The following is a 288,358-nucleotide window of genomic DNA, read 5'->3' on the forward strand; positions in this document are numbered from 1 at the left end:
AGTGCCCTTCAGTGTCACAGTGCCCATCAGTGTCACCGTGCCCATGAGACATCAGTGCCACCAGTGTCACGTCTCAGTTTCACCGTGTTAAAAGGGCCTAGTAAATAGTTCAGTCAAAAATACGAAGATGTTAATTTTAGGGCACACAAACGCAATAAATGACCCAATTTTCCGTTAAATATAAAAGATGAGTAAATGGATACCCAGTGTGTCAAACCTTAAGTTTGCATTTGTCCATGAAATGGCCACGAACTTCAGTACCCTATATTTTCCATAGGCGACACTTCTAAAGCCCCCTATAGGTCATTGGTTTAGTGTTACGGAGGAGGTCTGGTGCTAGAAAAATTGCTCACTCCTGTGTGCACAGCAACATGTGTCGCAATCAGCGTTTTCATGCATAGGCGCCCGTGACACATGCATTTACACTTGCATGTGCATATATGTGGGGGGCGGCCTCAAAGATTTTTTTGGGGGGGGATTTTACGTTCTATCTTTACATTTAATCAAGTGCAGAGGAGGGGTTTGGGGTCTTTTAGACCCCCGATCCCTCCATAAAGAGTACCTGTCACTGTCTATTACTGTCATATTGTGACAGCAACAAAAGTGATCAGTATTTTTTTTTTTTAAAGGACAGTAAAAAAAATAAATAAATAAATAAAAATAAAAAAAATTAAACCAAATACTTACTCGGCATAACATCATCTTTTACATTATACAAAAAATTGGGGTAACTTTACTGTTTAGTTGATTTTTAATATTTAAAGTATATTTTTCCCCCCAAAAAGTTTCATTTATAAGACTGCTGCGCAAATACAGTGTTACATAAAATATTGCAAAGACTGCCATTTTATTCTTTAGGGTCTCTGCTAAAATATATATATATATATATATATATATATATATATATATATATAAATAAATATAAAATGTTTACAGGGCTCTAAAAAAATTCTAGAAAAAAAACACAAATCTCAGAAATAGGCTTAGTCTTTTATAACATTTTTTATTGAGGTTTTGTTACATGAGTAACATGAGAGATCATACAGAGGGGAACACATTGTCATTGGATGCAGTGTTATGCCCCATACACACGTGCAGATTATCTGCAGACTTTTGTCTGCAGACTTACCTTTTCTATGTAGTGCAAGGGCCTGCCGGATTGCATACAAATTGAAAGTGTTTAGGTTTGACCTCATATTATATGGTTTTGGTAAGTCTGCAGACAAAAGTCTGCAGATAATCTGCACGTGTGTATGGGGCATTAGTGCTGCAAATCTACACTTGTCATTGCCAGCCCTGTATACAGCTGCTCGTATTCCTCTTAAATGTGTTCAGGTTCTCTATCAGCCATAAGGCTACGACAGCTTCACTGAGGGCACACTTCACCCGCCTATTACCCAACATCGCTTCCGCCCTGCCCACAGCGACGCAGCACGCATGGACGTCGGGACGTGGGTCAGCGTGCAGGCGACGTCGTACGTCACGTCCCGGCTTGTCCAGCTTCAGTCATTGGGCTGCAGTGAGATCGGTGATCCGAGTGTAAGGGAGAAGGTGAGGAGGGGGGATCGGTACCGGGGGGTGTCATGAACCGGAGGAGGAGGCGGCGGGACCGCTGACATAGCTGTACACACGGCTCTGCCTATTCCTCTCTCAGTGTTATACAGAGTCAATCCCTGAGTGCTTCTCATCACATTGTGTCCCCTGTCTGATGGGGCCATAGGACATCCGGTGTCACTGAGGGTATTAGATTGTAAGCTCCTAGGATCAGGACCCCCCTTTCCTCTTGTCTTCAGTTTTACTGCACTGCCCCCCTTTATGTTGTAAAGCCCTGGTACTATATATTATAATAATAATAATAATAATAATAATAAATCTGTGTATAGCTCAGCTTATGTCACCGATTAACCACTTATTGTTTACAAGTTTAAATCAGTATTTTTCTCTCAAAAAAGGACTTAACCCCCATCATTATATATATATATATATATATATATATATATATATATATATTTTTTATCTATTTATTTTTTTTTTCTTTTACCAGAGACCCTAGGGAATAAAATGGCAATCGTTGCATTTTTTTATGTCACACGGTATTTGTGCAGCAGTTTTTCTAACACAATTTTTTTGGGGGAAAAAAATACACTTTAATGAGTTAATATTAAACCAAAACACAATAGTTACCCCAAATTTTTTTTTTTGTAAAACATAAAAGATGTTACGCCTGAGTAAATAGATACGTAACATGTCACGCTTTAACCACTTCAGTACCGGGCACTTTCACCCCCTTCCTGCCCAGGCCAATTTTCTCACACTTTGAATGATAACTGCGCGGTCATACAACACTGCACCCGAATTACATTTTTATTATTTTTTTTTTCTTCCACACAAATAGAGCTTTCTTTTGGTGGTATATATTAAGAGTCGGTTCACACCGGGGCGACACGACTCCTTACTACTTCGGGGGCGACTTGTGCATTACCATGCACCACGACTTCGGAGCGACTTGCATGGACTTCACATAATGGAAGTCAATGCAGGTCGCTCCGAGGTCGCCCCCCGAAGTAGTACAGGACCCTTTTTCTAAGTCGGAGCGACTTGTGTCGCTCCTATTAGAATGGGTCCTGTAGCCGTCAATGGACCGCGAGGGAGCGCGACTTGTCAGGCTGACAAGTTGCCTGACAAGTCGCACTAGTGTGGACCGGCTCTTATTTACCACTGTTTTTTTTTTTTTGCTAAAAAAACGAAAAAAGACCAAAAATTTTGAAAAAAAAAAAAATGTTATACTTAGTTTCCATCAGAAAATTTTGTATATAAGTAATTTTTGTCCTTCACTGATGTGCACTGATTAGGTGGCACTGATGAGGAGGCACTAATATGCTGCACTGATGGGCAACTCCGATGAGCAGGCACTGAAAACAGCTCTGATTGGTGTCACTGATTGGCAGCACTGATGAGCAGGCACTAAAAGGTGGCACTGATTGGTGTCACTGATGAGCAGGCATTAAAAGGTGGCACTGATTGGTGTCACTGATGAGCAGGCATTAAAAGGTGGCACTGATTGGTGTCACTGATGGGCACAGACTGGCATCACTTGCTGGGCATTGTTGGGGCTGCACGAGACTCTGCCAGTGTGCGGCGAGGAGAGCAGATAAACGACATTTGCATGTGACCGGCAGTGATTGGACACAGCTGATCACATGGGTAAAGACCCACGTCACGCTCTTTACTGAGATCGGATACGCGAGAACTGTGACGCAGGGGTGATGTCATATGACATTGTCCCAGAATGAGAGGAGATCCCACCTGCCGTCATTTCCCTATACAGTGGGCGGGAGGGGGTTAAAATTGTGCATGCTCGTGGAATGGGAACAAACTACAGTACTTGAAACTCTCTATAGGCGAAATTTTAAACACTTTTACAGGTTACCTGTTTCATGTTACAGAGGAGGTCTAGCGCTAGAATTATTGCTCTTGCTCTAACGTTCGCGGAGATACCTCACATGTGTGATGCAAACACTGTTTACATATGCGTGCGCAACCTGCTTATGTGTGCGAGCACGGAGAGATGGGGGCACTTAAAATTTTTTTGATTTTTACACCGACCCTTTTCGTTTTTTTTTTTCCGATCACTTTTAGGCTCCTTTCACACGGTCCGCCTTCGCCGGCGGACTCTGTGCTGCTCAGCGGGGGATCAATCCGCCGATCCCCGCTGAGCAGGCGGGTGACAGCTCCGTCTCCGCTCTGTGTGCGAAGAGGGAGGTGTCAAATCCCCTCTGTTCTCTATGGGGGAATCGGATGAGAACGGACCGCCTGTCCATTCTCATCTGATCCCATCCGATCCACTGGACGGATGAAAAATAGGGTTTCCAATCTGTCCGGATTTCACAGACAGGATCGGAATCGGATAGCAGCGGGTGTCAGCGGATATGTCACCACTGACATCCGCTGCCCCATAGGGATGCACGGAGGATCCGATCAGATCCGCCTAAAAAACTGACAGGTGGATCTGATCGGATCGTTCTTGTGAAAGGGGCCTAATTCCTATTAGAAGAATTGTAAACAAAAAATAGAAATAAGGATGACAGGTCCTCTTTATGGCTAAATCTGGGGTCAAAAAGACCCCATATCTCTTCTTTACTTTTAAAGGCAAAAGACAAAAAAAAAAAAAACTTCCAGCCTGGTTCATAAGTGACGTCATGACTGTCCTTCAAGGCAATAGTCGATCAAAGCGGATCTATTCTTTAATCACCGGTGGCACCATTGGATCGTTTCTCGGATGAACCGGCGAAAACAGTAAGCCCGAGAAACACCGGGGGGATATGTCAGTCAGAGAGGCGGGCTGATGTTACTCTCTCTGACTCTGCCAATCTGAGCAGGCTTTGCATTCAATAATTGAATACATCGCTCACTGTGATTGGTCAGCGCGGTACACTGTATGTAGCCGAAGCTATGTTGCATACCATACCGGTACAGGATTCCCGCACAGCCAGCGCCTTTAGAGATTACATCTACCGGTAATACTTAGTGTACCTTTTAGATATGAGAGATTACATTTACAGTACTTACAGTACCTTGGAGATTATTAGGGCACAGATAACCAGCGCTTTGAGAGATTACATCTAATACTTCCTTACAGTACCTTGGAGATATGAAAGATCTGAGAAATCTGATGTTTTTCAATGGTGTTGCCTTGCTTCGGAAGGGGGTCGTCTTATACGCCGGAAAATACGGTATCCTTTAACCACTTAAGCCCCGGAGGATTTGGCTGCTAAACGACCAGAGGGTATTTTGCGATTCGGCACTGCGTCACTTTAATGGACAATTGCGCGGTCGTGCGACGCTGTACCTAAACGAATTTGGCGTCCTTTTTTTCCCACAAACAGAGCTTTCTTTTGGCGGTATTTGATCACCTGTGCGATTTTTTGATCACGCGCTATAAACAAAAAAAGAGCGTAAATTTTGCAAAAATAGCAATATTTTTCCCTTTTTTTTATATGAAATTCCCCCCAAAAAAAATGTAAAAATCAAAATTTTTTAATATTTTCAGCCAATTTGTTTTATGCTACCTATGTTTGGTAAAAAAAAAACGCAAAAAGCGTATTTTGATTGGTTTGCGCAAAAGTTATTGCGTTTACTAACAAAGGGAAAGATTTTTGTCATTTTTGTTGTTTTTTTTTTTAACGCGTAATGGCGGCGATCTGCGATTTTTTTTTTTTTTGTGGTACTGCGACATTGCGGCGGACAGATCGGACCCTTGACTGACATTTTTGACACTTTTGGGGTTACCAGTGACATTTCTACAGTAATCAGTGCTATACATATGCACTGTTACTGTAAAAATACACTGGTAGTGAAGGGGTTAACTTTATTTGAGAGGGAGGGGCTGTGTGTGTCCCTAGGGGCGTGATTCTAACTGTGATTGGCTGTGGCTTCAACTGTATGCAGAGTGATCAATGGATCTACATAGTAGATCCATGTGATCATCTCTCATACAGAGAGGAGAATGACAGGCAGCTTGTTTACACAAGCTGCCTGACTTTCTCCCTCTCCCCCGCCGATCGCAGAGTGGCCGGCGGCGATCGGGTCCGCCGGTCACACGCGCGGGGGGGGTCCGTGACCACGCGGGAGCGGGAGCGCGCCTCCGGCGGCGCGCGCTCGCTCCCTAAACCCTCACAGGCGAGCGACGTAGACCTACGTCACTTTGCCTGTGAGGGGCTGACCGCCGCCGTAGATAGTCGTGCGGCGGTCGGCAAGTGGTTAAAGTGCATGTAAACTGTAACAATAAATCTGGTATTTGCTCCCTTTGGTCTGTTAAAGTGGAAGTAAACTCCCATCTCTGCCTTTTACCTATAGATAAGCCTATAATGAGACTTACTTATAGGTAGTGTAAAAATCTCCTAAACGTGCCCCATTTAGTAGATAGTTACTTTATAAGCAGCCAGTAACATCACTGGCACATGTGCTCTGAAGGAACGGCCGCTCGTGCTGTTTCTTCAGAGACCTGTGCTGTAAACGGCGGCTCCTACGTGTGCAGGAGCGACATCATCGCGGTTCAGGCCAGTTGCAAAGCCAGAGTCTGCGAACCCGGAAACAAGATGGGTGAAAATGGGAGAGCTTTTTCTCAGAGCAGGAAGGGCTTTGTTTTAGGTAAGTTTAACATAATATGCCAGTATGCGATGCATACCAGCACTTTACCACAATACCATGCAGGTAGAGCGGCACAATCAACTGTTAAAAAAATTGCGATCTCGATTTAACCCTTTTCAAGATCTTAATCCGGCATTTCCACTATTCTTGTGTTCTAAGTGCAGAGCAGTTCCGTGCTTCCAACTGTCAAAAAAGAAAACAGCCGGCAAAGTTTATCACAACATTCTCAGCGCTGAGAGATGAAAAGAAACGTTTTTACATTGTTAGATTGGTCCATTTTGGAGCAATGTAAGTATGTATGTACCATGCCTGGCTGATGCCCCTGGAAGCTGGAAATCGCTGAGGTAGACACTGCTACTCCAGAGATCTCCAATGGCTTCTCGGCCCTGGGACATGGCCAGCTGGCGGCATTCTACACACAGGAGGTCATCCGCTTGGCACAGAGAATGCTTTCCACTTTCTTAATGAATGCAAGGCGTTCTCTGATTGGGCAAGGCTGAGTGGTGATGTCATGCTGTCCACCTGGAATTCATCTTTAAAGTTAATGTTTCTTGAGAGATACATGGTGCTTTAGGGCCAGTTCATACATGGTGATGCACCCTGCACTAAATTTTCATGTACTGTGGTGCATTGCTGCCCATTCATTTTGAATGCACTACCCCCAATACATGAAAGTGTGTGTGTTCTGGAACAGGGCATCGTAGTGTGTACAGGCCCTTTATTTACTGATGTCTTAGGCCCCTTTCACACATGCGGACCGTACAGATCCGCCTGTCAGTTTTTCAGGTGGATCTGAACGGATGCCCCATGCATCTCTATGGGGTAGCGGATGTCAGTGGAGACATGTCTGCTGACATCCAATTCTGTCCGTCAAATCCGGACGGATGGAAAACCTATTTTCCCTCCGTGTGGCGGATCGGATCGGATGAAAACAGACAAGCGGTCCATTCTCATCCGATTCCCCCATAGAGGACAGCAGGGATCTGACACCTCTGTCTCCGCACACAGAGCGGAGACTGAGCTGTCATCCGCCGGCTCATCGGGGATCGGCGTATCGATTGAGCAGAACAGCTCCGTTGACGGAACGGAGCTGTGTGAAAGGGGCCTTAGACCGCCACTTCGAGTTGCCTGGTTGTCATGCCGACCTTGCCAAGATGGATTCAAGTCAATTTAAATCACTAGTAGTAAGGCTCGATTTAAATCAACTCAGTTAAAATCATATTTTTTAAAGAGCAACTGTTATCTCTGGCCCACAGAATCGATGGCTTTTAAAGCAGTTGTATCCTAAAAAAAGAAAAAAAACCCTGCAGGACAAAGGCATAATGAGCTCATTATGAAATACTTACCTTAGAACGAAGCCCGGACACCGCTGAGGGAGCTGTCATGTTCCCTCGGCATCTCTTCCGGGTTCGGCAGCTCCGGCGCTGTGAGTGGCCTGAGCCGCGATGACATCACTCCCGCCAGACCTTCAGAGCGCATGCTCTGCTGGTTTCAGCGGCTGCATGCAGGGCGAATATCTCCTAAACCGTGCAGTTGGAATGCAGCACACTATGTGTTTTGAATACAAAACTACAAGCTATGTTTTTATGTATAGGTGCACTCTCAAACCAGTCTTAGTTGTGTACTTCTGTGCCATAAAGTGCAAATAAATATTATAATGTGTAGATCACCTATATGAGTATACAATACTAATACTTAAAGCGGAGTTTCGGCCTCAAAATCGAAAAAAATTGATTTTGGGCCATCCGTTTGCTGAGAGCCACCTGAAAAAGAAATGGATGCTTCCAATTTATTTATTTTTTTTTGGTCACTTACTTTAATATAGAAGAAAATATACTCCCCTTCCTTCCACTTCCTCCCTCTGTGGCCGCGGCCCGCGCTGTCACTTCCAGCTTGCAATGACTCGTCATCGCTCCCAGGAGTCAAAGCGCCTGCACCAGCCCCCCTCGTCAATTCCGGTGCAGGTGCGGCATTCCCTGCTAAACAGCTTCTGGGTATGCCTAGAAGCTGTGTAGGGATTCCGCGCCTGCACCGGAAGTGACGAGCGGGGCTGGTGCAGTGCATTGTGGGACTCCGACGTCGCCGAAGAGGACGTGCTGGCTTCAGCTGCCCACACCTGAGATGGCAGCGCTGGAGAAGAACTTTTCAATGTAAGTATTTCTTCCTGTAGGTAAGTGTGACCCGGGACAGTTCGGAGGCTATCCATTGTGGAATGTACTAGCCCTGACTATCTTGGGGGTATTTTTTTCAAAATTTGACCCCCAAGGCCGGAACTCCGCTTTAATGCATAAATACAAACAAAAAAAGTGCTAGTACAAAGTATAAAGCAAATGTCAATCTAGTTTTATCATCAATAAAATGGATAATACAGCAAAATAAATTAAAGTGGTTCTTTACTGCTTCTGAGCACCACAAACCAAAAACACCTTTAGTGCCGGTTCACACTTATGCGATGCGGGAAGGCTGCGAATTCGCAGCCTGTTCCCGCATCGCAAACGCACCCCTGGCAGTTCACACTGCCATATGCGATACGCTGGGGTGTCAATGTAATCTTAACGACACCCCCAGTTTGATCGCATATCGCAGTGCGATCTTGCAGTTCGCACAGGATCGGATCGCACAAGTGTGAACCTCTGTGCGATCCGATCCTGATGCGGCTGCAAAAAAGGGTCCTGTGCGCCTTTGCTGTGGGTGCGGTGCGAATTTAGCCATACAAAGTGTATGGCTAAACTCGCACCGCACAGCCGATCGCATGTAATGAAGGAGCAGTGCGCTCCGACATTAAATGCGAACGCCGCATCAGTGTGAACCGCCACTTATAAAGAAGATGTACAGCCAAATTCCTATGGATCACAGGAATGCAGTTAGTTTCCCACTCCTGTGACCTGTTTTCTGCAGAGAGCGGGCTGCAGGCCACCCTTTGCTGACGTCACAGATGTCGGTCCATGCACCGTGTCATCACAACAATGGAAGTCGGGATCCACCAGGTGCCTGGACTGACATCCGGCTCAGCCTCTCAGCGAGCCGCTGAGAACCTGAGAAGGCCGCTCCCCGCCCCTCCACAGCCCAGCGCTCCAATGAGTGAGGAGGGGGCAGAGCAGAGAGCGGTGACTGACAGTGAGCAGCTCTCTGCTCGGGGAGCTGTCAGAACCGAGCGATCGGCGGTATTCGATCAATCGGTTCTCAGTGTAGAGGCGCCGGAGGACAGATGAAGTATCAGACTGATGCAGCATCCACCTAGGTAAGGATAAATGGGGAAATAGAGGAAACCCCTTGCTTCTTTTTTAATTCATTTGTAATATTCAAAGCAAACTCCCCAATCCATCCATGTCTTTGTGCTTTATTTTTTGAGAAATCACTTTGAAAAACACCCCCTAGCATTTCTGGCCTTGGCCATCTCGAATCCTGGCGGGCGTAATGACGTCACCGGCTAGACCCCTGCCCAGCATTTTTCACGGTGAATGAGCATGGTCCGGGGGCGTGGATTGTTTTTGTGATAGCCAATCAGTTCTTTAACATTGGTGAAGCCTCTCACAATGTTGTGACTGATCACCATACAAAATACCAGAATTAGTGTTTTTTTTTTTGAACAGAGTGTTATACAGGATAAAAGCAACCTTGGATGTGTAACGTTTGGTCGGTGATGCAGACTTGGCCTCACAATGTATTGAGAGATGGATACACTCTGATTATACACGGATGTGGCCTAATGAAAATGTTGTGTTACAGAATGATTTGTGATGTTTATTTACTTTTTTGTATTTTGCAGACTAGAAAATGGCAAAAGTTTCTGACATGTTCGATGTGACCTGGGAAGGTAAGTTGTTGCTTGTACCAGTGAACCTACTGTAAAATGTTTCTACATTTTGTATAGTTTTGGGTGTTAGCCAAGAACTCCTGTCCAGTCTGTCTATACAAGCAAGCAAAAAATTGGGGGAGCAAGCCCTGAACATGTATATCTAAAGCTGGTGCAGCTATGGACCAAGTGACATGTATATTAAAAAAGAATAGCGCACACATGCAAAAGAAATGACTATCAAATATGGAGACAATCCATAAATAAAAATGGGGATTTAGTCCCACCATATGGCCATATCGTGCTCAAGCCCACCACTACTTCAAAGTACCCCATTATCAGTGGGTCCTACACTATCCATAAAAAAGGGGTAAATCCAACCTCTCTAACCCTTGGAGACAACACTCCTTGCTGGGATAGATGTGCTAATGCACTACAAGAGACTCTACTTGATAGTGGACACGATAGAGTACAGGTGTGTGTGGGGGGTGGGGTGCTCAACCTCAAAAGTCTGGTCAGACCGATAAATTGAAAGGTTAATGTGTTTCTCATCCAAACTGTTTGCACTAGGTATATGTGAAAAAAACAAACAAAAAACGGATTCATTTATGTCCGATTTATTGGTCATTACATAATGGCACAATCGTCTGCTCTCACGGCCGAGTGTCCGTTTTTGTTTTTCGTATAGTGTATGGCCAGCATAAGGTAAGTCTTACTTTGGGGTCTACTGTTTCAGTGACAATTGTTAGGGGAGTAAAGTTCCATCTTTACGTTTTACCTATAGGTAAGTCTAAATTAAGGTTTACCTAAAGGTAGTGTACATATCTCCTAAACATGCACCGTTTAGCAGATATTTACTGTCCTATCAGTCAGTTACGTCACTGGCGCATGCGCTCTGAAGGAACAGCTACCCGTACCGTTTTTTTCAGAGCAGTGTGCTGTAACTGGCGGCTCCCGCGCGTGTGCAGTCACAGACCTGGAGCCGTGAACAGGGAAGGAAGAATGGGTATCGATGAACGCTGTCTCCAGTGAGGACATCTCATTCCTGGAAGGCTTTGTTTTCAGGTTAGTTTCACATAATGCGAATCATACTAGAACATTATGCCTTTGCCTTCCAGGTAAGGCAAAAAAAAGTTCAGCGGGTTACAACCGCTTGAACCTGGCCGTAGATGACTCATTTTTTGGCTTCCCCTATCCACACATGCAAGGTGGATGGAGGAATCCATCCTGCTCTATGCCATTGTATTCTGACAAGTGGGATTCATCTGCTGCTAGAATACATTGATCAGTGGCTGCAGTCGCTGACATTTTAAAAGTTTTCCAACATTCCCATTTGACAGAAGATCAACTTCTGCCGAGTAGGAACAGCCATACATGGATCAAATTTAGTTCTGAAGCAGCTGAATTTCAGTCCATCTGGGGCCAGCTTTAACCACCTCAATAGTGGGCACTTTCACCCCCTTCCTTCTCAGACCAATTTTCAGCTTTTAGTGCTCTCACACTTTGAATGACAATTACTCAGTCATGCTACACTGTACTCATATGAAATTTTAATCAATTTGTTCACACAAATAGAACTTTCTTTTGGTGTTTTTTTTTTTTCACGAGTTTTTTATTTTTTGCGGTATAATCAAAAAAGAGTGAAAATTTTGAAAGAAAAAAAACAATATTTTTTCATTTGTTTTAAAAGAAATCCAATAAAATCAAATTTTGGCATAAATTTAGACCAGAATGTATTCTGCTACATTAATAAACATAAACAAGTCGCGCTAGAATAAATGTAGTAAATGAGAGGAACCAATAATAAAATTATAGTCCAAAAAAAAAAAGATTAATAAATCGTTGTGCAGATAAATAATTGCAAACAGGGATCCACATCTGTAGAATATTCTACCTTACCTGAAGTAGGTGAATAAGTAACATGTATCTCAGTCCTCTTTGCATAGGATGTAGATGTAAGGAATCGGGGAGTCCAGTCTCGGTGTAAACAGTTTGGTAATGGCGTCAGAAATCACTCAGATGAAGGTAAATAGCATGAAATAAAAAAGGGGACGCCATAGCATAAAACCCCAAATAAATTGTTTGGAAAAATTGATCATGCTCCAAATTAGAAAAAAATTATATAAAAAAATATATAAATAAAAATGGAAGAATATATGTGTGTGTGTATGTAATATAAATATATATATATATATATATATATATATATATATATATATATAGCTTCAAAAACACCAAAAGTGAATGTGATAAATTTAATAAATAATTTAAGTGAATAAATATAGCACCACAGTGATTGAGTATAGAGCTAAATAAATACTTCTTACCAGAAGTAAGAAAAAGTGTGCATATAAAGACCTCGGGTAAGTGAATGAAAAGAGGGTGCACAGTAGATGGAGAAAAAAGGAAAAGGGAACTCACCCCAATCACACCACACCCAGTAAAAAAGCTCCTTACCAGAACCCAGTAAGGAGATTGCTTGGGATAAAGGCAAATATGTTGATAGATGTATCAAAGAGACCCAACAGTCATGAAGACTCTCCACAGATATGGCATGTAAAGGTCAATGATCTCCGCATTCATGTATAAAGAAGGGAAAACGCCATAGCATAAAACCAAACGTAAATTTATTAAAACTAAGAGTTACACTCACATGTATGAAGACCAAAAATGCGCCTATAACGATAAAAGAGCTGGAGCCGCTGGCCTGACTGCTTACCAACAAACGGTCAAGAGGGAAAAGAACCCCTCAAGTGAGGGGATAGTTCCAAACACATCCAACCCAGGTGCAGGCACGGATCCGCAGTCCTGATAGCAGCAAATGGAAGAGCACAAAAAGCCGCACAACCGGTTGAAGATGCAAAAAGTTAAAATCCAAATTTATTTTGCAGGCAAAAAGATAAAATCATCCAAGATGAAACCAAAACAGTCGGAGACATGGGGGGGGAAAAGGGGAGCACGGCGGTTGACGCGTTTCACGGAGTCTTCCGCTTAGTCGTAACCATGCTGTACAATACAAGACACTGCTATATATAGAGGAAAAGGCATTTCAAATAACATGTACCTCCCAGAATGTGCTTGATTGAGCCCACACAGCTGCAGATACTAAATCCCAATTAAGGGCACACAAACAGCCCAGCAGGAATTGTATGTTTGCTTTTGCTTCACCTTTTGTCCAAAAAACGCATAGCAAAAAAGTTCTATAAATGCATATGCGAAAAAGCTTTCAATAAAACTAAGGAAAAAACAGTAGTGATAATATAAAAAGACAGCTGGTAGAAGCCAAAAAACTAACAAAAACAAAGTAAAGGGAGAAAAGAAAAAAGAAAAAACGAAGGGAAAAAAACGAAGGGGGAAAAAAAAAAAAAAAAAAAAAGGGCGGAAAAAAGAAAAAAACAAGAAAAAGAAAAAAGAAAGACAAAGAAAAAGAAAACAGTAAAACGGAAGCATATAGATGTGTTCATAGGAAATGGTGTATAATATAGTCATGAAGAGCATATATGTGTAAATATATAAGTGGTACACATAAAATATAATGAATGTGTAACCACAAACACATACATCACGTCCATATAGCATATGAAACAAATAGATAAATGGGGGGGGGGGGGGAAATTGTAAACATATGTAATAGGTATGAGCACAACCCCCAAAAACGTATAACCCCATCCATTGAGTGGTATATCGGGGCAACTGTGTTCACATACATAGGGCAATCCACCCAATCGAAAGAATATAAAAATAACCAATGAGATATGTAAGAACACTAAACATTACCATAAAAATAATAATAAATACATAAATGTATAAACATAGAAGTCCTGTGTGTCTTTATCAGCATAATGGTATTATTATCCCCTATAAAGATATAAAAATAGGGACATTTAAATGGATATATACCCAAAACATTGGTAACGTCTCAGGCATATCCCACATCGATCTAACACAAAAAAAAAAAAAATATATACAGTATATATATATATATATATATATATACTTACGTGTACATGTCGACTTACATCATACTGAACACAGAGTATAGCATGCACATGTGTGAACCACCGTGCATATAGCACAATCAATATCCATAAAGGAATCAGCCACACATTGCATAAATATATAGCCATGGAGGCAAGCCGAACGGAACAACATGCATATATATCGAAGAACACATGCATTCCAAAAAAAAAAAAAAAGATGCAGAGACCGAAATGGGACAAAAGGGAAGGAGAAATGAGAAAAAAAAAAAAAAGAGAGAAGAAGAAACAAAGAAACACTAAGACATAGAATGGTCAATCAAAGAAACATGTACCATGTATGCGTATGGGATACAGGTAGCCCTCTCTGTATGTATAGTTAAATGTATGTACCCACGAATAGATACATGAATCATTACTGGGAATAAAAGTGAGTAACATCCCATTCAAAGTTTAAACCGCCAGGTAAGCGGGTCTGGAGTTTATGAATCCAGAAAACCTCCCGCTTACACAGAAGGCGGAACACATCGCCCCCTCTTACAGGAGCAACCACACGTTCGATCACTTGGACCGATATCAAAGACAGATCACCGTCATGTTCTGAATTAAAATGTCGGGCCACATTCGTGGATTTCCTCAATCTGACATCACTAAGGTGTTCCCTAAATCTGTCTTTAAGTTTTCGTGTGGTGCGACCCACATATTGTACAAAACATTCTCTGCAAGTAATGAGATAAATAAGGTATGTAGTGTTACAATTAAAAAACCTGTTGATTTTGTATGTTTTGTTCTCAATAGAGGATTGAAAGTTAACACCCCCTAGAATATGGGGACATGTAATGCAGTCCTTAGCCCCACATCGGAAATTACCTTTCAGATGCAACCATGTTTCTGATGTATTTTTAATTGTAGTGCTAAACAGACTTGGGGATAACTGGTTTCCCAGTGTTTTGGCCCTCTTGGCGACAATATTCACTCCTCCCTCTAAGATCCTGGCACAGTCCTTATCACCATACAGAATGGGAATATGTTTATTGATAATTTGTTTGATCCTGTTAAATTCCAAACTGTATGGGATGGTGAGTTTAATGGAGCCATTATTGCCAGAAGTCTTAGATTCATTGAAATGTCTCTTTGGTGTAAGAAGGCTTTTCCTATCCCTATTAAGGGCAATAGAGTATGCCCATTTTGGATAACCCCTAGCCAAAAAGCGTCTATACAAAAGTGCTGACTCTTTATTGAAAACGTCCAAGTCACTGCATATCCTTCTGATACGAAGGAATTGACCTACCGGTATACCCTTTCGAGTATGAAATGGGTGACTGGAGTCAGCATGTAACAAATTGTTACCAGCTGAGGGTTTCCTATATAGGCTAGTGACCACCTGATATTGTCGCCAAGAGGGCCAAAACACTGGGAAACCAGTTATCCCCAAGTCTGTTTAGCACTACAATTAAAAATACATCAGAAACATGGTTGCATCTGAAAGGTAATTTCCGATGTGGGGCTAAGGACTGCATTACATGTCCCCATATTCTAGGGGGTGTTAACTTTCAATCCTCTATTGAGAACAAAACATACAAAATCAACAGGTTTTTTAATTGTAACACTACATACCTTATTTATCTCATTACTTGCAGAGAATGTTTTGTACAATATGTGGGTCGCACCACACGAAAACTTAAAGACAGATTTAGGGAACACCTTAGTGATGTCAGATTGAGGAAATCCACGAATGTGGCCCGACATTTTAATTCAGAACATGACGGTGATCTGTCTTTGATATCGGTCCAAGTGATCGAACGTGTGGTTGCTCCTGTAAGAGGGGGCGATGTGTTCCGCCTTCTGTGTAAGCGGGAGGTTTTCTGGATTCATAAACTCCAGACCCGCTTACCTGGCGGTTTAAACTTTGAATGGGACGTTACTCACTTTTATTCCCAGTAATGATTCATGTATCTATTTGTGGGTACATACATTTAACTATACATACAGAGAGGGCTACCTGTATCCCATACGCATACATGGTACATGTTTCTTTGATTGACCATTCTATGTCTTAGTGTTTCTTTGTTTCTTCTTCTCTCTTTTTTTTTTTTTTCTCATTTCTCCTTCCCTTTTGTCCCATTTCGGTCTCTGCATCCTTTTTTTTTTTTTTTTGGAATGCATGTGTTCTTCGATATATATGCATGTTGTTCCGTTCGGCTTGCCTCCATGGCTATATATTTATGCAATGTGTGGCTGATTCCTTTATGGATATCGATTGTGCTATATGCACGGTGGTTCACACATGTGCATGCTATACTCTGTGTTCAGTATGATCTAAGTCGACATGTACACGTAAGCATATATATATATATATATATATATATATATATATATATATATATATATATATATATATATATATATATATATATATATATATATATATATATATATATATATATATTTGTTAGATCGATGTGGGATATGCCTGAGACGTTACCAATGTTTTGGGTATATATCCATTTAAATGTCCCTATTTTTAGATCCTTTATAGGGGATAATAATACCATTATGCTGATAAAGACACACAGGACTTCTATGTTTATGCATTTATGTATTTATTATTATTTTTATGGTAATGTTTAGTGTTCTTGCATATCTCATTGGTTATTTTTATATTCTTTCGATTGGGTGGATTGCCCTATGTATGTGAACACAGTTGCAGATATACCACTCAATGGATGGGGTTATACGTTTTTGGGGGTTGTGTTCATACCTATTACATATGTGTACAATTCCCCCCCCCCCCATTTATCTATTTGTTTCATATGCTATATGGACGTGATGTATGTGTTTGTGGTTACACATTTATTATATTTTATGTGTACCACTTGTATATTTACACATATATGCTCTTCATGACTATATTATACACCATTTCCTATGAACACATCTATATGCTTCCGTTTTACTGTTTTCTTTTTCTTTGTCTTTCTTTTTTCTTTTTCTTGTTTTTTTCTTTTTTCCGCCCTTTTTTTTTTTTTTTTTTTATTCCCTTCGTTTTTTTTCCCTTCGTTTTTTTTCTCTTTTCTTTTCTCCCTTTACTTTGTTTTTGTTCGTTTTTTGGCTTCTACCAGCTGTCTTTTTATATTATCACTACTGTTTTTTCCTTATTTTTATTGAAAGCTTTTTCGCATATGCATTTATAGAACTTTTTTGCTATGCGTTTTTGGACAAAAGGTGAAGCAAAAACAAACATACAATTCCTGCTGGGCTGTTTGTGTGCCCTTAATTGGGATTTAGTATCTGCAGCTGTGTGGGCTCAATCAAGCACATTCTGGGAGGTACATGTTATTTGAAATGCCTTTTCCTCTATATATAGCAGTGTCTTGTATTGTACAGCATGGTTACGACTAAGCGGAAGACTCTGTGAAACGCGTCAACCGCCGTGCTCCCCTTTTCCCCCCCCATGTCTCCGACTGTTTTGGTTTCATCTTGGATGATTTTATCTTTTTGCCTGCAAAATAAATTTGGATTTTAACTTTTTGCATCTTCAACCGGTTGTGCGGCTTTTTGTGCTCTTCCACTGGCTGCTTACCACCCGCACTTCCTGGTTGCAAAGGATGACGTCAGCACGCCGTGACCCGACGCGTTTTGTCAGAGATGACGTTATCTTTATCTTGATCTTCCATTTTTATAAATTTTTATATATTTTTTATATAAATTTTTTCTAATGTGGAGCACGATCAATTTTTCCCAACAATTTATTTGGAGTTTTATGCTAAAGCGTCCCCTTTTTTCTTTCATACTATTTACCCTTATGGCCGATTTATCTTCATCTGAGTGATTTCTGACGCCATTACCAAACTGTTTACACCGAGACTGGACTCCCTGATTCCTTACATCTACATGACTAAATGTCATTTTCTGTGTGTTACTTAGTTCTTCTGCTATCTGCATAGTCCCTTCTGACAAGTTTTCCTGACACCAAGGTGATGGGGAGGGATCTCCAGCACACAGCCTGTTATTGACAGCCTCAGCTCTGTTCTGCAAGTTGTGTAAAGGGCCTGTCCCCTCCCTCCAATCCGCTTTCAGAGCTCTTCTCATTGAGCTCTGCAGTGTGTAATTTCAGCTCTCTGCCACCTGTTTTCTGACAGCACTGACAAGCTTTATAAATTTTGGACTTTGAACAGATTAAGAGACTACTGCAGATAAACGGGTACTACTTCTATAGATTTTGTTTCATCTCTGCGTGCCACCTGAGACCAGTCACCTAACTGGGTATATTTAAGGGTTTACAACCACTTTAAGCTTGGTTTTTAGAGTTTTCAGATTTAAAATGAGCTTAGGTTTCAGAAAGTGAATTTTTTTTTGAGTATTATAGTGTATAACCAATGTGATGAAGTAATTTGTGCTGAAATTTACAAAAAGAACCTAGGCACTTCAGAATCTGCTAAATGGACCAGACATTTTAGAAACCACAAACAGACCATGGGCATACCTCGGTAAATTAAAGCTGAACTCAAGCAGTGTAAACACCTTCATTTGACCCTGAAATCAGCCTCCTGCAGTCCTAGCAGAGCTCAGAAAGAGAGTCTGCCGAAGGAAGCGGGTGTAATGCAGTGCAAGAAGCATGTTGATAGGAGAGATCAGAGTGACAGAAATGAGCTCATCAGTATGCTGCTTCTTCTTTCACTGTCCAGTCAAAGAAGGGGCGGAGACCCTAAAGTGAAATTGCTGCAGAGAAAGATCGGCTCCCTTCCCCTGCCTTTTAGAACTGTGCAGCAGATTCTCAGGACATGCTCTACTACCTCTAAGGTGAGTACATGTGCAAGTACATACCCAGAGTGCCCGTACTGTCCACATGTTGCTTCTGTCTACAGAATGAGCTTTTCCCTAATCCTTTTCTGTGACGACAACCTGAAAAATGATTGGTTCCTTCGTTTACAGGTAAAACACAAGCAAAACGCCTCGCCAATTTTCCCAGTGTAGATTGTTTCCAATATTTGTTGTTTATCCTGCATGAATGGCTTTTGGGTCAGCAGTCTCCTTAATTCAGATCCATCTGTTTTGTCATGCCTTGGTCTTCTGCCTGGATCAGACAGATGTTCCTTTTTTTTTTTTTCTTTCCTGGATCTTGACCACCAGACAGTTGTAGGGGGTGAACTTCTGAAGAACTTGCTGGTAAGCCCTGTCCTCCTCCTCCTTTGGGGGTTTTGAGACGGTGGCTATTGAGCCAGGATAATTAGCACAACATTTGTTGTTTATTTATTACAGGTCCTTATATAGCGCCTTCAATTTCTTCTGCACTTTATGTATATACATTGTACACTCATATCAGTCACTGCCCTCAAGGAGCTTACAATATAACATCCCTAACTCAAATTCATACATACACATACTAGGGCCAATTCAGACAGGAGCCAATTAACCTACCAAGCATGTCTTTGGAGTGTGAGAGGAAATGGAGTACCCGGAGGAAACCCACGCAGGCACAGGGAGACCACGCAATCTCCATGCAGGTAGTGCCGTGGTGGCAGACGTGCTGCCTCAATGGCCTTTGGGTCAGTGGTCTTGCTCCTAATCTAGAGCCACCTGTTTTGTCATGTCTGTCTTCTGCCTGCATCATAGGGTCCTCCCTTTTTTCTTTCCAGGCTCCTAATCACCAGGTGGTTGTAGGGGGGTTGACTCCTGAAGAACTGGCTGATAAACCGTGTCCTCCTTCCCCTTTGGGGGGAGGGAGGGGGAGGCTTTGAGAGCCTGTGTTTCAGGGCGTCTGGGACCATGCAAAGTCTTGAGGCTTGCTGCTTAATAGGCCGTGCCTCTAAAGCAGTGGTCCTCAACTCCGGTCCTCAGGGCCCACTAACAGGCCAGATTTTAAGTATTACCTTGGTGGGGAGATGCAGACTAGAGTACTGCAATCACTGAGCAGCAAATTATATCACCTGGGATGTATTTCAGTTATCTTGCAAATCTGGCCTGTTAGTGGGCCCTGTAGGCCAGGGTTGAGGACCACTGCTCTAAAGCCTCACTTTCAGGTCACTTCTGGTGTTTTCGATTGCGCCAGTACTGGGATGGTAATGGAGGTTTACCATTACCATCCTGAATGGAGAGACAGGACCGCAAGCGTTGTTGACCACTAAGGTCAAGTCCACATGTTGCTTCTGTGTACAAAATGAGCTTTTTTGCATTGTGTGCAGTTTAGAATTAGATAAAAGTCACTTCCAGTGCTTGGAGATTTTCAACAGTTGGATAGACTACGGTGCAACAAATCCAAATGCCTGGCAGATGCAGCCCTCCTTGGATAGGGGAATCCAATGTAAAACTACAAAAGAACAAACAGAAAGACGCAAGCTCCTAGTGCATTGCCAAAAATGTATTTGAGAGAGAAAAGCTGGTAAAGATGGATACTCCCAAAAGTACAACTTGTAAAAGCCAATAAACCACAAGATGCCATACAGTGCAGAATGAGCGCACTCCTATAATACCCTGCTATACTGGCATTCTGATGCGTTTCGGTGGTACACCCCCTTCCTAAGAGCTAAGTGGGGTGGTAAGGGGGTGCGTCACCGAAACGCATCAGCATGCCATCATAGGGTGTTATAGGAGTGCGCACCTTCTGCACTGTATGGCATCTTGTGGTTTACTGGCTTTTACAAGTTGTACTTTTGTGAGTATTCATCTTTACCAACTTTTCTCTCTCACATACATACATTTTTGGTAATGCCCACAGGTGTCAAACACAAGGCCCGCAGGCCAAATGTGGCCCCCCAGGCCATTTCATGTGGCCCTAGCACCTCTCCTGCAGCTGCTGCTCCCCCCTTGTCTCTGCCCTCACCTTGTCTCTGTAGTCGGCAGCAGAGAGGACACAACTCCTTTGCAAGATCCTGCACTCCTCTGTGCAGCTGCATAAAGGCTCGTCTTTGACCACCCCCTCCCTTCTTAGCAATCCGCAGCAGAGAGAAGGGCAGAACTCCTCCTACAGATCCTGCACCCCTCTGTGCAGTCGTAACACCACCTTGCCTTTGCCTCCCCTTATCTCAGCCTTCAGCTGACTCCAGCCCTCCTCTGGTTCACCAGACCCTGCACTTCTTCGCAGATCCACCCACATCTTCTTCCTGGCAGCAGCACAAGGTAAGGGGTGCATTGTAATGTAAGGAAGGGTGGGTGACTCGACTTCTGATGGTGAGGGGGTTCTTGACATCTCATGAAGGGTGTAAGGGGGCGTGGGGTGCTCTGGACATCTAATCCTACAGATATAACCGGCCCTTTGAGGGCAACCATAATGCTGATGTGGCCCGCAATGAAATGGAGTTTGACACCCCTGCCCTAGGTGCTTGAGCCTTCCTGTTTGTTCTTAGTTTAGGGTTCTGTATGGAGAGCAGTGCTTTCTTTGTGCACTTTGTAAGATCTGCTTGTTTAGTATCTGTCTTATGGCAGAGTGTCAGCATGCAGTCTAGTAACAGGTGATCTATATTAGCATTCGCTGTAAACATCGCAACTAATAAAGTCTTTAAAGAAAAAAAAATGGGGTCTGTATTTGAAAGGCCCACAGAAAAAAGATATATTTTCCACAAAAGAGATGGAATATTCCCGACCAGATAAAACAAGAAGAGAGCCAGGTTAAATAAGTGATCTGAAACGGCAGCATCCAAAAGGAAGTCTGGGAGCACTAAATTTTCTATGTGGAACATCATTTTTTTTTTTTTTTTTCCTCCGGTATTTCCGATTGAAAGAAAATACAGTTTTAGCAAAGCTTTTAATGCCGTCCTAAGTACTGGCTGCAATTAGACGTGTTTTTCTTGACCTAAGTGCTGTTTTACAGTTAATTTGAGAAACTCATCTACTCTTAAAATTAAAATTGTAGGGAATTGATAACCACAGTTTGCCGTACAGTCTGTCTGTTTTGCTATGAGAAATAAAAGTAGTGTAGTAAGCCCATAATCCACTCCTACACACCACTTCACGCATTGCATTTGGTTGCATAGGTCACATCAGGTAACGCGTAGAAAGCACAATGCTTTGATATATACAGATCATGGCTAAATCAGCTTATCACATACCATTCCATGGCCCACTGACGATCTGCAGGCTGATTGCTGCTGGTCTTCGGTCAATTTTAAATAATTTGTAGTATTAAAGGGATTCCAAAGGCAATTTTTATTTTTTTTATTTTATCTACTTTAAGACCGGAAGGGTTTGCCCCCTTATTGACCAGGCCCTATTTTGCGATTCGACTGTGTTACTTTACTTTTAGCGGTCGTGCAACGCTTTACTCAAATAAAATTGATGTCCTTTTTTTTTCTCCCACAAAGAGCTTTCTTCTGGTGGTATTTTGATCACCTCTGCGATTTTTATTTTTTGCGGTATAAACAAAAAGAGAGCGACAGTTTTGAAAATAAAAATATATATATATTTTTCACATTCTGCTATATGACATTCTCAAAAAAAATTTTTTTAAAGCGGTAGTAAACTCTGACAAAAAAAAAAAAAACCCGGCAAGACAAAGGCATAATGAGCTAGTATGCATACTAGCTCATTATGAATTACTTACCTTAGAACGAAGCCCCGACACGGACCCCCCGACGCCGCTGTGGGAGCGGACATGATCCCACGGCGTCTTTTCTGGGTTCCGCGGCTCCGGAGCTGCAATGACGTCACTCCCGCGCATGCGCGCGGGAGTCATTTTCCGGCAAATCCCGGCAAGGAACTCTGAAGGTCCCCCCGGACCTTCAGCGCGCATGCGCCACACTCGTCAGCGGCTGCAGGCAGTGGTAATATCTCCTAAACCATGCAGGTTTAGGAGATATTAATTGTACCTACAGGTAAGCCTTATTATAGGCTTACCTGTAGTTAAAAGTCAAAAAAAGCGTTATACTACCGCTTTAACATTTTAGGCCAATTTGTTTTCTGCTACATATTTTTGGTAAAAGAAAATCGCAAAAAGCGTATTTTGATTGGTTTGCGCAAAAGGTATCGCATCTACTAACTACGGGAAAGATTTATGTCATTTTGTGATTTGCTTTTTTACTAGTAATGGCGGCAATCTGCTTTTTTTTTTTTTTTTTTTTTTTGTGCGGGACTGCGACACTGCGGCAGACAATTCGGACCCCTGACTGATATTTTTGACACTTTTGGGGGGACCAGTGACATTACTACAGTAATTAGTGCTAAAAATATGCACTGTTACTGTAATAATGACACTGGCAGGGAAGGGGTTTACATTATGAGTGATCAAGGGGTTAAATGTGAGCCTAGGGGAGTGATTCTAACTGTTGGGGGGCAGGGCTTCTGAAATGACCATAGATTCATGTGATCCTATATAGAAGGATCACCTGGGCTCTGTGATCATTCCAGGGAGAAGAACGGTCGGCTGTGTTTACAACAGCTGACCGCTCTTCTCTCTCAGCGGGCAACGATCACAGGTGTCAGGCGGCAATTGGAGCCCTCTGACACACGCATCAGCTTCCCCATTGACGAGCGGGGGCAGGAGCGCGACCCCCCCAGCCTCCTGAGAACGAGTGACGTATACCTGTGTCGTTTTGCCCAGGAGCGGCTGCCTGCCACGGTATATCTGCGGTGGGCGGTCGTAAAGTGGTTCAATAACAAATATTTTATACTTACCTGCTCTGTGCAATGGTTTTGCACAGAGCAGCCCCGGTCCTCCACTTCTTGGTTACCCCGCCTGCACTCCTGCCTCTCTCCCCACCCCCAGCCGAGTGCCCCCATACCAAGCTGCTTGTTCTGGGGGCACTCATGCATGCTCGCACTTGAGCCGGCTTTGTGTGTCCATTGACAGACAGAGCTGGGTTTAGCCCTGCCCCCTGCTCTCCTCTTCTCAATGCCTCGATTGACAAATTTGACAACAACAGGAGCCAAATGCTGTCTGTGTCCAGTGAGTGGAGCGTGAGCCTCTGCTCTCCTGCACATTGCTGGATCAAGATCGGGCTGAAGTAAGTATTTGGGGGGCTGCACGCAGAAGGTTTTTTACATTGCACGAAGGTGACAATCCTTGAACCTTTTTAACCACTTGCCGACCGCCGCAAGTAGATATACTGCGGCGGTCAGCCCCTCACAGGCAAAGTGACGTAAATAAACGTCACTAGCCTGTGAGGCCCTTGGGAGCGTGCGCCGCCGGAGGCGCGCTCCCGCGCGGTCACGGACCCCCCCCCCCCCCCCCCCGCGCGCGCGTGTGACCGGCGGACCCGATGTCCGCCGGTCACTCTGCGATCGTCGCTGCAGAGGGAGAAAGTCAGGCGGCTAGTGTAAACAAGCCGCCTGTCATTCTCCCCTGTGTAGAAACACTGATCATACGGTTCTGCTATGTAGGACCGTTGATCATTGTTCCTACAGCACAAGCCACAGCCAATCACAGTTAGAATCACGCCCCTAGGGACACACACAGCCCCTCCCTCTCAAATAAAGTTAACCCCTTCACTACCAGTGTATTTTTACAGTAACAGTGCATATGTATAGCACTGATTACTGCAGTAATGTCACTGGTAACCCCAAAAATGTCAGTCAAGGGTCCGATCTGTCCGCCCCAATGTCGCAGTACCGCAAAAAAAAAATCGCAGATCGCCGCCATTACGCGTTAAAAAAAAAAACCAACAAAAATGACAAAAATCTTTCCCTTTGTTGGTAAACACGATAACATTTGCGCAAACCAATCAAAATACGCTTTTTGCAATTTTTTTTTTTTTTTTTTTACCAAACATATGTAGCATAAAACAAATTGGCCGAAAATGTTAAAAAATTTTGATTTTTACATTTTTTTGGGGGGAATTTCATATAAAAAAATGTGAAAAATATTGTTATTTTTGCAAAATTGATGCTATTTTTTTGTTTATAGCGCGTGATCAAAAAATCACACAGGTGATCAAATACCACCAAAAGAAAGCTCTGTTTGTGGGAAAAAAAGGACGCCAAATTCGTTTAGGTACAGCGTCGCACGACCGCGCAATTGTCCGTTAAAGTCACGCAGTGCCGAATCGCAAAATACCCCCTGGTCAGGAAGGGGGTAAAATCTTCCGGGGCTTAAGTGGTTAAAACCACTTTAAATTATACCTTTTTTTGTAAATTATATTATGAAGTGGGCCTCTCAGTATCTTTACACGTATGTCTGAAATTTTTCAGTAAGGAGGAATAGTATACATTTTTTGAAAATTTGAACCTATTAAAAAGCTGCCTTTGAACCTCAGTCCAGTGACTTGGATTAAGCTGAGATAATGTCATCTGTCTGCTGCAGGCAGAAGGAAGTAATTTCTCAGTCTCTTCTCCCTCAGTGATCAGGCTGCACATAGTACCTTTGTTGCATGACAAGCTGCACAGAGACCGATCTGTGTCAGATATTTGTGAACTCACTTGAGAACTGCACAAGTATCTGAATTTATTTGGTTGTGCCATATCTGAGCCAGAATCTCACAGCATGAATTAGCTGATGATCCTGGATGAAGCCTGAACAAATCGCTGCACAAATACCGTGTGACATAAAAATTTGCAACAATCTCCATTTTATTGCCAAGGGTCTCTGCTAAAAATAAATATATAAAAAATGTTTGGGGGTTATAAATAATTTTCTGGGAAAAAATTAAAGCTTAAACTTTTAAACAAAAAGTGGCAGAAAAAGCCTGGTTGGTAAGTGGTTAAAGCAAATCTATTAGAAGCACTGGCTTCCTCATTGTTCTTGTTAGTGTGCATACTAGTATAGCAAATGAAAATTCTAAAAATATTCTACAAGATAATGGAATAAATAAATGAATGACTTTAAATTCTGTGATTGTTTAAACAGCGCTGGATCTGAAGATCTCCTGCTGCTTTGACCACACAACTTATTGCTGACTTCTAATAGCCTCATAACGTTGTGGAGGGGGGGGGGGGGGGCCGTCTTGATAAATCTAATTATTGTAACTAGATAAAATGTTCCATCTCATGGAAAAAAATTTGATACAGATGTTTTTTTTTTTAACTTGCAAATATTTAATTTGGTTAAAACTAATAAATATATCTGTGAGGCAAAGATGTCACTGCCTTGCCATTTCTAACTCCCTGATTCTCCTGATGGTATAAAGGGGACGGGTTGGTGCATGCAGAGGGGATAGGAGTTGTAGGGCTTGTTTTATTCCGTTTTTGTGTAGAAATGGGTCAACCTGACACAGATCCCACCCATTCCCTTCTTTTCATAATTTATGCCCATGCTAAGGCTGGCCATACATTATACAATTTTGAAATTTAAGCCCCGTACACACGTACCGAGTGTCGGCCGTAAATATTCGGCCGCCGAACGATCGGCTGATTGTCGGCTTGTTAGTATGATGCTTCCGACAACCGACAGCGACTTTTCGGCCGAGCAGAATCGGGTGTGCAGGCTATAAAATTTTTGTTGGCCGTCACCAGAACGGCCGATTGTTCGCCAGTCAGTACAGAATTCGGCCGACAAACAGCAGATTAGCAAGACTGGGCATGCTCAGAAAAGAAAAAACACACGGAAAGTTAACCATCACATGACATCACTTCTGCAGTCGGCTGTTGTTGGCCGACAAAATTCGTGTGCAGTCTTTTGCAGTTTTCAACCGACAGGACAGCATCGGACAAAAGACGGCCGATCGTTCGGCCGACATTCAGTACGTGTGTACGGGGCTTTACTTTCAAGTACAAAGGCTTGCTTAATTGGATACAAGTGAAAGTCTTGTTTAGCTTTGACCTCATATTATGTGGTTTATGGTAAATCCAACAGAAAATTGTACAAGAAAATTGAACATGTATGGCCAGCCTAAAGCCTAGTACACACGCAACGATTATCGTCCGACCGATCGTCCGTCTTTTTTGTCCAGAGTGGTGTTTTGTTGGTTGGAATGTGCCTAGACTGCACACAAATTTTCTCGCCCGACAAAATTCTACTTCAGAAGTGATGTCATGTGTTGGTTTGCTTTCTTTGTGTTCTTTCTTCTCTGAGCATGCCTAGACTTGCTCATTAGATTTTTCCCTGTCGAAATCTGTACTGACTGCACGAAAATCGGACGTGTTTTGACGGCGGACAAAAATTTTATAGCCTGCACACCAGATTTTTTTCGGCCGAAAAGTCGGAGTTGGTTGTCGGAAGCATCATACTAACAAGCCGAAAATCGGCAGATCGGTCGTTGGACGAAAATTCCCTGCCGATTTTCGACGCGTGTGTACGGGGCTTTAGCCTGTGTTTCGGATTGTACATTGGTGCGTTACAGGCCAGACATGTGCAAGAATGTCCTATCACTACAGGATGCTTATATCCGCTAATTTGTGTGTGTTTTTTTTTTTTTTTTGTCTATAAAGTAGAGCTAAAATTTGATATACAAGCAATTGTAGGAGATTATTTCTTCTACAGGTAATGGGACATGCTCGTTCCCCCTTTTTATGCTTTTCCATCTGGAAAATATTCACTGCACTTCACTTTTTCCACGTTTTTATGTTACAGCTTTATTCCAAAATTGATTAAATTATTTTCCTCCAAAATTCTACAAACAATACTCCATAATGACAATGGGGTTTATTTACTGAAGGCAAATCCACTGTGCACTACTAGTACACTGCAAGCGCAGTACTGTAGATCTAAGGGGAAGCTCTGCTAATTTTTATCATCCAATCATGTGCAAGCTAAAATGCTGTTTATTCTTTTCCTTGCATGTCCCCCTCGGATCTACAGTGACTACATTTTCAAGTTCCAGCTTCCAAGATTTGCCTTTAGTAAATAAATCCCAATGTGAAAGAAGTTTGTCTGAAATATTTGCAAATTTATTAAAAATAAAAAACGAAGAAAAAAAATCACATATATGTAAGTATTTACAGCCTTTGCTTAAAGCGGAGTTCCACCCATTTTAAATAGGTTGGAATACATAGCTGTATGTAATCCCCTTTAAAACGGCTTTTACCAATGGAAACTTTTTTTTTTTTTTTTTTTGCTAGTAAGTACCTTAATTTCGGCATTATTGCTCCTCTCCTCACTTCCTGGTCCGATCGGCGATGACGTCATTCGGCGATCCGCAGTGTCTGCTGGGATGTATTCAATTCCAGAAATCTCGGAGTAGCTGTATCTGTACTGAGCCGTGCCTTCCCCGCCTTCGCCCCGCCTCCGCCCCGCCTCCTCTCATTGAGTTGCATTGTATGAATGTATTAAGGCCGTTCTCTGCCCCGCCTCCGCCCCGCCTCCTCTTACAAATCAATGAGAGGAGGCGGGGCAGAGGCGGGGCAGAGAACAGCCTTAATACATTCATACAATGCAATTCAATGAGAGGAGGCGGGGCGGAGGCGGGGCAGAGAACAGCCTTAATACATTCATACAATGAAACTCAATTAGAGGAGGCGGGGCGGAGGCGGGGCAGGCACGGCTCAGTACAGATACAGCTACTGCGAGATTTCTGGAATAGAATACATCCCAGCAGACACTGCAGATCGCCAAATGACGTCATCGCCGATCGCACCAGGAAGTGAGGAGAGGAGGAATAAAGCCGAAATTAAGGTATTTACTAGCAAAAAAAAAAAAAAAAAGTTTCCATTGGTAAAAGCCATTTTAAAGGGGATTACATAGATCTAAAGTTCCGAAAATGGGTGGAACTCCACTTTAATACTTTGTTGAAGCACCTTTGGCACCAATTACAGTCTCAAGTCTTTTTGAGTATGCTGCTACCAGCTTGGCACACCTATTTTTGGGCAGTTTCTCCCATTCTTCTTTGTAGGACCTCTCAATCAAGCTCCATCGGGTTGGATGGGGAGCGTTGGTGCGCAGCCATTTTCAGATCTCTCCAGAGATGTTCCATCTGGTTCAAGTCTGGGCTCTGGCTGGGTCACTCAAGGACATTCACAGAGTTGTCCCATAGCCACTCCTTTGTTATCTTGTCTGTGTGCTTGGGGTCGTTGTCTTGTTAGATAAACCTTCGTTCCCAGTCCGAGGACCAGAGAGCTCTGGAGCAGGTTTTCATCAGGGATGTCTCTGTACAATAATGCATTCATCTTTCCCTTGATCCTGACTAGTCTCCCAGTTCCTGCCACTAAAAAACATCCCCACAGCATGATGCTGCCACCACCATGCTTCACTGTAGGGATGGTATTGGCCTGGTGATGAGTGGTTCTTGGTTTCCTCCAGACGTGACGCTTGCCATTCAGGCCAAAGGGTTTAATCTTTGTTTTATCAGAGAATTTTTTTTCTAAGGGTCTAAGAGTCCTTCAGGTGCTTTTGACAAACTCCAGACGGGCTGTCGTGCCTTTTTAATGAGGAGTGGCTTAAGTCTGGCCATTCTATTATACAGGCCTATTTGGTGGAGTGCTGCAGAGATGGTTGTTCTGGAAGGTTCTCCTCTCTCCACAGAGAAATGCTGAAGCTCTGTCTGAGTGACCATTGGGTTCTTGGTCAACTCCCTGACTAAAGCCTCGTACACACGATCAGATTATCGGACAATTTTTTTTTTTGCATGCTAGTCTCATATTGAAAGTGAACAGGTTACTTTCATAAGAAAATTCTCATATGACAGAATTTAACCTCAGAAGTGTTGTAATGTGTTAAATTGTTTTGTATGTATTCTTTCCTTTCTGAGCATGCGTAGTCTTGCTCTTACGATTTTTTTGCGGATGAAAACTACTAATTAAGTGAAAATTGGACGTTGGGTTCACATACGATAAAAATTTTATAGCCTGCACATTCAGCTTTTGTCGTACAAAAATTCGTAATCGACTGTTGAAACCACCGTACTAACGATCCAAAAATCGGCAGATGGTTCGTCGGACGATATTTTACTTTCGATTTTCTTATCATGTGTACGGGCCTTTAGGCCCTTCTCCCCCAATTTGGCCGGGCAGCCCACTTTAGAAAGAGTCCTGGTGGTTCCAAATGTCTTCCATTTACGGATGATGGGGGTCACTGTGCTCCCTGGGACCTTCAATGCTGCAGACCTTTTTCTGTGCCTCAATTAGGGCTGGGCGATAAATCGATTTTATCGATTTTTTTTTTTAGTTTGAAAAGATTTTTTTCAAACTCGAGTTTTTTTCTACAATTTGTTTTTTCCGCCTTGTGCAGCCAGCCCCCGCGTAACTACACACACCCTGGGCTCCAGCCAGCTCCTAGTCCGCCGCACAGGAACCGAACTCCCCAGTAACGGACCACTGCCGCGCCTGGATGTGACGTCAGCTGCGGGCGGTGCGTCTGTACAGGGGCTGCGGCGCGCTGTGATAGGTACAGAGAACTCCCCGGCCTAGATGTGACGTCAGCTGCCGGGAGAGGAAGCGGGCGGTGCGTCTGTACAGGCCAGGGGCTGTGATAGGATAGGTACCTATCCTATCACAGCCCCTGTACAGACGCACCGCCCGCTTCCTCTCCCGGCAGCTGACGTCACATCCAGGCGCGGCGGTGGCCGGTTACTGGGGAGTTCTCTGTACCTATCACAGCCCCTGGACAATCACCAAGCACACTATTTACTGCTCTCTCCAGCAGGACAGTCAGTCACTTAGCACTCTATACTGCTCTCTCCAGCAGGACAGTCATTTAGCACTCTATACTGCTTTCTTGAACAGAATTATATTCTGCTTTCTCCAGCAAGAGTTAACAAGTACGTTATACCACTCTCTCCAGCAGGACAGTCACTAAGAACTGTATTCTGCTCTCTCCACAAAGTCGGTCTACAGACTCTATACTGCTCTCTCCAATAGAATTCTATACTGCTCTCTCCAATAAAATTCTATACTGCTCTCTCCAATAGAATTCTATACTGCTCTCTCCAGCAAGACAGTCATCAAACATTCTACATTGCTTAGGACAGTCAACAAGCACTCTATTTACTACTCACTCCAATAGAACTCTACTATGCTTTCTTCAGCAAGACAGTCTACAAGCACTTTATAAAGTTGCACTTTTGACACTATATCTGATGTCTGCAGTCATTTTTTAAGTGCATTGAAAAAAAAATCGAATCGAAACTCGAATTTTTCTTTAAAAATCAAATTGAGCCCTAGCCTCAATACTTTCCTGTCTAGGAGGTCTGAAGACCATTCCTTGGCTTCCATGGCTTGGTTTGTGCTCTGACATGTATTGTGCAACCTTGTATAGACTGGTGTCTGCCTTTCCAAATCATGTCCAATCAACTGAATTTACCACAGGTGGACTCCCAAGTTGTAGAAACATCTCAAGGATGATCCGGGGAAACAGGATGCACCTGAGCTCAATTTTGAGTGTAATGGCAAAGGCCGTGAATACTTCTATACATGTGATTTTTATTTTTTTTGTAATACATTTGCAAATATTTCAAACAAACTTGTTTCACGTTGTAATTATGGGGTATTGTTTGTAGAATTTTGAGGAAAATAACGAACTTAATCTATTTTGGAATAAGGCTGTAACATAAAACGTGGAAAAAGTGAAGCGCTGTGAATACTTTCCAGGTGTACTGTATCTCTGTAGCAAACTGTCATGCCCCCCCTTAACCAGTTGCCGACTGCTCACAGTATATTTACTGCGGCAGTCAGCCCCTCACAGGCAGAGCGACGTAGGTCTACGTTGCTAGCCTGTGAGGGTCTCAGGAGCGAGCGCGTGCCGCCGGACCCCCCTGCATGTGACTGGCGGACCCGATCGTCCGCCGATCACTCGCGATCGTCGGTGGAGAGGGAGAAAGGCAGGCGGCTAATGTAAACAAGCCGCCTGTCATTCTCCCCGGTGTATGAATGATGATCATACGGTTCTACTATGTAGGACCGTTGATCACTGTTCATACATCTCAAGCCACAGCCAATCACGGTTAGAATCATGCCCCTAGGGACACACATAGCCCCTCCCTTTCAAAAAAAGTTAACCCCTTCACTGCCAGTGTAATTTTACAGTAACAGTGCATATTTATAGCACTGATTACTGTAGAAATGTCACTGGTAACCCAAAAAGTGTCAAAAATGTCAGTCAAGGCTCCGATCTGTCCGCCGCAATGTCGCAGTACCGCAAAAAAAATCGCAGATCGCCGCCATTACGCATTATTTTTTTTTTTACCAAACATATGTAGCATAAAACAAATTGGCCGAAAATGTTAAAAATTTTGATTTTTGTTTTTTTTACATTTTTTTTTTTTTGGGGAATTTCATATAAAAAAATTTGAAAAATATTGTTATTTTTGCAAAATTGATGCCCTTTTTTTGTTTATAGCACATGATCAAAAAGTCGCACAGGTGATCAAATACCACCAAAAGAAAGCTCTGTTTATAGAAAAAAAGCACGCCAAATTTGTTTAGGTACAGCGTCGCATGACCGCGCAATTGTCCGTTAAAGTCACGCAGTGCCGAATCGCAAAATAGGCCCTGGTCAGGAAGGGGGTAAAATCTTCCGGGGCTTAAGTGGTTAAAGAACAGTTAAAATGAAACCGGATATGTCCCCTATCTAGGAAAAAGTAGCATCTGAAAAGCATAATGATTATTGTATCTCCGATGTTAGTTTTTCTTTTCATTAACTTTTTTTCCAGGTTCTAGCTGAGACTTCTTGTCTCATACCAGGAACACAATAGAGTCTATCTGATCAGCGCTCAGCCATTCACAGAATGCAATGTATTCTAGCAATGAATACAAAGCTTCCTCTGATTGGCTGAGTCAGAGGCAGGCTGATGATGCCACAACCTCTTCCTCAGCCAATCACAGGAAGCTTTTTAGTCTTTTCTAGAGCTTTCTCTCAATGACTGAGCTCCGATCAGATATAATCTATTGTGTTCTGGATTTGAGACTGGAAGTCTCTGCTCCAACCCAGAACACAGTGCGGTATGCTGTATGGAGTTTATACCTCACATCCAGCGGCCTTACAGGGTAGGGACATAGTTCATTTGGACCAGCTTAGACCAATTGGACTATGAGTGTCCGCTTTAAAAGCTTTACCAAAGCTTGTTGAAAGCTCTGCAAATGCTTTTTCAAAGCTTGCTATTCACACTGCTCGTCAAGGAGATGGAGCCTTTGTGAAACAGGCCTAAGAGTTCTTCTTTAAGATTAGCTGCTTTGTTTTGATGGCATTTTACATTTTGTAAGTTGGCCAAATGTATATATTTTTTTTTTTTTAAAACAAGGGAAAAAAGTATTTTTGCACTGACTCATTATACTCTCTTATAATATAAAACTTTCAGCTAACACCTCTTCTTAACATGTCCAGTGCAGATGTTTCATAAGACAAACACCCCGTCTAAAGTCCACTGACTAGTATAAAGTGTCAGAGAGCTAAGTGTTACTGCATCATTTTTTTCTAGCTATTCCTGGGAGAAATAATACTCATAAAAGTCTGTTTTCCGGAATTAGCAGAATGGCTAATTCCACATTTGGGTGACAAATGTTAGAAGTGAACCTAGCCACGTGATGGCATATCCTCCTCCTGCCATAGTTTACACTGGTGTGGGGATGTCCGCGAGAGCCAAGTTATCGGTAGGTAGGGAAAGTTGGCTGCTCGTCATGTTTTCTATGACTTTGACCCTTGCCAGATTTGCAGATGTATTGACGCTCACTGATACTTGGGCTTCTCGGTTATAATTTCCAGGGGTCGGTATGTGAAGAAGTGCTTGTTCTTAGCTGGCTTTGTAGGAAATACTACCCAAGAGTGGTTTTTGGTCAGGTTTAAAAACTCTGTGTAAAAACACTGACAGCTTTATGAGAGATATGAGATTGCTCCTGGCAAGTGAAGTCCTTGTCGGGGTTGTTAGTCTGATGTTGTGTACACATGGAAAATCATTTTCTCTCTGCTCGGTCATATTTTAGATGGATTCTCTGTGTCTCGCTAATCTCGCCTTTCATCATGCTCTGCAACGTGCAATGAATTCATTTTATCCCTTTGTGGCTTTTTCACAAGATGTTTCCATTCATTTCATGGAAGAAATAGGGTTTGTGCCTTCATCTCAACTTTCTGTCCAACAAGGAAGCAAAGGGCCTTGAGGCTCAAATGAACGCTTCTAATTTTTTACTGAAATGTAGTCAAGCTTCATATACATTAATAAATGTGCCTCTCTTTTACTTTTCTGCTGTGGCAAGAGTTCACAGTCCCTGAGCTGTCAGCACGTAGCAGATTTCTACCATGGCTCTCACAAGTTGTTTTGCGGTCTGATATGCTCCATACCCAAAAACAAAGATGTTGCATACTTTAGCCTATCAGTTCTTAGGTCCGGGGTGCCCAACCAGTGGCCCGGGGGCAACATGTGGCCCAGGAGATCTTTGATGTGGCCGTGACCTCCTACTTTGGGATGGCGAGTTGTCAAGTCCAGATCGCGGGTTCTCGACTCGGCAGCCCAGTGTTGTATATGAAGTCAGCGGTAGACCAAGCACAATTGTGGAGGGAGCAGAGCCGCGTAAGCTGATGCATCCTGTAAAACGCCAGTTCTTGTTACAGGTGGAGTGATACAAAATGCTCTCTGCCTGGGACAACAACAGCCGATGGTAGCTAAATGGAAGACTGTTATTAAAGTTATTTTGTAGAAGCCAATGGCACCATTGCTGTGTCTCAGCCAATCAGGTGGGAGAGTCCCGAATGGCCGAGGGACTCGTGGACATCTCTAGATAGAGATGTGTAAGTATTAGGGGGGCTGAAGGGGGCTGCTACACACAGTAGGCTTTTTATCTTAATGCAAAGAATGCATTAGGATAAAAAAACCTTCTGCCTTTGCAATCCCTTTTAAAGGTAAGGTTTACTACTAAAATCCCAGTGTATGAATGGGCATATCTGTTCTGCAGTGGTTACCGGGCTGCTTTCATACTTCTCCACAAGTGCAGGGCAGTGCACCTGCGGGTTACCTGCACTAAGCTATAGACTTCTGTTTTTACTTCTGCTTTCAGAAAGTGCACCACACCTGCAAGATATATTAGAAGTCCATGGCAAAGTGCAGCTAACGCGCAGAAAAGACACAGACACAGATAGGTGCACCTGCAGTCTGGGTAAACCGCAGCGCATCTGTGTGAAAGCATCCTTAGGCCCGTGTCACACGACAGATCCTCCATTCATCTCTGTGGAGCGGCAAACGGTACCCACACCTACCTTCGATTCAATCGGGTAAAAAAATAAACGGGTCCTGGCTTCTGGGCGGATACCGACCATGTGGTCAGGATCTTTTCAGAGCCTGGACAGGCTTTGTAAAAATATCTTATTCTAGTATTACATTGGGAAAAGGTAACACATAAAATAAGGATATTCTCTGCCCCCCAGAAATGGAAAAATAGCCTTCCCCATTAACTGTGCTGATGGCTGAGGTCATGAATATAAGGAGAACCATCACCCCCCCCTTTCCTCTTCTACCTTGTTCACTGGGTTGTCCTTATTAAACATCACATCCTCAATCCAGGGTTGTCTTCCTATGTTATCTGTCTTTTTTTGATTCTCTTCTCACCCAGCCCCCTCATTGGGTCATTGACACTCCGCATGTGGATGCTTTTCTTACTGGCTTTGTCAATGAGGTTCCATCTTTCAGGGAATTCTGTATATAGCCTTAAAAGAGAAGTATGGGTTTTCATTTTTTCCCCATTTATACTTACCTAGGTGGATGCAGCATCGGTCCCCCGGTGCCTCTACACTGAGAACCGAGCGATTGAACACTGCCGATCGCTCGGTTCTGACAGTTCCCCGAGCAGAGAGCTGCTGACTGTCAGTCACCGCTCTCCGCTTTGCACCCTCCTCACTCATTAGAGCACTGGGCTGTGGAGGGGCTGAAGGGCCAGCTCAGGCTCTCAGCGACTCGATGAGAGACTGGGCCGGTTGTCAGTCCAGGCACCTGGCGGATCCTGACTTCCATTGTCATGATGATGCGGTGCCTGGATTGACATCCGTGACGTCAGCAGAGAGCGCAATTCAGTCCTCTATCTGCAGAAAAGAGGTTACAGGAATGCCAAATGAATTGCACTCCTGTGATCCATAGAAGTACACCCAAACTAGCTTTGGCTATACTTCTCCTTTTATGTGTTGTCCTATTCATAGATATGTTGTGTACATATAGGAGTTGTGTATAAGTAAACTTATATTTGAGAAACCATTCCAGATAATATAACCTCATACACATGGGCATAAATAAACGCCACTTTTAGAGGCGTTTTTCATTTGAATGCAGCTCTATATCAGCTGATGTGTCCGTGCACATTGTAAGATTTAGATTCTTATTTTAGAGCAGCATTCAGAGGCATAAAAAATGCCCTTAACTGAAGAGAAGCTAACTGGCATAATTTGCACACACATACATGGATAATTAATTTTAGTTCTAGCCCATACACTTGTAAATGCTCAGTCGTTTAGATAAACATCCAGCAAATAGGTGTATTAAAGCGGGGCTTGACAAATTTTCCTGAAATCTAGGAGCCAGCTAAAAAAGTTAGGAGCCAGTTTTTTTTTTTTTTAAACGAACAACCAAGCTTTCTCTAGCGCTCATCGACAGACGTAGTCCTCGGTGATACACCACCTTCGGTTATGTTACCTCCGCAGGAGCAGGACTAGACAGGAAATTAAAAAGCTCTGGCCACACCCTAGGGGCAGTCCCAGAGGGTATATCCTCTCTCTCTCTCTGCCTCAGCAAATCAGTTATTTTCTGTCTAGTTAGGAGTAAGGACCTAGACACCTTGCTGGGATCTTAGGTCCTGGCAAGAATTTTTTCCTAAAGGATTTTTTTTTAGACAGCTTTTTTCTCCAGTGTTCCTGTGAGATCTTCAAGCAAGAAAGCTGAACTGGGCGACGGGCTGGATGTTGAGATCCGGTGGTCACCCCAGTTCAGCCTACGAGCGCGTGCAGGCCATAGCTCCGCGCTGGGTCGGCCGCGACAAAGTCCCATTAAAGGACTGTCCACGCGAGTTAAACGTCTCGCCGAAACGCCAAAGACCATGAGTCACGGCGTCCGTATCGGTCGACAGCCCTCCCGCCCCGGTGGAGAGGGGTACTGTCAGGAGTTGGTGCCTGCCTGGTTCCGGTATGGTGAGTAGTATGTTCCCCCTTTTTCCCTGACGGGTTTTGTGGTGAACGCGGGCCCCTCTCTGTATGGTAAGAAAGAGTCCTTTCTATCCTATAACATGTCACAAATCCTCCTACTTTGAGTGTGATTTATGTGTGCAAAAGCCAGGAGGCTTGGCTTGGGAGCTAACAATCTATTGTATACATGTTTTAAAGATGTAATCTGTGGCATTCTGGGAATCTTATGGGTTAAGTATAAGCTACCTACCAGTCAGAAGCCACGGACATGTAGACTGCCTTCCAGATCAGATCTCCAGCTATTAGCAGGCCTCCCGAACGGCCACGCGGTCCGCCAGGGCCGGTACCGCCAACCACGCCATATCCCCATGCAGAGAGAGTGTTGTGTGCCCTGCAGCACACCGCTATTCAGTTTAGGCCGCCGCCATTTTTTTTGCTGGATCGCACGAGCCGCCATTTTGGCGTAGCCTCGTGTCTCCAGCATGGGGGCGGCCATGTTTGAGGTGATCCTACACCTCGTGGAGCTTGGGGGAGGCGCCGGAAGGCGTGCAGAGGGGCGGAGCCGCCTCCTTTCTTCCTGGGCAGCCAGCCAAAAGACTTCCTGTTTGTCAAGACAGCGCTGTAAGCTGTTGCAGTTTAACTGAGCATCAAGTGGTGAGCCTGGGGGTCTATCTCTCTCTCTCTCGATCAATAGGGATCCCTAAGCAGGTAACACTAAGGGGCTTTTTTGTGGCGTGGGGGTCAGAAAAAAAAAAAAAAAAAGTTTTTTTCTTTACTTTTGAATTATATTATCCAGGAAGTAACTGGAGTTATTATGGACCCTGCCACACATATTCCCCCACCTGTTTCCCTCGAGGGGGCCTCGGGACCCGCCGGTGCACAGAGTATAGAGTCATTTACAGCAATTTTGGAGTCTATGGTGGCTCGGGTGGAGGCGGCCTGTCAGGGACGGGGGTCAAGGAAGCGACCCCCGCCTACCCCTATACCATCTGACACCTCTGACTCAGATTCAGAGATGGTCACGGCAGTTGCAGGTTCCTCTGCAAGGGCTGTTATCCCAGGTAAAGCCCCCTCAGACAGTGAGGAGGACGCTTCTTCTCTTGCTATAATTCAGGAAGAAGCATTGGTGGACGCACTAGTTGTGGCAGTGCAAGAAACCTTAAAACTTGAGGCTTTACCGGCAGAGGCAACTGAAACGGAGAGGCCTTTTGGGACTAATAAGCCCATCAAGACGGCGAAGGCTTTTCCTGTACCTAAATGTTTTGGTAATCAGATTAAAGGAGAATGGGAGCATTCTAAACGTACCTTTACTATTTCCAAGCGTATTGCTAGACGCTATCCGTTTGAGGAATCCATCATTAAGAAATGGACGGTACCACCAGTCGTGGATCCGCCTATTTCCAGGCTGAATAAAGCCACGGTTATTCCAGTGGAGGACACTTCGTCCTTTAAGGATCCGGTGGATCGAAAGATAGAAGCAGAGTCCCGCACTATCTTTTCTCTGATAGGGTCAGCATTTAGACCAGTAATCGTTATTGGTCTAGTTTCCCAGACACTTACGGAATGGGCGAAAATGGTACGCCAAGATCTTAGGGGAAAAGATATTCCCCAGGAGACATCTGATTTGATGGAACAGATCATACAAGGGCTACGGTTTATCTGTGACGCAGCCTTGGACACTACTCCCCTATTAGGGCATGCATCTAAGTTAGCAGTGATCCTCAGACGTGTGCTGTGGTTAAAATGCTGGTCAGCTGACCTAGGTTCCAAAAAGACCTTGACCAATCTCCCCTTTCAGGGGAATCGTCTATTTGGAGCCAACCTAGATGAAATCATTAAGGATGCCACTGGGGGCAAGAGCACTTTTTTGCCACAGGCTGCAAAAGCTAAGGGACCTCGCAACAAGCGAGGACCTTTCTTTACCGCCCATAAAGGGCGCCCGGCTGGTACTAGCGGGAAAGGCAAGACTCCTCCAGGAGGGTTCAAGAAGGGGACCAACCCAGCCAAACCCGAAGCAAAGGAGTACACAGCCTGAAGGTGCGCCCCCACCCGGTTTCAGGGTGGGGGGACGTTTTCACCGGTATTCAGGGCATTAGATCGAGCATCAACCACTACTACCGGTGCGATTCTTCCCTTCCAACATTTAAGTACCACAGGAAGCGGTAGTTACCGTTCCCTGAAAAGATCTTTTCCTTTACCTTTTCCTAAGATTAGTCCCGATACCTCACAGGAATCGGATCTGGTTGACCAGATAGGCCAAGTAGCCTCTAGTCGGGTGACTTCGGTCCCTGAGGTTCAACCAGAAAAGATCACCTTTCCTGATAACTATCAGGTATCTGATAAATGTGTGGGAACAGAAAACGACCAGACTTTCTCGGATGGTCGGGGCCAGATAGCTCTAGGGACGCCTGGTTCAGATCCAATCAGCGCCAGTGGTCCTAGAAATTCTAGGCTGGCCTCCTCAAGCCGGCCTGGCCGACTTGGACATGTTAGTCGCAGACGTTCCGTGGGAACTTCGTCTCAGGGAGTGTCTGTGGTCTCAAGGACCAATTTACCTTCGTGCTTTACAGTCGCTGGTTTTAATGGCCTGGCCATTGAGACCCAAGTACTGAAGGACAGAGGTTTGTCTACTTCAGTCATTCCTACCCTTATTAAAGCAAGGAAAGCGACTTCCAGCAAAGTCTATTATCACACATGGAAGACTTATATTGCGTGGTGCGAATCTTTAGGATTTCCTCCACGTACCTATTCGGTGACTCGAATATTGGCCTTTTTGCAACAAGGGGTTGAGCAGAAGCTAGCCTTGAGTACCATCAAGGGTCAAGTTTCAGCATTAGCAATCTTCTTTCAGAAGCCTTTAGCTACCAAATCCTTGGTGCGGAATTTCATCCAGGGGGTGCGGCACCTGGCTCCTCCAGTCCGCGCGCCCTTACCGCCCTGGGATCTTAATTTGGTTTTGTCGGTTCTACAGAAACCTCCCTTTGAAAACATCAGGGAGATTCCCTTGCTTACTCTATCCCAGAAGGTGGCCTTCTTGGTGGCTATTACTTCTGCTCGCAGGGTGTCAGAACTGGCTGCATTATCATGCCAGTCCCCATACCTAGTGATTCATAGGGATAAGGTAGTACTTCATCCTAAGCCATCTTTTCTTCCTAAGGTGGTTTCAGATTTTCATCTGAATGAAGATATTGTACTACCTTCCTTGTGTCCTCAGCCCAAGCATCATCGGGAACATGCGTTGCATTCCTTAGATGTGGTTCGGGCAATCAGGGTATACCTGAAAGCTACGGAATCATTCCGTAAGACGGATTCACTTTTTGTGATCACGGATGGCCCCAGAAAGGGTTTGCCTGCATCTGCCGCGACCATTGCCAAATGGATTAGACAAACGGTGGTACAGGCTTATTCTATTAAGGGTCAGAGTCCTCCGTTCCCTGTTAGGGCGCACTCCACTCGAGCGCTCAGTACTTCCTGGGCCTTTCGCCATCAGGCGTCAGTGGTCCAGGTATGTAAGGCGGCCACCTGGTCGTCGGTACATACCTTTACAAAAGTCTATAAAATTGATGTGACGTCATCGGCGGATGCCTCATTTGGCCGCAAGGTTTTGCAGGCCGCAATTTGAGGAGACCGGTGGTCTACCTCGAGGGTTTTTTTCTGTTTGAAAAAAAAAAAAAAAAATTGTTTTCTCTTTTTTTGGTTGAGTCTCATCATTAAGGATGAGCATTGTAAACGTCTAGTTGGCACCGGTTGGGCCTTCTAGATTGGGATTTGATTTCCATTTTCCCACCCCTCAGTTGTGATACTGCTCTGGGACGTCCCGAAGGTGGTGTATCACCGAGGACTACGTCTGTCGATGAGCGCTAGAGAAAAATGGATTTTTGTAAAATCTTACCGTAAAATCCTTTTCTCTTAGCTCATCGACAGACGTAGTCCCCGCCCCTCTGTTTTGGAGTTGGGTTGGGTTAAATTCTCTAAGCACTGCTTTTTCACATAACTGATTTGCTGAGGCAGAGAGAGAGAGGATATACCCTCTGGGACTGCCCCTAGGGTGTGGCCAGAGCTTTTTAATTTCCTGTCTAGTCCTGCTCCTGCGGAGGTAACATAACCGAAGGTGGTGTATCACCGAGGACTACGTCTGTCGATGAGCTAAGAGAAAAGGATTTTACGGTAAGATTTTACAAAAATCCATTTTTATTTAATAAAACGGATACTAAATTTACACATAAATACGACTAGAACCCCACTCTCCTCTATAGCGCAATTGGATGAAAACAGACTGTCTGTCTCTTTCCATCCGATGCCATCTGATCCGATCCACGGGGTGGATAGAAAATAGAACCACCATCCGTCTGCTTTTGGCGGACAGGATCAGATGGCGGCAGATTACTGCTCCATAGAGGAGACTGAAGGGTCCGATCAGGTCTGCCTGAAAAAACTGACAGGCGGACCTGATCAGACAGCCCGTGTGAAAGAGGCCTTCGGCTGTGGCATGGCGATGAGAGAGAGAGAGAGAGAGAGAGAGAGAGAAAAAAAAAAAAAAAAGATTTTTATATATATTTTTTTCCTATTATTTATTTTAAAAAAAATGTGTATATGTGTATATATGTGTGTGTGTGTGTGTGTGTGTGTGTATATATATATATATATATATATATATATATATATATATATATATATATATATATATATATATATATATATATATATAATATAAATTTTTTTTAATAATTAAAAAATAAATTAAATAATAATAACCACACTCCCTGTCAAAGGTAACTAACTGGACAGGGAGATGGTAATGCATTGAGAACAAACAGGCAGTGGAAACAGTCATTACAACAGTCATTACTCCCGGCCACCACAAGAGGGCGCCAGTTCCCCATTGGAAGCCTCTCTCATCTCAAGTAGGCCGAAAAGCCGGGGTCTCAATTTTTGGACGGCGCGGAAGTCCATGCACTCCGTGCGCGGAAGTCCGTGCAAAAATGACAGGACACCTTCTGCAGGGCACCCCAGGTGCCAGGTCGCTAATTCTAGTCGCAAATGCGACCTGGCGCCCGGGGTTTGTCGAGCCCTGTATTAAAGTGTGAAAGTCCTCTTAGTTAGAAATACTGTGCCAGTAGTTTGTGGCATTTTAAAATTTTACTTAACCCACAACAGTAAAATCAGTCTGTATATGCTGTAAAGCATGCTTTTTATAACCTGTGGAACCTAAGGGGTTAATCCTCTGCATTGTGTAAAAAGGTTACTTGATCCTTTCTTCTCTGATCCTCCCCTTCTTTCACGGTCCCCAATCCATCTACTGATAGAACAGAGGGAGGGTGCATGTGATCAGCACATGACCAATCAGCACTGTCCAGACATGGTTAGGGGTCATGCAACCTCCTAGGACAGTCAGATGAGAATGAAAACTCCTACAAACTTTAACTAAGCACTGATAGAAGACACTGGGATCCCTGGTCCTGGCATTTTTTCCTTTTTAAACAGAATTTTTCTTCTTTTATTATTTTCTGTTCAACTGCCAGACTGGGTGACAGACTGGATATTCTAGATCGTTATGATCTTCCCAGTTCGGCCAGCGAGAGCGACTTGACCCTAGCTCTGTGGTTGGCCACGACATAGCCCCACTGGACAGGGGCTGGCCTGGCAAGTTAAATGTTTCGCAAGGGCGCATAGCCCTGGTCACGACTAGTCACAGCGTACCTCTAGCACGCAGCACCCCCATTCCAAGATGGTGCGGTGGTCTGCCTGGAGCGGTGCCCACCTGGTCCCATGGTGTGGTGACTAGTGTCCCCCCTCCCCTCTGGCGGTTTCTCTGGGTGGACGTAGGCCCCTCCCTTGGTTGGTCGGACCCCAGAGTGCCCTTCCTTCCCATGTTACGCTCCCCCCTCACTATCAGGGTCCCCAATGGTTTGCATCAGTGTGAACTCAGTCAGATCGAGGCTCCTTGGAACGTTTCACGCATGCTCCGAAACCGGTTACCGCCCCCCGTGTGAGGTATGCGCTTCACCGCTGCCTCGATCTGGTTGAGTCCCCTGATTGGTTCTCCCCTAGTGTCATCTCCTGGCTGCTGGCCAACCTCAGGGATGGAAACACCGCGGACCCGGAAGGACGCTGAGCTATGAAGATTGACGCTTACCTCCCATGTAAGTTTTTAATGTATCAATAAAATTATTTACATCTGCTACACTGAGTGGCGCCTTTCTCTCTTTTCTGCCTGTTCGTGGGATTGTTGCTTCGGCCTAACAAAGAGCTGCCCTCTATGCAAGCGCCGCATTTGTGCATCTGTGCCATCCATACCAGTCCGGCTGCACCTTATCCATCATGACTGCCTGAACTGAAGCTTTATCCCCAAACAGGAGCGTCCATCAGATCTTTATCTTTCTCCAGTATATCCGAATATAGTTGATAATATTGGTTAAATTACAATAGTTACATAGACATTTCATGAAACATTAGGTCATGAAAATTTACTTGAAGTCATGGAAAAGTCATGGAATTTTATTGGTAAAAATGTGTCCGAACCCTGGTAGAAGTGGCTCGGAGGGCGGCTTTGCGTAGAAGTGGCTCGGAGGGCGGCTTTGCGTAGAAGTGGCTCGGAGGGCGGCTTTGCGTAGAAGTGGCTCGGGGGGCGGCTTTGCGTAGAAGTGGCTCGGAGGGCGGCTTTGCGTAGAAGTGGCTCGGAGGGCGGCTTTGCGTAGAAGTGGCTCGGAGGGCGGCTTTGCGTAGAAGTGGCTCGGAGGGCGGCTTTGCGTAGAAGTGGCTCGGAGGGCGGCTTTGCGTAGAAGTGGCTCGGAGGGCGGCTTTGCGTAGAAGTGGCTCGGAGGGCGGCTTTGCGTAGAAGTGGCTCGGAGGGCGGCTTTGCGTAGAAGTGGCTCGGAGGTGGGCTTTGCGTAGAAGTGGCTCGGAGGGCGGCTTGGAAATCGCAGCAAAATAATATCGCATTGGACACAAAGGTATTTACAATTGCATCCCTGAATCGTATCAGAATCACACCTGAACAGCTGAGCAATTACCTTTGACAGTCACGCTGCAAACTGACATGAAAATCGCACCACATAAAGTAAAAAAAAAAAAACACACCCGCCTGTTGCCCGGATCTGTATGTCCTCGGTGTCGGGCTATAGGTTTTGTGTATCCCTGTGTCAGACAGGGCTGTGCTGTGTAGCAGAGCTGTGTAAGCTCCAGACTGAATGGAAATACAAATCTCGTAACAGGTAACCCTGCTCCTATATACAGTATGTATTCCATCTGTGTATTTTGCCTGGCGTCTCTGCTTTATAGACGTATATTTACCTTAAAAGACTGCAATGTAACGGTAATAGATACTTTGTAACGTCTGTCAGTTTCGGGTGTAATTTTTCTAGACATATGTGTTTGTGTTTATCATGAGATTTTTTTTACAATTCTATAATCTAAGTATACATTTTATGAAACTCTGCACATCTATAAATCGCGCTAGGTTTTATTTTTTGTACTTCATTTTGACCAGGCTGCTATATAATATAGTCAACATCTGACATTGCCTTTTCCAGAAATGCGTGACAAGATGAAGACTTGGCGGGAGGAGAACTACAGGAACAGTGAACACATCATTGAAGTCGGTGAAGAGTTGATAAACGAGCACGCTTCCAAACTCGGGGACGATAGTAAGTTTATTATACACATCAATTTTAGCTCAGCGAGGGGCTGGCGTTCCTAACACCTGTTCCCCCGTAATATCCCCAGCGAGACCCTATCATTCCAATTGGTGTCGGGAGAAGTTTATATGTGCTTGTGAGCGGCTCAGGGCTTTACATTCTGTAATAAAAACTGTGTTTCTCATTACTTTCTGTGGCTGCGGATCTTTCCATCTGCTGGCAAAAATGATGAAATGTACAGTTCTATTTTTTACTATCATGGAAACCTGCCGCCTTTGTCTGCTTTTTTTATATAGACAACCCATTTTTTAGCAAATTCATCTTCCACTTAGTGGAACTCCAACCAACATATTGCATTTTGTATAGATGGAAGAAGGGATTATGTGTCAGATTTTGATTGCTGCCTGTGTCCCCATTGGAGAGATTTTGCGTTGCTTCCTGCCCTGGTCACACCCAAGGCTGTGGATTGGACTTCCTGTTTCCCATCTCTGGAGTGAGTGTTTTTTGGAGGACCATTGACAGCATTCCTAAAACATAACAGTTACAGCAAAGGACTAAAAGCAATTAAGCACTTGCCGTTGTTAGACTGCGGCAGGTCGGCTCCGTTACGCAAAAGGACGTACATGTACGTCGCTTCATGTAGTAGTTAGTGTGGGTGTGCGCCGATTGGCTAGAGGGGGAACCAGTCAGCGGGTCCGGTAGCCGCGATGTCCACCGGGCACCCACGATCGCTCCCCATGGAGAGAGAAAAGCGGTCTTCCGATGTAAACAGACCACTGATCTGTCAGTGATGAACACCCCCAGTGAGCCCATCCCCCACACAGTTAGAAAGTATCCCCATGGCACACATTTAACCCTTTAATCGGCTCTGGTGTTAACCCCTTTCCTTGCCAGTGTCATTAGTACAGTAACAGTGCATATTTTTTATCACTGATTACTGTAGTCATGTCACTGGACCCCCCAAAAGTATCAGGTGTCCGATCTGTCCTCAACAATGTCGCAGTCCCGCTAAAAATGGCTGATCACCACCATTACTAGTAAAGAAATAAATCAAAATGACCTAAATCTTTCCCCTAGTTTGTAGACGCGATAACTTTTGCGCAAACCAATCAATATACTCTTATTGGATTTTTTTTTACCAAAAATATGTAGCAGAATACATTTTTTAATTTTTTTTGGGATTGTTTTATAGCAGAAAGTAAAAAATATTGTTTATTTTATTTTTTCAGAATTGTCGCTATTTTTTTGTTTATAGCGCAAAAAATAAAAAATGCAGAGGTGATCAAATAGCACCAAAAGAAAGCTCTATTTGTGGAAAAAAAAGAACATCAATTTTGAGTACAGCATCGCTCGACCACGTGTCAGATAAAGTAACGCATTGCCGTATCGCAAAAAAATGGCCTGGTCATTAAGGGGGTAAAACCTTTCCGGTCCTTAAGTGGTTAAATTCGAGAGAGAGAGAAGTCGGAAAGTTAAGCTTTCAGCAGCACCCTGGATGTTACCAGTCTAGGAATTGAGGGGATATATTTCAATTAGACCCAGGTAGTATTGGTGAGTTCATGAAGGTGAGGCATGCATCTGTTCATAGAAATGTGTCCTCTGTTGGTTACTTATATGGAAATTGGAGGAACTGGACTTGCCCGTTGTATTCAGCATATTTTACATTAACACGTCGCACTGCCGTACTCTGCAGGATTCTCTCATTATGGTCTTATTGCTTGCCTCTGCAATTACAGGCTGCTTTCCATGCACGTTCCTGTTTTTAATGTAAATATGAGTGTATTTTATTTTGAAAGTGGTTGTAAAGGCAGAAGGTGTTTTTTTTTTTTTTTTTTTTTTTTTTACCTTACAGCATTCAATGCAGTAAAGTAAAAAAGCATCTGCATGCAGCCCCCCTCAAGACATACCGGAGTCCGATCTCCATCCAGCAATGTGCAGGATAGCAGAGGCTCTATCCCTCCTCTCTGGCTTAGATGCAGCAGCTCCTGCTGCTGTAAGTCACAGCCAGTGACGAGGGAGCAGAGTGTGGGTCTAAGCCCCACTCTGTGTATTTTATGAACACAGAGAGTGGCGCTTGGGAGCGAGCACACACGAGTGGCCCCCTAGCAAGTGGCTTTCTATAGGGGCACTCTGCGGGGTCAGGAGCCTGCAGCGGAAGCTGGGGACCTGAGAAGAGGAGGATCGGGGCTGCTTTCCCCAAAACCATTGTACAGAGCAGGTAAGTATAACATGGTTTTTCTCTTATGTCCTCTGACAGTGGCTGCCCTTCCATATGTTCTTCACTATTGGGTAATGGCGCCCTCTGCAGGAGCAGGCTCGGTAGTGAAAACTTGATAAAAAAGCTTAAACAAGGCACACCTTTTAGGGGCTGTCCCTCTCGACATTACCCTCAGACACTCAGTGCTGCTAATTAATTTCTTTCTGTCTAGCTCAGGAGTAGGACTAGGATACCCTGCTGGGACTCCTTGTCTGTTTTTTGTGAATTTGTTGTTCTGGGGTTAGCTCCTGTTGGTTGAGCTTTTGTTGCCCTGTTGGCCATGTTTTGTTTTCTCGCCTTGTTGGCACGTTACCGTTCTGTTGGTTGCGTCTTTTCCCACCCCTAACACCTGCACTGCTTTGGGATGTCCCAATAGTGAAGAACATATGGAAGGGCTGCGACTGTCAGAGGACGTAGGAGAAAATATAATTTTTGTAAGAACTTACCATAAAATTATTTTCGCCTCTGAGTTCTCTGACAGTTGCAGCCCCCGCCCCTCTATTTTGGGGTTGGTGGTCTTCCTGTACTGCTTGCTACGAAACTGATTAGCAGCACTGAGTGTCTGAGGGTAATGTGGAGAGGGACAGCCCCTAAAAGGTGTGTCTTGTTAAAGCTTTTTTATCAAGTTTTCTCTACCTAGCCTGCTTCTGCAGAGGGTGCCATTACCCAATAGTGAAGAACATATAGAAGGGCTGCGACTGTCAGATGACTCAGAGAAAATAATTTTACGGTAAGTTCTTACAAAAATTCTATTTTTATTTTACAAAAAAAAAACTTTACGATCACTTGAATAACACTGGAGTATAAACACACCGCTGTATGCTTGTGCGCTTTCTACTGTTCTATCTTTTCACCTTAGAATAGAAGGTAATAACATTGTGAATACAGCATTTCAATAAACTTTATTCATCAAGTTCCACTCACAAACTTTCAAGGCGAAAGGAAAGCCATTCACTGTGTAAAAGACCTAATTCCAATTTAATTAACTTTCCATTGTACAGACTATACCACCTGGTATGTACAAGGGCTAATGCTTTTTGTCTACTCTGAGAAAGCTCCAAATGGAGCGAAACATGTTAGATATTGTACATAACAGGTGGTACAGTCTGTATAATGGAGAGTTTAATAAATTGGATTTTAAGGCTTTTACATGATGAGCGGTTTCCCTTCTTCTTCAAGAGATTGTGTGTGAAACTTGTGGAGTGGTAAACGACAGTTGGGAGCTGGCTTCCTGAGTTGGAGGAACGGTGATGAATAATGCCTGCAGCAGAACACATCTTTTTTCATCATGGTTGGTAAGACATAAAGTGCCTTGAAAAAGTTTTCTTACTCCTTGAAAAACGTCAATGTATTTTATTGGGATTTTATGTGATAGACTAACACAAAGTGGCACATAATTGTAAAGTGGAAGGGAAATGAAAATGGTTTTAAAATTGTTTTACAAACCTTTCAAAAGTTTAGCGTGCATTTTGTTTTCAGTTCCTTTTTACTTTGATACCCCCTAACTAGAAATGTTCTAATAGGAGTGACTCAAGTCCCTTCCGACTTAGAAAAAGGTTCCTGCACTACTTTGGGGCAACATCGGAGCGACTTGCATTGACTTCCATTATGTGAAGTCGTTGCAAGCCGCGGTGCACGGGTGACGGCATAACTCGCCCGAAGTCGTGTCGCGCTAGTGTGAACCGACACTTAGTTTAGGCACAGAAAGTGATACTAAAGGGAATTAAAAACAAAAACAAAACAAACCTGCTATACTGCGCAATAGTAATGCATAGAGCAGCCCCCGATCCTCTTAAGTCCCCCACTGGCACTCTTTGCTTCTCTCCCCTGCTGAGCGCCTCCACGGCAAGCTACCGGCTATGGGGGCACTCAAGCGTGCTTGCTCCTGGGCCCCTCCCTCCCTCACTGGCTATGATTGGTTGCTGTCTCTCAGTCAATGAGGAGGCAGAGAGCATGGAGAGCAGCTGCTTTCAGGCACATCGCTGAATGAGGCTTAGGTACTGTAAGTATTTGCGGGCCTGGGTGGGAGAGAAGCTGCATACTTCAGCCTTTACAACTACTTTTAAAAGTTTCAAAGTGTGGGGAAAAATGGTTGGGGTAGTGAACTTGTTAGAATAGGAGTAGCAAGACAGAGTGCCTGGTGACATAAGAGAAAGTAGTTTTGGGAGTAATATAAAAGGCCAGAACTGAAGTGGTGAAAGTATGGTTTGCTTTCTGCCAAACTTGCTGGATTTGGGTGTCATTGCTGAGGTTGCAAATAAGGGAAGGGGACAATATCCAGCTCATTACCTGACCAGACACTGGAGGGGGGGGGGGGCATCTAAGAGCATTGCGGGGGATTATGATGAAAGGAAAAGAGGACCCTAAAAATTCCACAAATGTATAGTTGAAGAAAGAAAGCTGGAATGTTGAGAGGAGTAAAGAGAACGGAAGATACCAGGGGGTGATTGCATCTTGTAGTCGTTTTGCTGTGTAACATTCATGATGAAAAGAATGCAAAACAGGGACCGTATTAGTTATGTAACCACTTAAGCCCCGGAAGATTTTACCCCCTTCCTGACCAGGGCCTATTTTGCGATTCGGCACTGCGTGATTTTAACGGACAATTGCGCGGTTGTGCGACGCTGTACCTAAACGAATTTTATGTCCTTTTTTTTCCCCCACAAACAGGGCTTTCTTTTGGTGGTATTTGATCACCTGTGCGATTTTTATTTTTTGCGCTATAAACAAAAAAAGAGCGACAATTTTGCAAAAATAACAATATTTTTCACATTTTTTTTATATGAAATTCCCCCCCAAAAAATGTAAAAATCAAAATGTTTTAACATTTTAGGCCAATTTGTTTTATGCTACATATGCTTGGTAAAAAAAAAAATCGCAAAAAGCGTATTTTGATTGGTTTGCGCAAGTTATTGCGTTTACTAACTAAGGGAAAGATTTTTTTTTTTTTTTTGTTTTTTTTTTGCGGGACTGCGACATTGCAGCGGACAGATCGGACCCTTGACTGACATTTTTGACACTTTTGGGGCTACCAGTGACATTACTACAGTAATCAGTGCTATATATATGCATTACTGTAAAAATGACACTGGCAGGGAAGGGGTTAACTTTATTTGAGAGGGAGGGGTTAAGTGTGTCCCTAGGGGCGTGCTTCTAACTTTGATTGGATGTGGCTTGATGTGTAAGAACAGAGCTCAACGGTCCTAAATAGCAGAACCGTATGATCCCCATTGTTACACACGGGAGAATGACAGGCGGCTGTGTTTACATTAGCCGCCTGCCTTTCCCCCACTGTAATGGACAATCGTGAGTGCACACGCGCAGGGGGGGGGGGTTCCGTGAGTGAGCAGGAGAGCACCTCCCCTAGAGCCTCACAGGCTAGCGACGTAGACCTACGTCGCTTTGCCTGTGAGGGGCTGACTGCCGACGTAAATCGGCGTTAGGCAGTCGGCAAGTGGAGAAGTTCACCTTTTTTTACAAAAGACCTTAAATGCACATTTTTTTTAAAAATGTAGATTTGTTTTTTGTTGCAGGAGCCTGGAAAGCATAGCAGCAGCGATCAGCAGGTGGCTGGTGCCTTGTAGAGGTCCTGCAGACCTGTCAGTGTATCTGCTTCCTTGTACTTTGTATGGGCAAGGCTGCCTGGACTTGTAGTTTACCATTCACAGAACACTGTGAATGAGTCATGTGGGTGGGCGAGAGCCCCACGCGGCCACATTTTTAAAATTGTGACAGCTAGTGGGGGTGGGGGAGAAGATCCCTTGTTAGCTGTCCAAAGCGGGGGCCGGTCCTTTCATAACTTGTTGCACCCTGAATATGGGTGTAACATGTTATGAAAAGTGATCTTATTCTTTAAAGGTCAAGGATGGCATTTTTTGGGTGCACGCTGTATGAGTGGCCTTGATAAAGGGCAGTTGGTCAGCTGATGACCTGCGAATACAATATAAAATACAGAACCCATGGCCTTGTAATGCCGGGTTTTAGATTCCTTTGGAATGGACAGTTTTTGATTTTTTTCCTGTAACTTTAATTAGTAACCAGATATACGCCTGGCTATTTTTCAGTTTAATCGCGTTCTTTCTGTATACAACTTGCTGCCAAAATCCCAAAACTTTAAGAAATAACTCAATCGCCAGTCTTTGGCAGACGCCAAGCTGTTGATTTATTTAAGTTCTAATTATTTTATTTGTTCTGTGAAAATATTTAAACCAACAAACCTCCAAATTGTGTTTGTCTTAGAATTATTGTTTTTATTAGCAGTAAATGTGTGCCAGAGCCTATATCGCACACAGCGTTGCTGCAAATTCCAGTTATAGAGACCTTCAGAGGGAAAAAAAAAATCCTCCCCTGCACACAGCGATAATTAAACCCCTTGCTGCTAATGTGGTTTTGAGTGACCGTGGTGAGCTTAATTGTAATTTGCTTGCTGTGAAAGATCTGCAAAAGACCTCCTTGGCAGGGAAAGCAACTTTGTATTGGCTTGCAGAACTGTCATCACTCAGTGGGCCGTCTAAGCAGGCGCTCAGAGCACTTGTTTTGTGTTCCGTCTCTCTCTCACTCTCTTTCTCGCGCTCTCGGGTACCCCTTGCTTGGTCTCAACAGGATTGCGTTCTGTTGATAATTAGGTCCCCTGTGGGCTGCAGCCTTTCCAAGACAAACATATTCCAGGAAATGGTCACCTAACCTGCAGGAAATCCGACCCACTTTGGCACCGCACTCTTATTTGGTACCTTTAAACAATATTAAACAGAGTTCCAATAGTAAAAGCTCATTTATCTTTCAAAAGCTGTGAACTTTGGCAGCGCAAGTACTTTTTCTTAATTCTCCTGCAATACCAAAGAAATAAGGTTGTTTGGCATTTTAGTTTGGGAAACAGCTGACATTCTTGATTTATACATTTAAAGCTTGCTGCTGATTGCACATATTGGCCCCCTCTTTACCTTTCTGCTATGTCAGCAGAACGGGGGCTACGTGTCGTTAAGCGTTCAGCCTTCTGCGTGTTGCAGACCTGGTCTATATTCTCCAGTTCACACAAGTTCTGCTGCTTTTGGGCCTGTTCTAGGACATTCCTCTGGGTAGATGTCTGTGGATTGGCCCACTCATATTTTTATTTTATCGCATAACTACACAATTATCACTATGATAGCCCTGAAATGGTGATTATGGCAAATTAAAAACAAATTGTATCCACTGTACAGCCAGAAGTGTTAAAGTGGTTCTAAAACCTTAAGGGTCCTTTCACACGGCACGGTCCGTTTTTTCATCCACTCAGGCACTTTCTTTTTTTAAACTGACACGGATGACACTTTGGAGTGTCCGTTCCGTATGTCCGTTTATCATCTTATCCATTTGCGGATGATAAACGGACATAATGTATGTCTATGGGATTGCGGATGTCAGCGGATGACACCGCTGACATTCGTTTTTGCTTCCGTTCCGTTTTTTAAACGGGAAAAAAAATAGGTTTCTCTTCCTTGTCAAAAAACGGAACTGATTGGAAAGGACGCAAATTGGATGTCAGCGGATGGTCATCCGCTAACGTCCGCAATCTCATATACATACATGATGTCCGTTTATCATCCACAAATGGATGGGAGGAAAAACGGACATACGTACCGCCCGTGTGAAAGGACCCTAAAGTTTTTCACTTTAATGCATTCTATACATTAAAGTGATCGCAAAGTCTCTTTTTTTTAAATAACGAGTTATATTTACCTCCTCTGTGAAGTGATTTTGCACAGAACAGCCCAGATCCTCCTCTTCTCAGATCCCTCTTCTGTCCTCCTGGCCCCTCCCTCCTGTTGACAGCTTCCACAGCAAGCAGCTTACTGTGGGGGCACCCGAGCAAAGTCCCAGCTCCTTGTGTCCGCCCCCTATCTCTTCTGATTGGCTAACTGACTTTGACAACAGCGAGAGCCAATTGCGCCGCGCTGCTGTCTCAGCCAATAGGGAGGGAAGTCTCTGGCAGCTGAGAAACTTTTGCAGCATCCCTGGATAGAGATGGGCTCAGGTAGGTATTAGGAGTCTGAGGGGGGCTACTGCACACAGAAGGTTTTTTTATCTTAATGCATAGAATGAGAACCAGGGAGGCGCATGCCCATTGTCTGTGATGGCGGGTCGGCAAGCCCAGATCATGATCAATGGGTTGCCGACCCACCATCCCAGAGCATCAAGAGTACATGGAGCCACCGCTGGCCGTGGAGGGAGCAGGAGCCACATAAGCCAATGCTTCTTCTATATTGCCGGCTCCTGACCCAGGCAGAGTGATACCATGTGCATTTCTCGTGCATTTCTCCTGGGACCTTTCTAGCAGCTTGGAGAGCGATGCCAGCTTGAAGAGGAAAAGGTTAGTGTATTAAACATCACATACACTGTTCTTTTGCAATTGGCATATTAGCAGTTATAAAAAAGGGTTATAAGGCTGCTTTCATACTGATCCGCAGGTGCAGCGTAGTGTACCCGCCGCTTTCCTGCAGTCTTTTTTTTTTTTTTTTTTTTTTTTTTTTTTAACAGTTGCATTTATTTATTAAACGTGTTTAGCAGCAACTTTCCTGCAGTTTATCTGCACTGAGCCATAGACTTCTATTATATCCAGCTGGTTTGTATCGCTTTCTGAAAGTGCACCGCACCTGCAAGATGTAATTGAAGTCTATGGCAAAGTGCAGCTAACCCGCAGGAAAATGGCAGGTGCACTGTGCTGCCCCTGCAGCGTGGGTAAACCACAGCGCATCAAACCTAAAGCAGCCTTAAAAGGAGGCTCAGGACAGTAAGGGCTCATTTACGTTTGGGGTGGCAGTAAAACCTCATAATTCATTGTGACCCACCACCAGTTACCAAGTGTGACACAATGTAGATCTTTGCTAGTACACCACGGATCTTCAAGTTGAGTCCAAATGGTATTGATTTTTGATCAAATCACAAACAAGAGTGAAACGTTTTGGAGTTACGCAGGACCCTTTCATCAGGCATTTGTCGGTGACTGTGCTCTAAGCACAGAGAAGGGTTTACATAGAGACACATATATGTGGCCTCTCAGTGTTAAGGTCCACCCACCAACAGGCCGCAAATATGGATATGGCTGGCAGGAAGAGGTTAAAGTTACAATAAAAGATATCAATTGCAAAAATAATCCATACATTTTTCATGAAATAATTTGTCACTGTATTTACCTGATGGCTGACGCCTTGTAATATCCTCCATGAGCTCCTGAACTTCTTCCCCCCCACTTGTGCTTTGTTAGGAACAAGCGGTGCATTTTAGTTGCAGTTGCAAGTTGGCTCAAATGGGCAGTTTCCTTCACTAACAGATGTGCCTGCTTTGAGCACTGTATAAACTGTAAGTAACATTGGCTAATACAATGTACAGTTTTGTAATCTGGCTTGAGGATGGGAACTTCAAGTCAGGCAGAGAGCTGCTCAGCCCTTCACAGGATGCTTTGTTTTCTACGAATTAATAAAAAGCTTCCTCTGATTGGCTGAGGCAGTTAGATGACCTCACAATCTCTGCCTTAGCCAATCGGAAAAATCCATTGTATTAATTTAAAGAATACAAAGCGTCCTGTGAAGGGCTGAGCTGCGCTCAGCCTGACTCTTGTTCCCATCCTGCTGCCAGAACACGGTGCTGTATACTGTATGTAGCTGATACAGTTTATACCAGGCATGTCCAACCTGCGGCCCAGAACCGCAAGCAATGCGGCCCACTGCCCCCTGACAATCTTTTTTTGCTGGGGAGGAAGGAAGTCGGGTCGGGGGCACGGCCACAGCAGTTTCCAACTAACGGTAGGCAGAGGCTGAGGTTGGGGGGAGACGAGCATGTGCAGTATTTCTGACTCCTACCACCATGACCACTTCGAATCACTGAAGTGGTCATGGTGGTTAGAGTTTTCCTTTATTCTCTCTCAGAAGAAGTAAACCTCTATATACTGATTCCATTTAATTTGATCATCCTCTAGTTGTGTTAAATTAGTGCGGGGGGTTTGGGGGGGGCGCGGCGGCATTTTATTACATGCCTTAACTATAGTATATATTTTATATGCGGCCCGAGAAAATTTCTCTACACTCAATGTGGCCCAGAGAGGCCAAAAGGTTGGACACCCATGGTTTATACCATGGGCCTAGCAGGTACCGGTACATCCGTTATTTTGTTTACAAAAGATTTTATTAGAAAGTCAGTACAAAAAAAAATAACTTTTACACAGGTCAACAATGTAACATCGCATATATATAAAAAAAATATATTGCATAGAAAAATACTCTGAAAACATAGCAAGTGTGCAACAAACATTGGTCATAGTATAGCAGAATATCAAGTAGTCAAATACACATGAGGGGTCAGAACTGTCAAGTTAGACATATCATATAGATTAAGAAGTACTTACTGGCCCAACACAATTGTCCCAAGAGTCCCATTTAGCATGGAATGTCATCATGGAGCTATGAAGGGAATGAAAGATTTTTTCTGTCAGTTTGATGCACTCCATCCTGGAGAGCACCTGAGACCATAATAGAGTATCTGATTTCCAATTACAAGCTATCATCCATTGAATGGAACACAAAGTATGAATCAGATTGGATGTAGACTTCGGGACACCAGGGACTTTTACAAAAAGCAAGCATATCTTAGGAGAGAGAGAAACCACTGTCCCAGCCAATCTGGTTACCAGTCTCTGTGCATGATCCCATATGGGTCGCAAACATTTGCAGCTCCAAAAAATATGTAGTAAATTACCTTCTTCTGGACAGCCCCTGAAACAGAGGGGAGAGACTGAATCGTAGAAGGAGTGAACCAAGGAGGGGGTCAAATACCATCTTGTAACTACTTTTAGGGGTGTCTCCCTGCATGCAGTAGAACGTGAGCATTTACGCATGTTTGAAAGAGATTTCGATCCATGTCAGGCTTAGGGGTAAACCTCTCCAAATGCTCTATTATGCCGATTAATCTGCCTAATTGGATGCAAACCTCCATCAGAGAGAGTTTCTCTTTCACCTGGTGTTTGAGATCTTTTCGCTACTTAGGGGTCCAGATTACTCATTATGAATCACTATTTATATCCAACTTCCCTCCAGTATTTAAAAAATTAAGTTTGTTATTGAAGACGTGGTCTTCGTACCACATCTCGTTTCTGGGGAGAGTTACAGCCATTAAGATGATTATCTTACCTAAGGTCTTGTTCTTCTTTAGGGCCCTCCCCGTTAATGTCCCTAAATCTCATATCAGTTCTTTTCAGCGGGAGATTTCTAGATTAATTTGGAACGGTAAGAGATCCAGATATAACGGTCATGTACTTTATGCCCCCCAATCCCTGGGTGGCCTGGGCATTCCAGATTTATGGTCCTATTATCTCTCAGCCAAACTCATTCAAATGGCTCAATGGAATGCAGACCCCGAGAGTATTCCCTGGCTTTCGTTCGAACAGGCCACAGTTTTTCCAAACTTTCTCTCGGCGGGTCTCTGGAATGGTGCACAGCCGTCTAGTTACAACGCAATTGCGAACAAAATAGTTGTTCATTTATACAGGCTGTGGCTAAAACTGAAAACCTCCCTGGGTCTGTTGTCGCGAGTCTCTCCGCTAACATCCTTTTTGGGACACTTTTGGCGCTTTTCCACTGCATGGAACCGTACCGGTTCGGCACGCTTTTGTGCTTTTCCACTGCGGTACCGCATGGTATAGGGTCGGAACGGTTCGGTACGGTAGGGTATAGGTTTGCTTTTCCACTGCATGGAACCGAACGGTACGGCTCTGAAAAAACAGTACCTACTCGATTGTGGTTCCAACAGGTACCAAACTGGTACCATATCCCACAATCCTTTGCATGCAGTCACTACTAGCCACTGATTGGTCAGAGAATCACACCCACCCCGTTGTTATCCCACCCACTTAACTTTAGTACTACTTTAGTGGAAAAGCAAACCTATACCGTACCGTACCGAACCGTTCCGACACTATACCATGCGGTACCGCAGTGGAAGAGCAAACCGGGCCAAGTAGGGCCGAGTAGAGCCGAGCCGGTACTAGCCGGTACTTGCAGTGGAAAAGTGCCATTAGACTCCGGTTTGCTCCCTCTAAGTAGGGAGGACTTATCCCCTTGGATAACCAGAGGCCTGGTGAACCTCAAAAAGCTCTCAATAGGCAATATTTTTTGTACATTTGATCAACTGGTAGATTCATTTGGTCTTCCCAGCTCTGAAAGGGACCGCTATACCCTTGTGAGGGCATTTTTTCAATCACAGGACCTCCTCACACTAAACCCTCCATTTACTATTTTTGAAAACATTTGCTCCGGTACATCCGTTAAGCCAGCCATAGATGGATCAAACCTTTTCCAGTTCAGCAATTTATTCTGATGGTGGAGATACGTCCCATCGCCGAGAGAGGGATTCCCCCATCAACGCTGACCTGTGGGTAAAAAATAACTCCATGATCTATGGCCAGCCTTAGTGAAGGAAGGCTTTAGGCTAACCCACAGTAAATACCTTGCCTTGGAGCTCTTTAGGATTGGTTTTGGTCCTGCTGCAGATTACATACAATAATTAAACTGAATATGGCACCTAAAGCCTCAATTCTAACACATGCTTTTAATGTTAATGTTGCTTTTAATGTGATTTCTTGCTGGAACATAAAAGCTCCCAGCAGATGCCTCCTAAGAAGCTTGTTCTCTTATTAACCACTTTACCTCCGCTCACATGGAGGCTACTGCGGCAAAGTGCCGCGATCCCGTCCAGCGACGTAGACCTACGTCGCTGGACTCCGCCCCTTGTGGGCGGCGCTCGCACGCCGCCGGAGGCTCGCTCCCACTGTGTTCATTCTGCCCTGATCGTCGGGGATCGAGTCTGGAGATCCGCCCGCTGTGTGTAAACACAGCGGGCGGATCTCCATAGTGACAGGGACTGACAGATCGGAGTGTTCAGCATAGCTGGACATCCGATCTGTCCTTCTGTCACACAGTCACCTCCCCCCCCACACGTCAGTAAGCACCAGGCATATATTAACCCCTCCCTCTCCAATAAAATTAACCCCTTCCCTGCAGGTGTCATTTTTACAGTAACAGTGCATATATATAGCACTGATTACTGTAGAAATGTCACTGGTACCCCCAAAAGTGTCAAAAATGTCAGTCAAGGGTCCGATCTGTCCGCTGCAATGTCGCAGCCCCGCAAAAAAAATCGCAGATCACCGCCATTACGCGTTAAAAAAAAAACACCAAAAATGACAGAAATCTTTCCTTTAGTTAGTAAACGCAATAACTTTTGCGCAAACCAATCAAAATACGCTTATTGCGATTTTTTTTTTTTTTTACTAAACATAGGTAGCAGAAAACAAATTGGCCAAAAATTTAAAAAAAATTAGATTTTTACATTTTTTTGGGGGGGAATTTCATATAAAAAAATTTGAAAAATATTGTTATTTTTTCAAAATAAACGCTCTTTTTTTGTTTATAGCGCAAAAAGTAAAAATCGCACAGGTGATCAAATACCACCAAAAGAAAGCTCTGTTTGTGGGAAAAAAAGGACGTAAATTTCGTTTGGGTACGGCGTCGCACGACCGCGCAATTGTCAGTTAAAGTCGCACAGTGCCGAATCGCAAAAAGTGGCCTGGACGGAAGACAGCAAAATCCTCCGGTGGTAAAGTGGTTAAAGGTGGAAGTACAGCTTGACTATTGTTGGTGAACATTTTGAGAATGACCTCACTAAAGCTCTGTGTGTCTTTCAGCATGAAATGAGGAATCTGTGAGTTATTATCCTGTTTGCCATAGACTTAAAGTCTTTTCCAAACCATCTCTTTCATTTAGTGTTAAAAAGAATGGAAAGTTGTCGTGTCTTTTTGAAGGCAGCCTGGATTTGAATCGCCATCATTTTTTTTTTTTTTCTAACATTGTAGTCATTCCTGAATATATACATAGATGTGAATAATAGATAAGGGCCCTCTCGCCTTCCTGGTCTGCATATTTTCCCGACGTACTCTAATACCGTAGATCCCACTTGATCTTGGCCTTGTTTTCCTTCTGCCCAGACCTCGTTTTTTTTTTTCCAGTACCTGTTTTAATTATTACTTTACTTTTTCTTTATTTTTTTACCAGTACTAATACACATTCTTTCTTTCTACCCCTTCACTATTGCTGAGAGTCTTTTAAAAAGCTTGGATTGCATTTAGAAATTCTTTTTTTTCTCTTCTTGGTGCCTTATGTGAGTTGATATTTTGTATTTCAAATTGTTCAAAATTTTGATTTAAATTACTAGTTTTTAGTAAAAAAAAAAATGGGTTTATTTCTGCATGCTCTAAAACAGAGGTGCCAAATTGAATTTCATTGCTGGTCGTTGCATCAGCATTATGGTTGCCCTCAAAGGGCCAGTTCTATCTGTAAGACTAGATTTCAAGAACACCCCACCCCCTCTGACATCAGATGTCAGGAGCCCACCCCCCCCCCCCCCACCATAAGAGTCCCCCCACTCTACCTTAAATCACTCTGTTACCTTGTGCTGCTGCTGGGAAAAAGCTGGAGGCAGGGCAGGGAAGCAGAAAGTGCAGGGTCTGGAGGAGTCTGCTAAATCCTGAGACCAGGGAAGGTGGAGAGAAGGGGATGCTGCGGCTGCACAGAGGTTCAGGATCTGTAGAAAGGAGCTCTGTCCTCCTCTCTGCTGCCGACTGCTGAGGCAGAGGGGGCAGAGACAAGTCTGCACAGGGAAGTGCAGGATCTGGCAGAGGAGTTCTGTCCTCTCTGCTGGTGACTGCTGAGACAAGGTGTGTGTATGTACATGGCCGCTTATCGCTCAGTTTTGTCTTTAGTGAGCACAGTGCTGTTTCGGTCAGTCACCGGCTCTCTGCTCTGGGTTGTGGAGGGGGCAGGTGCGGCTGGCTCAGGCTCACTGAGAGCTGGCTGCCATCCAGGCATCTGGATGGATCCTGACATTAAAGTCAGGATCTCTCCAGAGCTTTGGCCCTTCTTCTATCTTTATAGAACTAATATTATACCACACACACACTAAACCTCCATCCTAAATGACCAAATCCTTTTTCCTCTTTCTGCTGTGCAAGGAACAATTATGTCCAGCAGTAACGAATGTCTGCCTATTGCAGTTTGGTGCAAACTTTGTTTAAATATATTCCTGACATGTCTCCATATACAGCAACCACATTTAAAAAAAAAAAAAAAAAACAGCCCAACCTTTCATCATTAACCAGTTGCTGACCACCCGCCATATATATGCAGGCAGGCTGGCTCAGCTGCGCAAATCGCCGTACCTGTACGGCTATCCGCAGGAGCGCTCCTTGGGATGGGCGTGCTCCATCGGCGGCACGCTACTGCCCCCACTAAGCAGCTGGAAAGCCAATCCACCCGCGATCACTCCCCGCTGAGAGACAAGGATGGTTTGCTGTTGTAACCACAGCTGACCGTTATCTCTGAAATGATTACACAGCGCCTGTGATCCTTCTATGTAGGATCACCGGTCTCTTTGATCAGCTCACATGCCCACCCCCCCCACAGTTAGAAAACACTTTACAATTAACCCTTTGATCACCCCTAGGTTAACGCCTTCCCTCCCAGTGTCATTATTACAGGAACAGTGCATATTTTTAGCACTGATTATTGTAATAATGTCACTGGTCCCCCCAAAAGTGTCAAAAATGTCAGGGGTCCGATCTGTACGCCGCAATGTCGCAGTTGTCGTCATTACTAGTAAAAATGACCTAAGTCTTTCCCCTAGTTTGTAGAGGTGATAACTTTTTCGCTAACCAATCAAAATAAGCTTATTTTTTTTTCTACCAAAAATATGTAGCAGAATACAAATTGGCCTAAAAAGATGAAAAAAAAAATAGATTTAAAATTTTTTTGTGGGTATGTTATATAGCAGAAAGTGAAAAACGCAGAGGTGACAAAATACCACCAAAAGAAAGCTCTATTTATGGGGAAAAAAGGACATCAATTTTATTTAGGTACAGTGTTGCACGACCGTGCAACTGACCGTTAAATTAGCGCAATTGCCCGTTAAATTAACGCATTCCTGAATCACAAAAAATGGCCTGGTCATTATGGGGGGAAAATCCTTCCAGTCCAGAACTGGTTAAAAAGCTATCCTTGAGCTCACAACAAGCGCATTTGTCTAGGTTGCGGTGATCAGACTACTGCAGGTAGGAGAAAGCATTTTCTCCTCTCACCTAGGTACCCCACTGTACATTTGGTTGGTAATCGGGTCACAAGGTGACATTTTGCAGCAGAGGGGTCATCTGTGTCAAACATTTGTTAATAATAGAACATGCACCATAATTTCTAATTTTCACCTTTGAACCAGCATCTCAGTCCAGTAAGTAAATGGACGACACCAGAACAAAGATGGCATTGTCCTAGTGAGAGAAGTAGATGGGTGCATTATTAGGGGGCTTGCTGTGATCTCACTGAGAGATAAGTGTTTGGCCATAAACATATAGATATTATTTGTTATTTTATTTTAGTCTCGGACCAAACAAAAAAAATCAGACCGATTCCTCCAACCACGCTATACAGTGGGGATGGATCTCCCGCCATGGCAATTGTATTTTAACAGGCAACTGTCAAATTACCCAAACAGTGGCAGCATCTGATTGGATGCAGCTGCTTTTCAGTTGACAATTTTCTTCTCATCATCTTTGTTTTTTTTTAATCAAAGGATTACTGGGAGGAGGGGGCCACCCACTAAGCAAGTTTCTTGAGGATCTGGCCAAAATTTGTACTGTGTATGATCAGCTTTACACTTTTACATAGCATAAGAAATATTTTTATGTGCAAGCTGAAAACCAGTGATCTCGGATGTTTAAGGGGCCTTGTCAATTCTTTTCTGTATAATTATTGTACAATAAATACATCCAACTTACTTTTGTATTATTTGTACCTTAATCACATGGTTGATTCCAAGATGGCGTGTAAAAGGAATAAACTACATGTCAAACATTTATCAATGGTACCATCCAGAATGAATCAGTTTATTTATATTTTTTGTATAATCACTTATGTTGTTGTTATTTTTGTTTGGCTTTAATAAATTGCTAAGTGAGTGTCTCTTGCTTTGCAGTATGGATAATACATGAACAGGTGATGATTGCTGCCTTAGACTGTGGCCGAGATGACATAGCTCTGGTAAGTGACATATTTGTATCAACACCTTAACCACTCTTATGCTGGCCATACACTAGCCGAAAGATCATTCGAAAATCTGTCATTTGGTCCGATCGTTCGTTTTTCGTCCAGTCAATGGGGCACAAAAAGAAAGTCGTTTTTAACTTTTCTGAGCCAAAAAATCGAAGGAACGGTTTTGAAAATCCGCCGGCCGAACGATAAACGAACGGTAAATTGAAAGGTTAATGTGTTTCTCGCCCGACCTGTTTGCACTAGGCATATGTAACAAACTGAAAAACGGATTCAATTATGTCCATTGAACGATTTATCGTTCGAAATTCGGTCATTACATGATGACACGATCGTCTGCTCGCACAGCCGATTTTTAGTTTTTCTAAAATGAGTTCGCCCGATATTTCTGCTAGTGTATGGCCAGCATAAGACCGGGCCTTTTCTGGAACTTTATGTTTACAAGTTTAAATTAAAGCGGTAGTATACTCAGTTTTTTCATTTTTACCCACATGTAAGCCTATAACAAAGCTTACCTGTAGGTAAAATTAATATTTCATATATATATATATATATATATATATATATATATATATATATATATATATATATATATATATATATATATATATATATATATATATATATATATATATATATATATATATTTTTAGCAGCTCCCCAAAAGCGGCAAAAGGTGACCCCTTTTTTCTGCCTACATGACAAAATTGTCGTGAGTCAGTGACCTAAACGCATTATGCCGGTGCCTAAGCATTTTTGCTAGACGGTATCCCTTTGAAGAGCCCCTGTTTTAAAAACGTGGACAGTCTCACCGGTGGTGGATTCTCAGGGTTAAAGGCCGAATAACTCCACTTTAATTCCAGTGAAGGAGACACCCGTCCATCCAGGATCTTAAGAGCGCGGTGACGTCAGGATGTCGCTAACCCTGACGTCACCGCTTTCAAGATTCTGGAAGGACGGGTGTCCAGCTGCAGCCTGCCCGCTTTCTATACGATTTTAATGCTCTTAAATGTTTACCTACAGGTAAGTGGAGTATTTTATGATTTGTTTCAAGAAATTACGGTTTTACACTATGGTGCCTTTCCCATTTTTTACACTATGGTGCCTTTCTGATTTTCTATGGGTACATATGTCCTATTGCCTTGTCAGCTCTGAGGGACCCTCGTGGATGAATGGCTGGGATCCCCTATCTGGATTCAACCAGCTGGTGGAGTGTACAAGCGTTCTTGACCCTTGAGGTCAGGGGGCTCTGGTAAGCAGTCATTCTTATGGTGGTGGTGGTTATTCAACAAAACACAGTATCACACTGTGTTTTCACGTAGAAGAATCTGCATTTCTGGAGTGTCACTGGTTATATCACTGACTTTTTCATTTTATACCAGCACACAGTATTACACTGTGTGTTTTTCATTTAAAATTATTTTCAACCTTTAGACTATCACGGGTGGTTTTCCATTGTTATCCATATTTACATTCAATACATGTTTTTGTGTTTGTCACTGTACACAATTTTCATTTTGTTTCCTAGCACAACTATTTTTGGTATTCTTGTTTTGTTGGGTGGTATCTCACTGTATAGTTGCTCTTATGTATCAATTTTTATTTTCCTCAGTGTCCTTTAGCGCAGTTATATTTTCCCTTTCCACGGTGTTCACCATAGCATTGGTGTCCCAGACTTTAACCGAGTGGGCAAAGCTTTAGTGTCAGGATCTAAAAGGAGAACAGCTTCCCCCTGCCCTTGCGGTCTAGGGGTTGCAGTTTTGTCTGTGGTGCCTCTCTGGATGCGGCTCCCTTGGTTTCTAGGCTGTCCGTGACAGCAGTGGTTCTTCGGCGCTTGATATGGCTGAAATGCTTGTCTGCGGACCAGTCTTCCAAGACGGCCTTATCTGTTCTCCCCTTTTTGGGGGATCGTCGGTTTGGATCTTCCTGGATGATATCCTTAAGGGTCTTACAGGGGGGAAGAGTACTCTTCTTCCACAGGCTGCCAGGGGTGAGGAGTCTCATCACAGAGAGCGGGTTCTTTCAGACCTGCAGACAAGTCCTCTTCTGCCTGGAGGGTCGCCCTCACCCGTGTCTGAGGTGGGGGGGATGTCTTTGCTTCTTTCTGGACCCATGGACCTTCCTGATTCAAGACAGGTGGGTCCAAGAACTGATCTGATCTGGCTACAAGATCAGGTTTCATTCTCTTCCTTCAGCGAGGTTCTTTCTGTCCAATCTGCGTTTGTCCCCAGACCTCCTGCGGGGTCTTTTCGGGGCGGTGCAAATCTTTCTACTACAAGGGGTCATTGTTCTGGTTCCAAAATCGGAAAGTTTCCAAAGTTTCTAGTCAAATTGGTTTACAGTTCCCAGGAAGGCAGGCAAGGTATGTCCAATCCTGTACCTCAAGGCTTTTAACCGCTTGTGCGGGTACAGAAGTTTAGAATGGGGTCCATTCGTACAGTAGTGGCAACCCCACTTCAAGGATGCTTACCTTCATATTCTATAGTATGTCGGTCTTCAGTGTTTCTTCCGCTTTCCGTGAGAGAGTAGCGTGCTCAATTCATGGCGTTACCCTTTGGTCTCGCTTCAGCTCTTCGGGTGTTCACACAAGTCTTGGCCCGGTGCCAGCATTGTTGCGACAGCGGGGGATTGCGGTGCTGGGGTACCTGGACGATCATCTTCTGCGAGCAGAGTCTCTAACTTCTCCACAGGAAAACCTGGACACCACTGTGCGGAATCTGCAGGAGTTTGGTTGGACTTTAAACTTCCAGAAGTCGGCTCTGGTTCCATCCACCAAGTTGGACTCTCTGGGTCTGACTCTGTACTCGGCCATGGTGTTTTCTTCTGCAGACAGACAATGTGGGCTGTGTGGGACTTTAAGTGAGACACCAGCAGGTATGCCCAGAGTCTCTATCCTGTATCGGAAAAAAATAATTGAAAAGGGTTAAAAGAGGTGCATGGAAGCCAGGCAGCCCCCAGTCTGATGTACTCACCCTCCAGTCTGCCACCAACCAAGTAGACCTGTCTCGATATAAATAAAGAACAGGGGTTTAGTTGACATGCATTTGCAAACGCATGTGTAAGCTGCAGAGCCACGACACGGCACCCTGTTTTACCTGCAGTCCTAACACTTTTAAATTTGAGTGTCTCCACTCTGGGAGCACATGGCTGCTAATGGATGGATTGGAGGCAGGTGAGAGGGAGCAGCCCAAACTTCCCCCAACCCACCTCCATCCATGACTGGTCTAGTATCTCAAAACTCTAATAGCAATGTTCTTAAGATGGTACAAACTGAAAATGAGCAGCTGAGAAGCATACACCTCCAACCCCTTGGTGGATGCAGTGTAAAACACAGATTGGGACTTTATATGAGGCCATTTGCCTGTATAGCACAGTGCCTCCATCCCTAATTTCATAAAATATTTGGGACTTTACATGAGACAAGCAGGTCATGCTATGGTCTCCATCCCTGTATATGAAAAAACTGGGGTCAAATTAGACTGCATCCACCAAAAATGCACGAAAATCACACGGTGGGACTTTAAATGAAGCACCAGCCTGTAGGCAAGGTGCCTCCATCCCTGGTTACATAGACAATGTGGGCTATGTGGGACTTTTAAGTGAGACACCAGCAGGTATGCCCAGCGTCTCCATTCCCTGTATCGGAAAAAAAGAATTGAAAAGGTGTTTTATTCTGCTGGACAAGCTCCAGACGCTTTAGGATGCTATTCGACTTCTGTTGTCCAGCAGTCGGTTGTCTCTTAGGACTTGCATGGGGGTGCTGGGCCTGATGGGGTCTACCTTCGAGGAGGTTCCGTTTGCACAGTTCCACACTAGACCTCTGCAGAGAAAGATTCTTGCTAAGTGGGACAAGAATCTGCAGTCTCTAGACAATGTGATCCTGCTGAATCGGGGTACGAGAGGGTCCCTGTTCTGGTGGCTTCGCTCTCCGACAGGAAAAATCCTTCCTTCCCCTGTACTGGACAGTGGTCACCACCTTTGTTTAGGGGGTTCGCCACTTGGCTCCACGTGTGCGGTCTCCGTTGCCTCCGTGGGATCTCAATTTGGTACGGTCGGTTCCTCAGAAACCGCCTTTTGAAAATATTTGCGAGATTCCTCTGCTCACATTGTTCCAGAAGGTAGTCTCCTTAGTGGCAAAAAGGTTGCACGCAGGGTGTCAGAACTGGTAGCCTTGTCTTGTCTTGTCCACCTTCTCTGGTGGTTCACAGGGATTAAGTGGTGTTTTTGCCCTCGTCAGTCGTTCCTTTCTAAGGTTGTCTCTGGTTTCCATCCTAATGAAGACATTGCATTGCCTTCTCTGTCCGAAGCCTAAGTATCCTGGCAGTAACCAAGTCGTTTAGGAAATCTGACTCACTTTTTGGATGGACCTCGCAAAGGGTTGGCCGCTTCTGCCACGACCATTTCCAGATGGATCAGACAGATGGTAGTGCAGGCTTATTCGATCAAAGTCAGGTTCCTCTTTTTCCGGTTAAGTTGCATTTTACGTGGGTGCTTAGTGCCTCCTGGGCATCCTCAGTGATGCAGGATGCAAGGCGTCCACCTGGGCGTCTGTGCACACTTTCACAAAATTCTACAAAGTAGATGTGTTGGCATCTGCGGATGCTGCTTTTAGCTGCAAGGTTTTGCAGGTCGCTGTTTGAGAGGACTTGGTCCTCTTTGAGGATGTTTTGTTTTTAGGTGAGTTCTAGTTGTTCCCTGGTTGAACATGTTACCTGGTTGGCTAGGTTTAGCCTTTGGGATTTTTTTTCTGTGTTTTTTTTCTCACCCCTCATTTTGACACTGCTTTAGGACGTCCTAATGATCAAGGAGATTCTGGAGCTGTGTCTGTCAATGAACGAAAGAGAAAATTGGATTTTTGTCTTACTGTAAAATCTTTTTCTCTGATGTTCATTGACGGACACAGCACCCACTCCTCTATTGAGTTGGGAGATTTTTCTTCTGACACTGCTTGCATGCAACAAAACTGAATGCCTATGGCAGGAAGGGGGATTATACCCCCTGGGATTGCCCTATAGGCGTGGTAAAACTTTTTCCTGCCTAGTGTCCTACTTCTGTAGCAGGCAAACCAATAGTCGAGAAGATTCTGGAGCTGTGTCTGTCGATAACCTCAGAGAAAAGGATTTTAGGTTAAGACAAAAATCCAATTTTTTTTCTTTTATATATTTTGGGACAGGTTTCCTTTGATAAAATTGATAAAAAAAAAAATCAAGAGATCCATTATCGTTTACCACCAAATAAAAGCCCAATTTGTCCTGACAAAAAAGATATAATCCACCTAGATGCACAAAGTAGTTGTGGTGATATGTACAGTTTTACTTAAACATGTCAAAGTTGCAAAATTGTACTTCGGCATTAATATTTGTTTTATTTTTCTTTGGCACAAAGGGGGGTTTAAGGTCATCTGCAGCAATCGGGCAGTGAGATTTATTGTTTGGCTGCAAAAGGATCCTAGAAGAGGATAGGCGGTATCTAAAGCTACATTTTCTTGCGGGATCTATCAGTTTATTACTCAAGCTAAGGGCTTAAAATGTAAGATTCCGCGTTTTTAATAAAGTCGCCCTCTACTAGGAGTGATATAGCCTCTTGGGCTACCCGCCATCGGGTGTTAGTGGCCTAGGTCTCCAAGGCTGCTTTTAGAGCATATGTCCAGGAAGTTTTTTTAAGTGGATATGCGAGCTGACGAAGATACTGATTTGGCCGCAACGTGTTACAGGTGACAATAAGTAGTTTTTGTCCGTGTCTCTCTCCCTTCAAGTGCATTGTTTGGGGACATCCGGGATGGTCATGATTATAGCCTGCTCGGTGTCCTGTGATGTACGTGTAGCACCCTCCTAGTCAGATGCTAGATAGCAGACATAGTTTTGGCTTTTTCTGCTTAACAGGAAAGCAGTAGGAGAAAACCTAGTTGCTCTTTCTGCTTATCAGGGAGCAGGATTTCTAGTCAGGCCTGTTGCATGTGTCCATTTGTGATTCATCTGAGCTGAGGGAGTGTCCCCACTGTGTCCAATAAGGGGGCCTATTTGACAGTGGAGGAAACCCAGCCAGTGACACACAGGCTTTTGTAGCTGTCCCAGTGGGTTTACACAGACAGTGGTGCATCCTGGGATAGGCTATAAAAAGCCAAGGACACATGTGGCCGGGTGGTCTTTGGACAGGAAGGAGGGTGACGGCTGTCTCCTCTTCTGAAGTTATGGAAGGTGGTCACAGGCAGTCGGCCTGGTGAACCGGAAAAAGTGTCTGAACCCAGAGGTCCAGTGGATGCTGACAAGTGGAGTTTGGAGGCAACGGTGACTCTGGAAAAACAGTGTCCATGAGTACAGAGGAACTTGCCCAGGGGTCTGCCAGGAAGGGGACCACTCCAGAAAATAAGAGTCAGGGGACGGGTGTCAGCACACAGGCATAATGAGTAAAGGGGGTACCAGTTTCAGAACCCTGAAGAGAATATTTGCACAGGAGCATTTAAAGTATCTTCACTAAGTGGCCAAGTTAAGCAGCGGCCTTGCCGCATTGTACAGTAAGCTGTCCTTCAGACTGTGAATAGTTTTTTTTTTTTTTTTTTTAAATTCTTTTTATTAATTTTCAAAACACAACATACAGAACAGAGCTTTATGGGCATACCCAGGCTCGACAACACAGATCCCGCTAACACAACCCACACTCGAGCAACAACAAAAAAAAAAAAACAAAATATAATATAACACCCCCCCCCCCACCCCCCATCCTCCCCCCAGCAAGGCTACCGGTCCAAAAATCCTGGGAGCAAAGGTACCGAGTAACTAAAGTGTAACAGGCAGGGAAGAAGGAACATAGCGTGGTCCAGCGTGGTCAGAGAGGCACAAGGAGGTCACATCAACCTACATGTATGACACCCATCTATGTATCAGCCAAAGAAACTCTCGGAGGCGGAGGTGAAGGCTCATCCGCAGTATCAGTAGCCTCCAGCCAAATGTTCCAAACTTTGTGAAACTTGTCAGGGCATCCTCTGAACCTGTAAACTGCTTTATACAATGGTATCATAGAGTTGACCAAAGCCTTCCATTGCGACAGGGCCGGAGCCCCCGAATCCTTCCAACGGATTACCACCAGTTTCCTGGCATAGAAGAGCAACAGCCCCAATAAGGTGCGGGTGGCCACCGAGTGCGCCAAGGCATTAACAAGACCCAGGATACAGGTCTCAATCCTGGAAGGGACAGCAATAGTGGTTAGACGTGTGATGAATCCCAGGACCTCAGACCAAAAACCCTGGAGGGACGGACAGTGCCAGACCATATGGGCGTAGGAGGGAGTGGCAGAACCACACCTCCAGCAAACATCTGGAATGCCAGGGGACACTCTATGCAACCTGGAGGGGGTAAGATGGAACTTATGCAGAATCTTGAACTGTATTAGGCGATCTCTGGAGGACACCAAATGTTTAAAGGGATAATCCCAGACATCCTCCCAATCCTCTGAATCCAATTCCGGCATCTCCGCCACCCAGAATGCCTTCAATCTCTCCAGACCCACATGCACGTTGGGCGTTAGGGACCTGTATATAGAGGAGAGTGGTTTTTGAAGGTCCTCATCCCGGAGGACCAGTTCCAGGTCTGCCGGAGTCAAGTTCAGGGGGAGTTCCCCAAACTGAGTCCGAAAGGCATGGCGGAGCTGCAGGAACCGGAAAAAGTAAGAGTTGGGGAGATCAAACCTGCTTTTCAATTGGTCGAAGCTAAGAAGGACACCCTCCGGACAAATGTGAGAAAGACATCGGATTCCCTTAGTAGCCCAGATAGATGGATCAGGGACAGAGAGGAATTCAGGCAGTTCCGGGTTGCGCCATAAGGGAAGGTTCGGAGACCGCCGACCAGGGTCTGTTTTGGAATAGGGGGAGATCAAAGTCCAGGCCCTGATGACTGCCCTCATGGAGGTCGTAAGGGGGTACGGAGCCCTGGGTCCCCGATATAGGGCGTTACGCAACGCCTCATATGATCCTAGCAGGGCCGCCTCTAGAACCACAGCGGAGTTAGCTTCGTCAGATATTAGCCAATTATGTGCGTGAGTCAGCAAACCAGCCAGGAAGTACTTGAAAAAATCAGGGCAGGCCAACCCCCCATGAGTCCAGGGTCTCTGTAGAACAGATAGTCGCAGCCTCGGGGGGCGGCCCCCCCACAGGAAGGCAGTCATCAGGGAGTGAAATTGTTTAAAGATCCGCTTGGGGATCCACACCGGGGACTGGCGTACAATATACAAGAGCGGGGGCAGCAACTTCATCTTGATTAGGTTGATTCTCCCAATCAAGGTTAACGGAAGGTTTGTCCAAGCCCTGAGTCTAACCTTAAAAGACTGAAGGAGGGGGAAGAGGTTGAGCTCGCAGAAGTCCTGCACCTTCGGGGAAATAGTGACTCCCAAGTATCTGACACTGTCCGCCCAGCACAGGGGGAGGGAGGGATCCGCATGCGCCCGAGCATCCGTGCCAACCGGCAGCAACAGAGATTTCCCCCAATTGACACGGAGGCCCGATAGCTCGGTGAAGCGCGAGAGCAGGCCCAGAACAGACCAGAGGGAGGGGCCCGGATCCCGGAGGAACAGGATAATATCATCGGCATACAACGCCAACTTTTCCTCCAGGGATCCCACCCTAATCCCCCCAATCTCCCCCGACCCTCGGATAGCCCTCACCAGGGGCTCCACCGCCAGCGAGAACAGCGCCGGCGAGAGTGGGCAACCCTGGCGGGTACCACGCCGGATATCAAAAGCAGGCGAAACCCTGCCCCCCAATTTGATCTGGGCCCGAGACTGACTATATAGAATATCTATCCATTTACGGAAAATGGGGCCAAAACCAAACCTCCGCAACACCTCACCCAGATAAGGCCAGGCAACAGAGTCAAAGGCCTTCTCAAGATCCAATGAGACCAGGATTCTCTGACTCTGGTCCTCCGCCGGGATCTGTAGATGAGTGTACACCCTACGGATATTGATGTCGGTAGATTTACCCGGCATGAAACCTGTTTGGTCTATGTCAACCAGGAACGGGAGCACCTTCATCAACCTGGTGGCAAGGATTTTCGTAAGGATCTTAAGATCATAGTTAAGGAGAGAGATCGGCCGATACGCCGAACAGAGTGAGGGGTCTTTACCGGGCTTTAAAATCAGGACTATGTGGGCTTGAAGCAGGGAGTCCGGCAGCGCCCCAGCCTCCAGGCAGGCCTGGAAGAGGCTGCGGAGCCGCGGGGCCAGGTCAGCTATATACATCTTATACCAGTCCCCTGGTAAACCATCTGGGCCCAGGGTTTTTTCAGGGGGGAGAGAGCGAATAGCTGTCTCCACCTCCTCCAGGGAGAAGTCTGCTTCCAGAGCCGCAGCTTCCTCCACCGACAGGGACGGAAGGGAGAAATCTCCCAAGTACCCAAGGTCCACCGCAGGCCGCATAGAGGGAGGTACCGAATACAAATTGTGATAGTACTTCCTGAACTCATCCAAAATGACAGCTGGGTCAGAGGAAGTGCCACCCGCCTCCAACTGGATAAGGGGGACAACAGTCTGCATTCTAGAATCAGCCACCAGGTTAGCCAAAAGTCTCCCGTTCCTGTCCCCACTTTCGAAAATCTTAGCTTTAAGTGTGCCCACGTCCGTCAAAGCTGCCGCAGACACATGTGAATGAAGTGCCCTCTGGGCCTGGGCCAGGGAGGAGTGCGCCTCGGGAGACGGGTCTAAGGCAAACTCAGACTCAGCCAGTGCCACTCCCTCCTCCAATGCCTGCAACTCCGCAGCGCCCTCCACCCTGGCCGCTTTAACAGCACTAATGTAGTCACCACGTATGGTGGCCTTAAAGGCGTCCCAACACATCGAGGGCGTAGCAGTACCAACATTGTGTTCCCAGTATTGGGAAATTTTGCCCCGCACCGTCTCCTCCACTCCAGGGTCCCGCAGCCACCTGGTCCCCAGTCTCCAGCACTCACCCCCCCTCCGGCTCCCCAGCTCCAGCTCCAACTCCAGTGGGGAGTGGTCCGAGATGCCGGAAGGTAGGTACACCGCCGAAACCACAAATGGGAGCGCCAGAGGTGGGCAGAACGCAAGATCAATGCGTGATCCTGAATGGTGAGGCGCCGACACATGTGAGAAGTGGCGAGACAGTGGGTTTTTCCATCGCCACAGCTCAGTGAGCTGCAGCGCGGAAGCCCAACCGACCAGGTCCGCGCACTCATGCCTGGTCGGGTTAGATGTGTCGAGCGCCCCATCCAGGATGCCATTGAAGTCACCAGCCCAAAAGACCCCCGGAGCAGAGAACCCAGCCAGGTGGTCATAAATTTGGTACAACACAGAGCCGGAAAAGGGAGGAGGCACATATACATTGACAAAAACGTACAGCTTATCTTCAATTCGTAAAGCAAGGATAATATAACGACCTTTCGGGTCCGTAATGACCTGTTCAACATGGCAAGGCAGGGATTTGTTGATGAGGATGGAAACCCCCCTAGCATACGAGGAGTACGTGGCATGGAAGGAGTGCCCCACCTAGCGCCGACGCAATGCCAGCACTGAGCTGCCCATTAAATGCGTCTCCTGCAGAAATAAGATATGTGGTTTGTGCGATTGTAAAAATTTGAACAGCAAAGCCCGCTTGAATTTGTTATTAAGGCCTCGCACATTCCACGACAGCAGTCTAATGCGTCCCGCCATGGAACCAGATCAGAATGGACAACAGGAGAGCACCCAAGGGGCAGGAGGACCTCCGCACCACACACTCCCTCCCGCCCAGGACGACCACACTGGACCACACAGACATCAGAACTCGGCACCAACATAAAACACTGACTGTCAAACCCATACATAGGACATTATACATCGAACCAGCAGCCAAAACAAAAGTAAAAATAAAAAAGGAACAGCAAAAATCCATAAAAGAAAAAATCAACCAGTTCCCAAAAAAACCCTCCCTGCTGACCAGGAAAACAAAAACAGCCTGGTACAGCTTCATCCCGTAACAAAAATAACAACGTCCGCGGTGGAATAGGGAACAGTCACCTTAGTCCGCGGACATAGGACCCGGGGGGGACTCCACCCGGCGACAGGTGGGTGGGGAACGACCCCCCCGCACGGTCAGTTCTGATGTAGAGGGTATGGAGCAATCAAAGTCCACAGTGCAAGCAGGAGAATAATCGTCACTGAGTTCAGCAGTACAGGAGAGCTCCGAGAGCTCCCAATAGCAAGTGGACTCAACAGGATATCTAACAGTTAACAATGGATGGAAAAAGCAACCCCATCCAGGTTCCAAAAGGGGCAAAATAAAACAGAGGTGTACAGGAGGGTCAGGAGGAGAGGAGAAAAAAGTTAGGGGAGAAAATCATGGCACAGGCAAAAAAAAAAGAAGAGGGGGACAGGACAAGGGGGGCTGAACACCACGACAGGGAAGGATCCACCAGCCCCTAGGGAAGGGCAAAAGGAAAATGGGAACACAGCAACCGGGGGCCAAGGAAAGGAGATCCGAGGCATCTTCACAGGTAGACAGTTCCCAGGGGCCGGTACTCACACATCTCAGCGCAGGGCCTGCAGCCAGGCATCAGCTTCGTCCGGAGTGTTGAAGAAGCGCACTGATCCACCATGAGTAACACGGAGACGACTGGGGTACAGCATGCCATACTGGACCCCCTTCTCTCTCATCCGGCGTCTGACATCAGTGAAAGATTTCCTTTTCCTTTGAAGCTCTGGCGAAAAGTCAGCATACAGTTGAACACAGGTGTTTTCAAAGCGCAACTCCGGGTGCTTGCGCGCTTCGCCCAAGATCCGGTCCCGGTCCCTGTTGTTCAAGAAACGAACCAGGAAAGGTCTCGGAGGGGCGCCAGGGATCATCTTACCGGAGGGGACCCGGTGAGCTCGTTCCACCACATAGGTGGGTGAGACCTCTCCCAACTCCAGGAGGCGTCTGAAGAAGCCCTCCGCGAACTCAGCAGGGGAGTCACCCTCCGATCCTTCGGGCAGGCCAAGCACCCGGACGTTGTTCCTTCTCATCCTGTTCTCGGCGTCATCAGCTTTCGCCATAAGGGAGTCCACCTTAGACTGGAGGGCATCCAGCAATCCGGAATGGCGGGTCGCAGTGTCCTCTGTCGTGGAGACCCTGCCCTCCACCTCCGTGAGCCGGCCGCGGATCTTATCCAGGTCATTGCGGATGAGATTACATTCCTCCGCAAGGTGGTCTATGCGGACCAGAAGGGAGGTCTTGCTCTGCTCTATAGCCTGCAGGATCACCGCCGTATCCGCTCCCACCCCTTGGTCCGGGGCAGCCGGAGGGGAGCTGGACACCCGAGCTTTTTCCATGTCCCTCAGCAAGGCCTGGAGTCGTTCGGTCAAGATGGCGTCCGGACATGCGGTGGGCAGGGCCTGGCGCTGGACAGACGCGCGCGGAGCCGCAGATTTCTTCCCCTTGGATGGCATAGACGGCAGGGGATAGTAGTGCAGCAGGTAGGACGGAAACCCGGGTAGATAGAGGCGATAACTTCGGCAGGATGGTATAGATTGAGTTCAGGATGGCGGGAGCTCTCGAGGCACACGTCCGCTCCGCTCTACATCCAAGCCACGCCCCCAGACTGTGAATAGTTAGTAGTTGGAGTATCCCACTTATCCCTTCTCCAATCCAAGTTTAAAATAAAACCACAAAAACCAACATCCCCTGGATTGAGTATTGACTGAGCCAAGAACTTTCATTGCTCTTTTTCTGCTGTCTTTCTGCTAAGGGTAACCCAGGCGATTACAGAAAGTGTAATTCTCAGCAGTCCTCTAGGAGGCAGTGCTACATACGATAAATAAAATTTGTCTTATTTTTTTTTTCTAACCTTTAAAATCGATTTTCTTTGAGTACATCATGGGACACAGAGGTCCCTTCCCTCTTTTGGGAGTTTATTGCTTGCTACAAAACATAAGTATTTAATGAATGGGAGGGGTATATAGGGGAGAACGTCCTATCTTTTTCTGTCCTGATTATAGCCGGCTCTGTGTCCCGTGGTGTACTCCAAGAAATGCACTTTACAGGTAGGTAAGTAGAAAGAATCAATTTTTTTTTTTCATTAGCTACTTCAGCTCCAGAAGGTTTTACCCACTTAATGACCGAGCCATTTTTTGCGATTCTACACTGCGTTAATTTAACGAAAAATTGCACGGTCGTGTGACGCTGTACCCACATACAACTGATGATCCTTTTTTCCCCACAAATAGAGCTTTCTTTTGGTGGTCCTTTTGATCACCTCTGCGTTTTTTAGGTTTTGCGCTATAAACGAAAAAGAGCGACAATTTTGGAAAAAACGAATATATTTTACTTTCTGCTATAAAACATTCCCAATAAAAAAAATTTAAAAAAATACATTTTTTTTATTAGTTTAGGCCAATTTTTATTCTGCTACACATTTTTGGTAAAAAAAAAAAAATGCCAAAAAGCGTATTTTAATTGGTTTGCGCAAAAGTTATAGCGTTTACAAACTATGGGATAGATTTTTTGACTTTTTATTTTTGTTTTTAGCGGCGATCTGCGATTTTTAGCGGGACTACGACATTGCGGGGGACAGATCGGACCCCTAAGTGACATTTTTGACACTTTTTGGGGACCAGTGACATTAATACAGTAATCAGTGCTAAATATTATGCACTGTTACTGTATGAATGACACTGGCGGGGAAGGGGTTAATACTGGGGGTGATCAAAGGGGTTAATGTATGCCTAAAAATGCTTACTGACTGTGGGGGGGGGAAGGGTTCTGTGACGGGCACAGAGAGCTCAGCTGAAACTCCTGATCTCTCTCTGCCTGTGTGACAGAAGACCCGCCTGCTTTGTTTACATAAGCAGGCTGGTCTTCTGTCAGTTTCTCTGACCATTGTGGGAGGCCGCCCCTCCCGCAATCGCCGCCCCTCCTCCCGTGGCCCGCCTCCCGCTGTGTCAAATCTTAGCAGGAGCGCACTGTCGGCGTTGCATGCCCGTCCCCGAGACCGCGTGCACGTAATAACGTAGTACTAAGTGATTATGCGCAGCCGAGCCTGCCTGCAATAGTAAATCTGCGTGGGGCGGTCGGCAACTGGTTAAAGAAACATTGCAATTTGAGAGCAAGTACACTTATTCTTTTTGCCCCTCACCTGTGACCTAACTGATCCCACTCTTCCCCTGCACAGATGCAAACTTGCTAAGATCTGTTGCCCGCAGCTTTTAGTTTTGCTGAAAGTCCTTTCTCCTGAGTCTCACCTGGAAAGTAGAGCCCTATAGATCGTTATTGGTCTTGCTTCCCTTTGTCTCCAGGCTAGAAAACCAGCCCTGTAACCTTCGATGTGGTTTTTCTGTGCTGGCACCCCAAGAGGGAGAGGGCTTGCAGCATTTTGGATTTCAACAAGCACTGGAGACTGCGGTTCTTGGATCTCAATAAGCATGTATCGGTGGAAGGGGGAAGGATCTGTTAGGTCAGCACAGGGGAAAAAATAGACAAAGTGAACTTATTCTTTAAGCTGGAGTTGTGCTTTAAACATCTTTAAGAGTAGAGAATTTGTAGTTTTGCACACCAGTGGGGTGGCAATAAAATGGAAGATAAAGTTTATTTTGTTACTTGGTGTACATTGATGCACATTTGTTAAAAATTAGTTTCCATAAAGCCCCTATATATAAGAACATGGAGAAACAATTTGCTACATAAAAGAATACATACAGCTTTGTAATAAAAAAAATAAAATTGTGCTGCTTCTCATATTTAGTTTATTCAGTGCCAGAAGCCGTAATCACCATTCCTGTACAGCACATGCAGTTTTTAGATTGTCTGGGAACATGTACAATAGAGTGATATGAGGTGCGGTGTTGAGGAGCGGGCAGGATATGTTTTTGGGTTGGGAAAGCGGGTTTCCCTAGAGATGTGCGGTTTTCTGCTCTCAGGAGCTATTCCAGGAGACATGTACAGTATATTTAAATGGAGGTAATTGGTGCCTTTTTGCTAAAACTCCTAAAGCATTGAGCCAGTGAAAGGGGTCAAGATCCTAAATTTCAATTGGCAGATTCTTGATGGTCCTATTACAGCACTTAACAGATAAAAAGAAAAGTTGAATGGTTATGTTTGGAAACTTGCTAGATTGGTTGTAAAATATAAAAAAGGTGAATTATTTTATGGAATGGGTAAAGCTTCCTCTCCAGCAATAACAATGAGCAGCCAGTGACTTCACTAAATCTTGCTCCAGATTTAGGCTCCATTCACACCTGAGCGATTTTGAGCGTTTTTCAGCTCCAAAAACGCTCAAAAAAAAGTTCCAAAGCGCCCAACAAGTAAAACCCCATTCATTTAAATGGCCCCTGTTCACATCTGAGCGTTTTAACGCCTGAAGCTGAAAAAAGTACATGAGCTTCTTTTTGGGCTGATTACCAGCGTTTTTAATGTCAATGCCTGCCTCCAAAAACGCCTGAAAAAAACGCCTGAAAATCGTGGTAAAAATTGCAGTAAAATCACGAGAAAACGCTACGCTCAAGTGTGACTGCAGCCTTAATGAGACTAGCCGTAAAAGGGCAGCAATGTCCTGGATCTTACTATGGAGATACAGCTATCGGGCCCCTTTCACACTAGCGGATCGATTGGGTCCGCCTGTCAGTTTTTTCAGGCAGACCCTTCGGTCTCCTCTATGGAGTGGCAAGAGTCAACGGACATCTGATTCGAACATATCCACTAAAAACAGACAGATGGGAATCCGATCCCCATCAGTCTATCGGATCAGATGGCAGTAGGGTGTAAACACAGTCAGTCTGTTTACATCCGACCACCTATAGAGGAGAGTGGGCTGTGTTTGTGTTCACTCTGCCTAAGCGGAGCAGACATGGACTAGCCATCTGCCTGCTAAGCAGGGACCAGCGGACAGATTCCCAGCTAAGGAAACAGGTGTTCCTAGGCTCAGGAAATACACTGCTATTTAGAAATGCATGTCAGGGCAAAAAAATAAAAAATCTGGCAGTTTTATTTTTAACCAAAGGAGAACAATAGGAGACATTCATTGTTGGGGTTTACATACTTAAAGCTAAACTCTGGGACTTCTGAAAATTCTTAGTTGGACTTTGCCCATACTACAAGGGTTAACTGCTCATTTAGTCTAGTGGATGGTAAAAGTAATTTTACTTATGCCATTCTCCACTCCCTGGCAGCTCCAAACAAAATAAGGTGAATGAACACCTTTCTCCTACGCTAAGACAACAAGGCTCCCCGACTGCTCTTCCCACGGGACTTTACAAATGGCGTCTTGGATGGCTACGGTCTTGCTACCCTAAAGGACTGGGGCAGTCCCAGCAGTACTGCAAATAAAAAACACAAAAAAGGGCGCACCAACCTAGCACATTATCCTCAATATTGGCTTTATTGTTAAAACATAAAAATGGCTACTCACAAACACAGGTGAAAAATCAATCATATCAAACTCAAGAACTTGAGTATCAGGAGTAGTCCATACGAATGTCCATTGTCCTATTAGGATGACGGCTGACGCGTTTTCAAGGCATACGCCTCTTCCTCAAAGCCAACAGGTGGCTAAGTATTCTGCTGCCCCCCCCCCCCCCCTAGACTTTAAATACTATAGGCAGTCAAGTCTTGTAGTATGGGCACAAAATTAAAAGGTGGAATTCAGCACAAAAGGTAGATTTTTATATTGTATATCCAAAGAAACCGGGAATCTTCATATCCATTGTGGTAGGGTTCTGCTGCCATCCTAAGGTAATTGGACACTGGCAAAAAAAGGACAGCAAATCCCCTTCCAGCTAGGTAAGACTTCAGTTTATTAGGTGATGGTCATGGCTGGGCAAGCTCTGCATAATAAAATCATCTGCTGCTCAACGATCCCATTGAGGATTAGGAGACTAGCTTTTCTGGAGCCATGGCCTGGCTTTTAATATGCACAAAGGAATGGTACGTGGGGTCAGCCAGTAATGTTGGTGGATGGCACTGGACTCTGTGTGAAGGGATCCTGTGCAATGCTATATTGCCTTGTTGACCGTTAAGGTGCGATATAGGTCCAGGGCAGTTCAGACACTGAACAGGATGTGGAATATCCATCATCCAAGAAATCCTTTTTGGAGGAACCCCCGGGGTCAGGTTTTGTCTCAGACCCAAAAGGCCTTTCTGAGTTTTGTTGTGAAAGTGGTCCGGACCAATTTAAAGCTTCCAATAGTTCTCCACTCCAAAGTTTAGATCATGGCATCCAGCACAACATCCTCTCCTTTTGTGTACATCCTTATTTGCAGCATGCTTTGTACACAAATTGGTCTCAAGAAAACGACAAGAGAAGGGCGCACCGACCTTGCGCATTGCCACTAAAAAAGTTTACTAAAATCGAAGGGAGCGTACAATATACTCACAAACATAGGATATGTACAAGCATGTAGGAAATGGGGACTGCTCGCTTCCAGGACACTTCTCTACTGCTGGATAGCTTGATGGCGTCCTCACAACCTTCTACGGCTTAAGCGTTTTGAGGGGGGACCCTCTTCCTCAGAGATAAAGTTGCCACTGACCCACCATACACACTCAGGAAGTTATATAGCCAGTATGCACCGCCCACACCACCCCGCCCTGCCCTTCCCTGGGAGGGGCAAAGGTCAGGGACGGGTGTAGGAGTAAACAAACTGGGGTGCATACTAGAGCTGCACGATTAATCGTATGAAAATCGCGATCTCGATTCACCCCCCCCCCCCCCCCCCCCCTGACGATCTAAACCTGACATATGCTCGATTCTTTGCATAGCTGAGGGAGCAGAGAAAACAGCTGTGGAAAACTCCCAGTAACTATAAACAAAATGATTACATTGTATCTTTTCCTTCCCTCTGCCAGGGAGAAAGGAAGTTTAACCTCTTCTGACACTTGTTGCTTGCAAGTTAAAATCAGTTTTTTTTGCTAGAAAAGTACTTGGAACCCCCAAACATTTTATGTATTTTTTTTAGCAGAGACCCTACAGAATAAAATGGCGATTGTTGTAATATTTTATGTCACACTGTATTTGTGCAGCAGTCTTTCAAACGCAATTAATAAACTTTAATGAATAAAAAAAAAAAACGGAACAGTAAAGTTATCCCAATTTTTTTTTGTTACACAGAGAATCGTGATCTTTATTCAAAGCTAAAAAATCGTGATTCTCATTTTGGCCAGAATCGTGCAGCTCTAGTGCATACCCCAACGAGCAGGTGCATGTAATAGATGGTGTTCATAACATAACATAATACTGGGTACAGACAGCCATGGATAGTACTGGTGGCAGTGGCCAAATAGCATAGTATGATTGCTTGTAATGCAGGAGAAAGAAATACATGTACACATACATAATAAATAAAGGATAAACCTCATGCTGAGAAATATTCTTTAAAAAAATACAAAATATCAAAGACCAATGGTAATTAATCGGTCAATGTATGATCGTGTGGATAACAGAATCGGTAACAGAAGAAGAAAAGGCCAGGTGAATCGGCGCTATTTTCTCAATGAATAAATGACAAAAAAATCGGATTCATTCCGAATCGCATAATAACATGTCCAGTAAGTGTAACAAAAAGTGTTGTTATGTTTAATAGATATGAAGATACCCTGTATCCTGAGATATAAAGAAAATGGGCTTTTGTTGGGAAATTGTCCTTTTCTTGGAGTACATCACAGGGCACAAGAATCACACCTATCTTCTGTGTGGTTCCCAGCTTTGTACAAAACCTGAAGCCCTTCTTAACTGGGAGGGGTCATGCTTGGGAAGGGAGATTTCTCGTCTTTTTTGCCAGCGTCTGAACACCTAAAGGTAGCTGCATAAGGGCTCTTTCACACGGTCGGTCCGATCAGATCCGCCTGTCAGTTTTTTAGGCGGATCTGATCGGATGCCCCATTCAGCCCTATGGAGCAGCGGATGTCAGCGGTGACATGTCCGCTAACACCTGCTGCCATCCGCATCCGATCCTGTCCGTGAAATCCGGACGGATGGAAACCCTATTTTCCATCCGTCCTGGGGATCGGATGGGATCGGATGAGAGCGGACAGGCGGTCCGCTCTCATCCGATTCCCCATACAGAGCAGCGGGGGCTGTGACACCTCCCTCTCCGCACTGCAAGCGAAGACGGAGCTGTCATCCGCCGGCTCAGCGGGGATCGCGGATCGATCCCCGCTGAGCAGCACGGATCCGCCTACGGAGGCGGACCGTGTGAAAGAGCCCTAACACTATCATAATGGATCTGAAGATTTCCTGTGTCCTGTGAAATATTCCAAGAATATAATTTTACAAATAAAGAAAAAATCCAATTTTTCTGGTACTACCTTGGCACTATTAACAATTCTAGATGTTCCCTCTACTATTGCAGACTTTCACCTTTTTGAGTTCTGAGCCACTTGAATTTATTGCATCCTAAAGTGACTTAATAGTGACTAGGCTGGTTCATGGAGGTTTCAAAGAGCTTACTATCAAACCGAGCTACATAAAAAAAAAAAGAACCCAAACTCCATATTCTTACTCCTGTCAATGTAGGATGAGACAGGACTCTCAAACCCTCTTGATTTTTTATTTTTATTTTTTTAAATTAATAAAATTGTATTTGGCATCACAACTGTGAGATATTCTCTGGTAGGGACATCTGGAGAATTCGGTCCCTCCCAGATTGTCACAGGCTGCCTGAGATCCCTGGCATAAATTATTTTATTCCTGTATATGTTTCATGTACTGACTATTTATTTTTCTGCTGAAAGAATGACTTACGGATCTGCCATAGCTGCAGATCAGACTCTTTTTGAACCTTGTTTATTTTTGAAAGTGTTGCCAACCTGACCATATTCTGACACATGGAGCGTTCCATATTCAACCGACACTGCAGCTGAGATCTTGTGGAAGTGCTTCACTTTTTTTCCACATGTTCTCACCATGGCTCTCTCGTACATCTGCATATGCTTCAGAATATTTGTTTAAATTTGCATGGTTATGTTGCGCATATTTATAATTTTCTTTTTTCATCATCATGAGCAAAGTTTTTCTGTTCTGTGTCCAAAAGTGTCATAGAACTGTTTAGCTTAAAAAAAAAAAAAAAAATCAATGTTTCAAGTCACTGGAAACCCCGAAAGTTTTTAGCGATTTCCAGCCTCTCCGTGGGGACTGTCAACATTTGTAAGGAATGAGAAATGCAGGAGCGCCGTGTGATTGTGGCAGACATGTAAATAAAAAATTCTTACCGATGTTGTACTCTGAACTCCATTAACAAACCACTTGGTGAGATGTGAAATTGCATTGTCTTGTAGCCTATATAGAAGTTTTCTGTGTAACTGTGCTGAGATCAGTTTAACCACTTAAGCCCCGGAAGATTTTACCCCCTTCCTGACCAGGGGGTGTTTTGCGATTCGGCACTGCGTGAATTTAACGGACAATTGCGCGGTCGTGCGACGCTGTACCTAAACGAATTTGGCGTCCTTTTTTTCCCACAAACAGAGCTTTCTTTTGGTGGTATTTGATCACCTGTGCGATTTTTTTGATCATGCGCTATAAACAAAAAAAGAGCGTCAATTTTGCAAAAATAACAATATTTTTCACATTTTTTTTATATGAAATTCCCCCAAAAAAATGTAAAGATCAAATTTTTTTTAACATGTTTGGCCAATTTGTTTTATGCTACATATGTTTGGTAAAAAAAAATCACAAAAAGCATATTTTGATTGGTTTGCGCAAAAGTTATTGCGTTTACTAACAAAGGGAAAGATTTTTGTCATTTTTGTTATTTGTTTTTTAACGCGTAATGGCGGCGATCTGCGATTTTTTATTTTTTTTTTTTTTTATTTTTTTTTGCGGTACTGCAACATTGGGGCGGACAGATCGGACCCTTGACTGACATTTTTGACACTTTTGGGGTTACCAGTGACATTACTGCAGTAATCAGTGCTATACATATGCACTGTTACTGTAAAATGACACTGGTAGTGAAGGGGTTAACTTTATTTGAGAGGGAGGGGCTGTGTGTGTCCCTAGGGGCGTGATTCTAACTGTGACTGGCTGTGGCTTGAGGTGTAGGAACAATGGTCCTACATAGTAGAACCGTATGATCACTGTTCCTACACAGGGGAGAATGACAGGCGGCTTGTTTACACTAGCCGCCTGCCTTTGTCCCGCTGTCACAGACGATCTTGAGTGAGCGGCGGACATGGGGTCCGCCGCTCACACCCGCGGGGGGGTCCGTGACCGTGCGGGAGCGCGCCTTCGGCAGCGCTCGCTCGCTCCCCAGAGCCTCACAGGCCTGTGAGGGGCTGACCGCCCCAGTATATGTACTTGCGGCGGTCGGCAAGTGGTTTAAGGCCAACTAACCTTTCAGTTTAAATCCACTATATACATTTAACATGCATCAAAATATAAAAAGGACCCTTGCTCTTTGTGTGGATGCATGATATCTCTATGGCAGTCAGACACACTTCTTAGGACCAGTGATACTAAACACACACTGTTTATTTACATTGTCCCTTCTATTCCCCCTGTGTATGGATGGTACCATAATTATTAAAAAAACTATATATCTACGTACCTTTTATCTAATCAGTATACAGCTGTCACATCACCCAGCTCTTTCACAGAGGAGCTTCTAGTCCTCTGCTGCTGGTCACATGTTCCAAAAAAAAAAAAAAAGCCTTTGGAATACAGAGTAAAAATAATATCAATCATTTTAAATTGTCATACAAATATATATTTGAAATCAAATCTCAAATCTTTATTTTCTGGAAATAACATGGTGTGGGCGGATTTCTGCCAGGTACGGGCTGTGTCACACCCCTCCAGCATGTGTCTCAGAATAACAGGGAGGTGAAGGCTTATCAATCTACATGTAATATAGGGCCCTTATTGTGTTTAGCTGATGAGTGGGCATGGAGGAGGAGGGAGGGAATGGGCTGTCACTTACCAGAGTATATATGCCCACATGTGTGACTCTATAGTCACATGGGCTGCTCAGATGTGATGGGGAGGAAATTCTCAGTATAGAAGCTTAGTAAAAACTGAGCATGTGCAGAGTTGCTAACACTGCTCTGCAAAATCTCTAGCATCATTGGGGACATGGATAGAAGGTGGAGATGGCGAGCAGCAGGATTACCAGGTTTTTTGGCAGAAAACAAATCTTATAGTGAATGAGTTAGGAACAGCATGTAATACACCATTTATTGATAGTTTTTTTTTTTTTTTTTATAATGTGGGTTTAGTGATTTTTAAAGCTTGAACTTCCAACATCAGGGGTGTGAGTATTGAAAATAGCAGGTTTTACTCAGCAAGGAGGGGACCATTGTAGAGAGGCTACCTCCACACAGAGTAAGGCCCCTTTCATACAGGCGCCTCTGAATCTTTCCTTTGATCCCCTCCGAGCAGGTGGATGACCAGTCTGTGTCTGCTCCGCTATGCAGAGTGGACATGGACACAGTCCGTTCTTGTCTATTGGGCAATCGGATGGAAATGGATCGCCTGTCTGTTTCTATCCAATGCCACCTGAGCCACCAGATGGATGTGGAATAGGACATGTGTCCGCTGACATCCACCGCTGCATCGAAGAGACTGGAGGGTTCGATCTGGTCCACCTGAAAAACTGACAGGCGGACCTGGTTGGATCGCCCAAGTGAAAGGGGCCTTAGGATCCTTCTCTGCAGCATGCTGGCATGGTATGGGCTTTTCTTCTTGGACTAGCTGTTTTCTAGGGAAGAACAGCTGCTAGTTTTATATGAATTTAGTAGATTTGAACTGAAAATGTAATAGGGCTTTAAAAAAAACTGATGTAACCTATTACCAGGCACACTGTTGAGGAATTGAATAGAATTCAAATCAATTTTCTCGATCGCTCATTGACAGACGTAGTCTTCTTGATTCTCAAGAGCTGGGTTATGTTGTCTCCGCAGGAGTAGGACTAGGCAGAAAGACAAAACGTTCTGGCTCCACCTTAGGGGCAGTCCCTGAGGGTATATCCTCCCTCTCTCTGCTACAGGGAATCAGTTTTTTTCTGTCTAGTCAGGAGTAAGGACCTAAGTTCCTTGCTGGGATCTTTTGGTCCTGGCAAGACTTTTTTTCTTTAAGAAAAAGACATTTTTTAGGTAGTTTTCTCCAGTGTTTTTTCCTGTGAGATCTTCAAGCAAAAAATGCCGGACTGGGCGACACTTGTGGTCACCCCAGCCGGCCTACGAGCGCGCGCAGACCATGGCATTGCGCTTGGTCGGCCGCGACATATTCAAGTAAGTATGCGGGGCCGGGCGACGGGCTGGATGTTGAGATCCAGTGGTCACCCCGGTTTCTGCCTACGAGCGCGTGCAGACCAGAGCTCCGCGCTGGGTCGGCCGCGACGGAGTCCCAGTGAAGGGACTGACTTTGCGAGTTAAAAGTCTCGCTTGGACGCCAGGTACCAGAGAGTCGAGGCGTCCGGAGTGGTCCACAAACCCCCACCCCGGTGGAGAGGGTATTGTGAAGAGAGGGTGCCTGTCGGTTCGGTATGGTGAGTAAACGTTCCCTTTTTTCCTCGTTATGAGGCAGTATGTATTATGGGCCCCTCCATATATGGTCAGTATATATCTGATACTTACAAGTCCCCCTTGTAATACAGCATGTGTTTGTGGGAAGTGGACTTGGTTTAAGAGCTAACACTCTACCCAGCAGACTGTAACATTACAGCAGACATAGGAGGTATAATCCTACCTTATGTGTAGTGTATCTTCTGTAGATTCATATATCGCCTCTTAGCAGAGATGCAGGTGGATGTGCTGGGAAAACGATTTCGGCGGTCCGCCGCCATTTTGCCGTAGACCGAATGCATGTATGTCCTCAGGTCACGCCGGCCGCCATGTTTTTGGAGTCTTATGTCTCTTCTATGGGGGCGGCCATGTTTTGTGAGCCCAGCTACCTCGTGGAGAGCTGGGAACGCCGGAAGGCGTACACAGGGGGCGGAGCCACGCCTTCTACCCGGGAAAAAGCAAACAGCTCCTTCCAGTCTGTGTAAGACAGACGCTGACTGCAGTTGGTTGGAAACTGCACTGCATCGGTTGGTGAGCCTTGGGGGTCCCTCTCTCTCTCTGTGGGATCGAGAAGCAGGTACTCTGAGGGGCGCTATTGCGCTAGGGGGAGACACACAAAAAAAAAAAAAAGTTTTTTTTTTGTTTTGCTGGCAAAGGTGTCCTGTATTAACATGGACCCTGCCACTCATGTATCTCCTCCGGATCCCCTCGAGGGGTCTGCGGGATCCTCCAGCACCCCATTGACAATTGAATCATTGTCAGCTATTATGGAAACTTTTGTGTCCCGGGTGGAAGTGGCTTGTCAGGGACAGGGCGCAAGAAAGCGACCCCCGCCTAACCCCTTATTATCTGAAACCTCGGATTCAGACTCTGAGCCTATTTCTGCAGTTGCAGGTACTTCATCTGGGATTGGTGTCTCGGGTCCTGTCTCTTCAGACAGTGAGGAGGATGTTTCGGCATCCGCCATAGCCCGAGAGGAAGCGTTGGTAAACGCACTCATTGTATCTGTTCAAGAGACCTTAAGGTTACAGGGTATTCCATCGGAAATAGCTGAAACTGAAATCCCTTTTGGGACTAAAAAACGCATCAAAGTGGCGAAGGTTTTTCCATTGCCCAAATGTTTTGGCAATCCAATCGAAGAAGAATGGCGTCTGCCAAAACGCACTTTTACTATTTCTAAACGCATTGACAGGCGTTATCCGTTTGAGGAAACCCTTATTAAGAAATGGACAGAACCACCTGTGGTGGATTCACCAATTGCTAGATTGAATAAAGCCACGGTTATTCCTTTAGAAGACGCTCCGTCTTTTAAAGATCCAGTGGATCGCAAGATAGAAGCTATGTCTCGCACCATGTTTTCCTTGATTGGATCAGCTTTCAGACCTATAATAGCTATTGGTCTGGTTTCGCAGGCTGTAACTGAATGGACCAAGTGGTTACGCCGGGACTTAGAAGAGGTCCCTCAGGCGGTATCAGATTTGTTGGAACAAATGATACAGGGGTTACAGTTTGTGTGTGATGCGGCGTTAGACGCCACTCCATTATTGGCGCGAGCATCAGTCTCAGCAGTGGTTCTCAGGCGTACACTGTGGCTAAAAGGTTGGTTAGCCGACCAAGGTTCCAAAAAAGCATTGGCTAATATCCCCTTTTCAGAAAGGCGTCTATTTGGAGCCAACTTAGATGAGATCATTAAAGATCTCACGGGTGGAGAGAGCACCTTTTTACCGCAAAATTTTAAAGGTAGAGGAACTCGTCAAAGACGAGGGCCTTCTTTTTCTGCTCACAAGAGGTTTTTTCGTCCCGCGGGTGAAAAAACTAAGTCCTCCAAAGCTCCTGCAGGAGGCGTCAGGGGTCGTTGGTCGGGCAAGCAAAAGCCCGCCCCCTCCAGACCTGAAGATAAACCATCCAAAGCCTGAAGGTGCGCCCCCACCCATAACTGGGGTGGGGGGACGTCTTCGCCGGTTCCCGGATCCATGGCTTTCCAGAATCCCGGACAAATGGGTTTGCGAAGTCATAAGGTCAGGGTACAAGATCGAGTTTCGATCTCTCCCACCGGCGCGATTCTTCCCTTCCAATATCCGACTATCCTCAGATCGTTTAGAAGATCTGCGGAGAGCAGTCACAGATTTACTACAACAAGGAGTGGTAGTCCACGTTCCTTGGACAGAACGGTTTCAAGGGTTTTATTCAAACCTGTTTACAATACCCAGGAAAGAGGGCAAAGTGCGTCCAATTCTGGACATTAGAGCACTCAATTCTTTCGTCAACATAAGAAGATTCAGAATGGAGTCCATTCGCACGGTAGCAGCCTTCCTGCATCCAGGGGATGTCCTAGCGTCCATAGACATCAAGGACGCCTATCTTCACATTCCCATTTTCGCAGGACATCAGCGGTTTCTACGCTTTTCCGTAGAGGAGAACCACTATCAGTTTGTGGCGTTACCTTTCGGTCTCACCACGGCTCCGCGGGTCTTCACAAAGGTGTTGGCCCCAATGTTGGCACTTCTGCGCCAAAGAGGTATATCGATCCTTGGTTACCTAGACGATCTTCTGCTTCATGCAGAGTCTCCTCAGACCTTGCTACAAAACATAGAAATTACTATGATTTCTTTACAGGAATTCGGGTGGCTGGTGAACCAGCAAAAGTCATTTCTGGTTCCCACCCAGAGGCTCGAATATCTGGGTCTAATTCTAGACACAGTCAGGACAAGAGTTTTTCTTCCGGTAGGGAAACTCCGAAAGATTCAATCAGCAGTCCAGTTGTTACTGTCCAACAGCTGGTCTTCCCTTCGGACTTGCATGAGGGTTCTGGGGTTGATGGTGGCTTCGTTCGAAGCAGTCCCATTTGCCCAGTCCCATACCCGAATTCTTCAGCAAGAGATTCTTCTCAGATGGAATCGGAATCCGGAATCCCTGGACAATCAGATCCGATTGAGCAAACAGACCAGAGAGTCTCTGGTCTGGTGGCTTCGGTCTCCGATGCTCAGCCAGGGAAAGTCATTTCTGCCAATATATTGGACGATAGTGACCACGGATGCCAGTCTATCCGGATGGGGAGGAATTCTCGGTCAGTTATCTGTCCAGGGACTTTGGTCCCCGGAAGAATCCAGGTTACCGATAAATGTATTGGAACTGAGAGCGATCAGACTTTGTCTGATTCACTGGACCGAGCAGCTCCAGGGCAGCCCGGTTCGGATCCAGTCGGACAATGCCACGGCCGTGGCTTATGTCAATCACCAGGGGGGCACCAAGAGTGTCCGAGCGGCCAAAGAAGTGGCTTGCATTCTTCGCTGGGTGGAACGATTTGTTCCAGCAATCTCTGCGGTGTTCATTCCGGGGGTGGAGAATTGGCAGGCAGATTATCTCAGCCGTCAGACCCTGGATCAGGGGGAATGGTCCCTCCATCCAGACGTTTTCCACCAGTTGTGCCTACGGTGGGGCACCCCGGATGTGGATCTGTTGGCATCACGATTCAACAGGAAAGTTCAGAGATTCGTGGCTCGCTCCCGCGATCCTCTAGCAGAAACCGCAGACGCACTGATCGCCCCGTGGGGGCAATACCAGCTAATATATGCCTTCCCTCCTCTCGCGTTACTGCCAAGACTTCTTCGCAGGATAGAGGAGGAAGGAATCCCAGTAATCCTGGTAGCGCCGGACTGGCCTCGTCGAGCTTGGTACGCCGACATGGTCAGACTGGTGGCGGACGTTCCGTGGAGACTTCCTCTCAGGGAGGATCTACTGTCTCAGGGACCGATCTTCCATCCTGCTTTACGATCGCTGGCTTTAACGGCCTGGCTATTGAGACCCAGGTGCTGAAGGACAAAGGTTTGTCAGCTTCAGTTATTCCTACTCTAGTTGAAGCAAGGAAAGCGACTTCCAGAAAGATTTATCATCGCACATGGAAGTCCTACATTGCATGGTGTGAACCTTTGGGGTTCCGTCCTCGGTCTTATTCGATTAGTCGAATATTGGCTTTTCTGCAACAAGGGGTTGAGCAGAAACTGGCCTTGAGTACTATCAAGGGTCAGGTCTCAGCATTAGCCATCTTCTTTCAGAAGCCTTTGGCTACTCATTCCTTGGTGCGGAACTTCATCCAGGGGGTGCGACATCTGGCTCCGCCAGTGCACGCGCCGTTACCCCCCTGGGATCTTAATTTAGTGTTGTCGGTTCTTCAGAAACCTCCCTTTGAAGATATTAGGGAGATTCCTCTACCCACGTTGTCCCAGAAGGTGGCCTTCTTGGTGGCTATTACTTCTGCACGCAGGGTGTCAGAACTGGCCGCATTATCTTGTCGTTCACCATATCTGGTGGTTCATAGAGATAAGGTGGTTCTTCGTCCGAATCCATCCTTCCTACCAAAAGTGGTTTCAGAATTTCATCTGAATGAAGAAATTGTATTACCTTCCCTGTGTCCTAAGCCCAGTCATCCTCGGGAGTTTGCTTTACACTCCTTGGATGTGGTCCGGGCGATCAGGGTATACTTGAAAACGACAGACTCGTTTCGCAAGACGGATTCACTTTTTGTGATCCCAGATGGACCCAAAAAGGGGTTGCCTGCATCTGCCGTGACCATTTCCAGATGGATCAGACAGACGGTAGTACAGGCTTATTCTATTAAGGGTCGGGAGCCCCCGTTCCCTGTTAAGGCGCACTCCACTCGGGCACTTAGTGCGTCATGGGCCTTTCGCCATCAGGCGTCAGTGGTCCAGGTGTGCAAGGCGGCTACCTGGTCGTCGGTGCATACCTTTACTAAACATTATAAAGTTGATGTAATGGCATCGTCTGATGCCTCGTTTGGCCGCAAGGTTTTGCAGGCCGCAATTTGAGGAGACCAGTGGTCTACCTCGAGGGTTTTTTCCGTTGGAAAATTTTTCTTTAGTCTCATTCTTTGTTTATAATGAGCCTTTAAAACTTCTAGTTTGGCACCGGTTGGGCCTTCTAGATTGGATTTGATTTTGTCAATCCCACCCCTCATTTGTGGCACTGCTTCTGGATGTCCCAGCTCTTGAGAATCAAGAAGACTACGTCTGTCAATGAGCGATAGAGAAAAATGGATTTTTGTAAGATCTTACCGTAAAATCCTTTTCTCTTAAGCTCATTGACAGACGTAGTACCCGCCCCTCTATCATTGAGTTGGGTTGGGTTAAATTCTCTGTACTGCTTTAAAACAGAACTGATTCCCTGTAGCAGAGAGAGGGAGGATATACCCTCAGGGACTGCCCCTAAGGTGGAGCCAGAACGTTTTGTCTTTCTGCCTAGTCCTACTCCTGCGGAGACAACATAACCCAGCTCTTGAGAATCAAGAAGACTACGTCTGTCAATGAGCTTAAGAGAAAAGGATTTTACGGTAAGATCTTACAAAAATCCATTTTTTCCATTTCAGTTTGTGACGAGTACAAATTTGTTAATGGCAAAGAATTTGAAGTTTGCTTTTTTGCAGCCGTGGCATCAGTATTCTTTGTGTGGACGCCCCTAGAAACTGCCCTCTACATGCAATAGACAATTGGTTTTCCTAGAAGTCTGCACAGAGCGTGTAGTAGCATTTTAGACATTCCCAGAACTGTTCTTAGGTTTACTAAGTTGAGCCTTTTACCTTGGCTTTCAAACCTTTCTCCTGGTTAGTTGCCGCCATGTGTACTGCTCTATGCGGTGTTGCTACGACGTTCCCAAATACAGTGGGACCATAGGGAATTAATGTAGCCACCCTCTAAGAGGATGTGGGATCACAGCAACAAAAAAGTAATTTGTTAAGAAGTTAGAGTTAAAAATACATACGGAGTTAAAGTGGTTGTAAAGTCAGAAGGTTTTTTATCCTAATGCATTAGGATAAAAAGCCTTCTGTGTGCAGCAGCCGCCCCAGCACCCTCTAATACTTACCTGAGCCCCCTCTCAATTCATCGATGTCCATGAATGCCTCAGTCGTCTGGGACTCTCCCACCTGATATGCTGAGACAGCTGTAGGGGGTCCTGCTGCTGTCAATCAAAATCAGCCAATGAGAGGTAGGGAGGGGGAAGGGCCAAACCACGGGTCCATGTCTGAATGGATGCAGGGAGCTGCTGCTTGCTGTGGGGGCACTCCAGGAAGGAGAGGCCAGGAGCTCCAGCCAGGGCCCCTAGAAAAGGAGGATCTGGGCTGTTCTGTGCAAAACCATTGCACAGAGCAGGTAAGTATAATATATTCGTTATTTTAATAGAAAAAAAGAGACTTTACAATCACTTTAAGAATTAATGCTTGAATGTAAATTTTTAAATTGGAATTTAGTTTCACTGTAAGCTTTGGAAATAAAAATTAGAAGCTGATTCAGATCCTGCTGCTGTAGTTTTTGATAAATTCCACTCGTAATGTTTTAGAAACCGTAAATGGAGATCTCTCCATTAGTGAAATAGACCATCCTTGGCCATTTTATTCAAAAATGTAAAAGTGTATGTAAAGCTAAATTTTTTTTTTTTTGATAGAGATTTTACCCTTCTCTACTCTATCAAGTTATTTTATGTATTATTTTTATGGTGGCCTGCCTGGGAGATTTTTCTTCACTTGGAGACCCAACAGAAAATGAAAGGAGATATCGGTGTTAATTTTGCCATCACATTTTTATTTACTTTTAGTCAGCCTTTTGACTAAAATGCCTTTAGTTTTAGTCTCATTTTAGTCATCTGCAATTGTTTTAGTCATAGTCTTTGACTAAAATGCCGTTTTAGTTTTAGTTCCATTTTAGTCGCTAAAAATCTCAAGTACATTTTAGTTGAATAAAATAATGGTAATCAACTAAAATCTAATGTGTTTTTGGTTTAATTGTAGTGCATTATTTAAGCGTTCTATAGAACTTCCAAACTCATTATATACTCCTGAATAAGAAAATCTAATAGCATGTTATTATTTATGGTATAAAGGTTTGAACAAACATTACACACAGATACAGATTTATCCACTCTGGATGGTCTGAGGTGGCCTGTAATGTTGCACAGTACTCTGCACGGTGGTCTGGGGCAGCCTGTAATGCTGCACAGTGCTCTGGACAGTGGTTTGGGGCCGCCTGTAATGCTGCACAGTGCCCTGGACGGTGGTCTGAGGAGGCCTGTAATGCTACAGAGTGCTCTGGGCATGCATCTGAGGAGGCCTGTAATGCTGCACAGTGCTCTGCACGGGGTCTGAGGAGGCCTGTAATGCTGCACAGTGCCCTGGACGGTGGTCTGAGGAGGCCTGTAATGCTACAGAGTGCTCTGGGCATGCATCTGAGGAGGCCTGTAATGCTGCACAGTGCTCTGCACGGGGTCTGAGGAGGCCTGTAATGCTGCACAGTGCTCTGCACGGGGTCTGAGGAGGCCTGTAATGCTGCACAGTGCTCTGCACGGGGTCTGAGGAGGCCTGTAATGCTGCACAGTGCTCTGCACGGGGTCTGAGGAGCCTGTAATGCTGCACAGTGCTCTGGGTGATGGTCTGAGGAGGCCTGTAATGCTGCACAGTGCTCTGGGTGATGGTCTGAGGAGGCCTGTAATGATACACAGTGCTGGATGGTGGTCTGAGGAATAGTCTGTAATGCACAGTGCCCTGGATGCCAGTGGTCAGAGATGGCCTGTAATGCACACACAGTGCTCTGGACGAACGGTGGTCTGAGGGAGGCCTTGCCTCAGGCCTGCTGTAATTGTAATTTACACTACACACTCCTAGTGGGTGCTCTATACTCTGGATGTGGGCGGTCATCGTGAGTCGGGAGTGGGATTCTCTTTGGAACTCTGGAGGCCTGGCTATAAGGATATTCCAAAAACAGTAATCTCTCCTGCGCTCAATTGGTATGCGGGAAGGTGAGTGATCTGAATGGTCTTTTTTGCCAAAAAAAAAAAATAGGCGGTCTGGCTGCCCCCTCAGGATCAAGCGTATCCAAAAACACTGAAAGACAACAACAAGAAAAGGGCGCACCAACCTTGTGCATTACCACTAAAAAAGTTTATTGAAATCCAAATGGGTAGCATACATTATCCTCACAAACGTAAGATGTATGCATGCATGTAGGAAATGGGAACCAATCACCTCCTGGACACTTCTGTACTGCTGGATGGAGTGACGGCGTCCACAATGACCTGGCTTATGCGTTTCAAGGGAGAACCCTCTTCCTCAGAGCCAAAATCGCTGGCGTTGTAATGCACAATGTCGGTGCGCACTTTTCTTGTTGTTGCAAGTGCTGCTCTGGTCTCTGGCAGTCATACTCGTCACGGTGTGAGACAGCAGCAAAAGCCACTGGCTCCTGCTGCTAAATGTCAGCCAATCAGGATGGAGAGACCAGGGAGTGCCTCGGGTCTCATGCACATCGCTGGATCAAGATCCGGCTTGGGTAAGTATTAGGGGGGGCTGAAGGGGGAGCTGCACACTGAAGGTTTGTCACCTTCATGCATACAATGCATGAAGGTAAAAAACCTTCAGCCTTTACAACCACTTTAAGGTAAAACTGCTTTGAGTTTAGCACCACTTTAAGAGGAAGTCGGCTTTTGATGTTAAACATTAATGTCTGCCTATTCTTTGTTTGAAGTCCTGTCTGCAAGAATTACGGCGGCAGTTTCCTGGCAGCCACAGAGTGAAGAAACTAACTGGCATGAGATTTGAAGCCATGGAAAGGTAAAATAATTGATACCATATATGTTCAAATGTTTTCTGCTAGTATTGTGTTGTGTCTTCTCAGTATACTTCAATCAGTGCAACAATTGAGTTAATTCACTTGGATGCTGTTGAAATCTATGATCTGATAATTTATACCATAAATATTTTATTAATAAAGTTTCTAATATAGATTTTAATACTAAACTAGATCTACAGTGAAATATTAGAAAATTGAAATAACTGCTGTTAGTGTAGGATCTCTTCATTAAATATAGGTTGTAACAAAATTATTGAATAAAGTTAACATTCATTGATAATTGCCACTTTGGTTCCAGGAGTGCATAGATAAGTGAGTTGGCCCTTAACAGAGCACAAAACTATTTTTTTACTGACTTTTCTGCACAGCTCATAATGCAACTTAGTGTTCTAAATGAGAACAAATCTCAGATTCTCTCCATAAACCACATTCCCTCCCTCTCTTGTTGTGGTTGTGTCACAATGGATTGTTGCCCAAGTGTGCAAAAAATAGCAATGTTATGATCCCCACGTCAACTTTTTTTTTTTTTTTTTCACATTGCTTTTACATACACTCCACCTGCTTCAGTTATACTTAAATTCCTCTATAATTTTAAACGATTAAGATAAAGAAAAAAAACATTTAAAAACTTCTCCCCCCCTTTCTCTCTCCGTCCCCCTTTCTCTCTCCGTCCCCCTTTCTCTCTCCGTCCCCCTTTCTCTCTCCGTCCCCCTTTCTCTCTCCGTCCCCCTTTCTCTCTCCGTCCCCCTTTCTCTCTCTCTCTCTCTCTCTCTCTCTCTCTCTCTCTCTCTCCCCGTCCCCCTTTCTCTCTCTCTCTCTCTCTCTCTCTCCCCCTTTCTTTCTCTCTCTCTCTCTCTCTCTCTCTCCCCGTCCCCCTTTCTCTCTCTCTCTCTCTCTCTCTCTCTCTCTCTCTCTCTCCCCCCTTTCTCTCTCTCTCTCTCTCTCTCTCTCTCTCTCTCCCCGTCCCCCTTTCTCTCTCTCTCTCTCTCTCTCTCTCTCTCTCTCTCTCTCTCTCTCTCTCCCCGTCCCCCTTTCTCTCTCTCTCTCTCTCTCTCTCTCTCTCTCTCTCTCTCTCTCTCCCCGTCCCCCTTTCTCTCTCTCTCTCTCTCTCTCTCTCTCTCTCCCCGTCCCCCTTTCTCTCTCTCTCTCTCTCTCTCTCTCTCTCCCCGTCCCCCTTTCTCTCTCTCTCTCTCTCTCTCTCTCCCCGTCCCCCTTTCTCTCTCTCTCTCTCTCTCCCCGTCCCCCTTTCTCTCTCTCTCTCTCATAATATTTTGTATGCCACAATTTCCCAGAATCTATTTAGTTTCAGACTTTGGTTAAAACTCCCTGAACAGTTGCTGAAGGAGTAGATGTTACTCCTTAAAGCCTCGTACACACGCAACGAATTTCCGCCGACCGGTCGTTCGTCTTTTGTCCAGAGTGGTGTCTGTTGGTTGGAATGTGCTCTAGACTGCACATGAATTTTGTCGTCCGACAGAATTATACTTCAGAAGTGATGTCATGTGTTGGATTGCTTTCTTTGTGTTCTTTCTTCTCTGAGCATGCCCAGCCTTGCTCATAAGATTTTTCCCTGTCGAAATCTGTACTGACTGCACGAAAATTGGACGTGTATTGACGGCGGGCAAAAATTTTATAGCCTGCACACCAGAATTGGTTGTCGAGAGCCGGTTGACGAGAGCACCATACTAACAAGCAGAAAATCGGCAGATCGGTCGTCGGACGAAAATTCCCGGCGGAATTTCAACTCATGTGTATGGGCATCTGCTTCAAGGTTCAATGTGTTGTGTGTTCAGAGAATGGTATTCTGCATACCTTGGTTGTAACGAGAGATTATTTGAGTTACTGTTGCCTTTCTATCAACTCAATCCAGTCTGACCTCTGACATCAACAAGGCATTTTCGTTCAGACAACTGCCACCAGATATTTTCTCTTTTTGGACCATTCTCTGTAAACCCGAGAGATGGTTGTGCATGAAAATCCCAGTAGTTCAGCAGTTTTTTAAATACTCAGACCAGCCTGTCTGGCACCAACAACAGTGGAACGTTCAAAGCCCCTTTCTTCCCCATTCTGTCTAGATGCCTGAATGCATTGAGTTGCTGCCATGTGATTGGCTGATTAGCAATTGAACAGGTGTATCTATAAAAAAAAGTGGCCGGTGATAAAACCACAGTGTTTGGCACACAAAGCGGATACATACACTTTCGGCATGTATGTATTTAATTTGGTATTCTTTTCCCATCTGGAATTAGACTCGGGATTGGCATGTAGTCACAACACGCCTCCTGGCTGACGCACTTTCACCTGCCATATCTGCCAGAAATATGCAAAGCATGCTTGGTGTACTGCTGCTGCCTTTTGTTGCAGAGACATGGCCAAGGAACACAGTCAGTGCCTGTATTATAGCAGCTCCTGCATTCCAGATGTGCAAAACCTTATACCATCTACATCCATTCTGTGAGTATCCCACCAAAGATCCCCTCAATTTAGCAATGGGGGATAACAGGCTTAAGAGAGCTGGGGCAAAAGGACTGAATAACACCTGCTTTAATGATAACCTATTTCCTATTATTACACCCCCCCCACCCCCTATGACTATAGCTCCCTCCCAGGCACAAACCATTCAACCAATTTGACAAAAGCGGACACCTTTTGTTGTACAGTACAGACACAGGAATCGATTCCTTGGGTTATATGCCTCTTCCTTCAGATGATTGGAAACTGGCACAAAGCTTCCTCGGGCAGTCCTGCGTTTAATGCTCACAGTGGTGCGTAGTGCAACGAGTGTAATTAACCGCAGGGTGCCATACAGTTTCAGGACCATGGTCCATCCCTATAGTACAAGACCTTGAATACCCCTTTTAAGGGTATGCCCACTGTGGCAATCAAAGCCTGGACCTTAGATGGGGCCAGCAAGGTGTATAGCATAAGACAGGGTTTCCCTCTAACCTTATACATATTGGCTCCTGGCTTGCATACCTTGATGGCTCTGTAGTATATACTACATCCTTTTTGTATAAGATATAAGGCAGTGCTGTGGACACAAACAGTTCTTAGGGCAAATGTGTTGGGGAATTGGCACTTTGTGTTTCTCCCTATCTTTGTCTCACTATTCAGCATAAAGGGAATAATATTATAGCATTCCAAACAAAAGTTCCTTTTAAGTTAGTCCGGATGAGGAGATGGAGGGCGCTCTGGATAGTGGATTCTGGCCAGAGGCGATGTCTGCAATGGATTGGATACAGAACAGGCAAGCAAGTGTCTCAGCAGCACTAGGGCAGCAACTCCGAGATGGAATTAAACTCTGGTACAAAGAAAACAAACAAAATACTTTTATTGCCAGAGGATAAAAATGCACCTACTAGCATTAAAATAAACCAGGCTCATCATAGGATGTGGCAAGGAATCCAGTGACAGGTGGTCCCAGGGGAGTTGGTCCAATGTGCAGCTTGATGGTGGCGATCCCAACCAACCAGCAGAGGGGGGGGCGCAAGAGCAAGAACCAGGAAGTATGGCCATGCTGTCGGACCAGCGTGGAACACATGCCAGGAAGTAATGTCAAAGGGGCGGTACGCGTTTCGGAACGTTGATTGGCTCCTTGATGCCGATAACTCAGACACATGGCCGTGTCTTTATATACCCACTATGGGTGGGATCTGGGATAGCAGCAGCCCGGAATGTACATTTATACATAAAAGGCATAGGTAAAAGGTAATAAATAAATATAGATACTAAAGAATACTAAATAAAATCTCATAAAAAATACATACTGAGGGGAATTGTATAGTGAAATGGAATTATTGAAAATTTGAAAGAACGTCAGGTAAGTGGATTTCTTGCCACATCCTATGATGAGCCTGGTTTTATTTTAGTGCTAGCAAGTGCATTCTTATCCTTTTGCAATAAAAGTCTTTTGGTTTTCTGCACTTGGAGGCAAATTATGTTTGTTTCCTTACAAGTTATTGATGTAGTGCTTATAAAACTCCTAGCTGCAAACTGTGGCTACCATTTTTTCTGCTTACAACACAAACTGATCACATCACCTGTTGCTGGATTCCGAAATGACACAGCCATTGAAACTTGGTTAGTGCCTGGTTTGCTACTACTTGTCTCCCTCATACTGGACACGCTGAACCCCCTTGATTCACATCCAGTCTATGAGAACCTTGCAGGGGAAGATCCTCACTTGGCAATAGAGGATTAGAGGCGTTTGGGAGCGAAGACATATGGGGCAAAAGTTCCTCTCAAGTTGATGGTGGCTCTCTCATTCTGAAGCAAGGTCTAACACCTGACTTGCGCTCTCAGTTGTGCAACTTGCGACCTGTTAGACTAAGGCAGAATTTACAGCCTCTGTCTTTTGTATTCCAGAAGCTTCAAGTGACCATAATTTCAGCCTAAAACAAGAATTGCCTGAACAATAATTACACATTTGTGGCAGCAGAAACCATAGGCACCTCAAGACTTTTCTCTACTAGAATTTAGGGAAGTTACCTTCTTTACCCTGTCGCCATATGATTCATTGATTGAGGTAGCGAGTAATAGTCATTGGACAGATACGCCTAGGGCTACATTCCCCCCCATAATTTCAAAAATGCAAAAGGCCTTTTCTAGAAAACCCTTTCCTACTCTGGGTCAGGCAAGTTGAGCTTTATACAATCATTGGCCACACTCTGAGAGGGTATTGCTCTCCCCCCCCCCCCCTTAATTTTTAAAGCCTTGTATCCTGTGGACCTAGAATGTAACAAAAAAATGGTCCCTTCCCATTGTAAACCTGGCTATTCTTTGCACTGATTGCTGAATATACCATTTTATTGAGGGTACTCTCTCCTTTACAGAATGTCCTTCCTTGTGTTGGCAGGCATTCCTTACAGTCGGCCATTGTCACCTTTAGTGGTTGCCCAAGCTGTGGCTAGCCGGGCTGGGGAAATTCATGATGAACCTTCCCATGAGGGATGATGATGATAATGGAGCTATGGATGAGGTAGAATCCCTATGGGTAGAACTTCAAAGGGAAGGCACTATGGGGAAAGTAATATTGGGTGTATGCTATAGGCCCCCCAACCAGAGGGGGAGGTGGATCTCTTTTCACAGATTGGAGAGGCAGCAAGGATGGGTAATGTCATTATAATGGGGGACTTTAATTATCCAGATATAGACTGGGAAGAAGGAACCGCGCATTCATCCAAGGCTCGGTAGTTCCTAAATGTTTTGCAGGACAATTTTATGGGTCAGATGGTGAACGCACCAACAAGGAACAATGCGGCACTAGACCTACTGATTATCAAAAATACAGACCTGCTCAAGGATATAGAAATACAGGGCAACTTGGGAAACAGTGACCATAGGTCAATTAGTTTCAGTATTAATCATAGTAACGGGAAACACAAGGGTAATATAAGGACACTGAATTTCAAAAGAGCCAATTTCCCAAAACTGCGCTCTTTGCTAGAAAATATCAAATGGTATAAAACCCTGGGAAGAAAGAATGCGGAGGAAAAATGGGAATGCTTCAAGAGCATACCAAACAAAGGGATTGGCCAGTGCATTCTAAAGGGAAATACATTTAAAAGAGAAAAACTAAACCCTGGGTGGCTAAACTCCAACATAAAAATGTATATTAATACTAAAGAAAAGGCCTTCAAAAAATGCAAGGCTGAGGGGTCATTGGCAGCATTCAAGCATTACAAAGAGTGTAATAAGAAATGTTAAGGCGAAATCAAGGCAGCTAAAATAGAACACGAGAGCTATATAGTGGAAGAGAGTAAAAAAAAAAAAAAAAAAAACCCCAATGAATTCTTTAAGTATATAAACAGTAAGAAAGCGAGGCCAGAACACAATGGCCCCATAAAAGACGACGAAGGGAATCTGGCCCCAGAGGACAGAGAGAAGGCGAAAGTGTTAAATAATTTCTTCTCTTCAGTCTTCACAAAAGAATTGGGGGGGGGCTACACTAACCCAGCTTGTAATGCTAAATTAAATAATACACCTCAGGAAGTACCCCCATGGTTAACAGAAGATAGACTTAGAACTAAACTAGAGAAACTAAACATAAATTAATCACCGGGACCGGATGGCTTGCACCCGAGGGTGCCAGCTGATTGGAAAAAAGCTCTGTGTCCTTGACTGTATTCCAGGTTAAGGTTAAACCGTTTTTCCTCTAGTTTGAGTGGCCACGTGTCTTATTGTATTTCCTTTCTTTCTCTTAAAAGTTTGTGCCTTATGCTAGCGTCATCAACAGTACAGTATTTGTAGTACATTGAAATAGTATCCCCCCCCCCTCAAGCATCTCTTCTACAGAGAGAATAAGTTAAATGCTAGTGAGTAGCTTGCTTTCGTGTTTCTGAAGCCTAAGTGCATTACTTTACATTTTTCAACATTAAACCTCATCTGCTATGTAGTTGCCCACCCCATTATTTTGTTCAGGTCTGCTTGTAAGGTTTCCACATCCTGCATAGAAGATATTGGCATGCTTAGTTTAGTATCATCCACAAATACGGAGATTGTGCTAGATATCCCCTCCTCTAGGTCGTTTATGAATAAATTAAACGGGATTTGTCCCAGGACAGATCCTTGGGGGACCCCACTTTCCACACTCGCCCGATCCGAGTACTCCCCATTTATCATCACCCTCTGGACTCTCCTCTGGGGCCAGTTCTCTATCCAGGTACTTACCCTATGGTCCATACCTATGTACCTTTATTTGTACAGTAAGCATTTTGTGGGGAACTGTGTCAAATGCCTTTGCAAAGTCCAGATACACCACATCAACAGGCCTTCCTTTATCTAGATGGCAACTCACTTCATCGTAGAAGGTTAATAGATTGGTCTGGCAAGAACGATTTTTCATGAGTCCATGCTGATTACTACTAATAATACCGTTTTCATTACTATAGTCTGTATATAGTCCCCAACATCCCCTCCAAAATCTTGCAGACTACTGATGTTAGGCTGTCAGGTCTATAGTTACCTGGGATATATCTCAGCCCTTTTTTCCAGTGGCTGAAAATTCTATACATCCTCCCCTGGGAGGGGCAGTGATTCCAGTTCCTTCAAAGGAAAATTTCCAAGGTTTTTATTTAAACTTTTTCACAGACCACAAACCAAATGGGGGCATCTGCCCCATTCTAGGCTTAAAATCTCTAAACAGATTTCTTCCTGTACCAAAACTCCACATGGTATTAGCCAGATATGTCGCTGCTTCTCTCAGAAAAGGGGAATTTCTGGCATCAATAGACATTACAAGATGCCGCTCTACATATCCCCATCTTTCCTCCACATCAATGCTTTCTTCGCTCTGCTTTGGGAAACCAGCACTTCCAATTTTTAGTACTGCAATTTGAGCTTTTCTCTGCACCCCGAGTGTTAACAATTTGGCTTGCTCCACTTCTTGCTCTTCTGTGGACACAGGGTACTTGGAGAATTTCTACTGAAGAACTCCCCTGCCATTACCTTTTAAGCTAACATCCAAAGGAGACTATTAAGTTACTTCAAACCTTCGGATGGTTAACCAACTTTCCAAAGTCTGCTCTCCAGCCTTCATAGCAAGTCACTGGGTCTATACTTGGATGGACACTGCTAAAGCAAGAATCTTCCTTTCTTTAAGAGAAGATTGCCTCCTAAGGTCCAGCTCTCAGACCCTCAGGTAACAACACCACCTTTCAATTTGATTCTGCTTGAGGCTTCTGGTCTTTATGGTATCCTCCTTCGAGGCAGTTTTTTTGCTCAAATTTACTGCAGACTCCTTCAATTCAACTTCTTCAAGTCGTAGAACAAGCAGATTCAATCTGTAAATAACCACAAGTGAAGATCTTTAAACCTGCTCTGGAATTGGGAATTGTTCTCCTTCACAAGACCCCTGTGTTTCAACCTGCTTTCTCGTCTCTGGCTTTAACCACAATTCCTGGTAAAACCCTAGTTCTAAAGGATGGCTATCTCTGAAACACGTCTGTTAGGCGTGTTTCTGAGTTAACAACTGTCTTGTAATAACCTTCTACTTGTTTTGCACAAAAGCAAAGTGGTTTTGAGACCAAAACCTTCTTTATTGCCTAAGGTAGTCTTCCCCCTTCCATCTCAGTGAGGACATTGTCCTTCACTCTATCTTGCCCAAAAACGTGAAAAGGAAATTGCCGTACATTGCCTGGATGGGGTCAGGACCCCGCTTTGTCCTTGTGTTCTCGTTCACCAGGCAGTGTGGTCATTTCTATCATCTTTCTTTTGCCTAAGGTTGTCTCCTCTTTCCACCTAAATTACTTCACAATAAAATTCTCCTTAGGGAGGGCATTGTTCTTCCTTCCCTCTGTCCTGCCCCAGATCATGACAAGGAAATTGCCCTACATTTGCAAGGATGTGCTTAAGGCTTTTAGGGTCAAACTAAAAGCTACAGCCTAAACTCTGTAGGAAAAGATTCCTCCCCAGGGCTGCATGCTGATAATGTTAGTGAAATGGGGAAAGGTCCGCTTTAAAATGTCAAAACAAGCTAAATGTAACAAATGTGGTGTGAATCAAGCCTTTAATACCTTTTTTGGCACAGCAAAATTTCTCACCTATAATTGTAAAAAATCAGCAACGTCATCGTGTTTCAATCCTAAACCTATCAGGACTACAGGTGGGGTAAAGGTACCTACCTTGGAGCAGCTGGGTCATAGAAAAGCATTAAGGCAAATTTAAAGTAATAACTTAATCTGGATAGACTAGGTAATGTCTAAAACCCTTGTCCGTTGCATCCCATTCCTCCCACCGGAAGTGAGAGGAAATTGCTATAAAGTGAGGTAAATTCTTTGTTGATTTTTAAGCATTGGAAGATTTCCCCTGTATTCATATTCTGATCACTACTCAAAATTTTGGATTCCACGTAGTTCTTCTCTGCAATACATATTTTCCCATGTTTTATGTCTTTAAAAACACTGGAAATGCAGCATACAGTGCATCTGGAAAGTATTCACAGCACTTCACTTTTTCAATTTTTTATGTTATGTTCCTGCCGTATTCCAAAATGGATTAAATTAATTGTTTTCCTCAAAATTTTACAAACAATACCCCATAATGACAATGTGCAACACAGCACGTTTGTTTTGAAATCTTAACAAATTTATAAAAAAATAAAAAACAAAAAAAAAAAACATACATTTTTACAGCTTTGACACTCAAAAATGATATTGGGTGCATCCTGTTTCCACGGATCATCCTTGAGATGTTTCTACAACTTGAGAGTCCACCTGTGGTAAATTCAGTTGATTGGACATAATTTGGAAAGGCAGACACCTGTCTATAGAAGGTCCCACAGTTACCAGTGCATGTCAGAGCACAAAACAAGCCATAAAGTCCAAGGAGTTTGTGGACCTCCGAGACAGGATTGTATCGAGGCACAGATCAGGGGAAGGGTACAGAAAAATGTATGCAGCACTAAAGGTCCTAATGAGCACAGTGGCCTCCATCATCCGGAAATGGAAGACGTTTGGAACCACCAGGTCAATCTGAGTGTTTGGGGGAGAAGGGCCTTATTCAGGAAGGTGACCAAGAATCCGATGATCACTCTGACAGAGCTCCAGCGTTTCTCTGTGGAGAGAAGAGAACCTTCCAGAAGAACAATCATCTCTGCAGTACTCTACCAATCAGGCCTGTATGGTAGAGTGGCCAGGTGGAAGCCACTCCGAAGTAAAAGGCACATGACAGCCCACCTAAAGTTTGCCAAAAGGAACCTGATGGACTCTCGGACCATGGGAAACCAAATTCTCTGGTCTGATGAAACAAAGATTTGGCCTTTGGCCTGAATGGCAAGCGTCATGTCTGTAGGAAACCAGACACCGTTCATCTTGCCAATACCATCTCTACGGTGAAGCATGGTGGTGGCAGCATCATGCTATGGGGATATATTTCAGCGGCAGGAATTGGGAGACTAGTGGGGATCGAGAAAAGGCAGGCAGCAATGTACAGAGACATCCTTGATGAAAACCTGCTCCAGAGCGCTCTGGATATCAGACTGGGTGAAGGTTAATCTTCCAACAGAACTACCCTAAGCACACAACCAAGATAGCAAAGAAAGTGGCTATGGGACAACTCTGTGAATGTCCTTGAGTGGCTCAGCCAGAGCCCAGACTTGAACCCGATTGAACATCTCTGGAGAGATCTGAAAATAGCTGTGCACCAACACACCCCATCCAACCTGTTGGAGCCTGAGAGGCCCTGCAAAGAAGAATAGGAGAAACTGCCCAAAAATAGGTGTGCCAAGCTTGTAGCATCATACTCAAAAAAGACTTGAGGCTGTTATTGGTGCCAAAGGTGCTTCAACAAAGTATTGAGCAAAGGCTGTAAATACTTATGTAAATTTTTATTTTTTTTTTCATTTTATGTTTTTAATAAATTTAGAAAATATTTTAAACAAACTTTTTTCAGGTTGTCATTTTGAGGTATTTTTTGTAGATTTTTGAGGAAAATAAAGAATTTAATCAATTTTGGAATAAGGCTGTAACCTAAAACATGGAAAAAGTGAAGTTCTGTGAATACTTTCCGGATGCAGTTTAATGTGTGTTGATCTGCCTGTGCAATCCAGGGAGCTAACATTACTGTCTGCTGATCTGAAGTCCCATACAGTGCCTTCGTGGCTGGACTACTAGGCCCTCCCCCTTTCCTCACATCTCCATAACATAAGAGGGTTGTGTTCTGTAGTCCATCAGAGTAGAATTTGGCAGATCTATTAAACACTGCTTATGGACTATAGTACAGCAGTGTCAGCGTGGTAAGCTCAAATAGGAATTTTTGGCAGGATCAACAAGTGTTCTGTACTTGCAGCCTTTCAAAGGGACAGAACATGAGGAAATGTACATGCATAGCGGAGATGTATTGAATGCTTTTTTTTTTTTTCACCCAGACAAACTCTTTAACATTTAAAGTGTTACTAAACCCAGGAGCCTGCATTCACTATATCTGGTCTCCCATAGTACACAAAACATGGAAATGCAATTATTTTAGTAAATCTAAACGGCTAAATACCTTTTCACATCAGCATCATAGCAGTTTTTTTTACTTCTATCAGTGTCTGGTTAAAGCTTGTAGGAGATTTCATTCTACTCTGTCCTATGAGGATGCAGGACCCCTGACCCTCTGTCTGGACAGTGTTGATTGGCCTCGTGCTGATCACATGCACCCTCCCAAGAAAAAAATGGAACTCTCTAGCAATACACACCAAACTGAGCATGTGCAGAGTACCCCTAAGGCTCTGTACTATCAGGAGATGGATTGGGGACAGTGGAAGAAGGGGAGGATCAGAGAAAGCAGGATCAAACAGCCTTTTTACACAGTGAAGGGGATTAACCCCTTAAGTTCCACAGTGATTATAACAAACATGCTTTTTTGCATATACAGATTGATTTTACTGTTGTGGGTTTAGTAACACTTTAAGCCAAGCTTTTTCTTTGCCCTGAATGGACAAAGCACAGGTTTATTTTAAGAAAAGCCATTGGGTGAATCGCCTCCTAAAGAGCATAATTCAAAATATGATTTTTGGGTAAATGTAACATTTATTTGCCTTTTTATTTTTTTTAAATGCAGAATTGCTGGGTTTGTTTAGTTGTGTGTAGGTTTTCTCTAAGTAATTTTCCATAAGCGGTTTTTACTTTCCTCCTTGGAACAGGTATGATGATGCTCTCCAGATATATGACAGGATATTACAAGAAGATCCAACTAACACAGTAAGTCAAATACTGCGTCTGTAATAGGTAATTTGAGAGAAGCCGTCTGAGAGCACAACTCTTGGCTAACAAAATATTGCTTCAAATCATTCTCGCTCCCCCACAGGGAAATGTATTTCTTTTAATTATTTTCTTTATTAACTTGGACATTGTTTTTCTTGCACTCTTAAGTACCACGAAAGGACAAAAATTAATATTGTAACAACTTTATTTCTAGAATGTTAGAGTTCGGCAATTGAGAAAGATTTGCAAAGAGTGAAATTGTTGTGTATCCCATGCTGTCAGTGCTTCATTTTATAAAGAAGTTTGGAAGTGAAGTTTGTTTGGAGCTCATGTCACTGTAATGTTCTCATTTGCAAGGATTAGACTTAATTAAAATGCATTTTCATGTTATTACGTAGCTGTTTTAGTGCTGGCTTTTCACCTTTAAGCTGTAGAGATGTTACATTTAAAGCCTCTCTAAGCCTAAGTGTGGCAGCGATTATGTGCAGTGATTGTGAGTGTTGCTGTTTGGAGAGATGTAGTTGTAAAGGCTGGAGTTATGTCAGACTGCTGTAGAATCACTGACTGGTATTCTCACAGAGCAGCAGCTGCCGCTATCTTTAGCCTGCTGGGGGTAACCAATGGCGCTTTTCCACTGCATGATACGGCTCGGCGCTTTTCCACTGCATGGTACCGCATGATACGTGTTAGAACGGTTCGGTACGGTTTGGTACAGCGGCGCTTTTCCACTACATGGTATGGCTCGCTTAAACAGTACCACCTCGGTTGCGGTTCCAAACGTGCCGCACCAATACCATATCCCACAATCCTTTGCATGCAGCCTTGATTGTTTGTTACTACTAGCCACTGATTGGTCAGAGAATCATTTTAATCCCGCCACTTACTACTTTAATGGAAAAGCAAACCAAGCCGAGTAGAGCCTATACAGTGCTGAAACGTGCCGACTCGTACCACACAGTGGAAAAGCAAACTGAGCCGAGCAGGGCCAAGCAGTGCCGAGTGGAGCCGAGCCGGTACTTGCAGTGGAAAAGTGCCATAACTTTTTGGGTTTGTGCTGGAACACTATTAAATAACAAAAAGTAGACCTTTAATAATGACCTATTTACAACCAGCAGGTGGAACTCTGATTTCTATTACACACATTTCATCAATCTTAAAGTGATTGTAAAGTCTAGTTTTTTTTTTTTTTTAAATCAACAAACATTTTATACTTACCTTCTCTGTGCAGTTGGTTTTGCACAGAGCATCCTCTTCTCGGGTCCCTCGTTGCTGCTCCTGGCCCCTCCCTCCCATCGAGTGCCCCCACAAGAAGCAGCTTTCTATGGGGGCATCCGAACTGAGCTTCAGCTTCGTGTGTTCATTCAGATACAGAGCTGCTGTTCGGCCCCGACCCCTCTCTCTCCTGATTGGCCAACTCACTTTAATAACTGTGGGAGCCAGTGGCAACCATGGCTGTGTCTCAGCTAATCAGGAGAGAGAGTCCCGGACGGCCGAGGGACTCGTGGACATTGCTGGAGAGAAGGGGTTCAGGTAAGTAATAGGGGGGCTGGGGAGACTGCTACACCCAGAAAGTTTTTTATTGTAATGCATAGAATGCATTAAATTAAAAAGCCTTTTGACTTTACAGCTTGTTAAACTGGTTTTCTTAGAAAAGCATGTTTTTGGGCCTCAGTAGCTCAAGCTTACATTATATATTTAGCTGAATGAGTCAGAGCAGTAAATCATTCAGCTACCCCCACCTTCCAGACTTTGCTTTCTCTTTTCCTGTAAGTAAGGCTTTTTACAGATTTCCAATTAAGTTTATTCCAAGCAACTACTGCAGTGCTATTTCTTTAGAAGATTAGAGATTTCCAAATGTAAAAATGTGCTGTACGCCAGAAAGAACTTGAAGACTAGCTTCAAATTTTCTTTACTAGGGCGGGGAAAGTTTAGAACATATGGAAAATTTTGATTTGCTATATCACTATTGCATACCTCCCAACGTTTTGACACAGGAATGAAAGACCTATTAGCAAAAGTATGTAGGCAAAGGACACCCCCCCGCCACACTCCTTTAAAGGAGAATTAAGCAATAAAAGATTAGTTAAACTCAGTAAGTACTATTTTTATTTTTTACAGCAACTATTCCCTTATTCTAGCTTTTTACATTTACAAATGCAGCAATTTAGAGTCTGGATGAAAGGTTTAGCACTGGGAAATACTTTTTGAAAGATAAATAGTGCATTTTTATATACAATTATAAGGATCAGACCAAAATCAGGGACATATGAGGAGGAGACAGAGGGACTTTGTTCCAAGTCAGGGACAGTCCCTCGAAATCTGGGACAGTTGGGAGCTATGCTAGGTTCCCCCTTTCTTCCCACCCTGCTGGCACCATGCTACACACAGAGTGGGTTTTACTAGAACATTGACATTAAATGAGGGTAAAATATTGTTTGCGAAGACATGACAGTGATAAAACTTGCCAGGGGCTTTCAATTTTCTTTATTAAAAAAAAAAAATATTTTATTACAATTTGCGTCTCACTCCTTGCCGGTAATAAGGCTGCATTCACATGTCAGCGTTTGGATCGCGGGCAGATGCCGAATCGCGGTAACATCACACAAAAAAATCACGGGACGCAATACGCTCCAAAGAAGCTCTTGTACTTTTTTGGGCGTAATGCGTCCCGCGATTTTTTTTTGCGCGATGTTCCCGCGATTCGGCAGGCGGAAATCGCGGCAACATCGCTCAGCGTTTGGGGGGCTATTGCAAATCACGGGCAACGCACAGGCATCCCGCGATTTGCAATAATCTCCGGATTGCGGGCGGAATCGCGCCGCGATCCATACGCTGACATGTAAACGGAGCCTAAAGCTACAGGGAAGCAAGGTGACATATCCTCAAAGGGCACACAAGCCTCAGTAAAAAACAGACATCCAGAAGGTTCTAACTTCTCCCACTATATCCAAAAATTAAAGTTACACTACAATCAATACTGAAAATGAAACTTTGCGATGCATACCGGAAGAACAACTTGCCTGCCCAGTCCTTTTTTTTTTTTTTTTTCTTTTTTGCTGCAATGAACCAATCAATCCCACTTCTCCGCATATATAATCTGATATCTCAGTATATATCTGTAAATGTTGGTACATATCTGTACCTGTAAAGTGATATGGAAGTGTCAGCACTATACGTACATATATTACTGTATTTTCTGGCGTATAAGACTACTTTTGAACCTCAAAAAAATCCCTCAAAAATGGGGGGTCGTCTTATACGCCGAGTATAATATCTCCAAGGTAACCTAAGTATAAGTATTACCGGTAGATGTAATCTTTCAAGACGCTGGCTGTGTGGGAATTCTGTACCGGTATACCGTATGTACTGTAGCTTCGGCTACATACAGTGTACCGCGCTGAGCCAATCAGGGAGAGCGATGTATTCTATTATTGAATGTAAAGCCTGCTCGGATTGGCGGAGTAACATCGGCCTGCCTCTCTGACTCTGCCAATCCAAGCAGGCTTTGAATTCAATAATAGAATACATCGCTCACTGTGATTGGCTCAGCACGGTATACTGTATGTAGTCGAAGCTACGGTACATACGGTATACCGGTACAGGATTCCCACACAGCCAGCGTCTTGAGATTACATCTACTGGTAATACTTAGGGTACCTTGGAGATATGAGAGATTACATGTATTACAGTACTTGGGGTACCTTGGAGATCTATGAGAAGTCTGATGTTTTTCAATGGTGTTGCCTTGCTTCGGAAGGCGGGTAGTCTTATACGGCGAGTATAGCCCAAAACCTATGTTTTAACTTGAAATTTAGGGGGGTCGTCTTATACGCCCAGTCTTATACGCCGGAAAATACGGTAGTTATTTAGAATTTTAACTAGAATACGATATGAAGATGCCCAATGTCAAAGGATTTACAGAATTCAGTGTGTGTGTTGGTATAAAATATTTTGCTTAAGTTAACTCTGGTTTAGAAAGAAAAAATAAATCTCTTTAGATTTGTATTCCGAACCTAAGAAAGCACCTTCTCCAAACCTCCATACAGGCGGTCCCCGGGTTACAAACATCCGACTTACAAATTACTCCTACTTAAAGCGGAGTTCCGGGCACAAAATCAGTATTTTTTTTTTTTTTGTGCCCCTCCGCTAGCTACACATAACCTGAAAAGGAATTGGATAGTTATTTTTTTTTTTTTTGTACACTCACCTTGTAATCGAAGATCGTAAATACTCACCTCAGGGTACTTCCTCCTCCAGCGCCGAGGCTCACCCCGTCACTTCCTGCCTCGCGATGATTCCTGGGAGCTGAACGTCATCGCTCCCAGGAATCAATGCGACGGGACCGGCCCCGCACGTCACTTCCGGGCGACGCCGCATTCCCCTGCTAAACAGCTTCTGGGCATGCCCAGAAGCTGTTTAGGAATGCGGCGCCGCACCGGAAGTGACGAGAGGGGCCGGTGCGGCGCATTCTGGGAGAAGAAGACGCGGAAGAAGACACCGAAGAGGACCGCGCCGGCTTCAGCTGCCCACAAGAGAGATGGAAACGCTGTGGAAGAAATTTTCAAAGTAAGTATTTCTTCTTGCAGGTAAGTGCGAACCGGGACAGATCAGAGGCTAGCCATTGTGGAATGTGCTAGCCCTGACTGTCCCGGGGGTATGTTCATCAAAAAATGAGATCTGTGCCCGGAACTCCGCTTTAAAAACAGAGAGAGACAACAGAAGTGAGGAGAAATCTCCCCCTAGGAAGGGAAATTCACTCCTGTAAGAGTTCTCATGGAAAAAAGGTGTCTCCACTGAAGCTTTATCACCAATCCTTGTTTCCACAACAACCCAAAATTTTCATAATCCAATTGTCACAGGCACAGAAAGGGAGGTGAAATCTTCTGAACTGGGGCACAGACAGAAAAACAAATGATACAGGGGTGTTAACCCTTCCCTATGCTATCCAAAAAAAAAAAAAAAAAATCATTCTTTTGGCTAAAAGCTAAACTTAAAAAATGTACCTGTTCCGACTTACAAACAAGTTCGACATAAGAAAAAAACCTACAGTCCCTATCTTGTTTGTAACCCAGGGACCGCCTGTATTCCTTTATTTTTATTTATTTTTTTAGTTGCTGTGATCCAACTTCTTGTTAGAGGATGGCTACGTTTCTTCACCTTGGTCTCACTGCATGAAGGATTGTAGTTTCCCTCTCTTGCTCACTCCCGAGATGGGACTAGGAATTATGTGAAATGTAGTGTACATACAGCAGTGCACAAGACCACAAATAACAGGCAGTGCTTCTTCCAAAGAAATTAAAGTAGGTGGAGGTGAGGTTGGGGAGCTAACAGAGGACATTGCAAGGAGGCAAATAAATAATTTCATTAAAAAGAGATCACAGGTCCATTAAGAAGTGAATGTGTATTGATTATTTTTGGAGAATAAGGATATCGTTTAGTGTCACTTCAACATGCTCACTCGTAAGGCAACCTCGTAAACAATCAAGTTGGTTCTAAGATGACTCTGTGACATTTTATACCAATAAACATTTAAAGGACATCTTTCTTTGTATCCTGATAATGTTGCAGTCTATGGTAGGATGCTTAAAATGGAAATTCAGCCAAAAGCTATCTAACGCTGCACCCTCTCTCAGTTACATCCGAACACAAACCCCTACTTTTTGGATTGTAAGCTCTAACGAGCAAGGCTCTCTGATTCCTCTTGTACCAAATTGTATTGTACCAGTAATGTCTGCCTTTTATTTTGTAAAGCGCTGAGCAAAATGTTAGTGCTATATGAATCCTGTATAATGATAATAATCTATGCCTGTGAAGCAAAAATCACCGTACTTGCCTATTGTGCAGCCTTTCCGGTCTTGTCTCCAGCCCTGGCTGCTGTGCACAGAGAGAAAGCCGACAACGGCTGGTAAGTGTCGTCTGCTATAGTTACTATAGGGCTTCCATTGTCGGCTGCCTCTCCTGCACACGCGCACACACTGAAGCCTGGCGCCACACTGACAACTTAGCGTGTGACCGGACCTGAGCGACTGCAGAAAAGGTAAGAATAGCAATCTCTTCTCCTGTGGTGTGGCTAAGAGTAGGTTTAGTGTTAGATTTTGGCTGAACTTCCACTTTATTCTAGGGTTTGCTTGTACCGAACATATCAAGGGCAGTTCAAAGGAACCACAGAGCGAGATCAAGAAAGGAAATGTAAAGCATAGGTTTTAGCACCACAGGCTTACCATCAAACAACTTAATTTGTTAATATTATTCAGTACAGTAATTATTCTTAAGTCCTACGACCATCATTTTTACTTGAAGGCTTCCAGTACTAGCTAACATCCATTTTACCTTCATACTTCAACAGGCAATAAATTCCAGTCCTGTTTGAAATGATCCACTTACACACCCAATAGTTTAAAAATTATTAAGCATTACTTGCAAATGAGACCGCAAATGTGATTTTCATGGGGAAGAAAGACTAATTATTTCCCTAGCTCAACATATTTCCCTCTCGTAAACACAAAGATTGACATATACAAGTTTGAATGAAAATATATGTTTTGGCTAGTTTGGGAATAAAGAAACAGTTTCTTGCTATGCCACTGTGTTGTCTCATCGTAAGTGTAAGACAGTGTGCTGAATATTCATCATGGTGAATAGTCATTAACTATTCCATAGGGGATACTGGTAATGACTGAACTTGTAAAAACATTGTAATCATGCTCTTTGGCAGCAATGTTCGCCCTTGCAATCTAAAAACCATGTTAATGTCAACACTAGCTGAATTTTTTTTTGCATAAATGCCTAATATAATTTTTCTATTAATTAAAACACTACTCCAGACATGTAGAAAACGACACAATTTTGAAGATGAACTTTAATAAAGAATATGTGCATCCAAAATCTTTTTTTCAGCGTGTCATACTGTATGCAGTTTTATTAAAGCGACAGTAAAGTTTTTTTTTTTTTTATCCTCCTCTTATTGGGTCCCCCACTGGTGCTCCTGACTCCTCCGCTTTAGTGTACCACCATAGGAAACTGCTTCCTATTGTGGCACACCTACCAGCCCTATCTATAAACACAGATCGCAAAGCTGAGCCAATGACTTCCGCTACTCTCAGCAAAGCCTGTGAGAGCGTGAAGAAGAGGAGAGAACCCCTAGAGATGGGCACAGGGCTAGATCCAGGTCAGGTTCAGGTAAGTGTACTGGGGTAGAGGGGACAGCATACACACTGGAACATTTTTTTACCCTAATGCAGGAAATTAAAGTGGAGGTAAACCTGATTATACATACAGGTGCATCTCATAAAATTAAAATATCATCAAAGAGGTAATTTATCGTTCATCGACAGACGCAGCTCCACATTTTCTTTACCATTGGGTTATGCTCCTCCAATTAGGAATAGGCACTAGGCAGGAAAAAAAAACTTTACCACGCCCATTGGGTTGTCCCTGCAGGCATAACCCCACACACTCTGCTTCTCATTGCAGTTTGTTTCTGCCTAGTTTAGGAATAGGACCTAGCTCCCTGCTGGGACTTCGGTCTTAGCTGTAACTAGGGAATTTTTATTATTTTGTGATTTTTTTTTATTTTCACTAATTAGTTCCTGGAGAACTACAAGCAACAGCCAGCTGTGGTTTTGGACTGGATAATCTAAATCCTTAAGGTCTCCCAGCCTGGCCAGCGAGCATGAGCAGGTTATAGTCTAGAACTAGGCCTCGCCACGATAATCCCCCAATGGATGGGGATGAGCCTGTGAGTGAACCATTTCCCTGGAACGCCCTGAGTCGCGGCATACCCCCTGGCTGACAGCACCCCCATCCCGGGTGGAAGGTGATCTTTTTCGGAGTGGCGCCTTCCTGGTATTGTGATATGGTAAGTAATTGTCCCCCCCCCCCCAAAACCTCTAGAGCTCTCAGGCGGACGTGGGCCCTATCCCTGGAATGGTCGGACCCTCGGGGCTCCCTCTGTTCCCCTGGCCTCTCGGGAGGACTAGACCCCTCCGTTTTTTTCCCTACCCTGTGCAGGTTCCTACCTTTTGGGGGGGTGGAAATATTGCGGCCACTGTGGCGCCTTTTTTTTATGTGGGTGGTTGGTCCTGCTGGGGTCTCTTCCTAGGGACCCTCCGATGCCTGATTTTCTGGGGTCCTGGAGACCGCATGGCGTGCCGTGGGTACCGTCATTTTGCTGTGGATAAATGTGTTTTTTTCCCCATTGTATTACATGGACAGCCATTTTCTGTTAGTTTCCCATAGGAGTGCATGAGGTGACCATTTTCTTGTGGTCCACGATCGCTAGACAGGCGAGCGGCATGGGACTTTTAAGTCTAGCAAAGACACAGGCTGTTCCTTCCTTTTCCTGTGTAGATCAGTTTCATTTTTGTTTTCACAGAGCATGCTGGCAGTCTCATGAGTGGTTCCGTAACATTTTTCTGGGGTTCCCTGTGGGTTTTCTTTGTACACTGTGCTATTAGATTGTACTAGCTTGGGGTTTGGTAGCCCGCTCAGATATCGGTGAGATTGCGATTTGGCAACTCCTAAAGGGACAGTGCACTTTTTTTCTTACAAGTGTAAAATGGAGTCCCAGGATAAAATCTCCTACAGACCCCTTAGGTGCTGCTGCGGACCCTTCTGGGTCACAGCCTGATCTCACAGCAATTTTTACAAAGCCTGATGTCAAAAGTAGATTTTGTAATTACAAGTGTTGCCAGCCGCAAACGCCCTCTGCCTTCACCTCCATCGGCAATGTCTTCAGACTCTGAGGCAGATATGGCTGCCGCATACGCAACCCACCCTACATGGTCAGTGTCTATGCATTCTGATAGTGAAGAGGACCTGTCCTCATCAGCCGCAGCGCGGGAACGCACCTTGGTGGAAGCTCTTATAGTTTCAGTGCGGGAAACTCTAAAATTGGCTGATCAATCTACAGGGTCGGGTACGCAGGTGTCTTTTAGCTCCCGCAAATCCCAGAAATCAGGCAAGGTGTTCCCTTGTCCTGATATGTTTCATGCATGTATTCTATTGTGGATAAACAATGGCGGCGCATCAAGCACATTCTGGTGGTGCCTAAGCGTTTTAAACGCCATTACGCTTTTGCAGATGCATATACACTAGGTGGACTGTACCACCGCAGGTGGATCACCCAGTTTCCAGGCTAAATAAGTTTACTGTGGTTCCAGTGGAGGAATCGTTGTCTTTTGCCGACCCCATGGATAGATGGGTGGAGTCCCTATCCCGCCATTTCCACGTGATAGCGGGTTCCATGTTGAAAACTACTTTTGTGAACATTCTGGTGTCACAGACAGTTACTGAATGGGTGAAGCTATTAAAAGCAAACGTGGAAGCTGAACGGCTCCTCCCTGAGGTGCTTGAACTAATTACCAGTTGGCTCAAGCCCTGGTGTTCATGTGGGATGCCTCCTTGGATGTGGCTCCACTAGTGGCCAGGGTGTCGGCAGTGGGGATTGCTATTAGACGCATCCAAAAAGGCCTTGGCTGATCTCCCCTTTACAGGGGAAAGGTTGTTCGGATCCTCTCTGGATGAGTTGATCAAAGGTCTCACTGGAGGAAAGAGTTCTCTTTTCCTCAATCCTCTAAGGGTAAGGCACCACGTTCTAAGTGGGGGCCTTCCTTCTCTGCTCATAAGCGGCTTTTTCGCGCCTCCGCGTTGCAAGAAAAAAGTAAACCATTTAGGTCTTCTGGGGGTTCCAAGAAGCCATGGTCGCGAAAATCAAAGGCAGGTCTGTACGGATCTGCAGACGAATCTTCATCTGCATGAAGGGGCACCCTCCTCCGTTTCTGGGGTGGGGGGGCGTCTTTGCTTCTTTCCGGAACATGGACCTCCTTGATTCAGGACAAATGGGTTCACGAGCTGATCCGGTCAGGGTACAAGATCGAATTCCGGTCTCGACCGTCGCGCAGATTTTACCCGTCCGTTCTTCACCCATCCCAGACAGGTTAAGGGACTTGCGAGAGATGGTACACGATTTGCTGTTGTAAAAAATTGATTGTGTCATTTCCCTCTCGAACGCTTTCGAGGGTTTTTTTTTTCAAACCTGTTCACCATGCCCAGAAAGGAGGACAAGGTGCGTCACATCCTGGACCTCAACGCTCTGAACTGCTTTATGCCAGGTACAGAGGTTTCGGATGGAATCCATCCGCACGGTAGTGGCGTCACTACACCAGGGAGATTTTTTGGCCTCCATAGATATCAAGGACGCATATCTACGCATCCCTATCTATGCTGGACATTAGCGGTTTCTTCGCTTTGCAGTAGCAGAAGAGCATTATCAATTTGTGGCGTTACCCTTTGGTCTCGCCTCCGCCCCAGGGCTTTTACCAAGGTACTGGCCCCAGTGTTGGCATTGCTGCACCAACGGGGGATTGCAATACTGGGGTACTTAGACGATCTCCTATTGAGAGTGGATTCTCATTCAGTCCTGATGGGCGACCTCACGATCACTGTCCAAACCCTGCAGGAGTTGGAGTGGACCATCAATTTCAAGAAATTTGCCCTTGAGACTGGATTATCTGGACCTGACTCTGGACTCTGCCTTGGTGAGGGTCTTTCTTCCCCCGGACAAGCTGCAAAAGTTGCAGGAGGCGATTCAGTTACTGTTGGGAACCGATCTGCCCTCTCAGAACCTGCATGCGGCTTCTGGGTCTGATGGTATTAACCTTCATGGCGGTTTCTATTTGAGTGGGGACGATCGAAGCATCCCCATGGGGTCCCTAAGCGCTTAACTAGGCGTTACCTCTATGAGGAGTCCCTTCTTAACCACTTAAGCCCCGGAAGATTTTACCCCCATTCCGACCAGGGGGTATTTTGCGATTCGGCACTGCGTGACTTTAACGGAGAATTGCGCGGTCGTGCGACGCTGTACCTAAACGAATTTGGCGTCCTTTTTTTCCCACAAACAGAGCTTTCTTTTGGCGGTATTTGATCACCTGTGCGATTTTTTGATCACGCGCTATAAACAAAAAAAGAGCGTCCATTTTGCAAAAATAGCAATATTTTTCCCTTTTTTTTATATGAAATTCCCCCCCAAAAAAATGTAAAAATCAAAATTTTTTAAAATTTTCGGCCAATTTGTTTTATGCTACCTATGTTTGGTAAAAAAAATCGCAAAAAGCGTATTTTGATTGGTTTGCGCAAAAGTTATTGCGTTTACTAACAAAGGGAAAGATTTTTGTCATTTTTGTTGTTTTTTTTTTTAACGCGTAATGGCGGCGATCTGCGATTTTTTTTTTGCGGTACTGCGACATTGCGGCGGACAGATCGGACCCTTGACTGACATTTTTGACACTTTTGGGGTTACCAGTGACATTTCTACAGTAATCAGTGCTATACATATGCACTGTTACTGTAAAAATACACTGGTAGTGAAGGGGTTAACTTTATTTGAGAGGGAGGGGCTGTGTGTGTCCCTAGGGGCGTGATTCTAACTGTGATTGGCTGGGGCTTCAGCTGTATGCAGAGTGATCAACGGATCTACATAGTAGATCCAGATGATCAGCTCTCATACAGCGAGGAGAATGACAGGCAGCTTGTTTACACAAGCTGCCTGACTTTCTCCCTCTCCCCCGCCGATCGCAGAGTGGCCGGCGGACATCGGGTCCGCCGGTCACACGCGCGGGGGGGTCCGTGACCACTCGGGAGCGGGAGCGCGCCTCCGGGGGCGCGCGCTCGCTCCCTAGACCCTCACAAGCTAGTGACGTAGCCCTACGTCACTTTGCCTGTGAGGGGCTGACCGCCGACGTAGATAGTCGTGCGGCGGTCGGCAAGTGGTTAAGAGGTGAACTGTGCCGCCGGTGGTGGACCCTCCTGTTTTGCAGATTAAATAAGGCAACCATGATTCCAGTTGAAGAGTCCCCGGCCCTTAAACATCCGGCTGACCTGAAGGCAGAGGCTGTGGCCCTCCATATGTACACTCTGGCTGGTTTGGCAATGAGGCCGGTATTCACCATTGCCCTAGTGTCGCAAACTCTGACCGTGACCTGGAGGGGGAACAGCTCCCCCCTGCCTTTGCCGAGCTGGCGGACCACCTGGTCTAGTGGCTGCAGTTTTATCCGTGATGCCTCTTTGGATGTGGCTCAAGTGCTGGTCTCAGACTTCAAAAAAGGCTTTGACTGATCTTCCTTTCCAAGGAGATCGCCTGTTTGGAGCTACCCTGGATGACATCATTAAAGGTCTTAAAGTGGGAAAGAGTACTTTTCTTCCACAGGCTGCTAAGGGCAAGGAACCTCATCGTAGACGTAGGCCCTACTTCTCAGCGCATATGAAGACATTTTTTCATCCCTACGGGTCGACTGACAAGGGCTCAAAGCCTTTCAGGGCCTCTTCAGGAGGATCCAAATGAACCTGGTCTGGCAAGCTAAGATCGGGCTTTTCCAGACCTGGTTCGTTTGGATCCTCCTGAAGAGGCCCTGAAAGGCTTTGAGCCCTTGTCAGTCGACCCTGAGGGATGAAAAAACGTATTTTTTCCTTCAGCATAAAGGTGCGCCCTCACCCGTATCAGGGTGGGGGGATGTCTTCCCTGGTTTCCAGACCCATGGACTTCCCTAGTGCAAGACAAGTGGGTCCACAAAGTAATTTAGTCCGGCTACAAGATTGAGTTTCGCTCTTGTCCCCCGGCAAGGTTTTTTCCTTCCAATTTGCATCTGTTCCCGGGCCGCTTACAGGGCCTTTTTGGGGCGGTACAAGACTTGTTCCTTCAAGGGGTGATTGTTTTGGTTCTGACTTCGGAACGTTTTCAGGGTTTTTACTCAAACCTGTTCAGTCTCCAAGAAGGAAGGTAAGTGTGTCCAATTCTGGATCTCAAGGAGATCAACTGCTTTGTGTGGGTACAGAAGTTCAGAATCTAGTCCATTCACACAGTGGTGGCATCCCTGCGTCAGGGGAACTTCCACGCCTCTGTCGATATCAAGGATGCCTACCTTCACATTCCAATATCTGCCAGTCACCTGTGTTTTCTCTGCTTTGCTGTGATAGAGGAGCATTATCAGTTTGTGGCGTTACCCTTTGGTCTCGCCTCTGCTCCTCGGGTCTTCACAAAAGTGTTCACCCCGGTGCTAGTCTTGCTAAGCCAACGGGGGATCGTGTTACTGGGCTACTTGGACGATCTCCTTCTGCAAGCTGAGTCTCCCTCTTCTCTGGTGGACAACCTGCAGATCACAATACGAACTCTGCGGCAGTCCGGCTGGATTCTGAACCTTCAGAAGTCTGCTCTGGTTCCTTCCACGAAGCTGGACTATCTGGGCCTGACTCTGGACTCGGCTTTAGCCAGAGTGCTCCTTCCTCTGGACGAACTCCAAAACTGCTGTCCCAACAGATGGTCGTCCCTCCGGACTTGCATGCGGGTGCTGGGTCTGTTGGTGTCCACCTTCGAGGCCGTTCCGTTTGCACGGTTCCATACAAGGTCCCTGCAAAGGGAGACGGCCAGTCACCATCTGCCCTGCGGTGCAATAAAATAAGGTATTTATCAGTGGATTTTTTAGAAAACATACAGTGGGGCACAGCGTTTATTATCATAGAGGGGATTGTAGGAACAATAAGTTATGATACCAGCAGGAAGGGAGGCGTAGGCACTGGCACGAGCTAGCAGGGAGGAGGACACAGGAGCACAGAGGAGAGCAGAGAGCAGGGCTGCGGATGACAGAGGCATGTAAAGGACCACGGTGTCAGGGCTCAGCAGCCGTGATAAACCCTGTTCAGTTTATAGAGGGGAGGGCAGAACCAGATAGGATCAGCCATGTATTTCAGGTGTTACAGGGGGCCAAATGACACAGCACAAGCACTGTGCTGTATAACATGCTTTAGTGGAACAGAATCCATATTTCTTTTTTTGGGGGTTTACCACTTTAAAGCTGAAATTCATCCTTTGTTATAAAAAGTACAATAAATGCACCTTTTAAAAATGCTTAGCAATAGCAATTTACAAACCGATACTTTTTAGATAATGGCAGGCTTTTTATTCTTTGCATACCTTCATTGTTTTTTCCTCCCCTTTCTTTACATGGTGGTCATTTTCACTAAGGGCAGATGAAGACATCTCCCTTTACTTCCTGGAACACTTGTCTCCTAAAACAGAGGGGGGAGTGGTGGGGTGGGCGACTGTTGAGGGAGACAGCACAACCTGCATTACCACTCTCCAAATACTAGATGGTGCCCGTTCACCTTCTTCCAGCACCACTTTCAGCCCATAGAATTCATTCACCGTGCCCGCAGTTGCCGAACAGTTTCTGACTGCTCCATCTACTGCACCTCACAGCATTCAGTCTCCACCTAGTCTGCCACAGCTGGACAGATGCTTCTGCTTGCATCACAAGCATGGAAGAGTTGTCTTCCGCAAGGCCAGTTACTTGAACCAGGGAGGTTGGGGACCACTGTCCTACAACATGTGACAGAAGCTTCCAAGGATAAAGCTGCAAGGCTTACATCACCAGTGCCTAACTCAACCAGGACGTGCAAAAACAATAACTAATTGTAAGCAAAATCCTTAAAAGAATGTAAGATCATTTCATATCAACATGTAAACTGATTTTTTAGTAAGAGTGTGAAATGTCAGCTTTAAATAATTATAAGGGGATGCAAACACTACAGCTTATAAGCTAAATAAAACACTGAAAGTGCACCAGGTGATTATAATGTAAAATACTCTCCCATTTACAATCAATATGAAAGGACACAAACTGGAACAAACAACTTTTGCTTCAAAACAGAAAAAGTAGAAATATGATGCAGGTGGTTTAAAATCCTTGCTGTTTACATATATTACCCAGTGGGGATTGTTTTTTCAACAATGGAATAACAATTTAAGAAAACTGCATATGGTGGTAAGGCATGACTGAAAAATACATTTTTAGTTGACGCTTTAACACACACATGGTCAACTACTGCAACTTTCTGTTAAACGATTCTGTGCAGCAGCTTTAGTTTTTGAGACTAACGTGATGAACTAGTTAACTCACTGGCCTTCATTGTCTTCTACTCGGATTCGGTATTTAAAGACACTGGCAGCTATGGGTAAGAAGGCAGCCAGATGCACAAAATAAAACTAATGATCAAATGTAGATTCTTCAGCAGAGAGGCCATGTCTTTTAGGATAGTTTATTTGCCAAATTTTCTTGTGTAACCAGGCTGTACCTATAACAACAAAAAGGTTTGTTTTTTGCTTGTTTACTGCACGTGGCATTAAAGTGTGCCCAGAAATGCGCCTGGCTGGATTCAGTGATTCGTGGTTCAGTTTTCCCGGTGAATGCCGATTAAAAAAAACTCTTGATAACTTGTCAGGTATCGGAGTTGTTTATTTATCCTCTACCTGCTAATTTTTTCCATATGGAAGAAATGGCTGCTTTGAGGGGTTGGGGGACAAGTCTCCGGATTCTAAGCAGAACTTTTATTGAGTTTACTTTGGCATACAGAGCTGACTATCACTTTTATCTTGTTTGTGCTGACACGTGGGGTTGCTTAAATTGTAGCAGTAAAAAAAACTGATGTTTTTACAATAGAGGGAGCCATTGTATGGGCTGAACCAAAACTTTAAAGAGTTCAGTAAAAACTGAGAATGAAGTTTTGACATGTATACAGCGAGCACAGCCAACCTGCTCATCTGGGAATTGCTGTAGTATACTGGTCCACTATACTGTTTAACATACTTTTCCTTGAGGAGCAGAAAAGCATAGTGGAGATTGTATGTTACTGCAGAATGCTTTAAAAATAAATATTAGCTCACTAAAAAAAAAATACAAAAACATTTTGCTGCAATACTGGCCTTTAGGGGCTTTTTCACATCAGATGCATTGGGACTATGCTGGGCAACCTTGTCCAACACAGTCCCAAAGCAAGACAAGGCAAAAAACCTTATTTCCTATCATGTAACCTCACACCACTCAGCTGTGATGCGTTCTGAAAAAAAAGTCTGACCTGCAGTATCTTTGTCCAGTACAGCGTGGTGCAAAACAGCTTGTTGCACCGCACTGCTCTGTCACCCAAATGTTTTTTAAATCATCACTTTGTTACATTGCAAAAAAGCTCACAAAGTCCACTGCACACCAGCCGCTTTGAATTCAGCTGAACTGATTGACTCCTTGTGCTGTCTCTTCACCCATTGAGCTTTGCTGTACGGGGACTGCAGGAGGCTGATGCAAGGTCTCAGGTACTAGCTCTGCCTGCATTAAAAAGAAAATGTTTATTGATATAGTATATGTATAGCCAAGCATGACCCCTGGCACCCTCCTATAAAACTCCAAAACTACTCAGTTTTTTGCTAGAATATTAAGGTAATGGACCACTTCTTCCTCATGTAGAAATCACCCTTAGCTTAACTACTTTATTAATTCTCCAGTCAACTTTTCAGTTTACTTTTCACTGTCTTCTACTAAAACAATAAAATTAGCGCATGTGGATCAGTAAAAGCTTAGGAACCCTACCTGAATCCCACTTTGTGGGGACAATCTGTAATATTGCTTCAGGCACTGGTTCTTGCATGGTCACTCACCTTGGCACTTTGTTCAATTCATCTACTTGGCCGCAAGGTACTGATTGTGATCCATTCCTTTGGAACCAAGACCTCGAAGTTCCCTCCAGGGATATACCCACTGTGACAGATAAGGCATGTACCCGGTTTGCCTAAGATATGATCCGACAGTGCTGCTGGCTGCTTGGATAAGTGATCAAAGAGGTATCTTTGATCGACTCTATGACTTTGGAGGACTGGAGCTACGTCATGACGTCACTTCCAGTCCAGGCTGGAAGAAAAGAAGAAAAAAAAACATTTAAACAAAAGATCAAAAACAATGTATTTATTTATTTTTTTAATCTTTTGCTTTTATAGGTAAAGAAGAGGAGATGTTGAGCCGTTTCACACTACTCCGACTTGGGACACGACTAGTGTGCCCTCGAGTCGCCCCAAGTCTCTTGTCATCACAAATTCAATGTAAATGAATGAGAGCCGTCATGCACTACTGAAGTCGCTCCGACTTCAGAAAAGGTTCCTGTACTACTTCAAGGCGACCTCTATCTTGTGCACATAGACTTCAATGGGAGTCGCCTCTAAGTCTGATCCTTATCCATTTTCAAGCGACTTGTTATCAGACTTTCCAGGAAGAAGAAAAAGATTAGCCAGGCATTCCCCACAGACAAAGTCTCCTATCATTTAAGTCTCTTCAAAGTCACGCTAAAAAGTCGCTCCTTCATGGGGTGACTTTCTGGTTGCGGTAGTGTGAACCGGCTCTTAGGGTTTTTTTGACCCCAGGTCTCTCCCCATAAAGAGGACCTGTCATCCTTATTTATATTACAAGTAATGTTTACAGTGTAAAAATTAAAAGTTAAAATAATAAAAAAAAATTTTAAGCGCCCCATGCCTCCGTGCACGAGCACAAAAACAAACGCATATGTAAGTCATGCACGCATATGTAAATGGTATTTAAACCACACGTGTGAGGTATTGCCGCGAGTATTAGAGCAAGAGCAATTATTCTAGTGTCAGATTTCCTCTAAATCTAAACAGGTAATCTGTTAAGGCATTTAAAGTATCGCCTTTGAAGGTTTTTAAGTACTGCAGTTTGTTGCCAATCAATGAGCTTGCTCAATTGTGAAGCGTAACGTTTTAGGTATCTATTTACTAAGCATAACATCATCTTTCACATTATGCAAAACAATTGGGTAACTATTGTGTTTTATTTATTTATGTTTATTCACTAAAGTGTATTTTTTTCCCAAAAAATTGTATTTGCAAAACCTCTGCACAAATACTGTTTGACAAAAAATTGCAAATATTCTAGCAAAAGATACTGATTTAAACTTGTAAACAAAAAAGTGCCTGAAAAAGCCTTATCGGCAAGTGGTTAAGGCATCTTGAGATCTCAATCTGGTTCCTTTTTGCCCTGCAAAAACCACACTTTGCACCCATCAGGAACCATTTCTTATTCTTGACAAAGGCAGGCAGTCTTCCATCCAAAACTAGATTTTTTTCCTAAAGTGGTATCCGTCTCCCAACTCAATCAAAACCTAGCCCTGCCATTTTTGTGCCCTTCAAAGCAATTGCTCTTTGCTTCCTGGACATAGTCGAGAGTTTCTAGATTGTAAGCTCTAACGAGCAGGGCCCTCTGATTCCTCCTGTATTGAATTGTACTGTAACTGTAATGTCTTCCCCCACATTGTAAAGCACTGCGCAAACTGTTGGCGCTATATAAATCCTGTATAATAATATCTCAAAGCAACATCTTCTATCAGGAAGATGAACTCCCTATTCCTTCTACCCTCAGGACCTTGCACAGGACATCCTGCTTCCAATGCTAGATGGATAAGACAGCTCCTCACCAGGGCTTATACTCCAATGGTCAAAACTCTTCCTGCGCATTTATGCGCTCACTTCCCCAGGGCAGTGGGTAGTTCCTGTTTCCGAGCTTTGTAAGGCTGCCACCTGGTCCTCCATTCATAGCTTTTCAAGTTCTACCAGGTGGATGTCCAGTCTCCTGTAGATGTAACTTAAGCTATGAGGTTCATGCAGGCGGTTACAAACTTCAAAAATACTGTTAGAATGGTCACCAGAACAAACACTAAGTGAATCAGAGAGCAATAAAAAAATAAGAGCAATACCAAGTGCCGGATGATGGAAAAGAGTCCACGATAATTTTATTTGTTGGTAAATTCACATAAATCGCAAACTCAGAGCATAGAGGGATATTTATGGCAAGCTTTTTGTTTTGTTTTTACATAATTCACAAACATGTTATACTATATTATCTGCTCTGTGCAACCCCGATCCTCCTCTTCTCGGGTCCCCCATTGGCATTCCTGTGGGGGCACCCAAGCAGGCTCTCTTCCGAGCCGCTGCTCTGTGTGTCTATTCAGACACAGAGTCCTGCCCCCCCCCCCCCCCCCCAGGCTCATTGGTTGTAATTGACAACCGCGGGAGCCAATGGTTCCTGCTGCTGTCTCAGCCAGTGAAGAGGGAGAGCCCCCAGAGAGCCGAGGCTCTCATGCACATCGTTGGACCACGATAGGGTTTAGGTAAGTATCGCAAGGGGGCACTGCACACAGGTTTTTTACCTTCATGCATAAAAAACCTTGAGCATTTAGAACCACTTTAACACAGGGTAAAACTTAAGTGTACTTGTAGAACACATCTACTTTAGAACCAGTATTGAACTATTCACATGGAGTAACAACTTGACAGCAGTTGCTGAGCAGCAATCCAAATATGATGTTCTGGAGCAATAAAATGTTAACATTGTAATCCTACCTACTCTATCCAAAACAAAACGAAAAAACATTTTGGCTATATATAGATTTAAATGAATTCAGAACTCTGCCTGAAGTTTACCTATAGTGCCCTTCTGTTGGATCACAGGCTGTAAAGCTGTGTACAGTAATAATATTTTATAGCTGAAAAATGGTTTGCCTGGCTGATGCTTTTTTTTCCTCACTGAAATAGACTTGGTCTGTCTGATCCAAAACAATAGACTTTTTTGAGTTTACAATAGCTTGAAACACGAATAGTGTTTTTGGCAGATCTACTAGCCTGTAGGTCATACGACAAAACCTGGGAGCAGCATTTTTTTTTTGCTTTTGTGCTTTGGCAGGGCTCACTTTAATGCCCTATTGAGTCATGGGAGTTTTACTGATACAGTATGTCCTCCTTGAATGAAATTCCTTTTTTTTTATTATTTAAAAACTAGGATGTAATATGGGCTGTCTTACCCTTTCTAACATCTTGTTTCTTATTATTCCTTTAGAGCAGACCTGCTCTCAGTAGGTTTGTAATCTTCCTTTTTTTTTTTTTTGCATGGTTCATTATTCGGTTGGATCTGCTCTGTATCCCTTCTGCATATATCACATTTATAACTAGCAGGTAAAGAATAGCTGCCTCTTCAGGCTTAAGCACCCTACTGTTCTGCAGCTGTTGTGGAAATTCAAGTCTTGTCTTCAGCTGGTTCCCTTCCTCCACTTCAGCTGCATGAGTGCAGTTTATTACCAGGACATTAACACTGAATGCCATCTCCTGCTCTTCTCAAAGGCCATGGCTTCTCTTGAAATCAGACTTTAACCTTTTAATGGAAAAGCTCCAGTAAATTGGAAAAAAAAAAAAAAAAATTTCACACCTATAAAAATGATTTGCTGTTTACCTTGGTCTACTTTTTGTTTTTTAGGTATTTTTTATACTTTAATATTTAAAACATTTGTGGACACATACTCTTTTGTTGCATCCAAAATCCCATATGGCAATGTCCACGATTGATAAATCACTTGGCCATTTGGCAATGCATTGTGAGGAGCATGTCCCTGTTTTCCACCATGATAAAGTTAGGGGAATAATGGACTCACACATGTAAAGTTTTTGTATTGAGAGCTGATGATGTGAATTCTTTCCTGAAGCATTTACATATTTTTTTTTTTTTTCATGTTTGCTTTACCCACAGTAGAGTGTCTGTGTAAAGGCCTCTTTCAGACCCATTCATAATCTTTAAAAGTGCTCCCCTACTGCTCCTTGCTGGTGCAAATTATCTTGTGCTTCCCGGTAAGCATGTGACCTCTAACCATGATGCAGTGCTCCAGCCTAGCACCAGTCATTGGGCCTGAACACTGTCGCATGATGAAAGGAATAACATAATTTCTGCTAGGTGCCGACACTGGGTACTGGTGAAGCGGTGGGGGGAGTACTTGAGAGATAGGTGTCGTTGGTTTGGGGGGAAGGGGTTTCTTTCCACAGGTTCTGTTACTGTCGTACTGCCTTGAATGTGCAATGTCATGACCTAAATAATTTAGGAACAAAAAAAACACAACCTTTGGCCACATATCTCCCTAATCATAATTTCAGTCTGCATTTCGGATGCAAGGAGTAAAGTCTCTTAGACCAACTCTTGACAACATCAAGTCGCTAGTTACAGACTGCAAATACTTTTCCCCCTCTGTCTTCAAGAAAAGCCCTTTTTGGTTCTCCATACCCTCAACCTCCACCTTGAGAATCCCCCCCCCCCCCCCCCCCCACCGCCAGCGGGGCTCCTTGTCTACCCACAACTCCTAGCACTGAGTCTGCCAGATTCTCAGACATGCCTTGTACTTCTTGAAGGTGCAAATTTACTTTCCAGATTTGGATGTTTGATAGCCTTTGCGTACACTTGAAAAGCTTGCATCCCAGGCACTTGCGGTATCTTAGGGCTACAAACCTGGAGTTTCGCTCCCTGCCCCTTCCTCCCAATGCACTGAATGTCTTCATTCGCATCCAAAAATATTACATGAAATCTAGAAAGTCTGTCGTCTGTTGTTACCTTTTGAGGTAACAGTTGACACAAGCACTTTTGCTGTAGTTGAAGTTGACTGACCAGATGGTACACATTTTTGGATGGATGTTGAATTTTCAGAAATGATCTTTGGAACTGATTCATAATTTTAATCCTCTAAGTCTAGTTCTGGACACGGCTCAGGTCTAGAGTTTTCCTTCCACAGGAGAAAATTTTGACTCTCTTGTTTAAGATACATATTTCTGAGTCCAAGAGCTGTCTGACTCTCTGCTTTTGCTTGAGAGTCCTAGATTTGATGGTAGCATCTTTTGAAGCTGCTTTATTTGCCCAGTTTCCCCTCCAGAAACCTAGCAACCTGCAACATTCTGTCATTGTGCAAAAAGTTGTTTGGATTTAGAGACCGATTAAATAATCTGTCACAGAGGACCAGTTTGTTCTCTGTGGCTCAGAAATCTGGCTTTGAAGTCAGGGAAGCCTTTCCTCAAAAGCTAAGTTGACTGTGTAAAATAAAAAATGCACTTTTTTGTTGCAGATAAACATGTGCATTCAATAATTAGATTATGTACGCTACCAGATAGCAGTATACTGGGCTCATATTTTGGTAGGTAAGTGCCACATCCTATTAAGAGGTTTGGACTAAATATTGGAGAAACATGGACTTTAAAGGCACTGGATGCATTAAAACATAACAATTTTATTGATTGATTTACATCTTAAAACAGAAAAAAACCATAAATGCATCGCCTCAAAAAAGGCGTCAATGTGTATAATGTTCATGAACAGTAATAGTGAAGTAATAAAACAAGCAATACGAGCTATAATTAAATATGTGGTACTTCACATCAAGATGATCCGTTAGAGATGACAGGTGTGTGAGCTGCCGTCCACAAAGATCGACCGATGTGGTTCTAGATACATACAGAATTTCATAGAGCCAGATTGCTTAACATGTTTCGCTTTGAAGCTTCTTCTGGAGCTAGTAATTCATTGCTCTGTATTCTGTCTGTAAATTAATACCCTCCGGGGAAGGTGGAGGTACTATTTCTGGCACACATCTCAGAATATTCTTGCAGGCAGCGTTACCTGCCCCATAGCTCCATATGCTGCAAGATTGTGGGAAACTTGCCACACATTATCTTTCCTCTTATACTAGGATAACTATATTGGTTGGAGCAATCAGACACTTTACCACATCTATAAGCTGTCTGCCTGCATTGACAAGGTTTATGCTTTCAATACCTTTTCCAAGTTTTTCCAGGCCTCTGACTTCACCTTCCCTGTCATCAATTTTTGGCTATGTTTTTTTTACCATATTGATTTACAGACAGAATACAGAGCAATGAATTACTAGCTCCAGAAGAAGATTCAAAGCAAAATATGTCGAGCAATCTGGCTCTATTAAATTCTGTATGTATCTAGAACCACATCGGTCGATCTTTGTGGACGGCAGCTCAAACACCTGTCATCTTTAACTGATCATTTTGATGTGACGTACCAAATATTTAATTATAGCTCTTATTGCTTGTTTTATTACTTCACTATTACTGTACATGAACATTATACACATTGACGCCTTTTTTGAGGCGATGCATTTGTTTTTTTCTTTTTTGTGTTTTTAACCACTTAAGCCCCGGAAGATTTTACCCCCATTCCGACCAGGGGGTATTTTGCGATTCGGCACTGCGTGACTTTAACGGACAATTGCGCGGTCGTGCTACGCTGTACCTAAACGAATTTGGCGTCCTTTTTTTCCCACAAACAGAGCTTTCTTTTGGTGGTATTTGATCACCTGTGCGATTTTTTGATCACGCGCTATAAACAAAAAAAGAGCGTCAATTTTGCAAAAATAGCAATATTTTTCACATTTTTTTATATGAAATTCCCAAAAAAAAAAATTTAAAAATCAAAATTTTTTTACTTTTTCGGCCAATTTGTTTTATGCTACCTATGTTTGGTAAAAAAAATCGCAAAAAGCGTATTTTGATTGGTTTGCGCAAAAGTTATCGCGTTTACTAACAAAGGGAAAGATTTCTGTCATTTTTGTTGTTTTTTTTTTTAACGTGTAATGGCGGCGATCTGCGATTTTTTTTTTTTGCGGTACTGCGACATTGGGGCGGACAGATCGGACCCTTGACTGATATTTTTGACACTTTTAGGGTTACCAGTGACATTTCTACAGTAATCAGTGCTATATATATGCACTGTTACTGTAAAAATACACTGGTAGTGAAGGGGTTAACTTTGGGAGGGAGGGGCTGTGTGTATCCCTAGGGGCTTGCTTTCTACTGTGATTGGCTGGGGCTTGAGCTGTATGGACACTGATCAACGGATCTACATACTAGATCCGAGTGATCAGTATCCTAACAGCAAGGAGAATGACAGGCAGCTTGTTTACACAAGCTGCCTGACATTCTCCCTCTCCCCCGCCGATCGCCGAGTGACCGGCGGACATCGGGTCCGCCGGTCACACGCGTGGGGGGGTCCGTGACCACGCGGGAGCGCGCCTCCGGGGGCGCGCGCTCGCTCCCTAGACCCTCACAAGCTAGTGACGTGAGGGGCTGACTGCCGACGTAGATCGGCGTTAGGCAGTCGGCAAGTGGTTAAGATGTAAATCAATAAAATTATGTTTTAATGCATCCAGTGCCTTTTTAAAGTCCATGTTTCCCCAATATTTAGTCCAAACGTGCATTATTTTTCCCAGCAGAAGTATGCAAAGCATTGCACCTGGGATCACTGGAACACAGGTGCAATGTCAGTTTCCTGCATGGGTCTCCTCTGGATGGGTTTTCTTTTAGAAAGCTGTAGTGAATGTACCATCAGTGTGCTCATCAGCGACCTTGCAGTCCATCAAGCTCTACAAGTCATCTGCCGCGGTGGCAGACAGAACTTGTCGTTTTATTCATTCACAGATCGCTGTGAATGAATGACGCAGCTGTGCAAGGGGGGCACTCGGGGGTAGAGAATGAGTGTTTGTTACATGTACCCAGAATATGTAACATGTTACCCAGAATATGTAACACATGTTACATATTGCGCCCTAAATACAGGTGTAATATGTTCCAAAGGTGAACATATCTTTTTAGGTTCACATTCCAGTCTTGTCAACTGTGCACATTCCAGGTGTAGACAGTTGGCAGACAGACTTACTCAGCTATTAGTGCCTGGACCCAGAGGAATGGTTCCTACAGCTAGAAGTATTCCAGGACCTGTGTCAGAGGTGGAGGACACCCAATGTGGACCCTTAAGGTTCAACAACATGTTAGACAGGTTTATCTTCAGGTACAGGATTCCTCTAGTGGAAGCAGTGGATGCTCCTATTGCTTTGTGGCTCCATAGGATCAGTAAATCCCGATCTATGCCTTTCCTCCCTTGAAATTTCTTCCTCATCTGCTCAAGATAGAAAGCAGTCAAGTGATCCTCATTGCACCGGACAGTTGTGGTACACTAACCTGGTAAGACTCCTGGCAGATGCTACGTTTGCTGTACTTGACCACCAATTTGTCATCCTGCCTAAAGTTAACTGGCTTTAGATTCATGGCTCTTTTAAGCCCAGGTTCTGGAGGACAAGGGGCATCTCTGAATTTGATTCCTACAAAGTATTAGCTGGGAATTCTACTACTGGCAAGGTGGTGCTGGGGTCCAGGACTTCCTTCCTTCTCACCAGTGTTCATTTTGATATCAAATTTCAATTTTGTCTAAAATGCCATTTTAGTTTTAGTCGTATTTTAGTCTTTTGACTAAAATGCCATTTTAGTTTGTTTTATTGTAGTCATCGGAGTTGTTTAAGCTTTAATCGTGTTTTAGTAGACTAAAATCTCCAGTACATTTTAGTCGACTAAAATGTAATGGGTTTATTTAAATTTGAATGCATTATTTCTTTAGAACTTCCAATCATCATCTACTCCTGGAGTAAAAATCTAATGATGATTTTTATTTATGGTATTAAGGTTTGAACATGCACTACAGACACCGATTTAGCCGTTGTCATATAAATTCAATTTAGTTTTAGTCAGTTTTTTTAATAAAATGTCCTTATAGTTTTAGTCGTATTTTATTTAGTCTTTTGACTAAAAAGTCATTTTAGTTTTAGTCATCTTAATTGTTTTAGTCGTATTTTATTAGACTAAAATAGTATTAATTTAGTAGACAAAATTAACACTGCTTCTCGCCTAAGGTAGTTTCTGCCTTTTACCTCAACCAGAAAATCGTTCCTCTCTCTAACAGGAGTAAATCGAAAGGAAATTTCCCTCTATTGTCTGGATGTAGTTCTCAGACCCTACATGTTTTAGGAAGACTAATTCCCTTTATATAATCCTAAATGTGGACCCTGTAAGTGTCGGTTCACACTATCGCGATCTGACCTGTGAAGTCGTGTGCTCCGCGACTTGCACGGACTTCTTAAAATTAATGTCTATGCAAGTCGCTCCAGGTTGCCCCGAAGTAGTACAGGACCCTTTTTCTAAGTCGGAGCGACTTGTGTCGCTCCTATTAGAACCGTTCCTGTACCACACAATCGACCGCGACGGTGCACGACTTGTCAGGCTGACCAAGTCGCCTGACAAGTCGTACTAGTGTGAACCGACACTTAGGGTTCACCTGATTCTTTTTTGCCTTTCTCTATGTGATTCAGACAGTCCGTTATCCAGTCTTATGATCACAAAGATTAGCTTCTACATTTTCCTCTGAATGTGGACTTTACTAGGTCTGTGAGTACTTCCTTGGGCTTTTCTGCATCAAGCTTCAGGCATTAAGTTCTTGATGCAGGCCCTTTGAGTTACAGGCGGTCCCCAGAATTCTGTTTGTTACAGACCTCTTAGAGATTGTTTGTTTGCTGGTTTGGTCACCTGTCAGATGGACTGCTTTTGGATGTCCCAAAGGTTTAGGACTTTGTGTCCCACAATGGACTCTCCCAAAAAAAGTATTTTACCATGAGTACAAAAAGCCCTTTTTGTTCTGCTGCCTATTTGCAGTAGACATGAAAAGCATCAGATCAGCCACATAAAACCTTTCTATATCCTGTTTCCAGTGTCAGAATAAACATTTTTCACTTGGTTACATATCTGCTGTCTATGCATTCTAAACATGATCTCTTTATAACACAGTGGCATGAATTTATAGGTGTCTGGAATTACTGCTAGCTGTGAAATCCTATCCTAAATATAACTAATTACAGCGCTCAGCCATAACTCTATCTGAGACGTTTGGTGCCAATCCTGTGTTTAGAAAACGTTGGATTCAAAATACATATAACATTTCCAAGTTTGTCTGAATATTTCTGTATTTAAAGAGCATCTGTAGTTGACATGTAAATTAACACCTTTTGGAGGAATGAAGGCATAATAAGGTGCCAGATGATACCTTTTCTTTCACCATCTGTCTCTCCTGAGTCCTGTACTCTATTATGCTTATATAAATATTGCCTTTATGGTAGTGGGAGTATTGGCACTATGTCGCTCCCCCTATATCCCACAATGCAATGCTGGGTGCCTATCCATTAGAAGATCAGGATTTCAAAAGATCTGACAATGCTCCCAATTTCAGATGAGGGGCTCTAGGGAGCTGTTTCTCCTCTAAGTGTTTAGTTTTTTGACCGCACTTTGCTAAGCACGGTTTGTATCCAACGTGGCCACAACCCCTAACCACATTATAATCTTTGGAAAGCTATTGCTTTTTACTTTGAAACATTTTTACTATTTATTGTGCCTTTAAGCATCTAGCTAGCCATAACATCATGCAGATGTATGGATCTTAGTTTCTTTTTATGGCATCTAATACCTCACAGCTATGTTATCTGCAATAGATCAGAGAAAATGGAGGTTTCATGGCTGTGGGGCTGAAACGCATTCATGTACACTTGAACTGTTACTAAAGGCAAAAAATGTTTTTCATTCAAGTGTGCCCCCCATAGCAAGCCACTTGATATGGGGGCACTCAGTGCATGCTCGCTCCCAAGCTGTGTGTGTCCATGGATCCCAGCTCCATTGACACACACGACTTGGCTCCTGCCCCCCCCCCCCCGCTTCCTCTTCACAGCATTTGATTGACAGCAACAGGAGCCAGTGGCTCCTGCTGCTACCAGAGTTCCTGTGTGAAGAGGAAGAGAGGGGAGAGAAGAGATGCAGCCTTGCACAATGCTGGATCGATTGAGGACTCGGGTAACTATTTAGGGAGGTAGGGGGAAGAAAGAGATTACATTTTTTTTTTTTTTAAACCTTAATGCAGGTTGAGGTCAGGACACTGTGCAGGCCAGTCAAGTTCCTCAACCCCAAACTCGCTCATCCATGTCTTTATGGACTTTGGTTTGTGCACTGGTGCGCAGTCATGTTGGAACAGGAAGGGCCAACCCCAAAGTGTTCCCACAAAGTTGGGAACATGAAATTGTCCAAATGTATTGGTATGCTGACACCTTAAGAGTTCCTGTCATTGGAACTAAGGGGCCAAGCCCAACCCCTGAAAAAAAAACCCACACCATAATTCCCCCCTACAAATGATTTGGACCAGTGCACAAAGCAAGGTCCATAAAGACATGGATGAGCGAGTTTGGGGTGGAGGAACTTGACTGACCTGCAAAAACCCTAGAACATCTTTGGAATGAATTAGAGCGCAGACTGCGAGCCAGGCCTTCTCCCTAACATCAGTGCCTGACCACACAAATGCACTTCTGAAACAATGGTCAAACATCCTATAAATCCAACTCCTAAACCTTTTTGCTAACCGTGTTCAAATCTAGTACAACTAATGAGATGTGTGCAGTGCACAGTACAGACGGGGTTAATGATGTTAAATACAGCTTTCCAGCCTCTTTTATAATTGAGAAGAAAGTCACATTTTCTTTGCTGGAAGTTATTCGATATGTAGCAAAAATTAGGTGGGTATTATCCCAGTTTGGCTTAAAAAGTGGAAAAACCCTTTAAATCTTAAATTCTGATTTGTGTTTTTAAAATGTCCAAACTGAAGCTGAATGGCATTGTAATTCTATTGGGTGTGTGGCAGATCCTGTCTGATCTCTGTTGGATTGCTTTTCATAGGTGCTTGACAGACTGTGAGGAGGCAATGACCCATTTTTCCTGTGGCCATGAAGCAAAGGATTGCAGTCACAGCTTGTGTACATCCCTATTCCGGCTGCCTTTGCATGCTCATCGGCCTGTGTTTTTTACTGCCCTGTAACTCCAAGCTCCAAAAGAAGTATTGCCAGACATTGAAACTCAGGGGTCCCAATGCACATTGCACTGGGGTCCACTTAAAAGCTTTGCAACAGTTGCTGAGTTTGCATGATTGGCAGAACCTTCCACCCACTTTTTCGTGGGTAGAGATTTGGCAGCTAAAATGTTTCTTCTTTAACCACTTGCTGCAAAATCATGTACCTGTACTTCCTTTTGCTCGAGTTTGTACCGGGGTGATGCCTACAGCTGTAGGCATCACCCCGGTACTATTTTTTAGAGCCAATGGTCGGCTTTCTTGTACTAACAACCAATGCGGCTAAGCAGCCGCTTGGCTGTTACAAGCAGTGGGAGGGGACATCCTTCCCTCCTGCCATCTTGTGCGACTCGCCCGGTCTCTCCTACCAAACGTTTGAAGTAATTTTCTAGCAAAAAAGTTATTTTAACATGTAAGAAACAAATCTCAGATTTACGCTGGCTTTACACGTATTGGTTATCGGACGAGAATAAAAACTTGCTTTTAACATTGTTTTATAATGTATGTAATTTCTGAGCAAAAACCCCATACACTGTCTTTAAAATTCCTTTGACCAAGAAGTTTTCTATTCTGGGCGTTCGAATTTTCCTATCATTGTGGTTGAAAACGAGCATTGATTTGACCCCACTAACGATTAGAAAACCGAACAAACGTTCTTAAAATAAAAATATTTTTGAAGGAAGACCTTGTTTTTGTATGGCCAGCATAAGTGACAGCAGGCGCAGGTAGTTTTTTTATCAAGTCACCTGCCTATGACAAGGGAGTCTGTCATACATAATATATTACCATTCTGTTTGAAGATCGGCAAAACAGTCTAATTTTTATTTTTTTTTAAATAAAAAATGCCATCTCGGACTCTGATGATATTTACCTGATTCAACCTCTCAGAGTGGATTAGAGATTTTGCTCCCCTAACCATATAGCTGGATACTTATATTTATCACTGCATATAAAGATTTAAAGAGGTTGTAAACTCTTTTTTTCTTTTTTTTTTTTCTTTTTCACCCTGCAAGAGAAACACATAATGAGCTAGTATGCATCGCATACTAGCTCATTATGAAATACTTACCTTAGAACGAGCCCCCGCCGTGCCGCCCGCTTACCTGCATGACGGGCGACATGTCCAGTCGCCCGTCTTCCGGGATCAGACCAATCAGATGGCCGGATGCCGCGGTGACGTCACTCCCCCGCACGCACGCGGGAGCCGACAGTCACGGCACGGGGCTCTGAAGGAACGGGACCAGCGGCCGTTCCATCAGAGCGCATGCGCCAGTGACGTCACTGGATGCATGTAAGGTAAATATCTCCTGAACGGTACATGTTTAGGAGATATTTACAGTACCTATAGGTAAGCCTTATCATAGGCTTACCTATAGGTACAAGTGTCAGAGGAGGGTTTACTTCCTCTTAAAGAATAAATTGCCTTTTTTATTTTTTTAATTTTAAACATATTAACTAAATTTATACACCACACTTTTTTAAGGTTATTATCGGATTAATCGAAACAATAATCGGCCAACTAATCGATTATGAAAATAATCATTAGTTGCAGCCCTAGTTTAAAGCCCATGTATGCAAGGTTATAGGGTAGCCTACTATCAACTATGTACCTTCAAGAAGAAATTGGATAATAAACTGATTGTTTAGGTAGGCCCTTACCCTATACAATGCTTGGTAAATATGAGATTGGAGATATTACAATATGATTGTAATGTATGCTGTCAGCTATAATAGGATAAAGTTGTTCTAACACTGAACTTCTACTAACCTCCATGGCCAAAAGCTTAAAATTGTTGTAACCCCTTAGACACTGTATACCCAGTGAAGTGACTGGCCTCAGGTGAGGCACAGAGATGAAACAAATCCTCCTACATAAGTTTTACATGTTTATCAGCTGTCTTCTGCAATCTGCATCCTTTCAGGTCCAGAACTTTTAAAGCTTATCTGAGCTGTCAGAAAAAAAAGGGGGCAGAGAACTTAAGTTACACACTGCAGACCTCAGTGAGGAGAGCTGATTAAAAGGAAGGGACACGCACCCCGTTCACAAAAGCAGAGCTGAGACTGTCAATCACAGGCTGTGTATTGGAGCTCCCTCCCTCTGAGCTGCAGATGCACAATGCTGCAGGTGTCTGTGGCAGGTTACTTTTATAAGCAATAGTGACTAGTCTGCTGATGTGCCTTATTCTTTTGACAGCTATGGATTGTCGGTCCTAGTAAACACTTTAGCAAACTGAGCAGTGGTGGCTGAATGTTCTTCAGGTTGTAGATCCCGTGTTTTATACCTTAGTATTCAATTTATTTTTAACCTGAACCATCGTACATCATAATGCTGATCATAACGCATTAACTCCATTCCATCATGTAATTGTTTGATTAAATGAATAACTCATTGGGTGTATGGCCTGTATAAGATTTCATAAAGTGATCTGGTTTGCTTTATATAATATGTTCAGGGGATTATCTATAGTGAAAAGGTCTCCCTTAAATTTCCTCTTCTGGACCAGTAGGGTTCTTTAGCCTCCTGAGACGACCAGGGAGATTATTGGAATGACAGGAAGGAGAGATATAAGTAAATGGAACAGGCGGATTAACCTCCCCTGCTGCTTTGTAATTACTACATTCTGCCGGGACACTTCTTTGGGTGAAGTGATGCATACAGTGTTTGTATCAATAGCAGGCCATGCATCATGTGATCACCAGAGGAGCTTTGCATTGTGTCATTGGGATAGCATAGGGTGTGTTTATATACTCCAACCAAACCGTGTTCATGAGCTTGAATTCCTCTGGCACTGAGATAATAATTTGCACAGTCAAATTACTTCCTTTAACCAAGGGACTAATCCTCTCTTAATGTCAACCTATAGGCGACCAGAAAGAGAAAGATCGCCATTCGCAAAGCCCAGGGGAGAAACGCAGAGGCAATCCGAGAGCTGAATGAGTATCTGGAACAGTGAGTGTTTTACAAGGGGATTTTGTTTTGCACTTCTGCTATATTTTTTTAATTAAAAAGGAATTTGCATTCGACTTAGGTTCCTTTTTGCATCCAAGCTGTTCTTTTTCCAAGCTCTTTCCCACCCCACCCAGCAACTCAAGCATTTGACCCCTTCTCTTTTCAGATTTGTGGGTGACCAAGAAGCTTGGCACGAACTTGCAGAACTTTACATCAACGAACTTGAGTAAGTTACTGGATATTTAGGTTGTCTGTTAAAAGTAACGTATAGCTTTTCCAGAGAACCATAAAAGATCGTAAATTGCAATGAAAATTTAAAATGGTGTGGAAAATGTTTATATTGTAATGAAAATACTATACTAGGTAAGCATGCTTAGCATTTTTATAGAGACTTTTTTATTAAAAAATTATAACACTGTTCAACAATTACAAACATGACAAGTTCTCAACCATTTTACCTCTGTACTACAGAACCAAAAAAATTTTAAATGTTCTAGATAGACCATAGATTGCTGCCATCTTAAAAAAAAAAAAAAAATTCCACATGCAGTGTACCCAAAATACACACCCAGATACAGTGGCAAAATATCCAATTGATGACAAGTATACCTAAAAATGATTAATTTAAAATGAAAAAATATTTAAAAACATCTAAATCAATACCAAGTGTCCAAATGACTTATTCTTAATAATATCTTCTTCGCTGTTGTGAAACCTCCACACAACAACCTGTGGCTCCAGTGACACTGCTGCTTCCTGCAGGACATACACACATAAAATGGATTTGCCTCTCATTCTCATGAAAGGCTAAATACATTTCTCTTACGTCCTCCGACAGTCGCCGCCTCCTCTAAGTCATCACTATTGGGTATTGACTTCCGCTCCGCAGGAGTAGCTAGGCATAAGACTTAGTCAAAAGAACAAAAGCATTTGCATATACACACCCATGGGGGCTGTCCCACTGGTCAATACCCCCCTGCAGTGACACTCCCAACTCAGTTTGTTTCTGCCTAGCGTCAGGAGTAGTTAGGCTTTCCCTGTGCTGGGGCTCCAGTCTCAGCCTTCTAATCTTTTTTATTTGATTTTTCTTTTAAAAAATGTCAGTTTTTTCTGGTTATACTAGCTGTTTCTTTTGTCAGCTTTAGTTTTTAGTCGACTCTTCGGATGAAGATGGATTCATGCGTAGCTGGGAATCGGACTGACCGCCCTGGTTCTCCAGGGCAGAGGGTCAGAGGGACCCCCAGCCCGCCATCGAGCGTTCAGCCATGGTTCGTCCTGGCATTATGAACGACCCATCCCTGCTCGCAGCAGGGATGCAGCTTTGAGGTGGCTACCTCACTGGACTCATCTACGATACTGCAGTGTAATGTCCTTGGCTAACGGCATTCCCTGTCAGATGAGGACAGCGGCTTTCCGTTCTGAGAGGCTCCCCACGCCATCTGGTACAGGTAAGTACTTCTGTGTGGGGCCTCTGTCTGGGGTGGCAGTCCTGTGTTGCTGTGTGTCCCCCATCTCTGTGCCTGTGTGGGGCTCCCTGTGGCGATCCCTGCGGGGGTCTTTTGTACATGCGCTGCGGTGCTGTGTATTGTTGGGGGGGCCCCTTCCCCTGTGTCACTTCGGTGTTTTTTCTGGGGGTGCAGACGATGTGTGTCTCACAAGAAAAAGAAAACGGATCTACAATAGTGCAATATTAAAGACACTAAGTTATTAAATTATCTCATACTCGCATGCATACATTAGTTCACGTTTTGAACACCAGAAAATGATCCTCAAAGCCTTGGAACAATAGCCGCTTAGTGCTCAGACAAAGGGTAGTATTGCCGTGAATTCAGGCGTCTTACCAAGCCAAATACCTGTCACTTCCAGTTAAAGCGGGTTGCATACCTTCCGTACAGCCATGTCCCAAAGTGTTTAGTCGTTACGACTTTGTCCAGGTATAGCCCAAAGTTAATTTATGGAGACTTATTGTGTCTTTTGTTAGTCACCCACAAGATCTACTTCCACATCTGTGCTCCCCAGCTGTCTCTGAACTTCAGGAGTCCACCCTGGGTAAGCTTCAGTGATAAAGACTACCTGGTTGGGTCGATGACATCCCTGCCCTTTTCTGCATAACCTGGTTCAGCGGTTGACCTCTCGGGCTTAGTCGCTTTCACATGAGAAAGTCACGTGGTTCTTCATATCTGGAATCCCAGCTCCTATATAGCAACAGAACATTGGCATTGGCACTTTTTTTTAACATGTCTCTCCTTTCCCACTTTTTAAGACAGACACACTTCACTTTATTCTCTTAGAATAGATCAGAACCCATACTCTGGTCTGAAATTCTACATGTGAGACAAGAATATAGCATTAATGTTAAGTACATTTTAATCTCCAATTTATACGAATCAAATTGCTGTACTGAGTGTGTCCGAAAGCGGGATCTTCAGTAAATTGTAGCAGGGTTTTCCTAAATAAGGCTTAGATTAGATATCTAACCCCCACCCAGCCCCCAAAGGGGTAAACTTTTTTTTTTTTTTGCTGCGCTTTCACTAAGAACCAGTTCACACTACTCCGACTTGTCAGGCGACTTGGTCGCCTGACAAGTGGCTCCCAATGCTGTGCAATGGAACCGTTCTAATCAGAGCAACTCAATTTGCTCCGACTTAGAAAAATGTTCCTGCACTATTTTTTGGTGAAGTCGGAGCGACTTGCATTGACTTCTATTATGAGAAGTCATTTGCAAGCCGTGATGAAGTCGTGCTGCACGGGCGACTTCAAAGTCGGGGCGACTTTGAGTCGGATTAGTGTGAACCGGCTCTTAAACGTCTGACGTATGACCTGTTTGGTATTTAAAGAATAACAAAAAAACAAGCCTTGAATATCACTATATGTGTAAAATGGATGAAGAAAGGCACGTAGCGGAGGAGAGTAAAGAAAACCTCAATAAGTTCTTTAAATACAATAACCGCAAGAAAGTGAGGCCAGAGCATATTGGCCCCATATAGAATGGTGAAGGGAATTTGGTTACAAAAGACATAGAGAAGGCAAAAGTTTTTAAATGCATTCTTCTCCTCAGTTTTCACAAAGGAAACTGGAGGATATAGTAGCCAAGGCTGTAATGTTAATAAAATGCCACAGAATGCCCCCTTATGGCTAACTGAACACAGAATCCGAAAATAGACTTTAAAAACTTAACATAAATAAGTTACCAGGACCAGATGGCTTACATCTGAGGGTCCTTCAGGAACTCATTCAGGTGGTAGCTAGACCATTTTCCCCAATTTTTTTATGCACTGTTTTCTGACTGGAATGGTTCCAACTGATTGTTGAAAAGCCAACGTTGTACCAATATTTAAAAAAGGGCCGAGACCTATCCCTGGGAACTCCAGGCCAGTTAGCCTAACACCAGTAATCTGCAAGCTATTGGAGGGGATGATAAGGGATTATATCCCAGATCTCAGTAATGAAAACAATATCATTAGTATAAATCCGCATGGATTTATGAAGAATCGTTCTTGCCAGACCAATCTGTTACCTTCTATGAAGAAGTGAGCTGCCATCTAGATAAAGAAAGGCCTGTGGATGTGGTGTGTCTGGATTTTATAAAGGTATTTCATACAATTCCCCACAAACGTTTACTGTACTAACTGAGGTCTGTCGACATGGACTATAGTGTGAGTACCTGGATTGAAAGCTGGCTACAGGGGCGAGTCCAAAGGGTGGTGATGCATAGCGAGTACCTGGAATGGTCCGGGGTGGTAAGCGGGGTCCCCCAAGGATCTGTCATGGGACCAATTCCGTTTAATTTATTCATGAATAATATAGAGCATGGCATAAATAGCTCAATACCAGTATTTGCGGATGATACAAAGTTAAGCAGAGCAATAACTTCTATGCAGGATGTGGAAACCTTACAAGAAGACCTCAATAAAATAATGGGGTGGGCAACTACATGGCATGTGATAAAACAGTGTTGGTGTTGCGCTTTTGTGAACACAATGTGATCAATAGTTAACGTAACAAACTTTTGTGGATACTCCAATCCATATAAAATCACAATAAAAGCAAATAATCACATTCAAGCAAAAGGTATAATCAGTGCCAATAAACTAAAAGCCGTGCCACTATTACGTGCTTATAACAATGTGGTGGGTAGTATCCAAAACCCCATATGACATAACAGTGATAATAAAAATGACAATCTATTAAAGTCCATGTATTAAATGTGTCATGATTTGAAAACCGTGCATCCCTTTACCATAAATTATATTGTCTGATGTCTCTTCTTCCCAGTGATGTGACATCTGTGTGCTCTTTAGCCTCTCACCTTATTGCTGTAAGGTAACAGCCTATGTAGGCATCTTTTGCTGTTGCTTGGTCTGCCCCTACCTGCCTCTAGGGGTCCAGCAGGGAGCGTTGATAGTTTAAAAAAACTATGTGATGGGCACCTTAAAGATCACAACATACAGGGATATGCAATGTACTCTTTACACAGACACAAGCACACATTCTACAGGTTGAATTGGATAGACTGGTGTCTTTTTTCAATCTCAATAACTATGTAACTATGTGTGGGAAACATGCATTTGAAGCACTGTGTAATTACACATAATATGTAAATGTGATATGGAAATTGTATTGAGAGATTGTAGGGTAAGAACATTAAACTACTCACTTATTCACTTAAGGCACTTTTCCACTGCATGGTACGGCTCGGTTTGGCGCTTTTCCACTGCATGGTACGGCTCAATTTGGCTCTTTCCATTGCATGGTACGGCTCGGTTTGGCGCTTTTCCACTGCATGGTGCCGCATGGTACGTGTTAGAACGGTTCGGTACGGTTTGGTACAGCGGCGCTTTTCCACTACATGGTACGGCTCGGTATAGCTCGCTTAAACAGTACCACCTCAGTTGGGGTTCCAAGCGGGCCTTACCTATACCATATCCCACAATTCTTTGCATGCAGCCTTGATTGTCACTACTAGCCACTGATTGGTCAGAGAATCGTTGTAATCCCACCCACTTACTACTTTAGTGGAAAAGCAAACAGAGCCGAGTAGAGCCTATACAGTGCTGAAACGTGCCGACTCGCCACGCAGTGGAAAAGCAAACTGAGCCAAGCTGGGGCAAGCAGTGCCGAGTGAAGTCGAGCTGGTACTTGCCGTGGTAAAGTGCCATAAATTAGGTGAAATCGTCTTGACAGAAGTAACAGACAGTAAAAAAATTTGATGAAAGTATTTTTAACTCTTCCCAAGGCTATCCAAGACTAAAAAGTTTTGGCTGGAAGGGGATTTAAAGTGGAAGTAAAGTCAAAACCTAACTCTAAACCTACTGTAAGCCTAATCTATCGAAGCCTGTAAAGCAAAAATCACTATACTTACCTCTTCTGCAGCCGTTTCCGCTCCGGTCTCCTGCTGTGTACAGAGAGAAAGTCGACAACGGCTGTGAAATGTTCCATTGTCGGCTGCCTCTCCTGCCCACTCCCACACACTGAAGCCACCGCTGACAGCTCATCCTGGGACTGGAATGGAGCGCCTGCAGAATAAGTATAGCGCTTTCTTCTTATAGATTAGGCTTAGAATGTGGCAGAGAGTAGGTTTAGTGTTAGTTAGGTTTTGACTTTACTTCCACTTTAAGATGTGAAATTGTAATCCAAATTTTTTTCCCCATTACAGAATTGCTGCTTCTTATTTCTATAGAAAAAACAATCAAACAAACTGATCTGACAAGCAGAACAGACACCTGGCTGTGAATACTTATTGGGTCCAGACTATTAAGCTGGCAATTCCTATGTATATTCTTATAAACAAACAAAAATTCTCATCAATTCAATGACGAATGTCCTTCAAAAGTACATCAAACACCATTTGCTTTTAACATTCGATTTTGGAGTAAATGGGCTTTCCTGAACAAAAACCACATTCACTGTTAATTTGTTCATTTGAGAAACATTTTCCATGCTGCTCCTTCAAATTTTCTTGTCAATGCAGTTGAAACTGGATGTCTATTCGACCCCACTAACTGTTAGAAAATTGAATGAACGTTCTGAAAAGGCAATTTTTCTAACCCTCCACTAGTGTATAGTTGGCCATACACTAGTAGATTTTTGAAATCCTGTTCATAACAATATTCATATGAACATTTGCATGAAAATTCTTTGTACATTCAATGACACTTAGGCTGGTTTCACACTTCTGCAATGGCAGACATCGCATGTAATTGGCACTGCACTGCATTGCTGTGCACATCACATGCGATATCTGTGTGATGCAAATTCAGCCTTACAGTTTGTATGGCTAAAATCGCATTGCATTCGCACCAAAATGGTGCAGGATCCTTTTTTGGTCCGCACTGGAATCGCATGGGTCTTCAGACTTGCAAGTGTGACCATTAGCAATCCTGGCATTCCAAGAATTTAGCTGTTTTTTGAAACCGTTAAATCGTTTGGTTTATTTACTCTTTATGATTTACTGCTGTTTAGGGGCTCTGGGCTTCAGCAAAATGGCATCCTCCGGCAAAAAGAAACAGGCGCAATGCTGAAGGCAGTTTACAGCACATGCTTATTTTGGTGGTGTAATTATTAATGTGGAATGTATGTTCCTTGCTAAAGAACATTATTTTTTTTTATCAAGTTATTATGGGCAAATTTCCACTTTAGGCTCCGTTCACATCTAGGCGTTTTGGGGCGTTTTTGGGGCGTTTTTCTGCTCTAGGATCAGCTCTCAAAACGCCCAACAAGACAAATCCTATTCATTTCAATGGCCCCTGTTCACATCTGAGCGTTTTGAGGCTGTATACAAAACGCCCAACGCTCAAAAAAGTACATGAGCTTCTTTTTGGGCAGATTACAGGCGTTTTCCATTGATCTCTATTCAATCTAAAAACGCCTGCACAAAAATCGCGGTAAAAAACGCCGCAAAAATCGCGGTAAAATCGCGGTAAAAAACGCGCGAAAAACGCTACGCTCAGGTGTGAATGTAGCCTTAAGGATTGTCGTTTAAAAGTACATTTTGATTGCTTTTATTATTCAGTTTTGAAAGTAATGTAATTTACCAAAAGAAAACCAGACAGGTTACAAGTCCATTCAAAGAAAATTTTTCATCCTGCTCCTTTGAATTTTCTCATAACTATGGTAAAAACTTAACATTGATTTTAACCCACTAATGACTAGAAAATCAAATGCTCCTAAAAGGAAAAAATATTTGATTGAAATTCTACTAGTGTATAGCCAGCCTAATTATAAAACAATGGCTGTTTAGGGACATCAGGTGCTAAGTTGAAGGCACACCCAAAACTATGTGTGTATATATGTGTGCACTACTATGCAAACGTTTTAGACAGGTGTGAAAAAATGCTGTAAATTAACCGCTTGCCGACCAGCCACAGTAGTTTTACGGCGGCAGGTCGGCTCTGTCCCGCGATACGACGTACCTGTACGTCACTTCACAGGACCGCTAGTGTGGGTTCGTGCGCCGATTGGCCACAGGGGGAGCCAATCAGCGGGTCCGGGGGCCGCGACGACTCCTAGAATATTTGACACGGTCCTGACCTCAGTATCCGAGGAAAGGGATTTAGGAGTAATTATTTCAGAAGACTTAAAGGTGGGAGGACAATGTAATAGAGCAGCACGAAATGCCAGCAGAATGCTTGGATGTATAGGGAGAGGTATAAGCAGTAGAAAGAGAGAAGTGCTTATGCCGCTCTACAGAACAGTGGTGAGACCTCACTTGGAGTATTGTGCGCAGTACTGGAGGCCATATCTCCAGAAGGATATAGATACTCTAGAGAGAGTTCAGAGAAGCGCTACTAAACTAGTACATGGATTGCAGGAAAAAACTTACCAGGAAAGGTTAAAGGACCTTAACATGTATAGCTTGGAAGAAAGAAGAGAAAGAGGGGATATGATAGAAACTTTTAAATACATAAAGGGAATCAACTCGGTAAAGGAGGAGAGCATATTTAAAAGAAGAAAAACTACCACAAGAGGACACAGTTTTAAATTAGAGGGGCAAAGGTTTAAAAGTAATATGAGGAAGTATTACTTTACTGAGAGAGTAGTGGATGCATGGAATAACCTTCCTGCAGAAGTGGTAGCTGCAAATACAGTGAAGGAGTTTAAGCATGCATGGGATAGGCATAAGGCTATCCTTCATATAAGATAGGGCCAGGGACTATTCATAGGATTCAGATATATTGGGCAGACTAGATGGGCCAAATGGTTCTTATCTGCCGACACATTCTATGTTTCTATGTTTCCCATTTAGGAACACAGGTCTATGTGTTCATTCAGCAAGCCCATCCCCCACACAGTCAGAAAGCACTCCCTAATGACACATTTAACACTTTGATTGTCTCTGCTTTTAACCCATCCCCTGCCAGTGTCATTAGTACAGTAACAGTGCATATTTTCTTTATCGTACATCACGGGACACCGAGCCAGTAATAATGGCTATCTGGGTTATACGCTACCTTTAGGTGATTGGACACTGACAACCAATAGACAGGAAGTTCCTTCCACATAACCCCTCCCATACAGGAAGAACCTCAGTTTTTTCCACCAGTGTCTTGAAGGGTGGTGGTCATGGTTGTTAAAGCTCTTTAATCTTAAAAAATGTCCCAGTAAGAGGGCGTTTTGATCGGATCCATTCGGATGGCTAAGCGCTATGTGACCCATCTGGGCACTGAACCCTGGTTATTTATTATCCCAAGGAGTTTGCCAGCAGAGTGTGGACCCCCTGAAAAAGGGGGACCCTGTCCTTGAATGTCTGATTTGACAAAGCCCACCATGATGGATGAAGTCTGGGTCCTGTATAGGACTCTGTGGCAGGACTGAGAAGTCTGTTCCTTTTTCCCCTCTCTTTCAAAAAAAAAAAAGTTTGCAGGGAAGGAATTGCACATTTTCTCTCCTGGGTTGTAGTACTGTGTTTTGGCCACTAGATGTCGCTGTTCAGAAATGTATTGTGCCTGTGTACCTTCTGTGTCTGGACTCTTACATAGTTACATAGTAGGTGAGGTTGAATAAAGACAATAGTCCATCCAGTTCAACCTGTGTAGGTGTGTGTGACTGTAATCATCTAACATAGCCCTTAATCTCCTGATCCTTGAGATGTAAGTCTAAGAGTCTTTTGAAAGTCAACATACTACCCGCAGAAACCACCTCTTGTGGTAGACAATTCCACAATCTTGTAGCCCTAACAGTAAAGAACCCTCCTCGTTGCCTGAGGTTAAAACGCTTCTCCTCTAATCGCATTGTATGTCCTCGAGTCCTCATGCAATTCCTTCGAATGAACAGCTTTTTTCCTAAGCTGAGATCCCCATTAAGATATTTATAAATTGCTATCATGTCCCCTCTCAGACGTCTCTTCTCCAGGGAAAATAAATCGAGCGATTGCAGCCGCTCTTCATAGTTAAGGTCCTCCAACCCCCTAATCAGTTTAGTTGCCCTTCTCTGGACTTTCTCCAGCTCCAACACATCCCTCCTGAGGACTGGCGACCAGAACTGGACAGAATACACCAGATGCGGTCGGACCAGAGTTTTATAAAGGATTATAGTAAAGGAAGGATTATAGTCTTCTCTCTGGAATACATCCCTTTCTTTATGCATGCTAATATTCTGTTGGCTTTGGAAGCTGCCGCTTGACATTGCATGCTGTTGCCTAATCTATCATCAACCAAGACTCCCAGATCTTTCTCCATTTTTGATTCCCCCAAGGGTTCCCCTCCTAACGTGTATTGTGTTTTTATGTTTTTAGTCCCCAAGTGCAAAACCTTACACTTCTCCACGTTAAACCTCATTTGCCATGTCGTTGCCCACTCCGTAATTTTGTCCAGGTCATTCTGTAGGATATCTGCTTCATGCTGTGCAGTTATTGCCCTGCCCAATTTTGTGTCATCTGCAAAAACTGATAATGAACTACTGATCCCGTCCTCAATGCTGTTTATGAATAAATTGAACAAGGTTGGTCCCAGGACTGAGCCCTGGGGGACCCCGCTTACTACCTCAGACCAGTCTGAGTATGCGCTGTTTATTACCACCCTTTGGACACGGCCTTTTAGCCAGTTCCGTATCCAAGAGCAAACCCTGCTGTCGATACCTGCAGACCTTATTTTATAAATAAGCGCTTGTGGGGAACTGTATCAAACGCCTTAGCGAAATCCAAGTACACCACATCCACTGGTCTGCCCCTATCTAGCTCACAGCTCACCTCCTCGTAGAATGCTAAGAGATTGGTTTGACAAGAACGCCCATTTGTAAACTCATGCTGGTTACTACTGATGATGTTGTCTCTCAGGTCAGCTTGGCTCTGTTTCTCCATATATCTATGGACGTGCACAGATTACGTCACGGGTGTGCACGTGGATCGCCTCTCACTTATCTAAGTGGTGCAGCTGGCTGGATGTGATTGTTTCTCTGCTAAGCTGAGCTGCTGACCGGGACCTTTGGGACACAGAGCAGGTTGCAGTTTCTGTTTGGGCATGTGAATTTGGAGGCTTGGGCACGGCTACACGGTAGGAGAAGGGTAGTTGTTCTGTGATAGCTGTACAGTGCTGGATCACAGTTTTTGTCTACCTTTTTGTGCAACAGGTTGTTACCTTACTTCTGGGTCTTACTTTATGTAAAGCAATGTCTTCCATAAAAAGAAGGGGGGGTGGCGCAGCAGGAAAAGGGACAAGTGTTCCTGCATCAGGATTAAATAGTCCTAGTTTGGCTCCCTTTGGGCTATCTTCCCCGGAGAGGCCTGAAGCAACTGGTCAGTCTGAGCCATTACGCTTATCGGGTATTGTTGCTACCTCCAATGCCTCAGTGTCTACCTATGTTACTAAGGATGACCTAGCCTCTGCCTTGGCTAGCCTTGAAGGTAAAATGTTGATGTTTTGTTCCCCAAATCACTTAGTTATCACTTTTACCTTATGGCAAGATGCTCTATCATGCTGAAAAAGGCATTGTTAGTCCCCAAACTGTTCTTGAATGGTTGGGAAAAGTTGTTCTCGGAGGATGTTTTTGTACCATTCTTTATTCATACGCTGTACATATATAGGTACAGTATCTCACAAAAGTGAGTACACCCCTCACATTTTTGTAAATATTTTATTATATCTTTTCATGTGACAACACTGAAGAAATTACACTTTGCTACAATGTAAAGTAGTGAGTGTACAGCTTGTATAACAGTGTAAATTTGCTGTCCCCTCAAAATAAACACACAGCCATTAATGTCTAAACCGCTGGTAACAAAAGTGAGTACACCCCTAAGTGAAAATGTCTAAATTGGGCCCAATTAGCCATTTTTCCTCATGTGACTCGTTAGTGTTAGAAGGTCTTAGGTGTGAATGTGAAGAAGCAGGTGTGTTAAATTTGGTGTTATCGCTCTCACTCTCTCATACTGGTCACTGGAAGTTCTATATGTCACCTCATGGCAAAGAACTCTCTTAAGGATCTGAAAAAAAAGAATTGTTCTACATAAAGATGGCCTAGGCTATAAGAAGATTGCCAAGACCCTGAAACTGAGCTGCAGCACGGTGGCCAAGACCATATAGCGGTTAAACAGGACAGGTTCCAATCGGAACAGGCCTTGCCATGGTCGAGCAAAGAAGTTGAGTGCACACGCTCAGCGTCATATCCAGAGGTTGTCTTTGGGAAATAGACGTATGAGGGCTGCCAGCATTGCTGCAGAGACTGCAGGGGTGGGGGGTCAGCCTGTTAGTTCTTAGACCATACGCCGCACACTGCATCAAATTGGTCTGCATGGCTGTCGCCCAGAAGGAAGCCTCTTCTAAAGATGATGCACAAGAAAGCCTGCAAACAGTTTGCTGAAGACAAGCAGACTAAGGACATAGATTACTGGAACCATGTCCTGTGGTCTGATTAGACCAAGATAAACGTATTTTTTTTAGATGGTGTCAAGCGTGTGTGGAGGCAACCGGGTGAGGAGTACAAAGACAAGTGTGTCTTGCATACAGTCAGGCATGATGGTGGAAGTGTCATGGTCTGGGGCTGCATGAGTGCTGCCAGCACTAGGGAGCTACAGTACATTGAGGGAACCATGAATGCCAACATGCACTGCGACATACTGAAGCAGCGCATGAGACCCTCCCTTCGGAGACTGGGTAGTAGGGCAGTTCTCCAACATAACGAACCCAAACAGACATTCAAGACGACCGCTGCCTTGTTAAAGAAGCTGAGGGTAAAGGTGATGGACGGGCCAAGCATGTCTCCCGATCTAAACCCTATTGAGCATCTGTGGGACATCCTCAAATGGAAGGTGGAGGAGTGCAAGGTCTTTAACATCCAGCAGCTCCGTGATGTCATCACGAAGGAATGGAAGAGGACTCCAGTGGCAACCTGTGAAGCTCTGGTGAACTTCATGCCTGAGAGGGTTAAGGCAGTGCAGGAAAATAATGGTGGCCACACAAAATATTCACACATTGGCCCAATTTGGACATTTTGACTTAGGGGTGTGTTTACTTTTGTTGCCAGCGGTTTAGACATTAATGGCTGTGTGTTGAGCTATTTTGAGGGGACAGCAAATTGACAGTTATACAAGCTGTACACTCACTACTTTACATTGTAGTAAAGTGTCATTTCTTCAGTGTTGTCACATAAAAAGGTATAATAAAATATTTAAAAAAATGTGAGGGGTGTACTCACTTTTGTGAGATACTGTTTATATTATGAAGCCCAATTTAGAATTCCCACTATGGTCTGAATTTGTACATTGGCTGTTTAATCTTATGTTGTTTTACCACAGTTCTGGGAGGAAACATTGGTGAGAGTGGATTAGCCATCACTTCTAGCACACTTTTTCCAGTATGTATGTGAACTCTGTCCTGTGAAGGCAAAGGCTTGCGCTATCTGTCTTAAGAGGCTGTGCCCTGCCTAAATTCTATAGCTCTATATCACATTAGCTGTTTCCTTCCTGCCCATGATGAGTGTATAGTGAAGACTTCAAATTCCATCTGGTTATGCCCGAACAATAAAATATTTGACTGCTTTAAATTTATCGGTATCATAAAGGCCCAGTAAAAAGTTATGTTTTCTTTTTTTACTGGGTCCCTAAAGCATCTCAAATAATAATATATTACCGTTGCAGTTTTTAAACAGAAAATTACATTCTTTAATTCTTAAAGTGACCTTGCCATGTAATAGAGAAACTCCCTTTCTTGCTTGTCCATTGAGAGATACAGTAAGTCTTTAATCTTTGGGTTATACTGCTGCCTACAGGAGATTGGCAAAAAAAAACAACAAAATGTAGACCAGCCCAGGAACCCCCCCCCCCCCCTTACTACCAGCATGCCCATGAAAGACTAACCTATTTTTTAACCATCCGCAGAACCTGCCGTAACTAAATTGACATTACATGCAACAATGAGGAAGATATTATACCAACATCACAGTTTGGTTTTCAAAAAACCAAAATATTAATGTCCAAATAATTTTGTTGTGCCTTGATAAAATGTTCAAATCTTTTAAAAACACAGGGCACATTTAAAATCAGAAAATAATGTGTACAGATCCAGAATATTATCTGCCTTAGCACTTGATATTCTTCAGAATTGGCTAGCAAATGAGAGGAAGAGATACAATGGGTATAGAAAATAATCACCCCCCTTTAAAATCACATTTTGTTGCTTTGCAGCCTGAAATGAAGACACAGTTTTTGTTGTATGCAGCTGTATTTACTCAGTGCAACTTATAACATCCAGTGAAAGCTGGTGTGGGAGACCCATGTACCCCAGTACCATGCAATCCAGTTGCACTACATTTTTAAAAAGTAGTGCATGCAAATGAATAGGCTGAACAAGATCACGTTTCTCTGTGATTCCTGGTGTGAACCGGCACAAAGTCTGATTCCAGACATTTTTTTTTTTAATTTTCTCTTTCGTTCATTGACGGACACAGCTCCTGATTCTTCTTAGCCATTGGGTTATACTGCCCACTACAGGAGTAGGACACGTTTAGCTTAACTGAAGTTTCTCTTTCAAAATATTTGGGAGGTTTCCCTGCTTACGCTGCCCCACAAGGTGACCTCCTTTGGTGGCTATCACCTCTGCATGCAGGGTGTCGGAACTGACATTGTTATCCTGTCGTTCACCTTAATGTGATTCACAAGGATAAGGTGGTGCTTTGCCTCTGTCCGTCATTCCTTCTTAAGGTTGTCTGATTTAGATTTAAATGAAAACGTCTGAAGGAAATTTCTTTGCATGTCTTGGATGTGGTCAGGGCAATTAGGGTGTACCTGACGGCTACGGAGTCTTTTAGGAAGTCAGACTCTCTATTTGGGCTCACGGACGAACCTCACGGAAGGTTGTCCGCTTCTTCTGCAATCATTTCCAGATGAATCAGAACGTGGTTCAGGCCTATTGAACCAGGGGTCATGTTCCTCCTTTCCCTGTTTAGCGCACACCACTATGGTGCTTAGTGTCTCCTGGGCTTTCCGTCATCAAGCGTCAGTGACACAAGTTTGCTAGGCGGCCACCTAGTCGTTGGTACACACTTTTACAAAGTTTTTATAAAGTGGTTGTGTTGGCATCTGCGAATGCTTCTTTTGGCTGCAAGGTTTTGCTTGCTGCTTTTTAGAGGACCTGGTACTCTTTGAGGGTGTATTGTTTTTCAGATGAGCTCCTGTTTATGGTTGAGCTCAGTTACCTGTTTGGCTATGGTTCGCCTTGGGAATTTTTTTTCTGTTTTTTTTTTTTTTCCCCTCATGTTTAACACTGCTTTGGGACGTCCCAGTGGTTAAGAAGAATCAGGAGCTGTGTCTGTCAATGAACGAAAGAGAAAATGGGATTTTTGACTTACCGTAAAATCCATTTCTCTGATGTTCATTGACGGACACAGCACCAACCCCTCTGTGGAGTTGGCTTTCTTCTGACACTGCTTGTAACAAAACTGAGTGCCTATAGTGGAAAGTGGGTGTATACCCCCTGGGACTGCCCATAGGCATAGTCAAGCCTTTTCCAGCCTAGTGTCCTACTCCTATAGGGGGCAGTATAACCCAGTGGTTAAGAAGAATCAGGAGCTGTGTCCGTCAATGATCATCAGAGAATTTCAAGATAAGTCAAAAATCACATTTTTTTCAGGTTTTTGTTTTCGATAGAGTGAGAAGTGTTTTAAAATTTGTCAAGTTTTTGATACTGTCTGTGACCTCATTGGAGAGTAATTGTCATTGGGAGTCCAAGGCACAGACAGTAGTAAATATATTGTCAGAAAATCTAACCCTGTCCACACTCTACTAAGCCTCCATAGTGGGGAGGAAGAAAGTTGGGACATATTGGGAAAAAGTAATGTGGAATTTTTTTTTTTTAATCTCACTGGTTTAAGAGGTAGGTTTGAGTTAAAGAATATTTATGCGGTTTGTGATCTGTAAAGCAACTTTTAATGTGTGTTTTTTTTTTTTTTTTTCTTTTCCCTCTCCACTGTATAGCTATGCAAAGGCTGCCTTCTGCCTGGAGGAACTCATATTGACAAACCCACACAATCACTTTTACTATCAGCAGTTTGCAGAAGTGAGTATTGTTAAATGTCACCAGATTTTCAAAATGGAATTTGCAGACACCGTATTGACCATGCCCACAGTAACCCTACCCACATAATCATGTTCCCCTCCACATTTATAGCCACCCCCACAAAAACAAGCCCTTATTTTAAACGCCCTCTTAAACAATTGTCCATAGCTATGAAATGTCATGCATAGTGCGCTGTGACCAAATTGCAGTGACAGCAGGATGGACTTAAAGGGGTATTGCCAAAACAAAACCTGAGCCTATTATGCTATTGGTCGGTAGTAAGTAGCGCATAGTGTGCAGGGGTCTGGATTAAAGTAATACTAAAGTCAATTCATTTCTTTTTTGGGTTAAAAATATCATGTTCTACTTACCTGCTCTGTGTAATGATTTTGCACAGAGAAGCTCAGATCCTCATCTTTTCTGGTCCCTTGCCGGCGCTCCTTGCCCCTCCTTCCAGCAAAGTGCTCCCACAGCAAGTAGCTTCAGGGTCAGGGTTACGTAGCGCAGAGTGCAGGAGTCAGCATTAACAAAGAGTGTGCAGAGCTCAGGAGTGCATAAAATCTCATTCTCTCTTTCGTCCATCGACAGACACAGCACGCTCCATAAATCATAACTAGTGGGACTTCCAAAAGCAGGGCCAAAAGGAAAATGAGGGGTGGGGAAAATAACCCAAGGCTAAACATAATAGCCCCTAACCAGGACACAGGAGCCTTAACCTGGGTCATGGGAGCCCCGTCTGAAAAATAAAAGTTTAAAGAAAAACATCCCTCAAGAGGGAACAACTCCTCTTAAACAGCAGCCTTCAAAACTTTGCAGCCAAAAAAAGCATCCGCAGATGCCAAAGTATCTACCTTATAGAATTTTGTGAAGGTATGCAAACTTGCGATATTGAAGCCTGATGAAGGGATGCACTCAGCGCCCGGTTAGAATGAGCCATGAAAGGGAAAGGTGGAACCAATGGAATAGGCCTGAGTCACCATCTGCTGATCCATCTGGAGATGGTAGCCGAAGAAGCAGCCAGCCCTTTTCTTGGTACGTCCGTAACCACAAAGAGTGAGTCTGACCTACGAAAAGACTCAGTAGCTGCCAGATACACTCGAATCGCACGAACCACATCCAAGGTGTGCAAAGCAAATTCCTTAGGACACAAAGATGGCAACATAATGTACTCATTCAAATGGAAGTCAGAGACCACTTTGGGCAGGAATGATGGACAGGGACGAAGAACCATTTTATCCCTATGGACCAATGGGGACTGCGCCCCCAATTCAGATACCCTGCGGGCCGAGGTAATAGCCACCAAAAATGTCACCTTCTGGAATAACGTAGGCAAGGGAATCTCCCGAATATTCTCAAATGGAGGTTTCTGGAGAACCGAAACTACTAAATTTAAATCCCATGGCGACAAGAGACAGTACAGGTGGAACCCCCTGAATGAAGGTACGAACTAAAGAGTGCGTGGCTAGGGGTCGCTGAAAGAATATTGCCAAGGCAGACACCTGGCCCTTGATGGTACTCAAGGCCAACTTCTGATCAACGCCCTGTGGAAGAAAGGTTAAAATCCAAGCCGCAGAAAAGGACTGAGGATGAGCGCCAATCGACTCACACCAAGAAATGTACTCTTTCAACGTACGATGGTATATCTTGCTGGAAGACGACTTCCTCGCCTATACCATAGTAGGGATCACTGATCCAGACAGACCTTTATCCCTCAGTACCTGGATTTTAATAGCCAAGCCATTAAAACCAGCAAATGTAAGGCAGGATGGTAGATCAGCCCTTGGGACAACAGGTCTTTTGTACTAGTGACGTTTACAGCCACTAGTATGATTGAAAGATCCTCACTCTTGATTCCTCGCAGGAACTGCTTCAGTTGTCTCAAGCATCTCCCAGACTAAGGAAAAATGGCCCCAGTGACATCATCCGGCTACACAAACATGGCTGCCAACTGGAGACCAGCCAGACTAAGGGAAAATGGCCACCATCAGCTACAAACACTGAAGCATGCTGAAAGGATCTTTCCTGCGCCCTCTGCAAGGGGACCCTCCCTAAAGGTAGGACACACGTTTAGGAGAGCCTCTGCTGTGCATACTGCAAACAGCAGGGTATGCACCTTGGGGTCTCCTACACTGGGACCCCTCCAGGCTACCAGGGCGAGACACTCACTATCCCAGGACCCTTAAAGAGTGGGAATAGCAGGGGACACACCAGGGGTCTCTGCCCTGGGACCTCCACCAAAGTCTAGGTCCAGATGGGGGAAATGGGAGTGGGGAAAACCCAGCTCAGTGAGGGATTTAAGAATGGGAGGAGGGAACCTGCAGGCAGGTCCAACCGGTCCCTGGAGGTTACTCCCGTCCACCCCAAAGAAAACCACCAAATGGGGAGAGGGGGGACTGTACTTACCCTTCCATGGGGCAGATAACGCTCCAGACAGAACTCCTCGCCACCAAAGTAGGGGAGCTGTCGGCCAAGGGACCGCTGCCACTCAGACCCAAGCCCGGTTGTTTGCAACCCTGCAAGACGTTTAACTCACGGGCCAGCCTTAGTCCGTGAGGCTATGTCGTGGCTGACCCAGTGCGTTGCTGCGGTCTGCACGCGCTAGCTGGCTGGGCTGGGGGGACCACTGGATCTAGATTATCCAGCCCATCACCCAGCCTGGCAGTTGATTGTAGATCTCCCGAGGGGAAAAAAAAAAGATGTAAGGAAGGAGAAAATTGCCAGGACCAGAGATGAATGGCCCATGGGCGTAGCCAGGTGTGTTTTGTTCTGCCTAGTCCTACTCCTGGAGGAGGCAATATAAACCACTAGTTATGATTTATGTAGCGCTTTGTGCGTCGATGAACGAAAGAGGAAATCAAAATATTTTAACAATATTAAGGTTAGCATCTGCCTATTTAAAAGGGGCAGTCCCTGGCACAAGAACATCCCTGGCATCGGCAGTGTTTCAATCTTCACACTGTGCAGGCACCAATCATCTCCCCGTTGGTGGGCCAGATTTCCTTTTCTGGCCACTTAAGGAAGTAAAACCGCTTGCACCAACCCAGTGCACACTCCAGTGACAGCCACTTGTATAGTACTTGAGCCTAACAGCAAAGGCAGTGTGCTGGCCACAGGGGACAAAGAAAGAGGAGAGTGCCTAACTATCAGAGAGGATGTAATTGCTGCTAAACACACTGAACACATGAGAGCAGTGCATTAGGAAATGCTTTTACCATATTATATACGATGCACTGTATGGGCTTGGTGCATAATTATTTTAAGTCTGGAACAACATTTCTGGTGCCTTAAACTGCACTTCTGCATTACGCCCTCCTGACCCCTTGCCCTCTGTGCGTTGCATCCTTCTGACCCCTTGCCCTTTGTGCGTTATGCCCTCCTGAACTGTGCACACTGTTTGTTACTCCTGATCCCGGCACACTGTTTACTTACTACTGTCCTATAAACACTGTATTTGTACTTACCATAAATTCCATTTCTCTGAGTTAACCGACGGACACAGCACCCACTCCTCTATCGAGTTCTGATATTTCTAATACTGCTTGCTAAACTGATTACTTTTGAGCAGAGAGGGGGGGTTATATACCAGCTGAGGATGTTCCATGGGCGTAGCCAGGCGTTTTTTTGTTCTGCCTAGTCCTACTCCTGGAGGAGGCAATATAACCCACTAGTTATGATTTATGGAGTGCTGTGTCCATCGTTGAACTCAGAAAAATGGATTTTATGGTAAGTGCAAAAATCCCATTATTTTAAAATAAACCTGCGCTTTGCCCATGAAGTGCAAAGCAAAAAGTTCACTTTAGTTGTCCCTACGCCCAGCACCACATACTCCCCTTTCCTTTGCTTCTATGCCACAATATTCAGCCATCATGTGCAGTCCTCTTCAAACTGCCAGTCATTTGCTTAGCTTTCACTGGGCTGTGGACCATTGCTCTGTTTGACAGAGCAGGCAATTAGTATTGGCCCAGCACTGTCACATGGTCCTGTAGGCCTGGAAGTACTGGATATTTTCATTGTTCTCAACAGCTGAACAGATTAAAAAAGTTACATATTCTACTTGTTGCTGCATGGGGGAATCCTAAAACCGATTTAAAATAATTGTATAGTCTTGTCAGCCAGAGCTTTGTTTCATTGAAAATCCATTCCTTCGACTTAACTGTTTTTGGCACAATAATACTCTTTTCTTGATATTAATTTTTTTTTTTTTTTTTTATCAGGTAAAATACACCCAAGGTGGACTTGAAAATCTTGAACTTGCTAGAAAATATTTTTCCCAGTCTTTGAAGCTGAATAACCACAACATGAGGGCATTGTTTGGCCTTTATATAGTAAGTTTCAGTGGGATTGGGAGAATCATGTTTTCACATCAATTATCTAAGTTACTGCTTATTTTTACTTCTAGTCTCATAAGATTAGGTGATGTCATTACTGTGCTGCTCCCGATTCTCCTTGATGAACTGGATGCTGTATTTGAGGCCTTCACTATATGAATATCTTTGCTTCTGACTCACCCATTCTGGGGATCTGGGATTTCTGTACTCTGCTGCCTATTCTTGATCACTACCCCACCACTTGTTAGTACAGAGCAGCACTGATATGTGGAAGCAAAGCTGCTTTTCTAAAAAGATGGTTCTTCCACACAGACACCATGCAGAACAAGAACAAGCAAGCCTTGAACAAGGAAAATATTAGCTTCAGGGAGCCTAAGTAGCTAGTTATTGGCCCTCCGCTTGCTTTTTGTATTCAGTTTTCATAGTTCGGGTCTTCTTTAACCCTTTTTTTTTTTTTTATCAGAGCCGTTTTTTGGGTTTTTTGCACATGTTTAAATCAATTATTTTAGGCGTGAAGATTGCACAAAACCCCCAAAATATTATATATTTTCTGAAAACAGACACCCTAGGGATCAAAATAGTAGTAGTTGCATATTTTATATCACACGATATTACCGCAAAGGTCTAGGAAAAAGTAAAAATTGCACTAAAGTTAATTTTGGGACACAAACGCAATAAACTACCCAATTTTTTGTGCAAAATACCTAAGATGAGGTCCCGGGCCTGCAGATGGGCAAGCGGAGCCTGGCATATAGAAGGGGTGGGACGGCGGCACTACCGTTGCCAGGTGGGTTTTTAAGTAAACAAAATGCCTGTATCTGTCAGCCAGAAGTCTGCTTGTCAGATTTACATACAATCCTGGTGGCCGCAACCACGGGATTGTGTGTAAAACCCCCTGCTATCAGGTCCATATGACGTACGGAACTGGCAGCAGAAGGGTTAAAGCAGAACTAAACTGTACTTAAGCGGAGTTCCACCCTGAAAAACATTTTTTAGATAAAAATACCCCTGGGACAGTCAGGGCTAGTGCGTTTAGGCAACGTTAGCCTCTGAACTGTCCCGTTTCACTGACCTTTTAGAAGAAATACTTACCTTGAAAATGTCTTGTCCAGCGTTGCCATCTCAGGTGTGGGCAGCTGAAGCCGGAGTGTCCTCTTCGGTGATGTCGGAGTCCCAGAGTGCCCTGCACCGGCCCTGCTCATCACTTCCGGTGCAGGCGCGTCATCCCTGCATGCCCAGAAGCTGTTCAGCAGGGAATAAGGCGCCTGCACCGGAAGTGACGAGCAGGGCCCGTGCAGGCGCATTGACTAATGGGATCGATGATGTTCATCTCCCAGGAGTCAATGCAAGGAGGAAGTGACAGCGCAGGCCGCGACCGCAGAGGTTGGAAGAGGAAGGAAGGTAAGTATATTTTCTTTAAAAACAAGGCAAGTGAATTAAAAAAAAATGTTAATTATCCAATTGTTTTTCATGTAATTTAGAGCAAGCGGATGGGGAAAAGTTCATTTTGAGGGTGGAACTCCGCTTTAATAAAAATAAAAAAATAAATGCTTGTGGTTGGGACTATTTTATCTATTTTTTTCTTTTTTGTAATTGTACTTTGCCATGCATATTTGGCTCTGTGTACAATGCCGTAATCTGTAACAGAGTAATTGCTGGGTGTCAGAACAAAGTGACTTCTATTACCAGCCAATAAAGAAGACTGAAAATTTTGAACCTAGTAGATGATGATGATTGTGCCATGGCACTTTCATAGATTGGTGTGCCATAATTTTTAAGTATAGTGTGCCCTGGGGACCTGCAGCCACAGTTCTGTTTCAAGTTAACATTTGAATATAGGTTCATTTTAGAACTGCCTTCTGTATCCAGGTGACTCATTTTGTACTTTATTATAAGGCCCGGCAAGACTGATTTTTTACGTGGAAAGCATCCAGCTATGTAATATTTTACAAGGAAGATATTGATGCTTTACAGCTTCAGAATTCCTTTCATGGGTACAGATCAGCAGCTGTTTTCAGTGCAGATCCTTGCCTCCAGCTCAAAGACTTACTTTCTTTTTCATCGAGGCACACAGGAAAACTTTTGCCTTCGGGATTTACTGCTCCCTACAGAAGGACTTGACACTGGCAAAAAAAAATTAAAGGCCGGTCCAGAATAACCCCTACAACTACCAGTGAACCTCAGTTTCACATTCCTTCACTTGCTTTGTCTCTGATGACTCACTTTGTGAGTAGGCAGATTGGGCTGAGCACCAGGAGCTACTTCATTGCTAGAAAATACTTTTCTCTTACGTCCTCCGACAGTCGCCGCCTCTTCATATTCGTCACATATGGGGTATTAGACTTTGCTCCGAAGGAGTAGCTAGGCAACAGAATATGTTAACAATAAAGCTTTTAACATATCCCACCCTCAAGGGGTGGTCCCCTCAGTCAATACCCTCCTACTTCCTGCAACCATATCTCAGTTTTAATGTCTAGCTTGTCAGGAGTGGCTGGCTTTTTCTGTGCTGGGGCTTTCTGCCCCAGACTCTTTCTTCTTTTTAAAATTTTGTTTGAGTTTTCTCTCTACCTTTACTTAGCTGTTATTTTTGTCAGCATTAGTTAGTTCTTCGGATGAAGAGGATCACGCAGACTGGGTCTCGGGCTGATCCCCCTGATCGCAGGTCGTGGGTCAGTGGCTTCCCAGTCTGCCATCGAGCGTTCAGCCAGGTAACGCTCCTGGCACAGTGAACGACCCATCCCTGTTCGGTGCAGGGATGATTGGTGAGGTGGCTACCTCACTGGACGCTGTGCGGTTTCTTAACCCCCATTTTGTGCGTCTTGAATGCGACTCTCCCTGCCTCATGTGCAGCTGCTTGTTCGCCTGTGCGGGTCCCCCACGCCATGTGAGGTAAGTGTATTTATGTGGGGACCTGTCTGTCTGGGGGGGTGTCAGTCTGGGACTGTGTAACCTGCCTTTAATCACACTGCTTGTCTCCCTATCTCTCGGCTGCATGCTGTGGGCTGCAAGGGGGGGGGGGGGGGAGATGTGTGACACTGTCTGTGTCAGGCTGATCAGTGTGTGAAGCTGTGTGCTGGGGGGCATGTTTTTTGGCATGTTTGGGCACTATACAGCGATCGCTGCGGCGATCTGACATGTATTCTGATACTGGAATGTAATGTGTGTTTTTTTACTGCACTGTGGAGCGGCGGTTTCGGCGCCAAACGGCGCCATTTTGCCTGCACCCGCTCCGGCCGCATGTTTTACATGCATGGCGGCCATTTTCTTGTAGCCTCCCATAGGCTTACATAGAGCGCCCTGGCAGCATCACTTCCTCTTTCCAGGAACACCGATCGAGGCAGCAGCAGCGGCGAGGGTCTCCTCAGGTTTTACCCTTCTGTTCTTGCTATCCATTGCCTGTGTTCAGTTTGCATATTCCCTGTGGGGGTCTTATTGTGCTTGAGTGTGGTGCGGTGGGCTGCGCTTGCCGCGCTTGCTTAAAAGGGGCAGTTAACCCTTTGTTGTCTGGCATTACAGGGGCAATGGATTCTCAGGAGGGAAAATTTCCTACAGCCTTGGTGGAAAGCCAGGGGACCGCTGTCTCCCCCCCAGGGGGGGATTTGGCCACTATTGTGGCTGGCCTTGCTGCTCAGGTGCAGATGCTGGTGGCTGCTCAATCTACTAAAAGGACCAGAGTTGCTCTTTCCTCTGATTCTGAGGGTGAAGGTGATAGGGCTGTTATGGCGGGGGCCTCCTTATCGGGGTCCCGCTCCTCTCTTGATCTAATAGGGTCTGAGGTGGAGGCTGAAGTTGAGGGGGTTGATAATTCTCCCCCTGGCTCGCCTGAAGAGCTTGCAATCATGGATGAGTTGATTGCTTCCATAAAGCAAACGCTGCGTTTGCAGGATGAGGTGTGTCCCCCCGCCGCCTTGGCGGCTTATGGGACGCAGAGAAAACGCAGGACGCCGCAGGTTTTTCCCTGCAATGATGATTTTCAGCGCGCTGTTAAGGATCAATGGCGCAATCTACGCAAACCTTTTGCTGTACCAAGTAGATTCAAGCTGCGTTATCCTTTCTCGCCTTCCACTGATGAAAGGTGGTGTGTGCCACCCCCAGTGGATCACGCAATTGCGGTTTTAAACAAAGCCACTGCGATTCCTGCAGAGGATTCCCCTGTGTTCCGTGACGCCACGGATAGGAGACTGGAGTCTCTTACCCGTCATACTTATTCTGTTACGGGTTCTATGCTTAAGGCTCTGTTTGCTTCTCTCATGGCGGCCCAGGCGATCGCAAGTTGGACGCAGATGCTTAGGCGCGTCCTAGTGGCCGATTCGGCCTCACCGGCGACCCTGGATATGGTGGATCAAATCCACCAGGGTGTCATGTATCTGTGTGATGCGGACCTGGACCTGGTTCCGTTGGCTGCACGTGTGCACAGTGTGGCGGTGTTGTCTCGCCGCCTGATTTGGTTAAAATGTTGGTCGGTGGACCAGTCTTCACGTAAGACCTTAGCCAATCTGCCTTATGATGGGTCTCACCTTTTTGGGGAGTCCCTGGATGTGTTGATTAAGGGAATCACCGGGGGTAAGAGCACTCTTTTGCCCCATTTCCCCAAAGCTAAGGGGGCTTCTGGGAAGAAGCATGCCAATTTTCGGCCCCCTCAGGGGTCCTTTCGTGCCTTTCGGCCGCACTACAAGGGCAAGCCGTTCAAAGGTCAAGGCTCTCAGAAGAAGCCCTGGTCTGGTAAACAGAAGTCCGGCCAATCCGGATCTGCAGCCCATAACAGTGCGGCCTGAAGGGGCGCCCTCACCCAGTTTTGGGGTGGGGGGACGCTTGCTCGGTTTTCTTCAGCCCTGGTTGGCCCGTGTGCGGGACAGATGGGTTCAGGAAATCGTTCGATCTGGTTACAAGATCGAGTTTCTCGGCCGGAGAGCAGATTTTTTCCCTCAAATCTTCAACTGTCTCCAGAGCGTTTGCGGGACCTGCACCTGGCGGTGCGGGACCTGAGGGCTCAGGGAGTGGTGGTTCCGGTGCCTCATCGGGACAGATTTCGGGGGTTTTATTCCAATCTGTTCACCGTGCCCAGGAAGGAGGGCAAGGTTCGTCCAATTCTGGACTTGAAGGCTCTGAACCGCTCTGTGCGGGTTCGCAAGTTCCGCATGGAATCCCTGCGGTCGGTGGTGGCTGCCCTGGTTCCGGGGGAATTCATGGCCTCCATCGATTTGAAGGATGCGTGCCTTCACATCCCCATTTTCGAAGGTCACCAGAGGTACCTTCGATTCGCCATTGCGGAGGATCACTACCAGTTCGTGGCGTTGCCTTTTGGTCTCGCCTCGGCTCCGCGGGTCTTCACCAAGGTGCTTGCACCGGTTCTGGCATTGTTGAGGGCCCAGGGCATTTCTGTCCTGGGGTATCTAGACGACATCCTGGTTCGGTCTGCGACCAGCCAGGGTCTGGAGGAGGACCTGTCTGTCACGATGCAAACTCTACAGGAGTTTGGTTGGAAAATAAATTTTCCAAAGTCGACGCTGAGTCCGTCGGTTCGCCTTCCCTACCTGGGAATGATTCTGGACTCGGTACAAGCGAAGGTCTTCCTGCCGGAAGACAAGCTCAGAACTCTTCAGGAGGAAGTCAGGTCCCTCAGGGACGTTCCGCACTCGTCTTTAAGGACGTGCATGAGATGTCTGGGATTGATGGTCTCGGCCTTCGAGGCGATTCCCTTCGCCCAGTTTCACACGCGGGGTCTCCAAGCGGAGATCCTGTCCAAGTGGGACGGGCGACCTCAATCTCTGGATCTTCAGATCTCGTTGAGTCATCGCACCAGAAGAGACCTTCTGTGGTGGCTCCAGTCCCCGATGGTGTCCGGGGGCAAGTCGTTTCGTCCTATCTCATGGACGGTGATCACCACGGATGCCAGCCTGTCGGGCTGGGGTGGTGTTCTGGGCGTTCTGTCTGCCCAGGGGACTTGGTCGGAGGGAGAGTCTTCCCTTCCGATCAACATTCTGGAATTACGTGCGATAAATCTCTGTCTTCATCGCTGGACGGACCGGCTGCAGGGTTGCCCGGTTCGGGTGCAGACGGACAATGCCACGGCGGTGGCCTACATCAACCACCAAGGGGGCACCAGGAGTGCCCGAGCGGCTCGAGAAGTGGCCGACATTCTGTCTTGGGCCGAGACTCATGTCCCGGCGATAACGGCAGTTCACATTCCGGGGGTGGAGAACTGGCAGGCGGACTATCTGAGTCGCCAGACCCTGGATCAGGGGGAATGGTCTCTTCACCCGGCTGTCTTCCAGATGTTGTGCGCGAAGTGGGGTCTTCCAGATGTGGACTTGTTCGCGTCTCGTCTCAACAACAAGGTGAGGAGGTTCGTGGCAAGGACGCGCGACCATCATACTTTGATCAACGCGAGGAAGTCTTCCTCGGGGAAGTTTTATTACCGTACTTGGAAGGCCTATTTTGCCTGGTGTGAGTCCAGGGGGTTTTCACCCCGCACGTACTCGGTTTCCCGTGTGCTGTCTTTTCTTCAGACGGGTGTTGATCAGCGTTTGGCGCTGGCTACGATGAAGGGTCAGGTGTCTGCGCTGGCCGTTCTGTTTCAACGTCCCGTGGCTTCCAACTCCTTGGTTGGCACTTTTATTCAGGGGGTGCGGCATCTGGTTCCTCCTAGGAGGGATCCTCTGCCCCCTTGGGACTTGAATCTCGTTCTGTCTGTGTTACAACGTGCTCCTTTTGAACAGATCAGGGAGATCTCGTTGTCTATGTTGTCCAAAAAGGTCGCCTTTTTGGTGGCGATCACTTCGGCTCGCAGAGTGTCGGAGCTGTCGGCTTTGTCCTGCAAGTCTCCGTACCTGGTTATTCATTTGGATAAGGTGGTCTTGCGACCTAATCCTTCTTTTCTTCCGAAACGTGTTTCGGAATTCCTTCTTAATGAGGATATTGTCTTGCCTTCGCTGTGCGCGAAGCCTAAACATCCAAAGGAGGTGAGATTGCATTCTCTGGATGTTGTTCGGGCGATAAGGGTTTACCTTAAATCGACTGAGTCTTTTCGTAAGACTGACTCCTTGTTTGTTCTTCCAGAGGGTCCTCGGAAGGGCATGGCGGCTTCGGCCTCTACTATCGCCAAATGGATCAGGCATTGAACAGGCCTATGCTTTGCAGGGTAAGGCTCCTCCTGTCCCTGTGAAGGCGCACTCTACTAGATCTTTGAGTACGTCTTGGGCCTGTCGTCATGGGGCTTCTGTAGCCCAGGTGTGTAAGGCGGCGACCTGGTCGACCGTGCACACTTTCACAAAATTCTACAAAGTAGATGTTCAGGCATCGGCGGATGCTTCCTTTGGCCGCAAGGTTCTTAGTGCGGCTGTTCCATAGGGTCCCTTGTTGGGGACTCCTGGCTGTTGGGATAGTTTTTTGTATCCCCTGGTTTTTTGTCCTTTCCTGGGTTGTTGCTCCTGTTGAGCACTTGTTTTTTGCTGTTGCCCAGCTGGTTTCCTTCCTTTGGTAAGGTTCCTTTCTTTGATGCGGAGACTGCGTTGCCTTTTCGGTGTGGATGCGTTTCCCACCCCTCATGTTTGCACTGCTTTGGGACGTCCCCATATGTGACGAATATGAAGAGGCGGCGACTGTCGGAGGACGTAAGAGAAAACGGAATTTTTGTAAAATCTTACCTGTAAAATTCCTTTCTCTGAGTCCTCCGACAGTCGCCGCCCCCGCCCCTCTTTTGGGGTTTGGTTGTATACTCTACTGCTATTCCACTAAAACTGAGATATGGTTGCAGGAAGTAGGAGGGTATTGACTGAGGGGACCACCCCTTGAGGGTGGGATATGTTAAAAGCTTTATTGTTAACATATTCTGTTGCCTAGCTACTCCTTCGGAGCAAAGTCTAATACCCCATATGTGACGAATATGAAGAGGCGGCGACTGTCGGAGGACTCAGAGAAAGGAATTTTACAGGTAAGATTTTACAAAAATTCCGTTTTCTCTTACGTCCTCCGACATTCGCCGCCTCTTCATATTCGTCACATATGGGGTATTAGACTTTGCTCCGAAGGAGTAGCTAGGCAACAGAATATGTTAACATTAAAGCTTTTAACATATCCCACCCTCAAGGGGTGGTCCCCTCAGTCAATACCCTCCTACTTCCTGCAACCATATCTCAGTTTTAATGTCTAGCTTGTCAGAAGTGGCTGGCTCTCTCTGTGCTGGGGCTTTCTGCCCCAGACTCTTTCTTCTTTTTTGAATTTTTGTTTGAGTTTTCTCTCTACCTTTACTTAGCTGTTCTTTTTGTCAGCGTTAGTTCTTCGGATGAAGAGGATCATGCGGGCTGGGTCTCGGGCTGATCCCCCTGGTCGCAGGTCGTGGGTCAGTGGCTTCCCAGCCTGCCATCGAGCGTTCAGCCAGGTAACGCTCCTGGCACAGTGAACGACCCATCCCTGTTCGGTGCAGGGATGATTGGTGAGGTGGCTACCTCACTGGACGCTGTGCGGTTTCTTAACCCCCATTCTGTGCGTCTTGTATGCGACTCTCCCTGCCTCATGTGCAGCGGCTTGTTCGCCTGTGCGGGTCCCCCACGCCATGTGAGGTAAGTGTATTTATGTGGGGACCTGTCTGTCTGGGGGGGTGTCAGTCTGGGACTGTGTAACCTGCCTCTATTCACACTGTTTGTCTCCCTATCTCCCGGCTGCATGCTGTGGGCTGCAAGGGGGGGGGGGGGAGCTGTGTGACACTGTGTGTGTCAGCCTTGTCAGTGTGAGAAGCTGTGTGCTGTGGGGCATGTTTTGTGGCATGTTTGGGCATTATACAGCGATCGCTGCGGCGATCTGACATGTGTTTTTTTATACATGGAAGACATGTGTGCATTACTGTACTGTGGAGCGGCGGTTTCGGCGCCAAACGGCACCATTTTGCCTACACTCGCTCCGGCCGCATGTTCTACATGCATGGCGGCCATTTTCTTGTAGCCTCCCATAGGCTTTCATAGAGCGCCCTGGCAGCATCACTTCCTCTTCTCCAGGAACACCGATCGAGGCAGCAGCAGCGGCGAGGGTCTCCTCAGGTTTTATCCTTCTGTTCTTGCTATCCATTGCCTGTGTTAAGTTTAATATTCCCTGTGGGGGTCTCATTGTGCTTGTGTGTGGTGCGGTGGGCTGCGCTCGCCGCGCTTGATTAAAGGGGCAGTTAACCCTTTATTATCCGGCATTTGTTATAGGGGCAATGGATTCTCAGGAGGGCAAATTTCCTACCGCCTTGGTGGAAAGCCAGGGGACCGCTGTTTCCCCCCCCAGGGGGGGATTTAGCCACTATTGTGGCTGGCCTTGCTGCTCAGGTGCAGATGCTGGTGGCTGCTCAATCTACTAAAAGACCCAGAGTTGCTCTTTCCTCTGATTCTGAGGGTGAAGGTGATGGGGCTGTTATGGCGGGGGCCTCCTTATCGGGGTCCCGCTCCTCCCTGGATCTTGTGGGGTCCGAGGTGGAGGCTGAAGTTGAAGGGGTTGATAATTCTCCCCCTGGCTCGCCTGAAGAGCTTGCAATCATGGATGAATTGATTGCTTCCATAAAGCAAACGCTGCGTTTGCAGGATGAAGTGTGTCCCCCCGCTGCCTTGGCGGCTTATGGGACGCAGAGAAAACGCAGGACGCCGCAGGTTTTTCCCTGCAATGATGATTTTCAGCGCGCTGTTAAGGAACAATGGCGCAATCTGCGCAAACCTTTTGCTGTACCAAGTAGGTTCAAGCTGCGTTATCCTTTCTCGCCTTCCACTGATGAACGGTGGTGTGTGCCTCCCCCAGTGGATCACGCAATTGCGGTTTTAAACAAATCCACTGCGATTCCTGCAGAGGATTCCCCTGTGTTCCGTGATGCCACGGATAGGAGATTGGAGTCTCTTGCCCGTCATACTTATTCTGTTACGGGTTCTATGCTTAAGGCTCTGTTTGCTTCTCTCATGGCGGCCCAGGCGATCGCAAGTTGGACGCAGATGCTTAGGCGCGTCCTAGTGGCCGATTCGGCCTCGCCGGCGACCCTGGATATGGTGGATCAAATCCACCAGGGTGTCATGTATCTGTGTGATGCGGACCTGGACCTGGTTCCGTTGGCTGCACGTGTGCACAGCGTGGCGGTGTTGTCTCGCCGCCTGGTTTGGTTGAAATGTTGGTCGGTGGACCAGTCTTCACGTAAGACCTTAGCCAATCTGCCTTATGATGGGTCTCGCCTTTTTGGGGAGTCCTTGGATGTGTTGATTAAGGGGATCACCGGAGGTAAGAGCACTCTCTTGCCCCATTTCCCCAAGGCTAAGGGGGCTTCTGGGAAGAAGCATGCTAATTTTCGGCCCCCTCAGGGGTCCTTTCGTGCCTTTCGGCCGCACTACAAGGGCAAGCCGTTCAAAGGTCAAGGCTCTCAGAAGAAGCCCTGGTCTGGTAAACAGAAGTCCGGTCAATCCGGATCCGCAGCCCATAACAGTGCGGCCTGAAGGGGCGCCCTCACCCAGTTTTGGGGTGGGGGGACGCTTGCTCGGTTTTCTTCAGCCCTGGTTGGCCCGTGTGCGGGACAGATGGGTTCAGGAGATCGTTCGATCTGGTTACAAGATCGAGTTTCTCTCTCGGCCGGAGAGCAGATTTTTTCCCTCAAATCTTCAACTGTCTCCAGAGCGTTTGCGGGACCTACACCTGGAGGTGCGGGACCTGAGGGCTCAGGGAGTGGTGGTTCCGGTGCCTCATCGGGACAGATTTCGGGGGTTTTATTCCAATCTGTTCACCGTGCCCAGGAAGGAGGGCAAGGTTCGTCCAATTCTGGACTTGAAGGCTCTGAACCGCTCTGTGCGGGTTCGCAAGTTCCGCATGGAATCCCTGCGGTCGGTGGTGGCTGCCCTGGTTCCGGGGGAATTCATGGCCTCCATCGATTTGAAGGATGCGTATCTTCACATCCCCATTTTCGAGGGTCACCAGAGGTACCTTCGATTTGCCATTGCGGAGGATCACTACCAGTTCGTGGCGTTGCCTTTTGGTCTCGCCTCGGCTCCGCGGGTCTTCACCAAGGTGCTTGCACCGGTTCTGGCATTGTTGAGGGCCCAGGGCATTTCTGTCCTGGGGTATCTGGACGACATTCTGGTTCGGTCTGCAACCAGCCAGGGTCTGGAGGAGGACCTGTCTGTCACGATGCAAACTCTACAGGAGTTTGGTTGGACGATAAATTTTCCAAAGTCGACGCTGAGTCCGTCGGTTCGTCTTCCCTACCTGGGAATGATTCTGGACTCTGTACAGGCGAAGGTCTTCCTGCCGAAAGACAAACTCAGAACTCTTCAGGAGGAAGTCAGGTCCCTCAGGGACGTTCCGCACTCGTCTCTAAGGACGTGCATGAGATGTCTGGGATTGATGGTCTCGGCCTTCGAGGCGATTCCCTTCGCCCAGTTTCACACGCGGGGTCTCCAAGCGGAGATCCTGTCCAAGTGGGACGGGCGACCTCAGTCTCTGGATCTTCAAATCTCGTTGAGTCATCGCACCAGAAGAGACCTTCTGTGGTGGCTCCAGTCCCCGATGGTGTCCGGGGGCAAGTCGTTTCGTCCTATCTCGTGGACGGTGATCACCACGGATGCCAGCCTGTCGGGCTGGGGTGGTGTTCTGGGCGTTCTGTCCGCCCAGGGGACTTGGTCGGAGGGGGAGTCCTCCCTTCCGATCAACATTCTGGAATTGCGTGCGATAAATCTCTGTCTTCATCGCTGGACGGACCGGCTGCGGGGCTGCCCGTTTCGGGTGCAGACGGACAATGCCACGGCGGTGGCCTACATCAACCACCAAGGGGGCACCAGGAGTGCCCGAGCGGCTCGAAGTGGCCGACATTCTGACTTGGGCCGAGACTCATGTCCCGGCGATAACGGCGGTTCACATTCCGGGGGTGGAGAACTGGCAGGCGGACTATCTGAGTCGCCAGACCCTGGATCAGGGGGAGTGGTCTCTCCACCCGACTGTCTTCCAGATGTTGTGCGCGAAGTGGGGTCTTCCAGATGTGGACCTGTTCGCGTCTCGTCTCAACAACAAGGTGAGAAGGTTCGTGGCAAGGACGCGCGACCCTCGGGCAGACGCGTCAGACGCGTTAGTGGCCCCGTGGCATCAGTACAGGCTGATGTACGCGTTTCCACCGATTCAGTTGCTGTCCAGGTTCCTTCGCAGGTTACACTCGGAACGCAGCACGGTGATTCTTGTGGCACCGGACTGGCCTCGCCGGTCCTGGTACGCAGACCTCGTGAATCTGGCGGTCGACGCCCCGTGGCGTCTGCCTCTTCGAGACGATCTCCTGTCTCAAGGTCCAATATACCATCCTGCTTTACAGTCGCTGGCTTTGACGGCCTGGCTGTTGAGACCGAGGTCCTGAGGGAGAAGGGTCTCTCCCCAGAGGTCGTTCATACCTTGATCAACGCGAGGAAGTCTTCCTCGGGGAAGGTTTATTACCGTACTTGGAATGCTTATTTTGCTTGGTGTGAGTCCAGGGGATTTTCTCCCCGCACATACTCGGTTTCCCGAGTGCTGTCCTTCCTTCAAACGGGTGTCGATCAGCGTTTGGCGCTGGCTACGATAAAGGGTCAGGTATCTGCGCTGGCCGTTCTGTTTCAACGTCCCGTGGCTTCCAACTCCTTCTTTGGCACTTTTGTTCGGGGTGTGCGGCATCTGGTTCCTCCTAGGAGGGATCCTCTGCCCCCTTGGGACTTGAATCTCGTTCTATCTGTGTTGCAACGTGCTCCTTTTGAACAGATCAGGGAGATCTCGTTGTCTCTGTTGTCCAAAAAGGTCGCCTTTTTGGTGGCGATCACTTCGGCTCGCAGAGTGTCGGAGCTGGCAGCTTTGTCCTGCAAGTCTCCGTATCTGGTTGTTCATTTGGATAAGGTGGTCTTGCGACCTAATCCTTCTTTTCTTCCGAAACGAGTTTCGGAATTCCATCTTAATGAGGATATTGTCTTGCCTTCGCTGTGCGCGAAGCCTAAACATCCAAAGGAGGTGAGATTGCATTCTTTGGATGTTGTTCGGGCGATAAGGGTTTACCTTAAATCGACTGAGTCTTTTCGAAAGACGGATTCCTTGTTTGTTCTTCCAGAGGGTCCTCGGAAGGGCATGGCGGCGTCGGCCTCTACCATCGCCAAATGGATCAGGCAGGCCATTGAACAGGCCTATGCTTTGCAGGGGAAGGTTCCCCCTGTGCCTATGAAGGCGCACTCTACTAGATCTCTGAGTACGTCTTGGGCCTGTCGTCATGGGGCTTCTGTAGCCCAGGTGTGTAAGGCGGCGACTTGGTCGACCGTGCACACTTTCACAAAATTCTACAAAGTAGATGTTCAGGCATCGGCGGATGCTTCCTTTGGCCGCAAGGTTCTTAGTGCGGCGATTCCCTAGGGTCCCTTATGGGGACCACTGGCTGTTGGGATAAGTTTTTTATCCCCTGGTTATTTGTCTTTTCCTGGGTTGTTGCTCCTGTTGAGCACCTGTTTTTTCCTGTTGCCCAGCTGGGTTCCTTCCCTTGGTAAGGTTCCTTTCTTTGATGCGGAGACTGCGTTGCCTTTCGGCGCGGATGCGTTTCCCACCCCTCATGTTTGCACTGCTTTGGGACGTCCCCATATGTGACGAATATGAAGAGGCGGCGACTGTCGGAGGACGTAAGAGAAAACTGAATTTTTGTAAAATCTTACCTGTAAAATTCCTTTCTCTGAGTCCTCCGACAGTCGCCGCCCCCGCCCCTCTTTTGGGGTTGGTTGTATACTCTACTGCTATTCAACTAAAACTGAGATATGGTTGCAGGAAGTAGGAGGGTATTGACTGAGGGGACCACCCCTTGAGGGTGGGATATGTTAAAAGCTTTAATGTTAACATATTCTGTTGCCTAGCTACTCCTTCGGAGCAAAGTCTAATACCCCATATGTGACGAATATGAAGAGGCGGCGACTGTCGGAGGACTCAGAGAAAGGAATTTTACAGGTAAGATTTTACAAAAATTCCGTTTTTCCCAGTCTTTGAAGCTGAATAACCACAACTTGAGGGCATTGTTTGGCCTTTATAAGTTTCATTGAGATTGGGAGAATCATGTTTTCATATCGGTTATCTAAGTTACTGCTTCCTTTTGCTTCTTGTCTCATAAGATTTGGTGATGTCTTTACTGTGCTGCTCTTTATTCTCCTTGATGAACTGGACTTTGTATTTGAGGCCTTCGGTATCCTTCCATTTATGCATCTCCTTGCTTCTGCTTCACCCATTCTGGGGATCTGGAATTATTTGGTGCATTCATAATTTCTGCTTTCCGCCAGTTCCTACTGTGGAAAAAGTTAACACTAATGTCATCTGTTAAGTGAAGTGTTGCATGCCCCAAGTTCGCCTTCCCAAGATTCAGAGTTGAAAAGAGATTGCCCCACTGCTGCTTCTGCATTTTTAAGATCCATATGAATCTCCAATTTTTGGTCTGTTCCCACTGCCAGCCTGAAGTCACTATGGATACCTCCGTCCATTCAACTATTACCCTTTGCGAACTGTCTGGGTTTCCGGAGTACCCGAGGAGTTGCCTCTTGCCCTGAACCTAAATCTGAAATCTGGTTTTAGCATATCTTTCTTCTGGATCTTTGCAGTAGTCTAGCATAAAACTTTGCCTTTGACCTGTAACCTACCAGTTGTACTGGCTATGGTTCTCCCTATGGATACCCCCCCCCCCCCCCTCCTTTCCCTCTGATGCTCCTACACGTCTTCTTTCTTTCTTTCTTTCTCTGGACTACCTTGATCTCTCTTGTCCTTTACTTCTTACTCCTGTCAGGGTCTGTACAGTCGTCCTGTTTTTGGCCTAGGAATGAGGAGGCCACAGACCTCCCTTTTCTTTTTATCTTCTTCTTTTGGGACTATTGGGATGGACTGGTTCTCATGTCAATTCACCGGCAATTTCCCTAAGGCATTAACCAAGAATTGCCCTACAGAAAAGGCCATATTATACTTCTAACGTCTTGTTTTAATTTTCTTCTCTGAACGGTTTATTGAGCATGTCCCTCTAGACTAATGTTAATGTTACTCTAGATCTTTAACCTGAATTGTATTTTATATCAACCTTCTCTGCTTAAGACTTTGCCCTCTTGTGTCGTATGTCTAAGTGCCGGTTCACATATGTGCGGCTGCGGCGATCGCATATAATATCGGAGCGCACTGCTCCTTCATTATATGCGATCGGGTGTGCGGTGCGAATTCAGCCATACACTGTGTATGGCTAAATTCGCACTGCACCCGCAGTAAAGTCGCACATGACCCTTTTTTTGAGCCACATCAGAATCGGATCGCACAGTGGTTCACACTTGTGCGATCCGATCCTGTGCGAACTGTAAGATCGCACTGCGATATGCGATCAAACTGGGGTGTCGTTAAGTTTACATTGACACCCCCAGCGTATCGCATATGGCAGTGTGAACTGCCAAGGGTGCGTTTGCGATGCAGGAACAGGCTGCGAATTTGCAGCCTTCCCGCATCGCATAAGTTTGAACCGAGCCTAAAGGTTCCTTTATTTTTGATGTTCTATACAATGACGTTTGTTGACAGCTTACATTTTGTTCTCCTGTAACCTATCTTTTTTGAGCTGTAACTTGCATATTCCAATAAAACATTTAAACAAGGAAACTTTGCCTTTTGTGATGAAACTTCCTGTAATAAAGACCATTTCTCCCTCTTATTGTGCAGGGTGAATGGTCTTGTACCTTGTTTCCCTATAGTTTTCTGCCAGCAGTCTGTAGTGGGTGGAACTCGTGGGCCCCTCTTCAGCTCTTCTCTTTGCACAGTCTATGCGCAGCCCGGTGATATTACTGCATCTTTTTTACAAGGGTTTACTGGGTTTACAAAAGCATTTGGTGCACTCAAAGTGACTTTATATCCTTTGTGGCTTTTAAAGAATATATTCAAATGAGTTTTTGTACCTGGGGTTTAGTTTTAAGCTGCTTTACTCCTACAGCATCTCGTAGATTAGTCCTTCAGGTTTAGAATTGGAGAAGTCTTCACTTTCCATCTTTTGAAATATCATAATATAAAATTCTTGTCTCCCAGTCTACGTCCTAAAGCTTCTGGTGCTGGGGTTACTTCTACATAGTTGGATCATTACTGAAACAATGTGAAGGTGCCTGATTTGTAAATATAGATATAAGCTGGAAATGACCTGCTGCCCCTTAAATGTGTATACTACACAAATTTAACAGATTAAAACAAAAAAAGTAGGCTCTGGTTCTAAATATACCAATAAACGGATAATGTGCAAATTATTCAAACAAATGTGGTGTGACAGTGAATTCAACCATTAGGTGCTCTAAACAAAAATAAGTGCCTTACCAAAAAAAATATAATAATGAGATCCGCATCCAAATCAATTAATAATAGTGTGTAAAATAGTAAATGTGGCACTTCTCAAAAAAAGGGATCAAATATTGTGATTCAAAAATCAGTCAAACATTAGTGTACTAAAATTTAGGGATAGAAAGTCCAAGAAATTGTCCATGAAAGTGTGTCCAACACCGTGCAGTAACAAAGGATCAGGAAATTTATCCACCTCGTGAGCTGTGATACATAGAATGCTCACCAGAAATCAGCAGGTCCCAGAGACCTATATCGCTCTGCATATGATCCATGCACAATATAGATGGACACTCTCCTCCTCCTTAATTTGGTAGATCTAGATAACACCTATCTCTCCTCCAAAGAATGTCAGGACAGCTCTCTCAATATATAAGAAAAATAGGGGACAGGAAACCCAATAGTGTAATCCCGTTTATTAAAATAGAAAAAATTAGAAGATGTGCGCTTCCATACAGAATGCCCTCCTGGCACAGGAAAGCATGGCCCAAATTGAATGTTGTCTCTGTTTAGAGAGGTGACTGCTCACTTCTATTACAAAGCCTAGTGCCATGTACTTGGCCAGCGTGCGTTCCATGGCCAAGGGGCGGGACGATGTTCAGACTTCCTGATGACGCAAAATGCATTGTGGTCTGAACATCACCCGGACTTCCTGTTAACCACCGACTTCACTTCCCCTCGGCTGTGGAACGCACCCTCGATAGGGCTGCTTTACCCTATCGAGGTAGAAGAAGCCTCCTCAGTCAGACTGTCAGAACCTATGCAGTGAACTGCAAACCTTCTGGGTCCTGGCTTCTACCCTGGCCAATGACATAGTGGGCCCCAAAAAGATGGTGGACATGGCAGAGGGAGACCAATATTTGTAAGTTTGTGACCGTTACCGATTATTTAAGAAAAAAATGTGTGAATATTAGCCCCCAATAATCGGCCGCACCGATAATCGGTCGCCCCCTACTCTTTTGTCCCTTGTATCCATGTGAGATGAAACTTTAGTTCCTTCTGTATTCTCAGGAACTGCCATTTTTGGACTTCTTGTAATCCTTTTAATTTAAACCCTCAGGGATTCTTCCCAGGCAGCTTCAGACTCTCATCAACATTTAGGTTTGTGATGATCAGGTCACTTGAGGCACAGGGCGCCTTCTGGCCTAGAAGAGTTTTAAAACCGCTTCTCAAACAGAACATCGTTGTTCAATCCCTCTGTCCATCTACAATTCTCCAAGAGGAGCTTACTTTTTCCTTCTTTTCATGATACAGGCTGTAAGTCTGTCTGACAGCCACTGATGCCTTGTGTTTGACATCCTGGACCAGTCTTGTAGGGCCATTCAGTTCCAGTTCTACCATCTTTGTTGATCAGGTAACCAGCTTCAAGTTTGGTCTTTAGGATTTGGTTTGCTCTCCTAAATTTTGAAACATTCCCCCCTGGTTGTTAATGTTTCTTGTTCTTCCAGTCTCTAACATTGGTTGTTGGACTGCCACCCGGTCTTCTGTTCTCTTCTGCCAGAGGAAGTATGCAGTCTCATCAAATGCCAAGTTTGAACATGGGTCCTTCAGACAGCTGCAGATAGTCCCCAGTTTTCCTTTGTCCTTAGGCGTGTTAGTGTTTGCTAGTTGCCCTCTCCCAAGTTGGACTGCCTTTTGACATCCTAAAGGCGAGAGTACTCCAGTGCCCCTCAGTGGTTGAGAAAGAAAACAGGATTTTTGTACCTTTTCTTGGAGTCCATTGAGAGCCACAGGTCCCACCCATCTGTGGTATGATCATGCTCTTGGTACTGCTTTGCTCCAAAACCGAGGCATACTGGAAGTAGGAGAGGTTATCCTGGGGTGGACTTCAGGTTTTCTTTTTTTTTTGTGTGTCTACTGCTCCTATAGGTGGCAGCCTTCCTGCGTTCCTCAATGGGCCTCAAGAAACAGATTTTACAGTGATTACAAAAATCCTATTTTTCCAGGAATATTCTTTTTTTTTACTAATTACAACTTCTGTATGGATTACACGGTTTTATTTCCATGAGATATAATTCCTTTCATTTGTCATTGAGAATTCCTGGCATTTTTCGATTTCTTTTTAACACAATCTCGATTGACAGCTAGTGATTTAAGCACCAGAAACTCTCAAGATGGCCACATGAAATCAGTAGAATTGTTTTACTTGTGCATAGTGACATCAGAAGATGAAGTAGTTGCATTGACTGTAATTAATCTCCATTAGGGTTTAGGTGATATTTACTGATCATTTTAAATTGCTGTTATTTTCAGTCATCAGTCCACATCGCTTCCAACCCCAAAGCTAGTGCAAAAATGAAGAAGGATAATGTAAAGTTTGCCACTTGGGCCTCTAATCAGATAAAGAGAGCATACCAGGTAAGTTTTGTACACAGTAAGACATCTTTTATGTATTAAAACAGAACTCCCGGATATGCGAATATTGTCTAAATACATCCAAATACAAGAGCCTGTGTATTCTTTCTTTGTGTTTTTCCTCCAAATCTGTGCAGTAATCCAATATGAAACTTGCCTCTGTGCCGGAGCTGCCTATAATAAAGACCGCTCACTGCTGCCCCCTCTCTCCAAGGTGTGCAAGGTGATTGGTCTTGTATCCACAGATTGTTGTGGGTGGGGCCTGCTGGGTCCATCCCATAGCTCTATTTTCTGCATAGACTATGTACAGCACAGTGAGAATGTCACTGCTCCTTTTACAAGGTAATATCTGGGTTTTGCAAAGGCAATTGCCGCACACAAAGTGATTTTATATCCTTTGTAGCTAGTGAGGAACATATTTAAATGTAAGTTCTCATGCCTATGGTTCACCTAAGTCTGCCTCAATTGTATTACCGTCTTTAACTGTATTAAAGCGGTAGTATCCCAGTACAAAAAAAAAAACCCTGCAAGACAATGGCACAATGTGCTAGTATGCATCGCATACTAGCACGTTATGAAATACTTACCTTAGAACGAAGCCCCCACGCGGTCGCCCGGACACTGCTAAGGGAGCGGTCATGTTCCCTCTACGTCTCTTCCAGGTTTGGCGGCTCCGGCGCTGAGTGGCCAGAGTTGCGATGATGTCACATGCGCGCGCGGGAGTTCACTTTCCGTCAAGGAGCTCTAATGGTCCGCCGGTCCTTCAGAGCACATGCGCCGCTGGTGTGCAGGGTGAATCTCTCCTAAACCATGCAGGTTTAGGAGATATTATTTTACCTTATTATAGGCTTACCTGTAGGTAAAAGTTAAAAAGCGGAGTATACTACCGCTTTAAATAAATCACCTCTGTCTGCCTAGCAGGTCCGTAAATCTTGGACATAAGCTTTGTAGAAGTCTCAACTTTTGCCTCTGCTAAAAATATTTGAATCCCATAAATTAAATGGTAATGTTTTAGTAGCCAGTTAGTTGATATTTTTCCTTCACTTTTTGCCCTGAGTACATAACAGAAAGGGAGAAGAAGTCTCTGCAGAGTGAGTAGAAATGCTCCCTTACACCGTTGTCATCAGAAGTGTCCATTTGGAAGATTTCCCCTCTACAGGCTGTCCCCAGGTTACAGACCAGATATGTTCTGTAGGTTTGTTCCGAAGTTGAATTTGTATGCAAGTTGGAACAGGTACATTAAGTGTAACTCCAGCCCAAAAAATGTATACGTTTTTAGACCGCATAGGGAAGGGTTAACACCCCCGTAACATTTGTTGTACTGTCTGTGCCCCTGTTCAGAAGATTTCACCTGTGACAATTGGAATTTGAAAATTTTGGGTTGTCGTGGAAAAAGGATTGGTAGTAAAGGTTCAGTGGAGACCCCTTTTTCCCATGATAACTTACAAGAGTGAATTTCCCTTCCTAAGGGTAAATTTCCTCTCACTTCTTGTCTCCCTCCGTTTGGAAGTATGAGTTGTATATGAGTCGGATGTATGTAATTTGGGGACTGTCTGTATATTTGACTCAAATTTTGGATTCTCGCTCACTTTTCAGTCTTGGTAACAACCAGGACAAAAAGAGCTAAAGCTCCCTATTGTAATGGGAATGAAAACGTTATAGGGGTCCTAACCCCTCAACACTATTCAAAACTTAAAATACTAAAATCTTTTTTTTTTTTTTTTCTATAAAAATAACAAACTTGTCGTCGTTTTGCACAGAGCAACCTGGATCCTCCTCCACTCGGGTCCCTTGCCGGCACTCCTGGCCCCTACCTCCTGTCGAGTGCCCCTACAGCAAGCAGCTTGCTATGGGGGCACCTGAGCTGAGCCACAGCCATCTGTGTCCATTCAGACGCAGAGTCGCTGCCCACCCCTGCCCCTTCTTTCTCCTCATTGGCTAACTGAATTTGATTGACAGCAGTGGGAGCCAGTGACTCTGCTGCTGTGACTCTGCTGCTGTGACTCTGCTGCTGTGACTCTGCCGATCAGGAGGGAGAGTCCTGGACGGTCGAGGCACTCGTGCACACCGATGGATCGAGGTGGGGCTCAGGTAATGAATGCATTAAGATAAAAAACCTTCTGCCTTTAGAATCACTTTAAGCAGGCCATAGATTATGCCGTTTTCTTCAACCACAGATTGAGGGAAAGAAGATTGCTCGATTCCTCCAGCAACAAATTCAGGGTTGCTGGGGAAGTTGCTCCCACAACGCTATTGTGTTCTGTCAGCAGGGAGCGGAGGGAGCCTTCCCCACTGGCAGAATACAATGATCACTGCTGGTGGCTATAGCCACTGGCAGTGACCGAGCGAAAAACCAAACACAGTCTGGTTGTTCTGAGGCAGATTGACTTCAGTAGAACCAGCCTGCCCATAGATGGGTAGAAATGTGGCTGTTTCGGCTGGAACCAGAGGAATTTCGATCCGTCTAAAATTGTGTTTGCAGATACATTCTAAGCTTTAATTTTTAGAGGAAGAAGGCAGCATTTGGCAAGGAGGAATGCATTACATTAATGCTTAGATAGGACATCTATGTGATCCTTTCCTTTTTTTATTTTCCAAGCTGATGAATTTCAGAATGCCCAGATCCATTTTTCTAATTGCAGATTTAGCAAAGTTGAAATAACATTAGCCAAACTATTTGGTTTCTAAAAGCCTGTTCCATGTGATTAATGTGGACAAAATAATTGCTCGTCAGACAGAACGACCTCAATCAGCTTGTCCTTACCAGAGATCAGAATTATGTTTGACATTCTATGTGTGTACTAGTGCTATTTCTTCAGGCATACTTGCACACCTCGGCTAACTAAGTCCAGGCAGACTGGATCATGAGCAGGCCTGTGCTTGGTGCTGTTAGTGTGAATGTTTCAGAATGCTGTCTTTTCAATCACTTTGTAGGTAATGTTTATACAACCTGATGTGTTTTAAACAACGTTTGAAGTTTTTACGGTACAGCATATGTGTTTTATTTGTGACATTCTAGCTTTATTACATCTCAAGAGGAAATTTATATCATGTTGAGATTTCTCTGTAGAAACCTCTGGTGCCCTTTGTATTTAAACCAAACGTATACTATAGTAAAAGCAAGAAAACCGAGATTTTGTTTTTTTTCGGAGCTGCCAAGGGCTTCCACAACGGCGGGTCTCAATCTTTGACTCCAAAGTAAAGCGCTGAAGATCAAGCTCTAACCTGTTACTTCCATCCCTTAAAGTGCTTCTAAAGCATAAAGGTTTTTTCACTTGCAATGCATTCTATGGATTAGGGTAAAAAACCACCTGTGTACTTGAATCCCCCCTAGCTTATTCCCAATTTAGCACTGTGCATGAGAGCAACATCTATCCTAGCTGTGTCCCTCCTCACTGGGCACATCGATAGCAGCAGAAGCCATTGGCTCCCGCTGCTGTCAAACCCTGTGACTAAGGGAACGGCCGAGTTCCACCATAGAAAGTGCACTCAATAGGTGGAGCCAGGAGCGGCGGCGGGGGACTCGAATAAGGGGATCGGAGCTGCTCTGTGCAAAACCATTGCACAGAGCAGGTAGCTATGACATGTTTATTATTTTAATAGAGAAATAATTACCCACTTTAAGACCAGAAGATTTTGCTGCTTAATGACCAGGCCCTATTTTGTGATTCGGCACTGTTACTTTAACGGACAATTGCGTGGATGTGCGACGCTGTACCCAAACAAAATTGACGTACTTTTTTTTTTCTCACAAGTAGAGCTTTCTTTTGGTGGTATTTGATCCCCTGTGCGATTTTTATTTTTTGCGATATAAACAAAAAAATAGCAACAATTTTGGAAAAAAAAACAATATTTTTCACATTCTGCTTAATAACATCCCCCCCCCCCCCCAAAAAAAAAAAGTGTAAAAATCTAAATTTTTTAACATTTTAGGCCAATTTGTTTTCTGCTACATATTTTTGGTAAAAAACAAAACAATAAGTGTATTTTGATTGTTTTGGGCAAAAGTTATTTATGTCAAGATTTATGTCATTTTTATAGTGTTTTTTTTTTTTTACTAGTAATGGCGGGGATCTGCGATTTTTTTTTTTTTGTGGGATTGCGACATTTTGGCGGATAGATCGGACCCCTAACTGACATTTTTGACACTTTTGGGGGTACAAGTGACATTACTACAGTAATCAGTGCTAAAAGTATGCACTGTTACTGTAATAATACCATTGGCAGGGAAGGGGTTAATACTATTGGTGATCAAGGGGTTAAATGTGAGCCTAGGGGAGTGATTCTAACTGTGGGGGGGGGGGGGGGGTGGTTGGGCTTGTGAGATGACCATAGAGACATGCGATCCTATATAGCAGGATCGCATGGTCTCTGTGATCATCTCAGGGAGAAGGACAGACGGCTGTGTTTACATCAGCCATCCGTCCTTCTCTGTCAGCGGGGGGAGATCGCGGGTGGCCGGCGGCCATCGGAGCCGCCTGTCACATGCACTGGCTTCCCCGCTGACGAGTGGAGGCGGGAGCGCGCCGCGCGCTCGCCCCCTAGCTCCTCCCAGGCGAGCACCATACATGTATGGGACTTTGCCTGGGAGAGCCAACCTGTGGCGGTTGGTCGGCAAGTGGTTAAAATCGATTTAATCATTGGTCAATGTGATGAATGGCTTTTTGACTAGAAAAGTTTCAGGAAGGGAGGTGCCAAAGCTAGACCTTGACCAAAACATAAATTTGCATGGCTGAGTAACATGGATTCCAGTGCACCAGTAAAGCTCTGAAAGAATAATGGGAGGTATTTGTAGGTACATCAAAGAACCCACATTTGAAGTGGATCTGAACTTCAAAAGAGGGTTTGCTATGTTCTAAAAACTTCTAGCATTATTGCGCCTATGTAGTATACTGAAAAAAAAACATCCGTGCTCATCCTTTGCCTAGGAACTCCTCCTGTGTCTTATAGCTGTAAATCTTCAGTGTAAGATCTTCTAAGGGATTCCTATCCATCATTGCCAGTCTCATGAGATTTGGAGTAAGAATAGGTGTTGTCACTACTGTGCTGTTCACTGTCATCCTTGCTGGACAGGAAGGTGTACATGAGAACTACAGTGCAAGGATCTCCCTGCTTCTGCTTTATTCATTCTGTGGATCTATGCTTTCTGAACCTCTTCTTGCTGCTGCAATCATCTATCACTTGTCAGATTACCAATCATCAGCGTGACAGCACTGGCATGAGGAAACAATGCCCTTCCTCTGACAAGATGTCAGAAAACCAGGCATGGTAAGTCCATAGTGGGAAAAAAGATCAGTTACGGGGGGCCAACCTACTTGCATATATCAGTACTTGGTGACTTGACTTTTGCTCTACGTTTGTCTCATTTGAGGAACATCTCCCACGGAGTACAGTTCCTTTTTAAAATCAACATTTTTTTTGCTGCCATTACTTGTGTCTATTGAAAATGTTAGTTACCTGTTTATTCCAAGATTTTAACACTTTGAGTCACTGACCTGGAACAAGTATGTAAGTCAGCAGAGAAAGTACAGGAGAGAAGACAGCCAAGCAACACGCATCTTTAAAAGGAAGTCAGAAATGATGGCATCTGTGTTTATTTTAGTACAGATTTCTTTTTATGCCTGCTGTCCGTTTTTACTACAGTACTGTGCAAACATTTTAGGCAGGTGTGAAGAAATCCTGCAAATCAAGAATGCTTTCAAAAATGTATATTTTGTTTACTTTTATCAGTTTACAGAATGCAAAGTAATTGAAGAAAAAAATCAATATTCGCTATGAATGCCGTTTTGGCTTCAGACCAGAATCCGTTCTTACACTTGCACACTTTGTACACTTGCACAAAGTCGGGGATTTTGGAGGATTAGAGTCAGGTGTATGATCACTTATACCAAGCAGGTGCCAATGATCATCAATTTCTTATGTAGATTTAAACACAGTCATTAACTGAAACAGCTGTGTAAGAGGCTTAAAACTGGGTGACAGCTATATTCTGCTACTAAGGTGAGGTTGTAAAGGACTAGTTTCATGTCACAGGTCATACACCATGACAAGACCGGGCACAGCAACAAGACACAAGGTAGGTATACTGCATCAGCAAGGTCTATCCCGGGCAAAGATTTCAAAGCATACTGGGGTTTTAAGATGTGCTGTTAAAGCTCTTTTAAAGAAGCACAAAGAAACAGGCAACAATGAGGACGGTAGATACAATGGTCAGTCAAGGAAACTTAAAGCGGAATTCCACCCAAAAGGGGAGGCTCTGTTTGTTTGCACCCCCCCCCCTCCACTCCCACATTTGGCCATTCACACAAGGCTCCTCAAATTCTGGATGGACTCTCTGCACACTGCTATACACCCTTTCCAGCAAATTATGCAATGAAAAACAGGGATTTTTAGCGCGCACATATTGCAATACATGCTTTAAGCTGGCCAACTGTCTCAAAGTAATCCCTCTTATGGCCAATCTTACACTGCCTTGCCACTGCAAATGCTAAGGTGGACACCATGCCACTAGCACAGGTATAGATTTTCTCTGTTGTAACGCAGGTCAGTGACCAGACCTTAACCTAGTAGCTCTCCCCCACCTTGTGTCTTTATGCCCCAAGTTGGCATGGTGTCCACCGTAGCATATGCAGTGGTAAGGCAGTGTAGGTCTGACCATAAAAGGGATTACTTTATCAAAGTTGGCCAGCTTAAAGCATGTATTGCAATATGGGTGAGATAAAAATCCCTGTTTATCATTCTTATATTGACGGACACAGCTCTCCATACTTGGAACCATAGGGTTATATTGCCTTATACAGGAGTAGGACACTAGGCAGAAAAAAGACTTGGCTATGCCTATGGGCAGTCCTAGGTGGTATACATCCCCTTCTCTGCTATAGGCCTTCAGTTTTGTTTCTGCCTAGTCAGGACTTTCACTAAATTCTACAAAGTGGATGTGTTGGCATCTGCTGATGCTTCCTTTGGTTTTGCAGGCTGCTGTTTAGAGGGTCTGTTCCCTCTTTTTGGGGGTGTATTTTCAGGTTTTGCTCTGGTTGTTTTTTGTTGCGCTCCTCTTTACCTGGTTTTGGCATTGTGTTTAACCTTGGGATTTTTTGCTGTCCCACCCCCTCATGTTTGGAGACGTCCCTATAGTTCTGAATATGGAGCGCTGTGTCAGTCAATGAACAAATAAGAAAATGGGATTTTTGTACTTGCCATAAAATAAATTTCTCTGAGTTCAGTGACGAACACAGCACCCACCCCTCTATGGAGTTTTGATACTTCTGACATTGCTTGTTACTAAACTGAATGTCTATAGCAATGAGGGGCATGTATACCACCTAGGATTGCCTATAGGTGTATCCAAGTCTTTTTTCTGCCTAGTGTCCTACTCCTATAGGGTGTCGATATAACCCTATGGTTCTGAATATGGAGAGCTGTGTCCGTCAATGAACGCAGAGAAATGGATTTTACGGTAAGTACAAATCTCCCATTTTTTTCATTGCATAGTTTTCTGGAAAGGGTGTATAGCAGTGTGCAGAGGATCCATCCAGAATTTGTATTGTTAATATGTGGTCACACTCCTTTAGCACCTAATAGTTTAAATACAAGTACACGCTATGGGGATTTAAGCACAGGTATATCTTTTCTCCTCCATTCACAAGGCTTAGCATGACTCGCGCATGTGCAGTAGGAAACAGGTTGTGAAGCCGCAAGGTTTCACTTCCTGTTTCTCTTACTAAGGATGCCGGCGCCTAAAGGCTCCTACTGCTGTCTATAAAATCCAGTGGCAGGAGGTGGGGATTGGCAGGAGGTGGGGATTGGGAGTGAGCCCACACAGGTGCCCCGAAGGAAAGCGGCTTTCCGTGGGGGCACCCAGTGAAGGGGAGGGGCTTGGGGCGCCTAGGGGGACCCCAGAAGAGAATTGGGGCTGCTCTGTGCAAAATTATTGCACAGAGCAGGTAAGTATAGACATGTTGTTTTTGTTTTTTGTAAAGCAGGAAGGTTTACAACCACTTTAATGTATTGAAGTGTGCTTGAATATTACCAAAAGCTTTTTGTATCCCCCTCCATGGAACAATCACAGTGTTTTGTTCCAGCAGCCATGTTAGAAGTGTAGCCGGTATTATTTAATCAGTGGCTACACACTTTAATATTTTAGTTTTATCCCCTCCGTGTTTACTTGGAACTCCGAAATCTGACCTGATTTCTTCAAAAGCCTTGGTGATTTTATCGAGAGATTCCCAAGCATTAACGTGGCTGTGCTGTATCAGAGCTGTTTCTGGAAGGAATTGTACCTCCCGAGCATCAGATTAGGACCATTCCTGTTTGCCTGGGAATGGAAGGGGAGCGGCAGAAGAAAAGACACTCTGTTCTTGCTCAGTGCCAGGCAGGCTTTAGTCTACTAGTTCAATGAGTGGAAATAAAGTAGCTCATGCCACTGTATAAAGTCTTTTATAGACCGCTGTTATGGGAATGGTCACAGGTGGATTGCACCTAGGGTGTTCCCTACAAACGCATTGTAACACTTTATCAATGACCTGTTACTGGTTTCTACGCCCGTATACCAAAAACAAAGTGCAGGATACTCTGTCTACATAGAGAAAGCATAAAACTGAAAGATAAGTGGTTCCTGTTCTTTACTATTTGTTGCATGTACTCCTTGCACTAAGTGCACAACTCTGAGATTGGGTCTCTTTAAAGCCAGCCCCCCCTTACTAAACTAACTTTTACAGTGCTACCATTTCTGCTCCTTCCTCCATTGCAGCTGCCCCAAAATATCAGATTTCTAAGTTTACAAGAAGCAATTGTCACCCTTCCTCTCTCATTTAAAAGCGGAACTTCACCCATAACAATTTGATAGAAAATGTCCTTTAGCAAGGAACATACATTCCACATTAATAATTATGATACCAAAATTAGTGTGTTGTAAATTGCTTCCAGCATTGCTCCTGTCCCTTCTTGCTGGAGGCTGAAGCCTAGAGCCCCTGAACAGCAATAAATCAAAGCGGAACTAAACCCATTGATTTAACGGTTTAAAAAAAACAGTTACATTCCTGGAATGCCGGGATTGCTAACTGTCACATATGCTTGTGTCAACCAAACTGGCAAACCATCAAATGTCTGGTGTTCTAACCGATCATATGTGCAGCACCATGGCAGTTGAAGATCAAACAGAAGAAGCTTCCCTGGCTGTAAAGGATAGGAGGGTTTATTTCCACTTTAATGCTGTTAGCAGATCATCCTCTACAAACCCAGCAGTGCCTAAAAATGCAGAAAAACAGAGTATGTGCACAGCGGGGTGAGTTTGTATTACTGGATTTCAAACAGTATAGATGCTTTTTTTTATTTTTTTTCCATAAAAGTTTTGTTGAATGAAAAAACAGGTATACAAAATTACAAGCTAGGCTACAAAAAGTGCGACATGAGAATTGCACCGTGTACATAAATAAAATATCTTAGCATTAGAACAATGACCTCGTCTATATAGAACAATTATGTTGGGACGAGCACCTGGGCTATGAAAGATCATACTCATGTACCACAGTGGTACATTGAAGGGGTAGGGTTAGCCAGGTTGATCAAGTTCACTCGCTTCGGTCAGGCCAATGAAAAGGTTTAAATAGTTATTTAATAGGATCACCGCGTAGATGTAGCCTAGAATGTTGGCAGAGAATTTTGAGATGGAGGAGGAGGGGATAGGGAGGTCACTAGGGACCAGGGCAGAAGAAGAGGAAGAAAGGATAAAGCGGGAAAGAAATGAAAAGAAACAAGAGTAAAGAAAGGGAGGAAGAGAGGGGGAGAGGAATAGGGAGACAAGAAGGAGAAAGAAAAAAAGACGGGGGGGGGGGGGGGCAAGGGGGAGAGCAGTACTACAACATCAACAACTGCCCCCTCCCCTCCTCCCTGTCCTATAAGGGGAGATGTGGATCAAAAAGCAAGGAATAGGATAGTCAGAAAGGTCACTGCTTCATCGACTTGGAGTTGAATTCACTCACTGCCCCATAACCGTCTTGTAGGTCATAGAGCAGGGGTACTCAAATGTAAACTTGAAAGGTCCACTTACAAATTTTCCATTCAGTCCGAGGTACAGAAAAGTGACCGTCAAATTCCAAATACAGAACGCCAACAACAAAAAAAGGCATTCCCCAAAACTTGCCCCCATCCAATGCAGAGCGAGCATTGTGCGTGCCCCCATTAATGCAGAGTGACCATGTGCGTGCCCCCATTAATGCAGAGCGACCATGTGTGTGCCCCTATTAATGCAGAGCGTGTCCCTATTAATGCAGAGCGACCATGTGCGTGCCCCCATTAATGCAGAGCGACCATGTGCGTGCCCCCATTAATGCAGAGCGACCATGTGCGTGTGCCCCCAATAATGCAGATTGACCAGTGTGTGTGCCCTCAATAATGCAGAGTGACCAGTGTGTGTGCCCCCAATAATGCAGTGACCAGTGTGTGTGCCCCCAATAATGCAGTGACCAGTGTGTGTGCCCCCAATAATGCAGTGACCAGTGTGTGTGCCCCCAATAATGCAGAGTGAAAAGTGTGTGTGCCCCCTATAATGCAGTGACCAGTGTGTGTGCCCCAATAATGCAGTGACCAGTGTGTGTGCCCCCAATAATGCAGAGTGACCAGTGTGCGTGCCCCCAATAATGCAGAGTGACCAGTGTGCGTGCCCCCAATAATGCAGAGTGACCAGTGTGTGTGCCCCCAATAATGCAGAGTGACCAGTGTGCGTGCCCCCAATAATGCAGAGTGACCAGTGTGCGTGCCCCCAATAATGCAGAGTGACCAGTGTGCGTGCCCCCAATAATGCAGAGTGACCATGTGTGTGCCCCTATTAATGCAGAGCGTGTCCCTATTAATGCAGAGTGACCATGTGCGTGCCCCCATTAATGCAGAGCGACCATGTGCGTGCCCCCATTAATGCAGAGTGACCAGTGTGTGTGCCCCCAATAATGCAGATTGACCAGTGTGTGTGCCCTCAATAATGCAGAGTGACCAGTGTGTGTGCCCCCAATAATGCAGTGACCAGTGTGTGTGCCCCCAATAATGCAGTGACCAGTGTGTGTGCCCCCAATAATGCAGAGTGAAAAGTGTGTGTGCCCCCTATAATGCAGTGACCAGTGTGTGTGCCCCAATAATGCAGTGACCAGTGTGTGTGCCCCCAATAATGCAGAGTGACCAGTGTGCGTTCCCCCCAATAATGCAGTGACCAGTGTGCGTGCCCCCAATAATGCAGAGTGACCAGTGTGCGTGCCCCCAATAATGCAGAGTGACCAGTGTGCGTGCCCCCAATAATGCAGAGTGACCAGTGTGCGTGCCCCCAATAATGCAGAGTGACCAGTGTGCGTGCCCCCAATAATGCAGAGTGACCAGTGTGCGTGCCCCCAATAATGCAGAGTGACCAGTGTGCGTGCCCCCAATAATGCAGAGTGACCAGTGTGCGTGCCCCCAATAATGCAGAGTGACCAGTGTACGTGCCTCCAATATTGCAGAGTGACCAGTGTGCGTGCCCCCAATATTGCAGAGTGACCAGTGTGCGTGCCCCCAATATTGCTGAGTGACCAGTGTGCGTGCCCCCAATATTGCAGAGTGACCAGTGTGCGTGCCCCCATTAATCTGGACCGCCGAAGCGGTCTGCTTCCTTCTGTCATCAGTGGGGGGGTTAGAATTGAGAGGATCGGAGTGGCTGTGTTTAGCGCTGCATGATTACAAAAAGCCGAGTACAAGTTCTTCTTACACGACGGAGAGGATGTCCTACAAAGTCCCGCCTCCTGGACACCGTCTCCTATGATAGATGTCACCAGTGTTCTGTCTATCATAGGTAAGAGCCGGCCCAGGAGGCGGGACTTTGTAGGACATCCTCTCCGCGGCAGAAGAACTTGTACTCGGCTTTTTGTAATCATGCAGCGCTAAACACAGCCACTCCGATCCTCTCCATTCTGCCCCCCGCTGAGACAGAAGGAAGGAGACCGCTTTGGCGGTCCAGATTTTAATCCGTGTGGGTCCGGAGGCGGCCCGGAGTCCGCCTATTGAGGACCCCGGTCATAGAGTCTTTAAACCTCAGCCAGTCTAACCAGGTTTTCGTAAACTTGGATAATTTGTCGAGAGAGATACTAATCAGTTCCTCCGTCACTTCCATGTGATTTATTCTATGGAACCATTCTCGCGTTGATGGGATAGACGTAGATCGAGGGACACAAAGTTTCACAGCGTTTAACATGTACATGGCTAGGCATTTCTTGTAGGCAGACTTTGGCAGCACAGAGAAGTGCAGTAAAAATTGCTCTGGTGAAAAGATTGTCGCAAGAAGTGACTTCTCGTATTGTCTTGTGTACTTTTTCCCAGAAAGGCTGTAGAGCCGAGCTTGACCACCAAATATGAAACATGGTTCCGGTTTCTAGATTGCATCTCCAGCACAGGTCGGAGACCGCCGGGAAGAATTTGTGAATCTTGGAGGGCGTCTTGTACCAGCGGAAGAGGATTTTATAGCCATTTTCCTGGATAACATTTACTGAGGCCTGATGTATCATTGCGCAGATGCTTTTCCACTCCTTATCAGATAGGGAAAGGTTCAAGTCTTGAGACCAAGCCTGGCAAAAAGGAGACGAGGATACAGGGGGAGCATCTGAAATGAGTCCATAGATCATTGAGATCATATGGCATTGAGATTGGGATTCATCGCAGATGGATTCCATGTCATTAAGAGGTCTCGTCCAAAGAGTGATAGATGCTTATTTTTAATGTTTTACATAGCTATACCTTCAAAAGGGGCCAGCCTGAAGTCATCTAGCAGGACTTAATTTTCTGACTATAGTTTCACTTTAACAGCATTTGATCCCATTGTTGGCCATTAGAACCCAGCACTGCATTTAACCACTTGCCAACCGGGCCAATTCTGAGACCAATCTACATGTAAAAATCGACTTTTTTTTTTTTTTCTATCAAACTACTTGGACCCCCAAAACATTATTTTTTTTTAACAGACTCCCTATAAAATAAAATGATGGTTGTCGCAATTTTTTATTTCATGGTATTTGCGCAGCGCTCTTTCAAAATTTGCCTGTCGGCAAGTGGTTAAATGTAACCATATGGCTACACTTAGAGGCGCCTCTCTTCTCTTTTATACTCTGTAGCTTCTGCTGGATTTTGCTTCTAATTCCCTTGTGGAGGCGCCATTTGTGGATGGACATTTTATGGTTACACAACCTATCACATTGCTATACAGCATGGGTAATGAATTAAAATTCAAGGAGGTCCGGTCAGTAAAATTTTGTTTGGGCCGAGGTCCGAATCTGAAGTCTGAGCTATGATTTAGAAAGATGGGCAAAACAAAACGTGTCCATCAGCGTTGCTCTTAACATAAAATATGCCCATCAGCGTGACCCTTAATATAAAATAAGGGGCACGCTGATGGGCACATTTTATGTTAGGGGGCACTCAGATGGACACATTTTATGTTCGGGGGCACTCAGATGGGCATATTTTATGTTAGGGGGCACTTCGATGGGCACATTTTATGTTAGGTGGCACTCTGATGGGCATATTTTATGTTAATGAGCACTCTGATGGGCACATTTTATGTTAAGGGGTACGCTGATGATGGGCAAAACAAAACGTGTCCATCAGCGTTGCTCTTAACATAAAATATGCCCATTAGATTGCCACTTAACATAAAATGTGCCCATCAGCATGACCCTTAACATAAAATAAGGGGCAAGCTGATGGGCACATTTTATGTTAGGGGCACTCTGATGGGCAGAAACAAAATGTGTCCACCAGCGTGACCCTTAACATAAAATATGCCCATCAGCGTGACCCTTAGCATCAAATGTGCCCATCAGCGTGACCCTTAACATAAAATAAGGGGCACGCTGATGGGCACATTTTATGTTAGGGAGCACGCTGATGGCCAAAACAAAACGTGTAAATCAGCATTACTCTTAACATAAAATATGCCCATTAGAGTGCCCCTTAACATAAAATGCGCCCATCTGTGTGCCCCATAGCATAAATATGTCCATCAGAGTGCCCCCTAACATAAAATTTGCCCATCGGTGTGTACCACAGCATAAATATGCACATCAGCATTCCCCTTAACATAAAATATTCCCATCAGCGTGACCCTTAACATAAAATAAAGGGCAAGCTGATGGGCACACTTTGTTAGGGACACTCTGATGGGCAGAACAAAATGTGCCCACCAGCATGACCCCTAACATAAAATATGCCCATCAGCATGCCCCTTAACTTAAAATAAGGGTGACGCTGATGGGCACATTTTATGTTAGGGACACTCTGATGGGCAAAACAAAACGTGTAAATCAGCGTTGCTCTTAACATAAAATGTGCCCATTAGAGTGCCCCTTAACATAAAATATGCCCATCAGCGTGACCATTAACATAAAGTAAGGGGCACGCTGATGGGCTCATTTTATGTTAGGGGCACTCTGATGGGCATATTTTTTTTTTTTATGGGGCACTCTAATGAGCAAAACAAAATATGCCCATCAGTCTGCACACTTGTTAAAGCTTATAAGAGGTTTTTTTTAAAGTGCAGCTATTACATTGGGGACTGCATTGCTTTCTCCCCTAAACATGTGCTCCACATACCTGGAGCCAGGAGCTGAGCCAGAAGCCGCGTGCAGGGGGGCGGGGCGCGCACATAATGTCACGCCCCAACTCGCTGCCTGGATGAATGGGAGCCGCAGTCAGGAGCAGGGGGCGGGGCACGCATGTGATGTCACGCCCCTGCTCGTGGGCCGACAGGACACAGACCAGGAGCCGCAGTAAGGAGGGGGCGTGGCGCACACACAACACGTCACTGGTTGCTAGGACACCCGCGGTCCCAGCAAACCAATGACTGAGTACAGGTAGCAGCCTCGCGGTCCGGGCCATTTAGTGACGGCTGCTATACAGTAAATCCCCCTCCATCGCGGGGGTTACGTTTCGGACCCACCCGCGAAAAGTGAAAATCCGTGAAATAGAAAAAACCTATTAGAATACACTGTAGGCATGTTTTTTTTAACTGTCACTGTACTTTTAAAAGCATTTTAAGGTCTTTAAACACACTTTTAAAACAATAGAAACTCATTTGAACACATAAAAGATACTGAGAGAGCAAGAGCTATGGAAAACACAAAAATAATTAATTTTCAATGATTTAATTATTAAAATAACATTACAGAAAAAAACCCCAATATACCGGGAACCGCAAAAACTGAACTGCGATGGAGCGGGGGGTTTACTGTAATCTTTTTCTGTGTACTATAAACTGAAGGATTTATGAATAAATAGTTGTGGAACGAATCATCTGAGTTTCCATTATGTCTTAAGGGGGAATTTGCTTTACTATAAGAGTGCTTAGGATTACAAGCATGTTTCCGGAACAAATTATGCAATCCAAGGTTATACTGTATGTATTTTTATTTCCTACACTATCCTGCATATTTTTTTTTTTTTTTGTTTAATTCATTTAGCTCAGACATTTACCTTAAAATAGGAGCTTGATAAAGTCAGGCTTTAAGAATATCATATCTTAAAAGTACAATTTATATTGTTTTGGGGAAGCTGCAATGGAGGAAGGAGCAGGCAGGCTAGCATTGTAAAAGTTAGTATAGTAAAGGGGAATAGCTGGATTTAAAGAGACCTTGTCACAGAGTCGTGCACTTAGTGCAGGGAGTACATGCAACAAGTAGTAAAGCACAGCAACCACTTATCTTTCAGTTTTATGCTTTGTCTATGTAGACCCAGTGTAGTCTGTAAAAAATCTTAATCGTTATTGGCTGCATACTGAAACAAACTGGTAACATTGCAACGCGTTTTGAGGAATACTGTCACAGCCCAAACGCGTTTGTTTGTTACCAGTGTGTTTCAGTATGTAGCCAATAAAGATTTGGGTTTTACAGCCTACACTGGGTGGCCAGCTTGAATTTTCTATAAATCTGATCTTTGTGTAGGAGAGAGCACTATAGCCAGAGCACCGATTTTAAGTCTTCAGAAGCTGAACTTACAGTTGCCGTTGGGTGTGGTTTGTCTGCTATAGATTGCCAGGATAAAGGACTTTTACTTATCTTAACCCTTGCTTCCTCACCACCACTTCTGTTGATTGTCCTGTATTGTGCATGATGATGTCACAGCTGTGACGCCGGCTGGGGCACAGAAGGTGTTGAGAGACAGGCCTGTGGAAGTGAGGGATAAGGTAAGTAAAAACTGAATTTTACTGGTACCTTAGACAAACAGTTCACCTTTTAGCTGACCTCAAGGCAAAAATACTAAATACTTTTCTCTTACGTCCTCCGACAGTCGCCGCCTCTTCATATTCGTCACAATGGGGTATTAGACTTTGCTCCGAAGGAGTAGCTAGGCAACAGAATATGTTAACATTAAAGCTTTTAACATATCCCACCCTCAAGGGGTGGTCCCCTCAGTCAATACCCTCCTCCTTCCTGCAACCATATCTCAGTTTCAATGTCTAGCTTGTCAGGAGTGGCTGTCTCTCTCTGTGCTGGGGCTTTGTGCCCCAGCCTCTTTCTTCTTTTTTGATTTTTTGTTTGAGTTTTTTCTCTCTCTTTACTTAGCTGTTCTTTTTGTCAGCATTAGTTAGTTCTTCTGACGAAGAGGATCATGCGGGCTGGGTCTCGGGCTGATCCCCCTGGTCGCAGGTCGTGGGTCAGTGGCTTCCCAGCCTGCCATCGAGCGCTCAGCCAGGTAACGCTCCTGGCGCAGTGAACGACCCATCCCTGTTCGGTGCAGGGATGATTGGTGAGGTGGCTACCTCACTGGACGCTGTGCGGTTTCTTAACCCCCATTTTGTGCGTCTTGTATGCGACTCTCCCTGCCTCATGTGCAGCGGCTTGTTCGCCTGTGCGGGTCCCCCACACCATTGAGAGGTAAGTGTATCTATGTGGGGACCTGTCTGTCGGGGGGGGGGGGGGTGTCAGTCTGGGACTGTGTAACCTGCCTCTGTTCTCACTGTTTGTCTCCCTATCACTCTGCTGCATGCTGCGGGCTGCAAGGGGGGGGGGAGCTGTGTGACACTGTCTGTGTCAGCCTTGTTCAGTGTGAGAAGCTGTGTGCTGTGGGGCATGTTTTGTGGCATGTTGGGGCACGATACAGCAATCGCTGCGGCGATCTGCCATGTTTTTTTATATGGATGGTGTTATGTGCATGACTGTACTGTAGGAGCGGCGGTTACGGCGCCATTTTTCCTGCACTCGCTCCGGCCGCATGTTCTCCATGCAGGCGGCCATTTTCTTGTAGCCTCTCATAGGCTTTAATAGAGCGCCCTGGTTTCATCACTTCCTCTTCTCCTGGATGCACCGATCGAGGCAGCGGCAGGGGTCTCCTCAGGTTTTATCCTTCTGTTCTTGCTATATCCATTGCCTGTGTTTCAGTTTATTGTCCCTGTGGGGGTCTCATTGTGCTTGTGTGTGGTGCGGTGGGCTGCGCTCGCCGCGCTTGTTAATGGGGCAGTTAACCCTTTATTCTCCGGCATATATTGGGGCAATGGATTCTCAGGAGGGCAAATTTCCTGCCACCTTGGTGGAAAGCCAGGGGACCGCTGTTTCCCCCCCAGGGGGGGATTTGGCCACTATTGTGGCTGGCCTTGCTGCTCAGGTGCAGATGCTGGTGGCTGCTCAATCTACTAAAAGACCCAGAGTTTCTATTTCCTCTGATTCTGAGGGTGAAGGTGATGGGGCTGTTATGGCGGGGGTCTCCTTATCAGGGTCCCGCTCCTCCCTGGATCTCGTGGGGTCCGAGGTGGAGGCTGAGGTTGAGGGTGTTGATAATTCTCCCCCTGGCTCGCCTGAAGAGCTTGCAATCATGGATGAATTGATTGCTTCCATAAAACAAACGCTGCGTTTGCAGGATGAAGTGTGTCCCCCCCGCTGCCTTGGCGGCTTATGGGACGCAGAGAAAACGCAGGACGCCGCAGGTTTTTCCCTGCAATGATGATTTTCAGCGCGCTGTTAAGGAACAATGGCGCAATTTACGCAAACCTTTTGCTGTGCCAAGTAGGTTCAAGCTGCGTTATCCTTTTTCGCCTTCCACTGATGAACGGTGGTGTGTGCCACCCCCGGTGGATCACGCAATTGCGGTTTTGAACAAATCCACTGCGATTCCTGCAGAGGATTCCCCGGTGTTCCGGGATGCCACGGATAGGAGAATGGAGTCTCTTGCCCGTCATACTTATTTTGTTACGGGTTCGATGCTTAAAGCTCGGTTTGCCTCTCTTATGGCGGCCCAGGCTGTCGCAAGTTGGACGCAGATGCTTAGGCGCGTCCTAGTGGCTGATTCGGCCTCGCCGGCGACCCTGGATATGGTGGATCAAATCCACCAGGGTGTCATGTATCTGTGTGATGCGGACTTGGACTTAGTCCCGTTGGCTGCACGTGTACACAGCGTGGCGGTGTTGTCTCGCCGCCTGGTTTGGTTGAAGTGTTGGTCGATGGACCAATCTTCGCGTAAGACCTTAGCCAATTTGCCTTATGATGGGTCTCGCCTTTTTGGGGAGTCCTTGGATGCGTTGATTAAGGGGATCACCGGAGGTAAGAGCACTCTCTTGCCCCATTTCTCCAAGGCTAAGGGGGCTTCTGGGAAGAAGCATGCTAATTTTCGGCCTCCTCAGGGGTCCTTTCGTGCCTTTCGGTCGCACTACAAGGGCAAACCGTTCAAGGGACAGGGCTCTCAAAAGAAGCCCTGGTCTGGTAAACAGAAGTCCGGTCAGTCCGGCCCCGCTGCCCATAACAGTGTGGCCTGAAGGGGCGCCCTCACCCAGTTTTGGGGTGGGGGGACGCTTGCTCGGTTTTCTTCAACCCTGGTTGGCCCGCGTGCGGGACCGGTGGGTTCAGGAGATCGCTCGATCTGGTTACAAGATCGAGTTTCTCTCTCGGCCGGAGAGCAGATTCTTTCCCTCGAATCTTCAACTGTCTCCAGAGCGTTTACGGGACCTGCACCTGGCGGTGCGAGACCTGAGGGCTCAAGGAATGGTGGTTCCGGTGCCTCATCGGGACAGATTTCGGGGGTTTTATTCCAATCTGTTCACCGTGCCCAGGAAGGAGGGCAAGGTTCGTCTGATTCTGGACTTGAAGGCTCTAAACCGCTCTGTGCGGGTTCGCAAGTTCCGCATGGAATCCCTGCGGTCGGTGGTGGCTGCCCTGGTTCCGGGGGAATTCATGGCCTCCATCGATTTGAAGGATGCGTATCTTCACATCCCGATTTTCGAGGGTCACCAGAGGTACCTCGATTCGCCATTGCGGAGGATCATTACCAGTTCGTGGCGTTACCTTTTGGTCTCGCCTCGGCTCCACGGGTTTTCACCAAGGTGCTTGCACCGGTTCTGGCCTTGTTGAGGGCCCAGGGCATCTCTGTCCTGGGGTATCTGGACGACATTCTGGTTCGGTCTGCGACCAGCCAGGGTCTGGAAAAGGACCTGTCTGTCACGATGCAAACTCTGCAGGAGTTTGGTTGGACGATAAATTTTCCAAAGTCGACACTGAGTCCGTCGGTTCGTCTTCCCTACCTGGGAATGATCCTGGACTCGGTTCAGGCGAAGGTCTTCCTGCCGGAAGACAAACTCAGGACTCTTCAGGAGGAAGTCAGGTCCCTCAGGGACGTTCCGCACTCGTCTCTGCAGACGTGCATGAGATGTCTGGGATTGATGGTCTCGGCCTTCGAGGCGATTCCCTTCGCCCAGTTTCACACGCGGGGTCTCCAATCGGAGATCCTGTCCAGGTGGGACGGGCGACCTCAATCTCTGGATCTTCTAATCTCGTTGGGCCATCGCACCAGAAGGGACCTTCTGTGGTGGCTCCAGTCCCCGATGGCGTCGGGGGGCAAGTCTTTTCGTCCTATCTCGTGGACGGTGATCACCACGGATGCCAGCCTGTCGGGCTGGGGTGGTGTTCTGGGCGTTCTGTCCGCCCAGGGAACTTGGTCGGAGGGGGAGTCCTCCCTTCCGATCAACATTCTGGAATTGCGTGCGATAAATCTCTGCCTTCATCATTGGACGGACCGGCTGCAGGGCTGTCCGGTCCGGGTGCAGACGGACAATGCCACGGCGGTGGCCTACATCAACCACCAAGGGGGCACCAGGAGTGCCCGAGCGGCTCGAGAAGTGGCCGACATTCTGTCTTGGGCCGAGACTCATGTCCCGGCGATAACGGCGGTTCACATTCCAGGGGTGGAGAACTGGCAGGCGGACTATCTGAGTCGCCAGACCCTGGATCAGGGGGAATGGTCTCTCCACCCGGCTGTCTTCCAGATGTTGTGCGCGAAGTGGGGTCTTCCAGATGTGGACCTGTTCGCGTCTCGTCTCAACAACAAGGTGAGAAGGTTCGTGGCAAGGACGCGCGACCCTCGGGCAGACGCGTCGGACGCGTTAGTGGCCCCGTGGCATCAGTACAAGCTGATGTATGCGTTTCCACCGATTCAGTTGCTGTCCAGGTTCCTTCGCAGGTTACACTCGGAACGCAGCACGGTGATTCTTGTGGCGCCGGATTGGTCTCGCCGGTCCTGGTACGCAGACCTCGTGAATCTGGCGGTCGACGCCCCGTGGCGTCTGCCTCTTCGAGACGATCTCCTGTCTCAAGGGCCGATATACCACCCTGCTTTACAGTCGCTGGCTTTGACGGCCTGGCTGTTGAGACCGAGGTCCTGAAGGAGAGGGGTCTCTCCCCTGAGGTCGTTCATACCTTGATCAACGCGAGGAAGTCTTCCTCGGGGAAGGTTTACTACCGTACTTGGAAGGCCTATTTTGCCTGGTGTGAGTCCAGGGGGTTTTCACCCCGCACGTACTCGGTTTCTCGAGTATTGTCCTTCCTTCAAACAGGTGTCGATCAGCGTTTGGCGCTGGCTACGATAAAGGGTCAGTGTTTGCGCTGGCCGTTCTTTTTCAACGTCCCGTGGCTTCCAACTCCTTGGTTGGCACTTTTGTTCAGGGTGTGCGGCATCTGGTTCCTCCTAGGAGGGAACCTCTGCCTCCTTGGGACTTGAATCTCGTTCTATCTGTGTTACAACGTGCTCCTTTTGAACAGATCAGGGAGATCTCGTTGCCTATGTTGTCCAAGAAGGTCGCCTTTTTGGTTGCGATCACTTCGGCTCGCAGGGTGTCGGAGCTGGCGGCTTTGTCCTGCAAGTCTCCGTATCTGGTTATTCACTTGGATAAGGTGGTCTTGCGACCTAATCCTTCCTTTCTCCCGAAGCGAGTTTCGGAATTCCATCTCAATGAGGATATTGTCTTGCCTTCGCTGTGCGCGAAGCCTAAACATCCGAAAGAGGTGAGGCTACATTCTTTGGATGTTGTTCAGGCGATTAGGGTTTACCTTAAATCGACTGAGTCTTTTCGAAAGACGGATTCTTTGTTTGTTCTTCCGGAGGGTCCTCGGAAGGGCATGGCGGCGTCGGCCTCTACCGTCGCCAAATGGATCAGGCAGACCGTTGAACAGGCATATGTCTTGCAGGGGAAAGTTCCCCCTATGCCTGTGAAGGCGCACTCTACTAGATCTCTGAGTACGTCTTGGGCCTGTCGTCATGGGGCTTCTGTAGCCCAGGTGTGTAAGGCGGCGACCTGGTCGACCGTACACACTTTCACGAAATTCTACAAGGTAGATGTTCCGGCATCGGCGGATGCTTCCTTTGGCCGCAAGGTTCTTAGTGCGGCTGTTCCCTAGGGTCACCTGTTGGGATCCCTGGCTGTTGGGATATGTTTTTTTTTTTATCCCCTGGTTATTTGTTTTTCCTGGGTTGTTGCTCCTGTTGAGCAAGTTTTTTTCCTATTGCCCAGCTGGTTTCCTTCCTTTGGTAAGGTTCGTTTCTTTGATGCGGAGACTGCGTTGCCTTACGGCGCGGATGCGTTTCCCACCCCTCATGTTTGCACTGCTTTGGGACGTCCCCATTGTGACGAATATGAAGAGGCGGCGACTGTCGGAGGACGTAAGAGAAAACGGAATTTTTGTAAAATCTTACCTGTAAAATTCCTTTCTCTGAGTCCTTCGTCAGTCGCCTCCCCTGCCCCTCTTTTGGGGTTTTGGTTATATACTCTACTGCTATTCCACTGAAACTGAGATATGGTTGCAGGAAGTAGGAGGGTATTGACTGAGGGGACCACCCCTTGAGGGTGGGATATGTTAAAAGCTTTAATGTTAACATATTCTGTTGCCTAGCTACTCCTTCGGAGCAAAGTCTAATACCCCATTGTGACGAATATGAAGAGGCGGCGACTGTCGGAGGACTCAGAGAAAGGAATTTTACAAGTAAGATTTTACAAAAATTCCGTTTTTTTAAAGAGGAAATAAACTCTTCCCTTTTTTTTTTTTAAAGTTTTTTTTTCTTCCCTGGCATCGCATACTAGCACATTATGTGACGCCTCCAAAACGAAGCCCTCGTCGTCCCCACTGGCGGCCGCATCCATCTTCTGCCATTTTCCTTTTTGGTCTGCGGACTCTGGCTATGCTACAAGCCGGGAGCCGCGTGGCGTCACTCCCACGCAGGAGCCGCCGGTCACGGTACAGAGCTCTGAAGAAATGGCACGGGAGGCCGTCTTCAGAACGCATGCACCGATGACGTCCTCGGCTGCATGAAATGTAATTATCTCCTAAACGGTGCAAGTTTAGGAGATATTTACAGTACCTATAGGTAAGCCTTATTAAAGGCTTACCTATAGGTAAAAGTTCTAAGAGTGGGTTTACAGCCACTTTAATAAAACCATTCCATCTATAAGAGGGTGAGGAAAGTACTAGGGGATAATTTAGTATGCCGCAGGAAAATGCCAGCAGGAGTGGAGTTCAGAGAGATGACCTCATCATGTCTGTTGCTGCTCCTTCACTACCCAGTTGTGGGCAGGGTGGTGACCTAGCTGTGCTGCTTGGCTATAATACAAAAATGTCCGGTTACTTGCTTTAGCTGTCTGTCTGGCAGAGCTATGTTATCCTCAAGGATGTATGGACAGAAATACAAATGCTTTGACATGTAAAACATGCTAGTTCTTTTACCGTGGGTTCATCATATACAGAGTTCTGTGACTTGGTCTTGGGGACTTATATGAAAACTATACAGCAATAAGCAGGAACACCTGGTGTAACCACGATTTTTGCTTTTTTTTTGTACAAAACAGATACACTTCTGTGCCTCTTTAATTTCTCAGTATTAAGTTCCATTGGATTCATCATTAGCGCTTCGTTATCACACGTAGTCTGTGTACTGTTGGCGCTATATAAATCGTGTAAAATAATATTAAATCTAAAAGCCCTTTCCAGCCATGATTGATCAGGGAGCTTAGCTGGAGGTCACAAACAGGTTAACGGCACCCTTTGCTTCTCGGTGGAACCATTTCATGATCACATAATCCTTCCACACACATCATAGCAGACTTACTAAATGAATTTAACTTTGGGGAAGCTCATAAATCACCAATGTAACCTGAAGAATTCTAGAAAATCAACCATTATATTGAGAATTTATTAAGTGTTTTAAACGCTCACATTAGAACGAGGAACAATTTCCCCGACCAAAAGCAAATTACAAAAGTGTTCTCTAGAGAAAATCGGGCTTTATTGGCGGGGTATTGAAAACGTGCCTTTCGCTGACAAAAGCCAGCGATTTACCTACTTAATATGTTTAGTATAATCAGCCTGATGAGTGATGGCAGTTGTCAGTGCTGTTAGAAAACTCATTTTGAAATCAGCATGAAGTACTCAACAGCTCACCATTCAAAGGCTTTCAGTCAACTAACAGAGCTGCCGGGAAGTGTAATTATAGGACGATATAATTGGCTGGCCTTAATTTCTTCCTGAGTAAATACTTGTGAGTGGAAATTAAACCTCACTTTAATGGTATACACAACTGTTAATCTTCTCTAGTGCTGCTGTGCTATGCAGGTTACTGGTTTATTGCCGGTGCAGACTATATGCACTCTTTGTTTTCTATTTAGTGCTAAGGTTTTGATAAAAATTTAGGACTTAATTTAAAAGTGTAAAATACGACAGGCCTGGTACTTTGAGAAGATTTTAACATCTTTGTCTTTCCATGCCGTTCTGGTTAAAATGTATTCAAACGCCAAACAAAAAGTAATGCATTTCAGCTTACCAGTCCTGAGATGTTGCTGCATTAGGTTACTTTTCTTTTTTTGTAAACTTGTTTTTTATTTTTTTTTTTTTAATACAAATAACATTAATACATACATACATACTAATGCCCTAAAGGGGGTGAACAGTACATACATTAACCAATTTAAAACCCAACCCAAGAGGGGGGGGGGGGGTTATACATACATGTAAAAGAACATATACATAGAGACACCTTCATTCCACCATGGATCAGTAAACCCCCACCATACCACTCTTCAGAATCTACCCAATCATTCTGATACTGTATATGATCAACCCAACAGCCCCAAACCACATTAAACTTTTCCAATGTTCTCCTGTTTGTAGACATGGTTTTATACAACGGAAGTGTCCTATTTATAATTCTTTTCCAAGTTTGTACTGTGGGTGGTCTTGATTTTTTCCATGAAAGTGTTATTCGTTTCCTTGCATAGTATAATAAAAGTGTCAAAAGAGTGCGGGTGTCAAACCCATCCTCCAATCCTAGAAGGCATACCTCCACTCCTGGCTATAATGTGATATCTCAGCTATACGTTTCATTACTCCCCTCAAAAATACCTGAATCTCAACACATCCCCAAAAAGTTATGATCAAAATCTGCATAGGTGGCAGAACACCACCAACAATCTGGGGATTGCCCAGGATAGAGTTTTGCTAGCTTAGCCGGGGTATAATGGACCCTGTGTAGAAATTTGTATTGAATAAGTTGGTCTCTGGACGATACCAGCCTAGACAAATTAATATTCCATATATCTTCCCAATCATCTCCATCCAATTGTGGCAAGACAATCCCCCACGCTGCCCAGCAGCATGCGAGGTGTTCCAAACTATCCTTAAATAGATGTTTGTAAATATTGGATAGTGGTTTTACCAAGGGAACTTTTATAAGAAGAGATTCCATCTCACCCACCCGGACCTGAACCCCCGTTACATCAAATTGGGCCTGAAAAGCACGCCTAAGCTGTAAATAACAAAAAAAGTGAGAGTTGGGAAGATTAAACCTGTTTTTTAAGGTCTCAAATTGGAGAATTCCCCCCTCACCAGCTGTGTCACCCAACATCTTTATATTATACCGTGTCCAGATGCGGTGAATAGAAAAATGTGGTAGGCGAGGGTTCTTCTATATTGGCACATGGGGTGAAATTACTATATATACACCTAAATGTATGGTTGAGAGGAGGCCATTTGTTGCCTCTTCACCGCCTGTTTCAGCCCCCTAAATGCAGCACCGCGGTCCCATTCACTTGAAAGGGTCCCATGCGGCAGGTGGTAGTACCCGCTGAACGTAACGGGATATGATTCTGCCGTGGCCACAGTATTTGTACATGACTGGCCACTGCCTTTTCAGTTAGGGGAGGAAAAATGTGCCTCAACTGCATGGTTAACTGTCCCAACAAGTGTGAATGAGCCCTTCCTGTGCTTGGAGGACATGCCTATTTCACTGCACTATATCTGTGAAGAAGTAGCATTTTTACCATAGGACAGGAAGTGTTAGGACTACAGAGCACCTCCCAACTCATCCTCATCTCCATAATATAGAGTCAGGTGAGGTGTTCTGTAGTCTGGAGATTTCAGGGCAGCAGAGGTGCAGTTGTTGTCAAGCGTACTGGATTTCTGGCAGCAGCAATAAATATTTAATTGCACTTATTAAACCAATATAATCAAACACTTTCAGTGATATAAGTTAAATATAGGCATACCCCACTTTATGTACCCTCACTTTACATACACTCGCAAGTACAGACACATTTACATCTATGGGAAATCTTGGTCAGCTTGACATGGCACTGCGCCCGGTTTTTAACATTGGCATCTATGGGAAATCTTGGTCAGCTTGACATGGCACTGCTCCTGTACAATAAGTGACAGGGACACCAAACTTGGGGAGCACTGCGAGAGGACCCAGGATTACAACATATCTAATTTTGGAGTCGACCAACTTGCCTACATTATCTACTATGTCTTATTCCTGGGTCCCCTTAACGTGCTCCCCAAGTTCGGTGTCCCTTGGTCATGTCAAGCTAACCAAGATTTCCCATAGACGCCAATGGTAAAAACCCGGAGCAGTGCCTTGTCAACCTGACCAAAACTTCCCATAGAGCTAGTGTATTTACATGCATTGAGAAGTGAAAAAGGTATTGCTTCACTTTAAGTACATTTTCATTTTACATACATGCTCTGGTTCCCATTGTTGGTCTGTGATTGCAGCGCTGCTATAAAGTGTAAATGTGCATAAATACTCTAAAGTGCCAAAAAATAGGTATTGCTACCTAAAAAATATTCCATAAAGTGCAATAATGCTGTGCTAAAAGAAATATTTCAATAAAACTTATGTGATATCAATAGACGACAAGTGCAAAAATGATTGCTCTTAAGAGTCCAATATATAAGTCCTTTTTCCAATTTTCCAAACTGGTTCCCATTGTGTACTTAAACATGGGGTATCCCTGTAAATGTGTTTTGCTGCTGAAATTATACTTTTTTTTTTTTTTCCAAAATGGTTGTGCGTCCTCTTAATATAGGTGCAACCTACTACATTCTAGTTGACCAAATATGAGATATGTGCAAAACATTCTTATGACCGCGCATGAGTATTTATTGGTACTTTTAGTGATATATTTAACAGACAAAAAGGAAGCAAATAAAAGAAGTTCATTGTTGCGGATTGCATACACTTTGATGTTTAATGTACGCATTAAACTGAAACCAGTGGTAGTTTTCCAATCTGCGTGGAGTACAGCTATAAATCTGAAATATCAGTTTTGAATTAAGTTTTTTGCAAAGTTCTCTTACATTATGTTTTGTACATTTTAATTTTTTTCAATAAAAATCTATTTAACAGTTTTGCTCTGTGATCCGAAGATGAATTTAATTTTATTTATTTGTATTTCAGCTTGCAGGTCGGACCATGCCGGATACTCAAACATCTCTGAAAGCCGTAGAAAACATGTTGGAAACATTACAGATTACTCAGTCCTAAGCTTTCTAAAGCCACTACCTGCTAACTGTACCCATGTGACCCAGATCTTTTAGTCCTCGTTTTGTCCTTAAAGCGGATCGCCAGCTGAAAAAAAAAAATGAAATAAGAACGATACTGTTAGTAGTATTTATTCTACATTAGGGGAAGTATGCAGTCAGCCACCTGGTGATGCTATAGAAAAATGGCTGCCCAGTTTTATGTTCTGATATCACTAGCTGAAGGCTCATACAGGCGTGCATGACATAGATGAACCACTGTGCCAACATGCATGATCACATCTGGTACAGTCTACCCCCACAGTGTGCACTATGGATGTTACCAAGAACTGTAATTCCCACAAATGAATGACGTCGCACCCTCCGAAAATCAGACCTGCAGCTTGCTTCAGAAGTAACCCTGAAGACACCCTGAAAGCAGAATTTTTTCAGATATTTTGAAGCTTCCGAAATCTGAATTTAGGTGGGTTTTTCTTGGGGCTGTTCTTTCTGTGTCTGGAGTTCCACTTTAAGTTGGAAGCCCTCATGTTATGAGCTTGACATGTAATCTTAAGAATGCAGCCTTTTCGTTCCCTAGCTAGATGTGACATCCCAAAGGCATGGAAAGACTTGGCGTATATTTTAATTTCTGAAATAACAACCATCATTTGGCTGTGAAGAAATGAATGAAAATCAGTAGCAATTCATATTTGTAGACAGGAATGTTTTATGCCCTAATGTGTTAATAATTTCACTGAAACATAATTTATTTGCTTCTATGGTTAAATCAAATGAAAAATAGCTTCTTGTTTAATTAGATGTTATACACAATTTTTTATTAAAAAAAAGATTTTTCCTCACTAATTTTGTTTAAAGATCTTCATAAAGGATTCTGACAGGAAGGTATAAAGTTGACTGACAGTTAAACTTTTAATGGTTGGATGGTGCATTGCTTGGTAATGATACAGCCCTTTCTTTAGACTAATATTAGCTGTTTTTTTTTTTTTTTTTTTTTTTACTCCATAAAGCCCTACTAAATTTTTTTTTTCTCTTTATAATCATGTAGCACACTGTTTTTCTTATCTACAGTATGTTCCCACAAATTCAATTTTAATAGGAATTTTTAGGTACATTTAATAGTACAAGGAGAACAACCCATCCAAACAATGTTTTCTTTTGTACTAACTATTAAATGTACCTAAAATGGCATTTGCGTGTATGTGGATCAGTAGGGATGTTGGTACACCTTGGAGGCTGCTCACACTTATTAAACTAGAGAGTGTAAAATCTGGTGCAGCTCTGCATAGAAACCAATCAGCTTCCAGCTTTTTTTTTTTAAAGCTTAATTGAACAAGCGTAAGTTAGAAGCTGATTGGCTACTATGTACAACTGCACCAGATTTTGGACACTCAAGTTTTAGTAAATCAACCCCTGTATTTTTATTTTTAGCTGACTTTTGCTTAAAATACCCCTATCTCCTCCTGCACTCCTATGCTAGTGCTTTGTGGTGGCATGGATGCTTGAAGGCCTCTCACTTGTAGCGTGGAGGAACAGTGGGATGGGAAAGAACAGGTCTGCAAGATTTCAGAGTATACAGGACACTGGGGTTCATCTCTGGTGCCTTTTAGGATTGTGCAGTTTTTAGACCACTACACTACAACTTTTTTTTAACAATGGCAAAAATTATTTGGTATTTTAAGAATTTTGCAAAGTGCCATTACATGCACACAACTGTGGGAACGCTATATGTAGGACTTTAGAAAACCATATTTAGAAAAACACGTGCCGCTACTTCTCATTGCATCTTCTTGCCCGCGCTGAGTATGACAGTACACAATGCCCACATCCCACTCCTGGAAAGTTGGATTGCAGGGATGTTGCATGTCCGTGTAACCTTTTTATCAAGATTACCGGTAATCTCTTATTGCCCTTATAGCATCTCTACTTGCTGATGAAACAATGTAAGTGTGTAATTATCTTTCACAGAGAATGATTGTTCCATGCAGTCCCTACTATTGTCCCATGCAGTGTAAGTTTATTTGCAGAACAGAAACAACGTTTTAGCAGTGTTTTGGTTTAGACCAGGCATCACTAAATGGTGGACCGTGGTCCAGATCACTGTCCTATCCAGACTGCCCACCATTTTAGGAGCAGGTACTTCTCCTCAACTGCCACCACTGCTGTCATCTTCTTGGAGCTGACCTTAGGAGGCAGGACAGTCTCCTGAATTTAGGGCAGGAGCTGCTGAGTTAAATTTTCAAGTTAACCACCAGGTGATTGATTGCCAAGACGCAGACGACCTTGGCATCCAATCACAAGCTGGCTAACAGGAAATGTTGTGCAGCTCTGGCCCTCCATCCAGAACTGTCATGCCTCCCATTGTCCACTCTAGACCTGCAGTGCCTCTCGCCCTTCACCCTGTATCAGGTGGGACAGGGAAGAGGTCTATGTCACTGCTGTGAAGGATGGGGGAGAAGTCGGGGATGATTTAAAAAGGGGGCTGAGGACAGGAAGGTGAAGGTTGGTGATATGAAGGGTAGTAGAGTACAGGAATTTGATTGGGGGGGGGGGGGGGGGTGATATAAACAGGGTTCGTACGGTCATGAAAATCCTGGAAAAGTCATGGGATTTTGACATGACACTTTCCAGGACTGGAAAATGGGAAAACTTACTAAGTTTTGGAAAAGTCATGGAATTGTGTTGTGCAACTATTTATTTTTGTCTCGGGGCCCCCTGTATTCTGTGGGAGCGGGGACAGTAAGTGGGACTATTTTCTGTGTTTCGGGTTTAGGCGGATTAATCTGCCGCAGCGCACAGCTGAAGCCTGATCACTGGTCTCTTCAATATGAATAGACCGTGACAGGCTCGGAACTCTGCGGCAGATTGATCTGCTGAAACTGAAACTAAGAAATCGTGGCTATACTGTCCTGCTCTCAGGGACATACCAGCGAGGGGGGGGGGGCGCGTGCACTGGGGGGTGTCAGGCCGGTGTCCGTGGGGCCGCCCGCATCTCCGCACTGGGGGGGGGGGGTGTCAGGCCGGTGTCCATCGGGCCGCCCGCATCTGTGTGAAGAAGGCAGCGGCAGAAGGAATGTCAGTGAGGAATGTCAGTGAGGAATGTCAGGAATGTCAGTGAGGAATGTCAGGAATGTCAGTGAGGAATGTCAGTGAGGAGTCTATTGTGGAATGTCAGTGAGGAGTCTATTGTGGAATGTCAGTGAGGAGTCTATTATTATTATTATTATTATTATACAGGATTTATATAGCGCCAACAGTTTGCTCAGCGCTTAACAAAATGAGGGCAGACATAACAGTTACATTACAATTTGGAACAAAAGGAATCAGAGGGCCCTGCTCGTTAGAGCTTACAATCTAAAAGGGAGGGTCAATTGATACAAAAGGCAATAGCTGTGGGGGATGCGCTGATGGAGCAAGAGAAACAGTGTTATTAGTTAGTAGCCGGGTAGGCTTCTTTAAAGAGAAGGGTTTTCAGGGATCGTCTAAAGATGGATAGATTAGGGGACAGTCGGACAGATTGGGGTAGAGAGTTCCAAAGAATGGGAGAAGCTCTGGAGAAATCCTGGAGGCGAGCATGGGAAGAGGTGACAAGGGAGCTAGAGAGCAGGAGGTCTTGGGAGGACCGAAGAGAGCGGCTAGGTTGATATTTTGAGATCAGGTTAGTGATGTAGCTGGGGGCAGAGTTGTGGATGGCTTTGTAAACTGTTGTTAGCACTTTGAATTTTATTCGTTGGGTGAGTGGAAGCCAATGAAGGGATTGGCAGAAAGGGTTGGAGGACACTGAACGGTTGGTAAGGTGGATAAGTCTTGCAGCTGCATTCATTATGGATTGAAGGGGGGATAATCTATGTAAGGGTAATCCAATGAGGAGGGAGTTGCAATAGTCGAGGCGAGAGATAACCAGATAACCAGTCTATTGTGGAATGTCAGTGAAGAGTCTATTGTGGAATGTCAGTGAGGAGTCTCGTGTGCTGGATAGGAGGGGGATGGGATGGGACAGCTGCATAGAGAGGAATTGAACTTTCATATTTCTCATGTCACTGAATGTTGTTTCTCCTCCTCTCAGAAGCTGCACTAGGAATATGGAAAGTTTAATTCCTCTATATGGAGCTGCCCCATCCCCCTCCTATACAACTTCCTTTGCTGGCCCCCCTAAGTGCTCTTTTAGCCCCCTCCGTGCTCTTAGTCTGGCTCCCCCAGTGATATCCCCCCCCCCGGCTCCCCCTCAGTGATTTCCTGTCCCCCCCCCCCCGACAGTGCTCTCCAGTTCCCCCCCCTCCCCCTGTGCTCTACATCCCCCCTGGTTTTCTCTGCCTGCCCCCCCCCCCCCAGTGCTCTCCGCTCCCCTGCGCCTTCCAACCCCCTTGCAAGCCTCTAACCACCTCATGTATTATGTCCGCAGCCTCTAACCATCTCCTGTACCATGTCCACAGCCTCTAACTACCTCCTGTACCATGTCCGCAGCCTTTGACCACCTCCTGTACCATGTCCACAGCCTCTAACCATCTCTTCTATCATGTCCGTAATCTCTGACCATCTCTTGTCATTTATCATGTCTGCAGTCTCTGAGGGGGTCTGGAGAGGAGTCAAAAGTGGGAGTGCTGTCGGGATGGGGATCACAGGAGAAGTCAGACATGTGTGGACTGGGGAGAGGAGACTACAGGATAAAACCAGAGCATGGTGCACCTAAGAGGAGGTCAGTGACAGTGCTGCCTGGCCAGTCTGGGGGGGGGGGGTCACTGATTTAAGGGGGCACTGTTATAAAGGTTCCTCCTTGTATCAGGACCCCCCCCCCTCCCTTCCTTAGTGCATTCACTCTGTGGAAAGTGGTCTTTGGTCACCAGAGTCCCCCCCTACATCAGAGTTCTCAGCTTTTTCACCCGTGCGCTCGAAGTGACACCCGCTCCCAGCTGCGGCAGTGGTGCTTCCATCTCATCCACTGTAAAACAAGGGACCATTTTTAGTCGCGCTGTATCCAGAAACGAAACCCTAACTGCAGAGGTATTGTACACTACAAAGATTGTCATTTATTTTAGTAAAAATATGCTGGGTGTGACATGGATTTTCTTCTTATTTAACATGTATACATAGACATTTCATGAAACTTTAGGTCATGAATATTTACGTGAAGTCATGGAAAAGTCATGGAATTTTATTGGTTAAAATGTGTATGAACCCTGTAAGGGGAAGCTGGGAACAGAGATTTGAAGTTGGGGTGGGGGGAGGGGTGATATGAAGGTGGTTGACTACACTGCTGTGAAGGGGAGGGACTATGATGTGCAGGGGCGAGTGGGAACTCTTTTGCAATTATGAGTTTGTGTTGTAAAGGATCTGAGGCTAGGTTTACATCCCTGCAATCTGCGTTCTGTGTATAGGCAGCCCATTCATTTCAATGGGCTGTCTTACATGCAGAAAAAGGTCCCTGACCCTTTTTTTTTTTTTTTTTTTTTTTTTAATTGCAGCAAGCTGCATGGCGCTACGGCACTCTGCATTTTGGTGCTCGCAAAAAAAAAAAACTGTTTGTAGATGCTTCAATGTGCCATTAAGAATCAGATGTGATTTGGACCTCTACCCCTGTTAATGTTAATTCAATACCCCTGCTTTAGACTAACCTTTCTCAACCAGGCTTCTGTTGAAGCTTAAGTTCTTTTAGAGGTTTCTAGGGGACCATTTCTCCACTGACTACTTCTGTAAGGGCGCAGATCTTCTGTCCACCAAGGTAAGAAGACCCTTCTCCACTGTCCATCAATGTAAGTGGAACTCCACTATTGTGCACCAATACAAGGGGGCACTTCTTTAATGATCACTAGTGTATGGGGACACCACGACTTTTATTGACGGTTATGATTTCTTTAAATACATGATTACTACTATCAATAATTGTCCTATAATGCAGTTGGGTGTTAAACACATTCTTTAATTACTTTCTACAAGTTTCTTCATAATGCAAATGTACAATAAGCTGTAGATCTTATTGTAGTGACTGAGACCATAAAGCCACTTCAAGGGTGCCTCCATAGTAAAAAAAAAAGTTGAGAGACGCTGGTTTAAATTTTGAGGTCACAAAGTCAAATCAGTAGATGAGACAAAGGATGATGAAACGTGGGTGGCACCAAGGAAATCTCAGTGAAACTGCTGCACAAATAGCTGTTTATTGGCTTCACCACCTACACGGCCTCTGGCTGTGCTGGCTCTAGCAAAAGCAGACATGCCAGGGCAATATGTTTGATTCTGCTGCCCTTTTCATTTATTTTGATCAAAAATTGAAATGAGGATGTGTTTGCACCACTTCCCTCAAAAAAAAAAAAATTCTAGTAGTTTTGTAACTTTTTCTGTTTTGTATGTTTGCTATTTAAATGTCTAGAAATTGAAATAATAAGGGGCAGTTCACATCATAATTCACACAAGAATGCCCTGTGTGTTACTGTGCAATTCACATGCGGTCCGGGTGTAGTGCGGTCTCATTCATTTGAATGGGCTGAAATTGTGACGGACTGCACCAAAAGTAGTGCACACGGTACTTTACAAAACAGAGCAGATCATGTAATACTTCTGTACAATGGGATCCAGTGCAGCACTGCATTTGTGACCAGTGTTTGGGGAGTTGTTAGCATTGCATTGACACCCATAGCAGATCACAAATGCAGTGTGTTTTGAACATGGTTTAGGCCATGTGTACGGAACATGGGTTTCCCGCACCGCATTCTGGTGTGAACTAAATGGAATACAAAGCCTAGAGCAGCACACATGACTGCAACTAATGTCTAATACTCGTTCCAAACAAATGAAAAAGAGAGGTTTAGGAGCCCACAGAGAACATAAGGAGGCAGAAATGCACAGTAATTAACCATTTCATAAAAAATCGATTGCAGAACCTAAACCATTTGCCAACCACCTAAGGGGTAGTTCACACCATAGAAACGCAGTCTGGATGCCTTCCAGATGCTTTTTCTCTTACGTCCTCTGACAGTCGCCGCCCACTCATACAGTCTTCACTAATGGGTATTGACCTTTTATCCACAGGAGCAAGCTAGGCATAAGACTTGTTAAAACACAAACAATTTGCATAGACACACCTGTAGGGGGCTGTCCCACTGGTCCAATACCCCCCTGCTATCAGCATTCCCAATTCAGTTTGTCTTTTGCCTGGTTAGGAGTAAGATAGGCTTCCCTATGCTGGGGCTACAGTCTCAGCCTTTTCTTCTGTTTTCTTACATTTTATTTTATGCTAAGAGTGTTTTCTTTGCACTGATAGCTTTTTATTTGTTCCTGCGCTTAGTTAGTTGGAACTTCGGAAGACTACAGCGTTTGCGGAGCTGGGAATCGGACTGGTTGTACTAGAGCCTTACGGAATCCCAGCCCGCCATCGAGCGTTTAGCAGGCTATGCGTACGCCCTGGCCTCGCAAATGACCTGTCCTCAGGGACAAAAGCCTGCGAAGTGGCCACTTCGCTAGGATGTCTCAACTGCGGTTTGCCGTGCATTGCTAGAGTCCTGTTTGGCTGACGGCACCCCCACCTCCTGGGGTGGGAGGCTTCCCGTCGCAGAGAGGCACCCACGCCATTGTGGATCAGTAAGTACCATGCTACCACCTCTGTTTTTGTGACATTGCATGTCCGGGGGTGTATGTGGGGCCTCTGTTAAGGGAACGGCAGTCTGCTGGAGTCTGTGTTATCCCCCTCATGTCTGTGTGTCTGGGCCCCGCGTTTCCTCCCGTTCCCTGCGGGGGCGCTATTGCGTCCGGGCCGCGCTTTGGGGGGTTCTGGGGGTCCCTGAACCCTTCGGCACTGTTTGGTGGGATTTTGGGGGTGCAGGCATGCGTGTGGGGGCCGCTGCGGTGAAAAACCGCGGGCTGCCATTTTGGGTGTGGGCAGGCTGTTCTTGCTTCAGTAAGGGCATTCAGCAGCCGGAATCTCTTACTCGCCACTCCTATATGGTGGCGGGTTCTTTGACGAAACCTGTTTTTGCCTCTGTAATGGTCTCTCAGGCTGTGGTAGAATGGGCCAAGGTGCTCAGACGCACCCTTGTGTCTGATTCCTATACCTGTGTGACGCGGCCTTGGATGAGGCCCCTTTAGTCTCACAACTATCTGCTGTCACGGTGATAATCCGTCGTATGGCATGGCTAAAGAGCTGGTCGGCTGACCAGACTTCCAGGAAGACGGTGTCTGACATCCCTTATGCGGGGAATCGCCTTTTTGGGGACTCCCTGGACGAATTGGTTAAGGGGGTCACTGGGGGCAAAAGCACTCTGCTGCCCCAAGCTCCCATGGGTAATTTTTTCTGCGGTAAGCGGGGCCCTTCCTTTTAAACCAAATAAGGGGTCCTTTCGTGCCTTCAAGGCACAGAACAAGGGCAAATCCTTCAAGGGCCATAGTGGCCAGAAGAAGCCTTAGGCAGGTAAGTCCAAAGCCGCCCACGCTGGCACGGCGGCCCAGTCCGCCTCCACCTGAAGGGGCGCCCTCACCCGTTTCAGGGGTGGGGGGACGTCTGCGCGTTTTTCCCGAACCTTGGCTGTTCCGGATTCTTTCCCTCAAATCTTCATTTGACCCCAGATCGTTTACAAGATCTTCAACGGGCGGTTCAGGATCTCCTCGCCCAGGGGGTGATCGTCCCGGTGCCACATCGGGACAGATTCTGGAGGGTTTCACTCGAATCTGTTCACAGTGCCCAGAAAGGAGGGCAAGGTACGTCCGATTCTGGACTTGAAGGCTCTGAACCGCTTCGTGCTGGTTCAAAAGTTCCATATGGAATCCCTCCGTTCAGTGGTAGCCTCCCTGAGCCCGGGAGATTTCCTGGCTTCAATCGACCTCAAGGATGCGTATTTGCACATCCCCATATTCGAGGGTCATCAGAGGTACCTCCAATTCGCAATCGCAGAGGAACACTATCAGTTTGTGGTGTTACCTTTCGGACTCACTTCGGCTTCAAGGGTGTTTACCAAAGGGTTGGCTCCTGTTCTAGGCCTGTTGCGGACGCAGGGAATTGCCATCTTGGGATACTTGGACGATCTCCTGTTAAGATCGAGTTCCAGCCCGAGTCTGTTGCACGATTTGTCAACCACGGTTCAGACGCTCCAGGAGTTCGGGTGGACCATCAACTTTCAGAAGTCGACTTTGTCCCCTTCTGTTCGCCTCCCTTACTTGGGGATGGTCCTGGATTCCGCCCAAGCAAAAGTCTTTCTGCCGGAGGACAAACTCCGGACTCTACAGGACGAGACCAGGTCCCTCAGGGACAACGAATCCTCATCGCTCAGGACCTACATGCGGTCCCTGGGGTTGATGGTGTCAGTCTTCGAGGCAATACCATTTGCACAGTTCCACACACGATCTCTTCAAGCGGAGATACTGGCCAGATGGGACAGGCATCCTCATTCTTTGGTAAGGAGGATATCTTTGAGTCACCAAGTCAGAGAGGATCTTCTGTGGTGGCTCCAGTCTCCGGCTCTGACGGAGGGGAAATCCTTCCGGCCGTTGTTGACAGTGATCACCACGGACGCCAGCCTGTCGGGCTGGGGTGGCGTTCTGGGCACTCTGTCTGCCCAGGGCACTTGGTCGGAGGAGGAATCCTCCCTGCCAATAAACATCTTGGAACTGCGAGCGATCAGGCTATGCTTGCTCCGTTGGTCGGATCGTCTTCGGGGCCGCCCTGTGCGGGTGCAGACGGACAACGCAACTGCGGTGGCTTACATCAATCACCAAGGGGGCACCAGGAGTGCCCGGGCGGCCCAGGAAGTGACCAAAATTCTGTCTTGGGCCGAGACGCAGGTCTCGGCGATTTCGGCAGTTCACATTCCAGGTGTGGAGAACTGGCAGGCCAATTATCTGAGCCGCCAGACCCTGGACCAGAGGGAATGGTCCCTACACCCGGCGGTGTTTCAGATGCTGTGTGCGCGATGGGGATCCCCGGATCTGGATCTGTTCGCATCTCGGCTAAACAGCAAGGTGGGAAGGTTCGTGGCAAGAACGCGCGATCCTCTGGCAGATGCCTCGGATGCGCTGGTGGTGCCTTGGAATCGGTATCGCCTGATTTATGCCTTCCCCCCGATTCAGTTGTTGTCCAGGTTCCTTCGCAGGTTGGTCTCGGAACCGAAGTTGGTGATTCTGGTGGCCCCGGACTGGCCGCGCCGATCATGGTACGTGGACCTCATACAACTGGTCGTCGAGCCTCCCTGGCGGCTCCCGTTACGAGACGATCTACTGTCTCAGGGGCCGATCTTCCATTCTGCTTTACAGTCGCTGGCTTTAACGGCGTGGCTGTTGAAAGCTAGGTCCTGAGAGATCGGGGTCTCTCGTAGGCGGTCATTCCTACCCTGCTCAAGGCTAGGAAGGCCTCGTCCGGTAAGATCTATTACCGTACTTGGAAGGCTTATTTTGCCTGGTGTGAATCAAGGGGCTTCCATCCTCGCTCCTTTTTGGTGGCAAGGGTGTTAGCCTTCCTGCAATCTGGTGTGGACCAGCATCTTGTGCTGACCACGATTAAGGGTCAGTTGTCACTGGCAATCCTTTTCCTGCGCCCCTTGGCGTCAAACTCTTTGACACGCACCTTTATTCAAGGGGTGTGTCATTTGGCTCCTCCTAGGAGAGCGCCTATACCTCCTTGGGACTTGAATTTTTGGTCCTGTCCATTTCGCAATGTCCTCCTTTTGAGAACTTCAGGGAGATTCCTCTGCCTGTGCTGTCACGGAAGGTTGCCTTTCTGGTGGCGATCACATCTGCCCGCAGAGAGTCGGAGTTGGCGGCCCTGTCTTGCCACTCTCCCTACCTGGTTGTTCATATGGATAAGGTGGTCTTGCGACCTCACCAATCTTTCCTTCCTAAGGTGGTATCCGAATTTCACCTTAACGAGGATATTGTCTTGCCTTCGCTGTGTGTGAATCCTAAACATCCTAAGGAGTTTGCCTTGCATTCCATGGATGTAGTCCGGGCAATCAGGGTGTACCTGTCGTCTACTGAATCCTTCAGAAGGTCGGATTCTCTTTTTGTCCTTCCAGAGGGCCCTCAGAAGGGTATGGCTGCGTCTGCGGCAACCATTTCAAAATGGATCAGACAGACGATTGTACAGGCCTATTCGATTAGGGAATGGGTACCGCCCTTCCCTGTCAAGGCGCATTCTACCAGAGCGGTGAGTGCGTCATGGGCCTTCCGGCATCAGGCTTCGGTGGCCCAGGTGTGCAAGGCAGCGACTTGGTAGTCCGTGCATACTTTTTCCAAATTTTACAAACTTGACGTTTTGGCATCGGCAGATGCCTCCTTTGGCCGCAAAGTCCTGTGCGCCGCCATGCCTTGAGGGGGACATGGCGTTAGCCTGTCCTTATCTGTTGGGGTTTGTTTTCCCCTTTGTTGAATTGCTTTCCTGGGTTTGTTGCTGTCCTGTTGAGCTTTTTTGTTACCCAGCGTTTTTGCCTTTCTGGTTCAGAGAAGGTTCCTTTCTCTGACCTGGGTTCTGTGTTTCCTTTGTGACTGTTGCGCTTCCCACCCCTCATGTCTACACTGCTTTGGGACATCCCATTAGTGAAGACTATGAGTGGGCGGCGACTGTCAGAGGACGTAAGAGATAACTGAATTTTTGTAAAATCTTAAAATCTTACCGTAAAATTCCTTTTTCTGAGTCCTCTGACAGTCGCTGCCCCTGCCCCTCTTTTGTGGGTTTTTTGGACTATTTACTGCTTGCTATAAAACTGAGTTGGGAATGCTGATAGCAGGGAGGTATTGGACCAGTGGGACAGCCCCCTACAGGTGTGTCTATGCAAATTGTTTGTGTTTTAACAAGTCTTATGCCTAGCTTGCTCTTGTGAATAAAAGGTCAATACCCATTAGTGAAGACTGTATGAGTGGGTGGCGACTGTCAGAGGACTCAGAGAAAGGAATTTTACGGTAAGATTTTACAAAAATTCAGTTTTTGCATGTGCATTTTTGATGCGTATCAGTGCATTTTTCCCCCTCTTGTTTCCTCAACCTTAAATAAGGTTATGTGTTCCAGAGCATTTTTGGTTCCTTTAGGTGCGTTCTTGATGCCTTTTACATTGTTCCAGTACAGTCCAACGCAGGAAAAATGCAGCATGTTCTACTGGAACTGACCACATTGGTGTGAACTATGCCATTGAAAACCATTTAACCTACTGTCCTAGCTTTTTAATTCAGAAAAAATGCACTGGGATGCATGTGATGGGAACTGACCTTAGCTGTAAAGATACATCATTATTTTGACGTTGAATACCAGGGTTATGGCAGCAGCTAGGTGCCATAACTATGATATTTTTGTTTACAGGAGTTGGCTTTCCGATTTAAAAGTAGTTTCAGTGGCACATTCACCGTGGGAGAGAAACCGTTGGTAAACCCGGAAGCGATCGGTGGCTGGGCAGGAGGTCCGGACCAGAGCGACCTCCAACGTCCCTTCCGGTTCTCGAACCATCAACTTTGTTTTTTTCCTATCAAAATCCCATATATTTTTTTTTTTTTTTTTGCTAGGCCATCTTTATGTAGAGCAACAATTCTTTTTTTCCAGAAAAATTATTTCTCTAGCGCTCATTGACAGACGTAGTCCTCGGTGATACACCACCTTCGGGTTATGTTGCCTCCACAGGAGCAGGACTAGACAGGAAATTTAAAAAGCTCTGGCCACACCCTAGGGGCAGTCCCAGAGGGTATATCCTCTCTCTCTCTGCCTCAGCAAATCAGTTATTTTCTGTCTAGTTAGGAGTAAGGACCTAGACACCTTGCTGGGATCTTAGGTCCTGGCAAGAATTTTTTTCTTAAAGGATTTTTTAGACAGCTTTTTTTCTCCAGTGTTCCTGTGAGATCTTCAAGCAAGAAAGCTGAACTGGGCGACGGGCTGGATGTTGAGATCCGGTGGTCACCCCAGTTCAGCCTACGAGCGCGTGCAGGCCATAGCTCCGCGCTGGGTCGGCCGCGACAAAGTCCCATTAAAAGGACTGAACCCGCGAGTTAAACGTCTCGCTGAAACGCCAAAGACCATGAGTCACGGCGTCCGTATCGGTCGACAGCCCTCCCGCCCCGGTGGAGAGGGGTACTGTCAGGAGTTGGTGCCCGCCTGGTTCCGGTATGGTGAGTAGTATGTTCCCCCTTTTCCCCTGACGGGTTTTGTGGTGAACGCGGGCCCCTCTCTGTATGGTAAGAAAGAGTCCTTTCTATCCTATAACATGTCACAGATCCTCCTACTTTGAGTGTGATTTTATGTGTGCAAAAGCCAGGAGGCTTGGTTTGGGAGCTAACAATCTATTGTATACATGTTTAAAAGATGTAATCTGTGGCATTCTGGGAATCTTATGGGTTAAGTATAAGCTACCTACCAGTCAGAAGCCACGGACATGTAGACTGCCTTCCAAATCAGATCTCCAGCTATTAGCAGGCCTCCCGAACGGCCATGCGGTCCGCCAGGGCCGGTACCGCCAACCACGCCATATCCCCATGCAGAGAGAGTGTTGTGTGCCCTGCAGCACACCGCTATTCAGTACAGGCCGCCGCCATTTTTTTTGCTGGATCGCACGAGCCGCCATTTTGGCGTAGCCTCGTGTCTCCAGCATGGGGGCGGCCATGTTTGAGGTGATCCTACACCTCGTGGAGCTTGGGGGAGGCGCCGGAAGGCGTGCAGAGGGGCGGAGCCGCCTCCTTTCTTCCTGGGCAGCCAGCCAAAAGACTTCCTGTTTGTCAAGACAGCGCTGTAACCTGTTGCAGTTTAACTCTGAGCATCAAGTGGTGAGCCTGGGGGTCTATCTCTCTCTCTCTCTCTCTCGATCGATAGGGATCCCTAGCAGGTAACACTAAGGGGCTTTTTGTGGCGCTGGGGGTCAGAAAAAAAAAAAAAAAAGTTTTTTTCTTTACTTTTGAATTATATTATCCAGGAAGTAACTGGAGTTATCATGGACCCTGCCACACAGATTCCCCCACCTGTTTCCCTCGAGGGGGCCTCGGGACCTGCCGGTGCACAGAGTATAGAGTCATTTACAGCAATTTTGGAGTCTATGGTGGCTCGGGTGGAGGCGGCCTGTCAGGGACGGGGGTCAAGGAAGCGACCCCCGCCTACCCCTATACCATCTGACACCTCTGACTCAGATTCAGAGATGGTCACGGCAGTTGCAGGTTCCTCTGCAAGGGCTGTTATCCCAGGTAAAGCTCCCTCAGACAGTGAGGAGGACGCTTCTTCTCCTGCTATAATTCAGGAAGAAGCATTGGTGGACGCACTAGTTGTGGCAGTGCAGGAAACCTTAAAACTTGAGGCTTTACCGGCAGAGGCAACTGAAACAGAGATGCCTTTTGGTACTAATAAGCCCATCAAGACGGCGAAGGCTTTTCCTGTACCTAAATGTTTTGGTAATCAGATTAAAGGAGAATGGGAGCATTCTAAACGTACCTTTACTATTTCCAAGCGTATTGCTAGACGCTATCCGTTTGAGGAATCCATCATTAAGAAATGGACGGTACCACCAGTCGTGGATCCGCCTATTTCCAGGCTGAATAGAGCCACGGTTATTCCAGTGGAGGACACTTCGTCCTTTAAGGATCCGGTGGATCGAAAGATAGAAGCAGAGTCCCGCACTATCTTCTCTCTGATAGGGTCAGCATTTAGACCAGTAATTGTTATTGGTCTAGTTTCCCAGACACTTACGGAATGGGCGAAAATGGTACGCCAAGATCTAGGGGAAAAGATATTCCCCAGGAGACATCTGATTTGATGGAACAGATCATACAAGGGCTACGGTTTATCTGTGACGCAGCCTTGGACACTACTCCCCTATTAGGGCATGCATCTAAGTTAGCAGTGATCCTCAGACGTGTGCTGTGGTTAAAATGCTGGTCAGCTGACCTAGGTTCCAAAAAGACCTTGACCAATCTCCCTTTTCAGGGGAATCGTCTATTTGGGGCCAACCTAGATGAAATCATTAAGGATGCCACTGGGGGCAAGAGCACTTTTTTGCCACAGGCTGCAAAAGCTAAGGGACCTCGCAACAAGCGAGGACCTTTCTTTACCGCCCATAAAGGGCGCCCGGCTGGTACTAGCGGGAAAGGCAAGACTCCTCCAGGAGGGTTCAAGAAGGGCTGGTCGGACAAGCAGAGGACCAACCCAGCCAAACCCGAAGTAAAGGAGTACACAGCCTGAAGGTGCGCCCCCACCCGGTTTCAGGGTGGGGGGACGTTTTCACCGGTATTCAGGACATTAGATCGAGCATCAACCACTACTACCGGTGCGATTCTTCCCTTCCTACATTTAAGTACCACAGGAAGCGGTAGTTACCGTTCCCTGAATAGATCTTTTCCTTTACCTTTTCCTAAGATTAGTCCCGATACCTCACAGGAATCGGATCTGGTTGACCAGATAGGCCAAGTAGCCTCTAGTCGGGTGACTTCGGTCCCTGAGGTTCAACCAGAAAAGATCACCTTTCCTGATAACAATCAGGTATCTGATAAATGTGTGGGAACAGAAAACGACCAGACTTTCTCGGATGGTCGGGGCCAGATAGCTCTAGGGACGCCTGGTTCAGATCCAATCAGCGCCAGTGGTCCTAGAAATTCTAGGCTGGCCTCCTCAAGCCGGCCTGGCCGACTTGGACATGTTAGTCGCAGACGTTCCGTGGGAACTTCGTCTCAGGGACTGTCTGTGGTCTCAAGGACCAATTTACCTTCGTGCTTTACAGTCGCTGGTTTTAATGGCCTGGCCATTGAGACCCAAGTACTGAAGGACAGAGGTTTGTCTACTTCAGTCATTCCTACCCTTATTAAAGCAAGGAAAGCGACTTCCAGCAAAGTCTATTATCACACATGGAAAACTTATATTGCGTGGTGCGAATCTTTAGGATTTCCTCCACGTACCTATTCGGTGTCTCGAATATTGGCCTTTTTGCAACAGGGGGTTGAGCAGAAGCTAGCCTTGAGCACCATCAAGGGTCAAGTTTCAGCATTAGCAATCTTCTTTCAGAAGCCTTTAGCTACCAAATCCTTGGTGCGGAATTTCATCCAGGGGGTGCGGCACCTGGCTCCTCCAGTCCGCGCGCCCTTACCGCCCTGGGATCTTAATTTGGTTTTGTCGGTTCTACAGAAACCTCCTTTTGAAAACATCAGGGAGATTCCCTTGCTCACTTTATCCCAGAAGGTGGCCTTCTTGGTGGCTATTACTTCTGCTTGCAGGGTGTCAGAACTGGCTGCATTATCATGCCAGTCCCCATACCTAGTGATTCATAGGGATAAGGTAGTACTTCATCCTAAGCCATCTTTTCTTCCTAAGGTGGTTTCAGATTTTCATCTGAATGAAGATATTGTACTACCTTCCTTGTGTCCTCAGCCCAAGCATCATCGGGAACATGCGTTGCATTCCTTAGATGTGGTTCGGGCAATCAGGGTATACCTGAAAGCTACGGAATCATTCCGTAAGACGGATTCACTTTTTGTGATCACGGATGGCCCCAGAAAGGGTTTGCCTGCATCTGCCGCGACCATTGCCAAATGGATTAGACAGACGGTGGTACAGGCTTATTCTATTAAGGGTCAGAGTCCTCCGTTCCCTGTTAGGGCGCACTCCACTCGAGCGCTCAGTACTTCCTGGGCCTTTCGCCATCAGGCGTCAGTGGTCCAGGTATGTAAGGCGGCCACTTGGTCGTCGGTACATACCTTTACAAAATTCTATAAAATTGATGTGACGGCATCGGCGGATGCCTCATTTGGCCGCAAGGTTTTGCAGGCCGCAATTTGAGGAGACCGGTGGTCTACCTCGAGGGTTTTTTTCTGTTTGGGAAAAAAAAAAAAAAAAAAAAAAGAAAAATTTTTTCTCTCTTTTGTTGAGTCTCATCATTAAGGATGAGCATTGTAAACTTCTAGTTGGCACCGGTTGGGCCTTCTAGATTGGGATTTGATTTCATTTTCCCACCCCTCAGTTGTGATACTGCTCTGGGACGTCCCGAAGGTGGTGTATCACCGAGGACTACGTCTGTCAATGAGCGCTAGAGAAAAATGGATTTTTGTAAGATCTTACCGTAAAATCCTTTTCTCTTAGCTCATTGACAGACGTAGTCCCCGCCCCTCTGTTTTTTTGAGTTGGGTTAAAATCTCTAAAGACTGCTTTTTCACATAACTGATTTGCTGAGGCAGAGAGAGAGAGGATATACCCTCTGGGACTGCCCCTAGGGTGTGGCCAGAGCTTTTTAATTTCCTGTCTAGTCCTGCTCCTGTGGAGGCAACATAACCCGAAGGTGGTGTATCACCGAGGACTACGTCTGTCAATGAGCTAAGAGAAAAGGATTTTACGGTAAGATCTTACAAAAATCCATTTTTTTTATCCTCTGAGTGTTCCTTGCCATGAGGTGCCATGTTGAACTTCTAGTGACCAGTACGAGAGAGTGAGATCGATAACACCAAATTTAACACACCTACTCCCCACCTGGTCTTAAAGTGGTTAAAGTGGAGTTCCAGCCATTCACTCACCTGTCCAACGGTCCAGCGATGCGGCCGCCCGAAGCCTCGATCCTCTCCCTCGGCGCCGGCATCACTGCTGTGGGCACCCGGCTGTGATAGTTTACGGCTTCACAGCCGGGTACCCACTGCGCATGCGCGAGTCGCGCTGCGCGTCTTGATTGGCCGGCAATCTTCTGGGACCTCTGACGTGTCCCAGAAGATTGCAGGGAGGGAGGGGGAGAGGAGAACTTCCATTCAGGGCGCCGCGGCGCTCCGAGCGGAAGTGGGAGCGGGTACCTGTCAAAACTAGGTACCCGCTCCCCCCCCCAAAAAAATGACATGCCAAATGTGGCATGTCAGGGGGTCAGGACTCCCTAAAGCGGAAGTTCCATTTTTGGGTGGAACTCCGCTTTAAGTGCCGGTTCACATTTTTGCGATGCGGGAATGCTGCGAATATGCAGCGTGATATCGCATCCGCACCTCTGGCAGTTCACACTGCCATCTGCGATACGCAGGGGGTGTCAATTAAAAGTTAACGACACCCCCAGTTGCGATCTGCAAGTTCGCACAGAAACGGATCACACTAGTGTGAACCACTATGCGATCCGATTCTGCTGCGAATAAAAAAAAAAGCCTTGTGCGAGTTTAGTGTGGATGCGGTGCAAATACAGCCATACAAAGTGTATGGCAGAAATTCGCACCGCACATGAGATCGCATGTAATTTAGGAGCAGTGCGCTCCGAATTACATGCGATCTCCGCAATCGCACAAATGTGAACCGGGGCTTAAGCTCAACTACATTGCATCTAAACACCAAAAATGCTATTTAATTATTTAAAGCGAGCTCACCCATCCATTCATGTTTCCATGTTTTATTTTTCTGAGAAATCACTTTGAGGAACACCCCCCCATCCTTCCCTAGGATTTCTGGCTGAGGCCATCTTGAGTAAGGACAAATGATTCCTGGATGCAGGCAGGAGGGTGTGCTTGGATGTGCAAACCCTCCTCTTCTGGGAAGTATGACATAAATTTGCCTAGGCCAGAAACCAGGAAGTAACTGAAGCAATGTTAAAAAAAAATTAAAGCAAATAAATTATAAACTTTACTAATGCTAGCATCATGAAAATGAATAAATAAAATAAAGAAAATAAAAATAATCAATGCTGATTCAAAGTGAATTTTCGCTTCCAAGTACAGGAAGTGTATGGAATATTTCTGAAAAATAAGAATATTATTTAGGGTAAATTTTAACTCCTACAAGCAGCATCAAAGGGAGAATCGGGCTGCTACAGAGAGAGATCCTTAGACTGAAGTGGCATCTTGGGGAAGAGGTTTTGAGTACGCCTTTAATTTTAACTCACACAAGTAGCCTCACAGGGAGAATCTGATAGTTGCAGAGATCGGTCCTTAGACGGAAGAGCTGAAGCCGGCTCAGGCTTGTAGGACGTCAGGACATCTGCCTTTATAAAATAAAAACTTTACTCTCCAAGGAGTCATTCTTTAAATAGCGACTTTAAAAAGGTATTTGTTTGAAATAAAGAGGGCTCAGCACAATATCTCATGTTTCATCATGTGTCTACCCTTTCCACTGTTTCACTGAACCTGCAAGAGACCATTTTATGATCCCACTCCATGCAGCATGATTGGAGAGGAAATACAAAGATGGCAGTAAATTGTGTTTAAGTGGACGAGAAATTTTGCGCTTTATTTCCCCTTTGAAGCCTATTAAATATATCTTTACGCCTTGGGTAGAGGAGAAGCGTGTTTCAAGATACAAAACGTTTTAGCAGATGTTGCTGATATTCTAGATGGTTGATGGTAAAGCACAGAGTGAAGTTTTTTGCAGGTTGTTTGGTCGTCTTTGGTAACATTTGAGCCTACACTGAGCTTGAACTATATTGTCTTTGTTATAGAGCGATTCCTAGAGCTCCATCAGTAATACTAAACTGCCAGCAAACAGATACACAAGTAACATACATAGATACAATAGGGTCTTGCTTACCAAAATATTTATTTAACCGCTTCCGGACCGCCCAGCGCCTTTTTACTGCGGCAGGGCGGCCCTCCTGCGTGAACTGACATAGACCTACATCGGTTGCGCGCAGGCAGCTAGGGGGCGAGCGCGCACTGCCGGCAGTGCCCTCCCGCCCCCCACTAGGCAGCGGGGAAGCCGATTCACGGGGTAGGTGGCTCTGATTGCCGTCTGACACCCACGATCGTTCCCCACTGAGAGATAAGAACGGTCAGCTGTTGTAAACACAGCTGACCGTTCTTCTCTCTGGAATGATCATAGAGCCCCTGTGATCCTTCTACATAGGATCACAGGTCTCTATGATCATTTCACAAGCCACGCCCCCCCTGCAGTTAGAATCACTCCCCTAGGCTCACATTTATCCCCTAGATCACCCACAGTGTTAACCCCTTCCCTGCCAGTGTAATTATTACAGTAACAGTGCATATTTTTAGCACTGATTACTGTAATAATGTCACTGGTCCCCCCAATAGTGTCAAAAATGTCAATCGTGTCCGATCTGTCCGCCGAAATGTCGCAGTGCCGCTAAAAATCGCAGATCGCCGCCAATACTAGTAAAACAACCTAAATCTTTCCCGTAGTTAGTAGACGCGATAACTTTTGAGCAAACCATCAATGCTTAAGCAGAAAACAAATTGGCCTAAAATGTTAAAAAAAATTAGATTTTTAATTTTTTTTTTTTTTTCAGAGTGTTGTATAGCAGAAAGTGAAAAATATTGTTTTTTTTTTTCTCAGAATTGTCGTTCTTTTTTTGTTTATAGTGCAAAAAATTAAAACCGCACAGGTGATCAAAAACCACCAAAAGAAAGCTCTATTTGTGGGAAAAAAGGACGTCAATTTTATTTGGGTACAGCGTCGCACGACCACGCAATTGTCCGTTAAAGTAACGCAGTGCCGAATCGCAAAGTATGGGCTGGTCATTAAGGGGGCAAATCTTCCGGTCCAGAAGTGGTTAAACAGTTTTATAATCTAGGCCAGGGTTCCTCCTGAGGTTACTAGGGGTTCCTTGAGCAATGTACAATTTCTGCCTCTCAGATTTCCAATGACACCATTGTTCCTGTTAGCTCTCTGTAAGCGGTAATTCTTCCCAATGATGACAAGAGTAAGGAGAATTCTTCCCACTGACTGTAACAATAATGTGTCATGAGTTGTAGATCTTTCATTTTTAGCAGGGGTTCCCCGAGACCAGAAATTTATTCCAAGGTTTCCTCTGAGTTGAAAAGGTTGAGAAAGGCTGCTCTAGGCATTCCTGCCAGACAGTACAACTAGGTCCTGGATCTCTCTGTAAACAAAACTTACAAAAATACTATCTTTGCTAAAGTGCTAAAGTACTGTGTATCATAATAAAAATGGAATTATATATAAAAAAAATAGCTTTCATCTTTTCACTTTGTTGCAGCTCATTGCTAACAACAAAGTGTCATTAAACCCACATCATTAAAAACGTATGCTGTTCATACTCACCCACTCACTATAGAATTTGTTTTCTGTATTCTGCAAAAAAAAAAAACCTGGTTGATCCTGCTGTGCTCTGTCCCCCCCTCCTGTCCACGTCCCCACTGCAGTTGGGGGTTTTTGTAGAGCAGTGTTGGCAGCTAGTGCACATGCTCAGCATTCAGTGTACAGCATTTCTATACTGGGCATTTCCTCACTATCACATCTGAGCAGCCCATGTTTCTTATAGAGTCACACATGTGGGTGTATACACAGTGGTAAATGACAGACAGCCCACTCCCTCCCTCCTCCTCCATGGCTGCTAACTAGCTAAACACAATGGGGGTGGGATATTACATATAGATTGATGGAGGCTTAACCTCCTTTTTGTTCTAGGACACAGGCTGGAGGGGTGTGACAGGGCCTGTGACTGACAGAAATCCTTCAACACCATGTTTTTTCCACACAAAAATAAAGATTTGATTTTATATATACACTATTACCAAAAGCATTGGTGCTCCTGCCTTTACACGCACATAAACTTTAATGACATCCCAGTCTTAGTCTCAATATTGAGTCGGCCCACCCTTTGCAGCTATAACAGCTTCAACTCTTATGGGAAGGCTGTCCACAAGGTTTAGGAGTGTGTCTATGGAAATGTTTGACCCTTCTTCCAGAAGCGTATTTGTGAGGTCAGGCACTGATGTTGGACGAGAAATCCTGGCTCGCAGTCCCTGCTCTAATTCATCCCAAAGGTGTTTCTATTGGGTTGAGGTCAGGACTCCGTGCAGGCCAGTCAAGGTCCTCCACCCCAAACTCACACATCCATGTCCTTATGGACCTTATTTGCAATAAAACCGCTTTAACATATTACGCTATGAGGAATGCCCTGTTCTTTTGTCTTTACCTGAGCCATCCAGTTCTGGAGGGAAATTTATTTGTCACCCTATAAGATTGGAGGAGTTGCATGATTACTGGTCTGTCTGCTGTCTATGACCTTTGTAATGAAGGTCCTGGCTATCTGGTAAGAGGCAGTGTGATTTCTGGGCTCGGTGGCGGTTCTTTTGGTTTACAGTTTTTCACACCTTTTTGTGGAGTGGACACCTATTTATTGTGGACTTTTCCTTCATCATATGGGCTTGTACATCTGCCACCTATTCATTAGATTAGTGCTACACCCTTAATGTTTACCATAAAAATACAGCTTAGTCCGGGATAGTAAACCCCAATCCACTGGTTCAGAAACCTTGTACAGCTGAGACCTTTACAACCACTTTAATTCTTCTCAGTCCATGTAACGGGGTGTGGCAGGGTTGTGCACATACTTTGTACTGAAAGTCGTCCCTCATTGTCATCTCAGAAAGTTGGGAATTATGTCAGTGCTTCTTCTAGGAACCAGGAGCATTTAGTGTCATTAACAGCAAGGGTCCAACACTAAGTCCAGGAGGTGAAACCATCACCTCTTGGGCTTCAGATCCTTCTACAGATCCCTCTATCGGAGCACACTGTAGAAGACTACGTATAACCATTGCGTTTCTGCAACCCAGTTCCTATGTTTTCTTGCGTAATCAAATTGCTTATCCTTGTTTTTTTACATGAAAACATAGGAAGTGGGGTGCTGAAAATGGCAGCAGATGCTCTGGACTGATGAGTCAAATATGAAATATTTGGTTGCAGCAGGAGGCAGTTTGTTGGTGAAGGGCTGTAGAGCGGTACAATAAGGAGTGTCTGCAGACAACTGTGAAGCTTGGTGGAGGTTCCTTGTGAGTTTGTATTTGCATTTCTGCAAATGGTGTTGGAGATTTGGTCAGGATCAATGGTGTCCTCATTGCTAAGAAATCTAGGCAAATACTTATCCCATCATGCCTTTCCATCAGGGAGGCAGGCGATTGGCCCCAAATTTATTCTGCAGCAGGACAACAACCCCAAACTAGATGTGCGGTTTTATAGTATTAATCCTGCAAGCAAACTATAGGTCTAGTACAAATCTAGGTAATTCGGCAGGCACAGCACTCTCTCATAAGTGTAAAATAGGATGAAATAAATAGTGCCACGCAAAACTAAAGGGTAAGTATGTGATATGCAATAAGAGTATAGCAAAAAAATGTGTACTATAAAATCAATGTAAAGTGCACTAGTGCATAATATAGTGTATGTAAACCATTGAGTATGACATTTTTATTTTTTTTTTACAATATTAGAATAAGATGCGAATCATGCACGTGTAATAAAATTGGTGATGACTAAGACAATAAAATTATACACCGCATCCAAAAAATATATAGTGAAATAAGTTGTAAGTAATTAAAGTAATGCAATGTAAGTAAAGTACAAGTGATTATTGCTTGTAACTTATTTCACTATATATTTTTTGGATGCGGTGTATAATTTTATTGTCTTAGTCATCACCAATTTTATTACCTGTGCACAATTCGCACCTTATTCTAATATTGTGACAAAATAAAAAAATGTCACTCGTTTTTTCAATGGTTTACATACACTTCTATTATGTGCTAGTGCACTTTACATTGATTTTATTGTACACATTTTTTGTTATACTGTTATTGCATATCACATACTTACCCTTTAGTTTTGCGGGGCACTATTTATTTCATCCTAGATGTGCGGGTTGTTTCATTCCGAATAAATATTTAGACAAATTTTTCGTTATTCGGATATATCGTTCGAAGTTTGGATATTCAAATTTTACACTGAATTCCAGTCGAATTTGAACTGTAAATATATTTCTGAAATAAGACTGTTTCATTTGTTTACCTTTTGGAAATAATGCTGTTTTTGTTACGCCAAAGATACAGTGCCTTGCGAAAGTATTCGGCCCCTTGAACTTTGCGACCTTTTGCCACATTTCAGGCTTCAAACATAAAGATATAAAACTGAAATTTTTTGTGAAGAATCAACAACAATTGGCACACAATCATGAAGTGGAGCGAAATTTATTGAATATTTCAAACTTTGTTAAATAAAAAACTGGAAAATTGGGCGTGCAAAATTATTCAGCCCCTTTACTTTCAGTGCAGCAAACTCTCTCCAGAAGTTCAGTGAGGATCTCTGAATGATCCAATGTTAACCTAAATGACTAATGATGATAAATAGAATCCACCTGTATGTAATCAAGTCTCCGTATAAATGCACCTGCACTGTGATAGTCTCAGAGGTCCATTTAAGGCGCAGAGAGCATCATGAAGAACAAGGAACACACCAGGCAGGTCCGAGATACTGTTGTGGAGAATTTTAAACCTGGATTTGGATACAAAAAGATTTCCCAAGCTTTAAACATCCCAATGAGCACTGTGCAAGCGATAATATTGAAATGGAGGTATCACACCACTGCAAATCTACGAAGACCTGGCCGTCCCTCTAAACTTTCAGCTCATACAAGGAGAAGACTGATCAGAGATGCAGCCAAGAGGCCCATGATCACTCTGGATGAACTGCAGAGATCTACAGCTGAGGTGGGAGACTCTGTCCATAGGACAACAATCAGTCGTATACTGCACAAATCTGGCCTTTATGGAAGAGTGGCAAGAAGAAAGCTATTTCTTAAAGATATCCATAAAAAAGTGTCGTTTAAAGTTTGCCACAAGCCACCTGGGAGACACACCAAACATGTGGAAGAAGGTGCTCTGGTCAGATGAAACCAAAATCGAACTTTTTGGCAACAATGCAAAACGTTATGTTTGGCGTAAAAGCAACACAGCTCATCACCCTGCACACACTCCCCACTGTCAAACATGGTGGTGGCAGCATCATGGTTTGGGCCTGCTTTTCTTCAGCAGGGACAGGGAAGATGGTTAAAATTGATGGGAAGATGGATGGAGCCAAATACAGGACCATTCTGGAAGAAAACCTGATGGAGTCTGCAAAAGACCTGAGACTGGGACGGAGATTTGTCTTCCAACAAGACAATGATCCAAAACATAAAGCAAAATCTACAACGGAATGGTTCACAAATAAACGTATCCAGGTGTTAGAATGGCCAAGTCAAAGTCCAGACCTGAAACCAATCGAGAATCTGTGGAAAGAACTGAAAACTGCTGTTCACAAACGCTCTCCATCCAACCTCACTGAGCTCGAGCAGTTTTGCAAGGAGGAATGGGCAAAAATTTCAGTCTCTCGTTGTGCAAAACTGATAGAGACATACCCCAAGCGACTTACAGCTGTAATCGCAGCAAAAGGTGGCGCTACAAAGTATTAACTTAAGGGGGCTGAATAATTTTGCACGCCCAATTTTTCAGTTTTTTATTTGTTAAAAAAGTTTGAAATACCATATAAATTTCGTTCCACTTCATGATTGTGTCCCACTTGTTGTTGATTCTTCAGTAAAAATGACAGTTTTATATCTTTATGTTTGAAGCCTGAAATGTGGCAAAAGGTTGCAAAGTTCAAGGGGGCTGAATACTTTTGCAAGGCACTGTAATTTAAAGAGTTATTGTAATCCTATGATGAAGATTTTTCTTTTGTTTGTTCACTTTGCCACATTTGAATAAAAAATATAGGTAAAATCGAAGAAAATTCGAAAAAGACATAAAACGAATTCTGACAACAAAGTGAAAGAATCTACCACATTTAACGAATCAAAACATTTTTTGTCATGCTCCAATCTACCCCAAACATACAGTCACTGTCATTAAGAACTATCTTCAGCATAAAGGAGAACAAGGAGTACTGAAAGTGATGGTTTGGCCCTCACAGAGCCCTGATCTCGACATCGAGTCTGTCTGGGATTACATGAAGAGATAGAAGGCTTTGAGGCAGCCGACATCCACAGAAGATCTGTGGTTAGTTCTCCAAGATGTTTGGAACAACCTACCTGTAGAGTTCCTTCAAAAACTGTGTGCAAGTGTAACTAGAAAAAATTATGCTGCTTAGAGGGCAAAGGGAGGTCACACCAAATATTGATTTGATTTTGTATTTCTCTTCTGTTCATTTACTTTCCATTTAGTTAGTGGTTTTTTTTTTTATCCATTATTTCTCACAGCATTTTTCACACCTGCCTAAAACTTTTGCACAGTACTGTATGTCTCATTCGGTGGGCAGTACTGCCATTAAAAGCAATCAGATTGAGTAAATCAGCCACACTTTAACCATTTCAGCCCCAGGTGGTCTTACCCTCTTCCTGACCAGGCCATTTTTTGCGATACGGCACTGCTTTACTTTGACAATTACGCAGTCTTGCGATGCTGTACCCAAATATAATTGATGTCCTTTTTATTCCCTCAAATAGAGCTTTCTTTTGATGCTATTAGATCATTTCTTGCATTTTTTTTTTTTTTTTTTGCGCTATAAACAAAAAAAGAGTGGCAATTTTGAAACAAAAAAAATTTTTTTACTTTCTGCTATAAAACATTCCCAATAAAAAATCGAATTTGTTAATCAGTTTAGGCCAATAAGTATTCTGCTACATACATATAAATCCCCAAAAAGCGTATATTGATTGATTTGCGCAAAAGGTATAGTGTCTAAAAACTATGGGTTAGATTTAGGGACTTTTTATTTTTTTTATTGTTTTTATTAGTAATGGCAACGATCAGCGGATTTTAGCTGGACTGCGACATTGCAGCTGACAAATCTGACACTTTTTAGGGACCTGTGACACCAATACAGTGATCAGTGCTAAAAAAAATGCACTGTCACTGTATGAATGACACTGGTAGGAAAGGGGTTAACATCAGGGGCAATCCAAGGGTTTAGTGTGCTCCTAGGGAGTGCTTTCTAACTGTGTGGGGGTGGACTGCCTGCAGGAAGAGAGAGATCTGTGTTTCTGATTAGTAGGAACACAAGATCGCTCTCTTCCTGTCTGACAGAACAGCCGCCTGCCTTGTTTACATAGGCAGACCGCCGTTCTGTCATTTCTCCGAACGATTGTGGGTGGCCGACGCTGATTAGGTCCCGCTATGTCCAATCACAATGGGAGCATGGCTCCGGCGGCATGCGCCCCGGACCAAATACACCTAATACAAAAAAATCACGGAAATTTTGCTCTTAAGGGCTGCCCTGCGGCAGTACATGTACGTGGGGCGGTTCTTAAGTGGTTAAACCACGGGTTAAAACGGGCAGCGAGGAGGCATTGTAGCACCTCTTGACCACCTGTCAAATGCCTCTGAGAAGCGATCCACCGTAGAGGGCTTTTCAGAAGAAGGTCCAGGGCTGCTGCTCGTATTAGTGAGCCCTTAGGATTTACATACATTTAAAGCGAAGTTCCACCCAAAAGTGGAACTTCTGCTTTAGGTAGTCCTAGCCCCTGACTTGCCACATTTGGCATGTCATTTTTTGGGGGGGGAGCGGGTACCTAGTTTTGACAGGTACCCACTCCCACTTCCGCTCGGAGCGCTGCAGCGCCCTGAACGGAAGTTCTCTCCCCCTCCTTCCCTGCAATCTTCTGGGACATGTCAGAGGTCCCAGAAGATTGCCGGCCAAATAAGACGCACAGTGCGACTCGTGCATGCGCAGTGCGTGTGTACCCGGCTGTGAAGCCGCAAACTGTCACAGCCGGGTGCCCACAACAGTGATGCCGGCGCCTCGGAGACCAGAGGGAGAGGATTGAGGCTTCGGGCGGCCGCATGCTGGACCGTGGGACGGGTGAGTGTGTTTATTAAAAGTCAGCAGCTAAACTTTTTGTAGCTGCTGACTTTTAATAAACTCAGAAAAGGCTGGAACTCTGCTTTAAGTCAAACAAGAGTCTTGACAAAGTGAGCAGCGTAGCTCTGTAACTTTGTGTGTATATGCACCACCTGCAGGACAAGATTTGAAATGGAAATTTCTATCCACTTGGATGCAATGAATATAATTTATTTTATGTTCTTAAATTACTTTTACTAAACTAAACCGCATAAATATTAAACACCATAATTGAATTGGCTGTCAATCTTGAAATGCAAGTTAGCATATGTAAAAATGTGTTCAGTGGTAATGTTCACAGACATATCTATAAAAATACACATCCAATACCAGCCCATAAACGAACCTCATCTGCTGTATTTCACTCTGCAATTCCTTGTTCTGTGTAAAGCTGGATACACATTATATAATTTTTGTTGTTTTAATTTCCTTTAGATTTACCTTCTACTCTGTATTGCATGGGTCTGCCTCATTGCATACAAATTGAAAGTGTTATATATTGGTAAATCTAAAGGAAAAATGTACAAGGAAATTGTATAAAAATAGTGAAGTGTGTAGCCAGCTTAACCACCTCTGGACCGGAAGGATTTGCCCCCTTAATGACCAGGCCCTTTTTTGCGATTTGGCACTACGTTATTTTAACGGACAATTGCGTGGTCATGTGACGCTGTACCTAAATAAAATTGACGTCCTTTTTTCTCTTACGTCCTCCGACAGTCGCCGCCACCTCTAAGTCATCACTATTGGGTATTGACTTCCCCTCTGCAGGAGTAGCTAGGCATAAGACTTAGTCAAAAGAACAAAAGCATTTGCATAGACACACCCATGGGGGCTGTCCCACTGGTCAATACCCCCCTGCAGTGATCACTCCCAACTCAGTTTGTTTCTGCCTAGCGTCAGGAGTAGTTAGGCTTTCCCTGTGCTGGGGCTCCAGTCTCAGCCTTTCTAATCTTTTTTCTTTGATTTTCTTTAAAAAATGTCAGTTTTTTCTTTGATATACTAGCTGTTTATTTTGTCAGCTGTAGTTTTAGTCGATTCTTCGGATGAATATGAATTCTTGCGGAGCTGGGAATTGGACTGACCGCCCTGGTTCTCCAGGGCAGAGGGTCAGAGGGACCCCCAGCCCCCCATCGAGCGTTCAGCCATGTGTTCGTCCTGGTATTATGAACGACCCATCCCTGCTCGCAGCAGTGATGCAGCCTGTGAGGTGGCTACCTCACTGGACACATCTGCGGTGCTGCAGTGTCCTTGTCCTGAGGACAGCGGCTTTCCGTTCATAGAGGCACCCCACGCCATCTGGTACAGGTAAGTACTTCTGTGTGGGGCCTCTGTCTGGGGTGACAGTCCTGTGTTGCTGTGTGTCCCCCATGTCTGTGCCTGTGTGGGGCTCCCTGTGGTGATCCCTGCGGGGGTCTTTTGTACATGCGCTGCGGTGCTGTGTATTGTTGGGGGCCCCTTCCCCTGTGTCCCTTCAGTGATTTTTACTGGGGGTGCAGACAATGTGTGTGGCGGCTGCAGCGGGGTAAAACCGCGCGGTCTGCCATCTTTAATATGGGCAGGCATGTCTGGCTTCACTGTGGGCTACATTACATGCTGTTTTGGCGCCATCCAGCGCCATCTTGCGTGTGGCAGAACGATCGTTCCGAGCACATGTTTGGCACATTTTCCCGAAGCCTCCCATTCATTTCTATAGGCAGCCATTTTCCCTGAGTCATTGTAGCTTATAGTTCAGCCTCTTATGACCTCACTTCCTTTTCCTCTGAAGCAGCGATCGATGTGGTAACACTCTGTGGGGCTCTGCAGACTGTCTCTTCCATAACCTTCTGTTGTGTCATTCCTGGCTCAGTTTCTTCTCCTTTTGGGGGCCTTTAGTCACTATACATATAGCGGTGGGCTGCACACTCCGCAGCGATTTTAAAGGGCCAGAACCTTTTATTGCACTGTTGTTTTCTAACTTGGGCAATGGAATCTCAGGACAGCAAATTCCCTCCAGCTTTGGTGGGGGACCGCAGTCCTGCTGGGGCCCCTGTTATACCTGATTTGGCTGCCGTAGTGGCGTCTCTAGTGTCCAAAATGGAGGTACTGATGGCTGAACGTGCTGCTAGGAAGAGACCCAGATTATCTATCTCCTCTGATTCAGATAGTGATGTGGCTGCTGCGGCGGGCGTGCCCTTTTCAGGGTCTCGCTCATCCTTGGACCCTCTGGGGTCTGAGGGGGAGGTGGAGGGGGTTGATGTTTCTCCCCAGGGGTCGCCTGAAGAACGCTCGAACATGGATGACTTGATTGTTTCTGTAAAGGTAACACTACATTTGGAAGATGAGCCCAGTCCTCCGGGCATTGTGTCATCTTTTGGTACACACAGGACCCGCAAGTCGGCGCAGGTTTTTCCCTGCCCCGCTGAATTTCATTACGCTGTGAATGAACTGTGGCGCACTTTAAAACGTCCATTCGTGGTTCCTAGTCGGTTTAAATTACTTTATCCCTTTGCGCCGGCTACAGAATCGCGATGGTGTGTGCCTCCACAGGTGGATCACACTGTGGCCGTGTTAAACAAGGCTACCTTGATTCCTACGGAGGAGACCCCAGTTTTTCGGGATCCCACGGACAGAAGGTTGGAGTCTCTAGCCCGCCATTCCTACGCGGTGGTGGGTTCCTTACTCAAACCTGTTTTCGCGTCCGTTCTGGTGGCTCAGGTGGTGGCAGATTGGACTAAGGTGCTTAGATGCAACCTTGCGTCTGATTCTGCCCCCCTGCCACGCTGGCTATGGTGGATCAAATTCACCAAGGAGTCATATATTTGTGCGATGAGGCATTAAATGAGGCCCCTTTGGTAGCACGCCTATCTAGTGTTGCGGTGCTTAACCGTCGACTGATCTAGCTGAAGAGCTGGTCGGCTGACCAGACATCACGAAAAAGAGTTGCTGATTTTCCCTATGCTGGTTCTCGCCTTTTCGGCGAGGCGTTCGATACCTTGGTAAAAGGTGTCACGGGGGGCAAGAGCACCATGCTGCCCCAGAACCCGAAGAACAGGTCCTTTCGTGCCTTTCGGAATCAAACCAAGGGCAAGCCCTTTAAGGGCCAAGGTAGCCAGAAGAAGCTCTGGGCGGGCAAGCAGAAGTCCGGCAATGCCGGTGCGGCGGGTCAATCCGCCTCTGCCTGAAGGGGCGCCCTCACCCGTTTCTGGGGTGGGGGGACATTTGCGCGGTTTCCTCCAACCTTGGCTGCTCCAAATTCCGGACAGGTGGGTTCAGGAAATCATTCGATCAGGGTACAAGATCGAATTCCTTTCTCGGCCGGCGGACAGATTTTTTCCCTCAAATCTTCATTTGACCCCAGGGCGCCTGCAGGACCTGCATCAAGCGGTGCAGGACCTCCTTGCCCAGGGGGTGATTGTCCCGGTGCCTCATCGGGACAGGTTTCGGGGGTTTTATTCCAATCTGTTCACTGTGCCCAGAAAGGAGGGAAAGGTGCGTCCTATTCTGGACCTGAAAGCTCTGAACCGTTTCGTGCGCGTTCGAAAGTTCCGTATGGAATCTCTCCACTCGGTGGTGGCCTCCCTGAGTCCAGGGGAATTCCTGGCCTCTATAGACCTGAAGGATGCGTACCTACACATCCCCATTTTCGAGGGTCACCAGAGGTACCTTCGGTTCGCAATAGCGGGGGACCACTATCAGTTTGCGGCGTTACCTTTCGGTCTCGCTTCGGCTCCAAGGGTCTTTACCAAAGTGCTGGCGCCTGTTCTGCGCCTGCTAAAGGCTCAGGGCATTGCAGTCTTGGGATATCTGGACGATCTCCTCTTAAGGTCGAGTGTCCGCCAGGACCTGCTGCGCGATCTGTCCACTACGGTACAGACGCTTCAGGAGTTCGGATGGACCATCAACGTGCAGAAGTCGACCTTGTCTCCTTCGGTTCGTCTTCCCTATCTGGGAATGGTTCTGGACTCTGCTGTTCTTGCCGGAGGACAAGCTCCGGACCTTACAGGACGAGATCAGGTCCCTCAGGGACAAGCCATCCTCATCACTCAGGACCTGCATGCGGTCCCTAGGGTTGATGGTGTCGGCCTTCGAGGCGATACCCTTTGCTCAGTTTCACACACGGGCTCTTCAAGTGGAGATCCTGGCCAGGTGGGACAGACTGCCTCAGTCCTTGGATCTGAGTGTCTCATTGAGTCGCCGGACCAGAATGGATCTTCTGTGGTGGCTTCAGTCCCCGGCTGTATCAGAAGGCAAATCCTTCCGTCCGTTGCTGTGGACGGTGATTACCACGGATGCCAGCCTGTCGGGCTGGGGTGGGGTCCTGGGCAACCTGTCTGCCCAGGGCACTTGGTCGGGGGAGGAATCCTCCCTTCCGATCAACGTATTGGAATTGAGAGCGATCAAACTCTGTCTCTTCCAGAGGTCGGATCGACTTCGGGGCCGTCCGGTTCGGGTACAGACGGACAATGCTACCACGGTGGCTTACATCAACCACCAAGGGGGCACCAGGAGTGCCCGGGCGGCCCGGGAGGTGACCGACATTCTGTCTTGGGCCGAGACTCATGTCCCGGCAATCTCGGCAGTTCACATTCCGGGTGTGGAGAATTGGCAGGCCGACTATCTGAACCGCCAGACCCTGGACCAGGGGGAATGGTCCCTGCACCCGGAGGTCTTCAACATGCTGTGTGCGAAGTGGGGATCCCCGGACATGGATCTGTTCGTGTCTCGGCTAAACCACTAGGTGGAAAGGTTCGTGGCAAGAAAGGGCGATCCGTGGGCGGATGCCTCGGATGCGTTGGTGGCCCCTTGGCATCAGTATCGCCTGATGTATGCCTTTCCTCTGATTCAGTTGTTGTCCAGGTTCCTTCGCAGGTTAGCCTCGGAACCGCACTTGGTGATTCTGGTGGCGCCGGACTGGCCGAGCCGGTCCTGGTACGCCGACGTTGTTCACCTGGCAGTGGTGCCTCCTTGGCGGCTGCCAATGCGGGAAGATCTACTGTCTCAGGGTCCGATCTTCCATCCTGCTTTACAGTCGCTGGCTTTAATGGCCTGGCTGTTGAGACCCAGGTCCTGAAAGACAGGGGTCTCTCCCCAGAGGTCATTCCTACTCTGATCAAGGCTAGGAAGACCTCATCTGGAAAAATCTATTATCATACCTGGAAAGCCTATTTCACATGGTGTGAGTCCAGGGGGTTCTCCCCTTGCTCGTACTCGGTGTCGAGAGTGTTGGCTTTTCTCCAAACTGGTGTGGACCAGCGCCTGGCGCTGGCCACGATTAAGGGCCAGATTTCTGCACTGGCTATTCTTTTCCAACGCCCTGTGGCGTCTCATTCCTTGATTCGCACCTTTATTCAAGGTGTACGACATTTGGCTCCTCCCCGGAGGGAGCCTTTGCCTCCATGGGACTTGAACTTAGTTCTGTCCGTGTTGCAGCATCCTCCCTTTGAAAACATCCGGGAGATATCTTTGCCTCTACTGTCTAAGAAGGTTGCCTTTTTAGTGGCGATCACTTTGGCTCGCAGAGTGTCGGAGTTGGCGGCGTTGTCTTGCCGCTCTCCTTACCTGGTGATTCACAAGGATAAGGGGGTCTTGCGACCTCATGCGTCTTTTCTTCCTAAGGTGGTATCTGAGTTTCACCTTAAAGAGGACATTGTCCTGCCTTCGCTCTGTGCAAAGCCTAAGCATCCCAAGGAGGTTGCATTGCATTCCTTGGATGTTGTAAGGGCGATCAGGGTTTACCTGTCGTCCACTGAATCCTTTCGGAAGATGGATTCCCGCTTTGTCCTTCCTGAGGGACCTCGGAAGGGCATGGCTGCGTCTGCAGCGACCATTGCCAAATGGATCAGACAGACAATTGAACAGGCCTATGCTTTAAAGGAACGGGTTCCACCCTTCCCTGTTAAGGCGCACTCTACTAGATCTTTGAGTGCGTCCTGGGCCTACTGGCATCGAGCCTCGGTGGCCCAGGTGTGCAAGGCTGCGACTTGGTCGTCGGTGCACACCTTTTCCGAATTCTATAAGGTGGATGTTCTGGCATTAGCTGATGCCTCCTTTGGCCGCAAAGTTCTCAGTGCGGCAGTGCCATGAGGGACCCTCGTTTTGTTGTGGGTCCCTGACTGTTGGTTGTTTTATCCCCTGGGTTATTTGCTTTCCTGGGCTGTTGCTCCTGTTGAGCCTTTTCTGTTGCCCAGAAGGTTTTCTTACTGTGCGTGTAAGGTTCCTTTCTCTGATGTGGGTACTGCGTTGCCTTTTCTACGGTTGCGTCTCCCACCCCTCGTGTCTACACTGCTTTGGGACATCCCAATAGTGATGACTTAGAGGTGGCGGCGACTGTCGGAGGACGTAAGAGAAAACTGAATTTTTGTAAAATCTTACCTGTAAAATTCCTTTCTCTGAGTCCTCCGACAGTCGCCGCCCCCGCCCCTCTTTTGGGGTTTTATCTTGTACACTTACTGCTATGCTACCAAACTGAGTTGGGAGTGATCACTGCAGGGGGGTATTGACCAGTGGGACAGCCCCCATGGGTGTTTCTATGCAAATGCTTTTGTTCTTTGACTAAGTCTTATGCCTAGCTACTCCTGTGGAGCGGAAGTCAATACCCAATAGTGATGACTTAGAGGTGGCGGCGACTGTCGGAGGACTCAGAGAAAGGAATTTTACAGGTAAGATTTTACAAAAATTCAGTTTTTCCCACAAATAGAGCTTTCTTTTGGTGGTATTTGATCACCTGTGCGATTGTTATTTTTTGCGCAATAAACAAAAAAAGAGTGACAATTCTGAAAAAAAAACAAAACAATTAGTTTCACTACCTGCTTTATAACATCCCCCCCCCCCCCCAAAAAAATTAAAAATCTAAATTTTTTTAACATTTTAGGCCATTTGTATTCTGCTACATATTTTTGGTAATAAAAAAATGCAATAAGTGTATTTTGATTGGTTTACGCAAAAGTTATTGCGTCTACTAACTACGGGAAAGATTTATGTCATTTTTTTACTAGTAATGGCGACGATCTGCGATTTTTAGCGGGACTGCGACATTGCGGCGGACAGATCGGACCCCTAACTGACATTTTTGATACTTTTGGGGGGACCAGTGACATTACTACAGTGCTAAAAATATGCACTGTTATATGCACTGTTACTGTACTAATGACACTGGCAGGGAAGGGGTTAACACCAGGGCCGATCAAAGGGTTAAATGTGTCCCTAGGGGGTGCTTTCTTACTGTGGGGGAATGGGCATGCTGCATGAACACAGGAACCTGTGTTCCTAAATAGGAGAAACACAGGATCCCTGTGTTCATAACTGACAGAACAGTGGTCTGCATTGTTTACAACGGCAAACCGCCGTTCTGTCTCCATGGGGGAGCGATCGCAGGTGCCCAATTTGATACTCCAATAAATATTCTCTTTGCAAAATGAAGCTGTGCTGCTGAAGAATTTTGCTTGAGCTATTGAGCTCTATAAACACAAGAATTTTTCAACGGAACAGCTAAGAATAGGCAAGTAAATGTACGCATAAGTTACACCTGCTGTGGGATGTTCAAAATATACAAAATAATTATATTTATGTCCCTAAAAACTGTATCTTTTCGTCCTGATTATAATGAGCAGAGAATACATTCACAAAACCATTCTGCGTTTCTTTGGATCTGCTTTATTCCACAAATTATAACTCACGATTACTGTCCCTTTAAAGAGTGAGCCTGGCCAATTTGGACTCCATCTGCTATTCATATGAAATATATGAGTTCAGTAGAGGCTGGGTAACCTTAGACAAACAGAACAGGTCGTTTTGGTATTCTTGGAACCAGTAAGTGTAAGTAACGAGAAGCTACTGCATATTTGCCAACAAGTCAAGCTTAATTAGCTTTCTTTCCATTCCACAACTGGCGAAAGTCGGAGCTCACAAAAAAATGCAGTGAAAAGCAGGCTTAGGTGCCATCATAAATAGCCCACGTGCCAAGTGGAAACCATACATTGACAAAAATCATTTCCACTAGTAAGAGGAAAACAGGAGGAACGCTGAGCTCAATAGCTAATATGGATGTCTGTGTTTACTCGCAGGAATGACAGGACTCTAGCGTTAGCTGGGGACAGAACGGCTGTGTAGACTGAAACTTCATCGGCCCCAGCTGCTGGGATAATTATCGGAGAAGTTGTACACAGACAACCAGGAAGGAACGAAGAGCAGAACCAGGGTCGTGTTTACCAAAAGGCGCTCGTGAGACTGTTCCCGGGTCAGCAGGTTTAGCACCACAATAAATGAATGGCACAGCACCGCATAACCCGCAGTTCCATTTTTGTGGTGCATTAATGCACGGTGTGGTAATGCAGCTATTGAAATGAATGGGCTGCCAACGCACTCTAACATGCACCATTTCTGGCAATGTGTGCAATGCACTACCGTTATTCATTTACCGCTATTCATTTTTAATGACATCCAACGTTGCCTTAGTGCATTGGGGTGCCATGTCAATATTACCTAGTTTGCCTCAACCTTCTAACGTCCAGTTTTGCTGGACAGCTTGGTCTGTTAAAGGAATTGAAAAAAAAAAGGCTCACGCCTTGATATTGCACAGATAAGTCCCTTACCTCCTCTTCTGGAGTCCCTGCTGGTCCTGTACACTGCTTCTCTTCCCTGAGTGCCCCCTCAGCAAGCTGTGTGCTATAGGGGCACATGTGCCAGCATGCTCCCAAGCTGGGCTGTGTGCCTCCATAGACACACAGTGTGACTCGGTCCTGCCCTCTACTCTTTTTTCACTGGATTTGAGTGCACTAGTAGCCTAGGACACCCACTGCTCTTTGTATCGGATGAGAGATATAGACAGAACAGCGCTAGATCTGTGGGGCAATGAAATGAACAGGTATTGGAAGGTTTTTTTACCCTAATGCATATGCTGCATTGAAGTAATAGTAAACCTTTACAAATAGAAAAAGAAGACAAAAGAAGGAACTGGCTTCAGGTGATACACAGAGATTAAATAAATCCTCCTACATAAGTTCTCCCTGTTTATTTGCAGTCTTCTCTTCTCTACGTCCCTAAAATCGGGTGGAACGTGTAACATGTTCCAAAAGGTGAACTTATGCTTTAGGTCCTTACTTTTGTAGGCATCGTTTTTTTTTTTTTTTTTTATTCCATGATGGAATTGTTTTAAAGGGTCAGTTCACCTATAACAACAAACATCTGCATCTAGCACACACATTAGAGGGTGCTACACATATTTTGTGTAGTGTAGGTAAAAATTTGTTTTAGCTCAGGGCTAAGCCTGAGCTATGAATCTGGGACATTGGAGAATGTTCTAGACATAGTGGGTGGAGGTTAGGAGGAGCTGCTTGGGATATTTATAAGGTCCTCAGCCAATCCCCAGTGAAGGGCTGGCAGAGGACAGGCCACCTCATAAATAGGCATAAGTCATGCCAGCAAGGGCAGTCAGGTGGAAGATGGAGATGGAGTGCTGAGGAGGCTGTCAGTGGCCCTTTAGGGTGCCCCTAAGTCTGGGGGGGGGGTGACCTTGGGCCGGGGCTTAAAAGCTTGAAAGATCCTGCCAAAAACACATGGCGGAATCCCTTCCTGGAGGCACAGGAGCAAGGAGAGCGGACAGCAGGATGGCTCAGAGAGATTCTCATTGGTCAGAACGGTCATGTTCCAGCACTGACTGATGACTGATGCCCACTCACCATTGCAAGCATTATGATGCTACACAGCCTTGTGCCTCTTTACTGCATTTCAGATACTTAGACCGCTACACCAGCTGGAGTGAGCACCAGAATATAATGGAGGAATCGCATAAGAATCAGAATAAGTGCAGATCAGAATCAGATAAGTGCAGTGGGGACCAGGGGTGTGGGAAGGGTTTGCTGAGTGGACCTTTTCACTTTGTGAAAAGGTAATGTAGATGTAAAAAAGGCAGCCTGCAAATGGTGACATGCTTACTTCACCAACCTGTATTAGGCACTGTTTACACCTGAGCAGTTTGAAGGATTTCCATTATACTCAATGATGCCCATTCACACCTGAGAGTAGTGTCAATTGAAAATTGAAGCTCGTAGGTCAAAATAAAAACACACAAGCTTCTTTTGGGCAGATTTGCTCTTTGTGGCCTCAGTGGACCTCCATTGGAGCACTTATTAAGCATTTTCTTTTCTATTAAATCGTTTTCCATTGGTTAAAAATACAAAATAATAAAAAAAACTCTCAAACCTTAAATGTGTGCAAAAATGCATGTACAAACACTCAAAAGAAAAACCTAAAAAAATTGCCAACTCAAGTGTGAAATGGACCTTAAAGTGTTACTAAAAGTATTTTTTTTTTAAATTAAAATAATAATCGTTATTTTTGCCTACCTTGCGCAATGGCCTTACACAGAGTAGACCTGAGCCCCCTCTTTTGGGGTCCCCTGTCGGCAATCTTGGTGCCTTCTCATTTTTCTGTGTGCCCCCACAGGATTTCCCTGCTATGGAGGCACACAGTGCGTACTTGCTCCCGAGCTGTGTGTGTGTGTGTCTATGGAGCCATGCAAGCCTAGAGCCTATTAACATCTACCGTACTGGAAAATTGTTATGGCATGGGTAGAGGGAGAGGAAGATTTCAACTAAAGCAGGAGCCATTAGCAAAAGGGACACATCACATTGATAGTAAGTCATGTCCCTTATGCTGATTTTTTTTTTTAAACTAAACCTAAGTTTTAATATGTCACATCAGCAAGCGCTGCTTTTTAATTTATCACTCTGCCTCAACTGACAGTCCCCTAGAGGCTTCAGTGTCAAACTGTCTCCATACAAAACATTTCTGAACTCTAACCTTGTTTTTCAACATGAGCATAACTCAAGCCTGCTTATGATAGCAGTGTCCCGTTAAGCATTGATGTAATTCTTACTTTACGCCAATTAAAATACACATTTCACTTAAGCCTCGAGGAACCCATGTCTGCAACAGGAGGATTATCACCGCTCAGTAAAGTCGTCTCCTGTTACTTAGCTGACACTGACCGAGCGGATTGTCATCCAGGCGCACTCATACTTTTTATGTTGAGAAATTTTAAAGGTAGTCGATGATGTGTTCTCAGTGTGGATGCTTTTTAAGTTATAGTTTTCCCAAAAGAAATTTCAATTTTAAAACTCCATTATCCTTTAAAAATAAATAACATTTTGTTGAGAAAATAATGCCATGTAAGTTATACATTGTAAGAATTTTAGTGTAGCGTTACCCCCTTAGGAGCTGCTGAGTATTTTGGGCACCCTGTTCACAACTGAGCCCTGAGCAGAGTATTGCCCCTGCTGGCACCATCAAAATACCTGGGCCAGGTGACTCCCTGGCTGTAACACAAAGGAAAAACAGGCACGGATTGATGAGATAAATGTTTAACTTGTATTAGTGTCACAGAAATGGCAAACAGGCAAAAGAAAACAATTGGCTCAGTCTTTCAAATGGCAAAACACCAACAGGAAAAGGCAACACAATAAAGTACCACTTGAAGTCACTACCACCAGTCCTGCGAGACTGAAGATATAAACGTGAACTCCCAAACCAAGATATTTTTCCAAAATAAGCAAAAGAGAAAAAGGAAGAAGAACACACTCTGGGCTAGCTCATTTGCAGGTTCTCAGTGAGAAGAGTCAAGGTTTTAATGCTTAGGAATTTAGGCAAGCAACTTTTTGCAGAAACCCCAAGCACATAAAGAGCTCTTCTGCCGGCTAGTTGGGGCCCTTACGTTTGTGCACAAAAAAAAACACTGAGTTGCGCAAGGGATAGTAGACTGGCAAATGGAGTTCTCCTTTAATAAGCACTGGTAGGGTGAAGAGTCACTTTAAGGATGTCATGTTAAGGTGGAGTATCACTTTAAGGATATCAAATTAAGGTGAAGATGTTGAATTAAGTATCACAAAAATAGTTTTGGAGGGAAAAGAAGGGGGAAACAGATTCTGGCCAGAGTGTGTCTATTTAAATGTGCAGGGTGCAGAGTTCAGGAGTGCGCTATATAGAAAGTGCAGGGTGTGGGAGTGCGCTACCTACAGAGTGCAGGGTTCAGGAGTGCGCTATGTACAGAGTGCAGGGTTATGGAGGTTGCAAACGTGGGTGCAAGGCCCACATAATAAAGCTCGGAGGGCCGGATTTGACATATGTGGGTTATAGTGTCTGTGCCTAAAGATATAGGTCTGTACTGTAACTGTCCTAGACTCTAAAAACTGGATGCAAACAACAGTCTTGAGTGTGATGGCAGCATTGTGTTGATTAAGAACCCTCTCACTCGGTTCCACAATGCAGCAGAGCGAAGCCCCTCTTTCCCCCTCTGGGATGGCTGTGACTCTGGCTCCGTCTGCCTACATGTACCACTACTTCCTCAGAATGATCAGCTTCTCTGGCAGCCTTTGCAACTTCCAGCTTGGGCCCGCATAGATCTATTGTGCTTTCCCTCTCATGTTCAGCCTCCAACACAGTTACTCCCATCTCCCCCTGTGTTCCTGGCCTTTTCCCTTTTTAAATGCTTCTGCCCCTTTGGCAGTCCTCAAAGGTGGTGTAGTTCAGTTTTAGCTGATCTGGGTGAAAGAATCCTGCTTACAGCATACAAGACCCGGTGTTCCCAGCATTTGATTATGAGTTGTACGATAACGAACACTGCCATCTTGTGGCAAAGAACAGTTCTCCAATACAGTAACATTGCACAGTGTTACATTAGCAAACTTTATTGCAGATTCTTACCTTGTGCTGTATGGTAGATGTTCACACCTCTCCTGCCCAAAGTGGAGTCTCTGCCTGCTATAGTCACAGCATCAATCCCAGTGCTGTAATTTCATTCAAGGGGATTGTGAAGAACCTTTATTCGTAAAAGCCTCCAGACTCCATATGCTGGAGCTTGGAATAGAGGTTCCAGTGATAACTAACCTCACGACCATGCCTAATTTTACTGTAGCGGCATAGTGTACCTGCACATTTCATTGATTTATATGCCAGTGTATGTAAACTTTAAAGGGTTATGTCTCCTTTACAAAAAAAAGCTGCACATGTAGGTAAGGGGTGTTTACCTACATGTGCTGAAGCTTTGACTAAAGTTGAATCGTGTAATAAACTAAGGGGCTGCTCCACATGGACAAGAAAATCTTCAACTCTACTAAGCTCCAGTCATCCAATGACAAAAAATGTCTAAGTGAAACAACAAAGTGTGACCGTGCTTAAATAACAACCATTAGTATATTTAAATATATAAGTAGTAGATGCTTACAATTACAGTATATGTGCAAAAAAATCCTATTGAATTAAAATTATGTGAAATTAATTTGTTGTGTGTATCTCCTAAAAATAAAAAAAATACCTCAAATATGTATTAAATCTCTAATTGATGACATACAGTATACTACCCAAATTCATCCAAAATAAACACATATTAAGTGAATCATATATAGTTAATCATCCAAAACTATAAATTTATATGCAAAAAGTCCATATATTTTAGATAAATTAATAAAAGTCTATCAATAATGATAAAATTGATAAAGTGTCCAAAAATTCTTGTGTTGAGAATGAAAATAGAAAAAAAAGAAGAAAAAAAAACACAGTTCTTACGTGTGTAATCCAAACACCACGTGATCACCCTGAGAATTCAGAATACTCACTCCCAATCACTAAAAGTTTGTTGTTAAATTTAAGTTGAATAAAATGGATGTCTTCAGCCAGGGTTGAAACCATCAACCATCCTCCCATTCCTTTCTTCACTCAGGTAATTGGTCTCCTCTCCTATTCAATAAAGCAATCTCCTCTTCCATACAATCCAGGTTCCCTCTCCTCTGTCTGGTCCACTCTCATTCAGCAGTCACGTAACAATCACATGGGGAAAGAGAAACACTAATAGTGTAGATCTTCTTAATTTATTGTGCCATAAAAACACACTTTCAATGTTTTAGTGTCACCCAGATGACGTCATCCCACATCACCAGTTTGCTGGGCTTGAGCTGACAGCCGGAGCCGGCAGGATTGTATAAGAAAAAGCGGTTATTTCTTAGTCTCGGGTGCCTCTTGGGATTATTTCCTGCTGTGCCTCTTGGGATATGTACGTCACATATCCCAGGAGGCAAAAATCTTCATTGAGAAAGGAGGAGGGGGGCAAGCCTAGCAGCTTGTCGTTGAGAGAACCGCCAGCTGAACCTGAAAGTACAATATCATTGCACAGAGCAGGTAAGTATAACATTCTTTTTTTAGCATTTATTATCAACCTTACTGCATCAGTGTTTTTTAGCTTAACACATTGAGCATAATATCAATCCCCAGTAAACTATTTGGTAAAATTATTACAGTTTACATCTGTTGGCTCCTGCTCTCTCAGTGCTGTTTCACAAGAAATAGACAAGAGTGGACAGTGCAGTATCCAATTAGTTTGTTAGCTTGGAGAACAGAGAAGGAGGAGTTGGGGAGTGTCTTGCCATCCTAGGTTAAGGTGCTGTGTGTTTCTGTTGATGCACACAGTGTAGTCCTTGCGTGCAAAGATGGCTCCTTAGGATGCTGCAACAGAAAGGAACCACACTGAAACAGAAACCTGGGGCAAGGGTCTTGACACCAGCTTAACCACTTAAGCCCCGGAAGATTTTACCCCCTTCCTGACCAGGGCCTATTTTGCGATTCGGCACTGCGTGACTTTAACGGACAATTGCGTGGCCGTGCGACGCTGTACCTAAACAAAATTGACGTCTTTTTTTCCCAAAAAAGCGTAAATTTTGCAAAAATAACAATATTTTTCACATTTTTTTATATGAAATTCCCAAAAAATAAATGTAAAAATCTAAATTTTTTAACATTTTCGGGCCAATTTGTTTTATGCTACATATGTTTGGTAAAAAAAATCGCAAAAAGCGTAGTTTGATCGGTTTGCGCAAAAGTTATCGCGTTTTTTAACGAGTAATGGCGGTGATCTGCGTTTTTTTTTGCGGGACTCCGACATTGCGGCGGACAGATCGGACCCTTGACTGACATTTTTGACACTTTTGGGGTTACCAGTGACATTACTGCAGTAATCAGTGCTATACATATGCACTGTTACTGTAAAAATGACACTGGCAGTTAAGGAGTTAACTGTATTGGAGAGGGAGGGGTTAAGTGTGTCCTAGGGGCGTGCTTCTAACTGTGATTGGACATGGCTACTAGTGTAAGAACAGAGATCAACGGTCCTACATAGTAGAACCATCTGATCTCCATTCTTACACAGGGAAGAATGACAGGCGGCTTTGTTTACATCAGCCGCCTGCCTTTCTTCCGGTGTAACGGACGATCGCGAGTGCCCGGCGGACTTTGGGTCCGCCAGGCACACGCGCAGGGGGGTCTGTGACCGCGCGGGAGCGCGCCTCCAGTGGCGCGCGCTCGCTCCCTAGAGGCCTCACAGGCTTAGCGACGTAGTACTACGTCGCTACGCCTGTGAGGGGCTGACCGCCGCAGTAAATAGTCGTGCGGCGGTCGGCAAGTGGTTAAACAAGAACATAGGTGAGTATTAAAAGAGGAAGAAGCTGCATACTCAGTAAGTAATTAAATCAGCTGCTGGCAGTGCTTAAAAAAAGAGGATTTAATATCACTTTAAAACTGAGCTCTGACAATTTCACAAAAAGCATCCTTGCAGTTGAGGATAAATGCTTGGTAAGTCTACTGGTAGAGGAATAAGCTGTAATAATTAGCTTATACCTTACGCTGACATACTTCTCCTGCACTGAGCAACTGGTCACCTTAAGCCTCCTCTTCAAGGCACTCTGTCCTGCAGTCACACTCTGACGTCATCTAGTACAATGCAGGACCAGTAGTCCTGCATTGTATATGAGAACAGCGAGGGACCACCCACAACTCGGAGTGTTAGAGAGAAGTGGAGAGTGCCCAAAGCCTGACAGAGGGAGCAATAGGGTAATTATTACATCCTATTCCTCTATCCCTAGGCTTCAAGTTGCAGATGATTAGTTCTAACTTTACTTTGACTTCATTGACTGCACCCTTGTGTAAGCTGAGTGACTCAGAAAGCAGTGAAGCCAGAGAATCACAATGACAGCCAGGGAACTAGTATGGACCGGAGATCACAATGGCAGCCCACATATGTCTTTCGTAGGTTTTTCTTTCACTGTGTGTGTGTTTTTTTGTGTTTTAGAAACATGAGATGAACCCCTTGTTGAATCTAGAATTTGACTATTAAGGCAGTTGCTATAAAGGGGTTAATTTAATTTTGTTAATGAGAGTTGTTGAACCATAACTGTACTATGAGAGAGGTGGACCTCTGATTTCCACCTGTCCACTGCTGTTCCTTAAAGTAGATGTAAACCTAAAATCTTGAATCAATTTTAACATTTTGATTTAATTTCAAAATGTATTTTAGTTTTTTATCTAAATCTGCAGATATCTTTACATTAATATCTAAAAGGTGATTATGTGCTGCTGCTTACTAAACGAAAAAGAAGAAATTAAGTATAATATGTGAACAGCTGCTGCTATCACCCAATGTGTTCCCCCATGTGTAAATGAAAATACTGTATGTGATAGCGCTGTTCAACGAAAAAATGATAAATAGCAGAAAAAAATAATAGATAATAGGTATCCACATCAATTGAGTGCTAGTGCAAAAACATCTAAAATTAAGTGCTAAAATTTGCAAACAATATACAAAAACAAAAAAATTATTGGATGATAAAAATAAATCCCAAAGGAAAATAAATAGTGGTGCTTCTTTTTACTTGTGCAAGAAAAAGTCTTTAAAAGAGTATTGTGCTACCCAAATCAACAGGCAGTGTTATTCCACTCCACTTGTGCTCCAATCACCGGGTGCAATGCAAGTTCACCTCCATCTTAGACCCGCAGGGGGTCAATACAGCATAACCGCAATGATCGCTGATAATCAGGTTCCTCGGAATGGCAATTCTCCCCTTCTGTGATAGCTCCACACTATGCACACACAGTTCCAAAGCAACACATAGAAAAAGAAAAAGCTCCCAATAGTGCAGTGCCTGGGTTAAATGGCTGAATGAACCACACACCCCCAGCTTCATAAAATGTACTCACATTTATTTAAAAAAAATGAACAATAATAAAATCCAACAGCTCTCACGTGTTCCATAAATGTGATCCCACCGCCAGGCTCCACCTCTACGTTTTACACCACTATCTCACGTGGCTTCATCTGGAGGAAAGCCAAGCGGTTGTGGTGGGGTGAATTTATATAAAAAGACTGATAATCTTCGTAATTATCTCTTTTCTGCACATGTGCGAACTTCCGGGATGGCTCGGGGTCACCGCGCATGCATGACATACGCAACCACTCATAAAGAATGCAGGAACATAGCCGAAAAAAGGGACATAAAACAATGGTAATAGAAGTGCAACTAACTATTGAACCACATATATGTATATACATCACTTAGAGCATAAAAATTGAAATAACAAATGCCATCATATCCACATAAATATCAGTCACCTATGCTATAAATCAATAATAGTGGGAAATATTATATATGTAAATCGGGAACCACAGAAAATGGTCATGACAGTATGGAAACTAAAATATCATTTAAAAAGCCAAAGTAATAAGTAAGTGGGGATTATGAAAACCGAACACACACGGTATATAAAAAAATAAATAAATAAAAAATATATAAGGAATAATATAAAAAATATAAATTGGACTGTCATGTTGGGGCAAAATAAAATTATAGATATTACTAAAATGTTACTAAATAAACCAGAGGTGTGATTTCATTTCCTAAGGTTAGCCTAAATGGGCTATAGAGAGGTATTAATGGACTATAAATCGCAAGAGGTGCTGAATAACTCCCTAGTGAAAAGACACTAACAATGAAGAGGCAAACCACATGTACAATATGCTTTATTGAAATTACATAATAAAAAAAAAATGTGAGGGAAAAAAGGGGAAGGACGAGAGATGCCTAAAAGTTACTGATGAAGCAATTAATATCAAACTCAATATTGTGGCCTAACGGGTGAAGGGTCTGCATCTCATGTATCCAGAAAGATTCTCGCTGATTCAAAGTGGTAATTTTATTACTCCCCCTCCAATGGGGGTGATATTTCTCAATTACCCGGGTAGCACACTTAATGATGTTTTGAATGTGTTCCCCAATTCTTTTACACATTGGTCATTTCGTATATATTGGAGGAACGAAACGACCTATGTGGAAAAGAATTAGGGAACACATTCAAAACATAATTAAGGGTTACCCTAAGCATTGTGTTTCTAAACACGATGCTACCCATCCTCCCTTGTTTTATGGGCAATTGAGAAATATCATTGGAGGGGGAGTAATAAAATTACCACTTTGAGTCAGCGGGAATCTTTCAGAATACCTGAGATGCAGACCCTTCACCCTTTAGGCCACGATATTGAATTTTATATTAATTGCTTCATCAGTAACTTTTAGGCATTGCTCGTCCTTCTCCTTTTGTTCCTTTATTCTTTTTTTCCTCACATTGGTTTTTTATTATGTAATTTCAATAATGCATATTGTACATGTGGTTTGCCTCTTCATTGTTAGTGTCTTTTCACTAGGGAGTTATTCAGCATCTCTGGTAGTTTTCCCGTCCATTAATACCTCTCTATAGCCCATTTAGGCTAACCTTACGGAATTAAATCACACCTCTGGTTTATTTAGTAATATTTTAGTAATATCTATAATTTTATTTTGCCCTAACATGACAGACTAATTAATATTTTTTATATTATTCCTTATATATATATATATATTTTTCTTTTATATGTGTTTTTCTGATTACCCACTTATTTATTACCTTGGCTTTTTAAATGATATTCTAGTTTCCATACTGTCACACCCATTCTCTGTGGTTCCCGATTTACATATATATATATTTCCCACTGTTATTGATCTATAGCATAGTAGACTGATATTTATGTGGATATGTTAGAATTTGTTATTTCTATTTTTATGCTCTAAGTGCCATGTATACATATAGTCAGGTCCATAAATATTGGGACATCGACACAATTCTAATCTTTTTGGCTCTATATACCACCACAATGGATTTGAAATGAAACAAACAAGATGTGCTTTAACTGCAGACTTTCAGCTTTAATTTGAGGGTATTTACATCCAAATCAGGTAAACAGTGTAGGAATTACAACAGTTTGTATATGTGCCTCCCACTTTTTAAGGGACCAAAAGTAATGGGACAGATTAACAATCATAAATCAAACTTTCACTTTTTAATACTTGGTTGCAAATCCTCTGCAGTCAATTACAGCCTGAAGTCTGAAACGCATAGACATCACCAGACGCTGGGTTTCATCCCTGGTGATGCTCTGCCAGGCCTCTACTGCAACTGTCTTCAGTTCCTGCTTGTTCTTGGGGCATTTTCCCTTCAGTTTTGTCTTCAGCAAGTGAAATGCATGCTCAATCGGATTCAGGTCAGATGATTGACTTGGCCATTGCATAACATTCCACTTCTTTCCCTTAAAAAACTCTTTGGTTGCTTACGCAGTATGCTTCGGGTCATTGTCCCTCTGCACTGTGAAGCGCCGTCCAATGAGTTCTGAAGCATTTGGCTGAATATGAGCAGATAATATTGCCTGAAACACTTCAGAATTCATCCTGCTGCTTTTGTCAGCAGTCACATCATCAATAAATACAAGAGAACCAGTTCTGTTGGCAGCCATACATGCCCATGTCATGACACTACCACCACCATGCTTCACTGATGAGGTGTTATGTTTTGGATCATGAGCAGTTCCTTTCCTTCTCCATACTCTTCTCTTTCCATCACTCTGGTACAAGTTGATCTTGGTCTCATCTTTCCATAGGATGTTGTTCCAGAACTGTGAAGGCTTTTTTAGATGTTGTTTGGCAAACTCTAATCTGGCCTTCCTGTTTTTGAGGCTCACCAATGGTTTACATCTTGTGGTGAACCCTCTGTATTCACTCTGGTGAAGTCTTCTCTTGATTGTTGACTTTGACACCTACCTCCTGGAGAGTGTTCTTGATCTGGCCAACTGTTGTAAAGGGTGTTTCCTTCACCAGGGAAATAATTCTTTGGTCATCCACCACAGTTTTTTTCCGTGGTCTTCCAGGTATTTTGGTGTTGCTAAGCTCACTGGTGCGTTCTTTCTTTTTAAGAATGTTCCAAACAGTTGATTTGGCCACACCTAATGTTTTTGCTATCTCTCTGACGGGTTTGTTTTGTTTTTTCAGCCTAATGATGGCTTGCTTCACTGATAGTGACAGCTCTTTGGATCTCTTTGACAGCAACAGATTCCAAATGCAAATACTTGAAATGAACTCTGGACCTTTTATCTGCTTCTTGTAAATCGGATAATGAGGGAATTATACACACCTAGCCATGGAATAGCCGAGCATCCAATTGTCCCATTACTTTTGGTCCCTTAAAAAGTGGGAGGCACATATACAAACTGTTGTAATTCCTACACCTTTCACCTGATTTGGATGTAAATGCCCTCAAATTAAAGCTGAAAGTCTGCAGTTAAAGCACATCTTGTTTGTTTAATTTCAAATCCATTATAGAGCCAAAAAGATTAGAATTGTGCTGATGTCCCAATATTTATGGACCTGACTGTATATATAGTTCGATAATTCGCTACACCTCTATTACCATTGTTTTATGTCCCTTATTTTAAACCATGTTTCCGAAGCACCACTCCTGTATTCTTTATTAGCAGTCGAGTATGCCAGTGCCTATGCCCAGACTTTCGGGATTGCTCAGGGTCACCGCGCATGCGTGAATTGGAGATAATTACGAGGATTATCAGTGCTTTAATATAAATTCACCCCACCACAATCGCTCAGCTTTCCTCCAGATGAAGCCAGGTATGAACGTGGCGTAACGCGTAGAGGTGGAGGGATCGCATTCTTGGAACACGTGAGAGCTGTTGGATTTTATTATTGTACAATTTTTTTTAAATAAATGTTAGTGGATTTTATGAAGCTGGGGGTGTGTGGTTCATTCAGCCATTTAACCCAGGTACTGCACTATTGGGAGCCTTTTCTATGTGTTGCTTTGGAGCTGTGTGTGCATAGTATGGAGCTATCACAGAAGGGGAGTATTGCCCATCATTTCGGTTATGCTGTGTTGACCCCCTGTGGGTCAAAGATGGAGGTGAGCTTGCACTGCACCTGGTGATTGGAGCATAAGATTGTGGAGTGGAATAACACTGTGTGTTGACTTGGGAAGCACAATACTCTATTATAGACTTTTTCTTGCACAAGTAAAAAGAAGCACCACCATTTATTTTCCTTGGGGATTTATTTTCATCATCCATATATTTTGTTCTTATTGTATATTGTTTGCAAATGTTAACACTTCATTTTAGATGTTTTTGCACTAGCACTTAATTGATGTGGATACCTATTAACTATTTTTTATTCTGCTATTTATAATTTTTTCGTTGAGCAGCGCTATCACACATTTCCATTTATCTTTAAATTAATACCTAGTGATTTTGACATGAAGGTCCTTGTTTAGGTACTTCCTGCTATAGGGTGACATAATTCTAACCTTCACTCCGAGTTCTTCTCCTGTGTTGTCACCCTCTCATGTGCACCCCCCATTAAAGGAGAAGTTCAGCCAAAACTCAAAGCTCAGAATGAACTGTACTCCTGTGACCTGTTTTTAGCTGACAGCAGGCTGAAGACCAATGTCAACTGACATCACAGAGCCGGTCCAGGCTGGGGAAAGATCATGACCATATTGTTGGGAACCATCCAGGAGCCTGGACCGGTCAGTGAGAGCCTATGTCAGTCGCTCCTACCCCCTCCACAGCCCAATGAGGGCGAGGTGGCTGGGCATTTGATCTGCAGTCAGGTGTAGGATCCTCCACTGTTAGTCCCAGAATGTGGCCAGCCATATAGGAGCCCAAAAGCTTGCAGCATCCACGGAAAGGCACAGCAAGTGCAAAAAGCACCTATCCAAATGCTACCACAGTACTGAGCATCAAGGAGGGTGGCCCTGGTACCACCACACAGATTCCTCCAGCCACCCACCTGTGGTGCCTGCCCAGAGATCCCTCCAGCTGTGCACCTGTGTACTCAAACCTACCATGGGCATTGAGAGATACTGTTGCAGAAGGTAAGCGCAAGTAGCTGTTTATACACTGTACAGTTGGCTGAAATAGTGGTCTCCAGTATCTGTGGCTACAAAGCTTTATAGGAACTGTGCTGTGCTGCCACTTAGTGTCCTTATCGAGCCATTTCGATTTAGCTCCATGGAGTTCCTGTTTTTACAGTTTTATAATGGGTCTATTACTGTTGTGTTCTTAATGCACACTCTTTTGCAATTTGCCATTTGACCCTGTTTCCATTGGCAATCCGATTCTGCACCTGTTTAGTAAAGTTCAAGTTAAAGCTGCCCTCTGTCTGATCAATTTGATTCTAGCCCCTACTTGTTATTCATGTAGAAAGGAAGGAGCGGAAAGCTGCTGGAGGAGATCAGCTGAACAGAGATGCAAAAACAGGTGAAAAAAATGTATTTTATGTTTAACAAATGGCAACTGTTTAGGATTCACAGGAGCTTTAGCAAACTAAATATCATTAGGTGAAAGTTTACATCTTCTCTAAAAAGTATTTGTGACTCTGGAATATGTCAGAGGATCTTTGAAAATTCATGAAGCGTTCAGGCTGTTGAAGACCATAAAACTTTATGAATACTGTCTCTATTCCTTAATAAAGCTCTATTCCCTGACAGAGTCTATATTGTTAATAATAATGAGTCAATATGTCACTCCATATTTCACAGCATTTCATTAAAAGTTAAGTCTCTGTCCTGAGCCAGGCTGCCTGTGAGTATTTGTTCAGGTCAAATATAAATGACGTGCTGCCTGATTTGCTGAGATGCGCACATCTGTGATGATTCAGGCCGGGGCTATTAAACCGAGGAGCAAATGAATGTGTATTTCTTTACAAACAATAATGTCAATGAAGAAATTGAAAGCAAACCTATCCTTTGCAATACTGGACCTCCCCAATCTGCTGTCATAGTGCCTGAATATCATCCGGTACATTTTGGTATAGAGAAATCCATGACACACTGCACCCCCCCCCCTTCCCAGCAATGCAGCAATTAGTGCCTATCAGCCAATCACCAGGTCTGAGGGGGAAGAGGATTTAGTAGGGAGTGGATATAATTTGGGGTTGGAGGGGATATTTAGTGAGGCATTTGCACTAGAAGGGGAGGAGGCATTTGTGCTTATAGGGGGGATTTGGGGGGGGGGGGGTGGGTGTTAAGAGGGCTTTGGCATTTTTAATAAAAGGGGTGATAAGGAGGGGGTGCATAGGATTTGTGCTTGGAGGGTTGGGTTTGAGGAAGGGGCACTAAGAACATTTTTGGTGCCATTTTTACTGGAAATGGGGGAATTTTGGAGGGAGGGGGTATTATTTTCTTGGAGTGGGGATTGAGGTGGGGGTAAGAGGATATGTGCTAGGGGGGAGTGGGGGTTGGGGGGAAGAATATTTGTGCTGGTGGGGACTTGGGGGGAAAAGGGGATTTGTGTTAGAATGGGAGAGGATTTGTGCTTCGGAAATATGGAGGAGGAAAGTGTTTGTACTAGAAAGAGGATAGGGGAAGTACATTTCTTATGGGAACGAAAGAGGATTTATGCTGGGGGGGGGGGGGGGGAGAATTGGTGGGTTGTACTAGAAGTGGGGGAGTGTGGAAGAGAGAGGACTGGGGGGGGGGGATTTGTGCTGCTTCCTCTTCATTTTTTACCTCTGCTGGCCCCTACTCTGCATTACACACACCCAACCCCTGCACTATGTGTTATATATTCCCTACCTGACTGCCACATTCTCTGCATTAAGTGCCCCTGAGCTCTACACTCTGCCTTATAGACTCCTGCACTATACTGTATACACTGTATTGAACTTTCTAATGTCTCAACAGTTGCTGGTTGCTAATCAGTCCCTAACTATGTTAATGAAATTCTTCTTTAAGGTAGGCTCAGACAAAGTGTTAGCTCTCTGTCTGTTTTCAGTGTGAACCTGTGACATATGTGACGTATATGTCTATGATACTCTTATTTGTGACACAGCAATCAAAGTATGTTTTATAGGTACAAGGAGACTTGAGTTTTATTTAACTATGCCCCTTAAGCCCCTCCCACTGTTAATAGTTTGGCCACATGATTCTCTTCAGCATGCACAGTGCACCACATTACTGCTTTCTTTGGGGTGCCAAAGATGCTTTAGCTGCACAATGTTACTGTAGCACCCTACAGGTAGGTGCTAGGTAAATGCATAGTAGGCCTTGTCTGCTTAACAGCAGGGCCATGTTCCTTTCTGTCAGGTAGGTTGTCATGGCCCTCAAGTGTGTCTTCTGAGAAGGGGAGTCTCCCCACTGGCTCTATTGGAAGCTTCTGATAGGGCAGTGGAGGAAACCCAATCAGAGATACATTCAGGCTTGTATCTACCCCAGGAGGCAGATTCTGCCGCAGAGGATTCTGGGGGAGGGTATAAATCTGAAGGGGCGCATGACTCAGCGTCTTTGGCGGGAGCAGAGTCCCAGAAGGGAGAGAACGGCTGTCTCTCCTCCTGTTTGAGGAAGTGGATGTCTCGGGGTGTCGCCTGAGAATCCAGAGAGTGCTGAGTTGAGCTGAGGGGATCCGTTGTGCCGAGAACCAGCGGAGAGCGAGAGGGGTCCAGTTCAGGAAAGCCTACACAGGTCGTGAGTACTGAGGATTTGTAATGTTCTGGTACCTCTGGTACCCTTGTTCCATATTTCTCCTTTGCTAATTGCGTCCCATCTTGTGTAACAAGAGACGCATATACCTTTAAGACCGGATGACATCATTGCCGAGCGCCGCTATGAGCGGCTATTTCAATTGCCGGCTTTCTCTCACTCATCGCTCGTTCAAACCACATGTTCACCGCACCTTCTCCTGTGAAGTCGGAGCTGCTGACATTTCCTTTGCTGAACTGACGCCGGAACCTCGCCGCTGATCCGTATCTCGCTACGGGATCACCTCTCTATCTATGGACATTGTTACTACTAAACCTATCTAAGTGATAAGTACCCCACAGGGGATTCCTTACTAACCAATCTCCTACTGTCATCTACTGCAATTACCAGGACTATCTATCTATCTATTCCATACCATCTGCATAGACTGTTATCTCTTGGGACTACCTTCAACTATCCTTGCACTAGGTTACTCTGTCTAAGTATACTCCATCTGTGTCCTCTTACCATCTGCACTATACTAGACATCAGAACCTATCTGCTTAACCATCACCTGCAACTCTCCTAATATTACTCCTAGTAATCACCATACAACCTGTCTCTCATCTATACATTCTCATATGTTCTATCCCTCCACTAAAACATCTGATTGAGTATATGTATATTGCGTAACAGGCTGTACACTGTGATGAAGTCCTGAGAGTTGGATAGGTTTATTCAACAGTATCTCTACAAGGCTACTGAGTGTGATAATTCTGCAGCTGAAAATCCATCCATTAACAAAAACGCATGAACGTTACAGATTGAACGAGCCTTAAAAAAAATATGGATTCAGCAGAATTACCCATTCATGTACTACAATTAAAACAGCAAGTAGATGCATTGATCCTTGCGCTTACAGAGGTACAAAACGAAAATCAGACCTTGAGACAGCAGGTTGGCCGTCTCACACAGCTTTCTGCTACTCAGCCCCGTGAGCCTAAGATAAACCCTCCTCTAGTGTTTTCTGGTGATTGGAGCAAATTTCGTGAATTTAAAAACGCATGTCGTTTACTTTTTTTGTTAAAACCTCTAACCTACACCACTGACCAAATTAAAGTTTGTACCATCATCTCCTATTTAACGGGTGAACCCCGGGCCTGGGCAGACGCTCTCTTTGAAAAGGATGATCCACTCCTTAATTCTTACCCTCTATTCCTAGCACAACTCGCTAGTTTATATGAAGACCCCAATAAGCAGAGTACCGCTGATACCCAGTTACGGGCCTTGAAACAAGGAAGGAGACCCGTTGAAGATTTCGTGGCAAATTTTAAAAGATGGTCCCCTGATTCAGGGTGGAACGACACATCTTTGAGAACGCAGTTTAGACTCGGCCTATCTGAGGCCGTTAAAGACGAGCTCGCCCGAGCGGATTTACCTGGCACTCTGGAGGGACTGATACAGACCAGTATCAATATTGACAGACGACTATGAGAAAGAAAGGCTGAGAAAATGGGCTCACCATTTTCCAGTCCTTCTCGGATGTTGCCTGCTGACCCTACTCCTATGGAGGTAGGAATGATACGCCCACCTCTGACCCTTTCTGAACGTGCCAGAAGGAAGACCGAACATCTCTGCATGTACTGCGCATCCCCGAATCATTTGCTAAGCGGCTGTCCCCTTGTCCGCAGAAAAGAGGGTGAGTGTTCAAATGTCTTGCTAGGCGGACTCACAACTTCCTTTTCTAATCCTTATCTTTTTGTTCATTTAACATTGCAGTGGGACCAAACTAGGATCACCACCAAGGCTATGATCGACACAGGATCTTGTGGAAACTACATTGACATTTGTTTTGTCTCCCTTAATAAAATACCTATTGTTTCAAAACCCAAACCTGTCTCCGTTAGTTTTATTAACGGTACCCCCCTATCCTCTGGTCCTATCACCAGTCAGACACAGGCACTCCTTGTAACTGCTGACAAGTCTCATGTGGAGACCACCACCTTTGATGTGTTAACATCACCACATTTCCCAATCATTTTGGGACTTCCCTGGTTACACATACATCAACCAATCATCGATTGGAAAACAAGAACGCTAGCGTTCTCTTCTCACTATTGTGAAACGACGTGTAATCTCCCCACACATGATAGGATCCTGTCTGTAGTGCCGGATGACATTATACCCAAGTGTTATCAGGACTTATCGGAGGTTTTCCTTGAAAAAACGCTCAAATGCTACCTCCTCATAGGGACTATGATTGTTGTATCGATCTACTCCCTAATAGCAAGTTGCCCTTCGGACATGTTTATCCTCTCTCACAGGATGAACTCTCTCATCTTAAGGAGTATCTGGATGAGAACTTGGCAAAAGGATTCATCCGACCTTCTACTTCCTCCACTGCTGCTGGACTCTTCTTTGTCCGCAATAAGGATTCTAGCCTTAGGCCTATCATTGATTTCAGACAATTAAATGCCATTACAATAAAGGATCGTTATCCTTTACCTCTTATTCCTGAACTTATCGAACAGGTGCGTGGAGCTTCTCTCTTTTCAAAATTGGACCTAAAAGGGGCATACAATTTAATTTGAATCCGTAAAGGGGATGAATGGAAGACGGCATTCAGAACCAGATACGGACTGTTTGAGTACCTTGTAATGCCATTTGGGCTATGTAATGCTCCCGCAGCCTTCCAACGGTTTATAAATGAGATATTCAGAGACTTGCTTGACGTTTGTGTTGTAGTATATTTGGACGATATACTTATCTATTCTCATTCCTTACCTGAGCACATAAAACATGTGAGACTTGTGTTGTCAAGACTACTTGCACATAACTTATATGTTAAATCAAAAAAATGTTTGTTTCATAAAGAGGAAGTACTATTCCTAGGATATATTATATCAAAAAATGGAATCAAGATGGACATGAGCAAAATATCCTGCATTCTAGATTGGCCTGTGCCAACCACTCGCAAAGCATTGCAAAGGTTCCTAGGATTCTCTAACTACTATAGGAAATTCATTAAGAACTTATCTGCGATTGTGAAACCTCTCACACAACTCACAAGCACGAAGAAACCATTTAATTGGTCAAAAGAAGCAGATGGAGCATTCTGTCTGCTGAAATCAAGCTTCACTACTGCCCCCATACTATGCCATCCAGACCCATCCCTTCAATACATCTTGGAGGTAGATGCGTCAAATATGGCAGTAGGAGCAGTTCTCTCACAACGACCAACAAACACCTCACCTCTTCACCCAGTTGCTTTCTTCTCAAAGTCATTAAGCAGCCCCGAGGTGAACTACCCAGTAGGAGAGAAGGAGTTATTAGCCATAAAACTGGCATTAGAGAATTGGCGACATCTACTTGAGGGCACTCAATTGCCAATCCTGATATATACTGATCACAAAAACCTTCAATACCTTCAGACTAATAGAACTCTTTCCCACCGGCAGGTTCGGTGGTCGTTATTCTTTCTGAGGTTTAATTTTTTAGTGACTTATACGCCCGCAGACAAAAATAAAAAAGCGGATGCACTTTCACGACTAGCCGAGAAAGATTCTACCGAGGTTCCCTCAGTTCCTATAATACCACTTGAACGTATTATCGGTGTCATTCGCTCCCTGAAGGAAGAGATTTTGCACAGCATAGGACTGGACTCACCTCCACCACAACTAACTACTGACGCAGAAGGCTTCCTCTATTACAACGATAAATTATACATACCCCCTACTATGCGAACCAAGATCTTGGAATTGTCGCATGATGTAACTATGGCAGGACATATGGGTATGACTAAAACTTTAAATCTACTTACTAGGCAGTTTTGGTGGCCAGACATGAAGACAACCGTAAAAAAGTTTGTTTCATCTTGTGATATCTGTGCAAGGTCTAAAATCGACAACACGAAACCATCGGGGTTACTTTGTAGTTTACCGATACCCCAGGTTCCGTGGGAAGTGGTATCCTTAGACTTCATAGTGGAACTACCACCTTCCAAAGGATTCAATACCATCTTGGTATCAGTGGACCATCTGACCAAGATGGCACATTTTACTCCTATCCGAAGACTACCTTCGTCCAAACAAACAGCGGAATTACTTGTGAAACATGTCTTTAAGTTACATGGTATTCCAAAAACACTGCTGTCTGACCGTGGTTCACAATTCATCTCAAAGTTTTGGCTAGCTCTATGTCAGATACTACGAATAGAGCGTAAACTTACTTCTCCATACCACCCTGAGACCAACGGACAGACAGAGAGAGTTAAGCAGTGCATTGAACAGTATCTGCGTTGCTATACTTCGTATCTACAGGACGATTGGGCAGATCTCCTGCCACTGGCGGAATTCGCCTATAACAACGCGACTCATAGCACTACTAAACAAAGTCCATTTTACCTAAATTACGGGTTCCATCCCACACTCCTTCCACCACGTATCTTGCCATCAAGTAATCCAGTGGCATCTGATTATCTTGCCCAGATAAAGGATTCTCTGGGATTACTCAACAATACCATATCACATGCTCATAGCCAACAAAAGAGGTACTACGACCTCCGTAGGAAACCCTCTCCCCAATATGCCATTGGGGATCTTGTTTGGCTTTCTACAAAAAATCTGAGATTAAAAATCCCTAGTAAAAAACTTGGACCTCTATTTCTGGGACCTTTCCCAATAGAGAAGCTTATTGGAAAAGCTGCAGTACAACTCACATTACCAGCAGACCTCAAGATACAACCTGTCTTCCATGTGTCTCTACTGAAGCCCCATGTTCCTAACCAAGGAATAAGGCCTACTATCTCACCTCCACCTCCTGTACAAGTGGAAGGTGGAGAAGAATTTGAGATAAAAGAAATTTTGGATTCCCGTTTCAATAGAAGAAGACTCCAGTATCCTGTACGATGGAAGAACTATGGGCCCCAAGATGACACCTGGCTGGATACCTCCGATATACATGCCCCTAGACTGATTCGCAATTTCCACTCGAAATATCCAGAAAAAACAGTTCTAGAGGCCTTCCGGAGCCGGCCTTAAGGGGGGGGGGGTACTGTAATGTTCTGGTACCTCTGGTACCCTTGTTCCATATTTCTCCTTTGCTAATTGCGTCCCATCTTGTGTAACAAGAGACGCATATACCTTTAAGACCGGATGACATCATTGCCGAGCGCCGCTATGAGCGGCTATTTCAATCGCCGGCTTTCTCTCACTCATCGCTCGTTCAAACCACATGTTCACCGCACCTTCTCCTGTGAAGTCGGAGCTGCTGACATTTCCTTTGCTGAACTGACGCCGGAACCTCGCCGCTGATCCGTATCTCGCTACGGGATCACCTCTCTATCTATGGACATTGTTACTACTAAACCTATCTAAGTGATAAGTACCCCACAGGGGATTCCTTACTAACCAATCTCCTACTGTCATCTACTGCAATTACCAGGACTATCTATCTATCTATTCCATACCATCTGCATAGACTGTTATCTCTTGGGACTACCTTCAACTATCCTTGCACTAGGTTACTTTGTCTAAGTATACTCCATCTGTGTCCTCTTACCATCTGCACTATACTAGACATCAGAACCTATCTGCTTAACCATCACCTGCAACTCTCCTAATATTACTCCTAGTAATCACCATACAACCTGTCTCTCATCTATACATTCTCATATGTTCTATCCCTCCACTAAAACATCTGATTGAGTATATGTATATTGCATAACAGGCTGTACACCGTGATGAAGTCCTGAGAGTTGGATAGGTTTATTCAACAGTATCTCTACAAGGCTACTGAGTGTGATAATTCTGCAGCTGAAAATCCATCCATTAACAAAAACGCATGAACGTTACAGGATTGCCCTTGGGGTCTGCCTGAAGTGTTAGAGGAGACCACTCCGGAGGAGGTTCTGGGATCCAGTGTCAGCTAGTTGGAAAGGGGATACCTAGGTTGAGGACCCTGAAGTAACAGAGGGGGTACATAGTCGGTGGACCCTGAAGAGATAAAGGTTAAAGTGGGCGCCTGCAGTTTGGGCCCTGAATTGTGCAGAGTACCAGTTGAGAGTTGAAGCCACACAGGAATTCACCACAAGCTACCTCAAGCCAGTGCAAGGCTGGAGGGAGTAGTCAGTGACTTTGCAGTGTCAGCAGTTTCATACATCAGTGAGCGGTGGCCAGCGTCGGCTGGCGTCAAAGCAGCGTTAACAGACATTTTTCTGAATAAAGTCCCAAGTTCTACCTAGTTGAGCCTAAAGGAGTATCCCACTCATTCCCTTCTCCCATCCCCTTAAATCCAATAAAACCACAGAACAAAGATGCCAGAGTTGCCAATGTCTCAGTTCTCACACCCAGGGCCGCAGCTCACATGGGCTGGAGAGGTAACCGGTAATGATGGCAGACCCACATCAGGCTCAATGCCTGGAAAACCTGCTACATTACAATCCTAGCAATGTCTCTGTGGTGGTGGGTGGACCTCTGGAAGCTTCTCCTGCACCTTATAGAACACTTGACAGGAGTGATTGTAATGAAAAAAAATGGTTGCTCTTTCCTCTAGGGCCTAAATAGGGTAGATTGGAGCGGGTGGGACTCCAAGGACCATACAGCCTGCCCTCTACATACCCATTTGCCCGTGTATGGGCTAATTATTGTTCGTTGACCAATGAAATGCTAAACAAACTAGAAAAAAGAATAGGGGAAGAAGGAACTCTCCTCAAAAGGGTCAACTAAGGACATTGAAGTAATGGTGAAATACACTTTATTGAAAATGACAAAAAATATTTAGTGAACTCCCAGTACAAACCACAGACTCATATAAAAAACATTGTTAAAAACAAAAACAGGGGGTTGCTGCAGCGACCAAGCAAAATTGAACAATTGTGCAGGAAAAAAGATTTAATCGATGGGGAAACATACAGTTCCTTGTTATTATTGCACTTCATAGATAGCTTGATTATTGAACAAACGGGGATCCCTAGGACATCCAAGATCAGTCCAGATTGAATGGACACAGTCCAATTGAACTGTATGTGGGAGTCCTCCCACCAACTGACCAGTGGTAGTAGCGTCCTGGGAAAGGCAGTCCAGAGATGTAGGGATACAAGCAGTCTGGTATAAAGGAGGCTAAGTTAGTCAGTTATTTGTAAGGTATCATAAAGACTCTGTATATTTTATGGAAGAAATACGATACCTCCTTAAATTGCAGGACTGTCCCATCTGGCACCGCACTATTGGGGATCCGGGTGTTCGGCGTCGGTCTGCAGTATGTCGGTGTTGTTGCCCAGCCTGGATGTTCCTCGCTACCTCCTTGGCTCCACTGAGCATGTGTGGAAGGGTGCGGGCTGGCGGCAAGCCGTCACTGCAGCGGCCTCTGTGCGGCCTCTGAAGCAGATAGGCTTACTTACACCGGTGTCCCTGATTGGTGCAATCGGAATGACGCGGAACTGACGCGGTTCACCAGCCAATGGACGCTGGTTCCATCAGAGCACGGAGTCACGCTGCAGTGACGGCTTGCCGCCAGCCCGCCCCCTCCCCAGGAACTGTATGTTTCCCCAATGATGAAATCATTTTTCCTGCACAATTGTTCAATTATGCTTGGTTACTGCAGCAACCCCCTGTTTTTGTTTTTAACAATGTTTTTTATATGAGTCTGTGGTTTGTACTGGGAGTTCACTAAATATTTTTTGTCATTTTCAATAAAGTGTATTTCACCATTTCTTCAGTGTCCTTAGTTGACCCTTTTGAGGAGAATTCCTTCTTCCCCTCTTCTTTTTTCTTGTTTGTTTAGGAGTGATTGTAATGTCAGAAGGAGCAGGGCCAGATATCTGCTGGAGGGAAGATTCTACTCTTTCCTCCTTCCAATAGCAGCCTGCTGGAGGAGGAAAAGAGCAGGTACTGAAAACACATCTCTGCCTTAGCGCTTCTGGGCAGAGAGCAGGCTTCTTCCTGTGTCCCCTTAATATGTGACATATCAAATGACCTGAGATGGGAAGAAGAAGAAGGTGCTCTTCATTCCTGACTGAGGTGTGGACTGTGAGTACACAGAGGGTGGGGAGACAGCTTAACCCTAGACCTTCCCTTCCCTCCTCAAAACCCCCCAGGAGCCCTTTTGCTTCCTCCGCTACACTTGTGGTAGCCCTCTGAAGAGTGATCTGTGGTGGATTGCTGTTCAGAAGTAGTTTACCAGGCAGTGAGGAGGCGATATGTCACATCCTTACCACCTGCTTCAACCCCCAAAATCCCATTTCAACACGCAAGCCACTATTAGCTCCATCCCCTCCTGCACCCAGAGAAAGAGGGAGGGGGGCACAGTTTGTCATCTTCATCCTGGGCATTGGATGACTTTGTTGCCCTTACCTAGGTGTGACCTATGGAAGATAAGGTAACCATTTGTTTTCCTTTTCTCCTAATATATATGTTTTTCACATTTAATTCCAGAATTTTACATCAAGGGCTTGGGGTCTAAAGGATATGTGGACTTTGCATTTTAAAACAAGGTCCTTTAAAAAAAGACCATTTTATCTCATATCGCACTTATTGCTTACACCTTTAGTTGAAGAATTCCTAACATCTGGTGTAAAGAATAGCAGACTGATTTAAGAAGCTGGATGGCAGTTAAGATCACCAGTGTCTACCAAAATAAAGTGATCATTTAACAGTAATTAAATAATGAGGACTTCAACCATTTAGGACAGCCCTGTGATTCAGTATGTTCTTTTCTTAATAAGAGGCTATCTTCCAAAATAAAACACCCATCTGGCTAACTTCAAACCAGTCCAAAGAAATTTTAATGAATGATTTGGACAATTGATTTTTGAATCAGCATTGTCCAACTTTGTTCTCAAAGACTGTGATCCTAACCAACATTTTGGATATCTGTACCTAACGGGTAATAAATCCTTTAAGGATTATTTCATCAAGAAAAATATTTTTCTATATTCCATCATCCTGGTCTAAATGTAACCCACGTGGAATAGAGCTGGCAGGACCAGCCCTACCATAAGACAAAATATGAACCTTGTCTTAGCTGGTGCAGCTCTAAGAGACGGCTGACAAAGAATGCTCAGGGCCAAAATTCTGTCTTCATAATAAGTCTAATAGTTATGTAATCCTATTCCGAACTTCCTATCCTGTAAAAGAAATGTAGTGGCGGGAACATGTCCAAGATTCTAGGAACACAGAAGACAAATATCCATGTTTGTACTTCCTAGAAGGTGGCAAACCTAGGAAAGATAGCGAGCAGAGAGACAAGGCCAAACGTTTTGTTTATTTTTGTTTTGGATAGAGTAGGAGACAGTTAGGTTTTTATTGCTGTCTATGTTCCTGCTATGGGGACTTACCCTCTGTATGGTTCTGGTGACCATTGTCATTCATACAGAATGCGAAAAATCCTAACTTCCAATGGGGTCACCTGTTAAATGACAGAATACAATGGATGAAAAAAAAACTTCTTCATTGATTACCTGTATATCCATGTACCAATTACATAGAGTTACTGTTTATTGTTAAAGTAGTATTAAACCCTAAGGCCCCTTTTACACATACGGATAGAGATGGCCTTGCGGTTCGCCCGGCGGTCGGTTCGCGGTGAATTTTGCTTGTTCGCAAATTCGCAAAAAGTCAGACTTTTGCCGATGTTAGCGAATATGTCCGCACCGCCATTTTCTTTTTCATTCAGAAGAACTTTGACCCATGACACAGCCAACAGGTGTAACAGGACAGCCAATTGAAACATTCCAGCACATGGACAGTCCCCCTACCTTATAAATAGACCCGATCTGGCGGCCATTTCACATTCCGCTTTCTGCCAGTGTAGGGAGAGGTCTGCTGTGCTCATCAGGGAGAGTTTGCTAGACACATATAGCGCTGTGAAGATCCACAAAAGTCCTTTTCAGGGCTGGTATTTCGGTATAGGTCTACTAGTATCTTTTGAGCTTATGGAGAGGTATCCAGTGGTTGCTTTAGGGGCAGTTAGAGATCGGCTGCAGTCACAAATCGCTTTGTCAATGTCCACAAAAGTCATTTAAAATGCTCCAATGTTGTTTTAGGGTCTATTACAGTCTCTTTACTATAGGGGAAGGTATCCTGTGGTTGTCACAGATGTGTGAATGGACCCTATATGTATTAGACAATGTATTTACCGGCTGCTGTCAGTTCTGACTGATTTATAAAAAAAATTTTTTTGCTTTAAAAAAAAAATAAAAATTTAGGGCAACTTTTTCAATTGCAATACTTCTGTTATGACATTGTCCATGTGCTGGGACTATTTGTGCACAGCTAGTATGTATTTTGTGGCTGCAAATATGACCTAAAGGTTTTCAAAGTTCGCCTCCCATTAAAGTCAATGGGGCCCGCCGCAAACTTGCGGTTCGCGGATGTTTGAGAAAATTCGCGGCTGGCGTTCGCGAACCACCCCGGCTGATGTTCGTCCATCACTACATATGGACCGTTCATTTCACCAGTTCAGTCATGTTTTTTTTCAAAGGAAAAAACAGGTGAAGTTTACATCAGTTTTTTATCAGTTTCTCATCAGTTTTTACATCATTTTTTTTTTTTCATCCACTACCAATGAAAAAACAGATGCAAAAATGGACCGTTTGTCTATTTACATCCATTTTTTGTCTGAATCTTTTTTTTAACAGAACAAAAATAGGGCTTTGATTATTTTCAAAAAACAGATGTTGACGAATGTAGATGTAAACTGATGTAAATGGATGATCATCCATTTGCATCCGTTTTTCCATAGAGATGCATTGATGTCTGTTTTTCATCAGTCAATGGATGGATGAACAACAGACAAACGGTCCACATGTGTGAAAGGGGCCTTAGGGCTTTATTAGCTTATTATATTGAGCACAAAAAAATAGAGAATTCCCCAGCAAATTATTTGTCTGAATATGTATCCCAGCACTTGCAGTTTTCTTTTTGTACATTGTTTTCTATAAACCAGAAGTTGGGTTTTTAGTGGCTCTCACTTTTTTTGGAATAATTAAAGGCTATATTTTACAACGTTCAAAGCTGTTGGCTCCTGCTCTCCTGCGCTGCTTCTCTTCTACTTCAATTCTTTATAAGAAAAAGTGAAGAGTAAACAGTGCAATTTCCAGTCAGTCTGTTAGCTTGGAGGAGGTAGGATGGAGGAGGAAGGAGGAGCAGCGGAGTGCCTAGCCATCCTAGGCTATGGGACTGTCTGTGTTCCCATTGATGCACACAGTGTAAGAAGTCACAACTCCAGTCCCTGCGTGCAAGAGTGACTCCTGCTCCAAGATAAAGGTGCCACCCTGAAACAGGAAACCTAGGATAGTGGTCATGGCAGCAGCTTAAAGTAGAACTAAAAGGAGTTAGGGAGGGCTAAAACCTCTGTCAGCTTTTTTTTTGTCATCTATGCCCCATTGGGGAGATTTACCTTCATGTCCTGTCCTAAATCCAAAACAGGAAGTGAAAGAAAATCCCTCCAAGTGATTTCCCCTATTTTGCTGTTCTGGTGTCACACCAAAATTTGGGGTTTTCTTTTACTTGCACTTTTGATGAAAATTGTTAACAGGACAATTAGAGAGGGTAAATACTAGGGATGCACCGAAATGAAAATTCTGGGCCGAAACCGAAAATGCAGGATGCCCTTGGCCAAAAACTGAAACCGAAAATGACTTTTTCCCCCAAATAATTTTAAAATAGATAGAACAGGGGCATACACCAAAAACAGGCAGCGACGTACACCTGTCGCTGCCACCCTGTCGCAGTATAGTGGTTAATTTAATTACCAATGGTATTTGTATTATGCAGCATGAGGGGGTTAATGTATTGCCACTGCTGATCACTGATGCATTAGTGACCGACCAGTGGCAGTTAATTAACCCCTTTGTGCTGCATTAGTGCAACCAGTATCAGTGTTAAATAACACTGGTTGCACTGACACTGGTTGCACTAATGCAGCACAAAGGGGTTATTTAACTGCCACTGGTCGGTCACTAATGCATCAGTGACCAGCTGTGGCAATACATTAACCCCCTCATGCTGCATAATACTAATACCATTGGTAAGCTCGCCTCAGCTCCCCCCCCCCCGCCTCAGCGTCCCTCTCAGCAGTACAGCCTCCCCCCCCCCGCCCCCATCCCAAGGATGCAATCTCCTTACTCAGCTCCTCCGGTGTCCTTCCTTCCTGCCTCCCGGTGATGTCACTACTACTACGATCTGTGCATGAATGAACTAACACACTGGGCGGGCGAGCGGCCGCTAATAGCTAAAACTATGTGAGTGATTCACTTCCCTGTCAGAGGAAATACATGCCTGACAGGGAAGTGAAGCGCTCACATAGTTTTAGCTATTAACGGCCGCTCGCCCGCCCGCCCGCCCGATGTGTTAGTTCATTCATGCACAGATCACAGTAGTAGTGACATCACCGGGAGGCGGGCCGCCGGCCAGAGGCGGGTCTTTTGAAACCTGCGCTGCGCCCGCGGTGGCCATCTTTAATATCGGCATCTTTAACCCATTTTCGGCCGAAATGGAATAAGCCCATTTTCGGCCTAAAATTTCGGTTGCCGAAATTTCGGTGCATCCCTAGTAAACACCCCAAATGGGGACACAGACAGCAATAAAATCTGACAGGTGTCCTAATCCCTCTTCATTCTATAAAAAAAAAAAAAAAAACTTTTGCCTTTAGTTATACTTTAACTGGTTCAGCTCTTTGGTCATATGTAGATATCCAAAGAGTGAACTGTTAGACACAAGCCAAGGCTGCAGTAGAAGCCATCATCTTGTACCGATCTTTCTCAGCTGGCTCTTGGCTGGAAAGTGAAAGTGACCTGGCAGCTGTATAGCTGCCAATCACTTTCACTAAATGGGCAGAGTGGTGTGCCCCCCTTTCCCTCGAAGCCCCCCCCCCCCCCGTGCTGTAAAAGCAGGAGAGCCCAGGACCACGTCTAGCCGCTTCAGGATAGAGAAGGGATAAAACTGAGGAACACCCATTCCTCGATTTCCTCTGTACTGAAAGAAACTGGAAGTGACAAGGATTTAATAACTTCCAGTTTCAGAGTTTCCATTGACTGGCTGGTACAGTACAGCCAGGGGAGTTTCTAACGGAGCAGTAACAAAAAAGAATTATAATAAAATATATTTAAAAAGAAAAATTAAATGAAACCCCCCTTGCCCCACACATACCAACAATGGCAAACGTGCGCCAAGGGAGCACGCAATTTTAAGACTTGTCATGTTTGGTATTTGTTTACTTGACACAACTCTTAATAGTTATTATTATTATAACTCTTATTAATATATCTTATATATTTAAAAAAATGGGTATTATTTTTTGTGTTGTTGCACTCAAATTCATTTTATTATATTTGGTGTTCCTGAAAATATGCTGTTGATAAACAGTTGTGCAAATATCGTGCAACATAAAGAATTGAAACGATCAATTTTTTTTTCCACAGGGTCTTTGCTTTTCGAAAATATTTACTGTTCTGGGGGTTTAAGTCATTTATGGCCAAAAATGCAGATTTTTACATGTGTGCAAAAAAATGAAAAAAAAATAAAAAATGCACTGGTGCCAAAGTGGTCAAACGCAAACATAGGCAAGAATTAAAAAATAAAGAAGCTGTATACCCAGTAAGTGATCTCACTGAAAGCTGATGAAAGTACTTAAAAACTGAAGGTTTTTTATGACTTTAATATATATTTACCACAGTGGTAACACACAGTTACATGCTATATTTTCCTTACTCCAGTCTTTGAATAATGTGCTGTTGCATCATATTTACTTGTGTCCTTAAATTTGTTTAAAAAAAAAAAAAAAAGAAAAAAAACTTCATTATAAAAAAAAGTGACAACTGTCTAAGAGGGGATTTCATCTCACTTTGAAGACTTTTCTTGTTATGTTTCCTTCCAGGACAGAAAGTTAAGAGAGATCTCCCTAATGGAGCAAAAAAATATACAATGACATAACTTCTGTCTATTCCCAACCCTATCCATAATTATAGAAATAAAGTTTTGGCTATGAATATATTCTTAATAAATAAGACAGCTTACTTAGGTACATACAGTCTGGCAGTGACAAATCTGAAAAGAATGATCAACAAACTTTGGAATACAGGAAAAGTTCAGGCATATAACACTCAGCACATATAGCTTGCTTTATTAACTCCAGGGTTAAGCACAACGCATAGTTTTTAGATGTGTTTTGTCCCAGCTGGCACTTGATTACAGCATTTTATACCACCACTAGCAGGGAGGGACATTTACAGTATAGGATTATTGTCCCTCAAAAAGTCCCCAACACTGGCAGCAATAAACTCAGCCCATGAGGTGCACTCTGCTATGACTGTGGCAGGTTTTGATAATATAAACAATATTATTGGTGTCAGAACCAAGACCCATTCTACCCATATAGGAATTAGAAAGGTTCTTCCCTTGTGGATCGTTACGAGACAAATTTATCCTTTCTCCTCTTCTCTTCTATAGTAGCATCTATTCCTTCTGCTAATCTGGGGTATCTTCCCAGCTATGGGTTTTCTTGTTTTTAAAATAAAAACCAGGAGATACCTACACACTGGGAATATATCTTTGTTTCATTTTTTTTTTTTAACAATTTTTATTGAGGTATAAATGTATACAAACATCAGTAGCATACAAGCGTAACAGAGCACATGTTCAAAAAAGGAGAAACAAAGCTAACAGTGGACAACTATCCAGCTTGGAATATATGAATATGCAGTAAGGACCTGGAGCGTACAAAAGTGACAGAAAAACAAAAATCATTTGGAATAATAGTCATGATGACCAACAAGCACTAAAGCAATTATGAAGACCAAGCGTCCAAGAACAGAGCCAAGCCCAAGCTTTCTACTATTTCAAAAAGAAAGAGCGAGCGGGAAGGCTCAGAGGAGCGAAGAAACCCTGAACAGAGAACGTTAGGGCAGTCAGGGTAGGTCCTGAGTGAAACCCATACCACTGGCACCCGCGGACAGGAAAGAGGGAGTTGTCGGTGCGGGAACAGCTAGGCTATTAGTGTGTGGATGGAACAAGGGGTGCTTGCCTACCGGGCCCGCCCGGAGGCAAGTGTGCACCCAGCAGGGACGGGGAAGAAAGGGACTAGGAGGGTAAGGGCGGGTGGGTGAGAAGGGGGAGGGAAGAGGGAAGGGAGAGAAGAAAAGAAAAAAAAAAGGGGGGGGGAAGGGGGAAGGGTTGTTTCATTATTACTACTTTATAATGTACAGTATGTTGAAGCTCAGATTGCATTGAGATGTATAAGCCAACATGTGCCTTCTAGTCTACACAGTTATCAGGCTTCTTGCCCTGTTTATCCTGAATAATTTGATTTGTACACAGTTTTTTCTGTAAAGTGTATAACGTATACTCCTATCTTTCTTTCTTTTTTTTTTTTTGTATTAAATATTTTTATTAATTTTCATTGGCATACATAGAAAAATTAACATTAAACAAAAATTTACATTCATACACACACACTACATTCCCAAGTCATAGTGAACATTAACTACTAAGAGGAAGAGCCCCCCCCCCCCCACAAAAAAACAATTCTACTTCAGTGAGACCTGTGTTGTGATAATCTCTATTAATATAAGAGGAGGATCCAAAAGAAAACAGAAAAGAAAAAAAAATCCTCCTATTTGTGAAAAATAAATTATTAGTTGTGAAAGTAAGAAATTATTCTTAAGTATTTAAGGGAAGGGATCCATCCTGATCCTTCCTACCACCACCTTCTTATTAACAAAAAAAAAAAAAAAAGCAACCCCCCCCCCTGCACAAAACCCTCCCCTCCAACCTCTTAATGTGTTTAAATGTATTTATTGCAATGTTTACTTATTCAAATTAATTCTTTATTTTGCACCTCCTATTGTCTGTTAATACATTTATTATAGCTATTTATCTCCTCTTGTATTTAATTTCCATTCCTTTCTCTCCCAAATCCTGAGCTATATTGTCAATATTTTTCTCCATTTCTACCGTATGGGACATCCACCCAGACCAGGTGTTCAAGAATCGCTCTTCCCTATTCTGACTCAGATGAATCCAACGCTCTGCTTCCATTATCCTATCCACTTCCCTCTTCCATTCCCCCAAGGTAGAACATTTAGTTTGTCTCCAGTACCGGGGAATAAGGCCTTTAGCGACGTTCAGTAGATGAGGTACAACACTCTTTCTGTATAAACTTATAGAGGAAGTTGTATGATGAAAGAGTAGCTTGAGAGGTGTAAATTCTAAGGGGTTTATTGTTAATTTCTGTATCCAAGGGAAGATATCTTCCAAAAATGTTTTAATCTTAGGGCACCTCCACCATGGAGATAAGTGCCCTCTTGTGGACACCCTCTCCAGCACTTTGGATCTCCTGCAGGAAACATCTTAACCAGTCTGGTTGGGGTGCGATACCACCTGGCCAAGAACTTATAACAGGATTCTTGCTCTTTCGTATTAATTGATGAAACATGCGTTAATTTATTTATCCTCTGAATTTGTATTGGTGTAAAAACTATTCCAAGCTCCCTCTCCCATTCCCTCCCGAAATAAGGAACCTTTTGGGAATGCTTGTCCAGAAGTCATTTATATGTGCGGGATAACCAATGACCCCCTTTCTCTCCCCCCATGCATATTTTTTCAAATTCCGTTAATGAGTTACTTGGGCGTAATTTCGGATGCAGTTTAAGAAAAAAGTCCTGGATCTGTCCATGGCTCCAAAAGTCAATGAAAAACTGACCAAGACTCTGTCTCAGGTCTGATAAATAATTAATACATCCCGTGGGGGCTAATCTCCTGCAACTTGTATCCCCTTCCAGATTCCAACTACCGAAAAAAGTAAATTCCTACCATGGAGGAAACCATGGGAATCCTCCCAATGGGGCTAAGGGTGATGTGTACGGAGCTAGTTCACCTGTTTTATTACTTCTATCCCAAAGTCTCAAAGTCGTGAGAGTCAGGGGTGAGGTCCATTTAGAAAGACCCCTTCCTGAGGCGGGTATCCCTGGTGCTCTGGCCAGATTGCGTCCAGCCATAGTTTTTTTCCATGGTTACCCACAGTTTATCAGTAAGATTGTTTTGCCAATTAATAATTCTTACCAGGGCCATAGCCTTGTAGCCTTGTAGCCATAGCCTTGTAATATATATTAATATCAGGCAAACCCAATCCTCCTTTTTCTTTACTTCTACACAAAATAGAATATGATATTCTTTGACGTGTTTCCTTCCATACAAATCCTGTAAAAAGTCTCCGTACATCAAAAAATACCTGTGGTAAATCCATCGGTATTGTGTACGTTAGATATAATAAGCGGGGCAGCACATTCATTTTCAAGACATTCACTCATCCCAACCATGTGATAGCTAGTTTCCCCCATCCTTTAATATCTGTCTCTAGGGTCCCTAAGAACTGCTCATAATTTTCTTTATACATCATACCAAAATCAGAAGTGATTCTAACACCTAGGTAGGGCAGAGACCTGACCTGCCATTTAAACAAGAAGTTTTTTGTAACAAGGACACCTGTTCTGGGTCGACCCCCACTCTCTGACTTATCATAATTGACCTTAAAATTAGATCATTTGCCATATCTCTGTAATTCTGCTATTAATACCAGGAGAGTAAAATGAGGTTGGGTTTTGTAGAAAAGAATATCGTCGGTATAAGCCGACAATTTATGTTCCACATCTCCCAAATAAACTCCCTTGATGTTTAAATTATTTCTAATTTTATTTGAATGCTTCCATAACCAGTGCAAATATCATGGGGGAAAGGGGGCATCCCTGCCTTGTTCCGTTACATATAGGGAACGGAGGAGAGAGGGTCCCATTCACCCGCACCCTTGCTTCCAGTTGCTGGTAAAGCGACATGACCCATCCAAGCATCCTCCACCCCACTCCCAGCCCTGACAGAGTTTCTTCCAGAAAAAGCCAATCTCCAAGGCCTTCTCCGCGTCGGTAGATACCAGAAGCGTGGGGACTGGGGACAGACCATGTCGCAACCAGTGAATTATATGGATGGCCCGTATTGTATTGTCTCTGGTTTCTCTACCAGAGAAAAAACCTGTTTGGTCCAAATGGACAATAGAGGTTATATGTTCTTGCAACCTCCTAGCCATTATCTTGGCAAATATTTTTTTGTGTCTGAATTTAGTAGTGATATTGGCCTATAATTTTGGCAATATGTGGGGTCCTTCCCAGGCTTGGGAAGCACTGCCACATATGCCAATAAGGCTTCCTTTGGAAAAGGATTTGAGGCACTGATATTATTGTAATATTTGCCAAGAGGGTTCAAAAGAAATTCAGAAAATTTTTTGTAATAAGCGTTAGTAAATCCATCTGGGTCAGGACTTTTCCCACTAGGTAAGGCAGATATTACATTTACAAGTTCCTTATTTGTAATAGGACTTTCTGGTTCTTGTATGATTTCCCCCAGTAGGATTGGATAATCCCCCTCCTTTAAAAAAATATTCACCAATCGCATTTTGTCTCTGCTGTAATAGTGAGGTCGAGAGGCGAGGGCCAATATTATACAACCTCTCATAATATTTCTGGAACTCTATTGCTATGCCCCTGGTGTCCGCTGTATTGCGGCATCCAGAGGCCAGCTTATGAATGTGTGCCATCTCCTGCCTGGACCTAATTGTCCGTGCCAGGAGTTGCCCACACTTATTCCCAGATTCGTAAAATTTATGGGCATAAAATCTCACCCTGCTTCTAGCCTTATTATCTAGGCATTCCATCAGCTTAGCCCTTAAGGATCCAAGCTGTATTGTCTCTGTATTTTGTAGTGTGGATTTATGTTTTTGTTCCAGTATTTAGTGTTGAGTGAACACGGACTGTATTATTCGTGTTCGTACCAAATAATTGGATTTTTGTTACCCGAACATGGACCCGATAAACTTTACTGTATGTTCGGGTTTAAAATCCGTGTTCGGTCATTTTATTTCATGTTTTGTATGTAATGGCGCGCTTTTAATGGCGGGCTTTCAACAGCCAATCAACAAGCGTTTAACTGGTGTGCCTTAAGCCATCCCAGCCATGCCTACTAATGTATTAGTAGCTGTGATTGGCCATCTGAAGCATGTGACCATGTTTTTATAAGTTCGAGAGCCCCAGCGCACTGCGTCATTCTGCTGTAGTTTAGGGACAGAGCACATGTCATACGTGCTGGCTGCTGATTAGGGACAGACAGTGATTCTGTGAAAAATTGTGTCCGAAAAGAATGCAGGGTCAGGTCGAAGTGCAGGCAGGGAGAGTTATTAGAGCATTTTAGGGCGAGGCTGGAGATTAGGCAGGGTCAGTGTTCTACATCGATTTTGCTGTGTGGGGGGTTGTGCAGTGAACAATCTTATCGAGCATATTAGGGCGAGGCTGGAGATTAGGCAGGGTCAGTGTTCTACATCGATTTTGCTGTGTGGGGGGTGGTGCAGTGAACGATCTTATCGAGCATATTAGGGCCAGGCTGCAGAGTTAAAAGGGTTTTTTTTTTTTCCCTTCATAGCCTTTTTGCTTCAGTGCTGACTGTGATAAGACACTGCTGTGTTCACATGTGCTATTGAGTGATTTTCAATTTTATACACTTTTTTCTATTCCACTATTCAATATACACCCTTTTGGGTTAAAAAAAATTAAATTGTGGCATAGTCTGTACTAATCTATTTAAAAATTACAAACTTAAAGGGGAATTTTCTTTTTTTTTCCCTTCATAGCCTGCAGCAGAGCTGACTGACATAAGACACTGCTGTGTTCACATGTGCTATTGAAAAATTACCAATTTTATATCATATTTTCTTCCGCTTCCACCTACACCGCCACATCCACCACCACCTCAACCTCCCTCCTACTCCATATGGGCCTCATCCTTCACAGATGAAGACATTTTTTTATTTTTCTGTTTTTTTTTTGTTGTTTTAAGTTATTTCCCTATCCACATTTGTTTGCAGAGCACTTGCCATGCTCTTAACTACGTTTTGCTGCCATTTGCAGCACTCTAGCCCTTTCCATTGGTGTTTTAGAGCCATTTTAGTGCCTGAAAGTTCGGGTCCCCATAGACTTCAATGGGGTTCGGTGTCTGGGTAAAGTTCGGAAAAAGTCCGGGACACGGACCCGGACTTTTTTTTCAAGTTCGACTGAACCCGCCGAACACGGACATCCAGGTGTCCGCTCAACTCTACCAGTATTCTAATATTCTCCATTAGGTCATCCATCTCCTTCTGTTTCAATTTTTTAAGTCTTGTCCCTTGGCTGATCAGTATCACCCTGATTACCGCCTTGTGGCCTTCCCATAAGGATTGGATCGAGACGTCTTCCGTAACATTCGTCTCAAAGTAAAACCTTATGGACGATTGCAGGTCCTCAAGGACCTCCCAATTATCAAGGAGGTTCTCATTGAGTCTCCACGTCCGCTCTCTCTCCCACCCCTGATAAGGACATTGTCACGGAGACCGGAGCGTGGTCTGAAATAGTTATTTGTCCCATAGAGGCCTCATCGAGGCGGTGCAGGTGGAACTGATCAACATACAGTATATAAGATCAAGTCTAGAATAAGAATTATGTATTGCTGAGTAATAACTATAGTCTTTCACTATGGCATGCTTAGCACACCAGCAGTCAACCAGATGCATAGAACTTATCAATTTCATCATGTGTCTCCTAGCTTTGAAGGAGAAGGAGGACTTTCCTGTAGAGCTATCCATCCAGGGAGCCTTTGGGATATTAATATCCCCCCTCCCCCCAGTATCAGGAGACCCTCGGAGAATTTTGAAAGTTGCCTCAATGTCTTAGACAAAAAGCTGACCGTGAGCCTATAAGGGGCAAATATGTTAGCGATTGTCACGTATTTCCCTTCAATTATGCCCTTTAAAAAAGAAATCTACCCTCTGGATCTATCTGTTGTTCCTTCAATACAAAAGGACATTTTTTATGTTTGGCTATGGCCACTCATCTGGCTTTAGCTAGTGGAGAGGGACAAAGATACCATTGGGCAAAAAGGGTTTTAGGGAGATAAGGAGTAGAGGAACTTGTGAAGTGGATTTCCTGGAACAAAACAATGCATGGCCGAATGCAGCGAAGCTCCTGCCACACCATGCTTCTTTTTCTTGGGGAACATAAGCCCCGTACATTATACATAATTACTTTTAATTCATACATTATGAGTCACAGTGTGGCGTAGCGAGCCTCCCCGCAAGACCATTCCTGATCTCAATTAAGATCCCTTTCATTCTCCAAGGGTGGATAATCCAGAAATTCTGAACTAACAATTTTAAGAAGCAAGATTGCTGCGTATATAATAACAGACAAGTACATTTTTTTCATTTCAACCATAACATACCACACACATAACAAAAAGAAGAAAAAAAAGAAGAAAAGTAGGGAGTAACCCCATCCTTTAAAACACTTAAATTACCACAGACTCTGAAGACATAGAACAGGTATGTCGAACTTGAGTGGTGGCAACAGCCGAGAACCCCTGCGGGCAATTGCCCACCATGCCACCTCTGCCCTCCAAAGAGCGGCGTATGTTGGTAGGCATGAGTGACTAATGCCAGAGATGCCCCTTCAGAACATCCTGGATGCACATTTAACATATGTTGTTTTTATCAGGGTCCCATATAGTTAACAGGAAGTTCCTTATACTGTTCTTTGAAATTTAAATTATGGATACAAGCTCTTTGTATGAACACTGTTGTCCAGGCTATAAAGTCTAGCCAACAAGAGTCTTCTTGGCTTCCCTACGATGACGGCTTGACCCTTGTGGTACTGTCTCCCAGTGCCCCAAATCTTTAGGTACAGGAATAGTTGATGTAAGTCTCCAATCTTCAAAGTCCACTGAGGGCAGTGGAAGGGTACTCAGGAATCTGGGAAGATCGTCCCTATAAGTAAGGGTGACAGTCTTCACATCTTTCCGGGCAATTATAGGTGGCCCCTTCATTCCATAAAGTCTTTAAGACCGGTTGTAAAGCCCTTCTCATCATTAGTGTTCATTTAGAGAGATCTGTATACAGGGATATCTGAGCACCATTATAGTTAATGTTGTCCTTGCCTCTCAAAGCCTTCATTATGGCTTCCTTTGTGGCATATTTATGGATTTTACAGATCACATCCAAGGTTTATTGATATCCTGGGGAGGTAGTAATAATGCTCTGGGAGCTCTATCAATTTCAGTCATCTAATTTCTTTCTTTTCTCAGTATCTGTATAAAAATTCCCTGTATCACAGATACAAGTTCTGTGGCTACAGCAGTTTTAGGCAGTCCTCTGATCCTTATATTTTGTCTCCTCTCCCTGTTCTCATGATCATCCAACTGCAGTATTAATGATTCAATCCTGTTATCCTGCTGATGCATGTGAGCCTGTAATTCTTTAGGGGAGTCCACTGTTTCCTCCTGTCCAGCCTCTAATGTCTCCACCCTGTTGCCCAGCGCCACAGTTTCTACTTTCAAAAGTTCCATAGCCTCCTTAAAGTTAGTTAGCATGGCTTAGCCAAATGCCTAGTTTTTGGTAACCCCCTCATTATCTTTAGAAGCCAATGAATGTCTTCTGCATATTATATGAATACAGCTACACCTGGTTGCACACCTTTATATAAAAGTTATATGAAGAAAAGACAGGAAGAGAACTGAGTGCTAAATATCCAATAGAGGAGTTCTCCCTATTATTCCAAAATACAGACACATTAAAAGCAATGGACTATCACACAGTCAATACATTTGATTTGTTATTGTTAATGTACCCAAATAACTATATATACAGTATATAGCAAAGTGGGCATATCATACATAAACAATGAAGTACATATATCAAATAAATGTACTCATTGTTTGCAACATAAAGCAAAATGTTCAAGACCCCTTTTTCATTAGGGACAGCTGTCTTATGACACTAAAAATTTACAACCCTTAGGTTTGTACACAGTACAATCCAAATCACTCAAATGTATTAGACCTTAGTAGATTGCTATCATTGAACTACAATTCTCTAATCTATGAATGCACCAACAGTGGGATGTAAGAGGGGATAACTTATTCTTTAGGTAAGGGCTCCTCTGTTACAGGAAGTGTCCCTGCTCCTCTGGCAGGATTCCTGATATAAGGCAGGACAGAAGAGGGAGTTGTTGTGTACCATACACAGGAAAAAACGTAGCAGAGGTCTAAATGAAACTGTGTTGATTTTCACACGTGGGCTTCCCAACTATGGGCCCTGGGGATACGAGCACTGACCTAAAGGAAACAAGGACTTTAGACTGTACCAGAAGATATGGGTTTATTGGATTGAAACCTAAAGTGCCTTTCTTACCTTGCCAAATGATTGAAAGTTATGCTCCTTTTTTTAAGTAAAGATATTGGATTGTACTTCTGGTTGGAGTGATGTTATTCAAGAAGATGCCTAATACTTGCAAGGAAGCATGGAAGTCTGTAAAATGGATCATTAAAGTTAGGCCACAGGAGGCTATACAGGTATAATTCATGATAATTCATGATACACTACACAGTTATGAATACATGGTAAATAATCTAAACCTGGTTGGGTAAACATGGTGGTGGTCAGGGAAAGATGTTACGCTCCCGGCCACAAAGAGCAGACCCATCTATGGAACACCGCCATCTGACATGGGCCCCAGGTGTTCAGCCTGACTGTCAAAGCCTTGACCTGGAACCACAGAGAAATGCAGGGCCCAGCAACATGAGTATTCCTTGAAACTCCCTACCCCAGTATGTCCGGTTAACTCCTACCCTGTTCAACTTTAGGCGATCATTGAAAACTCATTTGTTCAAGGAAGCCTACCCCACCTCCACCTACAAACTGTATTTTGGCCACCTCCATAAAATCATCCCTTGCAGCTATTATCTTTTGTACCACCTCCCTCTTCCTTTATATTGTAAGCGCCTTGAGCAGGACCCTTCTATTCCTTCTGTATCGAACTGTATTGTAATTGTACTGTCTCCCTTTATATTGTTAAGTGCTGGTAAAACTGTTGGTGTTATATATATTCTGTATAAAAATAATAATATTTTGTGGGTTGGTGTTTTGTTGGACCAGGGAAATGATGTAGTGTAGGGTACTTAACCTATCATCCGTACACTAGTTGGCAATCAGTACGGTCTGTATGGGCTGTATGGCAGTGATGGGCTGAAGTATTGGGCTCCGGTACAGCCCTGACTTGTAGGGGGACCCCCAAGTTAAGTGATGAGAGCTGTAGCCATCTAGGGTCCCACAAACAGGGACACGTTATACCTATTAATACACCAAGAGCAGACTATTAAATAATTGATTTCATATGATGTAAATTCCACATAAATTAGAGTAAGATTGCATAACACAATAACTACTTGATGCAGCAAGATAGATGAAATAGATCTCTTTTGCTGCCTAGTGCCGCTGAGTACTTTGGAGTTTTGTTTTGTATTTTGTGCTTAGTGAATTACTCCTATCGCTATGCAATGCCAATGCTAGCTTTAATTTGATTTAGCTGCTGCTGTTTTTTCTGTAACCATGAGGTTTGTATACAAATAAGTATAAAGCTTCCTACAAATTTCAGTAAAATAAACCACAATTGCTGATACTCCTAATTGTTAAAGAAAAGTATATTTAAAGCATCAGAAACATCAAATACAAGAGCCAGATCATGCAATTAAAATAATTTTATTGGTACATATTATAACAAACAAGCACAAGCAGACAAAAATGATATTTTTCCTAATAGGTTTTGCTCATCTCTGGTTACTAGGAAACCACATGTCTGTAGTTCACTTTACTTTCAAAATGCAAACAGAACCTGTTGATGTAAAATAATTTTCTAGACACCCAATACGATTTACAAGTCCAAGCAGTCATAGACGTGAGTATGCAGCTGATCAGACTGTTCCAGAACTAGCGGCACTCCAGGAAATGAGAGTAACCGCCAGCCTGCTGTACTCCAGCCACAGGAACCACCTGGCAATGAAAGCCAACCACACTGACTTGATGTTGTAGGTATGCATCTTTGAGCTTCAGGAGCTAGATTCTCTTTTATGTGTTTATGTCACTGAAACCTTTAGTCATTTGTTTCAGAATGAACATGATGTTCCTGAAAGAATATACAGTATATTTTCTGCCTACTTCGTATTTTTAGCTTCAAAAGGATACCTACCAGCTGTGTCTATGTTTTGGGTCATTCCTGAGTTCAGAGGAGGACTGGGAACTTTTGGACTCAGAGGCAAATGCAACCGACCTGCCTTTTATTGGTAGGCATGTAAAGTGTGCCATGGTGGTATAGGTAAGCATGGTGAGAGGTGAGTTTTCTCATGCAGGGAATTCAAAATACTGTAATTCTAACAAAAATGTCCTGGTATTTAAAAACTATCCGTGCCTAATTCAGGCAAGCATTTGCCCCATTGTTGGTAACATTACAGACACATGCGACAAATAGTAGTTCTTCAAGCGAAAGTAAACCCATCGATTTAACAGTTTCAAAAACAGTTACATTCCAGGCACGTGCCGGGAATGTATCTATCACATTGGTTGTGCTCCCAACCAAACTGTCAAACTATCCAATGGCTGGAGTCATATGTGATCAAATGTGCAGCATCATGGCAGTTGAAGATTAAACAAAGGCCAAGATGGCAACTTCCTTGCCTGAAAACGATAGAGGGGTTTAATTCCACTTTAATACTGCCAATTTAGGAAAATTTTGCTGTGGCAGTAACAGATTCCTAAAAACTATCGCTGACTGATAAGGAAACTGGTGGCAATTAAGGCCAACTTTGAATTGGTGTACAGAGGTACACTAGTACTCAGTGGGACATGTTATGTCATGAATACACTCTTTCCTGGCCCTGGCCCCGGCCCCATTCAGCTTTCCCTGTCCAAAAGCCAAATGTAAAAAAGAAGGAATACCCAGCACAGTGGCTAAGTAGTTAGCAACTTCCACCTAGCAGCACTTGGGTCGTAGGTTTGAATCCCAACTATGGCGCTGCATGCCTGGTGTTTGCATATTCGATCTGTGCCTGTGTGGGTTTCCTCCCACACTCCAAAGACATGGTAAATTGGCCCTAGTATGTGTATGTATGAGTGTGAATTAGGGACCTTAGATTGTAAGCTCCTTGAGGGCAGGGACTGATGTACATGTATAATAAATATGTAAAGCGCTGTGTACATTTTATGGTGCGATACATGTACCTGCAATATGCAAATATAGCATTGCCCATATTTGGGAAATGATCTGTCACTGAGTAGGTGGAGCATGATGGGGAACTGAGAGACTAGTTGCCCATCAGGTCTGCCTTAACTTTAATTGACAGCACACAGCAGTGGGTGAATTTGAAAGCTTCTATTTGACTGAATATCACCTGTTGACCCATACACTGCTATATCTCTCAGATCCCAATCAAGCTTAACCACCCCTAGTATAACACTACTAAGCCATCCAGTGGTCATTGTGAGGACACAGTGGCCAGGGATGGAGGGTGTGTGTTAGTGCACTAAGGAAAGAGAGTCCACTATAGACACTCCAACCTCAATTTGGGCACCAACAGATGCATGTACCTGTCTATGATACCCTTTATGAATTCCCAATATACTGTAGTTTATTGTGAAACACATTTTCACATGCTCCTGCATTGGCTTCCACTGTGGTTCTTAGCATTATAACATGTTCTGCAATGGAAATTAGTGCTGGAAACTTTCCAGATTTTGTGATTGAAGATCTAAATGGGCAGCAGGCAGTTATAAAATATCCAGCCTGTGACACTGAATCCTGAATTTCAGGCTGAATGAAAGGCCTAGGTCTAAATACTCCACTCGGGAACACCAACCCAACATATGTTGTTAGTCTTGGCCTGGAGTGAAAGTTCTCCTAAGCCCAGTGCTCCCATGCTTGTGTTACAGTGGCATGGGAATGTGAGTGAGTGATTCAACCGGTCTTAATTGTGTTTTTAATAAGAATATCACTTTAGAGTACAGGGTGGGCATATATTGCCCCATATTTTGGCATGACTTTAGAAAGCTCATTAGATTTTCAAAAAAGAAGGTCAGAAGTATAACAAGAATAAGCAAAAATACTTATAAAGATTCAGATGTAGATCTCTTGCCCCAGGCCGTGTTGTTACGAGGGGTGTCAGTGTTTATAGTTTGGTTTTGACTATATCCAGCTTAGCTAAAGCTGCAGCTTTTCTATTTTAACCTTAGTCTGCAACCAGCTATCCAGGCAATTCTCTGGAGTTTTGGGAGTTCCCCCAAAGCTCTGAATATCAATTACTTAACCTAGCCTTTGTTGATGTGTTCCAGAGGACTGAGCTAAGAGTGTTGATGTTCTAAGCTATGAATATTTATTTCTCTAGCCAATCTTTGCTGATGGGTTCCAGAGGGTTGCGCTGGGAAGTTAATAAATATTTGGGTGTGATCTCATGTTTCGGGAGAGTTACAAGTTCCCTGGACACTAGCCATGATGTAACACTCCTTCAGATTTACCACCTGAGTTCAGGTGAGGCCCAGCTAAGACTGGAAGGGAAAGCAGCCATTATCAAGAGCCTTGGCTGATACGTTTCTGGATCTGCTCCTTTTGGGAGAATTGGTGCCTTTAAGATGTGGTCTCATAAATTAGGCTTTACCTATCTAGAGGTGCCTAAAGCTTTTTTTTTTTTTTTTCTTTTGGTATTTGTTTTCTGTCCCTCTCCCTGCAAGTTCTTTGTTAACCACTTGACCTCCAGAAGGTTTTACCCCCTGCATGACCAGGACATTTTTTTGTATTCAACACTGTGCTATTTCAACTGACAATTGCTTGGTCATGCAATAGCATAGCTCCTAACTGTCCCTGATTTTGAGGGACTGTCCCTGATTTGGAATAAAATCCCTCTGTCCTTCTTTCCTCATAATTTGTCCTTCATTTTGGTCTGATCTATATAATTCTATATCATGTGCACTATTTATCTTTCAGAACATTTTTCCCAGTGCTAAACCTTTCATCCAATTTCTAACTTGCTATATTTGTAAATTTCAAAAGCCAGTATAAAGGAATAGTAGTGGTAAAATAGAGCACTTGTGGGTTTCTTAGTTTCTGTTATAACAGTTTGCAAATAAATAATCTTTCTTTATAAATGTAGACCAATATGTATTCTGCTATATTTCTTTAGAAAAAAAAAATTCAAACTGGTGTATATCATTTAATCTGTGTGAAAGTTATAGAGTCTTCAAACTATAGTATATATATTTTTGAAAATTGATCAGTTCTGATGTACTCAGTCCCTAAAATGCGAGGACAGTACAAATACCCCCAAATTACCTCTTTTTGGAAAGTAGCCAGTTCAAGGTATCAAGGTATTTAGTGTAAAAGATATGGTGCGTTTTATGAAGTTGTAATTTTTCGTCTCAATTTTTTTAAAATTGAGAGATTAAATAAAGATAGTTTTTTTGGCAATGATCTAGCCCCGCATTTTGTCACAGTCCCTGCATCCCCAGATTTTCAACCAGCTAGTGCACATATAGGGTCTTCCCTAGATGGACCTCTTCACTTCCCTGAACAATTATAAGCTTCAGAGATATATTACCTGATTTCTTCCGCAACCCATGGCGGAGAGGGCAAATGCACTGATTTTCCTTTGAGCTGCAATCTGGCTTATGCTTTTCCTCGTATCTCTCATAATGAGATTCCTGTTGAGGCTTCTGAGATAGGATACTTCACTCATCACCACTCTATCTTATTGGCCTTGCAGGCCCTGGATTCCCCTCGCAATTTATCTTAGCATCCAGAAGCCAGTCCCTCTTCCAATGTTTCCACTTGTGCTGTCACACATCAAGTTCAAGCACCCAAACCTGCTCAGACTAGATCTGCCAGCATGGCTGTTGAAAGGGGAAGGTTGGAGGACCTAGGCTGTTCCTCTCGTGTAATATTGACTCTGGTAAAAGCAATTAAATCTTCTACTAACAACATGCGAAGTTCACTTCATCAGTATCAGGGGTTCAGGATTTCCTTCAGTCCGGACGAAATCTACTCCTTAGTAGAGAACTAAGTTCACTGAAAGTCTAGTTAACAGCAATTTTGGTGGTCACAAAATTTGGGTGGGCTGAAGATTCTTTAGTCATTCAGTTTCTCAATTCGGCCCCCCAGGAATAAAGTATTTCTTTAGTAGGATCTGCCATTACTTCTTGATTTTCTTTTAGTCCAGCCCTTTGCTCCAAAAGAACAATGCGCCTTGCAATGTTTCTTATTGCATTGACTGACAAGCTCTAGGAACATCCATAAGATATATCTCATTATTTCCAGATAGGTTGGCGCTTCAGCCCTTGGAACATTTGGAACACTTTGTGGCCAAGATAGCAACATCTTTCCATATGTCAGAGGCCTGGGCCTTGACTAACTTTCCAGAGGATCAGACATGCACTCTACATGATCCTGATGTCTACAGGACTCTAAAAAAAAAACCTTTCTGCCACTGCTCTATTTAGAGCTTCAAAGAAAGGAAAAAGAAGCCACGGCCAGAATGATGGTTAGCTGGATAGTTAAAGGGGTTTTAAAGTCAGAAGGTTTCTGTGTGCAGCCACCCTAATACTTACCTGAACCCCCTCTGTATCCAGCAAAGTCCACGAGTGCCTTGGCCATCCTGGAACTCTCCCTCCTGATTGGTTGAGACACAGAAGTGGCGCCATTGGCTCCTGCTTCTGTCAACCAAAGGCAATCAGCCAATGAGGAAAAAAAGGGGGCAGGGCCAGGCCGCAACTTCATTTCTGAATGGACACTATGAACTGTGACTCAGCCCGGGTGCCCCCATAGCAAGCTGCTTGCTGTGGGGGCACTCACCAGGAGGGAGGGGCCAGGAGCTCCAGCCAGGGACCTGAGAAGAGGAGGATTCGGGCTGCTCTGTGCAAAACCAACTGCACAGAGGAGGTAAGTATAACATGTCTGTTATTTTTATTTTTAAAAAAAACGAGACTTTACAATCACTTTAAACTCATCCACAGAGCGTATAGAGGCCTGGATCTTCCTTCAGTGGTGACTGTACTAGGGCAGTTGCAGCTTTGTGGGCCACTCACTTGAGAGTTTCCATGAAAAACCATGTGTAGGGCAGCCTTGTGGTTGTCACAGCATATTTTCTAAGGCATTACAGGTTGACCTAGGAACCCTGCTGATGTTGGACTTTGGTAGACAAGAGGTTCGAGATTCTGTCTTGATAACAACATTTATTTTTCAAGCATTGCCCACTCTGTCAGCTAGTTATTTATCACAGGTATTCTGACATGTGGGAACTAGGAAAATGGAAAAATGTTTCAAATACTTACCGCAATTTTCCTGTTCTTGTGCCCATCTACGGCCTCATGCCAACCCTCGGTATGATGCTTATTTTACATAATGCTGGGGGCCTTGACTGCTTTTTTTAGTGCTATTCACTGGTCCTGAGGGAGTGGTTTAGAGGTAGCTCTATCGCAGGTATGCTGTCACGGATGTTCACCAAGAAAGGAAAATTACGGTAAGTAGATATAAAACCATTTTCTGTTTTCATGTTTTTGTGGTATTTATATTTGTTACTTCTTAAAATCACATTATGTGTGTTTATCATCAGTAATCAAGATTGTGCATTCTGTGACGATCCCCCAAAAAATCCTTACAAAAAAAAAAAAAAAAGGTTCAGAATGCCTGAAAAAAAATGTTTTGGGGCTTTGACTTGAGTTTTTGTTTTTTTTTTAGACAGTTTGGACAATACAATCCAAATACTGAAATCCAAATAGTGAAAACAGTCCAAATAGCAACGTCAGTTTCTCTGCAGCTGTTCTGTAAGGGCAAAAAGAAAAGCTATTGTTCTCTATGTGCCCTATGCACACTACAACACGGTATCATGTGTGGATTTTTTCTGCACAGAAATCCGCAATGTGTATGCAGTTTTCTGTACGGGGAAAACTGATGTGACATCATCAATAAAATGAATACGGATGTCAATGTGCATAAAAACTCACTGAACGGAGTATGAAAACTGATGTAAACTGATGTAAATTAGTGTCTCTGCAAGTGAAATCTGTGCAGTTTTCCCATCAGTTTTCATGCACGTATTATGTGAACGAGCCCTTACTGTAATATATTAACCACTTTACCGCCGGAAGATTTACTCCCTTCATGACCAGGCCATTTTTGGCGATACGGCACTGCGCTACTTTAACTGACAATTGCGTGGTCATGCAAAGCTGTACCCAAATAAATTGTATGTAATTTTTTTCCCCACAAATAGAGCTTTGTTTTGGGGCTTATTTGATTACCACTGCGTTTTTTATTTTTTGCGCTATAAATAGAGTCCGACAATGTTGAAAAAAAAAAAATTGCTATAAAGTATGTCCAATAAAAAAAGAATGTAAAAAATGTATTTTTTTCAAAAATTTAGGCCATTATGTATTCTGCTGCATATTTTTGGTAAAGAAAATCCCAATAAGCATATATTGAGTGGTTTGAGCAAAAGTTATAGCACCTACAAACTATAGGATATACAGTGGGTACGGAAAGTATTCAGACCCCCTTAAATTTTTCACTCTTTGTTATATTGCAGCCATTTGCTAAAATCATTTAAGTTCATTCTTCTTCCTCATGAATGTACACATAGCACCCCATACTGACAGAAAAACACAGAATTGTTGACATTGTTGCAGATTTATTAAAAAAGAAAAACTGAAATATCACATGGTCCTAAGTATTCAGACCCTTTGCTCAGTATTTAGTAGAAGCCCCCTTTTGATCTAATACAGCCAGGAGTCTTTTTGGGAAAGATGCAACAAGTCTTTCACACCTGGATTTGGGGATCCTCTGCCATTCCTCCTTGCAGATCCTCTCCAGTTCTGTCAGGTTGGATGGTAAACGTTGGTGGTCAGCCATTTTAAGGTCTCTCCAGAGATGCTCAATTGGGTTTAAGTCAGGGCTCTGGCTGGGCCATTCAAGAAGAGTCACGGAGTTGTTGTGAAGCCACTACTTCGTTATTTTAGCTGAGTGCTTAGGGTCATTGTCTTGTTGGAAGGTAAACCTTCGGCCCAGTCTGAGGTCCAGAGCACTCTGGAGAAGGTTTTTGTCCAGGATATCCCTGTACTTGGCCGCATTCATCTTTCCCTCGATTGCAACCAGTCGTCCTGTCCCTGCAGCTGAAAAACACCCCCACAGCATGATGCTGCCACCACCATGCTTCACTGTTGGGACTGTATTGGACAGGTGATGAGCAGTGCCTGGTTTTCTCCACACATACCGCTTAGAATTAAGGCCAAAAAGTTCTATTTTGGTCTTATCAGACCAGAGAATCTTATTTCTCACCATCTTGGAGTCCTTCAGGTGTTTTTTAGCAAACTCCATGCGGGCTTTCATGTGTCTTACACTGAGGAGAGGCTTCCGTCGGGCCACTCTGCCATAAAGCCCCGACTGGTGGAGGGCTGCAGTGATGGTTGACTTTCTACAATTTTCTCCCATCTCCTGACTGCATCTCTGGAGCTCAGCCACAGTGATCTTTGGGTTCTTCTTTACCTCTCTCACCAAGGCTCTTCTCCCCCGATAGCTCAGTTTGGCCGGACGGCCAGCTCTAGGAAGGGTTCTGGTCGTCCCAAACGTCTTCCATTTGAGGATTATGGAGGCCACTGTGCTCTTAGGAACCTTAAGTGCAGCAGAAATCTTTTTGTAACCTTGGCCAGATCTGTGCCTTGCCACAATTCTGTCTCTGAGCTCTTCAGGCTGTTCCTTTGACCTCATGATTCTCATTTGCTCTGACATGCATTGTGATCTGGAAGGTCTTATATAGACAGGTCTGTGGCTTTCCTAATCAAGTCCAATCAGTATAATCAAACACAGCTGGACTCAAATGAAGGCGTAGAACCATCTCAAGGATGATCAGAAGAAATGGAAAGCACCTGAGTTAAATATATGAGTGTCACAGCAAAGGGTCTGAATACTTAGGCCCATGTGATATTTCAGTTTTTCTTTTTAATAAATCTGCAACAATGTCAACAATTCTGTGTTTTTCTGTCAGTATGGGGTGCTATGTGTACATTCATGAGGAAGAAGAATGAACTTAAATGATTTTAGCAAATGGCTGCAATATAACAAAGAGTGAAAAATTTAAGGGGGTCTGAATACTTTCCGTACCCACTGTATACTGGAATTTTTATTTATTTATTTAGAACTACTAGGAATGGCGGCGATCAGTGACTTATAGTGGGACTGCGATATTTCAATGGACAATTGGACACCAACTGAGACTTTTAACACTTTTTGGGAACCAGTGACACCAATGCAGTGATCAGTGCTAAAAATATGCACTGTCACTGTACTAATGACATTGGCTGGGAACGGGTTAAACATCTAGGGTGATCAAAGGGTTAAATGAGTGCCTAATCAATGTTTGTGTGTACTATGTATGCTGTTTTTAGGGATGTAATAGATTTTATTTTCTGCTTTACAGGGAAAGAAAATCCATCACTTCCCCTTGTCAGGACAGAGCTGTGCATTTGTTCCGATCCTACAGTCAACTGTCTTTTTCGATTTTCAAATTGTTATTTTTACATTGTTTTTTCACTTTTGCCTAAAGCACCTTAACTTAAAACTTACTACTCCCAAAAACAAAGGATCATTCAGACTGACACTCAGGCGCCAGTCAATGCCATTTAAACCCCTTTAAAATAACCTTAACCTCCCCAAACACCCCTACTTTTCAGAGTGCTGCTTAGGCACAATTAACATTTCCAGGTTTTCCCTATAACATAGCAAACCATCAAGTTTAAAGTTTATGCCAACTTCAGCAATATT

At 44.6% G+C, this 288,358-nt stretch overlaps 1 protein-coding gene across 1 annotated transcript; it reads left to right on the forward strand.

The window, feature by feature from the left end:
• The first annotated feature begins 1,441 nt into the window (after nucleotides 1–1,441).
• Nucleotides 1,442–202,626, forward strand: EMC2 (ER membrane protein complex subunit 2). The gene is made up of 12 exons (XM_082259776.1): nucleotides 1,442–1,551; nucleotides 9,920–9,967; nucleotides 44,347–44,460; nucleotides 61,754–61,818; nucleotides 93,802–93,887; nucleotides 105,533–105,590; nucleotides 136,882–136,967; nucleotides 137,134–137,193; nucleotides 152,374–152,455; nucleotides 156,670–156,780; nucleotides 175,363–175,467; nucleotides 202,453–202,626. The coding sequence occupies exons 2-12, from the start codon at nucleotides 9,928–9,930 to the stop codon at nucleotides 202,537–202,539; spliced, it is 894 nt and encodes a 297-aa protein (XP_082115902.1). The 5' UTR covers nucleotides 1,442–1,551; nucleotides 9,920–9,927; the 3' UTR covers nucleotides 202,540–202,626.
• Nucleotides 202,627–288,358: the final 85,732 nt, after the last annotated feature.

Source organism: Pelophylax lessonae, assembly GCF_965119305.1.
Source record: "Pelophylax lessonae genome assembly, chromosome: 5".
Taxonomy (NCBI): domain Eukaryota; kingdom Metazoa; phylum Chordata; class Amphibia; order Anura; family Ranidae; genus Pelophylax; species Pelophylax lessonae.

Bases quoted from the DNA above. Each gene is read 5' to 3' on its own strand.
- EMC2 (XM_082259776.1), top strand. From the start codon at position 9,928: ATGGCAAAAGTTTCTGACATGTTCGATGTGACCTGGGAAG. The intron at 61,819-93,801 runs GTAAGTGACATA...CTTTGTTTGAAG, and splicing joins GCCGAGATGACATAGCTCTG to TCCTGTCTGCAAGAATTACG. The intron at 93,888-105,532 runs GTAAAATAATTG...TCCTTGGAACAG, and splicing joins AGATTTGAAGCCATGGAAAG to GTATGATGATGCTCTCCAGA.